At 41.1% G+C, this 288,358-nt stretch overlaps 2 protein-coding genes across 16 annotated transcripts; one reads left to right on the forward strand and one right to left on the reverse strand.

The window, feature by feature from the left end:
- Positions 1-256: 256 nt before the first annotated feature.
- Positions 257-131,576, reverse strand: PEAK1 (pseudopodium enriched atypical kinase 1). Of its 9 annotated transcripts, XM_075045603.1 has the most exons (10): positions 131,376-131,570; positions 78,664-78,834; positions 71,552-71,649; positions 69,387-69,478; positions 69,140-69,183; positions 44,623-47,898; positions 36,259-36,375; positions 34,161-34,357; positions 24,153-24,901; positions 257-7,700 (listed from the first exon to the last, which is right to left on the reverse strand). In XM_075045603.1, exons 6-10 carry the CDS (start codon positions 47,784-47,786, stop codon positions 6,543-6,545), a joined length of 5,385 nt encoding a protein of 1,794 aa, XP_074901704.1. In that variant the 5' UTR covers positions 47,787-47,898; positions 69,140-69,183; positions 69,387-69,478; positions 71,552-71,649; positions 78,664-78,834; positions 131,376-131,570; the 3' UTR covers positions 257-6,542. The 9 variants fall into 9 exon arrangements, 7 of the variants coding, with proteins under 7 accessions (XP_074901704.1, XP_074901706.1, XP_074901705.1 ...); XM_075045605.1 differs by lacking the exon at positions 71,552-71,649; XM_075045604.1 differs by lacking the exon at positions 69,140-69,183.
- Positions 131,577-131,990: 414 nt separating this feature from the next.
- Positions 131,991-178,910, forward strand: HMG20A (high mobility group 20A). 7 transcript variants are annotated; one of them, XR_012652837.1, is made up of 13 exons: positions 132,152-134,261; positions 134,347-134,465; positions 157,602-157,694; positions 158,315-158,368; positions 159,843-159,990; positions 161,374-161,589; positions 164,630-164,762; positions 165,123-165,154; positions 170,221-170,296; positions 171,174-171,389; positions 172,045-172,188; positions 173,247-173,357; positions 174,571-178,910. XR_012652837.1 is itself a non-coding variant. In XM_075045612.1 (12 exons), the coding sequence occupies exons 3-11, from the start codon at positions 157,606-157,608 to the stop codon at positions 172,179-172,181; spliced, it is 1,101 nt and encodes a 366-aa protein (XP_074901713.1). In that variant the 5' UTR covers positions 131,992-132,131; positions 134,347-134,465; positions 157,602-157,605; the 3' UTR covers positions 172,182-172,188; positions 174,571-178,908. The 7 variants fall into 7 exon arrangements, 6 of the variants coding, with proteins under 6 accessions (XP_074901714.1, XP_074901713.1, XP_074901716.1 ...); XM_075045612.1 differs by lacking the exons at positions 132,152-134,261; positions 173,247-173,357 and adding an exon at positions 131,992-132,131 and having other exon boundaries at positions 174,571-178,908; XM_075045611.1 differs by lacking the exon at positions 173,247-173,357 and having other exon boundaries at positions 132,154-134,261; positions 174,571-178,908.
- The last annotated feature ends 109,448 nt before the right edge of the window (positions 178,911-288,358 follow it).

Genomic DNA, 288,358 nt, shown 5'->3' on the forward strand with positions numbered 1-288,358 from the left:
GGCACAGTGTCCCAAACACTGGCAATTCCTGCAGTTGGGATGCCCAGCCACTGTGGTGGCTTGGCTAGAGGTGCTGAGCATCAGTCTTGTCAACCGAGGCTTGTATCTGCCACACTTGTACACTAGCTGCTGCTGCAAAGCAGCCAGCTATTCTTGCAGTAAAACCTTTTGCTGGACCTGCCACATGCATTTTCCTTGGAAATACACATTTTTGTCTAATTGCCTAGGAAGAGAGAAAAAATGAGACAACTACAAGTTTGATTTTGAGTGTAATAAAACTAGTTTATTTACACAGTAACATGAATGCCACAGAGTACACAGCAAAGTACCACAGCAAACCAGAGTGTAACTGCCCCTGATCACAAAGGAAGGCTTGAAGTTTATATACTTATTTATATAAAAATGTGTAAATATCAATATGAAGCACCAGATAAAGCAATGCAACCAGGAATTCCAAATACAAATTACCTACAAGAATGGACTTGAAAAAAAAAAAAAATCCCTTATTCAAGGCTTTTAAAGAAATCCCATTTATAAAAGTCCATCGATTTTGGAATCCCTAATTTAAAAATAAATCTCCCCCTTTTATTAAAAACAAGAACATATTCTTAAATGCTCAGCATAATTAAGTTTTAAAAGAAAAAAACCCAAGGATTTCAACTGCAAAACCTTCCAATACCAACAAGCCAAAGGACAAAGAAACAGTTTTGAGTAATTTTTGAAGAGATGTTACTTATGAAATGACTATATTAAAATTTACACACTCTTAAATATATATTATATATACAATATATAATATATATATTTTCAAGCAAAAAGGGGCAAAAAATACTTTTGGGATACAAAAATTCATATACATACATATATAATAAAACATGCCCACATGCACTCATATATATATGTATGTATATATAGATATATGAACAAATATTTCCTCCATATAAAAAAAATTCCAACCTCTTATTAATCCCTGAAATCTTCCCCTTGGATTTATGGAAAAAAAAAGTCTTTGTAGTCTGAAGTACAAACCAAATTCCCAAATTCTGTAGAGTGGTAAAATGCTTATGTACAGGTAAGTTGAGTACTTCATTTCTCACTGGCAACTTTGCTTGATCTGAAAGCATTCTGTGGTTTCCAACTAAATGCTGAGTGGAGCACCAATGCAAGGAGACTTACAGGAAATTATTTAAATTACATTCTACACCTATTCAAAATCACCATCCTTCTAATACTGCATCCAGGTGAATAATAAAATCCATACAAGTGTCTACTTAGGAATTCTCTGCAACACAGCAGTGGGAAAGACTTGCTCCTCCTTTTGGAGTTGAAGGTGCCCTAAAGAAATTTCTCCCCAGAATTTCTTCTGAAAAGTACTTTTTGTTTATTCTTCCCTTGAAGTGTTTGGAATCCAGATGATTATTTACAGAATATTTCCACAGGTGTATTTTTATAGAGGTATTTAAAATTCTATTCTGCACTTCTTTGATGTTATCTTACTGCATAACTAAATCATCATCACATCTCTCTACACGGACTGAAGGGCTGTGATTGTGCTTTAGGTTTTACAGGAGTTTTAGCAGAACCAACACTATATTTGCAAAATCAGAGTAAAATAGGTGGCCTAGTCATGCAGGGAATAATGGTCACGTACTTTTTCTACAGAGAAACAGCTTAATTCCTATTTGGGGAAAGGGGGAAAGCAAAGTGCATTAAAAGGTCTGATTCAGTTTTCATTGTATCCCTCAGAAAAGTTACAATTGATTTAAATAAACAGGACTAATTTTTATTTATATATGAATTTAATTGCTATTACAAACAAAAAAAAATTAATTAAGGTAGGGCATCTCAGCACAAGAATTAAGAAACAGATACGTTTTATTTCAGCAGCAAATACTACTTTTACATGCTAAAGTTAAGGACCTACAGTGTGAAGCTGCTGAATAAATTCTCCAAGTAGCTGAACCCTAAAGCACATGTGATTTATTTAAAGAATATATTTTTCTCTCTAATATGTGGGAATTCCCATGTGTTAAAATGTCAAGATAATCCATTCATACCCTGTGGGTGCTGCCAGGATGTGTGGGCCATAAAAGAGTTAAGGTGGAACACTTCTGTAAATGCCAAATGCATTCTTGTCTGTGGGCCAGCAGCATGATACCCTAGCTTGAGTTATTGATTTCATTGTATCTGAATATTGATGTGAGACCAGACTTCTACATTTGGACATTCCAGAGGCTCCAGAATAAAATTCTGGATTCCCTCATTCCTGAAAATTTGTAGGCAAGTTTTTACTAGCAGATGCTCTTTATATTCACCTGGTTATGCATATTGACTGGATCAGATCTGAGATTTGAAAGATAATTATTGAATAAGTAAATTCCCATTTAAGAAATACAACCCAAAACCATTTTCCATAATATCTCAGGACTAATTTTTTTAGAACTCCTGTTTTAACAGAGGTCTGCATTTCACACCACAGAGTATGGTGTGCAGCACATCCACTACCTACAGCAGGAGCAGCACATCTTACCTTCACTGCTTCTTTCAGACTAATCAAATTCCTCCTCTCCTAGAAGTTGTGTCTGCAGTAGATTGTCAAAGCAATAGGCTTCTTCTGATGCTGTGGTCAGTCTAGACCAATTGACTTGTTATCCACTATTATTCTCCCTGTGCAGATCGCAAATGTGAAAGCCCACAATTTTGTTACTTCAGGTTTGTGCTGTACTACAAGCAACTTAAAGGAACTTGTTCACATAAACTCCAAACCCAAATCTCATTGAATAGATAACTCAGTATCATATAAAGTACAGCATTTAATTTTGTAAAGTCTTTTGCATCTTAGTGTGGGCAGTATTATTTCTAGGGCTATTAGAATAAGATTTCAAACAACTGACGAGCTACATTTTAGTTTCTTGACAAGGCACTAAACATAGTGAATCCAATCACTGTGCTCTCTCTGTAACATTAGAGAGGTTTTTAATGGCTCTAATAGGATCAGAAACCACTCATCATAATTCTTCAAACAAGCATTTGATTTTTCCAGAAATTAGTTTCCATTGGAAAAATCTTTAGAGTTCATGTTAAAAATATTTGAATGACAGCTTTTATTAATAGAAAAATATATATTTACAGTCAATACTGTTATCTTAGATTTGCAGCTCTTCCTATTTCTTGAGCTCAACTGAAAGTGCGACATTGCTAAAAAATAATTCAAGATCTGTGCACATATTCAAGTAAGTTATAACATGCACAGCCAGGGGTTTTGTTCCTGTCATACACAGGATCCCAGTTACAAACAGAGCGGGTTTTTTTCCTTTTGCTTAGCAATTATGCTGTAGCATTCTTAGGATTTGTTTACAATCAGTTTAATGTATACATTCTTGTACATTTATGTGGCACAATCTGTTGCCGGGATGGAGAACCACCAGAAACGCAGTTACAATCATCAGTTATGGGCATATCTGCAAAGTCAGCCTCAGGCTCCCCAAGGAATAGCTCAGGCCAGATTGTGTTCGACTACTTTGACCATTCTTTCTTTTTTAAAGAAAAAAAACACACAACATTACAAATTGCTAAAGTTTACCCAGTGCTGCACAAGAAAGAGATTGGTAGTGAACATCTATCCATGCTTAATTATACTGCAGAGCTAAAATGAGTATTGGTTCATCACAAAAGATACAAACTGAAATTAGATAGCTAGAGATACAAAGGCTTCGGACCAGCTGCATTAAATATGTATGGTTGTAAAACATTCAAAATTCAACTTTGCATGTGCGTTTTGACATGAAAGTGACACTGAGAACATGTGTCCTTAAACATGGAAACACCTACCAGCTTCAAGAAAAGAGCCCACTGCAACAGCAAGTGGTCCAAGAATTGCTCATACGGCCTATATGAGTTATGTGAGAAGTTATGTGCGCACACGCATTACAAAACAAACACAAAACCAGACCACAGTGAACAAGAAGCCCTACTTGTAGCTCAACACATTGTGACTAATAACTAGTAGATAGTATGCAAGTGACTTGTCATGCTCGGTATATTTAAGCTATGAGAGCATTGCCCTCCTGTGTCCAAATAAAGCAGGGCTGCATTGAATGTGTGTGTGATTCTTTGTAAAGGTTCTTCTACGAGCTGCTCAGCAGCAATGTAGAAACTTTCTTTCCTGATGTAGTGGAAGTACCTCAGCTACATACATTGCACTTGGGCTTTTAATGCACTGTCCTCTTTTTCTGCATCAACGCTGCCATCCTAACCTTTTTGCCAAAGAGAGAAAGAAAAAATATATATCACATTAAAATACATTATCCTTATCCTTGCCTGATCCTTCACTGATACAGGTGAATCAAACAAAAGAATAATAATCAGAAGTTTCAAAAAAAAATCTTTAGAAAGGTCACAAAGACAGTCTATACTACGGCACAATCGATGTAGGCTTCCACACACTATTCAGCTTAGCTCTGATAGATGCCAGAGAAGAATAACACAGACATTTCAACCCCTCCAAATGTATGGTGTGGATCCAGAGCTAGTTTTGCTGACTTTAAGCCTGCAGGACTGTTTGTTCAGTTTCCGTGCATCTGGTCCAAGCATGCATATGCTGTATAAAGTGGCTATTTGTTTCAAGGCTGAAGTGAACTGATTCCTCACAGTTTTAGCAATTAAAATGAAACATCAATCCATAAAAAGAACACATAGATATCTGTGCATTTATGTGCCAGGAAAGTAAAGGAAGGGGCTGCAGATCTAGCATCAGGTAAAGGCTGGTGTGTAAAGTGAACACTGTAATGTACAGCTTTAAAAAATACGTACAAGAATTGCACATAGATCCATAGGAGAGAAGCACAGGCTCATAACTAGGGCTGTCTGATTTCCATCACCTGGGTCAGAATATTCAGTATTACATTTTCCCCTGCATCCAGATCAATTCTTCAGAGCGATTCAGGAAACAAACCAGAGCCTAGCAATACTGAGCAAAGATACTGTCTGTACAACTGCAGAGGTTCCATACGAAATGGCCGTTAGGTCAGGGAAGGAAGTCAGCAGCGGCCTCTAAAAGTGAAAAGCTCCTTCAGGTTGAGTTTTTAAAAATTCTGTCTCTCTAATCCTAATTCCTGCTCTAGTCCAAAACTCTGTCTGCAATGCTCTTTGAGCTATTCTGACAACATTCCATGTTTGAGGTGTTGTCTATAGCAACATTGGAAAACACGAGTTACAACAGACAAGAGATACACAGCCAAACACCGCTGTGGGAAAAATGGATCACAATACTGTTAGTTGTGGCTGCCAAACTTAACAGCTCCCTCAATAATTAAACAACAGTGTTTTTGCCCCCTTGTTTTTACCCTTCAGAGAACTGTTGTCTGCAGCAAAAGTGTCTCCATGTGGCCTGTTAGCTACACACAAGACAAGCTCTAAACATTTCTATCTCCTGCCAACATACCAGCAGAGCCAATTTCAGTCCCACTTTGCAATATGGCACAAGTGACAAGAGCAGACCAAAATAAAACAGAAGAGGTGGCTGTTATTTTCATCCACAATTCATAGCAGTGATTGTCAGAGGTTATGTACGTCCTATCCATTTCAAGTCAGGCTTTAGTACCTTTTGCAACGGAAGGGGAATTTCAATTGCCCACCATGTGTTGTGTTGTTCTTGTATAAATGTGGTTATAGCTATAGTACATCAGCAGTCCAGACTGGTGAATGTCATGTAGGAAATGGGATAGACAAAGCGTGCATATTCTGCTTTTTAATGCAGAGATCTTAAGCTAAGGGTAATGGTCTGATTAAGGCAGCATTGTTGAAATCAGGGATCCGTGGTTAGAAAGGGTATGGGCGGGCAGGCAGTGAGTCAGAGGCAGAGAAGGAGGGAAGAGGCCTGAACACAGATGCTTACTGCCCACTGACACTTGCCGCAGTCAGCAGAACAACCACATCTGGGCAGGAAAAAAAGAAGGCGTGAAGTGTAAGAGAAAGATCAGAATCTGACTGGTTGAGACCAAAGGAAGGAGGAGTCCAGCCCACTTCGGGGGAGGGACTGACTAAGCTGAGAGAAAATTTTGCACGGTATGTGGAATAGATGCAAATGAGTGTTTTGTGGCATGGTGGATCATTCATCTCACACTTACAGCTAATCCATCTCTGCTTACGGTCACTGCTCTTCACCAACCAATGCTACATACGGAAATGACAGAAAGTACCCAGAAGAGGAGGGCAATTTGTTTACTGCAGTGCTAGGAATAGTGGTATCAAAGTTTGCTCTCCTTTTCAGCCAGATATTAATCAAGTTACATACTGTCTGATCCAAATGCAGTCATGTATATATAATCAATCCCTAACAGGCCTGGCAAAAACGTAAAGTTTCTGTCATGTTGGGTACAGGATGCAATTTCTCCAATTAGAACCTATTTGCTCAGAGTTGCTGGCTTTGATATCTAGGCTATTTTTTAACACTTGTACAAAGTGTGAGCCCTAGGGCAGGCTTAAGTGAGGGCTGGGGTGGAGGTGGGAGGTGCTTCATGAAAAGCAACAGGCTCTGCAAACTAGTGCTGCTGCATGATTCTCACAATGCGATGAAGTGAGTCTATAGTGGCAAAAGCTAGATATTGACAACAAAGCCAGTCTTCCAGAATAACTCTGTAGTCCCTGTCCAAAGATTTCTCTGCAAACTTGATCATCAGCAGCGTCCTTTTTATATCCAGCCAGTTCTGAAGTACGGCATCTCTCCGCGAGGGGTTGGAAGATGTACTTAGAGCATGGAACAAGTCCTCACGTGGACCCCAAAGCAAACACTGAAGGATTCCCTTGGCTTCTGATATCAAGATCCTCTCTGAAGGGTTGGGATTCAGCAGGCAGCTGGCAAGCTGTTGAAGCCCTTGAGAGTAGAGGGAACGGCAGGGAATCTTGGGGAGATCAGCACGAGTGTACTCCTTCTCCTTCAGCTCTGGATTCTCATCAAAGGGATTAGGTAAGTGCAGCATTTCATAGATGAGGATGCCAGTCTGGAACTCATCACACTTTTTGTACTGCGTTGCAGTGATGATTTCTGGAGCCAAGCGGGACTGATCCCGTAGGACCTCAGGATCCACCATATGACTCTTCTGCTTGGCCTGGGAGAAATTGCTCACTATTAATCTGGCTGGGCAAGCAGTGTTGGGACTGGGTTCCATGGACTCAGAGATCAGAGGGCTGCCTCCTGGTCTGGAATGAACCAGCAGCAGGTTCTCTAACCGCAGATCACAGTGTGTGATATGATAGGGTTTCAGGTGCTCCAGGCCCAAACACAGCTGTAAAAGGAGTAGACAGACCTGCCTCTCATATAAATCTGGGCTTTTTGCATGGCGGGGTGCAGATTCTCGCACAAAGTCGGCCACTGTTAAGTATGGGACCTCCCGCGTGATGACCACAACACGGCTGCGTGGCTTGCTGATGGTCCCCTGGTTGCTTGAGCTGTCTTTCTGTGAAGCCTCTGTATTGGAAGGAGTGTCTCTGTTCTTTTGCTCTGGGTCTTTCTCTACTTCTTCCCGCTCTTCTTCTTCCACCTCTGGTGCATCGGCATCCTCCCATGGAAGGAGACGAACTGGCACTTCAGCAAGGAAATGGCCACAGTCCTGTTGGATGTTAAAGTTGATAGCTAGACTTTGCCGGATAGATAGGCTGTGATAATACTGCTGGGATTCCTTAGCTTTGCTCTTACAAATCTGGGGGAAGAAAATAAACAGAATAGACATAACGTAACTCTTAAATTTGTAAATTCTATATCCTTTTTTTTTTGTTAATATGTACTTTGTTGATGGCTATCCACAGTCTAGCCCTAGACACAAGCACTGAGGAATTTTTTACTGAACTGACCTTGGCAGACTATTTTAAGGCACACGAACAGTTTCCATTGGACAGTAAGCAACTGCAGACTGATATGTGCAGGCAGTTCTCCCTGTGCATATATTATTGTCGTGGTTTAACCCCAGCCAGCAACCAAGCACCACGCAGCCGCTCACTCGCTTCCCCCCCACCCAGTGGAATGGGGGAGAAAATCAGGAAAAGAAGTAAAGCTCGTGGGTTGAGATAAGAACGGTTTAATAGAACAGAAAAGAAAAAACTAATAATGATAATTATAACACTAATAAAATAACAACAGCAATAATAAAAGGATTGGAATATACAAACAATGCACAGTGCAATTGCTCACCACCTGCTGATCGACGCCCAGTTAGTCCTTGAGCAGCGATCCCCCCACCCCCACTCCCCCCAGTTTATATTATATACTAGATGTGACGTCACATGGTATGGAATACCCCCTTGGCCACTTTGGGTCAGGTGCCCTGGCTGTGTGCCCTCCTAGCATCTTGTGTCCCTCCAGCCTTCTTGCTGGCTGGGCATCAGAAGCTGAAAAATCCTTGACTTGAGACTAAACATTACTTAGCAACAACTGAAAACATCAGTGTTATCAACATTCTTCTCATACCTAGCTCAACAACAGCACTATACTAGCTACTAGGAAGACAATTAACTCTATCCCAGCTGAAACCAGGACAATTATTCAATGGAAAATACAGTTCAGGCAGGTTGCGCTTTCAGTCAGAATAGCAGCTGATATATGGTAAATGCACAGTGAAGCTTACTTTACAGTTACTTGTTTATCCATATAATTTTATTTCATGTTCTTCTCTCAGCCTTGTGTGAAGCTTGAACAAGATAAAAATAATCAATAGCAATAGGAGATACAAAGAAACATGCACAGAATATCTGAGGACATGATCAAACAATTGCACATGACTTGAGTTAGCATGGCGTAACAAGTTACTACCTGTCAGCTGAATTAAGTGACTGGATGCATGCTCCTTGCCCACTGAAATTGGAAATGGAAAGCTATTAGCTGCAGCCATGTCAAGCTAACACTTCATGTCTGCAGTGAGGGACGTATGTGTGCGTGGCAGGGGCTCTCGGCAAGCATACTTCCTGTGGCTCAGATGGTGAATGGAAACTCATTAGAACATGGTACCTTAACTGCTTTCAGTCATTCATCAAGATTCTAAGTGTATGTTTTTATTTTGCCATATATAGCTGTATTTAATTTCTGACCAGAAGTATCTTGTTGATACGTACATTATCCTTACTAATTGTTTGCCCTGCCATAACAACTGGCAGCTCCAACCCCCTTACAAGAGTCACTGGACAACCTCTATTAAGACCTCTGTTCTAAGGCATTTACCGATTAAAATTACAGCCTTACAAAGACTCAGACACATTGACCTCTGGATATTAACCGTAGTCCTACTGACTTCAGTGACTTTGTTCAAAGCGTATAAGATTAAGTGTATGTTTTAATCTTTACAAAGTTAGAGCCTAAGTATTCAGCTGGTATAATGCACCAACAGGTCTTAACTGCAAAGCTCAGAGGAAGAGAAAATAGGAAGGCATTTCTCTTCAGATGAAGTTACAGCTTCCCTTAGCTCATCTCTGAATGCCAGGGAAAGCCAGATAACTAAGGCTGGTAAAGTCAGCACTAGTTCTACACAGTCACAACAACCAAGGACCCCAAATCTCATACTAGCTCTAAATATAAGCATAAAGTGACTTTTCTCCCTGTTTCTCCTTTTACCCCTTCTCAGGAACTTACGTAGGATACACTATAAACTTACCTTTCACTAAAAAACCAAACCAAACCAACAACCCCCCGCTGCCTAGAAAACCGAAAAAAGAAAATGATTTTTCATCTTTTATGTGCTTATGTGATTAAGAAATGTAGTTTAATAGGAGAGTTACTCTTTTATGCTTGTTGATCAGACAAGTGTCAGATAATCATGAAAGTAGACACAAGTAATAACAGTATTTTGATTGTCCTCCTGTCTTTGATACTGTGCCTATTTCCATACTTCACAAGCATTTAAAGTTCCTTACGTATTATGTATACTATAGCTTAAACTGCCTGTTTATAACTGCCATGCAGAAACAAAACGAATTTGAAAAATGCATTTTCTAGTCAATTTTATTTAAGAGAGGAAAGTCATCATTTTCTGGAAATGTTGATAGGTACCCTCTTTGTACAGTGGCTCTTGCCAATTTAAATTTTCAAGTGTATTTCATACTGTTAGAGGCAAAGTAAGCTATCAATGGAAAGTCCCCCCATGCCTTCTATCAAGGGTTACAAAAGTTTAAACAAATACAGTAAAAAACCAGCATTAACCTTTGAATTATATATGAAAAGAAAATGTCAGCTGATTGTCTTGGAGACTGAAACCCCCAGATTTAGTAAATACTTAATACTGCAACAAAAGACAGAAAAGTGTTGCATAGACCCTACCAGTGTGTATCAAATCTGACTGGGAGAACAGCTATTAAGGACAATGAAAATAGTTTTGTCTTCTATGCCCTTCAAGTCCATGGCCTTTTTCTTGTACAACCAGCCATGGGGATAATCAATTCCAACTGCAGAAAAGGTTCTGTGTGTTGTAATCCAGCCTTTAGTTTTTAAAAATACTTAACTGACATAATCCAAAATATAAACTCATTCTGAAAGAGTTTAATTTTAAGGTCAAACTTACTTGCTAATAAGAAAAGTGTGAATAGGCACTGGCCCTTAGCTATTGTATGACGTTTCATGTTACCCACAGAGGATTTCTAATGCCACCGGTCAACTAAAAATGATATCCTATTAGGAATATATATTCCACAGAGTATTTGCTCTTAAAACAATTAATACTTCTCAATTTGGTGAATACAAGGTCTTTTTTAAAGTTTATGAAAAGGATTTCTCCTTGCCTATAGAAAAAGAAAAGCAAAGGAATTGAGACTTATTCCTAGTTTCTAATTTTAGTCCTGGACAGCCTCTTTTTCCTACTTCAGAAAAGGGCTCTCAAATTTACTACTGGAATTTCAGTTAAAATAATAGGAGATGGGCATTGCATCTCTCAAAATCAGCCCTGGTTCACTCATTTTAGAAGATACTGCCAATCCTAGAATTGTGATAGTACAAAAGCACACTTTCATAGGCCTCTGTGGATGTGGTAATGCATCCTTCTAATTTAGAAATGACTGGCCAAGAACATCTGCACCAAAAGGCATTCAGCTATTAGGGCAGAGTATGCTGCCTTTGCACTCATTCCCTTTTCCTCTGAGCCAGCAGAACCGGCCTGCAAGGGGAATCTGATCTGTATGTTGCCAGCTGGATCTTTCCTAAGAAATGAACAAGTCACATTATTAACTCCATTGTTACTGTGGTTCATGAAAACCTTCAGAGCAGTGTCCACTCTAAAGTCTGAATCCACAGCAGAGCCAAACCTTACCCTATGTCAGTTCTTAAATACGAGTTTTTGTTTCAAACTCCTCTCTTCATATCAACAAAACAGAAATTAAAGACTAAATAGTATTATGATTAAAATCAATACTAAAATGACTGCATTCATGAAAACAGTTTTCCCCTCCTTAGTCTACTGTTAAAGAAGATAACCAATAAAGAAAAAAAATAATCTCTATTCACACAAATGCCCAATAGTGATGGCTTTTGGACACCTTCACTTCTCTTGTTTAATACAGGGTAGTATATGGGTACATGAACATGCATCCAGTATCTACAAAGACAAGAGAACTGAGATCTGATTAGAGATGTATTTTCTGCTTCTGGCTTTTTGTTTACAAACAACATGAAGTGAGAAGTGGAAGAGGCAGCTGGGTTATTTAGGGCTGATTAAATTGTTGACTATACAAACACTAAAATTTGTACACTAGCTACTTTGTAATTGACAAAGGCAGTGAAAAGCTAGGCTGTCTAGAAGCAGCACCCAAAACCTGGAGTACAAGAACAAATCAAATGCCTGTCTGAATTCATAAAACAGTTTCTAAAAGACAGACCTGCAGTAATCTGATGTTCCTGTAAGTGTCTGGCTACTCTTCAGAGTTTTGCTGTGAAATACAGCTGCATGAGTCCAGATAAGTCCTAGGGTTTTAGACTGCAGAGTTCAGGTTCTCATTTACCAATATCTTATTAGAATGGCGAAAATGTACTGAAAACAGTGGAGACAAACTAAGTTTTCTTACTGATCTGTTCAAAAACAGCTTATAGAATGTAAATTTTGTATACTGACAAACTTCTTGTTCTATTTTATCATTTTCTGAGTTGCAGCTTCTACTCAGAACTCTATTTTATATTAACCATTTTGCAACAGAGTAGTGAATGCTAGTGTTTAATACCATTAATGGGTAAGAGTGCTCACCCTAGCATTTTGTATTGGAATAACTCCACTATCACCTAAAACTATCATCTGAATGACCAAGATTTAAAATTTTCAAAATGGTTATAGTAAGTTATGCAACCAAAGTCTACATTTACATTTGAAAAGATTTAGAGAACAAATTGTGAAATTTGATGGCCTCATTAGCACGTGCTTTAGACTGCTTGTGATGACTTGCTAAGGGAGTAGATACAAAGCTTCTTTTCTGTTTGTGCTCTCAAAACTGCGTAAATATATGGCCCAGTTTTCTCTGCATGATTTTTAAAGCTTTTGTCTGTTCCAGTCATCTACTCTAAAAAATACGGAAATCATGTTGCCTTTTACATATATAGTATATTGAATTCCTATTATAGAGCACAGGAAGAGAAAAAGGTGGAAATACTTTTTACTAAAACCTGGACAGAAAGTAGGATCAATCAGTCAGTTTCCATTTGCTTTAATGAAATACAGTCAGCTGAGCTATGAAGATATGGTATGTGATAATAGCTGAAAGAAAGGTGTTGATAAGGGCTTGGCAAGCCTTATTACTAAAGCTGATGAAGAGCTGGTTGTTCAACAGATGAAGCAATGTTGGTAAAAAGCCCTTCCATATGATGCAAGAAAGCAATGAGAAAAAAGGAGATATGAATAGGAAGGAACAGAAAGTTTCCATCTTCCATTTCACTGGAATGCACTGTCATCATGTATCTTTTCTTTAGTGCATCCATATGAACTAAACTTTGGTCACGTTTATAGGGACAGGAGAGGTTTCTTTATATCCTGCCATTTCAATTCCTGCGCCCCCACCCCCCCATCCCTAAGAAGCAAGATTTTAATGTTTCAGAGCTTCTAAAAACTGTTGTGCATAAGCTCTTATTTTTCCTTTATGAGTCCAGTAGCCTACTGTGCCATCAGCTGACTTCCACTTTACCAGCAGGGAATCTCATTTCCACTCTGTCCTATGCATTTTACAGGGCATCAGTGAACTTAAAAGTACGACGAATATTGTGGGAAATGAATTCACAAGTGCTGAAAATGAGAAACACAGAAGATCACAAAGACTGCACCATCTGTGCTACTTTGTTGTATTGCACAGAGGGACAACTGCAAATGAAATTCTGCATAGAATGAAAGCTTGCTAATCCCAAATTGATAGCTTGTTCTTGGCACAACCTTGTTTCCCAAGGAGGCCAGTTTGATCTCTGATTGACCTCATTTTCTTGATCTGGCCTTGTGTCCTGGTTTAAAAGATACCTTGGAATACAGCTTTGACTTTTTAACGATGTGTCAAAGCACAGAATTCTATGCTGCTGTGACTGAACTCGTAATGGGCTAAAAGTTTAATGTGCATCGCTTTATTTTGATCTGAGCCATGAAGTTCTGGGATGGCCTTTAATAACACTTCTGCCAAGAAGCTCCACTAGGAAACTGAATTACCAAAAAAACACCTTAGCACACTGTGACAAACTAAACATAACTAGAAAACAATTGTCAGCTGCAACTAGGAAACTGTCAGCCAAATTCAGTCCAATACTATTTACTTCTGCATTGCTCTATTTTATACTTGGGATAGGAACCTTAAGAAATCCTAAGGTTTTAATGCTAGAAGAACTTCTGCTGCCCTGTAGCAATCAAAGCAATAAATTTTAACTGCTCCTTTTGAGCTGTTTGCACCTTTGCAATTCCTGTTATCCTGCCTGAACAGCATTGCAACATGTGCCTGTGGCCAGAACGCACACAATGCAGACCATAACCCTGCTGTTTTTTTATGTCTGTATTGTTCCATGTGGACTCTGAATCATGATTTCTATGTGTCTGTCTGTGATATCATACAGTAATTTCCTTGAGCGTTTAATACTGAAGGTGGAAGGAGTTTACGTCACTGGCACAGCAATTATCTTGTCTAACTATTATTCATTCTATTTTTTTTCTTTAAATAAAAAAGATCCCTGTCATATCACTGCCTTATTTAGTCTGTGTAGGGATACTAAGAATTGGACTCATCCAATCCACTTTGTACAAAAAGCTGGTGCTCTCCGCTGCTTTTACTTTAGTGTAAGCTTTCCACTACATATTTGGAACTACTGATAAGACTGTGGTTTCAGAGGAATGTTTATGCATATTGTCCCAGATCCACCAACTACTTAGAAGGTGGTACTGCACTTAGTGAAGGAAAAATACCTCAGGGACTGGAATTTTATGGAAGCCTTTCTTGTAAGGGAACTTCTGTTTTTTTCCATCTGGAAAAGTAGTTTTCTGATCATGACTTATTTACTGGTTTTATTTATAATGTTTCAATCAAAATAATTTCCACATGGCTTCCTGCAACTTTTTTGCACAGGATGTTTACTAGCAGATTAGGTGAGAGTGAAGCAAAAAGCGTCATACAATGCTTTGAAACAACACACCCCTATGAACAATGTTTCCTCTAATATCCACACCAACAGAGCAAGTTGTGTTCGTTCTCCACCAAGTTTATCAGAGCATCTTTTGGTGGCGATACCACTAGAATGTAAAGGTGCGCTGGTACATTCATCTGCACAAAAGGTTCATTCTTCTAAATTTAATTCAGCAGTAGTCAAATGGATAAAGCTTAATTTTTAGCAGTGCTTTTGTCATTCTACCTTTGGAGATAACAATATTAAAATGTAATTTTTTTTTACTTATGCATTAAGACTCAACAACGTTTGGGGGGAATCTCTTTTTTTCTACAAAGAGAATAATAATTAAAAAATCCCATTATCACATTTTTTTCTCAAATCTAATATTAAAATCATAGAACTTAAGAAGTGTCTGAATTGTTCACCAGTATTGCTTGGGTAGTTCTACAAAATTCAGAAGAGCTACATAAATTTACACTGTCCAAAGATGTGGCTCCATATACACTTTCAAAATGTATTTTTAAGACTTGATTAAAAATAACAGGAAGACTGTATTTTCGGTTCACTAGGCACACCAGAAACTTTAATCTCACTATTTTTTGCCATCCTGTTTTGGGGACAAGGCATTTAAAATGGCGGGAATACATAGCTTATTTGTTGCAGGTATATGATTAAGTAATTTGGCTCAGACAAAAAATACCCATGATAGTAAAACTTGTATATTTGTTAAAGTGAAATTCCCCAAATCTCTGTGTAATGTAATAGCAATCTGTTGTTATGAGATTTTGTACAAATCTGATCCTGGACTGATAAGTCCCCACAACTTGGGGCAAATGTTAAGACAAAGTTGAAATTTACTATAAATGATTTTAGGGGAAAAAAGTCCAGTAACCACAGTTTAAAAAATGCTATATAATTCAATATTAGCATAGAGAATGCAGTAATAAAAATATACACCAAAGAAACAGACAACTGAAGAGAACCCAACTTAGCTGAATGCATACTTAAGATATGTAAAAGAGAAAATGAAAAGACAGCAGTAGTCCTGTATGCCGGTCCTGCTTGGCTTATAAAGAAATGAGAGAACATCTGTAGTGAGAGTATCTTCCTATATCACATTAAGTGGTAAGGAGGGTATTTTCAAGAGTAACTTTTCCTGTCATCGTTAATGGCACAACAGCTCATGGTGACTTCCAGGTCAAGGTACTTCACTCACTCTGAAGATGATCACACCTATTGCTTGCAATAAATTTTGTTAGTCTGACAACTTTTTTTAAGACATCTGAATTACAAGAGTAAAAAAAAATATAGCACATATTTGACCATGCTACATGGCTGTTCTTTCTTCTCACTGGCTTTCTACAAAAGAAATGTATTTAGAAGGACAGTAGGTAAGAAAACAATTACATAGGTCTTGCATGTCAGGGCATAGTTTAAGGGCACATCCATACTGTGCAAAGAGGAATCATATTAGTGATAACCCAAACCTGCCTATATAGAAAAATACCACTTTGGGTCCTAGAAACAACCATTTTTGCATCATTGTATTAAAACCAAAAAACCCCAAACTGAGTAATGCCAGACTGTTGATTCTGCAGCCAGAGTAGATTGCCAGATATATTCATGGTCTGGTTCTCAGCCATTTGGTACCACTGGATGTGGCATCTACAAAACATCCATATTTCATTTCATATCTTTTCAAAAAGAGGTCCTTGATAACTAAAGAAATATAAATAGTTATGCCCACAAATCTGCCTTACAAAGGTGGCTTTTCAAGTTTCAGAAGAACATATCAGTTGCACCAATCTTACCTTTTATTTCTTTGTATCTTTCTTGTAAACAATCATGCAGGAGTGGTAACAACATTTTGTTACTGTAAAGCACCACCCTTATGAGAATGTCAGCATGCTCTATCTCTGTAAGGAATAACTGATTAGGCCTCACACACCTGTGTTGGGTAATAAATGTTCTACCTCAGTTTCAGCAAGGAGGAGTCAGAAGTTCAGTGATTTGCTCAAGGTCACACAGGAAGCCTGACAGAGCTGTGAGTCTCAGCTGCTTTCTCACTATCACCCTACCATACAAGCATTGAGAACTGTAGAGATACAGCACTCGGAAAGAATTACCTATATAAAAGTCCATAAAGTAACAACAACCAGTGAGATAGCTGCCAACTATTCATTAATATATTAGCAGTAAATCTAATAAACCTTACTTCTTTTATGTGTTAGCTGAAGTATAAACTAGACACAAATCAATTGTTTGGTTAGTAAAAGGGCACTAAACTAACACTGACAAATTCCACTTTTTTTAGTATAGCTTATAAGGCAACACTGATGGCTAGAGAGAGCTTTTGAAAGGCTGGTAATGAATGCTGGTGAAAACATATGGGAACATAAAGATACATTAGCCTAGAATTTACATTTAAAATTACTTGGCTCTGACATGGAAAATTTTGAACTCTTTCTTAACTAAGAGTGATGATTTAGTATCATCTGCATGCAGATGAACCTACGGATTTTGTTATTGCAGGTTTCCAAAAAACTGCTGACACATGTTAAAATAATACATCTTTTTCTTCAATATTTCGTTAACCAATGACCATGGTGTCCTGGGTTCAGCTGGGATAGAGTTAATTTTTACAGGAACCTGGGAGGTGGGGGGCATAGCCGGGGCAGCTGACCTGAACTAGCCAAGGAGCTATTCCATACCATGTGGCATCATGCTCAGTATATATATAGGGAGCGGGCCGGGGGGTGGATCCTTCTTTCGGTCGGGGAAGTGGCGGAGCGTCGGGTCCCGGGTGGTGAGCAGTTGCACTGTGCATCACTCTTGTTGTATACTCGTTCATTAGTACCGTTGTTGTTGTTGTAATTCCTTTGTGTTGTCCCAGTAAACTACCTTTATCTCAATCCTCGAGGTTCCAGGTTTTTTTTCTTCTTTTCTCTCCTCCATCTTCCCCCCATCCCACCGGAGGGGGGCGGGAGGAGTGAGCGAGCGGCCGCGTGGTTCTTTGTTACCGGCTGGGCTAAAACCACGACAGTCCTTTTTGGCGCCCAACGTGGGGCCCAAAGGGTTGAGATAACGACAGATCTGGCCAGAGCGTGTTTGAAACAAATTTGTCATACGCATTTCTTATACTAGATAAATAGATGTTAGTCACAATGTTGATTAATTTGTTTACATGGTGGCGTTTTGTAAGTTCTTATATGCTCTATGTATTGCCTGTAGTTGCGTATCTCATCTCTGGGAGAGTGATTGGGATTATCATTTTGCTGTACTGGGCAATGTCGACTTGTGAAATGATTACATCACTGGTCATGAGGTTAAGCTGGTATCTGTATGAGGCAGTGATATCATTTCCATACCTTGGGCACCTTCTGTCGGATTTTATTGGTAATTACACCCAATCCATTGGGAAGTTGGGGGGGGATACTTCCCCCTGTCCATTCCCCTCCTTTTTCTCCTTCCGACTAATTACAACAGTTTTCGAGAATTTTGAATATCCTTGGGATGCGCAAGCCAGTGTGCTGTTAGTGCTATGCCTCCTGACTATGTTCCAGGTCTTGTTTAGGGCTACAAAAAGGCTCTTTAAGAGTACCACCCAGAGATCTGTCCCAAAGCTTGATATGCATGGGTGGCACGGCATGTGGAAGAATGTGGGAAGGTATCTAGAGAACTTCTCACCTCCAGTGACTTGGAAGTTCACTCCCGAACAACTACAGAACCCTGATGAAGTGATAGAATTTTTGAAAGAAAGATGCTGTGGTTATCCCAGAGACACACAACTCACTACACTGTGCTGGGCCCTGGCCGGTATCTACCAAACACTGCTTGATATTAGGCAGCATCCTCAGGGGGAAAAGGGGGAAAAGATGGAGAATACAACATGCACCGTGGCTACCCCAACCCCGACGACAAGCACCGTGGCTGCCCCTACCACAACAGGTACCGTGGCTACCCCTATCCTGGTGACAGATACTGCAGCTAAACCAGAAAACCAACCTGTGCCAGTATCAGTCGCCCCTGTACAGAAAAAGAAACACACAAAGAAATCAGTTCGCTTAGTGAGAGATGAAAGTGAACCAGGGTCATCGCGAGAACAGGAGGAAGAGGTAGAACCTGAAATAATTACCCGATCTCTATCCATGAGTGAGTTGCGTGACATGCGAAAAGATTTTAGCCGCCACCCAGGTGAGCACATTGTTACCTGGCTGCTCCGGTGCTGGGATAGTGGGGCTAGTAGTGTGGAATTAGAGGGGAAGGAAGCCAAGCAGTTGGGATCTCTGTCTAGGGAAGGGGGCATCGACAAGGCGATTGGAAGAAAAACACAAGTTCTCAGCCTCTGGAGGCGACTTCTGTTAGGTGTAAAGGAAAGATACCGCTTCAGGGATGAAGTTACATGTCACCAAGGCAAGTGGACCTCCATGGAGAGAGGTATCCAGTACCTGCGGGAATTAGCCGTGCTGGAGGTGATTTATAATGATCCAGAAAATGGGCAGTCACCCGCAGATCCAGATGAAGTCCAATGCACACAACCAATGTGGCGGAAGTTTCTACGAAGTGCACCACCAACCTATACCAACTCATTGGCAGTAATGTCCTGGAAAGAAGGCTATGGACAAACGTGGATGAATTAGCTGTCCAACTCCGGCAATATGAAGGAAGTCTCTCTTCCTCCCTACGGGCCTGTGTCTCAGCTGTAGAGGAATTGTCCCGAAAGTTCCAGCAATTCAAAGTGGATATGTCCTCCTCCTCACCTGTACAGGCCCGCATCGCAGTTATTGGGAGTAAGCGTTCCTCTGCCCAAGAGAGAGGAGAGAGAAAGTACACACGACGGGCTAACCTGTGGTTTTACCTGCGTGACCATGGAGAGGACATGAGGAAGTGGGATGGAAAACCTACCTCAGTTTTGGATGCATGGGTACGGGAGTTGCGAGACAAAGCAACCAGAAAAGAGGATTCTTCTTGGAAAACTGCTGCTCCAGTTTCCCGTGAGCAGTCCCCCAGACGCAGTAGATGGGCCGATCTCATTTCTGATCCTCTTGAAGGGACTTCTGATTCACGTGTGCAAAAAGTGAGTAACGGATATTCTAACCAGGATTAGAGGGGCCCTGCCTCCAGCCAGGTGGAGGAGAGGGACAACCGAGTCTACTGGACAGTGTGGATTCGATGGCCTGGCACATCAGATCCACAGGAATATAAAGCTCTAGTAGACACTGGTGCACAATGTACCCTAATGCCATCAAGTTATAAAGGGGCAGAACCCATCTGTATCTCTGGTGTGACAGGGGGATCCCAAGAGCTAACTGTATTGGAAGCTGAAATGAGTCTAACCGGGAATGAGTGGCATAAACACCCCATTGCAACTGGCCCAGAGGCCCCGTGCATCCTTGGTATAGATTATCTCAGAAGGGGGTATTTCAAGGACCCAAAAGGGTACCGTTGGGCCTTTGGTATAGCTGCATTGGAGACGAAGAGATTGAGCAGCTGTCTACCCTACCTGGTCTCTCCCAAGACCCTTCGGTTGTGGGGTTGCTGAAGGTTGAAGAGCAACAGGTGCCAATTGCCACCACGACGGTGCACCGGCGGCAGTATCGCACCAACCGAGACTCCCTGATCCCCATCCATAAGCTGATTGGCCAACTGGAGAGCCAAGGAGTGATCAGCAAGACTCGCTCACCCTTTAATAGTCCCATATGGCCCGTGAGGAAATCTAATGGGGAATGGAGACTAACAGTAGATTATCGTGGGCTGAATGAAGTCACGCCACCGCTGAGCGCTGCTGTGCCAGATATGTTAGAGCTTCAATATGAACTGGAATCAAAGGCAGCTAAGTGGTATGCCACAATTGACATTGCTAATGCATTCTTCTCCATTCCTTTGGCAGCGGAGTGCAGGCCACAGTTTGCTTTCACTTGGAGGGGCGTCCAGTACACCTGGAATCGACTGCCCCAGGGGTGGAAACACAGCCCCACTATTTGCCATGGACTGATCCAGACTGCACTAGAAAAAGGTGAAGCTCCAGAGCACCTGCAATATATTGATGACATCATTGTATGGGGCAACACAGCAGAAGTTGTTTTTGAGAAAGGGAAGAAAATAATCCAAATCCTTTTGAAGGCTGGTTTTGCCATAAAAGAAAGTAAGGTCAAGGGACCTGCGCAGGAGATCCAGTTCTTAGGAGTAAAATGGAAAGATGGGCGTCGTCAGATCCCTGTGGACGTGATCAACAAGATAGCAGCTATGTCCTCACCGACCAATAAAAAGGAAACACAGGCTTTCTTAGGTGTTGTGGGTTTTTGGAGAATGCATATTCCAAATTACAGTCAAATTGTAAGTCCTCTCTACCAAGTTACCCGGAAGAAGAACGATTTTAAATGGGGGCCTGAGCAACGACAAGCTTTTGAGCAAATTAAGCGGGAGATTGTTCATGCAGTAGCTCTTGGGCCAGTCCAGACAGGACAAGATGTTAAAAATGTGCTCTACACTGCAGCTGGGGAGAATGGCCCTACCTGGAGCCTTTGGCAGAAAGCACCTGGAGAGACCCGAGGCCGACTCCTGGGGTTTTGGAGTCGGGGATATCGAGGATCCGAAGCTCGCTATACTCCAACTGAAAAAGAGATATTGGCAGCATATGAAGGAGTTCGAGCCGCTTCAGAAGTGGTTGGTACTGAAACACAGCTCTTAGCACCCCAACTGCCAGTGCTGGGCTGGATGTTCAAAGGGAAAGTTTCCTCTACACATCACGCGACTGATGCCACGTGGAGTAAGTGGATTGCACTGATCACACAACGGGCTCGCATAGGAAACTCCAGTCGCCCAGGAATTTTAGAAGTGATCACAGACTGGCCAGAAGACAAAGATTTTGGAATGTCGCCAGAGGAGGAGGTGACACGGGCTGAAGAGGCCCCGCTGTATAATAAACTGCCAGAAAATGAGAGGCAATATGCCCTGTTCACTGATGGGTCCTGTCGCATCGTGGGAAAACATCGGAGGTGGAAGGCTGCTGTATGGAGTCCTACACGACTAGTCGCAGAAACTGCTGAAGGAGAAGGTGAATCAAGTCAGTTTGCAGAGGTGAAAGCCATCCAGCTAGCTTTAGACATTGCTGAAAGAGAAAAGTGGCCAGTGCTCTATCTCTATACTGACTCATGGATGGTGGCAAATGCCTTATGGGGGTGGCTACAGCAATGGAAGAAGGGCAACTGGCAACGCAGAGGTAAACCCATTTGGGCTGCCGCACTGTGGCAAGATATCGCTGTTCGGATAGAGAAGCTAGTGGTAAAAGTACGTCACATAGATGCTCATGTACCCAAGAGTCGCGCCACTGCAGAACATCAAAACAATCAGCAGGCAGATCAGGCCGCCAAGATTGAAGTGTCTCAGGTGGACCTGGACTGGCAACGTAGGGGTGAGCTATTTATGGCTCAGTGGGCCCACGATACCTCAGGCCATCAGGGGAGAGATGCAACATATAGATGGGCTCGAGATCGAGGGGTTGACTTGACCATGGACACTATTGCACAGGTCATCCACGAATGTGAAACATGTGCTGCAATTAAGCAAGCCAAGCGACAAAAACCCCTGTCGCATGGGGGGCGATGGCTGAAATATAAACAGTGGGAGGCCTGGCAGATTGACTATATCACACTCCCACGAACACACCAAGGCAAGTGCCATGTGCTTACAATGGTGGAAGCAACCACTGGATGGCTGGAAACATACCCTGTGTCCCATGCTACTGCCCAGAACACTATCCTGGGCCTTGAAGAGAAAATTTTATGGCAACACGGCACCCCAGAAAGAATTGAGTCGGACAACGGGACTCATTTCCGAAACAACCTCGTAGACACCTGGGCCAAAGAACATGGCATTGAGTGGGTATATCACATCCCTTATCACGCACTGGCCTCCGGAAAAATTGAACGATACAATGGACTGCTGAAAACTACATTGAAAGCGATGGGGGGTGGAACTTTAAAACACTGGGACACACATTTAACAAAAGCCACCTGGTAAGTTAATACTAGAGGATCCGCCAATCGGGCTGGCCCTGCCCAACCAAGACTTCCATATACTATAGAAGGGGATAAAGTCCCTGTAGTGCGCATGAGGAGTATGTTAGGAAAGACAGTCTGGGTTAGTCCTCCCTCAAGCAGAGGCAAACCCATTCAAGGAGTTGTTTTTGCTCAGGGACCTGGGTACACCTGGTGGGTGATGCAGAAGGATGGAGAAGTTCGATGTGTACCTCAGGGAGATCTGATTTTGGGAGAGAATAGCCAGTGAATTGGGCTGTATAATATTTAACTGCTAAATAACCTGCCAATGCATGTCATTGTAACTATAATGTCTATATGCCATATCAAGGGTATTACTGTAAGAATTACCCAAATGACTGCAGCATGGACTTTAAAACTGAGCCAAGTACAACAGCAATAGAACTTGAACTGGCACCCAGCAATTTCCTCAAGATCAACATCTTCGACCTGCAGACCAAGGGCGTGAGTTGCACCTAATGTACTAGCCACAAGTTCCAGAGGCAGCATGCAACAACCCAACATCTCACACCATCTCTCTTATCCTGAAGAACTGTTACAACAGATGGAGTCCCAAAGTCATGGACTAAATAAATCGATGGACACATTAGAGGAATAGCCCATAGGCTAAAGGAATACCATTTGTGTGTGTGTGTGTGTGCGCGCGCGCGCGCAGGGGGGAGAAGAACAAGTTCATATACTTATATATATATAAGACAAGGAAAGTGGTAGTGGTTGATTGGAAAATGTAAGATCTGGGCATGATGTAGATGGTATAGAATAAGGGGTGGATAATGTCCTGGGTTCAGCTAGGATAGAGTTAATTTTTACAGGAACCTGGGAGGTGGGGGGCATAGCCGGGGCAGCTGACCTGAACTAGCCAAGGAGCTATTCCATACCATGTGACATCATGCTCAGTATATATATAGGGAGCGGGCGGGGGGGGTGGGGGGGGTGGGGGGGTGGGGGTGGATCCTTCTTTCGGTGGGGGAAGTGGTGGAGCGTTGGGTCCCGGGTGGTGAGCAGTTGCACTGTGCATCACTCTTTTTGTATACTTGTTCATTAGTACCGTTGTTGTTGTTGTAATTCCTTTGTGTTGTCCCAGTAAACTGCCTTTATCTCAACCCTCGAGGTTCCAGGTTTTTTTCCTTCTTTTCTCTCCTCCGTCTTCCCCCCATCCCACCGGAGGGGGGCGGGAGGAGTGAGCGAGCGGTCGCGTGGTTCTTTGTTACCGGCTGGGCTAAAACCACGACACATGGTAAAGACTGAGTTGTGTTGATTTTGTTTTAATAATTTTGGAGCTGCAGTAAAAACAGTTCAAACTTAAACAGCAGATATCAATGCCACATATGGTTCTTAATGGAAGAGCCTGTATCTTAGGAATCTTACTTTTCACACAGTGCAGCTGCAAGCAGTACACATATTTAGAGGACCTATCACTACTGGGTGTGTTGCAGATTATTGTTATTTTTGTTACATTTTTCAGTGATGCCTAGGGTTACCGTTTTTCAAGCCCCTCTTACCTTGACTGCGTAATTGTTGAGAGGATCTTTTGCATAAGAAGCTGGGTAGTAAACTGCATCGCCTGCCTCGCAGCATGGCTTGTCACTGGTTAGCCTGAAATCCGACCAGCTGTCCACCCCGAATCGCAACTGGTCTTTTTGTCCAGCCATGAACAAGTCTTCACATTTAAGTGCCAGCTTCTTCAGTGAATCAGCATGAAGGCTTCGGATTTTACCTACTACCTCTTCTCGGTTTTCAATTCCTCGATAAAGTGCTTGCCTTTGCGGCTTCTGGACACCTTTGCCCTGCTTACTCTGCGAGATGCGTCTCCCTGTTAGAGACTCCATGCTATTGGAACACCGGTCCTTAATACTGATAGTGGTTAGGCTGGAAACACTGTTAGTTGCTGAGGTGGTTGCCCTTAGTTTTTCTGTAGGCCTGTCCAAGGAATCTCCTGACTCATTGTCCAGTACCTTGAGCTCCAGGCTGACCGAAGAGCAGGCGCTGCTTGCTTCCCAGTTGGTGTCAATATCATAGGTGGGATTGGCCACAACGCACAGGTTGTTCTCCAGAGCCTGCTTCTGGAGATCTCTGGGAGTCGGCTCTGTGTTAGCTCTCAAAATTGTTTTCTTTGGGAGCGGAGGTGGTGTTGGCTGCAAGTTGTTCATTGGCTCCTGGTCTACTAGTCCTCCAAAGGCAATGGCATCATCCAAAGCTCCCTTCGGCTGTCTTGGCTGTTTCGGAGGTATCATGGCTGCTCTGGACTGTCCTGTGTAATAAGAAGATAATAGTAATAGAAGATTATAGTACTTTGCATCTGCTGCTCATATTTGCACTCTGCAAAAAAGTTTAAGGCAAAAAAACCTCAGCTGACTAGGACTCCCCCAATATTTGAAGAAAACCTAAATACATATCTGAAAAGATGAACTAATAGGGAACCAAAATGACCAAATCAGCATCACATGTATATTGTTACATACAGCCAGTCTTTATTTGACCTTGGCCTATATATTAAAGTCATATTCAGTGCTAGCAATGCTGGCATTTTACATCACATGGGCTTAATGACAAAAAGTGCAAGCAAAAACCAAATGTCAGTTTTGGCACTATGGCCAAATTCCAGTTTCAATAATTATACCCAGCCTCCCGTAATTCCTTCTGCAGTCAATCGACTATAATATTCCTTAGTTCCTATTGCAGTGTGCTAAAACTATGGGTTGATGCTGCTAAGTGGCTTTGTGTACTATTTCTTTGAGAGGTGCATTTCTCTGGCAGGTGAGTTGATCTTTTTTATATATCCTCATAGTAGTCTGTAAAGCACTTGGGATCACTTGGATTTGAAATGTGCTAAAGAAGCTGAAAGCATTATTTCAGAATGGAAACAGAAAACTTCAAACACAAATAATGTAATTCAGATACTACGGCGGTCACATCAGAAAGTCAGGATTACCTAGCAGATTCACAAGGTGAAAACAAGGAAGTTAAGCCTACTTTCACTCAAGTTGACAAGTGTGCTGCCACTGCTTTCAATGAGAGTAGGATCATATTTTCAGATTAGAAAACTAGAAATATTTTTTTAACCCACAATTTAAAACTCACCCACCGCCCCCCCCCAACCGTAACTTTATCTAATACATTTCCCTTACTCACTTGCTGTGTGTACCTTTGTTGGCAATATTATGTTCATAGATAACCTGACCTAGATTCAGTCATGAGATTCCAAACGGCAGGTTACATACACAAAAGCATGGCATTTCCACTGACAGACTGGTTTCAAACCTTTGTATGCTTCTAGGGAAGATGAACTTCCTGTCATGTGTTTGGATGGCTTTTAGAGAGAACAGTTATGTTTTATAACTGCCAGAGTCCTTGGAAATGAAGAATAAATAAATGACAATAACATACGAGAGAATAAAAAACAATGAACAGACTATACAAATGACCAACTTGCTGCTCTGGGACAATTAAACAGTTGTTACTCATATCAAAATGAGATTTTTTCCACTCTTAATAATGAACTGCTATTTTCAGAGAAATTATTTTAGAAGTTTACTACTACTCCTGTGAGGTTCATTGACCAGCATGGTAAGGTAGGAAGACAATTTTTACAGTTGCAACACAGCAGATGTGAAATGGATGCTCTGTATAATTGCAGCTGAGTGTCTTTTCTAATAAGGGAACAGCAAGTAAACAGACACTACGACTATTTATATGTGCTGAATCCTTGTCAAGAGAGGACCGAACTGGAATGCTGAACCAAACTGGGAGTGCAGATCTCGGATTCAGATTTGAATTACATCACTTTGGTCCCTAATTAATAATAAATGACTTCACAGTCTATGAAAAGAAAAAAAAAGATAGCTCCCTTTACACTTTAAGAGATGTTGTTACAGTTTTTATGAATACTACAGAATGTAAGATCTTCTTGGCCAGGATGCACAAAACCCTAGAATGCTGGGTTAGAATGCTGAAAAGGACTTCCTAATTTCAGAAGATCAGAGAGGACTGTATTTTTATATGTATCCACAAACAGAATAGCCTTGGCTCTTGAATTCTTAACAATCATTCTCTCTTCAATCATTCCAAGGAGATGACATCACAAATGAAAATTGTATCTCTATCTTTTGTTTAAGCTCAAGAAACCCTCCGAAGAGCCTTATGGATTTTGTGATAACCCTAGATATTCCAATGTTTAAAAAACTGAATTTTGAGCAGGAAATTCTATTAGCTTTGTACATGCCTGATCATCAGGGAAGATCGCATAGGACTACTCCCCTGCATCGTCACTTTTTAGCTACTACAAAATAAAAATATGCAAAGGCTAGAAATATTGGAGAATCCCTGCATATCTCTCAAATCACTGTCAAGGTTGCCTCAAAACACCCGTAACACTCAGGGGACCCTCTACTGCTCCTTTCTGATCTTGGTATTGCAGTGAGCGTGCTCTACAATAGCAGCTCTTCCTCTCACCATTTGTGTCTGCATGCCAGACACACACATGCAGATGCCACAGTCTTTTGCATATCCAGAGACAAGTTCATTTCTACTTTGTATCCAATTTTCTTAACTCATCCAAACATATGTTGTCTTCCACAGTTGCTTACTCTTACAAAATCTGTGACCTATGTACTTCTCCTGCTGGCAACATTCTGTGTTAAAGATCACTTGCCTATTTTCTCATTCTTGCCCTCTTCCCTGCTATGTTAAAATAGCCTAACTGCTGGAGTTTTGAGAAAGGCTACTTATTTCAGGAGGCAGTTTCCTAATATGCGATGCATGTGTGACTTGGTAATCCAAGGACTGCACACATGCTAGAGGGAAACAGCAAGAAAACAAATTAGAGCAAGATGCACATCTCAAGCAGTAGCAGCAGAAGCCCCCTCAAAGAAAGGTAAGATTTATAACAGCATTTCTACTTGACTCTCTTATTTTCTGTCTGCTTTAATGGCCCTATCCTCCAAAAGCCATTCATACAGAAGAGTGTTGCAACTGCAACCAGTGACTTTTGCTAGGTGTTGCTTTTGCATAGCTATTGGAACTGTGACATCAAAACATCATTGAAGGTTTTCATAACCAGAAGTTGTCTTTGCAGATATCTGGTGGGAGTGGCAGGATCCAGAGAACTGCATGTACAAGTCATTGCGTAGTTAACTTCTTCAAGTATTCTCAGCGGAGGAACATGAATTTGTAAAACATGTCATGTTACAGTATAGTTTCTCCCCACAAAAACAATTTTCCATATTGAAATCTATCCATCTGCATTATGTGTTTGAAAAGCTTAATATCTGGACTGTTTTTATTCTGAGTTCTTAATGCTGTACGTTTCTTTCCTGCCCATTGGGCCAGTCTTTCCAGCTCAGCTTTCCCCAAGCATGGCATGATACTTCATGTCCCACATTTTTTAAAATTCATCATCTAGCAAGAAAAAGGTTGTCTTAAATTTTGTCCCTGTCAAAGGCACAAGAATGTTCTTTTGCATAAAAGTACCGGCAGAGCATTTGCTTCCTTCTCCCCTTGCACGCTTAAAAACCGATCACTTCCTTACCTACTGCACAGACTCTCCAACATTTCAAGGTTCAGCCTGAGCTACACTCTTGGGAGGCAAATGAAAAGGAGGAACAGGCACAATACTAGGCTACCACTTAACAGAGATCTTTGAAGTGGCTTCCAGGGGATAGAGGATGTAACTCTTTATAGACAGCAGCTTTCTAGAGAGCTTTAAGTAATTCTACAGTTCAGTAACATTTTCCATTACAGAATCTCACTACACTATTTAAATATTAATACTTAGATCTCCAGACACCATGCAGAGGTCTGAAACTCTAAATCAGCTCTAAAAAAAAAAAGCACTTAAATTTTATTTTTCCAAGTAACTGATTTATCATCAGATTTTGCATTGCAACCTGTTTATGTTAGCTCACAAAACTATCAATCGGACATAAGCATGTTTTTCTTAGAATAATGACATGCATAATTATTGTTTAGATTTCTTGATAGTCCATGTATCTTTCTTTTTTGCTTAGACCAGATTAGCAGTATACATTATCAAGAAATCTCAGAACTGTGAAGGAAAATGCTTCTTTAATTGGGAAAACAACTAATGGTGAATTAGGCAAGCCAAGTGGGTGACACATTGCATGCTTCCATCCTTCCTTGAATAGAACTATTCCTGAGATGTATATTGTTCTATCATACATAGTGTACGTTAGTCCGATACACCAATAACAGCAGGCTGCTTCTGTGCTTTCTCCAGACTCATTTTACTCTTGACATGGTAATCTATCCTACATTCTCCTTTATTCTTGAAAGCTTTTTTCTGATTATATGCCATTACCATCTCTCATCCAAGGATAATGTCTCTTGTGGGAAGATGTGAATTAGAAAACAGAGCTGAAAACAATACTCTAGTATTCACAGTAGTAACTAGGCTATTGCCATGATCGTTAACTGTTCTCAGTTTTAGTAACCATTGTAATACTCCTTAATCCCTAATCCCCTAGTGCAGGGATTTAGATGAATGAACTGGACCCAGAGAGCTAAAGTAGCCAAAATGACTCTCACTTCTGCCATTCTCCAACTTATCACATCAGTTTGACAGAAATTCCACGTTTTGCATTGCCAAGAACAGCAAAAATTAATAATCATGCATGTACAACATGGGTAAGCAATCTTCCAAGACCAAATCTATCAAAACTCCAGCAGAACTAAAATCAAAACTGTGGACTCTCTACAGTGGAGACCAACAAGAAAGGCATTTTTAGTGGCTTTTATGTGTCTGCAGGAAACCCCCTGTAAGACAGGGCTGGGCTGACCACACCACTGGATCTTGGAGCAGTCTAACAGCATTGGCTTTGGCAGCCTCTGCTGATCTGTTTCTCCCCACAGCCAAGAATGGAATCAGATGTCCCAGTAATTCTCATGTCAGTACATCCCCATTTCATGTTACAAAGTCCAGTTATAAAGGCTGATTAATCACTAAGGAAAATCCACAGGTTCGCCACCTCTCCACTGTACAAACTCCCCTTCTCTACCCTTGTCCTAGTACGTTTTTCCCCCCGTTGTACTTGGATATTGATCATCCTTTGCAATCTGCATTTTTATTATAATATGGAGCCTGGAAAAGATTTCTCTGATCAATTATACTGGTCTTTAACACCAGTACAAAATACATCACTCCTTAATAAGCTTTTACCCTGACTGATAAAAATAATCAAGCCATGAAAAAACCCACAAATGCATAAAAGTATCTTCCAGCTACTGCAAAAGCAACCAGCATGCTTCACAGCCCCAATTCCAACAAATGCAGAACACGTACAACACTATTCTATAAGATTATTTAGTACACAGATTTACATGAATGTGATTGTTAATCCTATATTATGCTCAGTTATTTACACATTTATTGTTAATTTAATAGATAAAAATCTAACCAGAATGATAATATATAACAGAAAGGAAAGCTAACATTTGTTAAGTAACATTCATAATGCACCTCCACTTTCTCACCAATAGTTTGAGACTGTGCACAGAACTACAGTAAGATGGGCTGCGGGTATTAAATAAAAACTTCAGGTGCAACAACTTGTCTGCCTTGGTGATCTGTCAGGTCTTGCTACCTGTCCCCCATTACACCATGTTAAAGATATTACCTGTACTAATTATGTATTATAAAAAATGCATCAGACTGATACTATAATCACTGCCTGTCGCTGAACTGTCACTTTCAGTCAACAATGATTTCATTACCTTATTTATAACCTGGCTAAAGCACACTACCCTGGTCTAACATACTGACTGAGGCAATACTCCATGGCAGATGCTGTGATTTGGGATTTTTTTCAGTATCAGCAATCCTAAAACCTGGAAACTTAGCCTCCTTTTTTCCACCTCTTTTTTTTTTTTGGGTGTAAAGAGAAAAATAGCTGATAATAAAATAACCTATTCTTTTTTAAATTATAGAAATACTATCCTGAGTATATTGAGAATCTCTTAATCTGCTTACAGTGATGCAAATTCAATCACGTCAATTTCCCCCAAAAATTCAAAGATAGAAAAATTCACAGATTTGTAAAGGAAAGGATTTTAATCATCTAGTCTATTGTCTTCCTTATCATAAGCTACAGGGCTTACCTGAATTAACTTCTGTTAGAATAAGGGTACACCTTAAAAAAGAAACATCCAGGCCCTACCTTACACATTTGAGCATTTGTTTCTGCATCAAGATTCAACTGATGGCCACTGGATTTTGTTAAATCTGTTGATTGTTGATACCTCATCACAGTTCTGCTCACCACATGAGCAGCCACACCATGATCAAGCCAGACTCTGTTTCTTTGATAAGCTGAACAGACTCAGCTTCTTGAATTAGTCACTATAAAGTGCCTGTCACAATACTAGGCATTTTCAAAGCTTTTCTTTAGAGCCTGTACAATTTTTTTTTTTAAACATTCTTCTTGAACTGTAGTCACCAGGGCTTGTGTATGGCCATGGCAGTTGCAGGGTAAAAATGAGATATATGTAACCTCTCTACTCCTACTGATATTTCCTCCTGTTTATACACCCAGGATCACACTGAGCTCTTTTGGCCTATCATCATGGTGGGACCTCAGGTTTCCTAAAAGCCCCAAGTCTTTTATGCTGTAGAATCCTCTATCTTGTAAGGCTTGCCTGCATTTTTTTTTTTTTAATTCCTAGATGTATGATTTTACATGTTAGATGAACTAACAAATACAGTCCATATTTTATACATGAGCTATTCTCAAATTTTGCATCTGCAGTTTGGTTCCTGACAAATACTTGCTGGCACGCTTGCCGTTTTTCTGGGCAGGACTGTAAAGTGATGATGGGACGACTCCTGTGGGAACAGGGGAAGGCCAAACCCAAATATATTTAGGGCAGTACCTGATATAAACTACTACCTGACTGCAGATTAAAATTCACCAAAGCTTGCCATTATTTCTGTTCATAAAATTTCATGTGACATGTCACAACTGAAGATTAGACATTTATCAAAGTAAGGACATAGTACTATCTGCTTTTCAATAAAAAACATAGAATATGTATTAGATTAGTATTTTAAAAATGAATATTTTGCATTATGCTGCTAATTACAATGTTCACATGATCTATTTTACAAACTACAAACTGTAGTATGTAGCTATAAAAAGCTCACTGTAGATACAATTGCAATTGAAGCAAGAATCAAATATGATGTAACTTTAATTATATTACATATTCTCATACTATCCTTTCTTTCAGTTACACACATCAGTATGTGTTGATTCTACAAAATATATGATTTTGCTGCTTAGGTGATGTAAGATGTGAAAACAAGTAGGAATTATTCTATATCCCTACCTAGTAATCTCTTGACAGCTAACTGATTTAGAAAGTGAGGTTGATCAAATAAACCAGAATAAAGTTGGAACAGCAGCCAGAGAACTCAGTGCCATTTAGGGTAGCATTGCTTTTAACAACAAGCAGTAAGCTTGCCAGGCCAGACCAAGTCAAGCCTAAAAGTTAATTTAACTCTTTCATACCTAAAATTTAGTTTGGTGACAGCAAATCTGAAAGTGACCCAAGAATGAGAAGATTCTGAATAAAATGCTAAGGGGTTCAGTTTTATACAGTTTTACAAAGGCGCATTCACACACAGGAACAACACTGACAAAAACAAGGACTGATGGGAGTGATCAGAGAATCACAGAAGCATTTAGGTTGGAGGGGGCCTCCTGAGATGGTCAAGTCCAACCTTCCCTGCTTAGGCAGGGTCGGCTGGAGCAGATTGTCCAGGACCACGTCCAGTTGGGTTTTGTGATTTCCACAGATGGAGACTCCACAACTTCTCTGGGTAACCTGTTCCAGTGTTTAATGATATTTGATTACATTTCCATGAGTTTACTACTCCCAGTTTGTGAGATGCTGCGGGAAGGACAGAGATCTATGGACGGAAGCACATCTAACTGTATATGATGAAGCAGCTGCCATCAGGTGTAACATCTTGCGTAAGAAAATTGAGCTAAACTGAGTAAACGTTTAAACAGAATATTCACAATATCATTACTTCAGCCATGAAATGCAAGTAATCCCTTAACTGTATGAGCACTCTGGCTAAAAAATAGCAATCTCACCATGAAGAATAAGTGATATTTCATACACTAATTTACACCTTAGCTTGATCGTTTTATATGTCAGTCTGGTTAGCAACATGGGCTAACCATGCTACAGATAGTTTTGATGTAGCTAGATCTACTGCCTGGATTCTATCTGTAATGTAGCTATATCCTAAATACAGAAAATATATAGATACAGATATATATGTATATCTCAATGAATTGAAAATAATTCATTAGAACTTTGAATAATTCCACCATAAAAATATAAATTTTAGTTTTCCTCCTTGAAGTTACAATTTCTTGGTAGATGTTAGTATCACTCTTGGGCAGCATATTTTTCCTCTTTAAGCTTTATAAACAATACCTAATTAGTGTTTCATTAGCAGAACACACTAAGAAGTTTGCCACTAATTCACATTTAAGCAAAAAAATGCAACAATATCACTAAATGTCTAAGGAATGTATGCACCTAAGGGTTTAAAATTTAGTCCTTGATCCCTCAAACCTGTGTGGACATGCCAAACCCCTGTAGTTGTGAGCCATCTCAATGCAGTCAGTTCACTCTTGTCCAAATGCTTAATAAATTTGTACGTTTAGAGGATTGGAGTGTTACTGAAAAACATATATTCAGATATCCTTGAACATAAATAAGTGAGAGATTTTTGTTCTTTTAGAAAATTTGGCTGTAGGTATTCCTAAATTCGCAGTACTTCAAATCAAAATGCTTTAGAAAATTAGGCTGATAATATTGATACTGTATATCGAGAGATGCTTATTTGTCTGGCTCACTTATCTTCCAGAGAAGGCCTGCATACATGCATCTCTCTAATATGAGTCAGGAATTCAGTGATAGTTGAATGGACTGTGCAGTACCTTCAGGATATTCATATCTTAAACTCTTCTGAAGGAGCAAAAGTAAACTTTCAGACTAGAATAAGAAAGCTTGTAGTCAACAAAAGATGACTACAAATATTTTAGCAGTTATTGATCCTCTAAAATAAAAACTCCTATCTTTTGTTTGGAAAAATATTGAAATCTACTTATTGTTTCTAAAAAAAAATAGGTAGTTTGCTCTGTATTTTAAACCTCTCTGATAAAAATTCCTCCAACAGATAAAACAATGTGTCTTTTAAAAGTATTTGAGATGTTTATCATTAAGGGCAAGTCAAAGGTAGTTTTAAAATCATAGGAAAGAAAACCTTCGAGTTTGTTGAATCTTTGCTTTCTTAGTTGTATATCTCACAATGAGACAACATAATTTTATTTTCTATAAATGAATATTAAAAAGTTTGTCTTTAAAAACTAATCCTATGAAAGTGTATGGAGCTGTTCAGAAGACAAGGTTCTTCACAGCCTGGAAAGGTATTAAAAATCTGATCTAATTTAAATTTTCTTCTGTGAGAATACACTTACCTAAATTGCTGTATGTAGCACTGCAAGGATTTAAGTCAGGAGAATTTGAAACTTCTTCCTTTTCTTCCTCCCCTTGTGGGACACGGACAGATGATACTGGTATGACCGAGGCACTGCCGCCATTATCCTGCTTCACAAACACAGCTCTAGGAACACGAGGGGACAAATCCTCCAGTGTTGTGTCATCAGGCACTTGACTGAAACAAACAAAGCAAAATCAGCAGGAGACCAAAGCTGGGTACTAGATCCTACTGGCAAAATACCAAATTAGCCATTAAATATCTTCAGGAAAGGGAATGAACTGGTAAAGAAATAAGGTCCTTTCTCCCTCCCTTTTTAAGAGCAACTTTCTACAATATTTATTTTCCTTAAGAAGAAACAACTTTTGACTGAAATACTAACATGTAGTAGCTCATGCCTTTCATACAAAAGGGATAATAAAATGTTTTACAGCTGACTACAATCACCATATGTACACATATATACGCAGGCATGATTCTGCATAAAATGTGTAGGACTCGTAGGACAGCAGCAGAGTTTAAGGTGCTTTTTACCAATCAGAACAATTTTGCTTTAATCACAGATACCAAAGTATAGCAAAAGGGCTGTTAAGTCTTAATAAATCCATAAAACTTTAATGATACATTTTTATCTACTGGTAGGAATTTGGAAACAGACACTTTGGGAAACAGACTAGTAGCTCATCTAAGCCAGTACTTTACTTCCCATATAAAATTATCCAGGATTAAAATCCATCTGCATTAGGCCAATTGCAAAAGGCCATGAAGACATTCCTCTGTGCTTGCTCTTAGCTATGAAGTTTTAATCAAACTGTAATGGCTTATAGCACAAAACTGAAAATCACAGATTCAGTCTTTTTCCATGGATATATTTATTGCAGTATGATTTAGAAATTATGTGGGTTTAATATATACATATGTATAAAAAAAATTTTAAAATGTTCAGGTTTATTAAAAAAATCCAATCCTATTGAAAGCATAGCAGCAATTATCAATAATATGCCACATAAAATGTCAGAGCAAAAATATTTCTGTGTCTTTATGCTCTCTTACTTGCAGAAACAAATACTCATTATAGGCCAAATCTCAAAAGCATATGTCCTGTTCACTAGTTCTCATTATTACAGCCTGATCAAATAGAACAGCAAGAATTTTAAGTACTTGTGACTTCCCTAAGGGATAGGAATAACACACTTTCTTCAAAAGATGATCGCCACATCACATAGCTGTAAAGATATTTAATTTTTGTATTAAAGATTTAAAACTTAATATAACTTCTGGTGGACAGAAACAAAATTTATGCATTTTTAAATAGGCAGAGCAGCTGAGTTTCTGTAATACAAATCCTTATAGTGGAAAGAGATATTATATCCTCAAAGAGTTAACATAAATTATAGGCATGTCTCTCTATGCCAAAGCCAAAATACCGAAAATCATGATACACAATCTGCTAGCAATCCCAGTCTACAAAGATTAAAACATGCCAGTACTTCCCGTACAAGACCCCATATATGGTGCAGCGCGCGCATGCTGTTTCTACTCAGACTCTTGGATTTTAACTGCAGGCTGACACAAACAAAACTCATTAGAACTTGTTAGTAAAAGAGAAAAAATGGCATAAGATCAAAAAGATGTAATCTTTAATCAGCATAAAATTTTTTATTCATTTTTAGTACCATGCATAGGAATGGTGTGAAGAACATTCCATGTGCCATAAATATAACCACATTAAAGAGTTAACCTAATATAATTTCAGAATAAAGCATACATAAAATTAAAGCAGTAACAAGGCTCTCAAGATGATGAGAAATTAAACTAAAGACTTGTAGTTGCTGTAAATCATATACATACCTGCATTCCTCAATAAGAATGTTTTCTTTAAGAAGTTCTGTCATTGCCACAAACCAGGAATTATCATATCTCAAAGTAATTTTTTTAGTATCGATTGGTGAGGTACAGAACAGACTCATTCTCCAAACCAGACACATGCAAGCACATACGCTTAACCTAAGCTCAGAAGCATTTTGCCAAAGTAAACCAACAGCTAGAAAGGAAGAAAGAAAAAAATACCAACTCACCCACTGTACTCACTCACACAATTCCCCATTAAAGGAAATTCTTTCAGGGCCTTCTTGAGTCTTTTAATCATGTCTTGAAACTCTGGCGAGCCATTGATTCCACAGTGTTCTGATGTGCTACAAGTTGTGCAAGCTGTAAGGAACAGGGCTGAACTCTGCACAGAGTGATACACCTACTGCACCTTAATGTTTACCTTAGGGGGTTGGTCCCAGGGACTTGCCAAAGCGCCCCAGGAAACCAGTTAGTCACAGCCCTGCCTTCTTAACTCTTCCATTGCCTTTGTGGATGAAAAATAGTTCACAGTCTACTACATCACTGTTTTGGTATGACAACTATGGTCTTAGTCACGTTAATTAGTTAAGGCAAAGCAGGTTCAAATTTCAAGAGGAGTTTTAAGAACTTAGACTAACCTACTGTTAAAAAGTATGTGAATATCTCAAATCTGTATTCCAACCAGTTTTAGTGTCTGAATCAAATACTTTTAAAATCACAGCAATTAGAAGTCAGGCCATGAAATCTGTGGGGAAATGCTTCCCTGTATCTTAACAGTAAAGACAGAGAGATCAAGCATACATACGCAGTGCAGTGACTCAACGAGCAAAAAGCCAATCCGACAGAACACAGAAGGAACAAAAGGCGAAAACATCCTCTCTCAGTAAGCTACAAGAACCAAATTCCCAGTTGCTTTTGCTTCATGAAATAGTCTAAACAGTTAAAACTAGTAGTTTTCAAGAAAAGTAGACCAGCTGTTAAATAAGAAGGGCTCTGAGATTAGAACCATTAAAGCCTGATAACTTTGTATCTGCTTGTTGATAGCAAGTGATACTTAAAGCTATCTCCTTATTTGGGATATTTATAGATATTTTGCCAGGATGGATTCTTTGATGCCTTGCATAAAAGCACATATTTAGCTTTTACCATAGTGGGCACAGCCTCCACTGTCCAAGCCTTTTTCTCTTCCCTTTTTTATTTCAAAAACAAACTTCATAGAAAATGAACTACCTTAGAGAACTCTGCTCCTTGGGCACATATGGCCAAAACTAAACAACTATTCACTTAATGGAGGGAGCAGCCCTCTGCACACAGAGAACACATTTGTTTTCCTAAAAAGCTGAGATTATGTGCAGCAAAAAAAATTTCTGGAAAAATGACTGTCCTTCAGATAATAACCCACTGAATTCACATACTTGTCATTCACATGTCCACAAGCTCAAAATTGGTTTAGAAGTGTTTTTTTTCTGCAGGGACCAATGCCCCTAACTCCTTCCCTCAGGCTCTCCTCCTTCACAGTTTTTGGAGGATAGCCAAAAGATGATGTGGTCTAACTTGCCTCGGTCTTTTGGGAATAGTAAGAACCCAGAAAGCAGCCTGTGTAGTGTGTTAATTTTTGTAAGGACAGTGGAATCACAGCTATTGTGTGACATGTATTTTCCTCCAATCAGAGCATGCCTTCTCAATTAGAGTGATTAATAAACAGCAACGAATATGAGGGAGATAAAGTGGAATACTTATAAAGAAGTGATTCTGAGAGTGCATTCCTGAATTAGGGTCAGATCTAGAGGTCAAGCTGAGTGAGTACAGTTCTGTGCAAGACGGCGCATAAATCCAAGTGGCAGAAATTGGTGACAGAAACACAGAGAAAAGCTGATGGGGCCTTCGACCCAGCTGAGACTCTGCTCTCCTCCCTGAGTGGACATAAGCAAAGCAATAATCAATGGCAGTCATACAGTTTGAGATGAGAGAGCCTGACAAGGAAGATGACTTAGTTTTACACAGACACACAAAAAAAATCTGTGTTACTTGTAGATATATTTAGTTTCAGAGATCCCTTTGAGATCTCCTCAGGCCCTACACTTCTAAGCTAATAAAGCTAATATAAAGCCTAAACTGACTGAATAATGCTTGAGGAAGAATGCAAAGAGGATAATGGCTTGAGGGTGGTCAAAGGCCACCTTACACAGGAACTTCCACTCAGAACACAGACCACTTCTGCAAAACACTGAGCAAAGACGATCTATGCCCAGGTTTCAATCAGAGTACGTTATGGGTACAGAAAACCCATTCCAGTGGCTCATGCAGTTCAGGTCCTTATCACCACCATTAGCCAGAAATAGTCACTTAAGAGGAAAGCGAAAGAAACTTCTCAGGTGACAATCTGAAATAACTAAGCCATAAAATTTATTCCTAATTCTTATTGTTTAGAAGTTGGCTTAGTCCTGAAGCGTGAGAATTTTTATATATATATTTTAAATCTTGTATAATGCGGTGTTTGCATAGATAAAGGGAACACATTTGATAATCCAGTAAAGACATCCTGCTAAGCTCTTTAGTGTCAGTGAAACTTAATGGCAATGAGTTCCACAGATTAACTGTGCATTATAAAAAAAGGCATTTTTCTTTATCCATTTTAAGTTCTCAGTCTTTCCATTTTACAAACAGTATTAGAGGAGTTAAGAACAATAATACATGATTTACTATTTCTTAATCTAAATTTATAAAGTAATAAATGGTAAAATCCCTTCTACTTGATTCTTTAACAGTCCTCGGTGTTTACAAATCTTCACATAAAATGTTACCAAACATCTTGCTTAATGAACATGCATAATTTCTAATTCTGTTAGCATAGAGATGTTCTAGAGAAAAATCTCACATAAGTTTTTCATTGATGAAACAGGGTAAGATAGATGGTTAATGCTCTTAAAAGCACTGTTGAACACTGCTGAGTAAGGTAAATAAACCTTGCTGATATCTAGAATAAAGCAAATCAAGATAGATTTGGGGAGAAGGGGGAGTTGACAGTCCCACCTGAACTGTTCAGGTGAGAATTTCTCCCATTTCACTAGACTTGCTCAAGCAATAATTTTCTTTTCAGGTATAACATCCTTGAATTCTCCTCACCAAGCTACACTTAAAAGGTTTTGGAGTCAGGTGAGAACCTTACCTTAAGACTTACAGAAGAGGTCCTCTAAACTGGGAAGGACTTTGTTCTAACAGAGCCCTACTGTGATTTAAAAGATTTTGTTCCCTTCTCAAGTCATTTCTGAAGCAGCTGTGGAATCTGCAGGATTGGATCAATGATTGAGAAAGTGGAATGTGGCAGTGGTGGTTATTCCTGCCTTTCTCTGAATGTGATCCTGATCTTAATATATGACTACATTTTTGAAGAACAAAGATTCCAGTTGTTTTTACCAAGTAATCTGTTACAACATTCATATTCCTCTAGATATACAGAGCACTCAAAGTAATTTCATGGCTCCAGTCCCACTGAATTAAGAGAGCCTACATGTAAGCTCCATTTCCTATGCTGTTCAGGTTCTCAAGGTCCGGGCCACCAATGATGTGCACTGTGGCACAACCCCAGCCCCAGTCACCTGTATTTTTTTCCTTAAGTAACAGCAGCATAACAGAAATTACTAAAAAACCCACTGAAGAGATAATCCATTTGGGGCCTTTTAAGTCTTGGTGCTCTAAATCACCTCACTGGAACTGTCTTTCTCCATTGGCTGTATATGGAAATTCAATGTCTAACTCAGATTCTTGAAATCACATTTGGCTTACTGTAATTTAAAGCAAACAGTGTGAACAGTCGTCAGCAAGCTCAAGACAATCAGCACAACAGAATGAATTTGAGGATCACTTACACTACTGAAAAGCTTCCATGGCAGGCAGGAACTGTGCAAGTTTTTGGCCAGTTTTCTAGAAGATTCTCATCTGTCACTGACATTTATTTTAATTTCAGGAGCAGTAATCTGGCTGGAAGTTACTTAAGGTGAACTATTTGTACTATAAGCAGAGCACTGGGGTAAGATTTGAAGAATAACAAGACAATTTCAAAAGCTTTGATATCTACGTCCTCTGGTAAGTATAGAACCCATGAAAGTGTCCAGTGAAATGCCCAGGGGCTATTTTAACAAGCAAATTGCTGATGTAGTGTGTAACTGCAATGGAGAAGCATGCTTTTTAAGAAAAACATTCAAAACAAATCTTTAAAATACGTATAAGCATTTCACTCATTTTGGAAGGAAGATACAACAATAGGATAGTGATCTTCTGTAGCTATGAACAACAGAACTTGTACGAGCGCAAATCCTTTTGACAAAGTTAATGTCATTTGGGATTACCAATGTAATTCCTAAACTTTAGCTATGAAGGAGTCCTTTCTTACCTAAACGAGAATGGAATGAATATACAGACCTCACTACTTGAAGGAAGTATTTCAGTAAACATACAGTTTTATCTTTAGTTCATCCAAGTCTGACCCAAAGATCCTATAAAAGAAAGTTATGGCTGACTTGTAGCTGTGAAAGGAAACTATTCAGTTTAATACATAACTGAAATTGAAATGGCTCTGCACAAATCAGTTGTACCTTGATTTACAAAGGCACTGCCACCTAAAACAGTGCTGAATGAGGTTTTAGTTCAGCTCTGATGTGGTTTATGGAGATAGGAAAGGAAGAATCAGAATGCTGTGCTACAGTTTTCTTTTAGGAAATGTCTCAATCTAAAAAGCTGGTACTTGGTATGAGCAGTGATCTCTCAATGAAGAAGAGAAACCTTTATCTTGTGAAACTCTAAGAGCAACAGTCTGATCCACTAAATAACAAAGCCTTTGAAGATTCTTTTTTTTAAACTTCTGTTCAAAAACTGTGCTGTACCACCTTCATCAATTACAGTGACTTAGGCCAGAAATAGCGTCATGTTATCATTTTTAGAAGTCAATTTTAGGTTTTGCTTGAGAACAACTGCTGCATTGTGAACTACAGGTGTTCTAAGAACACCTGATTTTCATTGCAGTTAATGATAAAGCTGATGTGACTGCTGATTTTTAGCAAAAATTAATCTAGCTACAAATTTTTGGTAAATTTAATACATTAGTATTTGCTTGCTCCTTTTGAATGACCGTATGTGCATCCTGGCATCAAACAGAAAGAAACAATCACATGGATAAAACAAAAACAAGTTCTTTTGGGTAACAGAGAGATAGTTTTCAGCTTTCCAAAGAAAGTATTTTGCAAGTGCCATTCAAAGGGAAAAACTGACCTTTATAGTGATAACTTTAAATACCTTCAGCCTTGTTTTGTCATTTTGGTATCAATCTTTAGCAGTTTTGTAATCCATTCAAGGTAAGGAAATATTGTATCTTTGTTTAATCTGCTTTCAAGACATCCCCCCCGCCCCCGTAACCTGACATTTTTAAAGCTTATCTTATTTTCCAGGTTATCAGTTTGGTTTTTCAGTGAGCTTATTGTTGTTGGCATTTTGAGTTAGAATGTGTCACGTTCATTGACTGCCATCTTCATGTCTTCTGTTTTCCTCTAAGCCTCTGCAAGCTTAACTGAAGATTTTAAACATCTTTTCCATGCACGTATTTTAGCCTGAATTAACACTAACCTCTTACTAATACCTAAAGAGTTAACACAGAACAAGTACAGCATCTCATCTGTTAGGTCTCCTGCTTGTGCAAAAACAAAAGTTGACAATCCTGATTCTCGCCTACTGGGATATTAAAAACAAAAGCCAAAATCCTTAAATAAAAAAACCTTCATTTTTTGGCACTATAAGGTTTCACTTGGTCTCCTTAACAATATTAAAAATTAAGTAAAAAACCCAAATAAGGCATCAAATTGCTCTAAGGTAACTGAATATAATAACTGAAGGATAAAGATACCCATTGTCCAGTGTTCCCACAACATATTTCTCAGCACCTCAGCGTATTTTCTTTGAAATTTGTAGAAACCATAGAACAATATTGTTAGAAAGAAGAAATTCCAATTCTAACATTTGGAAAATACCAGTTTTCACCAGGGAAAATTGTGAGATATGGTTTTCACCAATATCATCATGACTTGCAGAAAAATACAGAGTAAAAATACTTTTTGGAATAAGTGAATGAGACAGGGCAGAATGACCGATTGCCTTCAATAGTAAGGGCAGAAGGTATTCCAGTAATAGTGCAAAAATATAAAGCATTGTAACAGCACCATCTCTGTCGTAGTCCAAGAACATGTGCCAACTATGACCGCAGCCATTAACCTGTTATTGCCCTTTTACCACAGAGATAAGCAGCTGCTCCTTCCTGACTGGTCCCTTTGTCATATCAGCAAATTGATCTGGCTGAAAAATAACTGCAAAGCTATTTTTCACTTGGAGCACTCCCCCAGTCTGGTTCACCACAGATGACCACATGAACTGTCTCGCCAGCACAAGAGTGGGCACTAAGGAGGTGGGAGCAAGTGAAATCTCCTGATGGCAATGTATTTGGTAATGCTGCTAAACATTACAACCTCATTTTCTCTAGGTTCCCCTGGAGATAATAGAAGAAATGAGTTGCTCTAAGGGCGACTGAGAGCACAAACTTCTCCAGTTCTTTAACTTGCTCTCTAAAGCTGCCTACTTCTCCCCATTTAATTTGGGGTAAGTCTAGAGAGACTAGACTCCTATCAAGGGTTATTCTAGCCCTGGGTACATTCCCCACTATCTTCAGCCTTAAACTGTATTATGCACTGTAAATACAGGGAAACCCCCTTTTGCCATCACCCACACCCCTGTACTATTGTGGTACTGTACATCTTGCAGAAATGCTGAATGCTTACAGCTCCTACTGACTTTAATAGTTTGTGAAAGTGCCTAATATTTCTGAAACCAACACCCACAATTTGTACTGGCATTTTTTTTTAAACTCTACTTGTTATGTTCATGTACTCTTTTTGTTTTTAAGAAAAATTCTTGACCCTGAGCTTGCAGTTCATGCAAGTCTGCAGAAACAGACAATACACTATGGTTTTGGAGACCATCCTATCTTGTATTTGGGGCAATTACTTCAAATGTAAATCTACAGAAACCGGCTTTACATCATACTGTAATAAACCCTATCACCACCTTATGTTTCAAAACCCAAACTGTCCACGTCTGACAAAAGGCAAACAGTCTGAAAAGTAGTCCTGATCTTCATGAGAATGCTACATCAGCGTTCCCAAGATGTGATATAAAAGTGATTTAATTACACTTGGTGCAAATAGTCACTCTTGGTTAGTTTAAGACATAGTTATTTTACTTTAAGACAAGCAGCAATCAGTTTATGGTAAACTCAAACTATGCTCACACAGAGCTATCTATTAGTTTAAGTCAACTTTTAAACCATTTTAACTAAAAATCATTGCAACTTTCTTGTATAGACAATGGGGAAAGAAAAACAAAGAATACTGCCACGCTACATTTTCTGAGGCTCACACATAGCTAAAACTTTTAAAATTTTTAATTTCCTACCACTAGGTTATTATAATGAATTAATGCAAGTTTGAAGCTATTTTGGAATTGGTTTGTATAATAACATTGGAAGACATAGTTCTAATACATCCACAGCTGTGGTCTGTACCCAGTGAAATGCATACTATGCCCACCTGACTGACTGCAACAATTGTCTCCGGCCCTCTTAGGTTATGCACTGTCATGAGCTATAGGAACTCAGTGGTGTGTTGAAAACAATGCATATCTGAAAGTAAACATGGTTCTTTGTGTTCAGAGACAACCAGGAAAGCATGTGTACCCTTAATAAGGGAACAAACAGACCTTTAAACCAAGAGACACACCTAAAATGTTCAATTACCATGAACTTACAGGAGTGAAGTAAGTATCTGCTGGCCAAATAGTTTCACAGAAATTGAAACAATGAATCATTTTAGTAAACTCTGATTAAAAAAAAAAAAATTAAAAATGAAATCACTGAATAAAATTGTCAGGCAGAAATGGAATGACCAGGTCTACTGAATCCAATACTGTTAGGGGGCAAAGTATACTCATCACTAAAGGCCTTGCAAAATGGAGATAGATTATTTTATAATCTATTATTACTTTTTTACATGGTTTATTTTGGGAGTGCTGCAGTAATGTTGCAGTGTAGCATCAAGTTAAATTAGCATCTCTTGTATTCTTGGGTATGTGAGACGAAGTTAGCACACCACCTTTTATGAGTCACAGATTTTTTAATTTCTATTATACTTTTCTATAGCTGCCTTCTATTTTTGCAGAGAAATTCTTTAGTTTCCCTAATATAAGAACACACTTTCTTAAACTAGACATTCAGGAAATGTATCTGATTCAACGTGACATGGCTATTGTGACATATTAGTGAACCTGCAATACAAACTCCAAATACCAGGTACTGTTTCTAGTAACTTTTTTTTAATCTTTTCTGATATCCAGTGTAATGCAAAGATTTTAAAAATATGCTTTATGTTACCTAAAATAAATACACTTTGAAAAAATTACACTTAACGTAATTACACTTAATTTCTCCCCTTTTCAGCAGTATATACAAGACAGTTCACAACTGAATAAGTGACTAAAAAAGATTAGCAGATTACCTGGGGATTTTCTTGGGAATCTGAGGTGGTGATGAATGGCTCGCTATTTTCTGTTCAGAGCTCTCTGGAGACTTTTCCTGCATGTCTCCTTTGTCTTTTGCTAGTGCATCTGTGATAGCAAACTCTGCTCCACTCTTGTTTTGATGATCAGCCTTTGGTTCAGCTTGTGCCGGTTCACATCTATACATGAAAACTATCGACGGCTTCTCACTGGAGTCTGATTTTGCCTCACTGAACCAGTGATGACGCTGAACTGGAGGAGGGGGGAGCATATGTATAACAGTTCCATCAAGACCCACCAATTTTCCTTTCTCTCTTTCTTTCTCTTTGTCTTCCTCATCATCAGTTTTCCTGCGGCGGAAGAAGCTCTTAAACGATATCCAGCGTTTGGGTTTCGCATCAGCAGCTCGCCGACCTTCTGAATGAAGGATTGACTCAGCCTCTGTTGACCTGGTGGGACTGTTTGGTTTGGTCCAATTGCTGAAATGTCTTTGCAACAAGTTACTTGCATGATAGGGTGAAGAAGTGGACCGTGGAGGAGGAAAGGGCGGTGCTTGCTCTGTTTTGGGACTTGTGGTATTTGGGGTGGCTCTCACTAGCTTTGGAGAGTGAGTGGCAACTGGCTGTGAAAGTGAATCTTTCTGCATTTTAATGGCAGTGTTTTCCACTGTCTTGGATGACTCTATCTCAGACTGTGACGTAAACAGAGATTTGGGTCGTACCAGGGTGTTTTTAGTAGCATCTGCATCAGGGGGTAAGGAATACAGTTCTTCTACGCTACAAGACTTGGGTCCAGACTGAGGCGTTTCTGGAGGAGACTGTGGAGGCTGGATAGAAGCCACAATCTGTGAAAGCACTGTGCTTGCATTCTCTCTACCGCTGCTGCCGCCAACAGAAGCCTCTGGTGTTACGTCTATTTTTGCTGCAGGCTCTTGTGTTGTCTTTTGAACTCTTGATGGGGAGCTGTGGTCAGAACTATGACTTCTCTGTGGTGATATCTGACTTTTACTGAGACAGCTATTAAACTCTTGGACCTTTTGAGCCACAGAACCCAGCCTGCATTCAGAGCTATTAGTCACTCCCTTCGCTTGGGAAAATTCAGTGGGTTTACTTCCTATGGCTTCAGTCATTTTGCTTTCTGTTTCTATTTCTTCGTATGTGTGGCTTATTACACTAGTAGTTTTATCTTTGATGGATAGCTCTCCGCTGGTCCCTAGAAAACTTTTATAGATAGCCAGGTTATCATATGCATTTGGGTTGATTACAATGGGAACTTTAATAGCATTTTTTGAACTCTTAGCATAAGTGGGCTCATCATGAATGATAATAGGAAAAGGTGGCATGCCAGCATTATTGTAGCTGTTGAATTTTATCTCAGATAAATTGGGAGACTTAACCGGGATAGTTTTTGAAGAAATGTTTGTAGCTGTAGGTGAAGTAGGGGCTGACTTGTGGCTTGTCTTCCTGGGAGGAACAGAAGGTCCTGAGCTGTTAGCAATTAACTCCACCTTAGGTATCTTCTGTCTCGGACTAGTACTAGAAGTCCACACCTCTTGATACCTGATTGCACTGGATTTTTTCAGATTAGTATTTACTCGTACAGGTGATGCTGCAGAAGATGTAATAGGTGTGCCTGGAGTTACTGGTGAGCTTGGGTTAGACGATGTATTTTTGGTTTCTGAGGTTTCAGTCTGATTCTCCTTACATTCATTGGTCATGGCAGCTGATACATCTACTATGGTATAGGGCTTGCAAACTGGTTGTTCCATATTCACCACCCTGTAAGGTTTAGCCTGCTCTTCCACAGGCACCAAATTTATAGTTACAGCTTGTCCAGAAATATCTGAAGAACTTTTATTCTCTTGCTTATCAGTCTGCACAGCAATTTTGCCATCCTTCTCTTCCAGTCGAAGTGCAAGGACTGCCTTGTGAGTTTCTAGACTTTTTGGAACATTTCTGGGAGCTTTTGACACATCCTGCACTTGTTGATTATCACAAAGACTTTCATATTCTGGTTCAATCAATTTGAGGTCCTGAGGAGTACTAGGAGATAACCCTCCATTACAGAGCTTCTGTGAAGAACTGCTGGTTGTTCCAGAACGAGACTCTTCAGTCAAAGAAGAATCAGGAGATGTAGAATCAGAAGATACCATGCTCTGCATGCTCTCTTGCCCATAAAGAATCACAGTCTCTTCACCATAACCATTTAAAATTTCATCGTAACTGTCATCATAATCTACTGCACAGATCCGCTGGAGAGACTTGTTTCTAAGGGGCACAGTATTCCATTTTTTGTCAACACAGAACTGAACAGGAGATAGGGTGTTAGCTCTAAAATTAGCAAAGCGAGGTTGGCCCCTCATACGAATTTCCATTGCTAGCAACTCTTCATCACTTTCGTCCCAGCTCTCATGCTCTTCTTGCATGCTGCCAAAAAATGTGTCATCCTCACTCTCATCTCCGCTAGAGAACTCTGGATAACAGAAACGTCCACCTTCATTACTTATTACTTCAGTGCTTCCACTCAGAATAACATGCTTACTGTGTGAATCCTTCATTCCACCCATCATGCAGCTTGGAGGGATCTTTCTTTCTAATGATCTTTTATAACAATTATTTATTCTTCCCAAAAAGGTTTCTCTTGAGTTCATATCATTTCCAGTTAGCTGAGGTGTGGTATCCAAACCCGCAATCTCCTTCAAAACTTCTGTCAGTCCATTATTATTGTTATTGGGTATCTTACCTACACTATCATTATTGCCATAAGGCCTTTGGACATGGCTGTAACCTTCAATTTCATTTTCATTATTATTGTTCAGTGGTTTTTTGTTCAAGACAGCTTTGTTTCGGTTCCAACCTGCAGGCACTGATTTATTCTCACAATGATCCGGTGTGCTGATTTCACCACATACACCCTGCCCATCTACTACCATCATGGTGGGTTTCACAGCTATAGTGGGTTTCTTTGCCACAGGTGGTCGGAAATTTCCTGTATTTCTCCCACGATGGCTGTTACTTTGGTTTGCATTGGATTTCAGATTTCCATGTGAGAGGGTTTTTTTTTCAGATACTGGGGGTAACTGATGCAAGCTTTTGGGCTTGAAGCAGTTCTTACATTCACCAGGTTTCCAGACGTGTTCAGTGAAAGTGTTGCAAGCAGACATTTTCCCAGAGCGTTGAGCTTGATGCTGTGCTGTTCAGTGCATGGTAAGAATTTCATCCATATGTTTCCACTCTGTTCACTTAGTATGGCTACTGTTTTGAGCAGCGATCATTCTGAAACAGAAAAGAGAATGAAGATAAGAATGGGGAAAAAACAGGTTGTTCATTATACTTACATTTTCTACACTATGAACAACTTGGAATAAGCAAGTAGCCTTTTGCTGATGTCTTAGCTCTTTCTACCTAAATTTACAAAACTACGTAACACAAAAAAAGTTGCAAATATCATTCTTCTCATACAGAAAGAATTAAAACTTTGGCAGCTAAGCCCTGTATTACTGAAAGCAGAGAAAGAGTGAGAGAAATGGCAATGACTGAGAATTTAGAATAATTTTCTTGTCTAGTTCAGGACCATTGACCTTTAATTTTGCCCAGTAAAACAAAAGCTAGGAAGAGGATATAAAATGGAAGATTAGTGCACATTGCTTTCAACATAACTACTTAAACATGAGACAGGAAAGTAAGAGTATGCTTACTCTCCTAAATGCAATTGAGATCATATGTTTTAGCTTCAAATGTAAATGAGCTCAGCTTAACTGACAAAATATATTCAAGCAATTCCAAACTCTGCCATTTTAGCACTTTTTTAATCAGAGTGAAATTATAACTGGACAGGTATTTTGGTTGAAGGGACAGGCTGGACTGCTATCCTGGAAAAGTCAGATAAAAAATGGTAGGGAAAGCTCTCTAGAAAGTCACTGTTTCTTCTCCTTTAGCTTACAATAGTGGCAATAAACCATTCTCACATCCTCACAACAAAGCTATGGATTTTAGTCCCTGATTTGTTTCACATGTAGCTTTTCTACCTAACCCCTCCAGAAATAACAACTGAAAAAGAATTGAAAATCTCTTTCAAAGCAAACCTTTTTATTTCCTGAAACGATCAGCCTTAAGTAAAAACCAAACATGAATCTGCTGTGCTTTACAGTCATTGCAGTATCCAGGATTTGAGACTTTCATAAATTAATGCCTGAAGATTTTAAGCCTTCTAAGCCAAATCCACAACTCTGGTCTCTTCGTCACTGTTGCATAACTCTTAATTATTAGAGACATTTTACTGAGGTGAAAGAATCCGTATGTCCACTGATACTTCTGTAAATACAGGCATTGAAAATCAATGATTTTATATTGTTACAGGCTTCAGGTAAAAGTATACTTGCTGATCACACAGGTACACTGAAAGGGTATTAATAAACCCATTCAGTTAAAGATGCAGCTCTCTGTAGAGCCCATGGCTAGTAAGCTGGCAGCAGGACAGCTATGCTGGAATTCACCATAGGCACAACTGCTTTCCATCAGTGTAGCAAACAATAGAAACCATTAGTAAAACTGACACTTGTATGAATTTGTCAGTCTCCTCACATACTGCTCTGTGTTTTGGCAAAGGGCTGTCCTGTGCTGGAAAACTATAATATAGCAATCCTGTTCTAACACCAGATGGGGCTGAAGTCTAACTCTATTAAGAGGATCTTCAGACACATTCATGGTACTGGGGCTATCATATTTCATACATTGACTAAATACATTTCCAGACAAAGCTTTTTGCCAAAAAATCAGTGCCAAAAGCTTTCTCTCTATGACCTAAGAGATAGAAAGTCTGCCAGATAGAGATCTGCCCAAACTTTCAGCCTTTGTTTTATATATACAAAGTAAAATGCCTTTGTATTTTTTTGGTCTCTGCCAAGATTTGTTGCTTCAAGGCTTTGCAAGCCCATATATTGTAAGCAGAAAAATTACACTAAGAAATAATTCTCCTAAAATCAGACAGAGAGAGAGAGCACAAGAATGAGTGCACATACTAGAATTTTATACTCTGGTTAGCTCCTTCTTTTCATGTATTTAACAAATAAAAGGAGTAAAGTTACACTAATGGGAATCTAATCTCGATGTTTTCTTGGAAAATATTTCTCCATTACATAAAACCTCTGAACAAACAATTTAAACAAAAGGGTTAGTGTGTATGTGTGTGGTTTTTAAGATTTAACTAGGTGATATTATTTCTCCAAAACTGCATAAGCTCACTTGCTCTAGAATCCTATCACAAACCAGACAGCTTTATGGCCTTCCAGACTAAGCATTTTCTACTAATAACGCTGGGGTAGAAATGAGAAAGCACTCTATTGCACACCTTCATATGACTACATTTCTATGTTTTACCGCTGGCTGTATGCACTCTCATTTGCTCACATACGCTGATACTAATCAGTTCTCCTCTAACCCAAGTGAGTGCTACACTCAACATATGAATGTAGACTACAGGAAACTTAACAGAACGACAACACAATGCTCCAGTCAGAGTAAAAACTATGGCATTGTTGTAGCTCTGTGCAAACATATATCCTACGTTCCAGGAGTACCACCTGCAGCAATTTAACTTGAAAATAAAATACATGCTGACATGTCCATTGTAAATGCAGACATGCAACTTGTGCACAGAAGATACACAAGACCTGTATAGATATTTTAGATCTTTTGCTCTTCAACACCTAATGGAAATGGCTTAAACACAACCACGCTCTCTAACGTGACTTTTGACACAGTCTGTGAAACAGACAAAAGCCACTGACTTTTCTCAGCATTATAAACTACAGCTGGGTTTCCAGTTGGCTTCCGCACATGCAGGATGAGCGGTTCCTGTAGCATGCTTTGACACTGCCTGCAGCTGTAACAAAGAGGAAATGAGCACCTTCAAACAAGAGGAAATGTACCTTAAGAGAGCAACCAAAGAATTCCAACATTGTGCTACTTTCATACTTTGAAATCAGAACAACTCCTGTGCTACTACAAATTAAATTCATAGTGACCTTTATATATCTAAACAAGTATTTGCATTCTAAAAAAGATTCAGGCAGTTTCTTCATTGCTGTACATTTTTTTTCTGATGTTTTCCTCTCCCTTTAAAGAAAATATATTTACTGTTTCAACTACAGAGTTGCTATTATGAGTGATAACTGTAGTGAGAGTGATTATGAGTGATAACAGATATGAAGTCTTCTTTCAATATTAAAAAATGTAAAACATACTTCACATGTTCAGGCTATTGCTTCCATTGCTGTTAACAGCAGCTGCAAATTGGTAGAGGGCAGCAGAGTCCACTGAAGGTAATTTCCTGACGTTGTTCATTTCTAGACTCTCACCCTACTCTCCAAAACAAAGAAGGTCAACAAGAGATTCAGGCAGTCACACATCAGATCTCTTAAGCTGCTAGCGATCAGGTTTCTTTCTTCCATAACTTCCCAGCTTCCATGACAGCCCAGGTAACTGCTAAGGAACAAGAAGGAATGTGCAGAGCTCCTAGCTCTTCTGAAATGACTAGTTTGGATGACAGAACTTACTTGAAGATACACAATCTCCGCAAAATCAAGGCAATAACAACCTTGGATATTAAATACAAAACAGCATTAGGCTTCTAAAGAGAGCATTAACAGTAAATACACAATATCAACATTGTGCATTTCATCCCTGTATCTCAAAGCCTTTTACATAAGTTGATAAACATTAACTACTCACAATTTATACACGGAAACATTGCAGTGCAGTCACATTAAGTAACTTAAATTCACCAAGTGAGTCAGTGACAGGACAAGTTCTGCTCCTAATGTGGTGCTGCAGCCAGCAGATCGTGATACTTCATTCACTAAATGGTTGAATCAGCATAGATAAGTTTATCAGCTTTAAAGGCCAAATCACTCTTTGTGTAAATGACAATAATGCTCCTCCTTTCAGCTGATGCACAACTGCATGCAGGAAGGCTCAGTCTGGCTATGTTAGGCTGACGTCAAACAAACAGAAACACAAATGCATATTTCACTTTCCAGGTCAGAGGGAGAAAATGACAGATTCAGAGTTACAGTGCAAAGATGAAGAAGTAATCAGCTGAGATATCCACGTCAGGAAACTGAACCTTGCATAGAAATGCAGAAGTATTTTTGTGGCTTTTATTTGTTGACATCATCTTTGCTGAGTGCACAAAGATAGTAATAAACATGCATTTCAGGCATTTTCCCTTTGTTCCAAGTAATTTCAGGCTGGCGGGTCTCCTTTAGATGTATGCTGGCTGAATCACAATGAAGGCCTTCTCCAGTAATACTTTATACTAACATAATCCAATTAAAAGGAACTTAATTGGTGTGCAACATTCCCTACAATTTCAACATTTTAAAAATGAATAGTCTCAGTAAGTACCAGATGGTGACACGCACTAATTAATCAGGCCTGTTCAATGAATGAGCATATTAAAATGAATGCACCTATTAGACATGTGTTTTCAATGCTGTATGCTGCAAAAAACCTCCCCTTAAATGAACGCCTGCCATATTACTGAGCAATATGCACAAGTGTGCATTTCATCATTTGTAACTGTAATGCTATCACTCTTGGATCTCTTCTTAGATCACTAGATACTTGGTACAGATTTCCTTTTGTCTGTCCTCCTCCAGGGAAAAGGCATTTAGCTTTAGCACTGCTATCCATGAAAATGGGCCTGCAATTTTTATGCTGCAGAATAAATTGCATTGATCAGCCTTCTTATCGGACAACAGTCCAATAAATTGCTACTGAACAACCCATGAACCTCTCACCATTGACAGGTATGTCCTCAGACTGAAAAAATCAGCAATGTGAATCCAACCTAGGTTTCGTATATAGGAGTGCCCAAACACCACAAAACCACTACGGCTTTGTGGTTTTGTCTGAACCACTTATAGGGATCTGGACGGTCACTGATCACCATAAACAACAGTGCAAGTCTAACATAATAAGAATAAAGTGATGGTTATTCTTTGCCAGTATCTGATTTCTGTTTCTTTTAAACTTTAACATAATTATAAACATTTTTAAAAGACTTTTTGGGAAAACCAAAATGCTCCAACTTCACACATACGGTTCTGCTTGGGTCGCAATGGGCTGTAGAAACACTCAATCTCCCAGAGAGTGTCAAGACTTTCTGACTTAGGCCCACTGAACCATCTAGCACAGATAACTGGGACCACAAACAGATGTGACGTGCTAATTAGGTTTTTTTTCTCCTTCATGCCATAAAAAAAAAGTCATCTTAAATTTTACATCATTTGTCCAACTTCAAAGGGGAGCAAAACCCCAAGTGAAGCTAACTGCAACTTCTGTTAGATACATGAAATACAACACAGAGAGAAGAGCTTCACAGCCAGAGAAGTCATGGTCCCAATTTGAAGGCATGTTGAGAAACACACTTGTTTACATTCAGTAACCGGCAGCACTGTGCTTTGAATAACCTTGCAGCACTTTAATTAATGAAAAGTATATCAAGAACAACAACAAAAAGCGCTATATAGTACCACAGCAGAGTTTGGAAATAAAAGCTGAAGTATCAATATTAAAAAACGTGAGTAGCGCAGAACGAGTATTTTATAATACAGATTTTTGTAGAGAGGAACAGTGACTCAACAATTTGGTGAAAGATCAAGAAATAGACCCTGACTCTTAAGTGTGATGCCCAGTTCAGTCATGGCACTTACTTCACATGAGGTATGCCAGGGAAAAATGTGAAATTAAATAGTGGCGAATGGCATTATGGACTGCCACAATTTTATTCCCAAAGTGGACTAATATTCACTAAATATTGGATCATTGTTGTAACAAGCCAGAACTGTGACTATGGCAGATAGCACAGATGGAGATTTCCATAAATGCTAGGCATTATCATTTCTGTTAAAAAAGAAAAGTTCTATCTTGTTGCAGATAGTTTTGATTTTTTTCCTTCCAGTCAGAACCGAGTGCCCTGGTAACTGTCCAAGGCCATAAAATGACAGTTCTGCAGAAAATGCAATGAATCTGCAGTGGATATTGAGAAGGCAATGACCTCGACTGAAAAGTTGCCAACATACTTTAGAACCACTCTTCAGCACCATGGTACTATGCTGCTAAGATATAAGGGGTATGATGGATGGAGAGAACAGAATCACTTCTACCCGAAGTACTGAAAAAAAGCCTAGTTGCAAACTTGCTCCAAGACAGTATGAAACAATCAGGAAAACAACTTCAAACTGATTCTGTTTTTAACCTCTCACACTGTATCTTCTCTCCTTTAAAAAGAGTTTAAATTACATAAATATTTCATAAAACTAAGTTAGTGAAGGAAACCCTTGAATATGTTTTTTCTACCTAAAACTTGCAAGAATAAAACTTCATGGAAATAACCAATGAACTGGAGCAAAAACCTGCCTAGGGCTAGACAATCTGTAACGCTTCAGAAGAAAACAGGCATTTCTTTACAATTTACCTAACCCAAACAGATAATGCCAGAGAGCAGGGAAAAGGCAAGAAATATCCTCAGGATCTGCCCAGGTAATCTGATTAGATTCTGCATCATCACACTGAGAACACAAAAAACAGTAATAAGGACAAGCTCTCACATTTGGTGCTGAGGCCCAATAGAGCAGCCAAGGCATTTATTTGAATATGAACTCTTCTGAGTTCCAATAAGAAGAGATTCTTCACTGGAGAAAACCATTAAAAAAAATTTTTTTCCCTTTTGGAAAAATCATCATTTAGCATTAATAAAACTTAAATTTATAATGAGTATTTGGACATATATAAATATGATCATGTTACAATGATCATTCAGACAATGTAGCACAGTATATTCTTGAGGTATACTTTACTTGCACAGAAAATAAGTTTTCATTTTTTACCTTTTAAAAAGAAAAACCCAGTAAGATAAGCCAGACTTATAATTAGTTTGTTTACCTTGCTTCCTAAAAAGGGCTGTGTACAACATTCCAAGATCTAGCAGCAAATTAAGGGTGAGCCCATCAGCTGACAGGAACAAGCATGATAATTGTAATTTAAAAAAAAAAATATAAAAAATCCTCAATTTCAGTGCACTTAAGTTTGTCCCAACTCTATTTAAGCAAAATTATGAGAATTAAGCCCTTCACAACATATTAAAAATGCACCACTACGACTATACCTTGACCAATCCCATTATCTTTGATTTACCTTTCCTGGGCTCACTTGAAATCCTGCCCTTTGATCTTTTTTGCCCATTGTTTAAGCACATGAAATCATCTAGAAGAATAAACTTTACCAAACCTTTACTAAACCTCTCCAAAATGTATTCACAACAAACAAAAAAGAAATACCTGAAAAACATTATACTGCTTCTATAGTTACAAACCCCAGTAACAGCTGTGGTTATCCTTCTTCTGAGCACAGCTTGAGAATGAAAACAGTGTGTATCATCACTGTATTATTGAATTCATCAATTCTGCAACTTCAATTTACTTAAAACTCTCTCCCTTGGACTACTGCAACCTCTGGCTCCACAGATCTTTATGCTGAACCCCTGATGCAGCAAAAACCAATATTGCCAAAAATACATCAATTTCAGTTTAGCAAAGTAACTTGTGGATAGCAAAATACAAAAGAGTATTAGAAAGGATATGAAGGACCTTACTAAAAAGTAGCTAAAGACAAACAAAATACTGTAGTGTCAGATGCAGGTAACTTAGGAGAGAATTAGTGGACTGCAGCCAGTGTAAGAGGTCAGCTACAACACAGAAGATAGAACACACTGCAGAGAAGCCAGATGAGTACTCCATCAGTCTCAAACCCCTCTGCAAGAGCCTTATGAGTTATTTAATAAAGACTTGAGAGAATTAAGTTTAAAAATAAAAAACTATCAGCCATTATAAAAAATGAGATATTAAAAATAACTCATAAATTAAGAGCAAAAGCACAGGAGGGCTGGACTGTGTAAAGCCGAGAACTGTGGAGAAACTTGAGAACCAGGTGGCTGAGCTACACATAGAACTATGTGGTCCCTTATCAGAACCAGGCATCAGGACAGCAAGGAGCTAAGCACAGTATGAATGGGACATGGTTTTTATCATGACTTCTGTGAAGGAAACTTGCTCTTCTTCCCACCAAACAATGAAATAATGGGCAAAAGGGAAATGGCACAATTTTAAGTTTTTTAAAAAGTTCTCACAAATTACTAACTGTAAGATATGCAAATGGTGCAACATAATACGCAAGGCAACCAGCAGATCACATGCTTTCAGTGTAAGAAAATCAATGACATGATTTACTGAATATTGTGTTCACTTCTATTTATGACATCTCAGGAAGAAATGGAGCATTAAACAACCACAAAAATATTTTTAGGGATGAAAAGCTTTCCATGTTAAGTGAAACAAAAAGATTAGGATAGCTTAGTTCAGAATTGAGACAAATAAAAATAGTATTATATTAAATGATCCATCACATAAAGAAGATAGACTGGCTGTTCCCATTTAGTGTCCTTCTCAAAAAAGAGAGCAACAAACCTAATGCACCGTATTTACATGAGTAAAAAGAAAATTATTCCATATAAAATGCTTCCTGAAACAAGCTGGCACTGAGATCAAGAGGTCAGCTAGATTAAAAAAAAAAGATTAGACTTCTATACACAGGATGAGACGCTGACAGTTGTATTAGGTGGGGTAAACCCAAAGCTTCCAATTTCAGTGCTTAAACAAACCATTAACTATTTGAGTTGAGAAGAAAATTCACTCATTAGGAAATAATTTCTTTATTGTCTATTTAGGAAGTTTGGGCAGCGAGAAGGACAGGGCCACTGCTGGCGTCTGGGTGGCAGACCACAGCCAGCACTGTTTCACTGCAGTACGCTTCCTGGCACTACGCTGCAGCTGCATGCAAGGTGCTCGTCTCATGAAATCGTGCACCCGTTATCAGTCCCTTCACGCTCGCACATCCTGTTCTCCCACTTCACCAGATCCGATGCATCAAACCACAGAATACAAGGTGTTGTCTTAAAGATTCCTGGTCTATACTCCTCCATCCAACATGCACTACATATCACTTCCAGCTCTGTATCCCATGCCCCTTTTGTTTAGCTTACCTATGTAAGCTTTCCTTTGGCGAGGGCCTTCTCAAAATTAATCTCTGATAACAATATGATTCTGTTTCTTCCTTTTTATCAGATCCTACTCTTCACTTTCAGTGTTTTTAGTTTAATATAGCAAAATAACTAAATGGTGAAATAATACTAATATCCCATTATCGCCCAGTGGTAAGGCATTTCTCTTCTCATCCCACACTTTGTTTTGTCACTCTTGTGCCAGGCTTATACCTCAGCCCTGGAAACATTCTTTGTGTTCATTTCTACTTTTTATGACTACATGACCATGTTTGATATTGAGCAACTGGGACCTCAGGCTATAAAGTACTTGGGCCAAGTAACTGTGTGTTACACTAGCACATACCTTGCAATGATCCATACAAATCCATAGCAATGCATAAGTAAGATGGTGGCAATTACAAAGCTAAGGAAGCCAGACGGAAGTCTTACAAAAGATTAGTACTGTTTGAATGTTGTCATGCTACTACAAAATAGAATAATCAGGGTAAGATGACAAAGGAATGATATAAAAGGGATTTTTTCTCTACAACTAACCTGAACAATTTAACTTTTCAAGACACATACATTACTAGTTTATGGTGGAAAAGATAAATAAAAATAAGCCACATACTGATATCTCATTCACTACTTGGGGGAGAAAGTGCCTGGAAAGGGCTTGAATCTTTGTAAAAACTCCTTCAGTTTCCCATTCCACAGCAACCATCTCCTCCCACTGCCTTCCACTTGGTGCAGTCATTTTGCCTTGTTCCTTGCATCTACAATCAAAGACAGGCGTTCTAATTTGAGGATCTCTTTGATAATCTTGAGAAACTAGCTACAGGTAATTTTTTGGCCATCAAAGCTAGTTTAAGCAGCTTATTCTCACTCAGGCTGCTCTTGTAATTAGTATGTCATTTATTCATCCCCAAAAGCTACTTTACCAGGCATGATGAATGCAAGAAATTTTAATCTGCAGTCATAAGCCACAGCAATGAAATGAGTGATGAGCTGTAAGTCAGAAGGTTAAAGATATTATTGTTTACTAGTGTTGAAGTTAAAAAGAAAACAATGACACCTTACAACAGACATTCTTAGGTACTCCTTATGCTTTGCCTAGAATCCATCCCCATAAAATGGGAAGCCACCACTGATGAGAATGCTATTAGGGATAAAAAGCACCACCATAGGTGAAATTCAGAAAGGGAATTAGCAGATACTGAAAATGTATGCTTTTAGTATTCATAATAAACAAGAATTAATTTTTTACTTATTCTGATGATTTAGTCTTGTGTCTGACTGTCTTTTAGGATAACACACCCCTAAACACCAGGATTGTGTTCTCCGTAGTTTCTCTATGCGTTACCCTGCACAGATTTCCACTACGCAATGCTGCTTGCAAAGCAGTATCAGTCAGACGTAGGAAAAGATGCTGTTCTATACCTCTGTGTGCACAGGTTCTCACAGAGAACTCAGTTGTACAGACCAAACAAGCCTTCTGCTAATACAGAGCCTCCTGCTTCTTTTTACCATTTGGTACCAAAGTGGATTTACCATAATGGTATTAAATACAACTACCTACATTATAAATGATTCACCAAGTACAAAATCCTAGTATGCTTGTAACAGCAGTCTGGAGACAGACCCAAAAGCCAAGAAAGTCAACACCTTACTTAAACACTGCGTTGTGGACCATTGAGAAGAACCTGGTAGTTTCCATGCTCTTTAGCCTGATTATCAAGTTAGCAATATCACAGCCTCTGCAAAATCTTCAAGTCCACAACACAGCAGTGTTCCAGACACCTTGGGAGGGGCTCCGGGATGCAGCTGTATCCCTCCATGGTGACAGAAAAGGACTAACAGCAAAACACAGGGCATCTAACAGTCAGTAGTCATCTGTTTAGGCTACCAAAAAAGATGTGATGTAGGGCAGGGGGGGGCACCAAAACCCAGTAATTTATTTTAGTCGACAAAATCTGATTCCATACTTAAAAATAATCCATACATGGAAGAGCTATGCAGTGACAGAATCAGAAAGGAAATGTAATAGAAATTCTGTATTAGTTTTTATCTTTACATTCGATGACAGTTTTTTGCAGCTAGGGAATTTGCTCAATTTACTTCCTGAGAGAAGAAATAGCCTTCGTTTGCAAAGATAGTTGTTTAGACCTATTGAGTATGTAAATCACTATAATTTTTACCCAGCGCTGTAAGACGAGGAAAGGGAAAGAAGGAATCGCTTACTGCTTCTGAGAAGGCTGACTTCATGCAGGCAAAACCTACCCTAAGAACCAATCTGCTTTGTGGGCAGCAGGAGCATCCAGCTGTGTCCAGCCACATAAAAACCAGGTGGCTTATCACAAAGAGCAACAGCATCCGGAGTTGAGCCTGGCACACCACCACTGCTCCCACAGTCCCTTCTGCTCCGAGTGTTCCTGCGAGCCCAGGCTGCCCATGAAGCTGCTCCTTCCACGTATGAACAGCCATGCTGTCAGAGCGCTCCGATACTAATTAAGAGGCTCCTGATCATACTTGAAAATCACAAGCTTAAAACCTAGCCAGTGCTCATTCATGGGTCAGGACACAGTGTGAAACAACAAAATTGAAACACTGTAAACAAGCTCTAGCAAAGGAAAGAAAATAAAATCATCATGAACGTTTGTTTGCAGAAATGGCACTCTTAGATTCTTTTTCTTTAGCTCTTCTTTACAGATATAAATGTCTTCCTAAAGGAGTTGATTACTAAATGTAAATTCTGCTACCTGTGCTTGGCGGAATCCTAAAAATGCAAAGCTTTTCCTATCCAGAAAAAACACAATGTGAATTTTCTAGTCTTGTACTGCTAAGATGACTCAATACTAATCCACAGGGATCTGAAGGTAAAAGCAGCATCACACTCATCTGAATTCTCTGCCTTTCAAACAAGGTTTTTATGACAGCATACTTTATTAGCACACAGGACCGCTATGAGTCCACAATTATGCAGGAATGGATTTCACAGAAACCACACTAAGCCCAGGGCAATTACATTCTGTCACTGCCAACCTGAGTGAAATATGCAAGGCTACTATTACCTGCCTTCTTGGAGGGGCTTGAGGGAGGTTTTATTCCTACCATATGCAACACTATGCCATTTTGAACTAAGTTGTTAACAATACTAAGAACCAGTCTAAGAGAAACTGAGAGACCAAGACCTATCTCCCCGTCCACATAAGCAGCATCAAGTTGCAAGGCAGTGGCAATACTCTTCCCACTGCTCCCTGTTGAGGTCCTGGGCTCAGACTCTATAGACAGGTCAGAAGACAGTATCAATACTCCATCAAATGAAAAAAATTGCTCAGGAATCTAAATCATACTTCCTCGATGCTGCTTCATCAACACTATGCACAAGAAAGTGAGGTGTATGCCAGGTCTCCCAAGTATGGTCCATAGAAGAGACTACAGGCTTTCTGTAGTACTTAATCTTGCAATTTTTACAGAAGAAAAAACTGTACAGCAGATTTCAAGGTTATGGGCTCAAACTGGGCTTAATAACACATGGTGGCATATGTTATGGTTATATAAACAGTATATGGGATCCCAACTGTTAGTCAAATAGTGAATTGCGATGGTAACTGCAACAGCTATGCAACACAGTGTTACTCCTTCCTCTTGCCCCCATACTTAAGAAGTACTACTGGTTCTACTTTGCCTTTTTTTAATAACAAGCTGCTCAAACCTTTAATCACTAGTGACTTTTGTGAATTGTTATCAGCACCCTTGGACTCTTGCTCCAAAAGACAACACAGCATTCCTGGAGCTTCATACGCGTGACAAACACAATGGAAACAAACCCTTCCTACTCTTGAAATAGATTCCTCCGCATGTGGAGTCCAGGCACTGTACTTTTAAGTCCAGACTGTTACCCAGAACTCATGACAATACGGTGGTCATGACTTCCACAAGCTTTTGAGGATCTTCACTTCTCTCAGTGGAGTCAGGCAAGCCTGGCCTAAAGTCTTTATTCCCAGCTTACAATTACACATAATAAATACAAATTATTTGCGCTCAAGCCTTTTTTCAATGCAGTCAGTGAGTATCTCTGCTTTCAAATTTCCTGCTCTCCCTATTTACATTTTTTTTTTTTTCAGACTACTCATAAAAACCCCTTGACTAATTTTAGGACAAAGATTAATACACAGCATCCCATGCCAACTCGGTAACAACCTCCTACTTAGAATCAGTTTCACACCTATCACCTATAGCCAGGCCTAATCCACCTAATATATACTGCATTTTTATAATTTTAATTTCTTAACAACACCATAGCAAAATATGAAATTAAAACATACTGTATTCAAAAGTTAATTTAGCCTTCTGTACACTTGTTAACAAAGATACCTATTCATAGCTCACTAAAATTCAGCATCTGGAAAGAAGACATAGAGAGGCATGAGGAAGAAAGGACACGTGGTTTTGCAAATACAATGAATTTGTGTTTTATTTTAAAGCTATTTTAAAAAGCAAACCTTTTGGTTTGCAATAGTATCAGGCAATTATTTAACAGAAAAAACAGTCTGAGTAATTTGCATAAAGATTCAAGGTTTAATTTTTTGGATTTCCAGAGATTTGCAGAAATATTTTTTGGCATAACCAGAAAATTAATCACTAGCTTCACCTTCTATGGCTGTTTTAAGTACCCCCTACTCAAATAATTTCTGATATAACAGTCACTCAGAAAAGTGTCAGCTTTTTTAAGTCAGATGTTTTAAAAAGCCTTTTGCTGAAACCAACTATGCTAACAGTGATCCCAAAGCCTTAATTTTGGTAGAAATTGCAATATGTCAAACTCAACAGAGGCAGAACTATGATTGAATGCCAGAATGCAGTATGTAAAAAGAAATTAAATTACGAAATTCAGTAATAGGATATTTATCAGCTGCTTATCACATCTGTATGCAGTTGTAGGACTCGACCCCTGTGTTGCTTCATACAAATATGCTGAGAAACTACAGGAGATTTGCTCTGCATTGCGCGGGTTTTCAAAATACATATTAATACAAAATTTTTTGCTACATAGAAGTTCCGCGCCCCCCCCCCCTTTTCTGTAGAGAGCAAAATAATTTCCTTACTTTCATATGGTATTGCATGGACAGGAAGACTAAAGAGAAAAGTGGAAAGACAAAAAAGCTAACAGCATTTCTCAGAATACAGTGGTTGTAAAAAGCAGTTTCATATAACCTCTCATTTACGTTCACCTCTAGTTCTGCCAAAGCAAGATATTGCCTTATAAAATATGGCAGCATTCAGCAGGCACCACTGTGATAGAGCCGACCCGCTCTGCTTAAACTCTCTGAGTTTCTCTAGGCTGCTGTCAGGAAGCAGGTGCGCAGCGAGTTACAGTCGCATCATTTTAGCAGTGCTTCTGCTTTGCTCCAGTTGACTGCTGTTCTGCTGCCAATCCTGCTGCATTTTGCCAAATGCAATTCAGTACCAACATACTATACGTCTGTTCCAGCAGAGAATTCTTCCAAGTCTGATATAATTCAACATGATTAACAAAAGGACGGTTTCATAATGCTAATTAGCATTGTGTAGTCAGAAGATAGACTGTAGGCCTGTATCTCTAACGTCCTATGTTAAATTTGTTCTCTAGACATAAAAGACCGGTACATTAACCATGTCTTATTTTCACATTTTTCTTTTCAGAGAAGCCTGGATGAATTGTAATGCACACAGATAGTCTGAAACACTCAGCAGATGATTTCGCTTAAATCTCAAGTAAGACAAATTAGACGAGATCTTCAATCACTGCCTTGGGATGTGTGGGCGATGTATTACATTTTACAAGTAACAGCATTTGGAAAAATTCAGTTTTTACTCTTCAGCTGCTGTACGCTTTTAATTACATGCTAAAACTTGGAGAAATAAGAACTGGAAAGGAAAGGAGCAGAAGAGAGACTTCACAGATAATGAGATGGCTGCTTGCTGAAATTAGGCAACATCATCTTTAATGTCTGCAGCGCTGAGCTAAAAGAGGAAAAAAGCAGATTCCTCATATTGCCCAGTGCCTTCCCTTCTAGCAATGGAGTGTTCTGTAGTAACTAGTTTTAAGTGAGATAGGAAGCTCTAGCAGCAAGTTCACTACTTGAGTGAGGGTTTTTATTTTATATGGTGTGATGGAAGAACTAGTCTGAGGCCATGTAAAAGTAATAAATTCCGCCGCAAATCTTGGTGAACCTTTAATATGCCAGAATCCATAGACAAATGAAAAGTCTCAAAAGGTCCCTGGAATCTTACTGCTTGGCGTGCCTATTCATTTCCTGGTGCACACTCTACTTTCACACTCTGAAAATAAAGTGTAAAGAAAGAAATGAAGAAGAGCTGTCAAACTAATTTTTTTTTAAAGTCCAATTTCAATCTTCCCTATGAAGAATGTGATTGAAAAACTCTTGTAGTTATTGTTGTCCAAGGATTACAGGTTTTTTAAGCTGTTTGGATGGATTTAATAAGTTCTCCCAGAACAATGTGGACAACACCTTTGTTTTCTTGTAGATGCAAATATTGGATTTTTATACCAGATGCAGCATTACTACTACTGCTAAACCTACTCAAACAGATCTCAGGTGAGTATATACCTTTCTTACCCTCGTAAGCAAGCTGTGAATCTTACGTGTTCAAAGGTTACGCATCAGGTGGCTGGCTTAAAAGTTTTGCACAACTAAAGCACAACTGAGAGTATTATTTCCCTTCAATATTATTATTGTAATAGATGGGGATAAATGGAATACTGCAAGTATACAGCTTTAATTGAAACATAAACTGCTTGTTGATATTGTCTCTTTCAGTTCTCCTTTTCTAATCATGAAAATTATTCTAAAAATTGCTGTGCCCAAAACATCTGCGAAAGAGATTGAAATCACTATCTGAAAATTTAGTAGTAGTAGTTTAGGGGTTAAAGTCACATAAATAGTGCCTTCTTTAAAAACACACCTGTGTAGTTTGTATATTGTAGTAGCAGAGAAGTATATGTTATACATATGTATAAACAAACACAGAAAAAGGAAGAAATTCACAAATATGAAATATGTTGATATATTTCTGAGATCTTCAGATTGAGATCTACATAAGACATACACATCACAGGCAGAAAGCTAAAATAAGTGTGACCAGATAAAAGAGGACTTAAAACTGAGAAGATATGATTTAAAAAAAAGAAAAAACTATACTACTAATGAATCCCAGGAAAAATTAACATAGACAGCCAGCTTATCCCACTGAAAGATGTAAACCTACTGAATATTTAAAACATACCTCTACAGAAACCAGTCTATCAGAACATAGCTAGCAACAATACACTAAAACCCAGCTAGTCACTCTTGGATACCTATTGTACCTGACTCCCTCTAAGATTATATGGCTTTGCCCACAGCAATGGTTTTTAGAACTATTCCCACTGTTGCCTTCGCAGTGGGTCTGCTGTACCAACACTAACATGGGGAACATTTCACCACCACACCATTTGAAACATTCAAAACAAAATTTTCGCCCCTGGTGAATGTAAGCAGCAATGGCTGTTTGCTGTAGCACTTCGGCTGGTACAGGTGGCTGAAGGAGGTTATTTTCGTGCAGTATTTACTGAAATACACTCATTAATACAGACCTACACATCGTTTACAAAGTTCTAAAAAATAACTTCTGATACAGAAAATACAATCCAGCTTTTAAACAAGCACTGTAAATCTTCAATTAATATAGTAGCTTTGTGGACACAAGCACATGCAATTTCTGGCAATTTCTTTCTTTAAGAGGAGGAAGGGGGAGGTTACAATACAGTGTTAGGAGCAAGAAACTTCCAAATCCAGTTCTAAAATTAGCTTCAGCTTTGATAAATCAATAAACTCCCCCCCCCCCCCCCGGGTTCCCTTTTGCCTATTTCTAAAGTCTTTCTTCTTTCTCCTCTCCTTAGACTGCTCATGTGCTTAATCTGATCAAAATTCTTTAGGGATGTCACAGGGATAAATAGCGCTATTAACAGCTACTAGTTTCCATTTGCTTTTTAGAAATGGGTGCATCACACTTTGAGGCATTATATACACTATTAAGTATTCACAGGATGCACTATTACCGAGAGACAATACACAGAGAAAGAAGTGGAGTCTAAAACATTTTTTGCCTTAGGAGGAGGATCCTCCAAGTGTTTTGCATAGTGTGCTCCAGGGCCATTCAATTGTTCTACAGCGTTAGTATTTCAAGCAGAAGACGTTTAACTCTGTTTCTTCCAGGACCAAAGTATAAATACAGGGAATCAGGTATTTATCCAATGCAGGTAACAAGATTTCTACCTAGCAATTTTATGCAACTTAAATGTAAACGATGCATGAAAAACGTATTCTTAATAAGTGTTAAACACAAGTGTTTTAAACAGAGAAGTAGGGAACAGCAATGATCTCTGTGTTTTGTCATCACTGACAACTGCAGCCCTACAGCCCCGAAGAGCCTACAGTTCCTACCAATCTGTGATCAAATTAATAAAGAGCAAGTGCAGCTTCAAATAAATTATAGGTACTTTATTATGTGCATTCTGAAAGAGACAGCTATGAAACATTGCCTTGCTAAACATCATACAAGTTCTTATAAATATTCATGTGCAGCATTTTACTCTAAGCATTTAATCATTTCTTTACAAAAAAGGAATGGGGGGAAAGGGGAGAGGAAGACATTACTGTTTCCTCAGTTCCAAAACATTCAAGGCAACAGAAAAGACAAACTTGTGCACAAGTGCTCTATAAATTAGACAGCACCAAAACCAGAAACTTAAAAATGAAAAATTTTTCAGGGAGATTTTTTTTCTTTTAAAAAAAAATTACACCTGAAGTTTTAAAACAGTTTGCAGGTACTAAACTAATGATTTCCTGATCATGTGAATTACTTGAATTTTGATCATTTGAATTTCTATGTCATCAGCTTTTGAAAAACAAGATTGATCTATTGCTTCTGACTTTTGTATGAAGACAGGTTTAGCTGGCTGTACTTCTCTGCATTTTCAAAACCCTGTTGTCAAAGACGAACCTAACGTCACAGCACCAGATAAATATGGCTGCTTTGCAATGGCGAGGCACTGTGCAACTCAGAAACTTGATCCATCAATACACAGCTGTTGTAAGCTAAAATAGCAAACTGAAAACCCTGCCATCATCCCTTGAAAGCAATGCATTTTTAACTATATTCTATGGCATGCAGCCTCTTGATTAAGCCTCTCTGACTTAAAGTTTATCAATACTACTGTGAATTAATATAGATTGCAGTAATACATGCTGACAATACAAAAGCCTGTTCACAAGAGGCTTGTGCACAAAAGAGAAAAGATTGAAAGACAGCTTTGACATAAAATTATAAACCTAATATAAAAGCTAAAAGATGTACAGTAATAACATTGGAACTCCTCAGAAATCACACAAGCAGACACAGCAGTCAGGGACCAGCTTAGACCTCCTGCCTCGCTGTGATCCTGCCTCCAAGCCAGACCAAGATAACTGACTCTCTGCCTTTGACATGCTTTTACCTTCCTTTTTGTACCAGGAACATCACTTCTTGTCTGAGAAACGCGTTACACTATAGCTTTGGGTATGACTATCTTTGCAGTATCTTTTCAGATACTACACTCTGGACATACCTCCCCATTCAAGATGCTATAGCTATAGGGGAAAAAAAAAAATCCAAGGAAATGCTTATTAACATAGACCCAAATCCTTCACACATACCTTGGCTGGCAAGTAGACCTAGTGTTGGCTGAACAGGGTGGTAAAGCAACATTGATAGCGGAAGAGGCTTATTGCTATGGTACTTTTGGTTCCCTCTTGTATCAGTCAAGTCAGACTGCTGTCAGATGTACCTGACTCTGCTCTCGGGCGTATCGGACAAATCTCAGCAGAGTTATTCAAAGCACATAACCACGTTTAGAAATACAAAGCAAAATGAAAAGTGGTGCTGCCTTTCACTTCCCTCAGGAAAACTGCCTCTTGCAAATGGTTTTATCATTTTCATTATATCCTGTTTGATTTGCTTTACCATCTTGACTGCAACAATAGCTAAGACATAATAGGAAAAGATTTTTCCACAGGCTGGTTCTAATTACATTAAATCTCAAGTGAGATAGGACATTTAAATAAGAAACAACTGCAGAGTCTGAGATAATAACATACCAAGATAGTAGGCTTTTTGAGAGTACTGTTAAAATGACGCATTAAACATTACAGTGTCCCCCAATCACGTTTCAACACAAAAGCCATTTCTTCTGTGGCACACCGCTGTAGAAAGAGGTCAGCAGTTATTGCAGTCAGTGTTCAACTCTGAACAATTATCCCTCATGCTGGAAGTCACATAGATCTTTGCAACATGAACTGCCAGATACATGCTTAAACTTCTGCATGAGGTGAGGCCGCTGGGAACGCAGGGTCACTGTAGGATTAATCACTGCGTGAACCACAAAGAGTTGAGGAAGTTTTGAAGAGCTTCTGGATTTTGTTGCAAGTTGCACCTTTAACATTTTGTCAGGATAATTGAATTATTTTCATGTGCTTGGAGAACATATCATCTTTAGATTGTTGAAAACCACTGAAATATAAACATGCTAAATGGAGACTGTGGCTATGTGGTCTATAAACACAGTGAAACCTGTCATAGTCCCAGAGTTTATATGTTTGATGTTATAAGCCATCATGCAGCTGTGCCTCTAGTATTGGTGTTTGTGGAACCCTGCAGCAAATTCCCCTGCTGGAAACCAAAACGGAAGAAAGGGAACTTATGTGGGGAGGGAAGGAATTTAATTACCCCCCCACCACACTTCCCTTTCCTTTGGCTAAATGCTAGCCCTGGCTAAAGGGAGGGAGAAGAGTTGGCCTGCAGGAATGATCTGGACAAAGGTATCAAGTGCACCCTCAGTAAGTTTGCAGATGACACCAAGTTGGGAGGGAAGGTTGATCTGCTTGAGGGTAGGAAGGCTCTACAGAGGGATCTGGACAGGCTGGATTGATGGGCTAAGGCCAATTGCATGAGGTTCAACAAGTCTGAGTGCCAGGTCCTGCACTTGGGTCACAACAACCCCATGCGGCGGTACAGGCTTGGGGAAGAGGGGCTGGAAAGCTGCCCGGCAGAAAAAGACCTGGGGGCATTGGTCAACAGCTGGCTGAATATGAGCCAGCAGTGTGCCCAGGTGGCCAAGGCAGCCAACAGCATCCTGGCCTGTATCAGAAATAGTGTGGCCAGCAGGAGCAGGGAGGTGATTGTCCCCCTGTATTTGGCACTGGTAAGGCTGCACCTCGAGTACTGTGTTCAGTTTTGGACCCCTCACTACAAGACAGACATTGAGTTGCTGGAGCATGTCCAGAGAAGGGCAACCAAGTTGGTGAGGGGCCTGGAGCACAAGTCTTATGAGGAGCGGCTGAGGGAACTGGGGTTGTTTAGTCTGGAGAAAAGAAGGCTGAGGGGAGACCTTATCGTTCTCTACAACTACCTGAAGGGAGACTGTAGTGAGGTGGGGGTTGGTCTCTTTTCCCAAGTAACAAGCAATAAGACAAGAGGAAACAGCCTCAAGTTGCGCCAGGGGAGGTTTAGATTGGATATTAGGAAAAATTTTTTCACCGAAAGGATTGTCAAGCATTGGAACAGGCTGCCTGGGGAAATGGTGGAGTCACCATCCCTGGAGGTACTGAAAAGACATGTAGATGTGGCACTTAGGGACATGGTTTAGTGGTGGACTCGGCAGTGCTAGGTTAATGGTTGGACTCAATCTTAAAGGTCTTTTCCAACCTAAACGATTCTATGATTCTATAATGCGGGGAAGACAGTTCATCAATCCCCTTTGCTCACAGCTAGTTATTAAACAGACTTAACTAACATCAGACCATGTATAAGTGATTCATTAGTGTATGGCTAGAGCCAAAAAAGTTATGTACATATAGATTTGGATATCAGTTACTTATCTGTTCAGCTGTTTTTCCATATTCATCATAGTAAAGTTTCAAGGAAATTATCTAGATACTGAGGATTAAGAGACTTAGTTTCAGTCAATAAACGGAATCTGTGATTCTAAATTCTATGCTTAGAGAATATAAACTTTCACAGCAGCAGTTTGGTAAATAAAGCATTCTTGTCTAAATAGCAAAATGCACATTAATTATCTATTAACAACATAATCAAGTACACAAAAGAAAATTGAAAATGTTTATTTTGGCACACAAAATTTATTTTCTTGTGCGTATATTCTACACTTCAGATTTGCAACACTAAAAGTGCTCTGATGCACTAATTACCTATGCTTGTCTAGTGAACAATGCCACAGCACTGAAGAATGATTGCTCATATGCAGAAAGTTGAGTAATAACAGCTATATGACCGCATTGCAAAAAACACTTCCTAAATGTAGCTCAGAGATACCTGCACAGCCACTGCTGGAGATGCCGCTCTGAACAGATCTAAATCTGAAAAGAAAATACAGACCCATATGAAGGTAATCAGTAAAAGACACATGCAACTATTACTCCTTAAGAAAATACTTAATTTGCCTTTAATGAAGGCGGCAGCATTTGACTTGTACATCTTCCTCTATCAACTATTGTTTTTGTTAACTTCCTTTAGGCCCTTATAGGACATCTGTAAACTAAAATTACTTGAAGATGCTCACCTTCACGTACCCTCACCACTTCTCTTGTACTGGCTCTGCTGTTCTCCTAACACCTCTGAACAGACTCAGCTTTCAAACTGCAGCAAATCAACCTGTGGATGGGGAAGAAGAGTCGTTTTCTGTCAGGTCAGCAAGTTGAATGGGCTCACGAAGATAAGCAATAAGCAACAAACATTCAGCCACAGAGGGGACAATGCTGCATGGCTAGGAGCAGCACTGAGGTAGCTGTTGTAGCTCTATTACCCTCTGCACCCCAAGAAGCAGAGAGATTTCAGCAGATGAACAGCAAGTTTTATGTAGGTATCATGGCCTACAGACAGGTACTGTTCTAAAGCTCTTGGGCTCACATTGACTGACTTATGGTGTTGCATAAAACCTTTCCATTCTGTTCAAGTATACCTTTCAAATGAATACTTCAGTCATTTAAAATTACTGAGCAGTCACCTCTGCTACAAGGGCCATATTAGCACCGTTCTTCTGTCCAACAGATTCCCTAGGGCCAAATGTTTTCCTTGGGAACTCTAAGTGGCTCAGGTAAATTACAAAAGATGTGACCCTTGTTTTACCCGTTCTCAAGATACAGACTAGCATACTTCAAGTGGGGCTATGGACTGGTATTGCCTATTTACAGATGCTTTTAAAATATCATTTCATTGCCTGCTTCCCCCCCCACCTTTTTTTTTTTTGCACAGTTCCTGGCATGTATCTTCCACATTGGATACCACTGAAATACTAATGTGTAACTTTACATGCAAACTAAACAAAAGGTTATTTCTTCCCCAAAAAGAGTAATAATTTGAAAACTTGCTAGTCTTGATCATGAGTGGAAATAAAGACTGATAACAACAGAGGCTGCACAGAGCACAGGTCACGATGACCCAAGAGCTGAGGAGAGAAAGCAAGATGAGGAGTGTTTCCTGAAGCTAGGACATCCATAAAAGCGAATGCCAGTACTGCAGTGCTAGTAATTCAGCAGCATAAGGACAAAAAAAGGGAGCCTTACTTCAACAAATTGGATGTGATATATCGCGCTTTCAGTGCTGTATCCCATGGCTACTGAATTACTGAATCTTCATTGACTGTTTTATGTCACATGCACTCCTGATTTGCTATCCAAGTTTCTTCCTACACAGACTGGTGGTCTCTCATTAAGACCAAGATTTACAGAGCACAGATTTCAGATTTTATAGAACCCACTGTACTTTCTAAAGATCCACCTTTTCTTCTAATCAACTGAAATAACACTTTTTGGCTATGACTCATGGTGGGTTTTTTTTCCTTTTCCTTTTCTTTTTTATTAGATTTGCAATGCATATTTCCCAGTCAGACCTCTAAGGATGTTGATAAGATCTGTGCAGTCTCTCTTAGTATGTGCCCCCCTTTAATTCTTTGAGATACAAATACTTTTATGTTACAAGAAATGAGGACAACAGAAAGCTGCAGATCCCATGAATGTAAAAATTGTCTTGAAGGCATGGAACAATTCAGCCCTAATTACAGCCAGCTGGAGTCTGCTCTCTTTGCAGCAATACTTAGATAATTAACCAAATACTGACTGATGCAAGACTCAAGTATGTCACTACCACTCAGATATTCAAGGTTAATTTTTGTATCCATCACTGAAATCAAGCTTAATGGATATTATCAGCTAAAGTCTTGAGAATCAGTAACACACAGTCATACAGTTAGGCAAGGATTATTTTTTCCCTCAGTGATCTTGGTGCTATCTTTCTTAGCTGCAGAAGAAACGTCTTTTCCCTTAAAAAGGCAAACTCATAATTTTTTGTTAATACCTGTTAAATTCACTTAGTTTAAGCCCTAAACTTAAATACACTGAAGCCACAACACTGATGTAATAAAATAACCCCCAAAATGTTCCGATAGGCATTACTGTAGTAATACACATTTATTTCTCACAGTATGCCATCTTAAAATTTGTGGATTTGTGTTTCTTCCTAAGTAAGCTTTATATGGATGTTGAAACCAAACAGTACTATGCCAAGTCAAATATACTGATTTGACTGCCAATGCATATACTCTGAAACTATTACAAAAGAGGATGGCAGAGATAGCATTCAAGAAGTCTGAAATGTTTGGAAGGCAAAACTGCTAATACATCCCTCTTTCTGCTTGTAATGAAATAATTTTTTTAAATTGTTACGTACCTGAATTGTATTTGCAGCAAAAAACAGATTTGAAAGAGGAAGTCAGTATGAACAAGAGAAAGTTGTCTTTCCTAATTCTATTTTCAGCAGTCCTTTCCCTGAAAATATGAATTTTTAGACAGATTCAATCCCTCTGACTGATTACACAGCTAGTTAGTGCTTGCACTGATGAGAAGAAAACATTTTCTCACTGCTTTTTATCAAGTGGTAGCTCCTGCAACTTTTATTTCTAGTTACTAATTCAAGAAATCTATTGTGAAAAATTTGAAATATTTTAACCTGCTAAAGATGATTGTAAAAACAGCAATACACCACAGAAGTTGTTGGTAGAGATACAGTGCAACGAGAAACATAACTAATCAATAATCGCTAGATCTTGGGTGAGTCTATAAAGAAGAAAAACATCATGCATCTCAGTTGCATACTTAGAGTGTTCTTAAAAAATCTGGGCGGGGAGGCAAGAATCTAAAGAATCTGGAATAGAGATCCTTCATTTTGTATTTTATTTGTCCTCACACCTTCTTATCTGGTATTGAAAAATAAACAATCCCAATTACGTTTGCACACTGTCCAACATACTCCTTCAGCAGGTAAAGTCTGAATTTTGTCAAATGTCTTTGGAATGCCACTGTAACACAAATCACAAAGTATCACCACAACAGTGCAAGTTAAAGTGTAACCTGCAGTTTTACTCTGAAGAATACACAGAATTTTTATTACCAGAATGGAAAGTAATGGAATAAAAATAAAAGCTTAGCAAAAAAATAGGTTAACTCATATAAAGAATGAAATACAAGACATGGCTGAAAAAGCAAGCAAGCCAGGTATTTTTGGAATTATTTTGAAGTCTATTAAAATCCCCACCTATTCACTTATGAAGCATTTTTGCTTAATATATATATGCTAATGTTCATATTCGAGTTAGTGATGATTGGGCTGAAAAAAATCCTGCTTTGTAAGAACAAAGGAAGAAAGACTATGCATAATCAGCAATTGTTTCTGAAAGCATTTTCAGAGTTATACTGAAGAGAGTGAAGGAAATTCATGTTCGAAAGGAAAAGTTGCATTCTGGATTAATTGCTGAGAAACCCTTTCAACCTGAGAAGCCTCCAATATTCCTATTATTTTGTGTTAAAAGGTGAGATAAGAGATGTTGCTGAAGCAACCCACTGTATGAGGTGGATGCTGTAGTGTACAGGGGGAACCTGACTCTGCCCAGAACCTGGGGACAGTGGGACTACCTGCACTGCATGAAACACAAGCAGCTTCCAGCGTTTCAAATGCATGCTTAGGTGACTGCATTAAGGAAATGGCTGTGCTGCAAGAATTGAAGACACCTTCCCTTAACATAGCGTGCAGTGCTGCTATCTTACTTCTGTCGCTCAGGTATATTTTTAGATGTGGCTGCTTTCTGTTCTCTCATTCCCTCACTCTGCTCTTAATATTAACAGACAGGCCAGAAGGATGATATTTACATAATTGCCTATATGCCATTTCCTAATAGGGAGAGTATGGAGCTAATGTAATGTCATGGTTTCAGCCCAGCTGGTAACGAAGTACCACGCAGCCGCTCGTTCACTGCCCCCGGCCACAGTGGGATGAGGAGAAAATATAAAGAAAAGCTCGTGGGTCAAGATAAGGACTGGGAGGGATTGCTCCCCACTTACGGTCAGGGGCAAAAGACAGGTTCAACTTGGGGAAGAAACGAAATCAATTTAATTTACTACAAATCAAAACAAAACAAGGATATTAGGAAGTAAAACCAAACCTGAGAACACTTTCCCCCCAGCCCTCCCTCCTGCCTGCCTCAACTCCACTCCCGGTTCTCTCCACCTCCTCCCCACAGCAGTGCAGGGGAACAGGGGAGGGGGGCCGGGGTCGGTTCCTCACATGTTGTCTCTGCCGCTCCTTCCTCCTCAGGGGCAGGACTCCTCACTCGTCCCCTGCTCCAGCGTGGGGTCCCTCCCACAGGAGACAGTCCTCCACGAACTTCTCCAACATGAGTCCTTTCTGCAGGCTGCGGTTCCTCACAAACGTCCCTGGCGTTGATCCTTTCCATGGGCCGATCTTCAGTGACAAACTGCTCCAGCACAAGCTTTCCCATGGAGTCACGGCCATCTGCTCCCCCGCTCACCTCCATGGGCTGCAGGGGGACAGCCTGCCGTCTCACCATGGGCTGCAGGGGCTGCAGGAACCTCTTCAGGCGTCCCTCCTCCCCCTCCTTCCTCAATGACCTTGGTATCTGCACAGGGGTTCCTCTCGCATCCCAATCCCACTACTCACTACCGGTTCCCCTTCTTAAATATGTTCTCCCAGAGGCACTACCGCCGTCGCTGAGGGGCTCGGCCTGGGCCAGCGGCGGGTCTGGCTTGGAGCTGGGGAAGCTTCTAGCAGCTTCTCACTGGAGACACCCCTGTGGACCCTCCCCCGCTACAAAAAAAACCCCATGCCACACAAACCCGTAACATGTAACAACTTTGATTTACAGGTTGTAGCAAAAAAATAGCACCAATACTGTAGGCTATAACTCCTGAGTATCTGCACAGCACTTACAGAAAAAAAAAAAATCTTTTTATGGCAACTACATATGTAATCTTTTCCAACTCCGTAAGAAACTTATTCATACAAAATGATTCTTGCTTGCAGCAGGTTCAACTGTGTTGATTATCTTTTTCAACCCTAGAAGTCGATCATTTTCTTAATTAGCAGGATCTGAGATGTGTTCAGTACTGTTGTGGGTTTTTTTTGTTGGTTTTTTTTTTTTTTTGTAAAGAATGGGAATGTGTTTCTTGTCAAGACCACATCACATAGTAACAGGCTAGAGAAGAATGAAAGGACCTAGCATGAAAAATACAATCTAATTATCACCAACTGAACAGCTGATAAATGAAATGACCAAATACCATACACTAGTTTCACATGATGGAAATTAAGGCGGGGTGAATTTGTTACGAGCATGGAACAACTGAAAATTACACACCTCACCATAAGCAAGGCCTCTTATCTCCATCAGGAAGATTCACTGCTCCCACAATAAGCAACCTACCATCCCATCACAAAACAGCTAGAAGATCCAGTACCCAGCAGCAGAGTTGTTTTGATGTAAAATACAGGAGCCTGTTCATTTTGAAGACCAGTACTGGTTTGGAGCTTTACAAATTTATGAGATGATTTTTCCGTTTTGCCTGTCCTGCTTATTTGAAGTTTCCAGGGACAGCCATCACACCAGCATGAATTTAAACACAAGCATCAGCCTCCTTTTATCAGATGAACCAACAAGGACAATATTTTTAACATACCTGTGATGGGACAGATTTCATAGATAAGCATAAGTGAAAATGGAGACTAATGCAAGCTAGTGAAAAATCAGAATTGCCCTTCGGAAAGAACTGCATGTAGGGACATTTAATAAATATTTTGATGTTACTGTTGCTTACTCTGTCAATGTTTCCATTTTGAATCATCACCTTCAGACATTTAAACCTCAAGTGAAAAAGCCTGATTGGACGGGAAAAACTAGCAAGTCAGGTCTCCAGGGAAGAATAAAGTCTTTTCTTAACCCCCTCAACCCAAATATCCTGAATTTAGTATCTTTAGCTACTTTTGAGATAGAGCTAAAAATCTTGGGTTTTGAGTCTTTCTTTTGTTCATCTGTAATTGAAGTTAAAATGTCACCCTATCTTTTCCCTGGTTTAGTGATATAATTCTGTGATTCCTACAACACTGATGGGGAAGGCAGCCAGCCTTCTGGACAAGAAGCACACAGAACACAGCGCCTGTGCTCCCAATGCTTTTCAAACTGTAAGTACAAAGTAATTGATACAGCAGTTGAAGTTTGGCAAACTGTTCAGGAATGCACAAAGGAAATGCAATATAGAGATGTAAAATCACTAAAGAAATATTTTTGTGGTTATCTTAAAAATACATTTAAGCCAATAGCCCCTCCCTGTCTTCTGCAGGTACCTAGCTTTATCTACAGTATACATCAATCACACCAGACTTGGCTTCAGTGCCAGTATTCTATGTTCCTTCCTCGCTCTACGTGCCAAGCCAAAGAGGAGAAACAAAGGCTGGTGTTGTTCCTGGAAAAAAAATGGGTTCTGCAGGAATTAGTGGGCAGTTTCCTTTCATGCAGACATAGGCTTGCATTCTCTATGATGAGTTAACCTATGCAAACACATTCAATAGTGTAACGTCCTTTTCAATGGAAAGTGTCCCTACAGAAATGTGTGTGGGTACTGCATGTGGGAGAGGAGGTTGATAATAGTTTCAGAAAAATTCTCTCCGATGATATATTACTGTGTGACTGGAGAACTAGGCAGGCTGTTGAACAGAGGTGTGTTCAGCTGTCTACAACCTTCCATTGTTATTGAGAAGGTGGTGACTTCCTCTTCACTGAATCTTTCCCCTTATTTTGCTCTTCCTTCCTGATGATAAATGCATTTTTTTATTACTCTAACCAATTCAACATTACTTTTAGAAATTTTATCACTCATTTAGATTTCACTCAAGTGAGTCAAGTGGAAAAAATGTGTTCTCAAGATGACAGAAAACCCTCCCATTTAAAAACCCTGAGCCAAGAGCACCTCCCATGCAACATCCTCCAGCTGTTCTCAGAAAGAATCTGTTCACGTGGCATCCTCAATCAGTTCCCACTTAGGCTGCTCCAGAGCACCTACAGCAAAAAGGAGATCTGTCCAAAACAGCAACCCCTGGCTCTTCCTGGGCCTCCTCCGGCTCAGCTCACCCAGCACTTCCCCAAACTACACAAACCTCCTGATGTTCAGCCTATTAAGATCTTCCTGTGCCAGCAGAGAAATCTATCACATAGCATTGGTATTCCTGTTCCAGGGCCACCGATTGTCACTTTTATCAGCTAAATAATAGTAATTTGAATACAGCAACAATTATGGGAACCTATTTCCTCAGCTGAAGCCATTATCCCTGGTAGATCTACAGTTAGCGCTGTTTTGACAAAGGCTGGATACATAAATAAAAAGTTGCTCTGCCAGGCAGCAATGTACAAGGTAAAAACCAAAACATCACCTTCCAGTTTTCTAACAATTTTTTCTCTAAAACGATGATGACTGTAAACTATTTGTATCTTCTCCTAACCTGCTGAATAAAGACATTCCAAGGTGGTACATTTTCCTTAGTAAGAATGAGTAAGAGTTTGTGATTAGTATTGCTTTTTAACTTGTGCTGCTAATATTTCTGGGCTCTAAAGTGTCTCAGAAATGTGAAAGCACACTAAGGTGCCCCAGCTCCACAGCTTTTGCAAAAGACAGACATGAGAATTGGAACTGTCTTTTCCTCTTGTTCTCATTAGACATATCAATGAATTAGAGATCTCCAAGTATATGTGCGCACATTCAAAGAGGAAGGACCACAAAGGTAAGAAGAAGAACAGAGAAAAAACATTAAAAGGAGCACAGTAAGTTCAAAAACCTTTTGAAAGAAGAAAACCATTTTTCTTATAAGTACTTTTCGAGCTTTGTTTGCCACCACTGCAAATGAATGGAATCTGCAAGCCCTCCCTTCTTGCCAATACAGTAGGAGAAATAAATAAAGTATGCAAGCAACTCTTGCAACAAACCAGAGAACTTGTAAAGATGGGAAATCAGGGAAAAACCCCATCAGCCTATTGACCAACTGATGCATTGGCCATGCCATAAGTTTTCCGTCGAGAGGCTCCTAAGTGCTGGCGTGACTGTTCTCTCACAAGAGATATAAGGAGCCTTAATGTGGATTTCAGATAGGAACTGTTATATTAATGCTGAATAGTTTCTAAAATCCTGCCTTTAACTCTCGCAGAAATTGGGATAGAATTATTCTAAGGCACTAACAGGTCTCCCATTGAAGTTTTGACACTGCCTATGATACACAGGTGGACGAAATACTTTACCCGGACTGGCAAAGGAGAACAGCTATACTTGTAAGGTTCAGAAATGCAGTACTAATTTTTCTACCAAAAGCCATGTAAAAATACCATCAGACCTGTTCCCTCTCCCTCTGAAGAACAGAGGGTAGCATAAGAAGAAACCATTATAAATGTCTGAAAATCTGAATTAACATTTTTGAAATTTTAGCAAACAAAACCACAACACATACAGATTTGCTTTTTTTTGTTCATGTCAAATGGAGGAAATGTGGCGATAAGTCATTTTTGATATATGCAGTTACATTACTGTTTTCCATCAGTGTAACCAAACTAGGGAAAATTCCATTGTACACAGGTTCAGCCAGGCTTTGAGAAGAGCATGAAGACCTTCTTTTACTCTCTTCTCTCAAAAGACAATGAAACATCATCTTGGTCTACTAAAGGTGTGTTAATTCCTCCCTTCCTGTCAACCACCTGTTTTTAGTGACTGGTTACACTGCACCCACTTTACAAAGGGACAAAGCCTACAAATGGATAGCTAGGACAAAAGGAGAAGCTAGGGTCTTTCCACTCCCACTTTTTAAAGTAGCACATTTTTGTATTCCTGACTAGTACATTGACCTGGTAAAGACGTAGTACAGGTCTCAAGTATAAGATAAAAGTACTTTAGATGTCTCATACCCAATTATGAATGGATGAAGGGCAGAGAACAGGATGAGCAAGTAAGAATAGCAAAGAAAAGAAAATGGAAAAAGAAAATTGATTTTTCGAGGAAATGTTGATTATTAGCAGAACTGAGCAACCTTCATAGTGTACTATATAAGTGTGTCTTTTCGTATGTTTCATAAGTCACACAAATTACTTACTACATAACTAAAAACATGTACATACATGCTTCTACAATTCATTCCGAACTGCAGTTTTGCTAGGCGTTTGGTAGGAAGACTGTTACTAACAGAGTAATAGCAAAATCTTATTTTGTTTTTCAATAATGAAGAGATGGGATGAACCCTCAGGAAGACTTCAACTACAAAGTAAGCCATTAGATACTAAAATTCCAACTTCTTGCTAATAAATGGGACTCACAAAATTACAGATTTGTCCAATGTTTGGCTGTTGTAAGATTACTCTAAACTCTGGTAGTAGTAAAACAATATCCTCTACTATCCATACAAACTACCTTATGATACTGTATTAGGGAAATAAAAAAGATGTCAAAAAAATTAGTTACCGCTTAAGTTTGAGGCATTCCATCCATTCTAATATCAATGGTTGGCTTTGCAAAACCTTCTGCAGCTACTGGCAATAAATCCCACTGAAAATTTCAAAACTTCCTACTGCTCCAGACAAATTCGCTTCACACCCTTCTCTTCATGACTACTGGTCAGGACAGCAACATTTTCTGTGAAAGACAGACAATGATGTTATTTCAAACAAATTTCAAATGTGATTTATTGTTAATTTGCCTTCTTTAGCAATGTCGTGATCTCTTAAATGCTACAAGAACCGCATAGGAAGACACTTGAATTATTTTCAGAATTCTGGCTGCATAGCTGGCACACCAGATTTTTATCCTCTTCCTTAGTGTTCAAATTTCTTTTCTGAACCCCAAGAGCATACTGTTGCAGTCATCTTTTAATTTTATCTGTTATATAGCCACACTACTAGCATTGCAATAAAAGCATGGGTTGGAGTGCACACACTGAAGAACAGCCTGTAGAAGCTAGCTGGTGTAATTAAGGACTTTTCCTGGTAAAAGGAACAGGCTATCGTAGCAATTTCCTTATTTTTAATTACAATTTCCAAACAAAGTATAAGGAGTGAGCTAGGAAAAAAAATGAAGAAAACTACCTACATATATGTTTTAACAGAATGCAAGCACACAGGTTTATGTCACTATAAGCAGTTCATGGTGGTTAGACCTTAATTCCAGTAAATTACTCAAATAACCTGCACCTTAATCCAGCATAACTGAACAGAGACATTTATAGGCATGTTCATCTCCTGATAAAACAGCAGAGAAGTATTTGTTGGTTTTCTGACAGTGTCAAGGCTGTGCCTTTAACACTCCCAGAGGTCTTTTGAGTTATTCAAGGAGACAATACGGTCTAGTTTTTTGGTTTTGTTTGTGGGTTGGCTTTTTTTCTCCCTCCCCCCACTCTCCCCTGGTATTCTGCTTCCACGACTTCAAGTATGAACATATTTGTGGATGACAAAGTTGGTGGAAAGTAAACAGAAATGCTCACAGAAATTATTTGTATTATGAAAGCCACAACTAACATGGAGCAGAGGGCTTTATAACTTCTGTGAAAAGAATTACAGTCTGGTGAGCATACACAGACTGTACAATAGCAAGACAGCACTGATGAGCATGACAAGCAAAACCATCAACTGCTGAGCAGCATAAGCAAAATGCCTTAACAATGGTTATCACAACAAAAACATTTTTTTAGGACATTTGAAAGGAAGATACTGAAATAGCTTTGCAGATGAGCAGCAACAGGTGAGATGAGGAAAGTCATCATAACAGAAAACACAAATTATGTGCATAATGTAATTAATGAGAAGGGCGAATACCCTCCTACTGAAGACAGATAAAGGAATAGCCACTAATTTAGTCTTGAAATTTCAACTTGTGGCTCATCATCTAAATGGAGATATTGGAGGTAAGTCAAGAGCTTACTCTGGATGGAGAAGATTTAATGTTCTCCCCTCCCACCCTGTCTGAGAGTTACCAACCAATTTGCTTTGGCAGGTGGGATTAGCCAGAAATACAACGTAGAGGAAGAACAGAAAGGAGAACAGAGCTCTGCCAAGCCTCCAGAAAGACTGGTGACAGAATACCACAGTCCTCAGTGGTCTGAGAACCTCACTCGGCAGCAATTCTTTTTGCATAGTATAGAGTTATTTGAATTAAGAAAAAACCGCCCTGAAGAACAGAGAAATCAGCAAATGCTTCATGGCACGAACATATATTTAAAGTCTCTCAATAAGGCAATGTGATTGTGTAAAATTTTAACCCCTTCCAGAATATTTTTTTTCTGGCTAGAAGAGCAAGGGAATTGGAACTTTGTGGATTTAGGCAGCATGCTCAATTTAAAGAAGCTTGCTAGGTTTCTCCTCCTTTAGTACTTGAGGTGGCCACAGCTCCACCAGCCTGCAGGCAGGCACCTCTGGGCACATCTCTATAGGAAACACTGAGACAGGAAAACATGGCCATAGCCATATCTGTGTCAAAACAGACAGAATGATGGTAGAAATCATACTTAATGCATGGCAATACTAAAATTCACCAAAGGCTAGCAAATAATGTACATAACATCCTCACTGCTCCCAGGACTGTTATCCCAGAAACTTACCTAAACTAAAAACAAAACTAACAAAACCTTAACTAAACCAAATGTGATTACATTTCTAACTGTGCTCCTTCAAACGTAGATAAGCTAGAATATTATAATAAAATACCAACATTTACATCCATTTCCTAATGGAAGTTGCATGCAGGCATTTTTACTTCTGTCCTAAAATTCTGCGGGTTTTGCACAATAGTAGTGAAGGGGTTTGCTTGCCCTTTGCCCTTCCTTGCAGAATTGTACTCCAACAGCTCTGGCACAGCTTCAGATGGCACAAATTCACTACCACAGCTTTATATAAATCAGGTGTTCCCATGGCTCATGAGGAACATTTAGGCGTTTTTTAAAGCTGCCATTACATTATATTTTATAGGTGCCATAGAAAACATTTTATCTCCACCATAAGCATATTGCATATTAAAAGATAGCTAAGTCAATGAGTAGTATGGAGATCATATATAAACTTATTAACGTACTCACAAACAGCATGCTGACTTTAAAAATGCGATTTACCACTTGAAAATAATCAAACTCTGGCACAAACCCTGACCACTCTATATTTACTTATGTTTCAGTGCTCAGTGCTATAGAATAATTTACAACATTTTAAGTTAATTGATAAAGATGACATGAAATCCTTTCTTTTAGCTGCTGCTCTTATTAGACAATCAACACGGATGGAGTAAATGAAGACACGGATAAATCCCTCTCTTCATTGTTTCCCTTGGCTTTCCGCAGAGGCTGCAGGCAGTAGAAACTCAGTATGAAAAGAGCTGCCATGTGACTCAGTCCCATACAAGCTGTCCTCACAAAACAAAGAGCAAGGAATGCTAAACAAGTGAATCACAAGCCATTTCTGCAAAACATCCCCTACTTTCTAGCAACTGCCAACGCTGGGAGCTATCTGTTCTGCCAATCTGAGTGACAGCCCATGAATAAAAGGGCACCTAATTACAAGATTAGTAACAGGAAGTCTACATTTCAAAAACCACCATACAAGTTATGATTGCTGACTGTGTAAGGAGGCAAAAACTGAAGCAAATCCACAAGGAAACAAAGCCATGATTTGGAAAATATTTTTCCTATTAATGTTGACTGCAAGTGAACTCTTCATGGGCTGTGAATGACTAGTGATTCTGTGCATTGCCTGATTTTTATCATAAGAACTGCTCTTGGCTTTCAGATGGCTATCAGATTTGCCAAGCTAGTAGGATTCTGGCAACATTTATGTTGTTTAATGTATCAGCATGTTGATATCTTGGACACAAAAACCTGTAAAAATACATAATTATAAATATGCATGTTAGGTTATCCTCTTTGTGTGATACAGTAAAGAGAGAGGAAACCAATTATTTCCAAATTGACTGTATCAGCAAAGCATAATACAATATCAGAGGGTCAATATCAACAACCAAATCATTTCATTAAACCATGGGATTACCTTCAATGAAATTTCACGGGCCTCCCGCACAGAACGGCTGCGTGACAGCTTTGCCAAAGTGGCTGCAACAATCACCTGGCACAGAAAATACTGATCTGAAGACACGAATTTCCAGAGCTCCCTCTGAAGCGCAAGGGGATACTGCAGTTAGCTATTACTGTGCACATAGATAGGCTGCTCGGGTGATGGCATTTTAAAGTGGCATTACCTAACGGTTGATCAGGTAGTAAAGAGAGATGCATTCTGTTTTCGGAGACTAGTAACTTCTTCACTTCAAAATTGTCTCCTTGGGTGAAGAAATGCTGTAAACAGACTACATCCACTCTTAAAGGAAATGGGGAAAGGGAATGAATCAGTACAGGCAATGTGCCTTCCTTTCCAGATATATTTATATTTTTAATATGAATTCATAGATATACAGGAGAAGACTCAGAAAAAGGGAGTTTGAAAGTAAAAACTTTTTTTAATTTTTAAAATATTAAACGTAGCATGAATATAGTTTAAAATAGAACTGATTCATGGAGAGAAAGGAAGTAGTACCTCAATGACTTGCTCATGCTTAAGAACTCTTAAAAACAAGTATCTGTTACTCACACATTTGAAGGATTTGCTACTCCTGAATTACTGATTTGAAAGGCTTTTGATACCACAAGATGAAGACATATCCCAAAGGGCTACCATGTAGGCTGAAAGTCTATGTGCTCTCAGAACACTATTCCTTTCATTGAAGAAAGGAAAGATTAGCAAAAGGAGGAAGAAAAATAAAGGCATTAATTGCTTTGGTTCTGGAAATGAGGTGAAAATAAGGGTCCCTGCCCAGAAGAGCCACTAGCTATCTTTCTTGTAGTCTGATCATCCAGGGACAGGTTAAAACCAAACTCTGAATATACATCTACCTGCCATTCTGTGACCCCATCTAGCCGACCCTGAACAGAACAGAAAATACTATATCTTACAGCCATCCTAAGAAGTTGGAAACAATTCACTGTAATAAAACTGACTTTCTAGAACACAAACCTGCCAATAGTACCTGGAAGTGATATCATCTTCGGTACATTCATTGGGAATATATTTTCTTTTATCAAATAAAATACCTTGCCATGAGCTACCATGATGAAAAGCCAAAGCTCAAGATATTTAAAGTGGCATGTCTGAATTGAAATGGTCAAAACCAAAAAACAACTACCCTCATCCTCCCACCAAAGACCCCGAAACAGTCACGTCAAGAAGAACTAGTGATTGAATTCTGAGACCATCAGGGACTATTATCCAGGCCCTTAGCTGCATCTTTCCTACTGCAATTTTTATTCATTAATTTTTAGCCTAATATTACAGATATAATATGCTTTAATAAGAGGAGAAAGTTAGCAGAAAGAAGACAGAAGGTACTACTAGTCATCCATACTTATGAATGAATTATGTAGTACAAACTTCTTCAATCTATAAGAAACACATGTTTTATTAAAGCTTGGAAGTGAGCTTCAAGATTAGCCAAAAGGAACTTACTAAATTCACAAAGAGCTATACAGTCCTGTGAGGGAGGCTATGTGGAATAGAAGACATGAACAACAGCAGCACCTGTCAATAAAGCAACAGAAGGCTACTGCATCATTTTTACTGTTCTTTGCTGTGAGATAAGAAATTTTTCTTTTCATTAACAGTTACTGAAAACGTAGGCTTTTACTGGTATTTCACATTCACAAAAATCTTATGAATATCTGAATGTGGCTTTCTAGGAGGACTCTTGGCACAGCGATACAAGCCTCAGGTAGCAACAGGGCCATAGGGATACAGGAAGAAGGAAAAATCAGCAATACCATAGCAACAGGAAAAATTGAAAGCAACAATAAAAACCCCACCCAACCCCAGACCCTCAAATGGCTGTTTATGCAACTTTCACAAACTAAACCCAAAACTTGCACTGGGATTACCATTTGAATTTCAATCCACTTCCCCACCCACCACCACACTCCTTTGCTGTTTGCCGAGTTTTATTAGAACCATCTGTGAGATCCTCCCCTTCCAGTTTCTTATGTCTGTTAATCTGGCAGCTGCACTTTATCATCTATTTAAAAATCTTTGTTTCAAAGTTGTTGAGACAGAAGGTCTTTGACAGGCTAAAAATTATCTCTAAAATCAACAAAGAAACCACATCATATGCTGTGCTTTACAGATTAAAGGGGAAGAATGGAAGTTGGAGAATATATATATTTTTAATGGGAAGATAAATGAAGGTTTTAGGGATCAAGAAAATTTTTACCAATGCAATTTATCTAACCAAAACCACAATTTACTGAAGTTCTGCAAGTTGCCACTGCAGAATAGCTTCAAGATTATCATTATCATAGATTGACACAAGCAAAAGAAATGCAGAAGTATTTTCTTAAAGCAGCTTGTTGGTAAAAGATAAGGAAGGGGAGGGCTAAGAGAAGGAGGAACATTGATCAAGTATAGTAGCAGAGTTTGAGTGATTTCCTTTATACAGGGTACAATTTTTACAAATTTTTGAACACAAACAGTCGTGGACTTCAGACTTTATTAAGCGTACCTCAGAATCTAATTGTCAATGCAATATCCCATACGCACCTTGCCATAAATCCTGAACATTGTGCGTGTGTTTGTATACATGGGTCTACAAGCATGAAATTGTTTCTTTTTACTACACCTTTTAAAGTGGGTTAACATAGCAGTATTGTTTGTACACATACCAGTCATCCCAGGCAAGATCCATTCATCAGTTAAATAAAGGTACACCATATCAACATGCTTTGCAATGCTCTCCTTAGCTTTATTAGCCTGTGTGTGCTGCTGCTTCTTAAGCTTCAATCTTTTTATACAACCCTCCTGAACTGTATTTGGTCACTTGTATGTAGAGATCTACATATTACCACCATGAACTTGATCATGACAGGGTAACTTCTGCCTGTAGCATAAGGCATGGCACATCATCACTGATGAAAAATGGCAAAAATCCTCATGGCTTTAATTTGTTCTGATATTTTTCTCCTCCAAAGTGTTTCTGCAGAAGCATTTGCCTACTTGCACAAGAATGGCGCAACCTTAACTTTTGGGGGATTAACAGAAAAAGACTTTTCTTCCAGGTTTCTCCAAATCATCTCATAAAAGATTTTGTTAATACAGAAAATGCACTTCAAGTATGAACACAAAATATTCATGTTCTTAATATTTGAGGAACACTACCTTCTACTTTTTGGTTTATAATACTATGAACATTCTTTCTTTTCGCCCTGCAAATAAATACTTTGCTCTTCCCATGTTGTTACTATTTAAAAGGTAACAAATATAGACAACATTAAACTGCCATCAAATAATGTTTGTATGTGTGTAAATTTGAAGAATCAGAGAAATTAACTGGACTTTTAAAAATTTCCCCAGAGTTACCTCAATACTGGAAATAACTTTCTCCACATATGCATATGAATTGCATTTAACTCTATAAATCATACCTGAGACACACACGTTATTGTCATCTCTCATGACCATTCTGATTCTGTTTTATACAACTTAAAGCCCACATCTTCCCTGAGCAAATTCTTAGTTCCTTGTTTAAATGAACAAGATCATTTAAAGTTTCTCAAGTACTCACACTTTGACAAGAATTCTACAGGTTCATACACTGTGATTTGCCATTTTTTTCCCACCCTTTCAATCATAACAGAACTTTTTTGGTTTTAAATAAATGTATTAAGCAGTATTTAAAAATTGTCATGAACAAATTGGCTTATCTTCTCCTTTGAACTTCACCATAAAAAGCAGACAAATTAAAGATATTTTATTTGCACAGGCTCTACAAAAGAGACACAAGTGTAATATTTTGAGTTGACAGATCATGCAAGACAGACTTTAAAGGTGGTTTTAGAAGCACTAGAAACAGTATTGTTATAACCTAACTTGATAAATTTTATATGCAAATAAAAATTTAAAAATAAAGTAGACCTGAAAAGATTTACATTAAAAGGAAATCCATATATATTTTCAAATAATAATATAAAAAAAGTAGATCTTCTCTTGAGAAGTGTCCTGGAGTCTCTCAGAAGAATTAATGAAATAACCACCGAGTGTGTACATGTGTAATCAGCCAGGAGAAGAGATTTTTATTAAAATACTTAACATTACTTTTGTTAGCATATACGTCATTCCACTGGCTTATTAGCAATTCTGGTAAAAGTAAGACCTCTTACGAAAGTAAGAACTTTGAACAAAACCAAAGTTTGAGAGAACAAACTTAAAATTTCTCTTCTCCCCCTTCCCCCCTGCCCCCATCATTTGTATCTGAAAAACTATCTTTTGGATGAAAAAAAATCTCTTACCCTCTTTTCAGGTCACCTTTCATCTTTACAGAATATATACATTTACATAAGCTAGAAACAACAACAACAACAAAAGCAATTTAACCCCCCCCCCCCATGTATACCCCTCTTTCAAGGTATCGTGACTATATTAAGTCAAAAGTGCAAACAAAAGAATGCTTGGGACCATAAAAATAGCATTACACCCTGCTGCAAATTGCATTTTTCTTGCTCTTGAATACATAATGTTGATTCCCTGGTTTCAGTTCAACAGAGATGTGAAACGGCAGTGCATTTCCTGATGTTAAGTCCAGGGCTGCATCTCAAACAAGCCTACCATTAACGAACTGCCTCAGACTGGGCTGTCAGCTTCAAATACCCTCCCCCCACAGGAACAAACACTCATGGATGTACGACAAAGGTTATCAGAAAATCTCACTGAATTATGATATGAAGAGAAACTGGCAAATGGAATGCATGCATGGCATTCTCCTTATGAAATCTGTTCACATAAAATGAATGAATCTCCTGAGAGAAGAGGAAGACTGGTTTAGGCCTGCTAAATAGGTTAATACCACATACAACAGCAAAAGAACAGTCCTTAACATCAGCGTACTTGAAAGAACTTTTGCACAGTCTCAATTTGAGTACCAAAATAAACACAATATGAATTGTAACACCCCCTTCTTGGGCATATCACTTTCGAAAGGACAGCAGGTTAATGCAGCACTCTGCAACCCATTTAACTTGTAGGGATTGACTGTCAATTATGCTGTATGCATATGTACTGTTGATTCATTATGCAGTTTGTTCTTTCCTTTTGCTAAGATAGAAAATCCATCCCTGTTGATCCTCTGTGTCCCTTGAACCAAATCGCAGACAAGCAAAGACATCACCAGCATTTAGGACATGAAGTAATGTGGCAGGAAGCCGGTACATATTTTGAGTGACTCTTAGCACAGACTTTAGAGCATTCACTAGTTAATTATAAAATTCCTGTAAAAATTCTGGTGGATGACAATCAAGTCATATGGTGGGAGAAACTGAAAAGCAAAAAAAAGAAAAAAAAGAAGAAAAATAATTGAGATTGATATTGGATTGCAAATGTACATGATTTGTTGTTAAACCAGGAAGTTTAAAAAAAAAAAGAGTGCAATTCTCAATTATGTATTTTTAGGAATGACCTTGATGGCTGTCAGAATGGAATCTTGATTTTTCAATCCTGCCATTTCCCTGGCTTGTCAAACACACTGTTTCCTGATTCACTTCGACTGAAACAACCCTTCTCAATGTGGGTTGCCACAGAAGTATTTAGCCCAGAAAACTGACTTAGCTTTAACACAAAACATCACTTGAGCCCAGAAAGCCAGCATGCCCTGGGAGAGAGGGCTCATGGCTGCAAGTGGAGTGCGAACAGCATCCTGGACAAAGCTGGAAAATTCCAGAGATGTGTTGCACTGAGCTCTTCCCACAGCTATAGCCAGACAAAGAAAACTTAATTCAGCAGGAAGCTATAGAGAAATGCTTTAGCTGAATTTTTCTGATCACTAAAGTCAGAAATGCAATCTTTACTTAAATGTTAAGCTACATACACAGGCCATTAGTCAAAATTCCTTTTCTTTGTAATAGTTTTACCAGCTTTGAAATTTCAAAAGTCTATTATTTTGAGTCTGGTCTGGACAAGAATTCACACTAATATTTAGGAAAATTATTTTCAAAAGACTATGCTAAAATATCTTCCATGCATTGCTATCACTTGTCAAAGTTTTACTTAAAAGCAGGTATTAAGATAAATGAAATGGATCAAAAATGGAGTACTTCCAAGAATGTAAATGATGGTTAAATTAAGTTTGTGACAAGAGCCAATCCACACATTTTGGCTTCTCAATGAAGTACCCTTTGACCTTGCAATGAGAAAGGCACTAATATAATATGTAAATCCAAAGCAAGAAACTACAGCAGAAACCAAACTGAATTGGTCAGAACAGCCAGAAGACAAATGCAACAAATACTCCTGGCATTGAATAAGTGAGAAAATGTCCGAAAATTAACATCAGCTCAGTTAAAATGACCAGAACTGTAGGGTCAGTCAACAGTATAAGCAGAGCTTGAAGAAAGGTCAAAATTTACAGTACTTTGAATATAAAATCTAATTGAACACTGACAAATTTAGCAAAGTTAGTATTTGCTGAAACACCATCTTAAGGCAAACAGCAGTCAGCATGAGAGTTAACACCCCACAGCAAAGGTCTGAGGGCATTAGAAAGAGGCTTTGCGATTTCTCACTGTGCTATTTCTCTCCCCTCAAGTATTTTAAGGCACTTTTTCTTGTTCTGACTGCAGTTTAAAAATACTGATGGAAATAAACTAGAGTTGTAATAGGGAACTGCAAGTAGTACTTATATTTCTGAAATATTAAGATACATACTAGGCATCTAGATGACACAAAATTCCACAAGTATTCAATGGTTCAAGTTTTTTGCCCCTAAGTTATCTGAAATTCTCTTGCATGTGACCTGTACTGTCCTGTCGTCTTACTACTTCAGCGTGCACAACATAGCATTGCACTGTTTAAAACCAATTGTTCAGCCACTTCACCACAACATACAAATTGAACACACCAGGGAAATTTTGCATCATAATCTAAAGCATCTCCATCTTTCAAAACACTGAAGGAAAGGAAGATAATTTCTTTAAACTCTCTCTTACTAGAAGGCAGGTTGGGCATTAAGTGGTTTTGGCAGCTACACAGACTGAGCCGTATAAAATAGCTGCAAGCTGGAAACAATTGGTACTGTGCAATATAGAAACAGGCAACAGCAGCGGACAATACACAGCAAGTATTACTCTAGTTCTGGCTTGTTGTTAGACTAACAATACAGCTTAGCTGCAGCATCACTTCATGCTTCTAAATAGGGCAAAGCATTTTCAGATTTTAAAAAAGAAGTATTAAAAAGATGATACCTAAGTATAGTATTAAGTTTAACATAAGTTATACACTTGCGTTGATATGGGAACTCATATGAAAAGGGAGAACCTGAGAAGCTTGAATTCTAAACTCTCTTGCCAGAGAAAAGTGTTTATTTGAAACCTTCAGTGAAAGAAAAACAAGACAAAGTTAAAGTAGGGTAGTAAAGTACTATCAAAACAGTAATGCGAAAGGATTGACTTGATAACATGCACAGCTGAAAATCTATGCCTGAGAAACAGTTCACTGGGAATACACAAAAAGGAGGAAATAGGCTAACAGCAATAAAGGGGGAACCCTGGATCAAAAATAAGAACTGCTGCTGGACAAGAGCAATTTGATGGGCTGGTGCAGACCACAGGGCCAAAGTAACATGGCTCGCTTAGCTAAAGAAATTGTCTAAAGAAATTGTCCAGGGTGAAATTACATTAATGAATGTTATACTTCAATAAAACAGTTACCAATGCTACAGACAAATCTGTTAAATGCTCCTCTAGAAAATAATTTTATTATATGTTCATTCAGAATTAAACTCCAAATTGGAAAACTATAGTAACAAGTTACTTTTTCAAACATTTTACTCCTAAACATAAATTTAGGGACAGAGGAGTTGACTGTCATGGAAAAGTAAGAGTGCTCCATCTGTGCAGGATAGATTATTAACTTACAGTACGTCTGAACTGACCATAATAGACTTCATCTAGGAAGGGATGATGCGATTCAGCTGATGACATTTGAAATAAGAGGTAACAAACTGCAGATTAAGCAAAGTTGCCAAATACCGAAGATGTTGAAAAGAAGATCAGCAGGATTATAAATACCCCAAGGAAAGCCCCAGAGAGAACAAAAATGGTTTACAAGATGACAGCAGCCTAGCAGATCAGACCAAAAGTCCAGCTCGTCCATTAGTCTGCTTCTGGCAGAGGCCCAGAGCATAAAGTCATGAACAGCAACACTTTCTCCAAATTCTCTCCCGATCTCCAGCAATTTGCAGCTTAGAGACTTCTTATGAAAGAAATGGCGTCTTTGTACTTGATAGTCTTGCATGGAATTTTCCTTCATAAATTTATGCAATTACCTTTTGAACCCATGTACAATTTTATATCCACAACATCCTGTGGAAGGACATTCCACAGCTTAACAGCTTTGTCTGAAGTACCTTTGTCATTTATTTTGAGCTGCCAGGTTTTTGCTGGGGGGGGGGGGGGGGGGAAGAAAACAGATAAGAAACTTTATATCACCTCTATTTACTTTTTCCTATGTCATTATGATCTGTGATTTCTTCTACAGGCCTTCCTCAACCTATCTTCCAGTTTGAAGTTTTCTGACATACGAAGTCATTCTGAGTGGATGCTGCTCCATACCTCCAACTCTCTGCCCTGCATTCCTCTTTTGCATTCTTTTCAAGTTAGACTGCATGTCATATTCAGATGCTTTTGAGAAGAAGGTTAAAGAATTCTAGAGGAGTGAGAGGCATGTTTAAAGGTAGAGAAAATTTTTTTGGGGAAAAAACACATCAAAAATAAATGAAGGTTCACTGTGATGCTACATATTTGCAAGCAACAGAACTGTTCAAGCATTATTAAAAGAAGATTTAAAACAGGGAAAAAACCTTTAAGATTTGTAGTAGAAATCAAATCATTTTTCTGTGCCTTCGTGCTTTACAGAGCTGAAATAATTTCTGTCCGCTCTGTTTCCCCCTCAAATGAGCACTTCACTGCATTTTGTAACTTTCTACCCCATCTATAAAAAGACAACCATGCTAGAGGCAGTACACTAATGAGACTTCGTATTCTAGTTGTATTTGTATTTAGCAAGGAAAGAAAAGAAATAATGGCAATGAAAGAGATTGCAAATAAATGGACAGTGGGTGGTGGTAAAAGAGGATGAAGAATGATTACTAGTCATCTTATACTTTAAAAGTTGTAAGTGTAATACCTGGAACTTAATTTATTTTCCAGTATTAAAAGCCAACTGGGATCTTTATTATTCACTTCCAAAGTACAAACTAGTCACAAAACATTTGAGAACGCATTTTGATCTAGTACACTGGTCAGTCTCTGGAAAAAGACTCCCCTCAGACGTGGGATGCCCTCAGGTCACTGTTGTCCACATTGAAACACTTGTGGAGCAGCCTGTTACAGGCTGTTCTCAGCTTAATACTACTACCTGATTGTACGCTAGTGATAAAGTAGGAACCAGCTTGTTGCAACTGTTCTTTACTGAAGGAGTATTTAATGAATTCCAGCTGAGGTCAGGTAAGGTCACTACAAGTACAGACCCCCCTGGGGTAAACATCTTCTATTAAGAAAGTGCTTCAAATATACCCACAGGCTCTGCACACACACATTCAGATTTTTCCTCTATTGTAAGCTTCTACACAAGATCAAGTGTGAGTGCAAAAGGCTTGGTAGTTCTAGAGATTGATATTGTTCATTTGCTGCTACAAAATGTATTCTATTAAGATTTTTGAGAAACTGCCCATTTCTAACCTCCAGTATCTAAAAAATACCAGAGAGTCTATTATTAAAAAAAAAAAGAAGAAAAAAAGAAAATTCCTACAGAAGACACACAGAACGCATTCCACAGAAATTTTAAGGTATATTTCTTCAGATCAAAAATGGGCTCATAAATGCTGTCAGTTGCACTAAAAATACTGGTTTCCATTACTTAATGAAAATTACCTGCAGGTGTCATTCATGAGAAAGTTTTAATTTTCATAGTCTGCCCAAGCAATCTCAATTTTTTGTTGTTATTAAGTTGCAGCAAGTATATTTCAGATTTTCCCAATAGTAAGATAGTGGAGAGGAAGAAAAGATTTTTCCAGTGCTACCATATCACACCCAAACTTTCCTGCTTAAGAGTTCATTTTATAATTGAATTTAGGTGGCTATAAAATTTTTGCTGTCTTCATAAAATCCCTCTAATTTGGCAGTTATCAGGGTTTAAAAAAATTATTTTTTTTTTTCCCCTTTTCAGTAGACTACATGAAGTGTTGATAAAATCAAATATTTACTAAACACATTTCAGGACTCTGGGAACTAGGGAAGGAGTATTTGTCCTAGAGCAAAGCAGGACAACACTGGAAGAAACACTAAGTTTTCCACATATGACTGACTGTACTTGAAAATATGAACATACATGGGAGAAAACCCACTGATATGTGCACACTACATAACACTTCTGGTGTTTTAAAACTTTTCAGCATATGATTTCATAAGCGCAATACTGCTATGAACAACTACATTACATGAGCAGTCTGTAGAAATAAAATGGGTGTATTATGCTGGTGCTTCGCAACATTTGCAGCAGGGAATTCTTCACGTCTCCACTGCCCACTCTGCATAAACGTATCAAAGTCTGAGCTGATGCTCTGCCACAATTTTCCCACCATAACCTGCCACCTATTATTCTCTCAAACCCCATCTGCAGGTCATTTTTCTATCAAATGAGCTAGTTAAAATTATTTTTCCTTTTTTTCTTTTAAACCTAGGGGAATTTCAAATAGTCCAGCACTAACTGACAGGAATTTATTTTAACCGTTTATTTAAAATACCAATGGTTTTGTATTGCTGCAGCTTCACAGCTCTGATTGGTTTCATGCACTCTCCCTTCTCTTTATCTTTTTCAGATACATACATTAGCTTGCTGGGTGCTGAGAAGTATGGCTGAAAGCATATTTCCATTATTTCCTTTTAAGCTCAGACCTGTTTCCACACAGAATTTTGAGCATTACACAAAATTTATATAGAGAGGAAAGCACATACCATTGTGAAAATAGCTACTTAACAAGTAAAAATATTTAGAAATGTATACTAAGGTAACCATAAATCCTTTCCCTTTGTAATTTAAGAAATTTGGAGGTGATTTTCCTTATGTAAGGAAAGCAAACTGATTATTCCCCAACCTTTGAGGAAGGCAGTACTTAAAAGTTAAAAATCTGTGTATACATATTGAACTAAAGTTCTTTTTCCTGTACAAGATATCGCTCTGAATAAAAGCATCATACTTGTCAGCATTGTCCTCCATGCCAGAGGGCTTAGAGGGAACTTGACCTGGATAGGATTGTTTCCTAAACTTTGTTTTTAAAGTGATCTAACAGGCCACTTGCTTTCATGCAGACTGACTAGTTTCACACAGACTGCTGCATATAATCAAACTTCGCATTTAAAAAGAAGCTGTTTAATGTATTTTTGCTGACCCATTTGAAAACCTCTCATAGGAAACCAACAGAACAAAAACCAATGGAAAGCTGTTGGCTGTAACAGGGCTTGCAAGTAATGAAGTTTGATATTGCTTACATCTATGTGTTACAGAAGAAAGGCAGAAGACAGAAGCCATGATAGCTAACACTATCACAACATGCTCCCCGGAAAAATACAACATTAGGAGCAGAGTGACAAAGCTACCTAACCAGAAGTATCAGATGTCTGTACTTCATTGCTCATCACAAACACCTATTTGTGAGTTTCAGAAGTTACACTTAAACTAAAGGTTGATGCTTCACGGTAAAAATCAATTCCAAGAAGTACACAGTACATGCATTAGGGTTCTTTCTCCTTTTAGCAAAAAGTCCTTAAGCTATTGTTTTGTAAGCTAAGGGGAAGGTATTTTTTTCCTCTTTGAATTATGAGCTATGCACTAGCTTACAGTTGTGTTTTAGCTTGGCTAGACACCATGTACTTCTTAGGTAAAAACTGACAGGGAAAAACAAGGGGGAGGAAGACACAAATAGGAATTATATTCTGATCATTTGAAATCAAAGCAGGAGCTCTTGGGCTAAGATCTGAGCATGAATAACCTGGCTGTAAGCAAGGAGGGGCAGATGCATGGAGACCACTGCCGCAGCACAGATGCCAAACAATGGGGAAAGCTGTGTCATGAACATTCTCTCATTTATTTTATAGAGATTTTAAAACTGAACCCGTTTCCTGATCTGGTTTACCACATGGCCAGAGCATCATCCGCCATGCAGCAGTTTCGGCACAGCTCATTAAACCCAACAGTGCACCGAAAGAACACTTCCAGAGGACAGACCTGTACCTCAAAGTTGTCTTGCTCTCCCTTCACAGCAGATGACAGTACCTATGCGGAGACTTCTTCCTCTCTTATGCTAAAGCAGCCTACTGAGCAGCAACTTGAATAATCTGACAAGGAGAATGATGGTAAAAGGAATACTCTGTAATAACCACTTCTTCCTCTATCCTGTTTTTCAATAAAAACTCAAACTGAGCAGTCTTGTTTTGGGTTTCACTGGTTATCTGGACTTCAGAGAGTTCGCCAACGTAACAGTATACATCTTAGCTTGCTTTCTCACTTCAGAAAAGTTGACTGCAACCTTAATTGGGTTCCTCCTTAAGTGTAATATATTCTCTAATAACTTCTTCCTAATTCTTACCATTAATTATCATACAAAATCACTTAATTCCAGTAACTTTAGGACTGCTAAAAAAAATCTTAGCTTTGTTTCAGTATCATAGGTGACACAGCACAGAAGACAGCCTTTGCAACAAAGGCCTATAGTTAGATACCTTATACATACCCAGCGTTACTGGCATAAGCAACGCGCTCCTTATCTATGTTACCTGCATCATTAACAGTGAAGTTACACAACGCTGTCCTTACAGTTGAAAGACTGAGGATTTGCTCCTTTCCCTGCCTTTGCTGTCAGCCATGTGGTTCTGCCTCCTCTTCTGTGCCCATCAACTCACTAACACAGCAGAAAACTATCTACTTTTGCCCGGTTCACGTTCTGCCGACTTAGTTAAATCAGCTGACAAAGATCTGAGGCCATAGCACCAATGTGGGTGGGGAGGAAGGGGAAGGGCAGAGTGCTCAGGAACTTTCTTAGCAGCAGCAAGCTGCTAGATTGGATTATGTCCTTACAGATAACTTCACTTTGAGAATACTTTCTGAATTGCTCTATTTTAATTCTATTACTATTATCTGCAAGCCACTTGCACTACAAGCAAGTGCAAGTTTGTCTCTAGCACTAAGAAAAATGAAAAATAAGTGGCAAAACTGACAGTGAATACCTGATCTGCAAGGAATCTTTCTCCTCCTCGTTTGCCCTGATAGACCTAAAGCTAAGCCCATGGAGCAACGTGCTTATAAGTACAAACACTGAAAACCTGCTAGTGTGGTTCAGCTGTGGACCCCAGTATACATGGGCTGCACAAAGTTCAGCTAGTGACTGACACACCTGCATTTCAAGTATCAACTTCTACAGTGTTCCTGAAAGAGGCTGCAACCTGCAAACCTACTACTTGACAGAAATTGCATCGGAAAACCTTGTTGCAGTAAACTTAACTTCAGTAATCAAGTTGTTTGCCTAAGCCTCATCAGCTTCACTCATATGGGTATGCTTTATTTACTCAAGAATACTTCATTGATTTAATTTAACTTAGTAAGGAACTGACCTGGGCTAAATCAACACAAGGATTTGAAATAAACACAAGAATATGCACTAATAAGTGGCAATCCTTTTTATTTAAACCTGGTCATGATTTTTTAGTGTTTTTGTTTGGGTTTTTTTTGTTTGTTTTGGGGGGGGGTTGTTTGTTTGTTTTGTTGTTTGTTTGGTTTTTGTTTTTTTCCCCCTCCCTGAATTTACATATCACTTATTTTTAGGCAAAACCTTAATTTTTGGGCTGTGGCTCCATTATAATTTTTTCAGCAGAACAAACTGAAAAGAACCCCTACCTTTTCTCCCCCAGCTGTTTGTTCCTATGCCAGCCTAACCACCCAAGACAACATTGCTTTATGCTGCCAGTTGGTCTTTTTTGGCAGGGTTTTCCTTCTTCAGTTGAATCCCTTCCCTGATTCAGTTCACCACACGGCTGCACAAACACATGTGCTGGCACAACATATGGTGCAGTGCAGAAGTGGAATCAATGACCAGGAAAGGATGGGAAGTCAGGCTTTACCGGGCTGCACTGCCACCATAGATGTAATCCTAGCTTTAATTTGCTTTCTGTTCTCCACACAAGATAAGCTAAAGAAACATTAAGAGATGGGAAAGAGTGACATAAAACCAAAAAAGGGAGGGATCTGGCAATGATGAGCAGGGAGCAGATACAGAGTGAAAGTAGTTAAATTATTAAATATTGAGATGATAGCTTTTAAGCACTCCACAGGTCACAAAAACTTAAACACATTTCACTTTGCCAATGCATATATACTGTTTGATATCATGGTCTTCAGAAGGGTGCCATGTAAAGTTGCCCAAAATAATGATTTACTACTCAATGCAGAGAAACATTTCGAGATTTTGTTACATTCCAAGTTTAGCTACATTATCCTCTGGAATGTATAAAGACAAAAATCTCTTTTGTGAATAATGCCATTGCTGAATGGCATTATTCAGAAAATTCACAAAAAGATATATCAGTTTGGTTAAACACCAGATTTTAAGAAAATGTCTTAATTTAGAATAAAAGGTGGTTTTGGAAGAGGACAGGAATGGGTGTGGAATTCAGTATTTCATTTCTGAAGACAATATGCTTTGGTGTTTGCAAGTATGTTCTCAAGGATGCCTAACTGCCTGCTTGACAAGTTACAGAACAGCTAAGCAACATCCTGGCATTTGTTACAGCAAACAACGAACTTGTCCTCTGATGCCATTACACACCAGTGGGTGTCAAGTCCCATGAATGGAATGTTTTTCCAAGTTTCCAATGACTGCTGCAGTCCACCAGGCAGTATGATGGGGCCAGCTAGCCGCCTGGAAGTCAAGCTGTAAGAAAACCCTTCCCAATCCTCAAAAGGCAGTTCAGAAGGTCAAGTTGGCTCATCAGAAGGCTAACATTTCCATAGATCCAGAGCTTTGCATGCTGATAGGTAAGAGATACGAGTTACTGGAAACGTTACTTAGGAAATGATCTAGCAACAAATCTAGGCAGAAATCCTTAACAGTCTCATCTGAAGTTCAACTTTAAAATTACTCCAATGAGACATTTTGACATCATCCAAATCTTGTGGAAGCTTTGCAGAAGACTTCTGAGCTTCTCAATGATAAATATGGTTGACAAGGAAAACCAGAGAAAGACCAACCAGAAAGCCTCACACCTATTAGATACTTACTGCCACTTTGCTGCCTCTAAGCAGTATTTGTTTTCCTGTGGTCCTGTCATTAAGTGTCAAAGCAGTCAGGACAAGCAATTGCAAAAATGAAGACTTAACTCCGTTTTACTCTAAGTATTATTGTGCTATAGTAATTAAGAAAGATCATGTTTCAAACTGAAATAAAAAGGTCAGGATATACTTCAACAGTCAGTCAAAAAGGAGTTTATCCAGATTTTGGTTTTATTCTAATTGTAGCTGTGTCAGAGCTATGACTGACTCCATGTATCTTTTTTTTTTTTCTTAAATTATTACACACTCAGTTAAACCATCTGCAATTTCAGTGACCTCTGAACAAACCATTTACAATCCTCACTGTTTTAACCTGGCAGTTCCCTCTAGCCAGCACAGGTGGACTGCAAGTCCTGTACCTCAGCCAATATTCTATTACAATTACTCCACTTTTTATTTGACATTTAATACAAATGCCTTGATCCATTGTATCCTCCTCCTTTCCCTTTATCAGTCATTACACTGTGAATCTCTGAATATACACTTTTTTGTGTTTCATGAAGCACCTACCATGTCTCAGATGTTATAAGAAGTAAACAACAACATATAAAAACAATAAACATTTAACAAACATCAGCATTTAATTTAGCACATAATCTAAGCCATGTTGTTCAAAGAAGTGGTCATAAACTACAGAGTTTTATGACTAAACTGGATCTTTTATGACAACAAACTGAAAGTACAATGGACATAGTAGCTGATTACATGCTGGAAACTACAGTTATTCTGTTAACTAATCCACAGGATTTCAACAGTTCTAAGCATACAGTGGCAGAAGGTCCCATGCTTATGAGTCATGCTACAATTTTGCTCTCTCCCATTGTTTTGCAAATTCTCTGCTTAATCTAAAATCCATTTCAACTAGAAACTTCCAGGCTCAGCAGAAACTTGCAGATAATATATTCCAAACGAGTGATGTTTCGAAAGGGTGTGTGTATGCAACATCTTAAATCAATCTAAATCTGGGCTGGCAAAGCCCTACCCCTGTCACTGGCTTCTGAGCTTCTGCCCCTTCCTATGTACATACATGGATGCTCACATGATCCCACAGTGAGCCAGTTCAAGGAGCTGATTGAACTGGAAACTGTGCAAGTCCCACCACTAGGAGCCAGGGGGATTGGGCATGTGGCAGTGGGGTGGGAGTGATACAGGACATGTCACACAATAAGGTTGTGGCAATCCAGATTTAGATAGGCTTAGGTGGAGATACACCACCGAGAGCCATTAATCATCCTGAACAAGCCAGGTCTTAAAGGAAATTGGCATTCTGAGGCTTGGGTTTAATTTTAAGGTACTGATTTATTTTCATAAAATATTTTAAGTTTGTACATTAGCAGAAAAGTTATCCTACATATACTAGTAATATATTCTCTTAATGGGATACATAATAATGAAATTTTGTCTCAATAGATCTTTAAGAGCAGATCCAAACTTGAAGGATTATGAGTTCAGTCACAATAATGCCTGCTTTCACTGCCTTATGGCTGGCAATAATGCTTTGAAACTGGTTTTGATAATATCTGGGATACTAGAGTAGCCATGCTGAAATCTAGGACTCTCTTCTGCTTCATTGCTTTAGCTTTACTTAACAGCCTGTTTTTGTGTGGTAAAACAGTGATAGAAATTACAATGTATTGATGAAGATACGCTAAATAAAATTGTACTGCTTTTACAGGAATACACCTCACATATCAAAGTTATAATAAAAATCTCATGGGTCTGTAAGAACAGTCAGAGGGGTGCAAGACAAGATTCAATCAGTGATAACTTTTTATGCTGGGTACCCCATGGCATGAGTCCAAACAAACACATCTTCAGAAATAATTGCACAAAATGGCAAATCTTTTAACATTGCCTTTCCATGCGAATTATTTCTATCAGCCTACCGCCCTTTTTCAGACAGGGAAATTCCCACCAAGTCATCAATAATAAATACATTCAGCTATCAGTTCAACTACTAATGAGTAGCTTTTAGCATACAGCGCCTATTCGGAGAAATCAGGTCTGGAAGATGAGAGCATAGTCTTTAATAATTTACAAGACTCATTAATCTTATCCCAAAAGACAAACAAACAGAATTTGATATCTACTCAGATTTCCAGACCAAGATACAGCATTTCAGGAGCCATTAGGATCTATCTGTCAATAAATACTCTTGAAATGTTCTGTGGAATAACTTGTCAGCTGACATCTTAAAAAGCCCATATTATTAGAGACAAAACATCAGGAACCTTAAGAAACTTGCACTGCTGAATATTAGATCAAAAAGGTTTGAAAATTATTCAGTATGGCAGACCCTAAAGATCTTTAAAATTTGCAATTTTAAGTAGACAATATGTAGGTCCAGTCTGGTTGTGCATGGAATAAAATACCAGTACTCTACAAATGTTAAGCATGCCCAGAGACAGAATTCACATTCAACATAAAATACTCACTTTGATGGTACAATATAGAGAACTAGGAGAAGGGAAAAGATACCCTTTAGACTCATACTGGGAGTAAACGCTCAAGTTCTCGGCCATACAAGTGTTACATATTCCTACCATGTGTTAGTTACAAAGGGCAACACAGCGGTTGGTAAGAGTACCTGGAAAAGGAGAATGATTATGCAATAGCTAGGTCTACTTGTTATGGACAGAACTGCAATATATGTCTAAAAACCAACCCTAATATAAGGTGCTTAGTTTTCTTCGTGTCTCCTGCTGTGAACATGCACCTATAAAACTGCTTTTTGCTCTGCGCACTCACTAGTAATGAGGGTTTGCCTACAGAGAAAAGTTATCTACTTAGATCTCTACCTTGTACCTGATCCTATATTTGTTTATGATATTCTTTCTTCTGTTTTTAAATCCACCTAAATGAGATAATCTAAATGCTAGAGTAGCTGGCTGGAACACTCAGTCATACTCTGTGGGCAAGGAGGGAGGTCCTGTGTTCTTCTGCTGGCTTTGTCAAGCAGGCGTAGGAACAGGAGCTAGGGAGCTTTAAGCGCTCCAGCTCATTTCTCACTCCATTTAGATTAATCATATGCTCCTAATTCCATTGGTCTTGGATGGGTTTTGTTTTCCAGGCGTTGTATATGAACTATTGTACCTTCCCTTCCTTATGTACATAACTAGCAAAGTCTCCCTTCCACCACCTACAAAACCAATGGGCAGAATTACTATATGAAACAGGATAAAAATGCTTAAACCCCAGATGTTTCTTAGAGCCCATGCCTGTTACATTCCTATAAAAAGCAGGACATAGAACACCATTTTACTGTAGATCATTCTGAAATAGCAGTAATTAAGGAACATGCCATTTCCTTAATTGCCATTTCCTTTTTATAAAATAGCCCTTTACTCACATCAGTTTATATCACAAGCAGTGAACCACAGCACTACACTGCCTTTTCAAAGCTAAATGTGTATGACACTTGTTCTTTCTTAAAGTTCTCTTTTACCACAGTAACATTTACCTTCCACTTAAGGCTTTTAAGCAGCATGTCATAACACAAGGAGTGTTCAACCCGTCAGGCTATTTGATAACATTTTGGGGCTACAAGGAGAAAAAATGTCACTAAAAAACTATAAAACAGAAGAAACATGAAATAAAACCAGGAAGGGATAACTATAAATTCTTTAAAATAGTCAGTACTGATACAGATTATCAGAAGAATAACAGTTATCCTCCTGTAAACAGTTTTTACTGACATGGTATATTGCATATTCTTTTGAAACAGGACACAAAGATGAATGAATAGGTAGTATCTTTCCAAATCTTCTTTTGCAGCTAGAGTGTACCCACTTAAACCTAATTAAACTCACACCAACTAATTCCAGGTACATCTTAGAAGAAAGGCGATCTGGTGGGACAAAATTATTATTTCAGTGTATGACCTGAGACACGTTGAAGATTAAATATTAGCAGCATATGTTCATTGAAGAAAAATAAGAAGATGTCCTGTTAAGAAATACAGTTTTTCCTTCTGGCTTTTATGAGGTTATATCAAGGTCATTATGTATAAAAACTTGAATACTTCAAAATAAAAAATTGTATATATTAATTTGTCAGCCTAGCACAACAAATGTCTCAGCCTATAAACATCACTCCTTGACTCACATGATTCTGGCTAATTAAACATTATCCTATTTAGAAAAAAAAGTTACTAACCTCCATTCCTCACTGTCTTTAAATTAGCAGCTACACTTAAACTTGTTCATCTAAAATGTCGCTCTTTAAGTGCCTCCTGCCCGCCATATAGCTCTGGATGATTTGCAGCGTGTCAGAGACTCACAGTAACTCGAAGCCAGTCTCCTAAAACTGCTCCCTACTGCTTAGCTGGGATAGTCATCCTGTTACTCCTCACATGGATGGATGAACATACAAAATTAGAGTGTACAGTGGATGAAGTATAAATACTGTAAGAAAAGCAAGCATTGCCAGATTAACAAACCTTGGTTTTGTGAACACTAAGAAATCTTCAAGGTTACTTTTAATCAAAAGTAGTACACTGAAAACAGTAACCAGTGGAATTTATCTGGACACGTATTCAGCTCACACCATATTTCAGTTTCAACATACAACCTTTTTTTCCACTGAAAAGTGCTTTTCTAATATCCAGAAGTAAAAGAATTTTTGAAAGACCATTCTGTCTCCAAAGAGACCATTAGGATCAGTTTTCCATTCTGAACAGAAATTCCTATCTTCTCAAACAGCTCCAGCTCCTCCAAAATAACCAAACTATCCTGAGCTTTCTAGCATACTTACCTGCCAAAAGAAACACACACTTCTAAAGGAGGAACAGTAGAAAACCGAGAAGTATTATTTAATGGCGATGAAGTTTGAATGAGCAAAAAATATTGTTGCTTTTCTTGGAATTACGATTATCACAGGTTTAGCCTAAAAATGCTCTTTTTTAATTAGGCTACTAAGATGAGTTGCCTTTACCAATTTGTTTCTTCCACAGATTGTTATCTTTACAGATCTGCTATCTGCAAGTTAGACAGGATCTGTGTTAACACTTTAAAGATTCCTATCTGTGCATGTGAATGCTATCCTGAATTTTGTAAATCAATATTTCCCAAATTTGGGGGTTTTCTTGCCTCAAAGTCTCAGTCCTCATTAATTTTTAGTTGCACATCCCATTACAAAACTTATGATTTAAAATCTTAAAGACAACACAGTCCTGTCAGGCACTTCCTAAGACACAGTAATGAGCCACATACTCCAGCTATTTTGTGCTATATGTAGTCAAGAAATACACTTACCATACATACTTACATGGAACAAAGTGTAAGTACGCACCAGAGTGTCTAATGTTTCACCTTCCCAGCCTGCATATTACTCAGAAGGGATTTGTGCAGTTATGAACCTTATTTTTCACATGTACTCCTCATCTCAGACACTACAAGTTTTAGAACAACTTATTCATAACAGGTCAGAACATTTTGACTACAGACCACACACAAAATGCACAACTTTACAGCTCAGGTATTTCAAAGGCTATTAAGATGCTGCTGTATAAATTACAAAGGTCATGGTGCTTTCAGCTGCCCTCTAGGAACTGCCAAGCTGGGAATGCTAGAAAGCCCCTCTTCTAGTTCAACTGCAGTGGAAAATAGGGTTCAGTATACATATTTATTGTCCTGAAAGTTACAGCACAGAGACATTAATTTACAAGGTGCATAGAGAATACGGGGTATAAATTATCCCTGAAGAGTCCCATGCTTTCTTGTAGACAGGTGAGAAAGATTACATGTACAAATTACTTTTTCCACTGGCTTTTAGTCCAATATTTTTAAATACTAACATTTCATTAGGTATTTCCTTCATTAAGTTATTGACAATCTTTTCCTTTCTTTCAAAAACTGTGGGGATTTTGTATTGTGTGGGGTTTTTTTGTTGTTGTTTCGGGGTTTGTTTTTTTAAACTGGGGAAGGTACGTACTCCCCGAGGATCTTAAGTTACTGCATCACTATAGATCAACTTTCTCTAGTTTTACTCCTTTATAACTCATTCCTCTGTTCGAAGAGATTTTTTTTCTCCACTGATGAAAAACTAATGTAACATCAGTTGTAATGCTACACTTTTCTCAGTAGTAAGAGAAAGTGATACATGAGATACCAGATCTTTTATACTGGAATTTTGTACAGTATTTTGTGATATAATTCATGGCACAAAAACTTACAAAACTTTAACATTTTCTATTTTTTTATGATTTGCAGTCACTGTGTACAGCAATAAAAGTAATTAAATATATAACATCTTTATGAAAAAAAATCCAATGTTAAGTTCTCCATTTTAAACATAACATATAATGTAAACTCTTATGCAAATGCCAGAGTCTTTCTATCTATAGACACACACAAGATGATTGTACCGCTACCTCTTTCCTCCATTGAAGAAAGCACTGAAATCAAATAGGAAGCACTCTGAGGTACAACTGTTGAGGTGTTCCTGAGGGACAGTTACAGTTTCATGGCTTAATCACTCCAACTTTCTATTTTGTTAATAACATAGCTGAATAATAATGATCTGTTACTACTTGAGCATTCATTTTAATGAGTCCCTGGAAAGAAATGCCTGGAGTGAAGCATGCCCAGATCTCCTGAATAAGCAGGAAAATTTCTGCACAAAGATTAGAATCATCTTCAGTTTATATACACCAATAACATCTTTTTGATCCTGAATCCCTATTCTGCTCTAAAGGAAAAAGAAAAAAAAAAGTTTTACAGAAAGTTTCTTAGTTAAATATGAAAATCAGTGCCTGAGTTAACAAAATCCTCCAACCCCAGCTTCCCCTTCCAAGTCTTAGTATATTAATCTCCTTTCCTTTTAGCTGCTCCAGTTCTTGCGTAACAATGCCATTTCCTGAATTCAAATCTCCACAAATAAACCTTAAAGCTGAGTAATACTTTATTAAGCTCTATGAATATTCCCTTAAGCAGGACATCTTTTTAAAACTGGGGTACACTGTCACAATTCAGCATCATTTTCTTAGCACTTTCAGAGTAAGAATCACAAGCACTGCAGCAATGAACAACCTAAAGGTCTTACTGAAACGTAAAACTGCTACCTTCTCCAGAGTAGATTTTTAATGATACACCAATGTTTTGTTTAAATTCTCATCACTCCATGCAGCAGCCATCTATTTCTCTGTGGATGTGTATTTGGGCAAACTCACAGGGAAATCCTGTACAGGTATTTTTAAAGGAAGAAAAAGCACGCTGCCAGCAAGCATCTTCCTCCTTTCTGTACAGCATGAAACCACATACCTTTCCCAAGCATTCAAATTGTCAACGCTTAAACGTTAACATAAGTGGTTATTCCAGTAAAATAGGAAAATTAAAACAGTTCTTGATCTAGAAAAGATGCTCAATTTTGATCTGCCTGCTAGGTAGTTCCTTTCATTACGGGTATTCCTAGTGAAAGTGCTCACTAGAGGCTAAAACCAAATGCGTAATTACTGTGTTCAAGCTCCTACCTGAACACAGGCTGGAGTTTCTGTGTGTTAGACATTATCTAAAATGTGCTACCTGAAGCATGACTTGCAGGATGACAAGGATGGCAGTTGATGGCAATCAAGACCGTAGATGGAGATGGTCAAGAGGACACTTTTGACTAAAAGTGCATCACAAGCAGGGAAAAAATAAATCATCTTGAAGAGCAACTACTATGGGGGAAAAAAAATGTATTGGACTTGAGTGCAAAATTTATTTCAAAATTAGGTTCATTAAAGCTAACTATTCACTATCACAGTTTTATAATCTACTCAAGACCCATGAGATCTTTTCTCAAAGGGGTTGGAGAATAAAGAGTATTGCTAAGTAAAGATTAATTACTTGTTATAGGTTTAACACTTTAAAAATGTCTTTGTAGTAATCCCCAGTGAAAAACACTGAATGACATTCAATAGGACAAGACAGTGTTTTGCACATTGAAACTATAAAAGTTCATTGCACAGGGAACAATAAGTAAGGACTCAAACAAGAAACAAAACAACACAGTCTTTCAATGGCCCTTGTCTACCTTGGTGGTACCTTAAACATTTTTTTTAATCAGTCACCCAGCAATATGCATACTGGTCTGCCCCCAAACACACTAGTTGCTTGATGGAGCAAGTACTCAGTACCTTTATAATCTCAATTATTTAGCACAGCAAGCGAATGCTGAGATCAGAGTATGCCACAGCAAGATGAAATGCCAAGTAGTGGAAACAGGTGAGCCAAAACCATACAATCCAGCCTAAGCAGCACTTTTCTAAGGAATGAGGAACAGAAACCAATGCAATTTTTAAAAACTGATCTTGAAAATATACTCATCAGGAAACAGCCTTATAGCTCTTGGAGTGGTGCCACTATGATCAGCATCTCATCACCTCCTTCCCCATGCCCTGTTTAAGCTAAGTCCTTGAACCTGAAAAATCAACTGAAATGGAAGGGAAGAATCTAAAATGACAAATTAGATCTTAAGGTATAACTGTCTAACCAAAAAAAAATGGAAGCCTGAAAACAAAATTACAGTTTAATCCACCATATTTCAGCTCACTGTTATACTGACATCTCTAATTCCTACTATCTTAGAAGTCTTGACATCTGTATCAAACTTTTAATCTGAAGCCAAAAATTGTGTGAAATTTATGTAGTACAAATACAGCAGTATACAAAACATTATAAACAGAGCCTTTTTTAGCTTGCAAAGGTACAAAACATGTTTACAGGGTTTTCTGCTTCAAAACATCCAAACTTATTCAGTAATAAGTTTACTTTCAAAATTATCTATTACTGCATACCCAAATATGTTTAAAGCAACAAGCTTTTGGGTCTTTGTTTTTGTCTTTAAACAGTATGCAAGCAGCTGAGCCTTTCTGAGCCCATCAGCATGTTAATAAAACATTTCTTAAGGTGCAGATTTACAATTACAATCTGCATTAAGATAAAAATCTACACTTTCGGTAGAAGGAACTATCCCTCCACTTCTTTGGCTTGTGTTCCCAGCTGTAGCTGATGAAAGTGCTTGTAGGTTGTGTAATCAGCTAGATAGATGTGGTTTCTAATCTGGCTGGAAACTAATCCTCCACACAAGAAAATTTCCATCCAGATTAGGAACTTGATTCAGATGGTCACATCTGCACACATGCTAATACTGCTGAGACCCCCTTTCTTTAGCAGTACTGCCTAAGATCAGCTTCACACAATCAAGAAACTGCATCTGCCGAACCACAGTTAAGTACCTCTGGGATGTTCACTTGTAAACAGCTTCATGCTTTTAATATTATTCCACTTCAAGATTATACAGAAGCAGCAACTGTAATTTCCTAGCATGTAATTTCATCTTTTTTGCAAGTTACTGCTGACCATAGAAACACATTTAGAGAAAACAGTCTTCCAAATGTTATGGTAATTCTTAGGTAAAAACTTGAATCGGGCATGGTATAGCAATATATTTTTAATAAATTCTAAGACTTACTCCATTGTACTAATTTCCTATAAACCACATGTCCATACTGATATTCAAAGAAAATGACGTTTGTTGCTATGTGCCCTTCCTTAACAACCGCCCACCAAATAGAAAGAGAGTTAGGACTACAAACACATCTTTAAATCTGCAAATTTTGCAAAAAGTACCAGCTAGTAAAGGCAGAAAGAATCAAGGTAGTGTGCTGCTGAGGAAGACTTGATGCAAGTTCAGTAATCAAGTGGCCAGCCAAACAAGTCTAACATGTACAGCTCCAGCCTAGCCATAACCCTGCTGTCTCCTCCTTGGACAAGGCGGCCATGGTGGGATGCACCGGGTGAGACAGAAGGGGACAGTGGCAGTGGGAACGGACTAGAAGGGGGAAATGATGAACAAAAGGGCAAATGTATTGGAAATTAAACTCTCTACTCACAGAGATGGTTAAAAAAAAAAAATCCCAGTTTTCCAAGATCCTGGTTTTTGCCCCAAACTGAGAGGAGTAAAAACTTCTTTTCAATGAAATTAGGCATTCCATAGCATTTTCCAGTTTGCTGCTTATGCCAAGCAATACTACCACACTAAACAACTCAAAATTGAAAGGTTCAACAAAATACATTTCAACTTTTTTTTAATTTTTTTTTGGGGGGGGAGGGCAGACACAGGACGGCGTGGGGGAACAGGGAAGTGTAAAGTAGCTCAGGAAAATGAATACGCTTTGGTGAATCATTTTAGTTATAAAACTGACATTTTTCACTGCAAAAAAACTTCTATCTACCTTTTCCAAGCATGAACAAACAGACTTGTACTTCCACCCCAAGTAGCCTTATCTTTCCACTTAAAATTTTCCCGTGACCTCAAGCGCTTCTATTTCCCTCTAAGTCCCAAAAGGTTAATCAATACCATAAAAACTCCATCTGAACAGATACCAGATCCATTACTGTATAAGCTACTGGATAACTGATCCCACTGTAGTTCATGCATATGTAGCAACCCAAGATGGAAAGAAAAAGAATTGAAAGCTACCAAAATACAATTGCTTCAATGCATTATATCAACAGGTATTTACAATCGTAGCCAAATTTATTTGTTAATATGTAGTGAATATATTTGGCAAAGCAGAACGAAATTGCTAAATAATCCTGCCAAAATGTTTTTGAGACAAAACTCCTTCTATGAGAACCTGATGGTAAGCAGACAGGCTTTTTATTCTGATTTTCATTAATAATGCAAAACCAGTAAGAATAACCATCAACTGCAACAAGTTACAACCTTACTTGTGAAAAATGAACCATTCTAAATACTATAAAGATGATCAAAATTATCTGAAGGACAATGCAGCCTAGGAGAAAGACTGGTTTTGAAGATAGGGATTACAGTTTGACAAGTTTCACTTTTGTTTATATGCAGTAGAAGAGTACAAGTGAGAAGGCACTCCAACAAGCAGTTTTTTCAGTTTATAAAAAATAAACAAATCTTTTCTGTTACATTCCTCATTCCATGAAGATGAAACTCCTAAAATTTTGAATAGTGGGGAGCATTACTTTAAACCCCCAAAACCTAAAGAAAAATTATTTTTCCAGACCTGCAACAACACTTGCAATATACTCAGAAGACAAATTCTGCTCATGTTTTCCAGCATTAAAAAGCAGATGTTTTTTCTTACATTAACAACACTTGATTATAAAATAAATTTAGCCTCTGTGCAAAGAGAGGAGTGAACATAATGGCTCCCTTAAGGCACAACTTTGAGGTGTGAGGGATATTAGTTCAATTTCTTTTTCAAATGATGTAGAGAAGGATGACAGAAAGAAACAGCTTCCAGTTGTCATGCTTCTAATTCATCTAGTCTATAGATGGCTTTGCTTCAGAATTCTCTAATAAGCTCTATTACAGTACAATACTTCACTGTCCTTATAATATGCATACTGCAACCTGTGTGGTCTAGTTAGACTAGTTCAGGGAAAGCATTTGAGGTTTTGAATGATTATTTTTTTAAAACCTTGGATAGCAAGAGAAGGTCATTTCATTTAAAGAACCCACAGGAATCTCATAATATTTCAAATATTTTTATTTGCATGTGAAGATAGACATTTGTGCGGGATGTGGTGGGGAAATTTTGGGTTTGTCTATTAGTTTATTTTGGGCAGAGGAGGATTGCTAGTTTCCTACCAGTGTTTTTGCTAGATTGTTTTGCAAAACTGCCTCTAGTATCGATTGCCTGTTAAAATATTTAACTTGTGGAATTCATGAAGTAGAAGACATCAGTGTAATTGGTCAACAGCAAAAATTATCAAAGGGGGAAACAAATCTGTGTTGTCTGGGTGTGGGACAATAATGAGTAAGTAACACTGGTACATTTAAATAGAAGAGCTACATTTAGGGAAATAGACTGCATTTAAGCATATACGGAAGGAGGAGGAAAAACTGGAAGAGGCATAAATTAAGGGCAGAGGAATGAACAGAATGAAGACTGATTGGGTAACAAAACCCATGCAAAGTGGACCCTCTTGGAGAGATCTGATCTAGCCTGCTGCAAATTCTTCAGCTAAGAACAGATAACACAACAGTACGCAGGACTTAAAATTCAAAGCATGCTGTTTCACTAAGCCCAAGTCCTGAAAATAACTTTATTTTAACCACATCCTAGATTTTGTCACAAATGCTACGTTTAGCCTATAAATGTTTCATTGCATTTTTAAGCAACAAATTACTATGTCTCCAACTTTTTTTTTTAAATTCAAATAAAAGCATCAGAAATGTACACAAATCATCTGAGAGTATGGGTAAATAATATTTTCCTTTGTGATAAACTCAACTTGGAACATTGTCATCTCCCCCCACCCAGCCCTCTCAAATCCTGCTGCCACCATTCTGCAGATTTGCTGACACACTCCCCATCCCAGGTACTAAGCCCACAACGTTTTCCATGGCCTGCTTTCCAGGGTAGCCCCTTTAATCTGCTTTCAGCACAAATAAGGGGGCAACAAGGCTGTGATAAGCAGATGGGAATGCCAATATGGCTAAGGAGATGAAAAAAACATAACTCATTCTCAGTGATGCTGACAACTGTCTGCATGGCTGCAGGTTGGACTGATTTGGGTAAACAGTAGCTGAGCTAAAAAAGCATCACTCATTCCCAGTTTTTCTGGGATCCATTTCTTGACACAGCTATACTAGTACATGTGATAACACAGCACAAAACCAAGAGTTGAGGGGCAGGAAAGTAGGACAACTCTTTAAGATGGCTTATGCAATATGTCTGCCAAAACACTAACCAGAGACCGAGGGTGCACATTCAGGTGACAATTAAAGGATTACATGGCTAGCGACAGCCAGAATTGATAGTGCCATTTCCTTCTCTTCCGGCCCTGGAACATGTCCTGACTCAGGTGAACTCTTTCAGGGACAAAAAGCAACATAAATCTTTAACAAAAGTTATGGCTGAGCAGAATTAACAGCTTACTGTTATTTCATTATATTCAATATAGGGATATTGCATAGGTCCAGCCCCCTTACCATATTCCTGGTGCCAGTCTGACCCCCTCCTTTGTGCTGGTTCTGATGTTTATGAGCCTCCTCACTGAGCCAATTTGAATTGCAAACCTATTGCTACAACTGTCCTTTCTTCACTGGATTAATTGTCTGTTGCCTTAACAAGTTGAATCAAGTTCAGTGGAGGGCCTACAGGTGCTGGTGACAGGAGAAGCAGAAGCATGCAGCTGGGGAAAGGAGGGAAGATGGAAGGAAGAACTAGGCTATTATTTTTTGATTAATTTAGGTGCTGTTTGATGCTACAGCTGAGAGAAGGAAAGGAAATAAGATCTATAAAGAGAAAAGTACTGCTGCAGGGTAATTAAGACCTAGGAGTAAACATACCAAATGGTGTTTGCCACATGACAACAAACAAATGTGAATCAGAATGTGAATCAGTACTTGAGCAGAGGAAGGAATGTTTTCTCTACTATTCAGGAAGAGCTTCCATTGTTTGGAAAAGGTGTGAGTCATTAACTCCCACATGTACAAGTGAGACATCCAGAGCTATAAATACCTGACATACGTCAAGGGCTCTTTGGAATGGAAGAATGGAAATGTATATGTACTTTTTCAAAATTACAGAAGCATGAAGCCATGCATCATTTCACAAATTTTGATTTGTTGTGTTTAGGCTCTTCTGAATTGCATTATCCAAGCATGACGAGCTATAACCTTGAAAGGACCCGCTTTCTTGCTTCTGATGCTTCTGATAGCTCAACAGCTATTTGGGATAAAAGATGAGAGGTGCACTGGACTTGATGGTATGCTATTTTAATGCAACATTTTTGTATGTCTGAATTTGTAGCTTATCATAGCCATTAAGTAAAATTACCTTTCTGATGGCAACCAAGAATCTCATTGGCAACAGTTATGTGTCATAAAAACAATCTTCCTCCTCCTCATTCTCTTTGATTTCATGTCCACTTCTAGGAGCTCAGCATCAAGGCAGTAAAGTTTTACTGCCATCTCGCAACATCGATTTTTATGGTAACTGTAGGATTCTTCAGACTATAACACACTCGAGCTCTTCTTAATCTGTTTATAACTCCTAACAATTTATTCATTTTAAACACAGGTTAAAAGGCTGTTGGACTTCATAGGGGGTTTTCATTCTCAGGTGAAAACCACCACAATATCACAAAACACCAGTGCATTAGTCCATTAGGATTATCAAGCACTGGTGAAGGGCTTGGTTCCTAATCTAGACTTAGTCTGGCTGCTTAAAGCCAAATATTACTATAATAATCAAAGTATAGATCCTGTTCCTTCATATATGCAGCTTTAACATTTTTCCTCATGAAAGTCATCAAGTTGAGGTGGCATTAAACTCCTACACAATCCTTCTGGAGAAAAGTATGTTCTCTCCACATGATGTGTTCTTCAGAATGATTCTTGCAATGCCTTCTACCTTGGATAAAAGAGATTCCAAAGAATACTGATGGACTATACATGATCACGCTACAGGTGCCTTCCGGAAGGGAATCATAAAACACCCAAGAGTTCTGGTTAACTCAGGTTCAGGGAGTCAATACACACTACTCTGTGACTGACAAACTTCTGGGAAAACTGATCGCACAACAAGAAGAGGGCAAAACAGGGTTTAAGAGCTTGGATGCACATGAGACTCATTCATTTACCCTGACCCCAAATCTCAGAATAGAAATACACAAGAGGAACACAAAAAATATGCTTGACTTTGTGTAAGCATGTGGAAAGTATGATTTTTACAGTACCATAAATATTTAATTACACTTTTATATCACTAGTGATATCCTTTCTTAATTGAAATTCCTTTAAAAATTCCTATTAAAAGCCTCTTTAGAACTATATTTCTATTTTCCTTAACTTAATAAAAAGACTTACAAAAGAAATACTTTTATGAAGAACTTACCCCCCCCCCCCCCCAATCTATTTAAGTTATTTTGTCTTCACAGAGATTCATCAGGTATCATTAAGAGCCAAGGCCATACAAAGTGATCTGTAAAACCTTTTGTTCCTTTGATAAAGAGTTTTTTGGAATGTAGAAGCCTGACTGCCCAGACTATTGTTGCATTTGAAACATTGCAGTCTGCATTTAACCAGTGCTACACTCAATTTCATTACTGTTGGGAAACCAGTAGAATATGAGGTGATATCCCTTCCTTTGCTAGTAAGTTCCAAGTTTTGTTAAATTCTCTCACACGGAGCAGGCTTTTGGCTGTTGCACACTTCATATTACAGTCTTTTCAGAAAGTGAGCAACTTTCTACACATTTGATAAAAAAGTCTGTTTTAAAAACCTAGAAGTCTGAAACAAATATTCACACTTACTGCTTCAGAGCAAGTAAATCAAGAAACACTGATGAGCTCATCATCAAAAGTTCCTGAGTGCCAGAGCCACCCAGACTGCAATATGATAACAGAGAAGCTTGCAACTACAGCTGCGTTATCCTATTGATATAGTATTTGTACATAGTCACCAGGGTAATGCTAACAATTTGTGTAATAAAAGACATTTAAAGAACATTGAATTAGCTTGTACTATGCCATTTATGAATCTTATCTCTCCTATCATCCCAGGAAGCAGAAGCAAACTGCTACTGTAGTGAGACCTGATGCAGTTGCCTTTGTGTAAGTGTCTGAGGGACAGTAAGGCTTAAATAGCTGTTGCTGTGAAGTCATGAGCTAAATTTGCAGCACATTTCATACAGTGGTTCTCTAACACGGCAGCAATAAGAAAAACATCAGTTTGTCTCACTTTCAAGAAGTCTAAGGTACAGCTTTTCAGACTGGAATCACAAATCACTTAACACTGTGCAATTTAGAAAGAATCTAGAGGATGCGGGTTTTCCACAGCAGGGCCTCGTCAGGCTGCCGAGCCAGCTAGCAATCTTCCATGATCTTCTTGAATGCACATTCTTGGACTAAAATGCACGAAGTGGAAAAAGCTAAATATGCAATGAAACAGACATAGATGTATAAACTCATCTAAATGTTTAAGAGAACTATCTCTTAAAAAGTCTCATTCAAATGATGGCAACATACTGAAGTGATTCTTCTCAAAACAACAAACCTACCACAGAAGCACATTTCTGGGTTTATGCAGTAGAGGTATACTGTAAAACAGAGGAGGCACAGCCAGTTGTTGTTAACTCAGCCTAACAACTTTTGTCTTAAAGAAGCAGGTTGATAGGTTTTCCTACTGCATCCACGTATTGTTTTCTCACATTACCAGTCATCTGAAGAATGGAAAAAAATACATCATTTGAGAGTGGGCTGAAGGTATCAGTCAAGAAGTAAAAACTTGCTCTTGTCAGATGGAGTGATTTATCAAGCTACTCTCTCTCAGTGAGAATATGGTGAATGACTCTGCAAGCTCATTTCGGTGCAAAGTAAAGCAAGTTACGGTTAAGATGTTTAAATCCCTAACAGTGATGCAGACTAATCTGCTTCACTCTGTACTGAAATCAGCTAAAAAGGTATTGTATTGCAGCTTCGTTCTGCATCTCTGATGCAGGGGCAGTAACCTGCAGTGGAGGGATGACTGAAAGGTAAGGGACAATATCCCCTTCATGGGTTCCAACTTGATCTAGAAAGAGTTTATCAGTCTGCACCAACAGAGAGCAGAACCAAGTTGAGGTAATGTGGCTGGCAGTTGTAAGAACTTCATAAATATCCAAATCAAAAATAAAAGTATAGTTGTATTAAATATTCTAAAAAAATCCTTATTAACCAAATTTTATTTTTTGGTAGTAAATGGCCTCATTTTTAGAAAAAATAGTGGTAATGAGACACACACAATGGTTAGCAATAGTCATCCACAAGAAAGATTTTGGAAACAATCAGTGCTCCAAGCTCTCAGCTGTACCCCATTCCATTTTCTCTTTGATGTCAGCAAGCTGTCTATCTTATTAGTTCAAGCTTTATCTTTTGATCAAACTTTTGTAATACAGAATTTGGAAATTAGTTTCTTAGAGGGACAAAAGCTGTCAAATAGTAACCCACATCAGATCAACCCCAACAAAGTGGTAACAGCTTAGGACAAGTCAGAGCCAAAGTTGGAATTTCAGAGCATATGTGCAAATTATTATTTTTTAAAAACCACAGTGTTGACATTACAAGGGAAGAAAAGAAAGAAAAGATCATATCTTCTGAGCCCTTGATCAAATTACTTCATAATTCACCCATTAAACCTATCCCCTTGCTCCCATAAGAGACAGCAATCTGAGACAGAACAAGCGTTAGGGGAGAAAAGGGAACTACAATGTTGCAACTAAATCTCTAGAGAATGTAGAAACATTCAGAGATATTTTAAATAAAGTAATTTTATGGAACTTTTCAGATATAAAATAAGGGGTCAACTTGAAATTACCCACAATCTGTATGCAAGATAAACAAACCAGGAGCACAGAACTATATAGTGTCTGCAATTTCCTATGGTTTCTCTCAGTGAACTTTTTTCCAAAAATACTAGATTCCAGTATTTTGAAGATGGTATCTGGTAGTTCTTAATTCATCCTAGCCTCTCATCTTTGAAGCAATTCCATTTCTGTCTCAGTGCCTAATTTCCATTTTACACATCCTATAATAGTGTTTGTCCTTTTGTCCTTTAAAGTTGACTTCTAAAAGATTCCCATCATTAACACATCTACAAAGAACAAACAACTTGCTCCCTTTCTGGGTCCTTTGGTTGAGATATAATTATTAAAATTATAATTATTTTTCCTTACATATTTTAGAAAGTTGGAAATCGCTTCAAATTGCTCTTTTACAAAATGCTGTAGGCTTGGACATTTCTTACTTCTGGAAGGAATGTATGCTTTGCAGAGGTTTCAGATCCTTAACCTGTAAACCAACTCGTTGCATGAGTTACGGTTCACTTTGTGTTCTATCAAGTCCTGGCTATTTTTGATCGTATTTAAATTCTTACAGTATCCCTTTGCATATTTAGGAACTACTCCTCTCAGCCCAGAAATCTTATGCAGGGTTTCTAGAATTCCTTACTATGATTTTTAAACATTTTATTTCAGCCCATCTACCTTCTCTCTCCTTTCTTAAATGTACAGTGTTCTCTTATTTTTTAATGGGTAATGCAAGATCTTTTTCTTCTTAGGATATGGACATGCTAACACTTTTTAACCTGTAAAGCTAAAAGCTGGCAAGTCTTCAGCAAGATTAAAAAAAACGTGAAAAATAACTGACAACATTGAGCTATGCATATTTCATGATACAGACTCTTTTCTAATACAAAAGTATAAATAGTGTCCACAGCTGTGCAATTTATCCTTAGCCATTAAATGTCTCCACAATCTTACAATTTCTAAAAGTGTCTGCATTGCCTACAAATGAGCTGCATTAATATAAACAGCACATGAACAGCCAGAGAGCCTATAAAACAAAAGCCGTAAGCACAGAACTTAACTAAACTTAAAAGCGTCACCTTCAGATTTAAAAAATAAGAGCTCATAACTATTTCACAGTTGATCAATTTGCCAAGAACACTTTCCAGTGTTTTGATCACACAATCTTGAATTCCTGGTTTTATACTCTGAGCAAAACTGAGAGCTTGTTTGAAAACATACAGCCAACGATGTCCTCTGTACTCTGACTTGTCAGCATGCTTATGTACTGGACATACTTTGCACCCTGCTGAAAGTTTGAGAATTGCCTAGTTTAACTAAAACACCCAACACCCTCCTGATAGAAGAGATGATGGACTAACCTGGAAAGACCGAAAGATTAAAACAAAGGATCAGTCTAACAGCTAGACACAGTTACAACTAAACGTGGTTTCATTGTCTCAAGTCCTAAATAAACAAGTTCATCATATAGACTGTACTATTAAAAAACCCAACACAGTTCACTTACAGCACTTTGCATAGGAATAAGCAAGACTAAAATAAGATGTATGTTGTATCTTATCTCCATTTTAAGAATGAGCAAGTTTCTTAACCTCTTTGTCTCAGTTTCCAAGGCTACAAGCGAGGCACGACAAAGGCAGGAAGAAAACTCAGATATTTTTTGGCTCACTTTTTTTTTTTCTCTTCCCTTTTTGCTATTCAGCCATCTTATCTTCCTAAAGTGCAGGCTTTAGTTATTTAAGCATACATCTTATTCTGTGTGCAGCCTGGTTTTTTGGTAATTCTAATCAGCTTTCCTTTTTGCAAATCTGGCCAACTGTTTGGTGATTAAATTTAATCACTTCTTGCTCATAATGCACTTGGAAATAATCAAAGAAACAATATCCCAACCAGTACTAGCTGAGAAAAGGACGCATTCCTATAAAATGAAGTTAAACCAAACTATTTTTAAAGGTATGCAAATGATGTGAGAGAAGACAGGAAACCACATTTAAAGTGTAAATCAAACTCATTGCTTCGTAAAATCTCTGGAAAATCTTTGAAAAATGGCTTTTTCTACTTTTCTCATCCAGATTTTCTTTATTCACTACAAAAGGAAAAACAAAGCAACAGGAAAATAAAGTGATGTCCCCCCTCCGCAGAGAAATAATGAAGTCTCCTCCCCCTCCCAAAGGGGATCACAGTTTGCCAGCTTTGGCAGCGACTGTAGTATTTAAAATAGAAATGAATCCCAAAATGTGATTTGGCAAACAACTGCTGAAATATTCAGTAAGACTGTTTTCCCTCTTTTCCACTTCCTTTCTACCATTCTAATAATATCTAGAGAAGCTTTCAAACACCTCAAAGATTAAACACACACATAGCTAACATTTAGACAAAGAGCCCCACGAACTTTAACACATATGCAACATATGAATCAGACAGACCTATCTTTGTAAGGAGAATGCTCCTTGTATGGCCAGTTCCCAGACTGCTGTGACATTTCAAACAGCTGTTCTTATTCTTACATACAGCTTGAGTTTTAAGGGAGGCATCCCATACGCCTTCTTCGACCTGAAAGCATCCATTGATTTGTCATTAGTAAAAGCCAACACTATCAAATTTTGTAATGGGTTCCATCAATTTTTCAGCACACATCGGCAGGACTAAGATTTCTAAAACACAGGAAGTTTTCACCTACAACGAGGTGAATCCTACAATCCCAAACACACAATATTTTATAGATATTTTAGAGAGAGCATGCAATGCTGTGTTGAAAGAAAACACACAGGCAAAAGATGGTAGATGAATCAAAGATATGAACCTTTCACAGGGATTTCCAAATGCGCTGCCAGACTGAAGCACATTAGCTGGACTCAGCATGCAAGAAAACCCTCCCAAAACAACTGTTTTTGAAAAACATTATTTAATATGAAGCACAACTTGGCACAGGGTGGGAACAATAAACCAATTGTCACAAATGTCTGAAGCAACAACAGAAGCACGTTTTACTAACATAGGCAAGAAACCAGATGCAAGGAAAACATCACAGTTCTGCTTTAAACAAATGTTTTCAGCAAGAGGAGCAGATCATGTGGCAGGTATAACCACTATCTCATTGGACTTAAATCTTTAAAACCACTGACTTCTCACTAACTAGGAACCATTGTATATAAATTAATCCATCTTATGCATTCACAGAATAAAAGCAGTTAAGTATTTCTGAATCCACAAATTGTTAGTTTTAAGATACAACTAGCCAGCCAGCAGACTGCTTCATGTAGTAGTTTCAATTTCTAAGAAGGGCAAAATGTCTTCAATATATTTATGCAACAGCATTACATTATCAAAACATTCCTATTCAGTATCTTGCAGCATACCTCCAGAAAACTTCAGGACAAAAAATTTCTCATTCAAAGAGTAGAGAAACCTTCCAAGCATTTTTAACCAACATTTTGTCTTCTGTATGTTTTAAATTTTAGAATTTTTATAATCCAATCCTGAGGCCTGACAGTCATTTCTACTTTGACATCAATGAAACTGTTCAAAGGCAGCATCAGGAAGACTCATAGATTGATTTCACAGATCATTGGTCCAGGCAGTGTTTGTAAACTGCTGAACCAAAACCATGGAGAATTGCTAGGGCCTTGTGGATGGAAGGGAGACTTACAGCTTGCTAGACAATTTAAATTGATTTGAAACCCGAGGTTAGCCTGTCAGTTTTTCCTAAAAAAACTTTTAAAAGAGTTCATTCTAAATGAGTCATATTAGCCCACACAAGCAAATCAGCACATTGTTCTGATTTCCCCTCCCTCAAAATGCATCGTGTTCTCTGAGTACAATACTACTGCACAAATAACTCAGGACTTGCCAAAAGCTACCACCAAACTCTAATTACAACAGTCCTATTCTGTGTATTCTTAAATCAAACAAAAACTAAATCAGCCTGCTGAAAAACAGCCAGTACTTCAAAATCTCCAGTGTAGATTAAGAAATAAATCTCTGCAATCAAGTATTAGCCAGATCAGCCTGCTTCAGAATCTCAGTGCAAAAAGAGCCTCATTTTCTTGCTTCAAGATAAGATTGTGGTGCACACATGAAAACTGCTATGCAAAAGAGATGACAAAAAGCATCCATTAATTTCACCAGGTTATTTTAATGCAGATCATTGCTACTAATTGTTTCAGACAACTTAATGGTGTCTCCACTTTGCCTTTTTGGCTGCTGTTTCCAACTGTTTCAGCTCCGCGAGTGAGAATGTTTGCATTGTCAAAGTTTTTGCCACAGTCAGCATTCTGTTGAGAACACTATGCCTTATTTTAGATTTCAGTATATTTTACAGAAGAGTTAAAAAAATTATGGGTCCATTGTCATTCTGCCAATCATTCTCATCTTATCAAGCTGTAGTCATGACCTGACAATACCAAATGACTTGAATGCATTTTACTGTTTTGCAGACAGCCTGTTTGATCCCCTGTCACAAATGACGGAAAAAGTGATCTTGAGGTCAAGAATGAAACTTGTAAAAGTGAGGCTTCCTTACTCAAAAGGTGTTTGCTCAGTCTCTGCCTTGCAGTTTAAAGTCAGGATCTTCCATGCTCTAAAAATAGCAAAAACCTATTTACCCTAGCTGTTCTTCTCCTACCTTAAAATTGAAATTTCTGATTAAAATGATATGAAAACTAAGCAACAAACTAAGCGTCATCCCAGTTTCCAAGTTTTTCTTGTTGCTGAACAATACAGAAATTAATTCCAAAGATTACTCCCAAATCACATGCAAACTTTAAGTATGCAGCCACGAGAAAAGTAAATACTCATCAGCAGGTTTGACTGCAAGATTCTCATCTGCAGTGTAGCTCTTCCAACTCACAGAGAAATATTTAACTAGCAAAACGCATAGTTGCTCTGAACAGACCGTAACACATGACCTGGCATGTGCTTTGACAGCAAGTTATACAAGAAAGATGACAATACAACAGAGTTACAAAAACCAAATATAACAGTGCCAGGATAAGCCTCTAGAAACACACTTTGTGATATAAAGCCATAAATCTTTACCATTTGAACTAAAGACTTAAAGCTCTTAGAAGCAGTAGCCTAACTCAGCCTAACAACTGCTGAGGTCAAAAGACATACCCATACTGTATTATGGCAACTAAATCAATATTTACCATAGCTGTTTTCAAAAGGCTAGGTTAGCAAAGTGAATAAGACTATGAAAGTGTTCTGGGCCCTCTTTTCAATGCTGGAGTAATTGACTTCAGGCAAGCTTTTAGTCCTCTTATTTGTTAAATCAGTGAATTATGGAGTTTTGGGTTTTGATTGGAGATTACTGAAAAAAGCCATTTTACTCTACTGCCTATCTGCTTCCAACACACAGACAGCTAGGATGCTCATTAAGTGTTTCCTCAACCAGCACTTTAAAAGAAAAATATTTTAGCAAACCAAAGTCAGAGCAAATTTATGAAAGAGGTGGTAATTTTAGTCACACTCCCCAGACAGTGAAGCACTAGGTTCATATGCTACTATGAGGAGTTTTTAAATCACCGTTACCTTCTACTGCACTACTCTGCAGATAAAAATGGACTCTTCCTGAAATATAACTGGAGATTTAACACTGCTTCCTAAAACAGCATTAATAACCACTACAACACAAATATGTCCGTAAGATATACATATACATGCCAAGACGAATTTGAGCTCAGACACAGTCCTCAGTATGACAAGAATAATTAAAAAAAATCTCCTCTTTCATTAAAAGTTTTCAGAATATATTTCTTCCCAATAACAGTAAAAAGTTGATTTTTGAGATATAAATTTTTTTCTTAACCTGTGGATTTCAGAGCAGTGTAGTGCAGAACAATCACGTCTGTCCAAAATCTTCATGGCCGAAGATATTTACAATCAAAGAGTCCTCTTCAGCTACCAACAGAAATTATACACCTTAACTTTCACAAATACTAAAATGGATCTGTTAATAACTGTGTTCTATAAAACTATAAATATATGTAAGATATGAATTAGCAGAAGTTGGTGCATGAAAGTGTCAGAACTGACTAGTTTGCAGAGTCAAACAAAATAAGCCACAGCTCCTAAAATTGTTTCTTCAGTTCAAGGACTTTTTTTTTTTTCTTTCACCAAAAGGCATATTCTCTTTTCTAAGTCATCACCTTTTTGCCAGATTCCAAAACAGGCCCTTCAGCCCCAAGTTTGCTTTGTCCACTAGCCTCTAACTATTAAACAAAAGAAAAAATAAAGCAGAGAAAATGAATAACTTGAACAAAAGTTCCAAAAACTAACAGCTTCCACAGTTTGTGCCAATATTTTCTCAGGAAGTTATAACTTTATATGAGCAAATTCCAATGATTTTGAATTCTAGAAGTACTAAAGAAAATATTTTCTACTCAAAAGACTGCACATTTAAACCTCCCACATGAACTGTGAGGGACTACAGGTCTTACAGAGCTAGAAGACAGGACAATCTCTCAGGTTTTACAGAGCTACAAGCAGCAAATACTTTACTAAAACCAAAATAAAAACCTGAGATCATGCTCAGAACTTTAAAAACATAAATGTTATGTAATAAAAAGCACAAAGCTCAAGAGACTTGCTCATCTGAAAAAGATGCAAAAAACCTTTCAAAAAGACACGTTTATTACAATGCATCTTAAAGAGGCAGAAAAGATTGTGTTCCCTCTATTTTCACACTGTGTATAGCTTTTCCAAAATGAAATGCTTATCACAGGTCCTAGCATACCCTATAAAACAGTACAGACATGTTAGGGTTGCACCAATTAGCAAAGCAGCATTTAGAAAGATAGTTATCTTAATAATGAGATGTCTTCACTTTTCTCTCTCATGGAAAAAATAAAGAAAGCAGACTTATATTTCAATATTTTTTTTCCTTATACTAAAGGCTAGATTTCTGATTTTTCAGGTACCACTCAATTTCAAGAATCATATCCTTTTTGCTCTCTGCATATTTTCCATTCTTAAATGACACTGACATGTACACCCAAGGATATGAAAGTGATGAGTTAATGTAATGTGTAGTGTTCCTTATCAGCCTAAGAAAGGCACCTTGTGAAGACACAACTGCCCATTCTCCGTGTACTTTTTAAGCTCTTGGAACACAAATTGAGGTTTAGTTCATATCTCAAACTAATGAACAGAGTTTCTTTTTCATGGTGTGACAGCTCTCCCTTCTGAACTAGATCATAAAACCACTGCCAAGAAAAAAACAAGCACGTTCAATAAAAACTGCTACAGGTACAGATTGATGACTGCAAATGTACCTGTGAGACAGCAAGTCGGATACTGATTAGCCCTAGAAGGATACAGAAGTTGTCCAGGCTTTTAACTGTCCACTGGAAATAACTTTTCAGAACTCTTAAACAGATTAGGCAGGCAGGAGAAATATTTTACCGTGAATCATCCAATGAACATACATATATCTAATACACATTTATCTTCCCTGCAGAACAATTACCCCCGAAACTTCTGCGAAAGCTCACAGAAGAAAAGTGATGGAAAAGAAACCTTGAACTATGTGGCAAAATCAACTAAGTTAAAAGTAGCTGGGATTTACAGATTTGAAATACCTAAGTTACAGACATTTGGTAAACTGGCAGGAGAAAGCCAAATAAAAATTACAACAAACCCTTTATTGCCTGATGTTCACAAAACGGAAAGAAATAAAGTTTTTAAATTATAATCAACACTGTTCCTGTATCACTTGAAATACAAGTTTGAATGGACAAGCATCTCACTCATTACAAGCAAGAGAAATCCAAGAAGCCATATACATCTGCTGTAGAGAGACTGACTTTGACATGAGACTGTGCTGATGAATGCTCCTGTATGATATATACACTAAAACCATAACACTACTATGATTTTTGGAAAAGCAAAGCATATGTTTGTTTAGAAACTAATACTGATTTTCAATTATTCCCCTTATTCAATAATTTTTTTTATCCATAGCCCAGCTATTTGCATCCAGCACAATCACTGCAATGATGAAACCATCACTGGCTTCTTATTTTTCCAATATATTTTCAGCCTTTTTTTGTGACTGTTATTTGATGGAAAAAGCATACCATCTCTTTTAGCCAGCACAACATAAAAAAATTTCAGTGTGTTATCCATATAATACAATTTCAGGGACTAGTGGCTGAATTTATAACCCCCTCTCAGTAGTCAGTGCTTGCCGCTGAATACAACATTATTTATTACATGGATTAATATCTCCTTCTGCATTCTACAGATTTCATTTTGTTTGGATGTTTAACAACTTTTATATGAAGGGACCCAAAGTCAGCTTTCTATGTAGACAGACCATGACTTAATATACAAAGAACTGCAGGTGCTCAACTCTAAGGAAAAAAACCCAATTATGTAACATTTGAAATCTTAAGAAATCTAATTCCCACTTATATTTAAATGCTGTTGCTTTGGTATTTCACCTGTTTACTTTTATTTCCCATAAGAATTATTAGTGTATGCATGAACCTTCCATCAAGTACCCTGGCAGGTGTGTAGGAATGTTTTAGAAAATACCGTTACGCAGCCTTTTCCATAATCTCCTCTGTAGGGGGTTGAGCAGAACCCCCCGATAACCTGTGCTGGTTATCTTTTTCAACATGTTTCTATACAACACTGTTTCTCATTCTGAAAATTTGGCTTCAAATGGTCTGTCCGTTGCTATCTCCATTGTTCGGGAATAGCTCTGTTGATTTACACTGATAAACAAAGATAATGTACAACCATAAGCAATGAAGTCAATCTGCAAAGTACAGAGTAGGAAAACAGCTTGCAACGTTATCACCATTATGCACTACAAAGTAAAATTACAGCCTTGTTAAAACAAACAAACAAAAAAGGTAAGAACTGGGCTTTTTTTTAATGCACCACTTCTTGCTGTTTACAATATTATGCCATCTAGTATGATTTGCAATACTGTATTTAAAGCATGTATTTACTGAATACCATACTGATGCTGAGTGGGAATACCAATCAGAAAGGAACCCGACTCAGCTTCTCTCTTTGAAAGCAACTGCACAAACAAGCAAAACAATCAAACACTTCTCACATTCCAACAAGCAGAAAACCAGAGATAATTACACAGAAAACAGGAGAACTCACCATGACTAAAGCTCCAGTGCAGCTGAGGAATCTCAGTCTAACTGCTTTGCAATCTCACCTTAAACCTGCAAAGCTCTCACAGGAGGTTTTTCATGGCAACTGTTACTAACAGTATCTCTCTATCAACTGCTAAAAACAGGTAGTTTATAGACCAGAGTGCAACATTCCTTCTGATCTACCAGTTTCTGAACAACTCTCCTAAAAGCACCACCTTTGGAAGAGATTTGCTCCCACTCCAAGAAGGTAAGTGGGTTAACTTGTAAGGAAGCATGAACCAGCACCCTACCTGCCAACAGGTCCATGGAGCAAGAATGACAATTATGATACCGCAGCCAGAACCAATACAGAATACAGGGTAAATGAAATATACATTAAGCTCTGCTTGTTCTGACATTTTCTCTAACAGGGATACTGCCTTTGCTGTATAAGAAATACTTACTAGGCAAAATTCATAAGCACAGGAGCACTTCAAGCTTCAGCAAGCTTTGTCCTAACACGCCTTCATTTTCTGCACTTCCCAAGCAATCTTTGCTAACCAGAGATATTGACCTTTAAATATGTCTGCCTCATTTTAAGAAGCCCTACCATAATACTTCCAAAATTTTATTGTTGCAATCGAAAGATACATTACTGACAGCTTCATGAGCAGCACAGCAGGTTTGAGACCGTCTTGCTAGTAATCTGATATTCAATTCCCTTAAACAACCAAATTTAAAAAAACCAAACAACCAACCACAGTATGAAAATACAATTGTACAGATATAAAGCTCCAAAATAGTCAACATTTATGCCTTGGATGTATATTTAACACCAAGTTCAGCAAGTTGTTCCACTGACTACAACAGACTGCAAACTGTTGCACGATCAAAGCATACGTAATTGATCATATTGAGAGTTTTCATGTGCCCCACATTCTCTACATCTTTACTATAAGCTATCTCCCTACTTCTAAAAACCGAGAATTTCTACAGTTTACAGCACAAAACTCATTAAATAAACTATCTTCTCCAAAGATCATTCCAAACAGTAGGAGTCACACTCCTTAACCATGTAGCTACAGACTTAAAGTCTGAGACTGGAGAATATTGTGCAACCTGTTTTTAAGCAAAACTACCCAATCTAGATGAGGGAGGCAGAAAAAGACAATTAGTAAGGCTTAAAGCAAATGGAAAAACAATTACACAATATGACTTACTCTTCCATGGAAAACTCCTATACTAGTATTTATTCTCTCTGAGCTTGTATGTATCTCCATTAAACTTCATTATTAAAGCACTATTGATGTAATTCTGAGCCTTTACAGAGAGAATCAGTGATTTCAATGGGGTTCCAAACAGGGGTTACTCAGCAGAAGACTATTAGGGGCTAATACAAAGTAGAGAGAAAGGCAAAACTTGTCTGAGGAAAAAAAGGTGCTAAGAGACCAAGGACACTTTCAACTCAAGAGCTAGAGGATTTTTAAGTGTCTCTATTACCTTCAGACATGCATGTTTCTGAATTTACTGGCCAATCTGGGGGGAGTTTATATATATTTTTTAAACTGTTCTTCGTTCCTCTTGCTGCATGAAAAAAACCCACAGAAAGGACACCAACAAGCACAACAGCAAAACAATGACACTCAGTAAGAGGCTATTTGCCAGCTGAGACAACTGCAAGAGGAACGAAGAACATATACCTCTGTGATATGTACAGAGACTTATAGTAAAAGATAATATACATGAAGTCAATGCAGAAGGATGTCTATATTTGTTCATGTTTATAGCATGATTTTAAATGTCTTCTAAATGTGTATGAAGGTTTTTCTGACAGTAAGAGCCCCAGAGCTGGAAGACTGGATATAAATATACACATCCAGAACTGATATCTTTTGTATTAAATACTGTCTTCCTCCTTTGGTGAGCTTTGTGGAGAGGCCTGTATAAATACAGGCATGCATCCAAGAAAGAACATTTTAGGATTGAGATCTGCACTTATTTAATGGTTTTACAAAGACAGGTAAGGTCAAACTGTGAACATATCACTAAATAGTTTCCGATAGAACCTCTATCAAATAATGTAATAATCCAAATCTGCTTAAACACCAATAAGGTTCCACTTGGCAAATTATGCGCTAGCAGCAATATTTTCTGAAAAAGCACTAACTTTAGGAAGTCAGTGATCTTACTTTTTAGCACCACACTGAACTGGTATCTCAGACAAGATGTTACTAAAACAAGTATTGCTAGAAGCCTACAATGTTTAGCCTCGCATGATTTTTATCCGTTTACTGTGATTTCAAAAACCTTTGCTAAGAACGTCTCCTGCAGTCAACAGTGACTGCATTAAGATGGTTGAGCATTTTTCAGTATTCATGTTTAAGTGCATGTAAGGTTTTTTTAACTGAAATATTACTCTTGAGTAAAATGTGAGATAAAGCCTACAAATGGAAAGATTTAAAAGTGTCTTTCCCAGGTAATATTTATGATTTTTTGCACTTTAAAAGGATAAAATAGGTTTTTTCCCCATGTGGAGCACTTCATTTTATGGGGAAATTAAACATCCCCTGCTCTAAAAGCTAGCAGCTAAGAAAATGACTCCTAAGCAAGAGAGCCAAGAATTCTGGAGGCATTTTGAGGCACAGATAAATTAATGCTGTTAAATACTTTTTACACACCATGTTTACACATCTTTTAAACATAAACATAACTATTTGGTGATCAAAGTGCAGATGTCCAATCAACATCGTTGTGATCTTTGTTACCACTACTATAATTCATGCAAAAACATTTCAGTTAAGGCCAGGCCCGTACACAGCAGGTATGGGTAGCGAGCCTGCCAAGGGACCTACTATTCGGAGATTTTTCCAAGTACTCACACAAAAAGCAAGCTAGTCAGGGTGTCAATTTTCCCCAGAATCAAAGACTTAAAAAAAAATATTTAATCAGTTACAGATTGATTACAAAATAATTCTCCAAGCGGTGCAGCTTAAAAGCAATTTTGTACTCATCCTGCACAGCAATATGTGATTACAGGGAGGAGAGAAATGGTGAACTAGGCTCCAGAGGGGTTCTGAAATTCTATTGTTCTTGGTGTCATCTGAACAGACAAACCCAAAAACATTTGTGGTAAAGCTGTTTTGTAACTCAGTGAGTTAACTTGGTAACTTCTGTAATAGCTGATGGGGCCTCATAAGAAAATCAATTTAAAGAAAGTGACCTCAGAGCTACACCCACTGCATAGTTTTCCTCCATCCACATTTTCAACTGTCAGGCAATCTCAAATCAACTCCGTCCACTTAAAGAGAAACGGGGAAAGAAATTGTTTAGTGACTCAGCCACTTATCTATGTTAGGAAAAAGGAAGACTGAAAGTTTCTCACATGGTTGATAATTTCTGCTTATGATTTGGAAAACCCAAAAGGAAACACAGAGCCTACAATACTAAACCTCAATCTATTGAAATTGCAGCTCAAAGATTGGACAACTAATTAGAATTGTTACCAAGTAAAAACAAGTCATTTATCCTTGTCACTAACACTGCAAAAATACTAAAGCTCTTACATTCTTCTCAGTGTATACTGTTTACTTGTTCCACTTCAGCATGCTTTAAACTAGTGAAAGTCAACTAGCAAGTCTTATTCCAGTTTGCAGTCTGTATTTTTCCACTCTAAATTTAAAACTGTATGGTAATGGAAATTCTACATTATTGTGCTGATACATATGAAACAATGAAAGTATTTCAGCCTTAGGCCAATGTAAATCCCAGTGCAATGCTTAGTCCTTAAACAGTGGTCATGTGTGGGAGCACAGAAGGGTGGGAGAACTGGTAATACCAATAAAAACTCCACAGACAAGGTCTCTGTACCAGCCTATCACAGGTAACACAATCACAGAAAGCAGCACCATGCTCCATCAACCCCTTCTGGTATTAGCATGGAGAATCTGAAGCATCTTTCCCTTGGCTGTGGACTGGGGCCATGCATCTCCTCCTCCAAAATCCACATTACTTTACATAGACATAGAGTGGGTTTTACCTCACTGGTGATTTTTGGCTGCCACTAACAGCCAGTAAATGCTGCATATGGCTTGCAAATAACCTGACCTTGTTTCTTTGAACTTTGCGTCAACTAATAAACCAAAACACATTTTGCAGATTATGATTTTCATATTGTAAGTAGGTTAAAAACATCTGGAGTTATCACATATGAATAGCAGAAAGCTAAGAAAGTTTTCTTCTCAGTTTCCCCATGTCAGGTGTTTTCTTTACAATCTCTTTCCACATCACTTGTACTCCACAATGTTCACAGTGCTTTTCACAAGTGCAACACTATCTCCTCATTATACCCATGTCATTTGCATTTCGATATTCTGCCCATACCCGAATGTCAGCTATGACACACTGACTACACGGGAGGGAGCAGCTCGGCAGGATTCCTCGGGAGCTGCAGCAGCACAGGAAGTGGGAACAGTGTGGAAACTGGCAGGAGACAGACCTCATCTCTGGTCTGTACCTAGCAATCCCCAGTTCAGACCTTTGGGGATCTCTTTTCAAGGGCTGGGGAAAAGAGGGTCTAAGAGTCATACGCAGGAAAAAAAAAGAGAAAGGACTACTGAGTTACCACCATCTGAAATCCGATCTTGTCAGAAAGCAACTACAACAAGTAAAGCAGTGACAATGAGTAAAGCTGCAGATCCCTTCTGAGAAAAGGGGAAAGACAACATGGGCAACTAGCAGGGATGGGAGGGTCTAATTCTAAACTGGGATGAGGGGCATGTCTAGGAAAAAGGGAAACCTAAGAGCAAAGACTAAACAGGAAAAAGGAAAGTAGAGACATAGGAGTGTAAACCCAGGAACAAGGTAGAGGAAAGAAAACATGTTACAACTTGTTAACTTACAGTAAGCTTTTCACCTACTTATTTTTCCTAGCACAATACAGAAGGTTAACAGCAATCACCATTGTCTGTGACCCTAATCAATAACTTACAATAGTTATCTTAATATTTTACTATCCTGTTTAGGCAAGAAAGCATTTAGGAGCCATTTAGCCAAATAGCACCCCTCCCCGCCCTTATTTTTCTTTAAAGATGATTGATTCCAACCAATTCCTTTTATTTGGAAAGTAAATAGAAAAAGAGTACATATTTTGGTAAATATATTTGCAAGCAGATTTTCTAAAGAGCTGAAAAGTCAGAAACACAAATTACTTCAGAAGTTGAAATGGTATTTTGCCTCTCTCCTCTCTCTTTCACTGAAGCAACCGTAAGACTTACCGATACATAGAGAATGCTGTTGTTTCAGAGTAACTGTATACTTATTTACATGGTTAACGTATGTTCTAAAATAGAAGGAAACGCAAACATTGCATCCATGAGTGAAGCTCACTCTCTTACCAATTGCTCATTTCCACACACATGCAGCCGGGTGTAAGTGCCCACTAGCAGAAAGGCTAGGCAGGAAAGCCTGCTGGCTCCTCCCTCTGCAGCTGGTACCTCCTGCCCAGGCTCGGGAATCACATCCCACCTGCCACTGCAGTTCAGGTGAGGAAGAGGCATTTGAGCCAAACAGAACAATCCCAGAAAGTAATTTAGGAAGTCTGCGAATTAAGTTACATACATGATATATCCTAACAATAAGGTAAGTCCATCATGAAATGAATACATAAGATTAATCATGGAAAGTTACTCATGGAAAAATTGGTAATTCACTTCTTGCATACTTTTACATTTTAGAGAACAAAATGAGGTTTTCCTGAAAACACACTGGAGCAGTAGCTCTGCCAGGAAGATGCTTCATCTGGATAAATCATCTTAGCTACTTTACAGACAAAACCTTTTCAGCCAATGTGAAACTAGATTAAGAGCTCTAACTAGTCAAAACAACCAAATAGAATATCCACAAGTATTTCCTGCTCTGCCACACCACTGGAATCAAACTAGATGAGGCTGTAAGTCAAACGAAAGTCACATTGAATTAAATGCATCTAATTTGTAACAAAGGTAGTTGTATAAAATTGCCAGCTGAACAAGTTTAAGAAAACTTTCTAACTATAGAACCTAATTATTGAAATTCCATAAAGTCTTGGCTCCTAAAACAATTTCGTGTTCTCTCCTTCCTGCCCATATATCTTGTGTATTATTTTTTCCCCAAATATCTGAGAATAAAGTGCTTTAGCAGACATTGGACAGCCTTTAAGCCATGACAAGCAAGGGGAAAAACTTTGGAGCCCCATATTAAGTGATTAAGGAAGAATGAAAGCCAAGCTCTACAAAATAAAAAGGCAAAGACCTAAAGTAAACAGAAATTATGTTCTCTGACAAGGGACCCCTATTAAATTCGAGGTCAGGGATCCACCAGGCAACGCTCCTCTTCCTCCTTGCGCTCACCTAAGAGCAGCCCGGCTACTCTGTGTTAGGTATCAGCTGCCTTATAAGTAACTAACCACTACCACCTATTTACATGGTTTCACTTGCTGTCCCAGTGCAAATCCCAGCCTTTCTAGTCCAGTCTCAACTTCACCCTCAATAAAAACAGGCAAACAGACCGACCTACCTAAAAGTCCAAAACAACCTTCAAGAGAAAAGGAAGCACCGAAAGCCTGAAAGGAGAATGGAATGTAGCTACAGACGTATACACTAACACGTAAAGCCTTTTATGTCAGGAATTTGCAGTAATAACAGAGCGACGACAGAGCCCCGACAGAGAGAGAGCATCCACCTGGCACCTACGGTGGCTTTCTCATCGTGAAATTCCTAGAAGGTGTCGGCTCCGAAGCCGCCCTGCGCTCCCCGGCAGGCTCAGGCACAATCTGCTTAGCGCAGGATCACGTCACAAAACTTCCAGCTGGGGTGTAGGCAGAAGAAAGCTCCCTTTGCCGCCGCGGGGCCCGGGGGCTGTCGGCGGCGGCCCGGGGGCCCAACGCCGCGGCTGGGGGGCCAAGGCGTCGCACGGCCCCGTGGGGGCCCCGGGGCGGCTGCCGGCGCCAGCCAGACCCCCCCCCCCCCCGGGCGCAACAGCAACGACCGGCGCCGCCCGCCCGCCCGTCGGGGCCGCGGCAGGCCGGGGGCGGCAGAAGGCGGCCCGGCGGGACCCTCTCCAGAGGAGCGGGCTGCGCCCGGTCGCTCCCTTCGCACCCCCGTCGAGCCGCGCCGGGGGCCCCCCTTCTCGGCCGGGGGCCGCCCGGGGGGGACGGGGGGACGGACCTCGCTGAGGAAACCCGAGCCGCCGGCGCGGGCAGGGCCGCCGCCCGCCGGCCTCCCCTCACAGCAGGAGGAACCGTCACCCCCCCCCCCCCCCTCCCGCCCTGGACTCGGACCGGCCCCTCACCTGGCAGGGGCTCCCCAACCCCGCGGCACCTCCCGCGGGCAGGCGGCGAGGGGAAGAAGGAGGCGGCAGCGGCGCCGAGTATGGTTTCGTCAAGGCCGGCTCCCGCAGCCGCCGGGCCCCTGAGAGGAACCGACTCCCGGGACGGGGCTGCGACCGCCGCGCCCGCGCGCAACAACTAACTCCGGGCGCCGCCGGCCGCGGCGCGGCTCGGCCCCGCCCCCCCCCCCGCGCGCGCACCAGAGGATGGGGAGGCCGCCCATTGGCTGGAGAGCAGCGAAGGAGGGGGGGGCGGCGCCGCCGCCGCCGCCGCCACGGGTGGCGCGTGGCCCGCTGGCGGCCGGAGGAGTCACCGCGAAGGTGGGCGGGGCTGGCACGGGAAAACTACAACTCGCAGCATGCCTCGCGCTCAGCATTGCTTCGCCCTTCACCGCGCGCAGAGAGGTAGTGTGCTTCCGCCCGCGGGGAGAAAGTAGTCCCCGTGTATTGTTTGAACTTCCCGCTCCGCGCTGGGCTGGGGAGGGGGTGGCGGGTGTTCCTGGCCCGGTTGAGGGGGTTCGTTCTCCTGTGGCGGGGGAGGGCCCTCCGGCGGTAGGGGAGAGGGCGGCGCTGAGGCGGTGGCGGAAAGATCCGAGCGGGACTGGGGGAGCGGTGAGGAGGCCGTACGCGTGAGGGAAGCGGCAGCGGCTGCGCGGGCTGAGGGGAGTGAGCTCCGTTCAGGCGATCCCTCGGCCCTGCGGGAGAGCCGCCCTCCGGCAGGTCAGTAAGGAGGGCCGTGGGCCCCTCTCCACTCTTCTCTCCCTCTCCTTGCCCGGGGAAGGGGGTTGGCGGGCGCCTGGCTCCCGGCGCGGTGGGGAGCGGGCCCCCCTCGTGGCGCTGCCGGTGGCCCGAGGCCGGCCTTTCCCTAGTGGCCAGGCCTGGCAGGCTTGGTTGCTGGTCTCCAGCCCCCCGAGCTTGCCGGTGGGCTGCCTGTTTGCTGTGGCTCCCCGGCGAGGGGGGCTGGGGGCGTCCGCCAGAGCTCGCGTTGGGTGAGGGGGAAGAGCTGGGTGGGTGTCTAGCCACTTGGTTTTCTGTGTTCTTCCTTATAACTCTTATCTTTTCACCAAGTTCCTGTAAAGCAGTGAGAGGTAATAATATTTGATGGCAACTTAATTCTGTTTGTTTATTGTTTCATTATGTCCGCTTAACGTTCCCTTGTCAAGCAGGTCATTTATCATCGTATGGTTTTCTGATACTTCTTTCCAGTAATAGGTTTTCATATTCAGTTGCCTGTTCCCGAAGAACTTAAGTTTCTTATCGCTGAGGTGGCAAAAAAAGCCCCAACCCTAGAACTGAAAACACTGGAGCCACGTGCCTTGTGAGGTGCCATTCATTCAAATCCTCTGAAATAACCAGCACTAGAGTGAAACTGGCTTGGTCCTCCCTTCCTGGAGCAAAGTGAAAGTGATTAGTATTTGTTATGGTGTTGAACCTTTGAACAGAGCTATGAATAGATGTGGAGCTGACTAAGGAAAGAACCCCCAAATCCTCTTGTGAGCAAGAAAGCTTGGTGTAACTTGGTGTTAACTCAGTGGCATCTAGGAAAATGAGGAAAGGCAGGGCAGATATAAATGCTCTTTTTTATTTAGTAGAAAAAAGGAAAATCCTGTTCACAGGGAAAGGGAGCTTCTGTCTTCTAGAGAAGTGGCCTTCAATTTTTTTTTTAGCTGCGCATGCCCCTCCTTAGCATGCACCCCCGATATATGTATATTTATTGATTTATCAATTATATACAGGTACTACTGTACAGATATATACATTGTAAAACAGAAGTTAGGATAAGATGTAGATAAAATAAACACTATTTTAAAATATTATTCATTAACATTACAAAAAATGTTTTCTTCCCACACCTCGGTGGATTGTCTTGCATGTGTGACCCAGTTTAGAGACCACTGTTCAGAGCACTTACGTTTCAAGATTTGGTCAGGACTACTCTCTTCTAAGCAAGTAGAAGCTGGGTGTTACATCAGTGCTAGTGCCACTGCAGGGCAAGCTTTTTCATTGATTTACAGTTATTGCCTTTTTCAGCAGGTAAAGTCTTGTTAGATCTTTGAAAACAACATTCTTTTCTGTTGAAAGTAAGTTGTGTAGGTGGACTAAGCTTGGCTAGGGCCATGTAGTGACAGAACTGGGCACAATACTTTGGGGGAACCATGCTCTAGCAAGTTTATGTTATTCTGAAGTGATCATTCTTAATTTCATAAGAATATAAGCATAACCAGCTGCTGAAAACAAAGAATATATTTTCTTGACTTTTTTTTTTTAATCCCAGCCATATGTGTAGGAACACAAATATCTGGCATTTGAAGATATCAGTCAAATGCTGTTTTATCTTTTTTATTTTCTTATACACCCACATTATATGCTTGTTAGAAGGGAAGAGATACTCAGCATTTCTAGAACTACACCAGTCACTGCCAAATACTGTAACTGTGGAGTCCAGGAAGTTGAGGGAAAGTGATTAATTACTTTTTGTCCTTAGAAATCTGGCATGTCTCAAAATAGAAGTTGGGACTACTAATTCTAAGGAGATCTAGCCTTAGAAATGGTGGCTAAAGCAGAGTATTCAGATTAGTCTTAAAATTCTTAAGTTAGCTTTTGTACAGGATACTAGCAGTTTTAACAATAGAAAACCTGAAGAGTGTGTGATCTGACCCCACTGTCTTGATTGCAAATTGAATATTTTTTTCTTTTGGTTGCTCATGGCATGGCACATCGAGGTTAACGTGACAGGTGCACCTTTTATGGCTCAGAAAAGGGAGAAGAGAACCATGGTTCTTACATTGATGTTTCTTTAGCACCTGAGAATAAGGTTCAACTCTTCTATGTGTACCTGCTTGTTAAGAGGTGACTATAACAAATTCTAGTACTTTGCAATAAAGTGACCAAGAGGAGAGTGATTCTTACTGTTTTCCATCTTCTGTTCTTGCAGGACATCTTCCCTCAACAAGTCTAGGCTTTCTGTGTCTGAAGGCCAGGGACTGCACAGAGAACTGAGAAGACGTGCTGATTTCCCTGGTGCTGGTAGACTTCTGAATGAAAGCAGTGACTGTGAGCTGTGTTTTTGCTTTGTAGCTGCACAAAGTTATTCTTATTATCAGAGCACAGGAATTGAGAAAATCATAAACTGATGTGTTCAAGTTAACTTTGTAAGCTTTCTTTGTTAGTGTGTCTGTTCACAATGTGTTTAAATAAAGGGTTGCTTAGTATCGAGGTGTGCCCAATTAGCAAGGTATACCTTCTCACCTGCCAAAGCAAGCTCAGCCTTCCATAGTAAGTGCTTCTCTTTGATTAAATAGGATTTGTTTTAGGGCCAGTTCTTGGATGAGATTTTTTTCAAGCTTTGCACTGACAGGGACAAAGCTTGCAGGCAAATTTGGAGCATGTTTCACTAAAACAAGTTGTTATAGGTTTCTGAATTCTTGCTGTACGTCCTGCCCTCTCTAGGCTGTGGTTGAAAAACTTAAGTACTCCCACTCACTGTTACTGAAGTGCCCACAGAACTGTGCTGATTTTCTTGAGTGTTATGGCATGTGCTGTGAGAGACTGTTAGATGTTAGAGCACAGGTGAAGAGGCTGCACTTATAATAATGGGGATACTCTTCTGATAGTGATCTGTGAGAGAGAAGGGTAACTCAAGGGAACATGCATGTACTGTTTCGAGGACAGTAGGTGAATAAAGAAAGGTTTGTCTTTTTTCTTTTTGCTAGCTGTTCATTTATCTCATTAGTGATAAAATGCCCTTTCTATCTATAATTTGATTGGCTTTGGAGAGTTCCCCAAACTAGCTTGCTTTCTGCATTCTTTTAAGCTTTTTTATTTTTTTACTTCCATGGTTTCTCTTAGAGAGGGGGAATATTTCTTGTGTTCACGGGAACTCTTAAACATCAGTTCTTGTTAAGACATGAAGAGTGGTGGATAAAACCACTTCAACACTAAGTGTTCACTAGGTATGAATTTACTAAGAACAGTTTGTTTTCAGAAAACACTATTATTTTCCCCAGTGGATTTGTTCATGAAAGCAGCTAAGGGTAGTTGGTGTCTCATGTAGTAACTAAAACTTTTATTAGTAATGTAGGTCAGTCTTCATTTGGCAAGATCTGCAGTGTTGGCCATGTTGTATTGCTGTCTGTCTACAGAATGGGCTTTTTCCTGCTCCAGTGGCGTAATTGCTCTAGTGGTGTCAGTAGTGCAGCTGTTGGCTCAGATGGCAGCCATTAGTGTTTACTATGTCTAGTCTGATACTGGTCTTTGAGTTTTGAGAGCAAAACAACTGGATCTGAGTTTACACATGCACTGCTGGTGTTACTCCCAGTGGGACTGGTGAGATGGTAAGCAATTTAAAACAGACTAGTCTTGTAATAATCTCTTCCATAATGAGATTGTTGGGATGTATCTGTTAAAGCTTTTTGTATGCAAGTTAATCTCACAGAGGGTTAATTCTTATTAAAGGAATAACATGCATTGTTCATACCTATCTATGAGGGACAAGCCTGAGACTGACATTCTATTTCTGAAGGGTTGCTTAATAACAGTTTGATAAGGACAGCTTTTGGTGAATTGCAGCTAGAGCTAGTTTTGAATGACTGTGTTTATCTGGGAGAAATCTTCATTTTGTGTTACAGAGGAACAAAACCAATTACGGTGGAATAACTGAATACTTCCATGTTCTAAGTTTACTAGGAAATCTTCCTTGTTCCTTGACTTTACTCTTGCAAATGCTGATGTGTTTTGAAGAAAACTTGTCTTTCAGAAATGACATTAAGAACATTACTGACTAGGTTTTTTTTAATAGTAAATATGTTAAATGGAAGCTGTGCTAAGTTGTCTTCAAAGAGGCTTATTAATGAGTTTGATCCTAGAAACAACTGATCCTGCTATCCTTTGCAGGAGACTAGGGCAATAGCTGACTTTGGCTGACTGATTTCAGTCTTTTGGACCATACATCTTACACAGTGTACAATGAATAGCAAAAGAAATGTTACGCTTCACTGTTTCTGAAATTCTTATGACTTGGGTTGTTCGTACTGTTCTTCAGGTAAAAGGGAATCTAAGACTTTGGAATGTGTCTCTTGGGCGTTATGGCTGGGATAAGTAGAGGTGAGCAGCTGACACCCTTAGCCCGTAGCTCAAAAAATTGCGATAGCATGAAAATGGGAAGGGTTATTTTACTCAAAAGACTGAGTGACATAAAGTTTTGTTACTATGATAAAAATGCGTGAGGTACATAAGAGAATGAGGACAGTGAAAGTGTCAGTTATTAATTGAATTCAAGAGGCTTAAGACTGGCAGAATTTATTTCTGAATGCTTTTTCCTTTTTTTTTTTTTTTTTCCTGCTAACTAGTGCAGAACACCGAGGATTTCTTGGCAGTTTAGTGAATTACCAGGGGAATGTCTACTTCTGTTTTATTGTTGTGTTCAAATATGAAAAGATAAATTCATAGCTTTAATTATACAGTAGTGTCTGAGGGATTGTTGCAGCCAAAAGAAACTCTCAACAAAGTGTTCTTAATTGCCCTTCAAAATATTTGTCATCTGTAGCACTTGCTAGGACTTTTAAGTGGTGGTATGTATGATTTGCGATTTTTGCTTGGGGGTGTGATTCTGAAGGAGCTTGAGCCAGTGAATCTTTGCTGCTGTTGCCCTCTGATGCTAGCACTCATGCATGTGTTTTGGCAAACTGTTTCGAAGAGCATATGAGATGAAAACTTTTTTATCTAGCTGGTAAATTAGTTCAAGGACTTGGACAAGTTGAAAACCAAACAGTTTGCATGAACACTAGTGTATGTGTGTGGGAGGTGAGTGTGGCTGGTTGTGAAGAAGACAGTAATAAGATGGGGAAGTGGTAAGGCCCATCTTTTAACTGTAACATAAAACTGTACAATGTATGAAATCAAGGGGGTCCTCAACCTTAGCTGCTCTGGAACCATACAGTTGCTGAAAGGCCAGTTCTCTTCCTCATGATGCTAATCTGATTATTCAGCAAGTTCAGGGAATGTTACTGTCTGTAAGGGGCATTGCTTTGCTTCTGCTTTAGACCCCTGAACCAGCTTGCTGCTTTTGTGTGCACCACTTCTGGCTCAAGAGAAACAGACAAGGGGGTTGTGGGAGGAATAGGACAATCCCTTTAGGCGCCACTAGCTGTGATGTTAAATTAAACTGCACTGGGTAACTAGCTACTCAGATGGTACAACTGTTACCTGGTTTGTCCCTTGGATGTGGTACATGTCCCAGCAACTGCAGAGAATGAGAAATATTTGGGGATTTTTTTAAATAACAAGCTTAATGGATGACTAAGGAATGTTTTTTATTATTATGGTGGGACCTAAATATGTACATAAGCCTGCAGTATGGTTGCTTGCTGTAGTTGGATGGGTTCTCAGTCTTAACCAAATGGTGGTTAAAGCAGGTCTGACTTAGTTCTGTAATTCCTTTTATTTCAGGTAAGTGGTATGACATGAATTTATGTTTCTTGTGAATTTTTGTGTGTGTAACTCAAAGAAGCAATTTGTTTCTCTTGGAATTCCCTTGGCTGCTGTTTCAAAGCCTTGGACATGGGATGGTGTGTTGTTTTCTAACTTTGGAATACTCTTTGCTGAAAACTAGTAATTGACAAAGCATCAGTAATGCAAATGAACTTTTTTTTTTAAGAATGGACTGTCTTTGTCATTTGTGTAAGAATAGGCTAAGTAATGATCTCAGGCTTATGACTCTGGGGCGATAATTATATGTTGATTAAAGGTTGAATTTCTGATGTAATGGAGTTAGTGTCCCATACTAGGGTTCAAAATATGCTGTGCCTGACAATATATGGAATGTGTCAGTCTCCATAGTTGGAAAAGCAGTGGAGAGCTGTGGCAGAACAAGTTCTGGTAATAGTATGACACTATACAACAGAGAAAACAGATCAACACCAAACAAAGTGCTGAAAACAGTAAGCTGTGAATCTTCATTCACACTTTTAAATCTGGAGTTAGTTAGCATCACATTTCTGCCAAGTAGACTTGGGGGGTGGAGGGGAATGTTCCTGGTACAGGATAAATGGCACAGAAAGGTAAGGGAATACAGCTTGGTGTACGTTTTAGTTTTAAGTTTTTTGTTTTGTTTTTGTTTTTTTACTGGTATTCTAAACCTTTTCCCTTGGTACAGTGCTCCTCTCATGTCCCACTTCCTCACAGCTTACTTTAAGAATAAGCATAACGTTCCTTGTTTGCATTTTCACTTATCCAGCGCGTTGACAAAGAAATCTTCTGATACCCAAAGGGTAAAAAATTTAAGACTTATTGAAGAAAGATATTCCATTTAAAGCTACCATATCTTCAAATACACAAGCATCTTGTTGGAATATCTCATTAATCACAAATTCTATAAGATTTCTAGAGTGGATGAGCAAATCTTCAGAGTTTCCAAAAGTTGTGCACTATATAGGCATATTAGAATGCTCTTATTTCTCCTTCAGGATGTATTTCTTAATAAGCAGGTTTTACATTAGTTCTTGCTGCTTGGATCTGAATGTTTGTAATTGTCTCAGCAAAGGAGGGCTTTAAAACAGGAGCTGGAGGTTTGTGATTCAAGATAGAGTACCAAGGCAGTGATAAACTGGGAGAAATTTGGAAAGCTTAGTGGAGGCAAAGTAGCATTAGAAGATTCATTGTTTCTGTTGGAGTTTAAACTTTGCCAATGCAAAATTAAATAATAACCACAGGAAAAAGATGTTCTTCATTTGTGCCTGGTTAGCAGTGTAGTTATGTAAAAAACATGGCATAACAGTCTTTTTCAGTCCTGACCCTTAGCCAGTTACTATCGCGGGTAACCATACTAAAATCTTTTGGAGCAGATTTCTGGCTCGGGGTGCATTTACTGCAGTATGCTTTAGCTGGTATTGCACATGAAGCATGCTACTGATGAAATGAAATTGAGATAACCAATATTTGACTAAATCCTCACTGTTTTGATATGTAGGAAGCATGACAGAATAGACTTCAACTACTCTTCTGCTGAGTTTAATTAAGATATTTGCTGCAATTCATGTAAGATATGAGGAGCCAGTGTAATAAGTATCCCTTGTTAGAATAAATTAATCAGAATTCGTGGAATTCAAGTTCTCTGTCCAGACTTATGGGAAAGAATCTCAGCTTTCATCAGGAGAATAAATGTTTAGCTTTAGATTGGAAAGAAAAAAAAAAACTGAAAATGTCAAGTCAGTTTATGAGATAATCCTGATTTTTTCTGGTAATCATAGTTCCTCCCATTTATGACTATTTTGGGGCCCTCAGTTACTGGAATAGTTTCAAATGTTCTTCATCTCTGACACCACTAGAATTTTTAGTGAGATAGCTGAATCTCAGGCTATAGGGTTATAAAAATGTAAGTCGCTAACTCTTGGCTGTGCTACTTGCATCCCTTTTTTTTTCTGCCAGCTGCAATGCTTGTTGGATCCTTTCCTGGCCATTTCACCCTTTCATATGGCATAAACTAATGTGATAAATGAACTAAAAGCTGTTCTGTTTCTTTAGCGTGATGAAACACATGACTTGTGCAGTGAACAGAGGTGCCAGGCTGAAGATGATGCTATACATAGTTAGTAGTTAAATAGACTTAGGCTGCCATAAAACTATAGCCTTAGGCAGTGGAGAGCTATTGTCTGCAACTTCTAGCACTTGGCTTATCTTCATGCGGGCAGATGACCTTTCTGAATGCTTCTTTTGAAGTCATGTGAAAACTACAAACGACTACTAGCAGAATGAGTCCAAAAAGTTACCTTCAGTGATTGGGGGTGGCTCTCATAGCTTGATATGACCGCTTACCATGTGTTGAAGTGGGAGTTTCCATATGCATTCTTTTTTTAATAAGCTCTGGTATTTATTTGAGCCCTCTGAGTCCTTTCAACTATGTATCTGAGCTGGTAGAAGATACCTAGCTTCCCATCTTCCCTGCCGTTGTCCCAAAGGGAAGAGTTAGAGAGTTACAGCAGCTCTCTGAGAAGTCCAGTAAGCTGTGGAGATGGCCATAACCAGTGACAAAGAAGGGAGCAAGACCTTCCCATCTCTCTGGCAACAAGCTATTACTCTGTAACCTATCCTTAAATCTACCTTGTATCAAAATATGCAGAGCTTGAGAAAGAGGCCTGAAAATTGTACTCATGTAATGCTCAGCTTACTCCACTAGTATTTTGCCAGTTTCCCATTCGGCTTCATCAGTTGATGTTAGCGTATCAATTGTGTGACATTATCAGGATTCTGTAAACTGTTCACTAACACCAAACACTTAATTGAAATGTGGAAGCACAAATCATATTCTTTTTTTTTAACTCTGAGTATAGGAAAAAAGGCAGAAGAAAGCTTCTGAATCATATTAGTTTGATCCCTGGCTTTTTAAATGTCAATTTAAAGTCACAAACAGTGCCAGATTCATCCTGCTTTCTGAAATTTGATGTCTTTGAACAAAATGGCATCAATTTAAAACTTCGTGGTTACTTGGCGAGAGGTAATGCGACAACTGCTTTTTCTATAGTTGTGGTTTACTAACCTTGTTTAGCTTTTTGTTTTTAAAGACTGTACCAAAGCAAACTAGACTTTATATTTGGTCACATTTAAACTAGTATACCTCAGGACAGGTATAGGCTGGGGAAGGCCTCCTTGGAAGCAGTTACTTGAAGAGGTGTTGGAGGTGACTGGGTAATCCAGCTGTGAACATTAGCATTTAGTGAAGCTCTGACCAGTTGAGCCTTAGGTATAAGAACAGAGGAGTCTTAACAGGCAAGGTAGTAGTACATGTCTTCCGCAGCTGGCACTGCTACAGCTGCTTTTGGAATTCAGAAAGGGTTGCCAGCACACTGGAAAAAGATCAGAGTCTGAACATGAGTTAAAGGCATATTTTCAGTCTCAAAAATGAATGCAGGTGCTGCATTTGTTTAACGTCTTGTTACTTGATAAATGTATCCTTTCAACTTAATCAGAATTTATTGACATAGGTTCTTAGCTTATAGGGTCTAGCCTGTGAAAGCATAACAAAAATCTAAGTGACTGCTACAATAGGAATTTGTACAGATTTACTGTGTATGTAACTACCGTGTGGGACAGCTGATCCAGTGACGCTTCTCTTACTGTCAGTCTTTAAAACAAGACTGGGTAACCATTATGTAGATTTGAATTCTTCTTTCTGTTTCTTTTCTTTAACAGAGAGTAGGTGGCTATGCTAAATGGGTCAGGCTGAGTTATCATCCCCTCTGCCCTGTATATGTGGGTATACTGCAGCTTTACAGATGGGAAATAAGCTTTTTTAGTTCTAGCTCAGGAAACTTCCTTGAAAGTACAAAAATCTTGCAAGCATTTGTATTAGACTAACCAAAGTGGTCTTTGTCTTGACATAAGATGTAATTGTTCATCTGTTTACCTTTGGATATAAAAAGCTGTAGAATTAGTAACTGCATGTTAAATTTAGACTGTAAGAGTTTACGTGAGTTGTTTTGAATGAGTAGTGATATGAAAATCATTCTACTATCAAAAATACTTTCCTTACTTGAGAAACCTTTTCTGTTATTGTCTTAACCTTATAAAAACTTAATATTCATTACAAGTATGAAAAAAGGTGAACTCTGTTATAGATGGCTTACTTGCATTTTCTCTATAGGAAAATTCTTTAAATGTTTGGGGTGGTTTTTAGGTAAGTTACTTGCATAATTTTATTGCCAATTGTGAAAACGTACATTCTGTCCCAATGCCATTTCAACAAAGTATTTCTCAAGGGAACTGCAGAAAAGACATTTAATCGGAAGGGTTTGCAAAGCATGTAGAAAATAATGGATTACGAGAAACTTTCCAGCATGCTCCTAAAGTTTATGGTCTTGCATTTCTGTTATGCGGAAGAGTATTGTAAGTATTGATATGCAAATAAGCACACGCAAAGGGTTTAAATTTTTATAGTGAGGAAGAGTGGGAAGACAGGAGATTTCAAATGCATAGTAAAGGCTAGAAACTTAAAAAAACAACAACCTAATTTCAGCTTTTCTCTCAGTGTCTTTATATTATAGACTTCTGGCAATTATGTTTAGAAAAACGGGTTTTCTTTATTGATGCACAATTCTTTATTCTCAAGTCTGAGGTCAGTAATGTTTGTCAGATAAGTGTCTGTAATGGCTTTTTACGGAGACATTTAAATAAAGCTATATAAATGTAGGAGCTTTACTGGTCTATAGCTCTGTTGCATGGTTGGGATTTTTCCTTGCAGCTTGTGTGAATGTGGTTCCATGATGACCAATAGAAGACTCTGGGCAAGTGATGAGGCAGGATTGTGATAATGCAGCCTTGCAGTAATACGTTAACTGAAAGTTATCATGAAAAAGGTACACTAGTCTGTCATATACAGATGAATTTTACTCAAATGAGTTGTCAGTTTACAATAGGAAATGTATTTGTCATACCTCTGTTTTTGAGACCTCTAAGAGTCTCTAGTTCTGAACTTGCTTGGTAGCATCTCACTACTGCGGATGTATTTGTATACCATTGTAATTAAAAATACAGAAATTTGGGCAATTGGAGGTTTTTGCAGATCAGAGAAACAATTTTTCTGGCATTTGCTGTGACTTTCTACTGCTAAATACCTTAGTATTTAAAAGAAATGAAATGCAAAGTAATCACCCCAAACAAGCTGGACCACTACATCAGGAAAAGGTGACAAGGAATTAGAATGGCAATTTATTTGAAGGAATAGAGAAGAAATGACAAATCAGTGAAATAGTTGACAAATCAGTTGATGTTTGGATGTTGAACATATAGGAGGGGTTGCAAGTGTGTAGTGTTAAATACTGCAGTGACAAACCATGATTTGCAACTGGCTTGTTAAAACCCATGAGGAGATGGTGCCATGTGGGAAGAAGGTGATGGAGTTGAAAGAAATGGTATCGATGAGAGGATGTGGAGAGGTTGATAAGATAACATTTTTAAAGCCATAGGGAGAAATTAAGGCATCAGGTGCCAGTTGTCACTGTAAAAATGAATTTGTCTCTGTAAGTGATGTTGCCTCTACAATCACTAGCTGAAACTTATGTGCCTCTAGCCTTCATTTTAGAATAAAATGACCACTTTGAGGTTACAGTATCATCAAGCAGCTGATCCTTGAAGGAATCAAGACACCTGAATATTCCCTAGGTTCTTTCTTCCAGTGAGTTCTCTGGTGATTTTTTTCACTTGTCTCTGCCTCTGATTTTTTTTTTTTACCTTTCTCTTATGCAGATAGACCTACCTTCAAACATAATAGCTCCCAGCCTCAGTCTTGGTGGCAGTCACTCTGAAGTCTGAACTGCCATACTTGTAGTAAGGAGGAAATACTTGGTTATTCAGGTAGAGCTTGCATATCGCTGTGAAGATGGCTGCATGCTACTAGTGGCATGAGTGTTTGTGAACCTTAATCAAGCTTTGGCACAGAATGTCACTTCAATTTTTTATATAGTGGAGCCTACATTTCTTTTCAGATTTAAACCCCTATTGTCATGCAAATATTAGTATATCCTCTGTGAGGCTAGAAATGGGAACTTAACCTTTTGCTTATATGCAATGAAGAGCTTGATGTTACGGTATCTTGGTCCCTCAGTTGTCTGTCCCTATAATCTTGTGAAAATGTATGCAGTTCATTATGCTGTGTCCTCCACTTCAAGGACAGAATATATTGAACGAGTGGACTAATTAGTGGACTGGCAAGCACAGCAGCCCACAGCTAAGCTTTTCGTTTGAAGAAAAGAAAAAAGCTGCTTAAAACTGCTACTGAATTAAACCTGCTTGAAATCACTGGAAGATGGGTTCTGTGTAGTGAGCCTGACACATAACTCTTCTCTGAAATGACAGTTTGCCATTGTTTTTTACAATTTGTTGAAATGGTTTGAACTGGGATAAATGCTGCTTGTTGTACTTGGAGTTGAGAGTAAATCTGAGCTTAATACAAAGGGTGAGGGAATCTTTGTATAGGGGCAGTATAATATTGGATGCCCAGCTCTAGCTTCAGTAATTGGAGAGAAGATCCTGGATTCCTTGCTAAGGCTTCTCTCGATAGATTTTTCTAGTTAATAGATGAATAAAGTGAAAGCTTTCCATCTCTGTTCTGGTGGTAGAGAGAAGAATTGTCTTTTTATTCTTGTGTCCCTCAAGCTTTGTCAGGAGTGGGAGAGGTGTTGTCTGGTACTCCTCTATTCCTGTGGCCATTTTAAGGAATGTTTTTAACTGCTTGTATGTCCTGTCTTCTATTCATCACTGTCTGTCCTGAGGATGAAAAGTGCTAATTTCTTCAGCTGTTGGTAGCCTTCCTAACAACAACAACAAAAAAAAGCAGTGAGGGTGTTTGCTGGTTTACTTCTGTGTTGACCAGAAGCTTTGAGCCAGATGGTCTACCATGGTAGTGTCTGCCATAAAGATGACCATCATTTTGGTTTTGAGTAGGTGTTGGGACCAGATGACCTCCAGCAGTCCCTTCTAGTCTAAAGCAGTCGTTTGAGTCATTACATCTGAATGATATGAGAGATGTATTTCTTGATTTGTGAAAGTGGGATTAATTCAGTGTAGCAGAAAATGTGGACTTTTCTCACATTGTTTCCTTTTTCTTCCTCCACAACTGGGCAGGAAGGAACAGCCAGCAAAGAAAATGCGGTGACTAGACACGTCTTGCTCATTAATGCTTTGCTGGGTGGGTCATAGTCAGCAAAACTAGTTGGAATCTTGCAGGTTTTTTTGTATGGTTATAAGATACTTAAGTATAAAATGCATGATTATCAGGTGATGTTAGGAAATGTTACTCAGCATACGCATTTTAAATAGGAATGCAAACAAGTTTGTGGTGATTAAGACATGGATACTTGAGTAGAGGGAAATTTCAGTGTGAAGTGGATGAATGTTTCTGCTTCTTGTTAATTGAACTGTTAGCTGTAAATGAAATACACTTCAGTTGTCAAAAAAAATACAGTTTTTACAAGCTGAAATTTCAAACAGTCTTTCCTAATCAGCTCGATTAGTTGGTATAGTTTCAGATAATAGGCTTCTCCTTTTATTTGTCTTTTACATGCTAAACTCCAAGACCTAGGCATAATATGCTGCACATGGGAGATATTAAGTAGTGTCCAGTGCAGTAGTCCTCTATGGTCTCTCAGGACTCTTTATTTACACATTGCAACCTGCTCTTAGAAGTTCACTCATTGCTGTTACTTATCAGGTAGCAATAGGAGAGATGACTAGCCTGTTTTGAGTACTATGTACTCATTGCTGAAGAATCAGTGTGTACTACTTATGGCAGCCAGGTAAGGGTTACTTAAAGGTTTATTTACTTAAGGGTTACTTAAGGGTTTCTTCTGGAGTGGATATTTTATCATGAAAAACAAAGCTCAGTTGAGATGTGAACTGAACCTGCTGGATTCTTTTAAGTGAGCTTACCATGGAGCTTCGGAATGCCATGGGCATATTTTGTCTACAGTTATACATAGATGACCCTTTTCAGAGGTCAGGAAACAGTTCCAGGGTGGGAGTTAGCTGTTTTAGGAGACTGTTGAAGACCAGGAAAGCCAAGCTTCCATTACCGTAATAAATGTTTTAACTTGGGAAGTCCGTAAGCTCAAATGTGATTGTTAAAGTTTTCATAAAAGCTGAATACTTTCTGCTTTTAAAAAATGTAATGTTTAAAAAGCAATGTCATGCTTTTTTGCCTTTGTTCTGGGAGATGTGGGGAGGAGCAAAATACAGATGAGTGCTTTTTCAGAGGAGCCTTTTTTAAATGAAAAGGGAGTGCTGGTGACTGAAAAGAGAGTTGTCTAACTGAAGAGCCCCTGAGCTAACTTTTAGGATTAAATGTGGTAATGGATCCTCAGGTAATCTGTTTACTCACTTCTAAGAGGCTTCAAAAGGAAACCAAGGAAAGTAAGTTTCCTGAATTTGCAGCACTGTGCTTGCACTCCTGTTGTAAAATGTTTAGGCTCCACAAATCAAAAAAGACAGAGAATTGCCTAAACTCTTGTGTTCTACCAGTTTGCTTTGTCTGTTTCTTATTAAGGCAATGAACTTCAGATTATGAGGTTATACTGAGGTGAAATCTATGTTGTAGCCCTTCTGAAAATACAAATATTTTTCTGTTTTCCCACTATTTAATGCTGTGTAAACCAGAGTGTTACTGACCTTTTGTCAAGGATCATGCAGACTTTAATTCTTATTTCTTTGCAGTAAGCATTGCATAATGTGCATTTGAGCCATGTTCTCACGACGACTCCTAGATGTCTGAAACCACCTAATGACTAACAGTTAGTTGAGATGTCCAAAATAAGAGTTATGATTGGTAGTATTTTAAAGACTGTTTCTGAAGTTTGGTTGCATTCTTAGCTCTTAGAGATTTCCTATACGACCTTCTTTAAACCAGCTATGCATCTTTACCCATATATAGGGGTGTTGCGATAATATTTATTCTTTAGCTCAGAGGAACCATATTTACTTAACAAATATATATAGAAATGAAATCATCAAAAGGAAATGTAAAAGCAGTATAAATCTTTGCTGTTTGCTAAATATGGTAAATACTCAAACCTGAATGCCAAATATCTTTCAGAGCATTTATAACTAAACATGAATTGGGAATCCTTTCAAACATAAATGGTTGAGACTTTGTATGTTCCATGTGAGACCTCCTTCCTCGTGTCTGTTCAGTCTTCAGCCTATTTGAAAAGATTTACATTCTCTTTCAGGACTAAATTTATTGTGTATGTAGATCAACTCTATTTTGCAAAGCTTGTGCATGTTTCCCATCTGCAGTTCCTTGTTTCCAGCATTCGAGGAGCAGCTGTGGAAGGGGAAGTTGGAAGAACAGATTATTATAGGTCTTAGCCACACTTTTCCCAGGTTCTTGTTTGCTATTTGGCTCCAGACTCTAGGTGGTGATGCTCTGTTCTTGGTCACTATTTTCCCCTGGTTTCTTTTGACTTCTTGCCTATGATATGGCAGGATAGGCACAAAGAAGAGATTGCAGAATCCGTAAAAAAGACGGCGGGAAGAAGTTAGCCACTGTCCTCACAGCAATTTGTTTGGGCTACTGGAAGTGGCTTGGGGAACAGATGAAATATTGCAAATGTTTACCTGTTGTTTTGAACACTCAGCCTAGGATATTTAGGCATGCTGCTGGCATCGCTTCTTTCTTTTCAATCCTACTTGCTGCAAAATTAAGTATTTTTGTTATGTATGCCACAGGTATTCCAGAAATGTGCTCTCTGCCTGTCTCTTTTCATAGCTCACATGCAACTCTGGATGACTGATTTATTGCTTAAAACTGGGGAGCAGTCAGACTATTCCATATTCCAGTAGGCTTATGCTGTTGTTGTTTTCCCTTTTTTTCCATTCATGGTGCTAAATACCATAATTTCTGTTGCCTTTGGAGGATGAAGATCAGGATAAGTAAAGCTTTATTCTAACTTGTCTACGTTCTGCTGTTGATCTAAGTTAATATTATGGAGCCGTGGAAGTATCTGGGTTCTTGTATGATTTTAAAATTTCTGTGTGCTTTCCCTTCTGCTGGTGACAGAGGAAGCCTGGTATGTGCCTAGTAAGAGCATATAGTTTCAGTCTTCTCAAATTTCCCTAAAATTTTTACTTCATGTTCTGGGTGTAGTCTTTCCCTATAGTATTTATCTTTATACATTTCATCTTTGGCCTCAGACAACTTTAAAATCTTGTTAGCACTGGTCAAAGGAGCTGTCTGCTGCTCTAGGAGAGAGGATGTTTTGGCAGGTTTGTGATGTCATTTCTATTTCTGTTTCTTCTCTTTTTATGAATCCAGACAAGGTTTTGTAAGCAGTGTCTGCTCATATCTTGATACTTGCTTGAACATCATATCTGTTCTTTTGTGCTGTTTTCCTTATTAATTTTCCCATCAGTCTGTTTCTGAGGTCCATACAATTTTTATCCTGTGATGCCAACAATATGATGTATGCGAAACAATCCCAAAATAAAGACTGTTAGAAGAGCCTTGGCTGAAAAGGGATTCTGGTGCACTTCATGCAATATATATCCAAACTTTCATTTCTGATACACATTAATCTATTACCAGAGAGCTTTAAGAACAGAAACAAACAGTCCAATCCAGATCTTCACTATTCTTGGTATGAGAAAGAATTTGGTAGTATCAGTTCTGTTGATCTTTTAAAGGGAAAGAAATAGCAGATCAGAGTGTACATTTATATAACTATTATTTTTGCACAGCTAAGGCTATCTAAAAATTATGATTTCTTCTAAATGACAGGCTTTTGATTGCTCAACCTCAGTTGTTTTATGTTGGAATAGTGCAAGGTAACAGCAAGAAAATGAGAGCAAAAAATGCATGGAAGCTGGCATGTCGTATTTTTTCTAAAGATGGGTCTTTTCTGAAAGCAGGCAGAATTAGTTGCCTGTTTTGTGTGAGAATCACTGACTCTTCCCACACTTCATTTCCTCTAACCTTTGTCCCTGTAGCCATATCAGTGTGTTTAAAATATCCAGTTCCATGCTGTCTTTGTGGCTCTTGAGGTCAGAGTAGATGCTTTTGTATTGGGTCATGAAGCCTGTGGTGAATCATCCTTTTAAGTATATACTCAATCCCTTTTTCAGTTTATTCTCACATCCAAAGTATTCAACCCCATATTCTGTAAAATGGTCAGTAATGACTTGTTTGGTGGGTATGTGCATGAGAAATTCCAATCTGTACTCCTCTGTGGCAGCAGCTAGAATTTCTTCTCCCAGACTTTAAATGAGCTAGGAGTTATATGCTGTACTTCCCTTACAACTTTTGTGATGAGTAAGGCTTTGAGAGAGAGCAGAAGTGCTAAAATCGCTTTAAAACAATGTCTTAATCTCCGCAGGTGTATCCACTCTTCGATTATTTTATTTTCAAATAAGTAACTTTTCATTCCACTGGCCAGTCACAATCAGGATTCCCTGACATTCATAGTTATCACTAGTTCAGAATACTTGCTTGGTATTTTAAATCAAAGTAGTCCTCAAGTATTAATTAATATTGTTTCTTGTTTCACTTGTGTGATGCTGGTAAATGTTAGAGCTGTGCAAACACCATAAAAAAACTTCAGTCTGTTAATTTACATTTTTTAATTATCTGCTTTGCTCATGGCGCTTTTCTGTTTACATTCCACAAACAGTGAAATGATTGAGTCTTACTGACATAAATGATCAGCGGAACTAAACTTTAATTTTGAAGGAAAGTAACTGTTTGCTTACTCATGGGGAAGCTAACAGGATCTGGTAAAGTCTTGGATGATCACTGTGGTTTCAGAGAAGTGTCTGTGCTCCAGGCGTGGTTTGTGTCTGTTACATAGTTGGTGGTTGTGGGTTTTTTATGGATTATTCCTTTTGCCTTGTTAATGTAAAAGTAGCTATTGGAAAACTTTGTCCTGTGAAATACAAGGTCCTCAGATCCTAGAGAAATTTTCAAATGACAGACTAGGTGAAGAGGTAGACTAAATTGCCTATAGTAACTGGAAATTCAGAGGAGATTTTTATGGACAAATTACAACTGCCAGTGCCATCCCTGGTAGCCAAATACTGAACTTACCTTAAGTAGAGTGATTAAAATAAAAAATTGTCAAGATTCATTTCGATACTTATTTTTAATGATCTGAATGGTTTTTATTTTCTCATGTGAGATCTATAACTTGAGGATTAAATTAATTTTGCAGAGTTGTGTATGTTAGTGATATTATTTTAAATGGCAAGTGATACTATCATTAAGGAAGTTAATTTAGGGTAAAATTAACCATCCCAATCCATAGATGCTTAATACCTGCAATGAAGGGCTGGATAACAAAGCCTTCCCTCTGGATACCTGTACCACTGTTACCAATTTTAGCTATCTAGGGGTGGATAGCACAACTAATTGTACAGTCATCTCATTGTGGGGTTTTGTTTTCCCTTGAGTGATGTAAAAGGCTTGTTTATTGCTGATGCAAAATTTCTTTCATGTATTTGAAGGGAGAAGGGATTCAAAGTTGAGCTGTTCTTGCTTTTGTCTGGAGAGTTGAGTATATACCTTTCCTGTGTGAATAAGGGCTTAAATTCCAGGAAACAGGAGGATTTTATATATATGAGATGTCTTGTATATGCCCCATCCTAATGCATTTCTATAAATAAGAGCAGAATATAGAATTGAACACTTGTGGTTTTTAAAAATACATTTTTGCAGATGTTTGGCAGTTGTTACTAAGGTTTGAGTATTACTAGCTTTGTTAGCATTTGCCACAAAGATCCAAATAAACTAAGCATAAAACTAAGCTTTGCATCTTTCCCTTCTTTCATTAAGCTGCTTGGAATTGCAGTGGAACTCTGGAATTTTTTCCTGCAAGTCTTTATTTTGGTCTCTAGTGTTGCTTTGTTTTTACTGGCAAGAAGTAAAAATAAAAGCAGTTGGCTGTTCTCTGGTATGTGCTTTCTGGTCTGACAGAAAAACCTTCATCCCATTAGGTTTGGCTTGCAATTTTCCTAAAGTCACAAAGACCTTTGTCTAATGAGTTGCCTGTAGGGAAAAAGTAAAATCTGATTTTTGCAGTCAAGGATGTTGGATAATATGCTTCTGCTCCAGCCTGATGGAAGAGAATGCTGCTGTCAAGAGAGAATCTGAACTTCCTCTGACAGGTCCAAAAGCATTGTGGTTTTAACTGGAGATGTACTTGCTTCAGTTTTCTTTCTGATCTTCTGGCTTCATGTGGACAGGCAGAGGAAGTGATGATCCTACTGGTTTTTCTCTCAATAAATCATCTGAGTTTAAATTATTTACATTATGAACTGTTCCAATTCTGATGCTTAGATAAGGAATACTGTGGTTCTGTGACGTAGCAGAAGATTATTTTTTTTAAATCTATTATCCTCTGAATGGTAAGGTTTCGAGCTATTTGTTCTGGCAAAGAAGGATGAGAGACTTCAGGAGTAGGAAATATGGGAGAAAAATCTTCCACTCAGCAGTAACATTTCTAAAACTAGAGCTATCAATGAGGTAATTGGAACTTCTGCAGTGTTTTCTAATCAGGCTGTAAGTTGGATTTCTGATGCTGACTTCATATTTAAATATGCATATGCATTTATAACCTTACCTTTTAATTGTATGGCTAAATAGTTTAGTAATTCTTGATTTTTTTTAAATTTTTTTTCCTTCAGATTTCAATGATTACATCATATCAGATAAAGACAACATTGCTAAGGACTTTTTTCACCCTTCTTTTCCAGTGTTCAGGCCCCCTTAAGACTCCGTGCAGCCTTGGAGTGAGTAAGAAGTCAGTCTGCATTTGACAGTGACTTATTGCATGACCAGACCTGCACAGACACTGTAGAGTCCAGCCTCATTTCACATGTTATGAATTGCTTTACACAAGCAAAGCAAGTTATGTTTTGTGGAAGCAATGAATGTTTTGGAGAGTGTACAGTAATTGCTTTGCTTTGAGTCTGGAAAAGACTGTTTCTTCATCTGGGGTGAGCCGTGAGACAGCAGTGCACAGTGTTAGAGAAGAACAGCTGCTTTTAGCTTGCATTGTTTTAACAGTCTGGCCATGAACATGTTCTACTCTGACTCTAGTTGTCTCCTTTGAAAAATAAGAATGCAGATGTGCTACATTGAGGTGGTCTGCTAGATAAAATTGATTGCACATTTTAAGTGGCATCTTTGCTGTTTGAGTAGAATGATCTGATTCTCTGAAGAAAAGGTTGGCTGTGACAAATTTTAGACTTCATTTACTGCATGCATAAAAGGCTCTTAAAAAAAAATCTTGGGCTTTAGATGATGCATCACCCATGAGTTTAGGTCTGCTGCCCTATAATAGCCTTGTTAACAATGCAACCGTAGTAATGATGCTATGGAAAAAATAAGTCATTTTGTCTAGCCCCTATCACGGATTTGTTGTCACCCTGATTTTACAACTACATTCTTTTAGCTTTTCTATTGTACAGAGGTGACTAGAAATTAGATCATATGATAGCTTTCAGTCTACGCAAAGTGCAACTCAGCTCCTTCATCTTTTCTGCTGGAATAACATTACAATTATATGGCATGACCTACAAAAGTTAATGTGAGAAGAAATTAAGAAAGTTTATTTAAACTGTAGTTCTGGTTTTGAAAGTTACTTGATCACCTACTGTTTGATTCTTCCCTGTGTATTGATGTGTGTAGTAGCACTTAGAACTTTATGCTGTGTAAATTCTTCTTTCATTTCCCAAGTAATACTGTCAAACCATGTCAATATACTCTGTAGTATTAAGTATGATCTCTCATTGCATGCAGGTGAAGCGTCCAGCTAGAAAACTTAAACTGAAAGTTACAGCATACTGTTGTAGAATTTCTGTACCATGAGGCCTTTGTTTTCCCTGAGAGATGAGGGAAAGAAAAAGATGTTAGGCCAGATTTTTGATGTCTTAGGATAATGTATAATCTTCTTTAGGTTCTTAAAGAGGTTTAACTGATGCTAATATAGGTGACTAATGGATCTTTGAAAATCTTATCCATGTTTAAACATTGGGAGCGTGGAATGGTAGGAAACTTGTTCTTTGCTGGTATTTTTCTTGGTCTCATCTTGGATTTTTGCACATATAATGCTGCTTTGTTCTCTGGAGCTCGGGCTTCCACTTTTCCTTGATCCTTGTACTTGCTTTTTTTGCTTTTGGTTTTTTATCCTTTTAAAATATTGGTTGGTAGTGCACCCCAAACCAGACATCCAAAAAACTCTTCCAGCCTCTGTAGTTCAGGTTGTTACTGCTGTTCCACAACTGAACACTATTATGCTGGATGTAAGAAATACAAGGAAAAAAAAAACCAAACCAAATCTCAAGTTCCTGTGGAGTCTGCACTTGGGAGTAAAATCAGTGCACAGGAGAGCCTGGAGTGTTTGGAACTAAGTTAAAGTCAGAAAAAAATGTGTTGCTGACTGTATTGGCTTATCCATAGTAGAGTGGGAGGTACATGTCTGCTACTGGCATTCTGAGAACAGTGTTTCTGGTTGAGCAGTATTGTGCTTAAAATGGAAGCAGAGTCCCTATGGAAACTCCAAGTGGTGGTATGATTGAGCATTACAGTTTTTGTTTGGCTGTAGTCTTTGCTCCACCCTGCAAAAGTTGTAAAGGGAATATATTTGAGCACATGCTGGATCTTGCAGAACTGATCTATCCCAAAATAAATCATGGTTCTTCAAGCACTTTATCAAATGTTGCTGTTAATAAATAAACTAGTCTTTTTGTATTCCTGCTTAGCTGGTTTCTTCCTTGAGCTGATACAATTAGTAATGTGGCAGTACAGTGAACTCAGAGCTGCTCTAGGTTGAATTAGTTTTATTTGGACGTGGTGCTTACTTGTATTGAATTGTAGTGGTTGTAAGCGGTTAGAGTTTAACATCAATTTCAGTTTTATTTTTGCATTTGGGTAGACATAGTTAAAAAATGAAAATAGGATATATGTGTTAGCCATTAAAAAAAGTGTACATAATGTCTTGTGCCTTAAATTTAGTCAAATGTGTTTCATTAGGCACTTTAGCCAGAGTTTAAATTAACAAAGCTGCACAAATATTCAGAACAAATCTAGATGGGACTTGCCAACTGTCATTTTCAAGTCTTGTGAATTCTGTAAAGGCTTAAGTTTGAGAAGCAGCAAGTCCCTTCCCCATTACTGTTCTATTTCTCAGGTTTTTGTTTTGCCCATTTTGTTACAGCCATGAAATGAACATGTAGCTCTGCAGTGGGGTTGAAACTAGTGGATAGCGGCTTTGGACCAAATGCATGGGACAGTTATCCATGAGAAAAGTGACTGAAAGACTTGTGTGTAGGTTCCCATCCGTTCTCAGTGAGCTTTTGGGGAACTGTATTTTCTTGCTTTCTGGAATAGATTAGAAGCCATTGCAAATTCACCGAAGTTAAATTTTCTTTAGGGTATGGCTCAGTATCAACTGAAAGAGTTAGTATCTAAAGCATATGGATTAAAGAAAAAGAAAGAAAAAATTAAAGAATGATGTGTGTGTTCTCCCAGCTTCCTGTGTTTGTGTTCTGCTTATATGTTGTTAAGGTTGATGTCCAGCTGCCTCCTCACAGTTTGAAAGCAAGCTTAGACTCTGCTGCTGCTGACTAGGTCCAGATGTGAACAGACATACTGGGACCTGGTGAGAAAGTCACAGTGGGCATGAGGGACAGAAGCACTTGGTAATGGTGTGTTCAGATGCAGAGGATGTGTATTCTTTTAAGGCATGTGTGGGGGTGCTAAGTGCCAGTAAATTGATGTGGTAAGGCTGAGAAGAGGTCCTTGACCCCAAGAAGGCTGCTTGAGGTGCCTGGACAACAAAGCAAGCTATTTTATTTTTCTCGGACATGCATAAAGCTTTTCATCTATATACATATATATAAAAAAAAAGATTTGCAAGGTTTTAGTCTAATTGCTTAAGCTTCCTTTTTTGAAGATACTGACTTAGGACTTCTGACCGAGAAAACTAAAAAACTGTGTAATATAAAGCAAAACTTCATTATTCCCTTACTTGACAACTGCATGAAGCAATTTGTGTTGTATATTTAGTAGCTGTGCTTAAGCAGCTTTCTAGGCAGCCGTGAAGAGCTCATTCTTCAAATCAGTTGAATTTTCAGATTTTCTTGTAATACATAAAGGCCCAGTCTTGATGTAGATTCTTTTCTATGTGTGAGGAAGTAGTGTTTCTGCTTCCTTCTTAAGAATTAAAATCCTGTATGTTCCACCAGAGTATGTCTCCACTTTTCCTAAAAGCATTGTATTATTCGAGTTTTCTTCCTTTTTATGTCAGAGATGCTAGTATTTGAAAGAAAGCGTAATGTAGAGTTCTGATTCGGAGAACTGCAGATGTTGCTTGGAAGGGACATCTGGAGGTCATCTTAGTCCAGCCTCCCACTCAAAGCAGGACTATTGCCAACACTAGTTTAGGTCAGTTACAGCTTTGTGTAACTGAGCATTTAAAATCTGCAAGGATAGACTCGACTGCCATCTCTCTGGTAAGCTGTTCAAGTGTTGCGCTACCCTCCTGGTGTCCAATCGGAATGTGCAAAGCCAATATAACGACTGAGAGTTTGCTTCTGTCATCCCTGCTACTTCCGTCAGGTAGCTTTAGGCACCTATGAGATTTGCCCTTAGCCTCCTCCGCCAGACTAAGCAAACCCAGTTTCCTCAACATCCCTTATCAGGTCAGGTGCTCTAGGCCCCTGAACATCTTGGCAGTCCTTTGCTGGACAGTCTCCAGCTTAGCCACATCTCTGTTGAGGCTGAGGTCCCAAAACTACATTCAGTTCATGGTTTGTAATGGTAGAGCCCGAATTACCTTTCTTTGTTCATCTTTCTCTGCTAGAGGTCAATGTCTGTACCACCTAGAAGCAGTCTGCCTAGCTTTAATTATTTTCTAGATAAGGAATCAGAATGATGGGATTCTTAAGGATGATATGAGGATCTCAACAGTTGGAGAAACAGATGAGAAAAGGGTGAATGTCATCTGAAAAACGAGAAAAGGTAACTGCTCTTGTACTTTCCTTCTGTATGGGATGGATAGTCTTTTTTGGAAACTGAAACGAACTTCATGGTGGAAATCAGATTGACACGATGCCCGTTTCATGGAGACCTTTGATCTACTGTGAGCATTAACTGAACATTTGCTTAACTGAACAAATTGGAGACTAGAGATTAATTTATCAACTAACATCTGTGGTAGCTTGTGAAGTTATAGAGCTGTTGCTAAAGGGAGTAGCTATTCTTATGTTTTCAAAGGGAGGCATGAAATGAATAGAGCAGAGCTTATGATCTCAAAACAATGTCAGATGTAAGATTACCTTCTTGGTTCCTGAGAGTAGCCTTTTGAGTCCTTTGACCAATTTTAACCAAGTATAGCTGTGGAATAAATGTGTCTCACATCCAGAGTCCTTTGGGTAGGAGCACAGCGTTCACCTGTTTGGGTAGCCTGCTGTATTCACTGGTTGGTTGGGAAGAGTTTTGTGCCATATCAGATGTAGTACTTGTGATAGGGATCTTTATGTGATACAAGATGCAAGAAACAGTGTCATTACTTTTGTTTGTAGAAAACTTTTACCTGTGGAACTGGGGTGGGTTAAAACAAATATAATATTAAAAACATGGAGCAGGATTTTGTGTCTCGGATCACTTTGATTTCAATGCTGAGTGGAAAGCATACCACTTCAGGAGGAAGCAGCACAAGATTATAACTCTCATCAGTCCCTCCACGCTTAAAGTTCAAGTATACTAGCTGAAAGGGATAGCAATACTCAACTTGAATATCTGCTAGCTCACCAAAGTGACTTCTAAACTGAAGGAACAGAAAGTTAAGTAGTATGGCCCTTTAAAGTGGGCTGAAACTGCAACTCATAATTGTAGAGCGAGCTTGTTAAGGCTTTTTGTTTGAGGATTTTTTTTCCCCTACAATACAACAGTTCTGTGTTTTAGAAAGTGGATGAATCAATTTAATTATTCTTTGGATTTCTTATCTCACATCAATTCCCATGGCAGGCTACAAGGATACAAAAACTAATTCTAACTTGGGAACAGTTTGTATTGAATGCGAAGTATGTTGTGCCTTAAGCTGCTTGCTCCTGTAACTGTTCTATGGGAGTCGAAGCTTAAAATAATCTAGCTAACATTCCTGTGTTCTGTTACTTAGCAATAACACTCAGCTACGTGCATAGTTATATTATGAAATTGTGGACAAGGAATTATCAAATACAATCTTAATTTGAAACTTCAGGGGTGGACTTAGTTTCAGTTTTCTTTTGGGGTCAACACAGAAACCTCTGTGGTGAGGGTGCACAGTTGAGGATGAACAGGAAGGTGGATTTAAAGAGTGGGATCTACATAACTATGTGCTGAGTATGATGAATGAAAATTTCTCTCAAGGGGTAAATAGAATGCTACAGTGTGATTTCCAGCAACACTGTGGCATTGGCACAGGGCTCAGTTAAGAGGGAAACTCTGAATTGAACCATTATTTATGATCGATCTTCTCTGACTTAAAGCACAGCTGCCTATGGGATCTGTCCTGAGGCCAACCAGCTATGACTGGCTAATTGGTTTATAGGGTGAAAAATTTGTGGTATGTTGTGATGTTTAAAGTGAAGTGCTTTTGGAGGGAAACAATGAGATAATTAACTTAACTTTTTTGCTTTTGTTTTTTTGTGGTTTGTTTTTTTCTTTACCAGAGCTATGGAGAACTTGGTGGCTGGCTCCAACCTTCCTCCACTTTTTACAGATGAAGATGGATCTAAGGAAGGTAGTGAAATTACTGTAACTGGGTAAGCAACTACTTCTTTTTAACCTTCAGCTGATAGGTACTATCTCTAGACTTGCCAGGGAAACTGTTACAGTGGGAAGAGGGCATTCTGAGTAATTTAAACAAACAAATAAACCCAACAAAAATCCTATGACACTCCCTTGGCCTTCATAAAACTTCACAGGACTCTAGGAGAAACCAGGACCCTTCTGAACTGATGGAAGTGATCACAAACTTTTCTTTAACATCTGTTTTTTTTCTAGGATTTTAGTCTTTAAGACAGATTTAGATAGCGTGATGGGGGCAGAGAGAGAGGGTGTGTATCTGTTGGCTACGGTGATCCCTGCTAAATAAATTACTTTAATAAAGATATACTGTTCATCACTGATTTCTGAAAACCATTGAGAAACTGATGTCTTTCATTTTTGTCACACTGACTCTGCTTTTACAGATTGAAACAATGGCCTCTTTTAAAATCAAAATTACAAAAGAAGTTGCCTTTTAGGAATACATGGGATTCTTGCTGCATTTTCATACTTGATTTTTGTTTTCTGTTTTGTAAAGCACCAAGCAATAATATTTAGAATTTGCAGGCAGGTAAAGCCCTGTAAAAATGAATATGGACGCATTTACTTCAAGCAGGTCTGAATATGGATTTACATATCTGGGACTTCAAACTTGCTGGTGCCAGATGAGGTACATGTTCAAATTAGGTTTGTGTTCAAGAGGTATTAATGTGTTGAATGAGCTTTCATCAGCTTTTGCTGCAAATGGCTACATCACATTGAAGTTTTTCCTGGATGTGTAGTTTACAAAGCTTCCCTGCTAAGGGGTAACAGATAGAAAAGCTGAAATGTTCTTCAAACCGTAACAGTGATTCTAAGAAACTGTATTGCTCCATTTTCTTTTTGATACACACCAAATGTAATTAATTAACTTATAGGAGTGTGTATGTTTTGTTCCCTTTCTTCCTCTCTAATTGTTAGAAATATGAACTCAATGTGATATCTGAAAGTCAGGCATGGACCTCTCCAGCCCTTGTGTCTTTACCAGTAATTATGCCGCAATTGTTCATTATAGTGAGTAATGAAAATATGCTGTTCTCTCTACTTAAAGACAAAGTTTCCTGTAGGCATTCAACTAACAATTCTGTTAATATATCTCAGTTTTCTATAGCTGTATTCTATAGGAACAATTATTTTGAATATTTAAAATTTGGCATGCATGGAAGCAGCTGTAGATCTGAGTAAACGAACAAAGCTGACTTGAAGCATATGCTGCCATTATAGTAATTTTCATGAATGTAACTAGGCAAGGCCAGGTAATCTTTAGCTTGGCTGAAGAAGGGATTAGAATCTGAGATGAGTCCCAGAATCTTATATTAATTTGCCTACTGAGCACAGCGGTGAGAATGACTGTGGGGTTGTTGCCCCAAAATATATGCTCATCTCTATCTGCCTACCTTCAGAAATATTTCTGCATGCTTGGTTTTTGTCCTCTTTTTTGTGTGTGTGTTTTTTTGTTGTTGTTGTTGTTTTGGTTTGGTTTTTTTTGCCTCCAGGCAGCTTGCCCTTTCCTGGAGTAAGGTTGATTGATAGAGCTCTTGCAGCAAAATTAAATAGTGGCCATTCAGGAGCCTGTTGGGAGCTAGTCATGTTTGTGCTTTAAATACCCACATGTATCAAGGTTATGTTGAATGAAGTTCAATCCAAAAATCATACACAACCACAAACCTTTAAGTGTATTTGTGGAGAAAGATATTAAATGCGTCCAGAAAGGTGTGTATTGGTTGAAGATGAAACCATTCATTTAAAATTCCTTATGGTATTTTTGAAGAAGTGTAGATTCATGCTTTCTGATTTCTGATCCAAACATTTACTTGCTTGGCAGTTGTTTGTATAATCAAAAGCTTCACCAAAAATGAAACAAAATAACACTTCAAAAATCAAACTGTCTTTGAAAGTCCATAGTAACTGTGGTAGTTAGAGCAGTTGCTTGGATGGAACAGCCAGTTCTTCAAAAATTAGTCTTTAAAATCTTTTTTTTTTTCTTGCTAGTGTAAGAACTGAATGTATTTGCAACATTTTTGTGTGTTTTAGAAGATTAGGGAGGAAGTGATTTAGCAATATGATGATTAATTTTTTTCTTTTGCTATTATATGCTTTTTCAGATTAGCTCATTCTGAGAGTTCATTCAGTGGTGGAACTTCACAGTCTGTGAATAACCCAGATTTGGTGGAGGATTTGTCACAGATTCAGCAGCTGCAAAATGAGTCCTCTAATACTGCTGAAAACACTGAGCAGAAGCCTGAGGAGGAGGTGAGATGAAATAATAATGACTTCTCAATGAAGCAAAAGCATGGAGTTTTGTCATTGTAGTTTGTCTTACCTACTCAGATTTTTTTGGATAGGATCACAAATTTTCATCCATTTGCCATTTTCATCTTTTGATTCTCTCTAGTTTTCTCCTGTGTTGTACAACTGCACACAGATAGCCAAGGAAAGCTGGCAGTCATAATGTACAGAGAACACCATACCTGTCTCTAGCTTAGCCAGCAGGGTCCACAGACTGGTACTGCATTCAGTCTTTTTCTGAAGACTCAATGGTCAGCTGCCACAGCTTACTTTATCTCTTGTGAGTCAGGAAAGTGAGACCATTGTACTCTTCTGAGAGTAACTGATGTCTTTGAGAGCACTATACTTACTACTTTAGATCATTCCTTCTGTACCATCCTGCACTGATTTTTGGTAACTAAATCATGAAGGATCTGAAGTTTGACAAGAAAATGGTTTTGGTTTTTCTGATAGATGCATTTGATATTCCTCATTGTAGTTTGTTTTCAGCTGTGAGGTCCTTGTTTAATTGAGGAAGTAGTAAAATCCCAGAAAGGAAACTAAAATTAACATGATGTCAGGAACATGTTGATCTGGGTAGAGATTAGAAGTACTGAAATAGTTGTATGTACATAGTATAGGAAAATAGTCTTGTCCAGAGACTGCTATAGTAGTAGTATGAAGCCAAGAGGATGAATGGTAATTGTATTATTCCTGTAAGCTCACAGTGTGCCACAGGCAAATCTTACAGTGGAGTTTGTTCATACCTCTATTGGATGTAATTTAGTGGGAAAGAAAGCCTATTGAGTAGATTAGAATAGAAAAGCCTATATATGGTCCTTTCACCTATATTTTGGGCACAAAATGCACAAAGGTGAAAGATTTGGAAGGGGTAAAATAGCTAGTTAACAATTGTTAACTAATACACAAAATCTTTCCAAACATGATTTTGAGGCAAATGACTGGAGGGGGGAGGGTATGTGAGGGTGAGAATAATTTTTTTAAAAACCCAAACAAAAAAACAAGTAACAACAACAAAAAAAAATTGCAGTTGCATTAGCTAGGATGATAATTTCATGGGTTATCAAGCCTCACAGTTTTACAATCAGAAGTTGATGTAAATGTTATTTTATTGTCCATGTGGACCAGGAGAAACTGCAAACAACTTTTCACAATGAGACTTCTTTGGCTTTGCTTTGAGAAAAGTCATGATTGCTCTAAAGTAAGGTTTGAAACTTACATCCATGGAGATGATGTATTGCAGCAACATACTGCTGATGAAAATGTTTGAGACGTGAATATGTATTCCTTCCAGAGGTGGTAATTCTTTTCCTTCAATCTGAATTTTCTTCCACTTTCATTTTGCAGCAGCAAAGAACTAAACGAGGAGGCTGGGCCAAAGGGAGAAAGAGGAAGAAACCCCTTAGGGACACCAATGCCCCCAAATCCCCCCTCACAGGGTATGTACGATTCATGAATGAGCGTAGGGAGCAGCTTCGAGCGAAGAGGCCTGAAGTCCCTTTCCCAGAGATCACCAGGATGCTGGGCAATGAATGGAGTAAACTGCCTCCTGAGGAGAAACGGGTACCATTAAACTCCCTTTTCCTTGTTGGATTATGATCACTGTTAAATGGGAATATTGTTGTTTAGTGAGGAAGTTAACGCAGGCTTTTGATTAAAGTTGTGTTTAGGAATGTATTTCAAAATAAGGGGCACAGGTTCTCCAGAGTTCAAATAATCAACCCTGGTAGGGCTGTAGTGTCTCATCCAGGTGTGACTTGAGGAGAGCCATATCCTCTAGTGCAAGAATATATTCAGAACAGGGGGGATTGTTCTAGTGAGACATCCCATGGTTTATGTGATTCATCTGGATGTAACGCTGTACCTAACTTGCATACAGCTGAGACCTACCAGTTTCCTAGGCCAAAGCCATTGGAAGGATGGGGCAGGCATTTATTCACTGTGGCTGAGAAGAACTTAGCAGGATTTCAGAGCTGCTTGAAGGATTTTGCAGTTCTGTTTATTTTACAAACTCACCAATGTATATAAACATCTGGTGTCTTAGAGTAAGACAAGCAGACCTGAAAGGACAGGTTACTGAAGGAGATGGTTAACATGAATAAACTTTTAGACAATGTTTTGAAGTATTGCTAGCCCTAGAAAGTAAGTTGAGATCTGTATGATGGACAGGACAGTGAGTGTTATGTATTCTAGTTTCTACACACATTACCTTAGGAAAAGGTGGGGTTTTTCCCACCTTTCAGTCAGAATGGGATGTCTTCTAATTGGGACTTCTGTCGCCTTCTGCACTGTCTGATATGTGAATGAAGACTAAGGCAATGTTGGGTCTGGTTCTTTAACTCCTTCTGGAGTGGACTACTTTATTGCTAATGGGTGTCTTACCATTCATACCTGATTGCTAATTGGAGATTACAGCAAAGCAGTAGTTAAATCACGGTGGAACTTTATGCTATCATACAAATTTATCAGGACATTTAAGCTTTTGAAATACTTAAAAGTTTTTATCACGGCTGGATGAAAAATGGGATGATGCAAAAAACAAGAGTTCCTTTTGTTGCTTTTTACTAAGCTTGTAGAATACAAGTTATACAGAGATATTATAAAATGGTGTATAGGCATAGCATTTTAACCATAATGAAAAATGTCTGTCAAGGCAAAGCCGTTGATTTGGTAACACACCTGTAGTGAGAATGATGTTGCTGTCTGCTGGCAGAGGGGGGAAAGAGAATAAGACATTCTGCCCCTCTACCTCCTGTCCTTAACGTATTCTTATCATGTCTGAGATAGATTTTTAACCTGGGGAAAAGGAGATTGAGTTCAAATCTCTATTCTATATGCTGTGTTTTAAATCCCCAGGGAATCTGTCCTTTTTGAGTAAAGCTGTGAGTCTCTAACCTATCACGGATCAGGGAAAGACTGCTAAGCACTTCCTTCCCTTCAGTTTCCACTGCCCTTTTTTATTAAGGCAGTGGAGGCCACTGCCGATTTAGAACCCACGTCTAATACAACTGCCCAAAATTCTTGTTGAAGCTGAGTAAGCTTGATTTTGGTTAGCTAACAACTATGAAGTCATTCTCCAAGAGCAAGCAGTGGAGTCATAGTTTACTACTGCAGTGCAGGTTACTGCCACATAATCCAGGGGAAAAGCATGTCTGACGTTCTGCTTTTGTGGCTGATGTCCAGTGATTAGCAAACTAGCTGTCGGATATAAAAGTTGAAGGGAAAGTCTCGCATTTCCCCTGTTCCAGCCCTGTAGTCTTGCTACTCGACTTTGTATTTGGCGAGCATAAGTACAGGTCAGTTGAGCCGACAGGACTGACCAAACAGTGAGTCTCCCCCAGAAAAAGACTATTACTGTAATCATAAAGCAAACACCCTAATAATCATTCTTCTTGTTATTCCCCTGTATAGGGGAATATCTAATGAGATGTATAGATCTGCACTAGAAAACCTAGGACATCTACTTACAGGTAGTGCAGCAGAACTCATTCTTACTGATTCAAAACAATCCATACAAAACACAAGTTAAGGAGGAAAAACTTGTGTTGTTTGTAACTCAGTTACTACACTCTGAGCAGCACATTGCTGGAGATGGAAAAGAATTAATGTCTTATGGAAGAATACAATGTCCAAAAGCAATGCAAACCCTGCATCACCCCATTTGCACCCCACTCCAGAATGTTAACAATATCCTCAGCAGGGTCAAAACAATGTAGCAAATGCATGGAGTTTATAACTGTTACGTGTATTGTTGTGATGACTTAATGAAAATAAAAGGCATACCAGGTGACGAAGGTTCTCTCTATTTTAATACTTACTTTCATTGAACTTTAAGCTCATTGGGGGAAAAAATTGGGAGAGCAACTTTTTTCTTGAAAGCATCCCATTAGTAAGTGTTGTGACCACTCCTTAAATGGCTTTCAGTTCATCAGTTCTCCTAAAGAATTCTCTAGTTAAGCTCATTCCATTATGCAGATATGTGAAATATCTTCAGGCTAGGAAAAAAAAAAAAAAATTCTTTTAACCTAAATGCAGATAGCTTAAATTGATATAACCTAGGCTCTCTTATCTTTATGTTACTCTTTTCCAATAGCCATGATGTTTTGTTCACCTCTCAGATGGGCGAAGTGTGTGGTTGTAGAATGGTAGTGCTTTTTGTCATGGGGCATGAAAACAAGAGTGTATTGGAACTTCACTGTTACAGATCTGAACCTTAAAGCATGTCTGTTAAGGCGTTCTTGTTTGACGGCATTTAATCTTGGCCACAGAAAGGCAATTCTTAAGTATTTTGTCTATAATGTATAGGTAGTAATCAGTTGAGTAGCTCAGTAGCAGGTGACTTGTAGGCCTAACAAAAAAGAGTTAACAGAATAGTGATTTGAATTTAAAAAAAAAGAAGAGGGAGAAAATGGGACACCAGAATACAGTAATTTTATCCAGAAATCTTATGTCTTTGCATCTCACATACATTCTCATTGTTTCTTCATTCCTTTCCTGTTTGCATAGGTGAAATGGATCAGCACTTCATCTGACGAGTTGTTTTTCTTCCCTTCCTCCTGAAGGGGAGGAAACTCCCTGAAACTCTCGGACTTTTTTGTTTCAGCGATACCTTGATGAAGCAGATAGAGATAAGGAGCGTTATATGCGGGAGCTGGAGCAGTATCAGAAGACTGAAGCCTACAAAGTCTTTAGCAGGAAAGCACAGGACAGACAAAAAGGCAAATCACACAGACAAGGTATTGAATGGGACAAAAATATGTGCCTAGGTAAAATAATGGAAGAATCCCAGCTAGTCATATAGCCTCACACTCATTTAAAGCCTTTGATCTAAAGGCTTTTTAAAAAGTGAATGTGTTCTTTCTTTGGCATTTGCATCAGCCAAGTGTTAAGTGATTAGATTTATGTAAATTTAAATGTACCTAGATTGTATTGGAGGATGTGTGCTAAAAGCATCAAAGTTAGACACAACTTCTATGTGATTTATTAGGGAAGCTGCACAAGTTTTCTGTCTTTAAGTGTTGTGTAACTGCTTTGGTTCTTGTTTTCTCAAATCTTGTGTATTTTGGGGGATTTCTTGTTTGTTTTTTCTTTTTCAGATGGAGCAAGACAGCCAGCCCATGATCATGAGGTAAACATCTTCATTCTACCCTTATGTCAGTGGACACATTTTTCAGATGATGCAAGTTTCTAGTGAAGTCAATAAAAAAAATAGTTTATGCCAGTTGAAGACCCTAATCAGACGTTTAGAGTATGAATTCTTCCTCTTCCTATGCAGTTTTTGATCAAAAGTTAGAAACAACTGAGAACTCTTATGATCACATTAGTATGATGAAAACTAAATTTAGTAAATCTTGGCAGGTACAAATGATCTAAGATAAAGTGGGAGTGTAGGGTACACTTAAAACAGTAGAATTGAGCCTTTAAGTATCTGGTGTGTTAGAGGTTCAACTTGCAAAATTTTTACTTTGAAATTTTTCAAAGCAGAGAATTTTAATTATTACTTGGTAAGTAAAAATTGAGGTAAAATGTACAAATAGCTTGAGACCTAGATAAACCTTCCAAGTTAGCACCTTTTAGGTTGCTGTTTTCAGGTACTGATTTTCTGCAGCAAGATGAATGCTTGTGGCTTCCTTGAGAAGAAAATGGGTAAAGTAACCAAATCATTGGGAGATGTCTGGCTTAAACTTCCTCCTGCCTGCCCCTCTCCCCCCTCCCCCCCCCCCCCTTTGCATATGTAAATATTGGACAAGAGTAATAATGCCTGGAGGTAAGATGCCTGTGCTTTTGTTGATGAGACATATCACAAATCTTGTGCGTCCTGGCTGACTATGCTATCTCTTCCCTTGAAGTGCTGAAACTCTCTCCAGTTGTATTACCTAGGGCCACAGAGCTTCTTTCATGGTTGCCAATAAATTGCAAACAAAAAGCAATGAAACATCTTGTTTATACACAGCCTCTTCACTTGTAAGCAATAGGCCTTTCTGAAAGATCTGTTTTTCTTTGTGAGGTTCTTTGCCTTGGGAAAGCAATCAAGTTGCTTTTTAATGTGTTCATTACAATAGTGACAAGGCTGTGCACTGCTGAGAGGCAACTACTGGTCTTGTCTACTTTTAAGGAAAATAAGTTTCACTTCCAGGAAAATACTTTAGTAGCATGTTTTCGATATGCCTTTTTTATTAACTCTTAAAGGAAGTACTTGCAGTAAGATTAATCTTTAGAAGTACATGGTTCCCAGGATTTCTGGTTCTACAGTCACTGAATCGAAGTTTGTCTTTAATTGTACAAAGACAGGTTACTGAAGGCTTCAAGTTCTAGGTTGTGATGTTTACATAACCTTTAAATTATACAGGTGGCAACCTACAAATTCAGAGTCTTACCTCTCATCCTTCTAACTGGAGCTGTCATTGCTGAAATCTCACATCATAAATGCAGTTAAAAAGGAGTCCTCCATATCCTGTGGGGCTTTTAAGCTTCATCAGATAGTTATTATATAGTTGAGCTAGCAACATGTTAGGCAGGCATCCTCTTCTGAAAGCATGCGCCTCTGCGTAGCATTTTTCACCTTTATATTATAAAATTCCACATGCTTATCACCTGATGCTTTCACATCTTTTCTGCAAGGGAGTCAGGTATTACAATCCTGCATAGGCAAGGAACAAGCAGAAAAGATTTGGACTGCTTTTAGAAGTATATACTCAAGTTGTTACTGGAAGCAAGACTAAAGCTTTTTGTTGTCTTGCTGCTCTCTCTTATGCACGTTGACTATTATTATTGTGTTTGTGATTAGTAGGTACGATCTGATTAAATTATTTCTTGAGAGAACATAAGGTCAAAGACACCTTTCCTTCTCCCCTTGCCACACTTAGGTTTTCATGATTTAGTTTCTGTGAATCAGTGTTGAACTGATTTTAAATATTGTATATAGAGATGACCTCAAAAAAATATTGCAGTGAACAACTCAAATACTAATTGTAATAAAAAATAACAAAAAGATGAGGCTTGGAAGGTGAGACGAAACTTATAATAGGCAGATATAGCCATGGAAAACATGGAGACACTGTCTTAATAAGCACATCTGTGGGCATGAAATAGAACGTTTTTCTTCCTCCAAATCCTAGTTTTATAAATATAACATACAGCAATATACACTAGAACTATTAATTGTAATCGGCAGTGATCAAACCATTGTTAATTGTTCTCCATTGTTCTGTAACTGCTTCTTTCCTCAAGTTTGATTCGGAATAGGTCTAGCTTCATGCAGTCAGTTACACAACATTTTACTGGCAAGATTTCAAAGATTTATACACACGTGAGAGAGATTAGACATTGCCTGGTAGTATTTACAACCTTTGAAGATAGGGCAATGGCTGCTGTAGTGTGAGCACACAGGAAGAAAACCATCTACTCTGTGGGTTTTTTTGTGTTGTGTTTTTTTTTATGAAGTAGTGTATTTATTATATCTGTTCCTTACATTGTCTGCACCTGACTGTACAAGGAAGGATGAGCTTAAACCCTGCAAAATCTCAGCTTTTTCTTTACAGTACTTCACCGTGTTTCTAAGAACTCCAGGTCTGATTTGTTCAGGAACTTCCAAAGATCAACCTCAGTTTTAATGACCAGATGAGAATTATTTGTTGACAGTCTGGAATCATCTCAATCTTATTTAAAGCAAATGGTAGAAACAATTTTGGTTCTCTCTTGATTTGAGGGATGACAAAATGATATGCAACCTGAACAGACTGGGGCTTTTCAATAGGAGGTAATCAAAACCTTATGATTTTAATCCTGAGTGAACCTTAGAGTGGCTTAAGTACTTCAGAGTTCTCAAGAGGATCTATTACGTGCTGGCTAATGTATTCTGTAATAGAAGAGCGCTGATGGCTTTCATTGTCACTCTTCTGTTTAGTAGAATTTCTTGGTTGCCTTTCAGAAGCTGAACAGTTTCATCTAATTGCTTTAATATTTTTTGGTTTTACTTGAAGAACCTGTATCCTAGGGCTGCAAATAGAATACCCTTTCCTCTTCACACTACCCTCTCCCCCACCATCTATTTTCTAAGAGCCAGCGATGATCCACATCAGTGCCTCTTTGCACACAGGTAGCAATAGTAAGTGTGAATTAGAACATCTAAGATGGATGTCCTATAAGTGTTTTAACCAAGCTTCGTAACTGCCAGCATTTCTTAGTGCACATTAATGCTGAGATCCTAGATTTTGGGGGTGAAATTAATTCCTAGCCATCTAGGGAGTATTCAGACAAAATGAATGCATTATGCACACTTCTGTACATGAGTTCTTATTTCTAAGTAAATACCCTTCAGACTTTTTCCTTATAGTAGCAAGTATCAAAACTTCAGTGAAGAACACATGTGATCATGAACCCCTAGTGACACCGCACTGTGACTCACAGAGCTGGGAAGGTTTGTTCCCCCTCCCTTTAGTCCTGCCTGTTTCTAGTGCATTTTCAGTTGATTCAGGCCAAGTGATTTGAGTTCTCACTCAGCAGATACAGAACTTCCCAGCTGTAATTCTACCGGACAATAAAACTCAGCTTATCTTTTACTTTTAAAACTATCAGTTGACAGTCTCCTCAGGTAAAGATAGAGTATCTGAATTTCCAGTCTTGTCTATCTTGGGTGACTGCCAAATGGCATTCAGCTCACCCCATCTAGCCCCTTTATATAGCAGACACCAATATGATATTCTTGAGCTCAGGTGCCAGAATTCCCTTATCAGCTGTTAAACATTTATGTCTTCTGCTGGGCACCAAATCATTTTTGACACTACATAATTTTGGAGGATGAGTTTGTGGTATGTTATCAACTGTGGTGTTTGAGAGGTTTGAAAACCATTTGTTCTCCCCGGGCATTCTCTCATGCTTAACTTTGTTTCTATATAAAGTAACAGGTTGGTTGTAGTTACTGCAGTATATCAAACTGAATTTGCATTGGCTTTGTCAATAACTATGCAGGCTTTAAAGCAAGCATTAATTCCCATTGCTTTTGACATGCAGAAATGGTGACTGGAGTATATTATGGTAGGTTTTTTTTTTTCTTGAGTCAAATTAAGTTTTTTAGTTTTTTTGACTAAGTTACAGAGCATTTCCTGATTTAAAAGTTTTTTTTAAAGAAAGCCTATTATACTCACAAATGATAAATTGGCATCAAATCTTCTGCACTTGAAATGCTTTCTTAGTTTTTAATAGCCTCAAGTTCCCATAGTTGAATTCACCAACTTTATCAGAAATTAGGTGAAGAGATCTGAAAGTTAACAGGAAACCCTTGACTACAGGCTTTATCTTAAGATGACAAACTTCTCTTGTGTCTTAAAGTGAAAAAAATTTGCAGTGTTTGGTTTTGCAGTATGCAGGAGGCAACAGTCCAGTTCCTTGAAGTCCTCACATTAATGCATACCTGCCATAGCCATGGTGAACGACTGCCTTCTAACAACAAAATATGCCTATAAGTATTCACCTTTATCCTTCCAAGATACTACATGTTCTCTAAGCAGGTGTTCTGCATAGACTCTTACAAATTGCATCCATACACTTTGTTTTCAATAGTGGCAGCATCCATCTAAATGTTTCAAAAAAGATGTGGCTTGCTTGAAGCACTGTGCAGCTCCCATCTCTTTTGGAGCCAAAATGCATCTCTCATCCAGTTTGGAACACACATGTGGAATTGGTACACTGTGGAAAAGTTGCTTATTTTTTCTTTAGTTGTTGTTTTTCCTGTCTGTTTTCTCTTTTGCTTTGGTAGTGAAAGACAACCATGAAACTTACTGTGTGGTTTTGCTCATTTCATCTCCTCTTTGTCAATATACCTGTATAGATTATTTCAGAACGTGTCAGTTGGTTGATGGTGGAATGCTTTCCAGTGGAAAATATAAATGAATTCAGGTAGTTTTAAAACTGAATGATTCTGATGTGTAATGTCATTAGGGTGAAAGGGTATATTTTAGTATGTTATATGATATTTTTTGATAGTTATATTTGGCCTTTATTAAACCTGTATCTTAAAAAGCTGAGACCTGTGCTTTGGCCTTTCTTGGTAGGAGCTGGAAGTGTCTTCAATCCTTCCAGCTCTTTATCTGCCTCATTTTTTTTTTTCTCCCTTCTCTTTCTATTGATCAAAACAATTTCATGAATTCCCAAAAACAAACACTAATTACCTATGTATTACTCTTTCTTTTGTAGAAAGAAGCAGATACAAAGGAGAGATCTGTTTTTGATATTCCAATCTTCACAGAAGAGTTCCTGAATCATAGTAAAGGTAAGTTAAACTTTTGCAGGGCCCCCCTCTTTGCTTTTCCAAAGTTTTTGCCAGGGGCTGTCCAGCTGAAGAGTCCTTTCACTCTCCCATCTCAGCTCAAGTAATGACTTGGGTATAGTTGATCAGTGTTTCTGACACTGCCTTACCTCTGTACTAACATAATGGCTGAAACAGCAGTTTTTCCTGGTTTCGTTACCCAAAACTATCCTTTTAGGAGAATGTTCCTGATGTTTAAACTCCACTTGGTGTTATTCCAGCCAGTCCAAGCTGGATCTGCTGTTCTATAGGATTAAGAAATACCTGAGATACAGCACGATGATGATTCAGGCTAGCTAGCAGTATTTTATTTTATTTTCCCCTTGATATGTGGAAGATTCCACTGATACGTTTTCTGCTGCTCTATTTGGTTTTCGTAGCTGCACGTCCCAAGAGTTTAGGATTTTTTCCCAGATTTCCTGGAGACTTTCTTAACTGAACAGGACTTAGATTCTTTTCCTGATGATCAATAGAAATGTATTTTTGTAACCGGTATCTCGTCTGTAGGCCCCTTAACCACTGCAGCTAAGCTATGTCGTACTAAGTGCATTTGAAATCAAGTCTTGCAGTCTTCCTTCCTAATCAATTGCCCTATTCATTTCCATTCTGATGCTTTGAATGTCTTCTAATTTGTCTATCTCTAGAAATTAAGTCTATTTAAGTACTACTGTAGGCACTATTGGCACTCCATGATATGATGCTTTTTCATCTATAAACCAAAACTGCACCATTTGTAATCATCAGTTGAGCGCTCTAGAACATTCCGCTTCATTGCCTACCAATCATAGATACATTTTTTTTATAGTTTTTTGACTACATGGGAATGGGTTGATATTCACAGCACGTGAAGCTGAGCTGCGGCAGCTGCGTAAGTCCAACATGGAGTTTGAGGAGAGGAATGCTGCTCTGCAGAAACATGTTGAGAGTATGCGTACTGCGGTGGAGAAATTGGAGGTGGATGTGATACAAGAGCGGAGCCGCAACACAGTGCTGCAACAGCATCTAGAGACCTTACGCCAAGCACTCACAACCAGCTTTGCTGGAGTCCCGCTGCCAGGTAAGACCTTTTTTCCTTATGACTGACATGTTAAATTTAACTTCTAATGTTTATAAGATGTTGTGAATTTACAACATGTGGCCTGCTGTTGTAGTTCTATGGTCTTGGCTGTTTCTGAGCTTTCGTTGTATTAGATAATGAAATCTTAAAATGCATGCAGGGGAAGGTTTAGTGTCAGTGCTTTATTTCATCTTGGTGGGTTTTTTTTCTTAATGCTCTTGCTCTTCTTAATAAAATGAGACACATACTCACTCCTTGCTCTCCTTCACTTGTTTTGTGAATTTGTTACTAAATAGAAAAGGGAGGACCTACAAGTTCCTTGATTAAAAGAAAGGCTGCATCTGTATTGTCAGATGCCAGGGAATCCACTTAGATTCTATGAATGCTTAGCTGAAAGAGTTTTTTATAATCAACTATGAGACTCAAATCAAAGAAAATAATGCTTCATTAGTCCTGATATCCTTGGAACTACTCACTTTGTATAGTTAGGAGGACATAGTTTTACAGAATCTGTCACAAGAGGTGGTGCATGGCAAAATCACCTCCTATACCAGTTTGCATGTTGGTACAATTTGCTCTTAGCATAGTCTTAACTTTTTGGAATTGCTGTGGTAATCTAAATATTCTGTGGCTCATTTTACTATGTTAACTATAGGTAGCGGGGAAACACCCACGATGGAAACTATTGATTCCTACATGAATAGGCTGCACAGTATTATTATGGCTAACCCACAAGAGAATGAGAACCTCATAGCCACAGTCCGAGATGTGGTAAACAGACTTGAACGCTAGTGACTGGGTAAGTTTTTGCTCTTAGGCTCCTTTTGTTTGGCGGCTACTTGGTACCTCTGGCACTTGTCCTGACTCTGATTCTTGTGCTGATCACCATATTGTACGATCAAAAAGTTTTCTTCCTCAAAGCCACAGAAGCAGGTTGACTTAATGAAAGTCAAATGGGGTTGAAAATATCCAACAGCATTAAAGAGTTCTGCAATTCCCCTTAGTTCCAAGGTATTTTGTATAAAGACATAAATAGCTGTTTGTCCTATTATTCATTGTATTTGTGTAAGGTGTATAAGAATACTGTCAGAATGGTGTAAAAAAGAAAAATGATTTTAAGTTTTAGTAACAGGGTAACTAATATAGAAGAAGGTTCCTTTCTTGAGTGAAGTAAACCTGAAAAATTCTGCATTAATTGTGGAATGTGATGGTCACAGAGAAATTTTTTTTTTGTCTCAAGAGGTTACAGGTGAACTCAACTCCATTGTAAACTGAAAGTACCCTACCACTACCTGCTCTGTAGCACCTGTAGTCAAGCTCTTCTGGTTATGAAGGTTTACATGTAAATGAAGCACTGATGTGTAGTTCAGGCTATATGTAGCGTTTGCCAAGACTCGCATAATCATGTGGTTTATTCATAGATTATTACTTGAGCTCATGATTCTGTATTTTTGCTTCTGTTTAACAGCTTAGAAAACTACAGGGAACTGAGTAGAAAAGCAAATAAAAAATCAACAAAGAAATACCAGTCTTTCTGCATTACTCCTTTGCATTTCCCGCACCACTTCCCTACTTCCCCCATGACGCACGGCACCAGACAGCCATTAGGAGTTTGCCTACTTCTATTTTACCTATGTACATACCTGCATTCTTTAAGCATTTATTATGTGGCGATCTACTGTACATGTCTTGAATAGTGTTTAGAAATGCAAATAAAGCTGCGTTGTGCCATCTGCAAATATGAAGACAGGGCTTTTTATCCTTTCTGATTCTGACCTTTTGTGATACTGTATAGAACAGTTAATTACACTTCCCCATTATAGTGTGGTTCAAGCTAAAAGATCATTGTCCTTCCAGAGGGTAGCCAGATGGAACGGACTATAGTTCTAAGAGATGACTGAGCTCCCAGCAGAATAAAGAAGTGCCTTTACTGCTGCTATTTATGAAAGGAACAGCTTGTCGATCCAGGTCTGGGATTTTTCAGTAGCTCATCAACCTCCTCATTTTCGTATACTGCTTTCAATTAGCACTCAAGCTCAGAAGGAGAATCGGGGGATGGGGAGGTTTTACAGAATGTGTAAGAGGGAAAGCAGTTTCTCATCAATCAGTTATTAGAAGGGCATGCCAGGCCCTGAAGCAGATGTTTGTCCTTTAAGCACCTTGCCAGAAAAATTGTTATCTCAAGGCTACTAAAATCTAGACTTTGGTTTTCATGTCAGGCAGATTCATATTTCCTAAATGATGGACAATTTCTGTGTTCCTAAAAATGCAAATATCTTAGATGAACTGGATTCAGCTGTAGTTGGTTTGAAAATAAAAAAAAATCTTGCTTTAGAATTCTTCCTTCCACTTTACAGTTGAAAAGTAGGACTCCATTCCTTTCTTCCCCCTCCCATCAATACCTTCCCTCTTTTCAGCACCAAGACAGTGTGAGGCAATTAAAACTGTGATTAATAATCACTTAGTTTTCTTATATAAAGACATACATTTAAGTGGATATCATAATCAAGAAATTCATAAAGCTATTAATTACACTAAGGCAATGATTATATTTTGTGACAAAATCAAAGAAGGGAGAAGGTTGGCCTTTATTGGATGCAAACCTAGAAAAAAGTAGACCTTCCCTAGAAAAGAGGGAAGCTTTGGATAGAGAGATTCAGCTGGCATTCGATAAACTGTATCAGCAAACTGTCAGCGTCATTGTCCTTTTGTTAACATGCATATGAAGTATATTCTCTTAAATGTAATCTCTATCAACGAAATACTCTGTTTGAGGTTGAGACAGATTACAAATCAATTTCATAGAAAAATCTATTTATTATGATACTCTTGAAAACCACTGTGCTTCACAGAACTGAAGAGGTTTTTGGTGGCTTAGTATGTTGTATTTAGTGACTACTTGACTATAGTACTGAATGTTTTTGTTTTTCTGTACTGCATGGTAAAGAGGACTTCTTTGTGCAAACAGTATATGGGGTAGAAGAGGAAGTTTTTCTTTATTTAGCACTGTTCTTTGGATGGAAACAAGAATCCAGTTACAGTTCTGTCTCTATAGGCTTCTTTGCGATACTTCTTAATATTTTGTTTTTAGATAAAGCATGCAAAAAAAAAAAGTCACAGTGCCTATTTAGTCCTGGCAGACTGTAGTCCTCTAACACTTATTTTTCTGTTTTGTCTGCAGGTCTCGTGACCCAGGGATGCTTTACAAAATTTTTTTGGCCAGTGTGGAATAAGAAGCCATGAGGGAAAGACTAGGGGTGGGAGGCAGAATTGCAGGTTTGTCCTGGTCCCTGCCTTTGTGGTTTGTCAGTGAGACAAACAGATCAATGCATTAAAAGGTCTTAAGAAGCCACGGACACCACCCACTAAACATTTGGAACTGTCCTCTGTGTAAACATTTAAGAGCATGCAACTTTTGTGCAATCTTCAGTTTCTTATTAATTTTGCTGGGTGTGAGGGTGCATATGTTCTGTGGACTGGCTGACTATGGAGATGAAATCTCACAATTCGTGAAATGAAGTCAGCCTATGTGCTGTAGTAATAACTTTGATGTGTTATATTGCCTAATGTCTTCTAGTGTCTTTTTATTTTGTTTTCATGTTTATCTTGTGGGATTACTTTCCTTGACTTTAGTTTTCTTCGTTTGATCTTGTTATCTGATACTTGCAGTACTAGATAGCAACGCTTGTGTTCTCTGCTATAACAGGCAGTCTTCCTTGGTGCGCTGTCTTGTCCTACCCTGCCTGCTATGTTTATATAAGCTTTTCTTAAGCATAATCCTGGGGGTTTTTTGTGTTAGCCTGCAACTCCTACAATGTGAGTTTGCTCCCTGCTAGGGACTGACTGTGGTTGATGCTTTGTGACTTGATTCTACTAAGAGACAGACTTCCTCTCTCCCCTCTCTCTTCAAGCACCTCTCTTGCACATAGCATCCTGCGCTTCTGTGAAGGTCTCCTGTTATCTCTTGAAAATGTTTGGTGGAGCATTTTACTACTGCAAAGGTCAGTGGTAAACAAGATGGAAAGTGAAACGTTGGTTCTTCTCAGCAGGGAGAATCGGAATCTCCATTTTAGACTAAAACCACAAAGCTTGCCCTTCCTCTGATATGTTGCTCAGTCTCATTTAACGTTACTGCCTCGTTTTTGAGAGAATGATCTCATGGTGAGAGCGGTATCCTATAAAAGGAGAAATGGGCAGGGGGACTGCAATTTTTTTCTGCCCTTCTGAATCACAATGCTGGGAAGCAATATGCCTGGAAACAGCACATGTATTTTTGCATGAATTATTAGAGCAGAGAAGGTTATTAGCAGCTAGGTCCACATAGCAGCCCGCAGAATTCTACATTTACAGCCCACTGCCCATAAGTGCTTTCACCTTTTGTACAGTTAAAGTACAGGCTGTGGAGCCTATAGCATTCAGCATATTATGTTTGAGTGTGACCTAAATGGCCTTTCACTTACATCAAGTAGAACTCTGCATGCTAGAGTCTGTAATCTTGCTGAGCTATGCTGCATCTCCTGTCAAAGATGAAGGCACCTACTGTCTTGCACTAACTTATGCAAATCGTTTGCTGCCCTTTGGTTCCTGTCAAATTGTTAATTCAGACTTTGGTTGAGCACTTGTTTGACATCTCTGGGCTTTACGGTAATCGTTGAAATGCTCTTTCTTCCATGTGACAATCTCCTTGCTCCTCCTTGAGAAATCTTTAAGATTTCCCTGTTAAGAATTGGAGATTGCTTTCATTACTGGAGTGCATTGCAGTCAGCATCGCTTTAGTGTATCTGTAATGCAAGTATTTGAAGATTAAAAAGCAGTTTCTTCTTTTCCCATGCTGTACACGTGGACTTCATGCTTGCCTGAAGCCATCTCCAGGTCAACACCTTGTATGTCGGGTCTCTGCTTACTCATGGGCTTATTGCTGTAGTGAAGCCGCAAGGATTTCCATGTACATTCAAGTCTTCCTTCAGGGAGGAAACTCCTTTCTCTTGTCTTCAGTCTCCTTTTCAGACTTCACAAAAACGAACCTCAATTTGCTGCATTGACCTCAATTTTCCTTAGCACAGATGAGACCAACTGATGTTGGCATGAACTTCTTTTAGTGAATGCTATAACAAATATTGTGCAGCGAGAAAATCCTACAGGTTAATAATGTATCCAGAAGAAGCACCAATAACTTCATCTCTTGTGTGTATCTTGTTTTTTAGAATTGGTGTTATCTGACTTTTATTGAAGTGGCCAAAATACACTGCATAGCCAAAAGTTGATTTACAAAATTCTAAAGTTCAGTCTGTGGCATCTTACCTGATACCTGGAGTTGTATACCATAAAGACTCCAGAAATTGCTATGTAATACAATAGTAGGACGCAATTCCAGGCTGCGACATACACATACCATAAATATAGTATGGGTGACTGTAGGCTGCCCCTGCTTACATAAATTCAATGCAGCTATCAGCTCGTGACATACTGCTAATACATCATTCTGTTGAGTAGCATGCAAGTGTTATGGGTTAGGAAATTTAAGGTGATATTATTAGCTGGGGGCTGACAAATCTCTTGCTTTTTCCCACAAGGAAGGAGGGGAGGTGGTATACTCATAGCATCTGGGGGAAGACTAAGTTCTTGCTCACCAATGATGTGACAGATGATGTTTTGTCTCATTAAGAAGCTGCTTATTTACATTGATTTACCCTATAAAAATGGATTTCATCTTTCCAGTGTTTTCTGAGTGTCACTTCAGTTTACATTTTTCAATGTTGGCTGATAAAAAAAAACAGTAAAAAATGAAGTGCGTGTCAAGGAGAAGAGCAGGATAAAATGCTTTTGTCACTTAGAGAAATGTTAAGAGAAATACATGAAAACAGAATCCATTTGCTGGATTAATGTGTTTGGAATTGTTGAGATGCCAAGTTTTCTGTATAATGTTTTTGTAATTAAACTTTGGACTTCCTTTGTTTCTAAGAAGTTGATGTGCTTGTTTGACACTTGCTTCATTAAAATTGTTCAACATTGAATCCGTTCTGATTCAATTTTAACTGCATTTTCATGAAAGAACTATTACTATCACTGCTCTGTTATCTGAGAGATTTTGGCAACTTCACGTTAACCTTTGAAAGGAAATAATGTACCTCTTCCCCCTCTCCATCCTCAGTGTATCTCCCTCTGAAAAAGCTAAAGGAAGTAATTATTATTTACAGTGATGAAGACTTCAGAGATATTTGGTTATAGCTAATTGTTACCAGTGCTCTTCCTGTCATCTTTGTTCTTCAACTTGAGTAACTTTTAAAATGTCATGGGTGTCTCTCCCTCAGCCCTTTTTTTGACATCCTTTGTCTTCCTTTGTCTTCCCTAATTTCCCACTGCCATATTTATTTTCTCTCCCTATAAGAACCTTCTGTATCATAGCTATTGCCCCCCTCTTGGTTTTTTTTTTCCCCCCTACTACATTTTTATCATATATCTTCCCTTCTGCTTGCTGAGTATGGAGCCAAACTGTAGCCTCATGAAATGTGCTTTGGGTGTAGATCTTCTGTGGAGGAGGTTTGGATGACTTCAGCCTGCACTGGTGCTCTTTTGGAGGTCACAGTGCTGTAAGCAACCATGTCTTTGTGTTGTTTTTGTGGTCATGTCTCATTTTGATTGCCAAATTAATGCCTGGTCTTTCTGTATACCAACAGGCTTAGTTCAGATACTATCTGCAGTCTGGGGCAGACTGCACATTTAGATTTACAGTGCTTTGGAGATTTTGTCAAATGTGAATTAGGAAATGATAAAGATACAAAAAATAGAAGATATATAGGGAAATCTCCTATAGGAGAATAGCTGCCATGTGACAATGGCTAGTCCAGAGTTGGAGAAGGTAACAGCAAAACAGATGTACACCTGGAGGGAAAAAATAAGAGCAAAGCAGCAGGGAAAAAATAAGAGCAAAGCAGCAATAAGTTCATTATAAGACAAAGATCTAGTTCTTTTCTAACCTGCGGTGCTGTACGTGGCATCAGGAGCAGTTGGTGGTCAACCATGCTCAATTTAAAATAATGTAGTGTAGTGTAATATTTCTGCTGGTTTTTCCTGTTTGTTACCCCGTTTAGTCTGCTGCTGGTCAATTGGACTGATGATTAATAATAATTTAAGGGAAGTTAGGGGGTTTTGAGGGCTTTGGGCTTTTTTAAGAGGGAGAGATTGCTTCCTCTTTCCTTAGGCAGATTCCTGTTGGTAATGTATTTGGAATCTGAAATTAGGTCATCTTTTAATCTTTTGGTTCAGTTGTATCCTTCAGAGTCAGGAGTACACTCAGGCTTGTCCTTCTACCATAGAATTTTTCTGCTTGTGAACCATGAGTAGTTTTGCTGCACCTTTCTTCCTCATTGCTCATAGTATTGAGGGGTTTTTTTAAACGTTTTTAACTTCAACTTTTTGGAATATATTCATGATTTGCCAGCTTAATTGCAAAATCTCTGGATTTTGTATGTATTGTACCATTTTGGTACGTGGTAAAGTATCCACATCCATTATGTAATACAAGGAATAACATTTATATAAACTGATTCATGGGTTATATTAATAAACCTGTAATTCTTATGCTGTGGGTTCTTGGTTTTTATCGTTTAATGTATAGACACTGATGGTTTGTGTATCTGAAGATACAGAAATTGGAGTTCGTGAAGGTTTGAAGCTTAAGTCCATATTATTACTGGCCTATGGAGACCTGTGCAATGCAAGTTTTTGAATATTTGTACTAAAGTAATGACAAGCAAATGCAGCTAGAATATTTCTAAGTACAATTTTAGAGGGCAGCAAGAGGGAAAGGTGGCTGTACAAATCATACTAGACATGAAAATACACAGCTTCCTACTCTGAAGTTTTCTAACTCAGAGGAAAACTTAGAGAAGAGAGGTATGATGCTGATGGCAGATACCACTGAACTATGGCTACTGTGTGATCTCTATTACAAAGTTGTGTTGGGAGGGAGATGGGACAAATGATTTGACTTAAGTTTCACCCCAGTATGAGGACAAATGCAACACAGGTTTATAGTGTTTGTGTGTATTTGTAGCCACAACACAGTGTTCTGACAGCTCTGTAGCTTTGAAAATGTTTGTTTTAAACTATCCAGATTTTATTTGCACTTATAAGGGAAACTTCGTACTGAAATGCCATCAGTTTTGTTAGTTACTTCATGAAGTGCTGAAGTAATACTTGAAAAGATATTTGAAGAGATAGAGAAGTAGAGAAACAATGCAGAAGGGATTGCTTGTTTAGCTGAGGGGAGAATTGGGTCATGCGAAAATAGTTAAACTAGGGTTTTAGGTCCTGATCCTGAAGTGCTTAAGCATGAGGTCAACTTTATACTTGTTATACTTTATACTTACACTCATAAAAATTGATTCCACAAATTACTTGCCACATTGGTGCTATAGATCAGAAACAGGAAGAAAAAATAATGAAGCACATTTTAAAACAAAAATCATGAGGAAGCATGTATTCTTCAAAAAATATCTGGAACTACTTATTTAATGAGAATACATTTAAGAAAGTACTGAAAACAGTGTAACCAGTTAACCTATTAATGGGATTTGAAGCCACTGCATGTTGCTAACCAGGTATGTTGTTCTATTTAGAATGCTCCTTTTCCTTTGTGTCCTTTATGCTGTGTCTTTATATCCAGGTTTGTGTCATCAGAAATTAAGCACCATCCTCCTTTATAAGTATATGTAAATAATTCACTGGTATCAGAAACTGTTCTATGTAGCCAAACAAACATGCCCTAGCTTGCATGTTTTAGGGGAAGAGAACATGTTCTCTTTTAATATGATAAATAGTATGGTGGGATTCTGAAGGGGCCTGCTGGGGCCTCCAGCAGTTCATAATAGTAAAATGGGACAAATTATTTTTGCAATACTAAAAGGAAAGTTGTTTTATGTTAGAGATTGTGGAAATACAGGGTTCTCTAAGAAAGTGTAGGTATTGGTATATTTTGCCAATTTGTTACGCAGGTTGCTTGTGGCATGTGGAAAGGAAAATTTTGATTCAACAGTTTTGAAGCTCTCTGGTTTTAATAAATGGGAAACCTTGATTCTCCGCTTGATAACTGGAAAAGATTCCAGCTGGTTACAAGTACTACTGTTTATAGAATATAAGCTTTAGGAAAAGTAAAGGGATTTATGAAGAACATAAGCAGGATACTCTTCCAGACTTACTAACATGCATATGCTTAATTTAAATATTGTAAGCATAAATATTTAAGCAATCTGTTAAAATTCATTCCTTATGTGCATATCTGCTCAGGCCTGGCAGGGTTCTGGTGTTGATTTACTCTGGCCCCATAGCTGTCCCTGCGCTTGTGCTAGTACAGTGTGGTTGAAAAATTTGGTCTTGTTGATGTTAAATCATAATGGTGTGTATGTTATTGAATTGAAGCAAGTTATTTTAAGATACAAGAGCATTCTAAGATCCTCTGCTTTCTCTTTCCCTGTTGATTAAATGGTTCATCTCCTAAAGTTGTTAAATACTACTGTTTACATGTTTGTAGCTTTGGTCACTCATGTGAAAGGCATTCTCACTTTTCTCTAGAAGTATGTCTGTGCATTGAAGTCCATCTGATCTTTTTTGTTTATGAATTTGGATTCTAAATACTTACATATAAAGAGTTCTGCCTGTCCAAATCCTTGGCTGCTAGATATCCGTCTGGCTTCCTTTAATTGAGTAGAAGAATGATACTCACATCAACTACATACCTGGCTGTCTGGGAATCAGAAAGAGGTCTAGTTTTCTTTCTGGTGTAACAGTACCATGGGATTTCTCTCTCTATCTCATATTGGCAGTTTTAGTTTTATTAAATCTGTTCTAGTCTTACTCAAGAGAGAATTCCCTCATCTAATTTATTTGAAATAATATTGCTTAAGCCCAGGACACTTGCAGAGAAATCCCAAGCTAAAATTTTATTCCTATAAACATACTGTTTCAACCCCTCACCCTTCAAAATGGATGTTAACAACTGTATTAGTATTCTAATTCTTCTCAGAGGAAGTTTCTTTTCCTCTATGACACTTCAAATCCTGCCCAAGTTGTTTTTGTTTCTTTAATGTTGGAGGAAGAGAAGTAAACTGTTTGGACTGGGGAAAGAGATGCAGGAAGTTTATCAGAAGTGCAAGCCAGCAGGATGGCTGAGTCCAGGAGAGTGAAAAGCCTCTGGAAGATTGATCTAATGCCTTTCCCAGAAAGGTCTGTGGCTTTTTTAGCATGAATGTTGTATATGCTCTGAAACAGCAGTACATGTGCTGTTTTCCTTGTATGTAAGTGTGAATTATGGAGGGTGTCCTCAAAAGATTTCAGTTCTTTTAAAACGCTTCTACAGAAGTAGAGGGTCTGCTCCTTTAGAAGAAATGTAGCTGTATACTGTCATGTGCCATGGACTTGATATGCAGGAGGGAAGGGTGTCACTTTTCTGTTTACTAGCATTAATAATGAGTGGCCCTGGCATATGTAAATGCACAGAGTCAAATTCTGTTTACAACCCATTTTTTTCCAAAAAGGGTGAGTAAGAATTACCTTCTACCCTCATCCCATTAAAAATCCGTTAAAGGACTTTGTAGGATAAGGACAGAAGGAATAAGAGGATACAGGAATAGAATTTGCATTTATTCTTGAGGTTAATGTTCACCTACTGCCAGTGGAAAAATGGTTGAGTTTTTAGTCTCAGTAAGTTTGGATTCAGACCTGCAGACTCCTTACATTCTTGAAGTGCTTTTGGGCAGAAAAAGTAGCAAATGTGAAAATGGAGTTCCAGCTGCACCCTAGTTTCAGGACTTCATGGTTATGTGGTAAATGTGTATTTCCAGATGTCTGAAATATCTGTCCACACAAGGGAAGGAACCCATTTTCTACTGGGGGAAGCGGTGCCCTCTAATGATAAGTCTTGGTATCTCAAAATCAGAGTGAAAAAGCCTGTTAGTAGGAGCCAGAGCCAGAGAGCTTCTGCGTGTGGAAACTTAAAGTCAGTTCCCTGGTTTTGTTCTAGGCAGATGGTAGTTTCTTGGTTGGTTTTTTTTTGGTTTGGTTTGTTTGTTGTTTTTTTTTTTAAATTATTTCTTTGTTTCATGCAGATACATTATCCTTTTCCTACCATGCTTTGAGGGCTGGTCAGGGTGGAAGTGTTACAGCAAGCATTCTTGTGTTACAAGGAAATGCTGATATAGCAAATAAAACATGAACTCATTTTGCATGTCTTTGAAGTTGTTGTTCTGACAGCAAGGAATGGCTGTGATAAAGATTTCTAGTTGGCTGAAGCTGATTCTGTGTGTTGGCTGATATGTAAAATCAGCACAGCTGACTTCTCTAGCTTCCTAACTAGCAGGAGCTGTGAATACATAAATCTATGTAACGGAAGCTTTGCAACGCTTGGTGTTTACATAGCACTGGGTCTTTGCAGACCTGGTGTTCATTTTGGGAGCTTGCAACAGCTTCACACTGAAACAGGACTGCCAGCTCTCTGGAGCTAGAGTGTATACAGCATGGTGGTAGCTGTTTCACTATGATCTTATTCCAGCCAGCAGCATCCCTGCCCAACTGTGAGCTTCACTAACTCATCAAAATAGTAGAAAACTACCCAGCTTTTTTTCTTGCTGAAAGTTTTCTGTATTTTGTGAATTTGCTGAGCTCATGTAGAAGTTTGCAAGCACTAGGGTTTGTGCAAAGTAAGCAGAGGATCAGAGAGGAGAGCAGGGAGAACAGGAACTCCTTTCTGGAGGTATCTTGCTTGCATTTTGGCTCACTATTTCATGAAACTGTGCACTGAAATGATGTAGGAGCACAGACTATAGAAACCATCTCCTTTTCAGCATCTAAAGTTGTCAGTGAATGCATGACAATCTAAATTAACTCTTGAATTCATGCTGTTGCCCTTATCTGTATGTTTTCCTGTCCTGCCTTTCTTCCCCTCTCTTATTCTCTTCCTTTATGCTAAGCTGTTTCAGCTTAAAACCAGCTAAAATCGAGTAGATGCCTCTGCCAACAAAGGTTTTTCCTATAGAGAAAGCTTTTTCTTGATGAATGTCATTGGAGGAGTAGCAAATTTGGAAGGGGCCCACAACTACTGCGACTGAAAACTATGGTAATAAGTGTTTTAAATTATCTTGTCTTCTGTGAAATGGGGGCAACAAATCAACCCTGCAACAGTGCCATTCTCTCTGGTGCTAGTTTCCAAACTAGATACTGACAAAAACCGAAGGTATAAAATCAAGACTGCTTAATCTGGGGGGAGGTGGGGGGCAAGATCATGTTACTCATGAGGGAAAATACACAAAATAACAAATTCCTGGCTTTCTCCCTTGGGGTATGCGTTCAACTGTAGAAGGAATGTTTATGGAAGAATATGTTGTACTGTTGAAGCGTGCTTCAGAGAACGTATCCTTTCTTACCTTGTAGAAATTCCTCCTAATGGAATTCACTCCCAAGCATATCAGTGTTTTTCTTTTTCTTTTTTTTTTTTTTTTGTCCGTAAGTCAGTAGAACTGATGTATATTACCCATGGGCCAGTTTGTACAGGGGTAGCTTAATCTCGGCACGTCCTCACGTTGAATTGAAAGTCTGTTGTATTTAATGGGGTGTTAACTCAGTTTATTCTCTGGGATTTGTACAGTAATTTTATTGCCTGCAAAAGGAGCAATTTGAAGCCAGATGAAGTGTAGGTATACTCTCTAACATACCTGCTGAGCTTGGCAGTGATGCCTGGATATGCTTGCCTTATTCTGGTGTTTATATTTTCTCATCACATCTCTTGCATCTCTTTTTTGGTAGTTCTGCTTTGGCTCTGAGGGTTATCTCCCTTCTTACAGGAAACAGATATATATGTACTGCATCTGGTCTGTTTTCCAAATCTAGTAGCCCATCTTGGACTAATGCAGCCCTTTGATTTCTGCAGGTTTTCCTGGCCATAACCACAGGCAGGATTTGGTCTCTACATCTTCCTCAATATATCCCAACTCTGACTTAATCTTCATCCCTTCTCACCTTCAGTCCTGGCCTCCCCTATGACCCTTCACTGTTGGAGTTTGCCTTTTGGCTTGCATGGAGTCATTCATTTGGTGCTTTCTCTATCTCTGAATCCTTTTGACATTGTATAAACTTCCTTTTCTCATATAAGTGACTGCAGAAGGAATTCCAAGATCCTCTTTAAGAAGCAACTGTTATACAGATGCGATTTTGCTTTGGTACCAAGCAGCAATAATGAGTGTCATATGGTATTTCATGGACAATTGCTGTCTAGGCATTCAATTTTTAGTTAAACTGTGCTGTAGACTACCATCTACCAAGGCTTATCACGCTCTGTATTTGTTTTTCCTATCTTGTTTTGACCTGGTTCAGTCTCATACAACAAGAAAAGATCTGTCAAATGTTCTTGGCAGTGCAGACAAGCACAAGAATAGCAGTGGATTCTGAAGTCAGTTTTTACTAGTAAGGCCATTTGGTAGTTGAGTTCAATGCCGTTGTAGCAGAACGTACAATGAATTACAGCTCAAGACAATGATAATGTTAAAGAAATGGGTTCCTCTAATGATGAAGCACCAGCAGAACAAAGACACAGAGGAAATCAAAGACAAAGAACAAAAGTCAACTTAAAGTTGACTGTGCAGTGTGACAGACTTTTTATAAAGCCTTTTCTCAGATGTAGCTGTTCTGTGAGGGAGAATGGCGTAGATCAGCATCCATGCCTTAGGACGCAGCGTGGAATTGTTCAGTTCTCTTACGTAGGTGGTCTTAAAACTTCCTCATTTTAAGAGCACAGACAATAGTTTCATAAACATTAAAAACTGTTTGGTTGTTGCTAAATTACTAGGCAGTATGTATTTAATGAGACACACAATGTCACTTCTGTTGAACTAACGTAAATACATTGTGGTGTTTATGCTGGTTATAGAAGACAGACAGCACTAACTTCATCAGAAACTCTTCTGAAGCACACTTGTGCCCTGAACTAATATGAAGTAACAGGTTGGTTTGTCTGAGTTCAGTTTTTTGTCATGTGGTTTTGACATTTTTGATCTAGTAGTAGATATTTCACAACTAGATCAACTGTTTTGTAGAGCCAAAGCTTCAGAGGAAAGTTTTGACCCCCTTGAAATTAATGAAAATTTAGTTACTGAATTTGTTGGAGCCGAGATTTCATCTCCAATCTTCAGCAGTTATATATGTGGTTATGGATTATCAGTCTTCAGGAAAGCTGAAACTGGCTCTGCAGCTTTTCCTAGACTCGTCCAGTATCTCTAATCCTGCCATACAGCTTCACAGAGGAATCTGCATGGGGTTTCTCCTAAGAAAAATCAAAGAGGAACTCCTGCAATGCATTACAAGACTCAAAGAGCATACATTTCTTCAGCTAAAATAGCAATACTCTTTCACATATAATGGGGTCACTGTTTCTCTGCTGAGTTTCTCATATTATTGATACTTACCAGCTGGGTTCCAGTTTGATGATAAAATATCAGCACTTTAAAATCCTAGCAATGAGAGAGTTTCAAATCACAAAAATGTCAGTCCTGTCACTTAAAGAAACACTTTTGTTACTTTCCATTACTGCTGCTACTTTTTCTTAATGATAGGAAATTTCAGTTCGATTCTGAAGTTCTCTAGTAGTCAATTCCCCAAATCCAGCATTTCACTATCCAGGGCTGATGCTTTTTCACATCACAGGAGATCTGTTGAGAGGAGTGTGTCCTCAGGGTGAGTAGGAGGACTGAGCCTGGATCCAGATAATCTAGGTTCAGTTTCCAGGCTCTGAGATAGACTTTCTGTGTGTGACATACTATTTCTGTCTCGTGGTCTGGTCAACATACTAGTGAAAGATACTCTGATACTTCAGCGATGAGGATGGTAAAAGAATGGATGTAGATAGAGTTCTTGGGCAGGTCATTTGTTTTTCTCTGCTTCAGTTCTTCATTGTGCAAATGAAAAGAGTAAACATCATCCATTTAGACTGAGAGCTGCCTGAAAAAGGGGCTTTGTCTTTGCTTGTATGTTAGTGGTGTCCAGGAGATACCACTGTGATCTGAATAAGGATCTGTAGTCATTGTTCTGTTAAATCATCTACCTCCAATGATAGTTTTGGATATGGTTAATAAGAGGATTAGGGATTGGCAATAGTAATTTCTTATTGGCTTTTTTTATTAATATTTAAGGTAGACTTGCAATATCTTCTTTCTATTTGAGGTGCTGCCTAAAATAGTACAAATATTGCAGTTGAATCTTATTTTCATTATTTTTTCTCAAGCTCTGGCCTTTCAGAACGCATGCAGAAATGATATCTATACAAGGGGGTGGCAAAGGTCTTGTGTAGTCTTCTGAAAACAGTCCTTTTTTTGTTTGCATGTCATAGTAGTCAGAAAATGCATGGGGAAGGCATAGTGGATAAAAGAGAACGAATAACATGACTGTGGGAGCCAGAAATAACCTTTTGACTGGGCTTGTTCAACTAGCCAGAAATTATCAGTATCATGAAAGTGTGATTTTTTTTAACTATCTTTAGGCATGAAGTTGTAGTCTGCCTCTACATATATTTATGTCAAAATACTTAATTTTGGTGTGGATGTATTAATAAAATGATCCAATATTAAAATCAGTATCCATACAGTCTTACATAATTAAATTGTATCAGTTTAGAAACTGATTTTTAGCATACTAATGAGCCCTGTCTGGGCTCATTGTCTACAGAGACTGCATAGTAAGTAATGCCATTATGAAAAATTTGTTTCTCAGGATCCTAAATTCACCACTTTCCACATTCTGTATCTTCTCTTCACTGGACTACTTAGTCTCTTCTGAATTTCAGTCTTGCTCCTCACTCAGGGCAGGGTGAAGTGTGTTTCAACTGCTTTTTTTTAAGATTTAGAGCAAATGACAGGCTGCTACAAGGGGTTTAACTGAAGAGGGATGAATACTGGGTGCTGTTTCAGCTAAGGAAAGAGTGGCACTGCCAGGAGACTTGCATTGTGATTAGGAGCTGGTCATCATGCTGGGAGAATGGAGCTGTGTACAGAAGAAAACTAGTCAGTCAAAATTACCTTTTCCCACTTTTTCCCTTCTACACAAGGGGGAAGTCACAGGTGAGAAATCTTGTTTTAGTAACCCAGTGTCGTGGTTTCAGCCCAGCCGGTAACAAAGAACCACGCGGCCGCTCGCTCACTCCTCCCGTCCCCCTCCGGTGGGATATGGGGGGAAGACGGAGGAGAGGAAAGAAAAAAAAAAACCTGGAACCTCGAGGGTTGAGATAAAGGCAGTTTACTGGGACAACACAAAGGAATTACAACAACAACAACGGTACTAATGAACGAGTATACAACAAGAGTGATGCACAGTGCAACTGCTCACCACCCGGGACCCGACGCTCCGCCACTTCCCCGACCGAAAGAAGGATCCACCCCCCCGGCCCGCTCCCTATATATATACTGAGCATGATGTCACATGGTATGGAATAGCTCCTTGGCTAGTTCAGGTCAGCTGCCCTGACTATGCCCCCCACCTCCCAGGTTCCTGTAAAAAATTAACTCTATCCCAGCTGAACCCAGGACACCCAGTCTGAAGTTGAGAGGAGAGAACAGGATAAAAAAGATCAGTTTTAGGTTTTGCTGGTATATCTAGAGCTGGCTCAGTTGCTGCCCATGAGGAAAAGATTCCTGTCAGCTCCAGATCTCCCAAGAGATGTTGTTTGCTGAGCTTCTGTGATGAGAAGGTTCAGAGCTAGTGTCAGTCTGGATGGTTCATTAGTTTAAATGTCTGGTTTGGGGAGGTAGGTTCTCAAGCAAAGGCTTCTAAATATAAAATAGTCTTGTGAAGTTTTCATCTTATGAATATTCACTTGTTGAATTTACATTTTGTTTTTCATCTCTGAGCTTCCAGAACAGAGCCTTACACAGAGGACAGCCCTCCCATCTGTCTGAATAAACTCTCTGATGGGAAGATTTTGCAAAAACAGTATCTTGTTGTTTAATATGTCCATACCCTTCGGTTAGTTTCTTTCAGAACACTTTGAAAACCCAGCCATTGTCACATGCAAGCTGTAATAATCTTGGGTTTGAGCAGAATTTTGATCTCCTGTGCACCCTTGAATGTGTTGACTGAAGTGGTGGAAGTGCAGGTGGAACTGATAATACAATTTTGGTTTTAGAGACTAAGGTTATTTGGGTAACTGTTCTCAGTACAGAAAGTTCTTGAAGAACTTGGAAGAGAGCAAACATCTGTCACATGCTTGTTGGGCATCTGGAGTGGATGCTTTGGAACTACAGGGAGGACCATCTGTTAGGATGGAGGGTTATCATGAGAGCTTGCAGAGATACCTCCCTTCTCTGTCTGGGTTCGTGACCTCTTCTGAGAGCATTAGCTATTGCCGTCAGTCCTCTGCTTTCATATGCACTGCAATCATTTGAAAAAGAATGAAATACTTAAATAAGGGTATGCATTCTTCACAACCCCCCTCAGAATACTCTTGGCTGCTTGAGTGCTTCTAGGCAGAGGGGTTTGTTATACGGTTCTCATTTACTTTCTTTTTTCAGCTATGTATCAAGTTATTTCCTAATCCAGCTTCCTATGGTGGCTAATGGAACAGAATTGATGCAATTGCTCCAAAAAAAGGCTTTTAGCCAGTAGATTCTAATTAAAGCAACCCTTTTTTTTCAGAGGAGAAGAAAACAAAATCCTTCAAAGAGCCCACTTTCTTTGTATCAGATGAATATATATGCAATAATTTGCCAGCCTGATGGAGAGAGAAGTTGAAATATGCTTGGAGCAGTTACATTGAATCATATGTAAGTGCTGGCACTACCTGGAGCTTATTTCTCCCACAAGGTGGTATTTCCACCATGTAATCTTGCTGCTTCCTGCTGTAGGCAGTATTAGGGAGAATGTGTCAGAAAATTTGTCAAAATGGCTTTCTGTGAGAAGACTCTATTTTAGTTATGCCCATGGGAAAAAATGCATAGATTTAGTTGAAAATTCATAGTTCTCAAGTTTGACCAGCTTGAGTTTTAGGGGTCAGTCCATATGCCCAATTGCAGAAGCACTTGCATTTCCAAATCCTACCCTCAGGTTCTTCAGGGAGGCAGTTTCTTTGATCTTGCCTGGTTCTTCCATGTGCTTAGTCGCTCAAGCAGAGATGGAGGAGAGGAGCTTTTCCTAGCAGTGCTCTGCTTCAGGAAAAAAATCCATCATACCTATAAACATTATTAAAACTAACTAATTAAATTTCATGTATGTGGTAGGTTCTCAGTGACTAAAGCTAGGTGCAGCCATGAAAAAAGTGGGAAGGGGTCTAGGCTGTAGTTAGGGAGCTGTACTGCCATGATGTGATGTGGACTGCTCATTTTACTGGCTGGGTCTAATCTGGTAGTGGTGAGGGAATTGCCTTATCTCTAAACCTCATCTCCCTTCCAAATCCACCTGTAATGTCAGACTGAGACATCAGTGCTTAGGAGAACAAGGTTTCATCACAAATGCAGCTTCTACTTAAGTGCCAGGAGCGGTTTTTAAAATTTGCTTCTGTATTAGTGAATCTACTTAACAAGCCTTACCAAGGTAACTCATTGCCTGACCCACAGCCATCCCCAGGAGGAGGGTGATGGAATGAATGAATTGCAGCTAATACTTACTAGCCTCCAGACTTGGTGAAAAGACATAGTGGATAAGTGTGCAGGAGGCTCAGTACATGAGAATCTCTGATTTTCTTCCCTCTATAACTGTCCCTGTGCTTCAGAACAGCTCTTAATTCCTTTCCCTTACTGTCCTAAAGACCCAACAGCCTCTTACTCCCCACTTGGTGCACTGAGGCGCTCTGTTCGTGGGGAGCCATTCCCTATCACTCCCTACAGAGCCCAGTAAGTTATATCCCTGAAAATCCTTCCTGTCCAACATTCTGTGGTTAAAAACAAAACAAAACAAATCCTTTCTCTGTCTCTCCATTTTCTCTTGGTCCCTTGCACCTGAGCTGGCTGTATCTGTGAAGCTCCAAAGCCTGCAAGTGATGCTGTTTGCCTCCAAGTCAGAGAGGCTTTTAAATCTGAGTGTAAAATGAGACTCCTAGAGCAGTAAACAGAGCAATCATATACCTCCTTTGAAGTTACCATTTAAATAACCTCCGGGGCTTTACTAATGCGGGAAGCGAGCAAGAGGAAATAATTCCCCCCTGCTCCCCCCTCCCACTCCCCGCTCCAAAGCAGGGAAAATGAAAATGATTTCCCTGGCAGAGGAGGGACACTGGTTTTCAGGGTATTGCAGAAGAGATGAATGGCTCTCACTTGCAGCTTAGTTAATGAGTCAGCACATATTCATTCATGGACACAATTTATTAACCTATAAACACTGCAGATGATGGTGTTATCACTGTGATAAAGTAATTTTAATTTGCTGTGTAATTTATAAGGTAGCTGCTGCATCAGAGGGAAGCCTGTGTCTGCTCATGTGTCCAGGTCCTGGCTTGGTGCTGGAGAGGGAAGAGAGGATTAGGGAAACAAAAGGAGGGGTTCTAGCAGGGCTACAGGACCTGACCTGGTTGCACACCATTTTTTGCTGGTTCCCAACCTCTGTGGGTTGTTCCCTGTTGCTAATTCATGAAGAGGTCAATGTATGTTTTCAGGCTTCCAGCTCTACATCTGAACTGATGCTTGGATTTTTCCTGAAGGCAGACAGACAACAGCAAGAGTACAAGTGAGTGTGTATGACATCTGACAGCACTGGAGGGGTATTCAGTGATGTGCTGTAAAGGAGGTCATCCTGTGCTGAATGGGGTACTATAATGTTGGATGGTAGCATTACATGCTCTTGAGATTATGGTAGGGTCTTCTCTGTGGGCTGGTGGCATATAGCTTCCAAATATGAGTGTAGTAGAGCTTTCTGAGACCTCTGTAGTTAGCGTGTGCTGCAATGATACAATGGGACAGCTTTCTAGTGAGACAGCAGGTTTACCCAGTACTGGAGGGATTGGGAACTGAGGAACCTGGAGAAGTAACACTCTCACTTGCCTGGATATTACTCGCTTGTCAGGTAGGTGAACTGGTCAATATGTAAATGAGTTCACTCCTTTAAGTGATTTATGAAATAGTAAGATTTATTCAAATAATTAAATAGACTTTATTAGTGTAGCATATTAACTGGAGAATGCCCTAAAGACATCTTAGCATAAGTCTGAAGCTTACTAAGCTGCCTGAGGTCAGTTTCTCCTGGGATCAAAGATACAGTGCTCATGGATTCCTGCATTTTCAGACTGCTCTTAATCGAGTGTTTGGGGCTTATCTTTCATAAGGAGAAATATGTGCTTGCCCGAACATGTTACTAGCCAGTCCTTGGCCTGACTGAAAATGTGGGGAGTTTCCAAGGCAATTATACCTGCACTAATCATAATTTGCTCCTTGATCTAGGAGTATCTGCCTCTATGTTTGTTTGTTAAGTTGCTGAACAATTTGATTAGGTGCTTTGAATAAACTGTGTAATTATGCCATAGGTATTCCTGATGCATATGTTATTTTCATTATCTAAGTTATCATGGCCCATTGTTGTAGTGCAATAACACTTATAGGCTGCTATTAGAACTGGAGCTCCGTTGTGCTAGATGTTGTACAGGCATACAGTAAGCTGCAGTCTCTGTCCTGGAGAGGTTACAGCTTTACTGTACTGTTGTACAACAGCCCATTAGCACCCTTAAAGACATTAGTGCCCAAAATAGCTCCATGGGTTCCATAGAGGAAACGGCCTAGTAGACCTTTTAACCTGTGAAGGCAGCGGTGTTCCTGAATTCATCTTTGTCCATATTCTTCCAGCATTATCAGTGCTGAGGCTTGTTAGACAGAATTTTAGGAAATGATAGTTTAAAGTGTGCTTGGAACTGGCCACTTGTGCTTTCTCAGTGAGTCTTCCTGAGGGTGGAGGATTAGAGCCAGGCCATCCTCTTTCATATCCGCAACATGGGTTTCTGTTTTGTCAAACGCATTTTATTGCAAGCTGAATTCTTTCCCAGCTTTTTTGTACTTCGTCAGAGTCCCTTGACCTTGCGCCAATCAATGATGAATTGTACAAGTCCCCATCGAAAACACTGTAGAAGCCAGAGGAATGCCAGCCTTACTGTGTAGTACATTAAGTCAAAATATTTTAAGCTTAAGACTGATGGGTATGATTCTTCTATTTCAATCTGCTCCTTCAGATTAAAAAGCTGCTAAAAGCTTCAGCTTGTCTTGATGCATCTGCTGCTTCATGACCAATGAATGGCATGTCCAGGACTGGAGGCTGTGGGTAGGAGGATGATATTTTGTGATAAATGTATCTGATGGTGTTTTATGTTCAGAAAGTATTTTAAAAGCTTTCTACAGCAAATGATCAATCTGTTAGAGAGATTGCTGAAATAGCATCTAGCACTCCTTTGACTTTGAGGAACAAGTAAGGTCTGAAAAGACTATAGACCTCTAACATATGCGAAGTCACTTTTTGCTTATGCCTCTTTCTTGCCTTCCCCTCTGCTGTGGTGTTACTGTGTTTTGATTGGCTATAACTGCAGACTATCATTCTGTAATATGTTATGTATCAGATCTCTTATTAATCCTGTAACACTTTTTACAGTTTTGTGGCTAAATGATTAAATCTGCAAAGCATTTATATGAAAAACTATAAAATAACAGATTATTGTTATTTTTCACTTGCTCTGTATTCAGTTTTCAGTGTCAAAGGTTCAATGAGCCAGATTCTGTGGTGATGGGAATCAATGGTGGTAGAGTAGATTGATTTGAATTTAATGGTATGAGAATATGAGGATTTCCTGAGTAAACTGGAAGGCTGGAAACATGCTCAAAGACATAGGTGGTAGAGCCAGTCTATAAAACCTTTGAAATGATGAAAAGTCATAAATATCAGACTTCTTCCTGCCAGACTACTGTGATCTGTCACAGCACCAGTGGTAGAAGGAGGAGAGGTGCAGAGGCTACAAAAGGCAACTCATATTTCTGGAAATGGCTGATGGGATTTAGTACTGGTTTTAGCTCACATTAAATTTTGGGACTGAGGCCAAGCCCTATTTCTAGAATTTGAGGTTGACCCATGGCTAAGATTAAGGGCTTGAATTTGATTTAGTTTAAATCTGAGGCTGAACTTAGTTAACATCTACTGGTTGGGATTCTAGGAAATCAAAGCAAGCTTCAAGGACTGATGTGAAATTCAGTTTTCAAATACTGGTGAGAAATCAAATACATTTGAGCCATGTTCCAACACTAAATGAGAACCCACACTGGTAACACTTAGGTCTGACCTCAGCACCCTAATTTCTCCTGTGTTTTGGAACTGTGCGGGGGGGGGGGGGGGACGCAGGCAAAGAAGAGAAAAAGATGTCTGGCAAATAGAAATTCAATTGGTTTAATATACAGACTATTTTGCTGCAGTCTAACTGGAGGCTCTTATTAAGAATCTGATGGCACTTCTAAACAGGGAGAGCTGCTCCCTTGGTGGGGGTAATCTCCAATCATATGCCAACATTGCTTTTGACATATTTATGACTCCAATAAAATCTCCCATCTGGTATATTTTAAAATAAAATTGAAAATTTATCACTTTCCTTTAGTTGGTTTGTCGTTCTCCCTGAGAGAAGATAGCCAGGCTGAGATTATTGCATCGGCAGCCTGTCAGCTGAGGTTAGGCTGAGGTGTGATTTAAATTTCAATACTTTCCACATTACAGCTGTCTAGGGTGGGGAAATTACAAGGAGAAAAGCAGAGAGTCTGTTATTTTTATTCATTAGTCTCTCCTGATTTGTATTGTTTTTCTTTTGGTTAGCTCTACTCACCATGTAGGGCAGCTGGGAGAAAAAAGATACCTCCCATTTTTCTGGATTTCCACCTTTTGGATCTCCAAACTTTGCTTGGTCAGAGGCACTTGGGAGGGGATAAGGGAGAACCTGAGTGCTGTCTCCCCCTTTGTTCTACCATTAGGCTGGGCTGTGGTAGCGGGAAGAGATGCTTCTCCATATGCAGTACCATGCAAGTTTATAGCATTTATAGAGCCTATCTTAAAGAGACTGTAACTTTTGGCAGAGCAGAGCTAATGGAGCGGTGTTGATTCCAATTTCCTTGGTGAAGGACCAAGGGGGAGATGTGGATGGCATTTCATGACACTTAACTTGGACAGCTGTATCTAAGCAAGTCTAGATTTCATCACAGTAGAGTGATGTACATTTCTGGAAGCAGGAGCAAACATGCTGTGGACGTGCCTGGCTGTTTCTAAGCCTTTATGATGAGTTTAGGTCAGGCACTTTTAAACAGTCTGTGATAGATGACATGAATCACCTGCCACAGGATTTCTTTGCATGTCCACAGCTGAAGTGGGTCTGGAATGTGAAGCAGCTGAAGGTGAGTCTAGTGCTTTAGCTGCAGGCCAGAATCTGGCCCCCAGTAGATCACTGGGATTACACATTTAGCCTGTAGTGGACAGAAACTGTGGAATAGGGGTGACGTGAATAAGGTACTTGCAGAATTGTATGCATCTTTCTGACATGGAAGACTGTCTCTAGGCCTTATGGGCCCCAGGCATGCAGCAGTGTATTCTGCCTCATGCTTTGGATTAATACTGGAGTTGTGCCTGGCTAGCTGGTCTGGCATTGCCCACTACTGCATTTGATTAGGTGCATTGGTTTCTGTTTAGATACTCAATCATCTGACTTTAAAATTGTCAGAGGCCTTATATGGGCAATATAGGGGAGCAAAATGCCTTTATCTTCCATCTCCTGCAATTGCTTCATTGCTCAGATTGTGACTTGAGCTGCAGTGGAACTTGTGACTGATGCCCTCCGCTATAGCTGTATAGGTAATAAGGTGAGAGGGCACAGTGGTGATTAAGATGCCTGTGTGAAGGTTGCAGTAGTTTACCCCACTATAAGCTTGAATACTGGGTCCCCTAGTCAGGGGGAAAGAATGGGAGAATTACAAATGAATCTCCAAATGGTCTCTTGGCTGGTGCAGCAGCATGGCAGTCCTGGCGCAGTAGCTTATATATAGTTATAGGCTAGCTCTGGGGAATTATCTCCAGCAATGCAGGTGCTTGTTCTGGGAGAAGATTAAATTCACACATGGTTTATGGAATATAGGTATTGAACCTATGTGGGGACAGCTGCAGTGTCAGACCCATTGTTTTATGTGCTGTGACATGCTCTGAACTACAGGGTAAAATGCAACCCCCAGTGCATTAGGCTTATTAAATGCAGCTTTCATTTAAGGTATATGAATTATTTTCTGTGGAGCGCGTATAAAACTTTTATGCATGAGTTGTGTGTTTGGGTATTTGCGTAGTGTGTTTCTCGTTTCTAAAGTGTGCATTTTGGGCTCATTATGTGCAATGGGCTTTTGTTCTGATACATATTTGTGCAGGTGAACATATGGTTAAGGATCTGCCTGTGTGCATTTGAGCACAACATTAGTGTATGGATAAGTCTTTTGGGAATACTGTGTTTGTTTATGGTGTTGTGCTTTCACCAGTGTACATGTTGTACACATACAGTGCATGTGTGTGTAATTTCATTTGATTGTTCTGTTTTCCTGTTTTCTGGGCTGAACGATTAAGGGTGTTTTTTGAGTGCATCAGATATGTTATTTCCTTTCACAGTAATTGTACATTCGCTGATGTCAAACTTATTCTAAATGTCTTGATTTGGTAGACCTAAAGCTTTGCTACATAGAACGCATGGATGTTTTGTTTGTATGCTCAATGTGTGTATGGTCCTTCAGTAAACTGCTCTTGTGGTCTATAGAAACAGGAAGTGCTTTGCACTGAAAATAACCTGTGCCTTCCTTATGTGCTGTAAATGTGTGTTTCTGAAGGTGGGGGTTATAGCATATGTGCACAGTGTGTAGTAAAAGTGTGTTTTATGTCTAAAAATCAGTGTGCTCAGTTTTATATTTGTGCAGTGCAAGCACATATTTTCCTGCATTTGCTGGCAGAGTTACAGAAGTGTTGAGTCTTCATATTGTTTAAAATAACAGAAGAGTTGTCCACATATTTTCTAATTTTTTAAAACATCCTCCAGCTTCCATGGTTTAAATTTCTAAGTGTCTGTCCAAGTGATATATGTCAAAACAACAGGAAGGATATATAAGCAGTTATGTCAGTGGAATGGAACCAAGTCATGAGTTAATGCTTTTCTGATGCTATATAAAAGGGAAAATGGTGAAGAAGAGCCACAAGTAAAATACAAAATGAACAAGATCAACTAAGGTAAAGTCAGGAGGTTTGTTCTTAAATTGGAGACATCTACAGCAAAAGAATTCACATGACTATATTTCTATTTTATACCATCCTATGATCTTACCATCCTGTCCCAGATCTCACACCCTCTAGGGTCAGTCCCCAGGAGCCAGGAAGGATGATGTAGCCCTCCTAACCTTGTTGCTTCCTCTTGGCTGTCCTGCCAGGTGCTTTGAAAGCGAGTCAAGGCCTTCATTATCCCACCATTTCTTTTCAATGACATTTTAAAAGACCTGACAGAGTAGGAATGATTGAAATGCCTGCTGCTTTTCTCTGTAATTATCCAGTTTCCTTGTTGGGACTGAAATTATTGCCGTGCAAGAGTGCAGTGTCCCTATTGCCATGTAAGAGCTAGCCAAACACAAATCTGCCTGGCTGCAGCTAGCACCATTCCCCATATTCAGGCATAAAAATGATTTTCCTTGGCTGCTGGGCTGTACCGTGGAGTACGTGACCCAGACTAGAGCGGTGGAGCTGGAGGGAAGGTGACATGTGGCTGGAGAGGCAGCACGCTTTGGCAAGGCTGGGGAAAGGAGAGAGAAGGAGCACAGTGAAAGGAGATGGGCAGAGAGTGGGGATGGCAGGAGGCAAGCAATGCCAAATGGTAGGACAGTGCCCTGAAGACAAGGATAGGATGGGGACAGCATGGCTTTGGGAACAGGGAACTGTGAAGGACTTTGGAGGGCTGGTGCACTTGAGGGGTCTGTTCAGATGGCTGGAGCAGAGTGTCAGACCGGGCCTGGGGGTGTCTCCAACCTGCAGAGCCAGCGCTGCAATCGGAGCAACGGTGAAGCTCCGTGCACAGTTGCGGGGAGGTGGTGGCGTGCTAGTAGATTGCTAGGAGATGTTTACAAGTGGCTTATCTACTTTTTTTCTGCGTGTGTCTCTTTTAATGGTAACAGTAGTACACTGAAACAAGGAATACAGTCCCTGAACTGTAATTAGTCCTCAGACAGCCTTTGCTATGGATTGCCCAACTGAAGGCCTTCCCTGTAGCCTGCAGTAGGACTAAGAGAACACAGCCAGGAGGACGAAGGAGCAAATATGGGAAAAATGAAGAATGGGTTGAAGTCAGAAGAATATGATGATGGTTGAAGAAAAGACTCAATTATGGAGTGCCTTCTGCAGCATTTGCTTTTTAGAAGGTGTTCAAGGACTGTATGCAGCCATTGCCAAAGGAAACTAGATCTGGAGATATGAGGAAACACAAAAACTGGGAACAGTTGAGGCTTTCTCAGCCTTTTAGCAAAAGGCAGGAGTGTGCCAGGGATGGTGTGAGACACCAGAGGGAGCTGACAGGGATTCCTGTAGGTATTTGTGGGCCAGCTGCTATTTTGTCTTCAAATCCTGAAGAGTCAACAAATAACTAGCCCTGATGCTCAGGGACTGTCCCTCTGCAGTCTGTCAAGTTTCCCGACTCCACCTGGACTGTAAATTCACCTTCAGGATGGATGCTGGAGTGTTAGTGGATGTGCAGGGTGAGAGGAGGGAAAGAATGGGAGGATTAGGCCGAAGGATCAATGCAGAAAACAACTTCCACGCTTGGAGAGCTTGCAAGCTCTCTGTAATAAGGGTAGGAGGCAGAAAGAGATCCGTGTAGTCTCTGAGGTGTGTGGATAAACCCTACCTTAGCCTCTGGGGTTTTCATGGAGCTCAGCTCACACCCCAGCTGCCCTGGCCCTCGCTTCCTGCTTCCCTTGGCAACACATGCTGCCTCTCCCCTGCCCCCTATCCCTCCAGTTCGTTGTGACAGGCTTACAAATCCTGGGACCCCTGATGCTGGAATGGCATTTTGGCCTAGCTGGAATTGTTTATAAGCACAGAGCTTTGATGCTGTCTCCAAAGCCTCTGGAGAGCTGAGAAGGGCTATTTTTCATGTGATGCTTTTGGAGAATGCTATGGGAAAAGGTCAAGGGACAGAGTGGGAACAAGTAGGTCACATACTCATTGGTTTAGGGCACTACGACAACATCGGTTCTTTAAGATCTCAGAGCCTGCTTTGTAAAAATAAGCACCTCTCACTGAGCTGCCTGGGAAAGAACAGGGGCACGCCTCTTGCACGCGGATGTTTGCTGTATTCCTCTGGGTTTGTTCTCTCGCCTTGGCAATTGCTGCGTCTCGGCATCCCTGTGAACTGAACAGATCCTTCAAACAGTGTGCAGCATTTTAAAGAGCCTCTTTGCTTACTGCTTTGACCTTTGTAATACAAGGAGAAATTCTGTAGGAGCAGGGGCTAGCTGCCTGCACCTGACACAGATGGCTGTCTTTTAGTGGGGTCTGGGACCAGCACTGCATGATTCCTTAGTCCATCCCTGTATCACCACGCTGGGTCTATGGGCAAAAAGAGCTCAGTCCTGAACAGCTATTTGACCTTTGTTTTTGCATGTTATCCTTGCTCATTTAAATTGGGGTGGGGGGAAGCAGTCTAACAAAAATTGTCCTTTTTCCTTTCTTCCTCCCTGATTCACACATACTACAGATATCAACCGGAGCGTGGGGAGTGTGTGAAGGAACAGGAAGCAGAGGGGTGAGGTGGCAAGTCATTTACATTGGAAATATAAGCTGAATGTGCATTTCCCTACTCTGCTGCCAATCAATCACTCAGATTTCCTGTACACTGTGGAATAGTGGAGTGGAGTTTGCTTGCTTCCCACTTCCCCCAGGAATGGAAACACTCGTTTGTTTCACTGCCTAGAAATGCTGATCACTTAAAACATTTATTGTTTCAGAGACACATGTGGTTCTGAAGCTGAACATTTCAGCTTCCTCTTATCTGGTCTTCAGAAATGTCTTCAGATGCCCTGCAGACCTGGAGAATTACTCTGCTGGTGCTCTAGCTCTGTTAGAGATGTAAAAGTGCTGCCGCAGTAGTACGGAAAGGCCCATGGCCAGCTGGGCAGATGCTTTACTGCAGAGCGCTGGCAAATACTCTGTGTTCCCCATCAAACCAGTTGCTTTAACTTGTTCATGTAATCCAGCACCTGATCCAGTGAGGTGAGATTTTCAGAGGCCCAAGTCCTGCTTGTCATTGGAAACCTTTTAGTCACTATTTTATGGGGCTAACAAATCTGTTGAGAGAAAATTAAAGTGGGGAATTACATGGAATAGACAGATGAGCATGTGTTCATTGTTTAGCTCTGTTAGAAGTGATGGGGACAGTAGTAGAAACAGAGTATGGGAATGGGAAAGGAATAGAAAAAGAAGAAAAGCAAATAGAAGGAAGGAGTAGGACAAACAGGAAAGTAAATGAAAAGTCTGTCTCTATAGCAAATAGCAGAAATGAAATAATTCTGGAAGAATTCAGATAGCCTTGCCCACTGAAAGAGGCACAATAGAAAACGCCCAGCTCTGTATTCATTCACCTTGTGATAATGCTAAGGTCTGGCATACTTCTGCGGTTTTTAGATGGTATCTGGTCTCTGATTAAGAAGTGTCTTCCTCTCACTTAACAACCTCTCATTAGCCAAATTCTTGTCCTGCAGAGGAGGTGCTGACTTAATCATTACATGGGGGCACTCAGGCTATGGACAGTTTGGGACTCATGGATGACCAAAGGGATGGGGCACTATAAAACTCTTGTGTGACTTCAGCAGCCCTTGTTTGGTTATGGCATGGTGTCTCTGAAGCTTCTGTGATATTGCTGGGACTGGGATGTTGTTAGTATTCAGTTCAGTTGCTGTAATAAAGAGGCTGATGAGGCACCGTGTCTTTGGACCACGGTCATGGCCAGGAAACTTCTGCTGGCTGCGGGGGACTGGAGCCCCATTCCCTGGGGGTGTGAGCTCAGCAGCTTTTATGAGCTCAGCCACTGTGGGTCTGGGCATCAATTCACAGGGGAGACCTGTTGGGAAAACCCAAGGGCTGGAAGGAAATGCTGATGATGACTCAATAGGCAGAGCTCTTCCCTCTGTTGATGTTGGAGCTAAGCCACACAGACACATCCCTCCATAATTACCTACTAGTTACTTATAGTCCATGTTTTGTAACCACCATCATTCTCGTTTGTTGTCCACACATCCAGACATGTGAGGCTAGAATCCATACCATGAAATCTGGTATTGCACTGATGCTTGCAGCCTCCAAGAAGCAAGGATATGTTTGCCTGTAGAATGAAGCATGTTTAGCCCACATGTACACACGTTTCAGGCATGTACAGATGTTGTGAAAATGCAGACAGATCATGGACAGTGTTCATTGCTGTGGGTCTGTCTGTGTTCTGCTTGCCCAGGAAAGGTTGAGTGTGGGATTGCATGCACATAAAACCCCAGAAAGATGTGTCATTAACCACTCGGTTCGAGACTGGTGAGAGGAGATGTTGTGAGGTGTTAGTGGTTTGGTGATCTGGGGAACTGTGGGATGGTTAGGTAGCATGGATGGGGGAAGGGGTGAATTTGGATGACAAAACATCGTGACAGAGGGGAGAAAAATCTCTGCTGTGGCCCTTATTAAGCAAGAGAGACCCTTAGCGGTCACCCAGAGAAAAACAGTGCTGTTGAGTTCAGCGCTGTGTGAATGATGTGTTTTCTTTTCCATTTGCTCATTTCAGACATGAAGTCATGTAATAACTTTAACTCTAGAAATAAAAAAAGCTTCGGTTTCAAGTGTGTTGACTGCGGTGATTAGTTTCACTTTTTGTTTGTTTGTTTCTTAATAATCCACTTTGAAATAGGGAGGTGTTTTGTAAAACTGACACATTTTCAATCTGTATTGATCGCTATATGATATTGGTGTATTCCATTGCAATTGTTGCCTTATTCTGAGAAGTTACTACTTCAAATCTTTTTGTACATCTATTTCACCTGCTCTTTTGCTTACATCCAGCCACACTGGCTACCTCTTATCCCTTGCTCCCCACCAGCCCAGTGTCTAAGTGTAACTGAATTTGGTGAATATCTTTAGGTGACCTGATTCTGCAACACCACCATCCACCTTGCTAGCAAATGCACAGATAATCTGCTTGCTCCTATAGGAGTTATTTCTGTGTAATTAGTCTCTTTGATGTGACTGGCAGTGGGATCAGCCCACCCATGCAGTGGATATGTTCTGGCTCTGTAGCAGCACCACATTCCTGTCCCAGCAGGGATGCTGACACACATGGGCTGCCCTGTGCTTCTGCCTCTGACAGCTGTTTGTGAGAACAGCCTCTCTAGAATTTACTCAGGTGACAACCAGCAGCAGGAAAATCATCCCAGTTCCTGGGCTCTTCATGGGGTTTCCTCACTGTCGTCTCAGTGGTCAGGGACTGCTGCCTTCCAGGGGATCTGTTGTTGTAGCTTGATGAATGACAGGCTGTGAATTGGAAAAGATGGGCTGGACATCATGAGGGGTGGCTCATTTTTGGTAAGTCACTTTGGGTAAATTATATGGAGTTATGCAAAACAAGGGTAATGGTCTGACTCACCTTTGCAAAGAGCCTAGAGAACTCAGCTGAAAAGTGTTTTGAAAGAGGTGTGCTCTGTTACAGTGACACTGCCTTTTTCTGCCAGCCCCCAGCTCCAACAAAGGCAGACTCTCAAGACCTCCTTCAGGACTGCCAGCAGGGTTTCTACTGGTCTAGTAGGGAGCACCGCAATGTATTGCAGGGCTCTTCCTTACTCTTTTGTCTCTTCCAGTGATGTTCAGCAGGGGTACACAAGTCACCACAAAATCATCATTGCCATCATTAGGTTGCTGTGTGTAATCACTACTCAGTGTGTTCACCGAGTCAGCTCTTTCCTGACTTCCACAAGTAGAGCTGACTGATCAAAACTAAAATGATCCTGCAAAAAATCTAGAAAGCTGAGATCTCTTTTCAGCCCAAATTCCCTTCCACATTGTTTTTATCATTATCTAACATGCTATAAGTAGAATATTTTCTGAGGTCATGAGCTAACAGCTGGCATCAAGAAAAGCTGCAAATGATGCTGTGTGCAAACAGGTGATGGACAGATGGGCTTAGAAGAACCATGGGATCCCAGACAACTTCTCTGTAGCTAGGTAAAGGATTCCAGAAGAGACCAGACCTTGAAGTTAGTGTCTTGTTCACAGTTAGACCTCTTGACAGAATTTCCAGCTCTTGTGTCTGTAGGAGACAATGTGGGTAAAGCAAGTGGTGGTTGTTTCTTTAAGGCCCCCCTCTACTGCTCCTCTCTTGATATTCCTGCTGACACAGATTTTCCTCTCTTGCTCAATTTCAGTGCACCTGCTCATGTAAACTAGGCTGCACAGGGTTTGCTCAAGCTGAGCTTGTGTATGGTAACAGAAGCAGCACCCAAAAGCATATTCATAGGCTGAGAGGAGTCATTAGTATGCAAAGTGAAGCCTGACTTAAGCAGCTCCACAGGTGACCCACAGAAACTAGTGACTAAATGAAGATGTGCCCTTAGTTAAAGGTCAAATCAATTGGCATAGGAAACTGTAGGGATATTTTAGAGAGGTAGTAGTTGAACAGGAGGCTTTTCTATTAGACCTAGATATTCAGTCTGCCTGTGTAGTATTATTATTGTCTTACATACTCAGTATGAACCTACCTATCTACCTTTGTATGCTAAAGGCATTGCCCTCAGATTTGATATCACAGAAGACAAGCTGACTTGAAATATGATTTACTGTGTTATGTTCTACTCGAGCCTCCAGGATAAGCTGCCTTGTCTTCACTCCTGCTTTAACCTGAGTTAACTAACTTGGGTTAGTCAACCTGCATTAAGAACACATATTTTTTTATTTATTATTTTTAAAATTTTATTTAATTTTTGATTTTATTTTATTTTTAAAACCCATTTCTGTGTAACCAGAAGGACTTCAAGATGGGTAGGAAGTCCTCTGTGGTCGAATTTCAGGAAGATAGAGTGTGCCAGGTGGGAACTGGTTGGAGGAAGCTGTGTAGGAAGCTGACAAATGGATGGAGAAGCCTGAGAATATTGGGGCAGCAATGTCCACTGAGTCTGTGCATACTTCCAGACTGTTGTAGTTGTGATGAAAAACATAGTCATATAAAGTGTTTCTGTGACAGCTTGTTACGCCATGCTGCATGCCTGGAGAAGGGAGTTACTTGGTCAGAAGGATGGTAGGGATGAATTTATATTTTAACTTTTGAAACATAGATGTGTTCCCTGGCAGGATCTTCTTGCTCCCGGCTTTCTGTGTGGCAGACCTCCCAAAATGCACTGCCTGGCACGTTACTAATACAATTCTGTGTTCTTGGCTGTTTCCCATGGCTTAGGGGCTGTAGCACAGTCCCTAATCTTCCCCAGTGCACTTATGCAGGCAGGGCTTAAGAGGCTTGGGCAAGGCCAGTGTGATTCAAGAAAAAGCTGAAGTGCTCCCCAGGCCTTGTGAACTGACAAAATAAGTGAGGTGAGGTTCAAAGTTATTGCAGGGAAGGCAGGTTTCCTTGGAGTCTGGGTGGGGGCTAATCAATGTACATTCATCATTAATTTATGCATGTAAGGGAGTTTTGGAGTAGAGTTGTCATGCTGGTTTTGATAATGCTAACTCTATCCACCCTGCCAGCTGCTGCAATGTCGTGGTAGTTTGTGTTGCTGCATGCAGAATTATGGTGCTTTTGTGGGAATGTTATGTTCCCTGAATAGAGCCCCACAGAGCAATTTGCTTCATCCTTACAAACCCATCCAAATAACTGGCAGTGCCTTACAAATACAAAACAATTGAGAAAATAAATGTATTATACTGTACATCTGTGACAAAACAATGCTTTCATGTGCAAAGAGAGAAATGTGTTTGTTTAACTTGCGGTCTCCCATTTGGAAATAAATGCATTCATTTAAATCAAAATGGGACGTTCTTCACTATTACAGTATTTTGCATGCCAGATGTAAGAAATATGCTGCTTGAAGAGCAGACTAAAAACTTGGAGTGGTTGATATTACTGAAAGCACGCATGTGCTGGCTTGTTCTAGATACTGCCTCTCTTCCTGCAGGGTATCCTCTACACTGGAGTGGGAATCTCCTGGCTTTGTGTGTGAGGGACCTATGTACAAAAGGTTTGGGAGTGTGGTTCTCCCTTGTGTGGCAGTCTGGTGTCCTGTGCACACACAGGAAAGCCTATTTTTCATCTGGGTTGTGCTCAGAAGAGAGTGCCATCAGTTCCCACTTATCAGAACTTTGCATTGCCATGACCATGAGGCAGACAGATTCCCTGCAAGAGTTGTAGCAGTCCAAAAGATTCTTTGATCATTTCCAGTTTTTGTGTTAAAGAAATGTTGGTTTCATTTATATGCAGCAGTAGAAGTGTTAGACAGGGGAAATGTAATCAATAAAATACAGGTTGAGTGTTCCAATATTTGTTTTAAAAAATGTGCCCCTTCTTGTAATTTTCATCCTTTTAAATGGTTGAGCTTTGTAATGAAAGTCTGCTGCATTTCAGTTTACACATAAGCTTAGCATCATCAAGCAAAGTTTGTTCTGGGAGTTAACATTTGCATTTTTGAAAGCAGCAGCCTAATCCAGAGCAAAACCAGATGAGAATGTACTTTAATACAGCACATTACCAGCTGTCTGCTGGTAGGTATGAGCATTCTCAAAAAGGTGCTGAAATTTGATTTGGGTAGTTTTCCAAGACTCTGCAAACTGAATTGAACAAAACGGAAGATCACTGCTACCAGTAGTAGGAGTTGTAAACTGGAATTCCATTATGACATGATTATTAGAAGGAAAAGTAGCAAGAAAAAAATATGTGCATCTGATCTTTTCTAACTTGATTTTTTTAATAATAATAGCATTCAGACCATCTTCTAGGCTCATTATTCTTCCTTTGTTGAAATAACTGCTCATATTGTAGATGAGAATGAAAGAGTTAGGAGTTTTAGCCCTCTGCCAATGTTAGCTGACACACACTATCATGTAATGGTATTTTTCATGTGTAGTATCAGGTCTGTGCAAGCATGTGATTGTATTGGTGCTTTGGAGGGCCAAAAGTAGTAAGAATCACAATTCAGCAAGTCTAGCATTAATAAATACTCTTTAGTTCAATTTGGAAGCATCATGGTCTGCATCTTCCCCATTTGAAGCGTTATATCCATCTTACTGTTATATCCAGCCAGCCAGAGGACTTGTTATGTTATACCCAGCAGGAAACATGTCACATTTCTGAAAGCCAGCACCTATGTATTGACTGATTGACCAACAGGGCTATGCAGCAAGGGTAGTTTGGCCTACCTGTGTTTTTTCTCTGGATTGATTAATCAAATACTTCAAATAATTGCTGTGGTTGTGATTAATGTCAACTGCATAGCTAATTACCCAGGAGATTAAAATGACTCTTTCTGTTTTAAAAAAAACTGTAAATGAGTTAATTATTTACTCTTCTCACCTCTCTAACCTTGTTATGCTTGTAAATGAATAGAAATATTGATCTTGGAACTGATTTTGGTGTTACCCATCTTGCATCAGTTTAATTAGCGGTTTCACTGTAACGCTGTGTGCTCCTTTTGACCAAGCACACACTCTTTCTGCTTTGCTCTTGTATAAACTGTGAGAGTGGAGCTGAGAGGGACCATTTGGCTATAACTGACCTGCAGGGTTTGTAGGACTTCCGTGCATTAGCACACTTCCTACTCTACCTAAACCACTGCTGACTCCTTGCAGCAGTGCCTCCTTGACCACATCTCTTGGTAGCAGACTCTACCACCCAGTGGCTGTAACTGTTAAAACAATCTTCTGTTCCCTCAGTAAGCTGTTTCCTTCCATTAGCTTGAAGTCACGTCTTATTTTTCCATGTTCTCAGTCTGTGAGTATATTTTTCCCCATACATATACAAACTAGATTTTAATTGCATCCTTGGTTGCTGTAAAAGGTTTCTCCACCATGACAGCACAATGTCAGAAGGCTACAGCTTTGCTAATAGAGATATTTGCTGTATTTACCACTAAGGGACAGAGACCTGAATGCCTCCCTAAGTAGTTGGTTCAGCTAGGGCTTGTGTGCCCCATCACTTTTCCCCTCCCAAACAGCAAGGCCTTGTGACTTTCTAGGAAAATGTGGGGTTCCTTGTCAAACTGGCAAAAGAATGCCAATTTTAGGAATGTTACCGAGAACGTACCACTTACTGAAGGGACAGCAACCCAGAAAGCTCCTCTGCTCTTCTTTTGTGTAGACACAAGTAAAAGAAGCTTTAAGGCCAGCTGCTATTTGAGGTCATGTCAACTCTGTGCTTTCATTTCCTTGCAGTTTGGTTTCCAGAAAAAGGTTGGGTGTCTCAGCTGCTGGAAAGGCTGTTTCAGACATTGTCCAGCTCTAATAGACTCCCTCTTGTTTGTGGCCATCAGGATGCTTTGGTGGAGCTGTGTGTGCCTTGCTGGGAGACATTAACATCTCTTCCAGAGCTCTGCTAGAAACTGCTGCCCTTTTGTGTTTACTTTACTACAGCCTGATGTAGAGGAGACAGCCACAGTGTTCCCTCTATGTTAGGGAGACTTTATGTAGCACACAGGTCTGTCTTATTTTTTCCCTTTCATAGAATCAAATAATTGTTTAGGTTGGAAAAGACCTTTAAGATTGAGTCCAACCATCAACCTAACACTGCCAAATTCACCACTAAACCATGTCCCTAAGCGCCACATCTACATGTCTTTTAAATAACTCCAGGGATGGTGACTCCACCATTTTCCTCAGCAGCCTGTTCCAATGCTTGACAACACTTTCAGTGAAGAAATTTTTCCTAATATCTACTCTAAACCTCCCCTGGCACAACCTGAGGCCATTTCCTCTTGTCTTGTTGCTTGTTACTAGGGAGAAGAGACCAACCCCCACCTTGCTACAACCTACTTTCAGGTACTTGTAGAGAGTGATAAGGTCTTCTCTGAGCTTCCAGGCTAAACATCCCCAGTTCCCTCAGCCACTCCTCGTAAGAATTGTGCTCCAGACCCTTCACCAGCTTTGTTGCCCTTCTCTGGACGCACTCTGGTACCTTAACGTCTTTCTTGTAGTGAGGGGCCCAAACGCAAGGCACAGCCTCCCCCGCACTGAGCACAGGGGGACTAATCACTGCCGTAGTCCTGCTGGCCACACTATTTCTGATACAAGCCAGGATGATCTATTGGCCAGGTCTTTTTCTGCCGGGCAGCTTTCCAGCCCCTCTTCCCTAAGCCTGTAGCGCTGCATGGGGTTGTTGCAACCCAAGTGCAGAATGTGGCACTGAGCCATGTTGAACCTCATACAATTGGCCTTGGCCCATCAATCCAGCCTGTCCAGATCTCTCTGTAGAGCCTTCCTACCCTCAAGCAGTTCAAGACTCCCGCCCAGTTTGGTGTCATCTGCAAACTTACTGAGGGTGCACTTGATGCCCCCATCCAGATCACTGATAAAGATTTTAAACAGAACTGGCCCCACTACTGAGTCCTGGGGAACACCACTTGTGACCAGCTGCCAACTGGATTTAACTCCATTCACCACCACTCTTTGGGCCCACCCATCCAGCCTGTCCAAGCTATGAGCAGCCAGTTTTTCCAGGAGAATGCTGTGGGAAATGGTGTCAAAGGCTTTACTAAATTCCACATAAACAACATCCACAGCCTTTCCCTCATCCACTAAGTGGGTCACCTTGTTATAGAAAGAGGTCAGGTTAGTCAAGCAGGACCTGCCTTTCATAAACCCATGGTGACTGGGCCTGATCACCTGGTCGTCCTGTATGTGCTGTGTGATGGCACTCAAGATGATCTGCTCCATAAAATTCCCCAGCACTGAGGTCAGATTGATAGGCCTGTAGTTCCCTGGATACTCCTTCTGGCTCTTCTTGTGGATGGGCATCACATTTGCTAACCTCCAGTCACCTAGGACCTCCCCGGTTAGCCGGGACTGCTGATAAATGATGGAAAGTGGCTTGGTGAGCACTTCTGCCAGCTCCCTCAGTACCACCCAAGTGGATCCTATCCGGCCCCATAGACTTGTGTGTGTCTCAGTGGTGTAGCAGGTCACTAACCATTTCCCCTTGGATTATGGGGGCTTCATTCTGCTCCCCATCCTTGTCTTCCAGCTCAGGGGGCTGGGTACCCGGAGAACAACTGGTCTTACTATTAAAGACTGAGGCAAAGAAGGCATTAAGTATCTCACCCACTTCCTCATCCAATAAAGGATGGAGATTCTCCTTAGTCCTCCTTTTGTTGCTAATGTATTTATAGAAACACTTGTTATTGTTTTTTAGAGCAGTAGCCAGATTAAGTCCTAGTTAGGCTCTGGTCCTTCTAATTTTCTCCCCGTATAACTTCACGACATCTTTGTAGTCCTCCTGAGTTGCCTGCCCCTTTTTTCAAAGGTCACAAACTCTCCTTTTTTTTCCTGAGTTCCAGCCAAAGCTCTCTGTTCAGCTAGGCTGGTCTTCTTCCCCACCGGCTCATCTTTCAGCACACGGGGACGGCTTGCTCCTGCACCTGTAAGATTTCCTTCTTGAAGAATGTCCAGACTTCCTGGACTCCTTTGCCCTTCAGGATGGCCTCCCAAGGGACTCTGTCAACCAATCTCCTAAACAGGCCAAAGTCTGCCCTCTGGAAGTCCAAGGTAGCAGTTCTGCTGACCTTCCTCCTTACTTCTCCAAGAATCAAAATCTCATAGATAATAATCTGAGGGTAGTACCAGGGTAGGAAGCTTTCTCTTCACTTCTTTAACCCAGGTGCCAGGGTGGCAGCAGACTTCCCAAAGAAGTGGGTCTGGTCTGCACATTGGGCCTTCTGTTCCCTTCAGAAGGGACTCTTCTATGACAATGACTGGTCTTTTTTTTTTTTTCTTTATGGAAGCAATTTTGACGCAGGGTGTAGGCCCACTTAACCTCAGCGACATCTCCAAGCTAGATGAACCGTTATCCTCATTATTGTTCGGGTCCACTTGCAGAGCGTCATATCTATTATGCAAGGGTACCTGGGAAGGTGGGGTAGTCACAGTGGAGACGTGTCTGCTGTGCCGGGCAAGAACTTGTCACCATTGCCCCCTATCCCTTAAATCACTGTGTTCAGCCAGGTGGAGAGAGGATAGGGAATCCTGTGTATTTGTTCTCAGTCCAATGAGGATGTGAGTCAGACATGCTCCTTGGCTCTGGAGTCATACTGTTCATATCAATCTGTAGAGACTCATGTTTGCTCTGTGAGCTGTCATATGGTTCATGGAGAGCTAAAATGGTGGCTACCATACTTACTTCTCTTGTTTTTTCCTTTGTTTCCTGAAACTGAGGTTTTGAAAGGAAAACATGACAATGTGGCCAGCAAACAGTATCTGTGCATCATGGGGCTTGTCTCAACTCTTTCTCTATTACGCAAGCTGATGGCCTTTGAACACGTTGGACAGTGACTGTCAGAAATAGCCTTTCAGAAATGCAATACCAGCCTTCAAATCCTAAACCATCTGTCATGGTCAAGTTAATGTAATCTGCTCCATGCCATCAGTGAGAGCTGGGAGAGTATAATAGCAGCCAGTGCTTGGTCCAGTAGGATTTGGTCTGTTCACATGGCTTTCTCACGTACTTGGGTCTGTTCCACTGGCTGCTTTGTGGCAGGCTCCATTGTCAGTCCCTGCCCAGACAGAAATGGTCTGAGTTGGTGCTGAGAGATCCGAATTTTCTTTTTTTTTTTTTTTTTTTCAGCAGGAGGCTCAGTTATATATGCAACCTCAGGGCTATATGGACTTGGTACAGGCGTGGCAGGTGCTGCAAAGATCTGATGCAAGAAACATTTTTGCTGCTGGACTCAGTGGCTTGTAGTATTCAGTTCCATGACTTCATAAGTCATGTGCTGGGTGCCAGACTGGAGCTAGTAAAGTCTGCAGTGCCTGTAAACGTGACTGGTGCCAGGCTGGGTGTGCAAGACCTCTTGCTGGAAGGGCAAGTGGTTGTGCTCTGACAACCCAGTTCTGATGTGGTCAATGCCAGGTGCCATCATGGAAACTTGGCTGCAGCTCAGTTGCCTGAAAGTTGATATGTTTTCTTCTAGCTTTTGAATGTGGCTTTATTTTCCAGCAGCTGGAGAAAATGGCTTTGGAAAATAATAGCAGCTTTTAAGTCAAATTGGTGTCAACATTCACTCTAGGCTACTAGAATCTAATCAGCTTAAGTTCCTACTTGGCAAATAAAATTCCTGTCTTGCTGGCCTCTCTCATTACTGCTACTTGTTTTTCACTCTTTCTTTCCTTCTGTTGTGTCTGGTCAAAGAGATGTTTGGTTGCTGAGGTGTAGGATCTGGTGTGTTTTTGAAGGTACCCATGCTTGGGCCTCTCTCCTTTCTTATAGGACCTCTTGTAGGAGCAGAGGAGACAAAAAAGGTAAAAGTTGGTGAAGCTTTAGCACCTGCCTTGAGCACAGTTCAGCTGATGAAAAACTACCAGTCATTGCTCTCAGCAAGGCACCTGATTCCAACCGTCATGCTTGGACCGAGACAGGTGGGTAGTGAGGATCCATGGGGGAGCCATTACAGGCTATTCCAGATGAAGAGAAAAAGGAAAGAATTAAAGTTGCTTGTGAATAGAGAGAATCAGGAGAGCAAGAGGTAGATAGGCTGATGAAATAATGCTGTCTTTAACTGTGAATAAGTAACAGCATCACAGGAGGCATTCAGGGCAGCAATTTTGGGGGGTTAAAATGAAGGTTAAAGATTACATTTAGGATTAGGAAAATCAGGACCCCTAAGGCATACTCAGTGAATGCTAAAGATAAAGGCATAGGCAAAACCAGATATGTCTGGAGTAATGTCTAGCAATTAAATATATGATGGATGGATGGATGGATGATACACTATGTTATCTTTTGTGTTAACAACACCTATGTATATGATATCTATTACATGTACACATATCATGTACATTATACATATTATTAGTAGATTAGATGTTACAATATATGCAGACTAATTCCTTGGATTTACGGAAGTGTTAGAAGTTGCTGTGCCAAGAAAAAGGTTTCCTCTGGCAGCTCTTTACGTCGGCTCCCATATGACAGCAGCTTACACATGAGGCTTTTCTGTTGCTCTGAGTGACTAGCTGTGAATGCAGCCTTTGCTGAGACCGTAGGTTTGACTGGAGCTCCTCCTGCCTTCCCTTGAATGTTCAGGGATAGTGCAGACTGGGTGTTAGCACGCAATGCAGATGCTGGTGAATGAATAAAGTGGAAAAGGAAGAAAGAGCGAGCCTGTCTTTCTCATCCTTTTCAGAAAGCAGAGGAAGGCATTAGCAGCCTCCAGAGGGAGTTTCTCTTCTCAGCTGGTCTCTAGGCATGGGGAGCTGATGCCTCGGGGAATCTCTTGACGTATGAGCCTATTTTACTCGGTTTTGTCGTGATTCTTCAGAGGGCATTTGTTTCCTGTTTAATTTTAAAACATTGGGTTTACAGTATGCTGATTTTGTGTGAGGACATCAAACCTTGCAGAGGAACCAATACCCCAGAACAAATTCACTTCCAGCTCTGCTGGGAGTCTGTTTAGCACTTTGCACACCAGCCCTGGGCTCTGCAATGTGGGGCTCAAGTAATGAACCTCCATCAGGTTTGAGGCTGATCAGCTGTAACTATGGAGCCATGTGTGTGGTGTGGGGACCAAATAACACAGTCATTCCTTCCCACTTCTAAAGCCGTATCAGGTCTGCTATGTAAGGGTTGACTGAGTTGTTTTGTAAATCTCAGCAATAAAAATGTGTCCACAATCACACAAATAATAGAAGGAAAAGATGAGAGCATAAAATGATTATGCTGGTGAAAGAAAGGAAGACTAGTGGAGTCTGAAAGAGATGTGGGCAGGTGAGCAATGGGCCTTGTGAAGCAGAACGAAATGCATTATTATTTTTAATGGAAATTCAAAAAAGGCTTTGTAGATGTGCTGGGCAGAGGACGAGTAGAGAAACTGCTAATTCTGTTTCATAAAGATGGTGGGAGTGAAACTGGCTTTGTTGCACTGCTCAGGCAAATGGATGTGGCGGCTGGAAAGGACTATCTGGCAAGAGATGGGAGGAACCTCACATGGGGATTGCGCTTCACACCTGCCAGTTTTTCTTCCTATTTGTGCCACAGAAGTCCATTGTGCTGGGGTGAAGCTCTGGGTTCCCTGCAGAAGGAAGGGAAGGAGATGTCTCAGAAATTTCAGTGAGATGCTAATGCCAGGCTTCTTGCTGCCCCTCTGGCTTCAGTCCCAAACCTGGCCACATTGCATGTTTTCTCTGGCTTACTTGGTCCCTAAGCAATCTTTCTGATCTAGGCCATCCTCCATCTAGCATCCTGTCAGTATGCTTAAGGCTTTCTGCCCTCAGAAAACTTCCTGCACATGGGATTTACAATAAAAATAATAGGATCTCTGAAAACTGTGAGCTGAACCATTAATAACATTTGCTCCGAGAGCATTAAGGGAGGAATTGCTGCATAGCAGTTTTGCCATCAGACCCAAGTCTGTATGGAGCTGTTCTCCTACATAAGTAGGTTAACTATTTCTTCCAAATTACAGGTAGCTAAAACTACGCTTAGCTTCATGCTCATGAATTACAGGAAAGGATCTGTTTGTTGGTTCTGATGCCACCACCAGGGAGCAGAAGTCCTGAGACTTGCACAGGCTCTGAGGTCCGTCCTCTCCTCCTTTCTTCTGGGTCAGGTGCCTAAAGCTCAGTTTGAAAAATGACAATAAACTGGCTAGGGTATATGATGGTGGTGTTATAAATGACATTCCCATTGTATTCAGTGCTCCTTACAAAAATGGTCCCTATCTCCTATTCCAGAGGCTGCTAGAGAATGTGGCACAGATTAAAAAAAAAAAAAAGTTAGTCTCTCTCCATGGGGAGAGCATTCCCAAGAAAAGCATTTGCTGAGAAAGAGCGTTTACTCTGCTTCAGGCAGAATCAGAAGTAATTAAACATCCTAGTGAAGCACTGGGAGTGGGCACACTTTGGGGAAGAGGCTGATCTCTCAGGTAAGAAGAATCTCAAACCTGAGAATAAAAGGTTCCAAGAGAGGTGGTTGGTGAGATTTCGCTATGGAGGTGAAGGCACTGGATGTAGTTTGACCCTTTTACTAGCTTAAGGCAGGGGAGAAGTGGAACTGGTGCTGCTGGTCGAGTGGAATCTTCCTGCCTGTCCTGGTTTTAGCTGGCATAGAGTTAATTGTCTTCCTAGTAGCTGGTACAGTGCTATGTTTTGAGTTCAGTATGAGAAGATTGTTGATAACACTGATGTTTTCGGTTGTTCCTAAGTAACGTTTAGTCTAAAGTCAAGGATTTTTTCAGCTTCTCATACCCAGCCCGTGAGAAAGCTGGAGGGGCACAAGAAGTTGGGAGGGGACACAGTGAGGGCAGCTGACCCCAAGTGGCCAACAGGGTATTCCATACCATGTGATGTCACATCTAGTTTAGGAACTGGGGGGAGTGGGGGCGGGGGATCGCCGCTCGGGGATTAACTGGGCATCGATCGGCGGGTGGTGAGCACTTGCACTGTGCATCATTTGTATATTCCAGTCCTTTTATTATTACTGTTGTCATTTTATTAGTGTTATCATTATTAGTTTTTTCTTTTCTGTTCTATTAAACTGTTCTTATCTCAACCCATGAGTTTTACTTCTTTTCCCGATTTTGTCCCCCATCCCACTGGGTGGGGTGGAAGTGAGTGAGTGGCTGCGTGGTACTTAGTTGCTGGCTGGAGTTAAACCATGACACTGCCTAAGCAGGTGCCAAAGCACCTTCAAGCTTTTTCTGTAGACATAGACATGAAAAGTAGTTCAGCTCTTAGCAGCCTCTTTGGCAGCCCAGCTACATACGGGTGGGATGACTCTGGGCCTTTGGCCAAACGTGTTGTAGGTGGTTGAAGCACCAAGCAAGAAGTCCTTTGACTCTTGAGTCACTGAGCTCCTTCTCCAGTCGTGATGGCTGGCCTACCTGGGACACTCTGAGAGCCCTGTGGAGACCTGGAGAGTGTGCTGTGATGTGCTGCAGCAATGTTGTATGATTAGCATAGGTTGGTTGTGCAGGATTTGATGGGAGCTGTGCTAACCCGCTCTTGGATTTGCAGGGAAGAAAGCTTGAACATGGGATCCTCAAGGTAGTGAGTTATTCAGATGACCAGCAAAGACTGAGTTAAGGAGTCAGAGAAATACTAGACATCATCTGGAAAGAGGGTGATATTGGCAGTAAAGAGCTGCCTCAGCCCTTGGACATGTCCCTGCTTTGAACAACAGTCTGAATAGTTAAAGGAAGGTTAGTGCCATGGGATGGGGAGGGGGTGCGAGACTAAATATTTGGGAGGAGGGGGAAGGAGATGTAATGTCTATGGCCATTATTGGAGCAGGAATCCGCAGGTTGGCCATGGCTGGGGGGTTTGAGCCTAGAAGTACCAAGAGCTTTGACAGAAGGAGCAGATGGCTGAAGGTGGAGGCTTAGAAGGAACACAGCTGGATTGAGCCTGCAGTTCTGTGCATCCAATCTGGGGTCAAATGCAGCTCTTTGGTATGATCCAGTTGTCATGGTTTAACCATAGCCAGCAACTAAGCACCATGTAGCTGCTCACTCAGTCCCCCTGCCCCCCCCCCCCCCAGTGGGATGGGGGAGAGAATCATGGGAAAAAAAAGTAAAACTCGTGGGCTGAGAAAAGAACAGTTTAATAGGACAGAAAGAAAGAAACTAATAATAATAACAATAATAAAATGACAATAATAATAATAAAAGGATTGGAAATACAAGTGATGCACAATGCAATTGCTTACCACCTGCTGACCGATGCCCAGTTAGTTCCCAAGTGGCGATTCCCCCCAGCCACACTCCCCCCAGTTTATATACTAGATGTGATATCACATGGCATGGAATACCCTGTTGGCCACTTTGGGTCAGCTGCCCTGACTGTGTCCCCTCCCAACTTCCTGTGCCCCTCCAGCCTTCTTGCTGGCTGGGCATGAGAAGCTGAAAAATCCTTGACTTAGTATAACTAACACTACTTAGCAACAATGAAAACATCAGTGTGTTACCAACATTCTTCTCATACTGAACCCAGAACATAGCACTATACCAGCTACTACAATTAATTCTATCCCAGCTGAAACCAGGACACCCATTCCGTTTCAGGAGCTAGTATGTGACTGAGAATGAGAGAGAGTGCAAATACAGGCTTGAAAGACAAATCTAACACCAATTTAGGTTTTATGCTGCAATTTTTCTTTGTATCAGATACTGATTTACAAGGAAGGATGCATGCCTTTCTCCTGTCTTTGTGAAGGCCTTAGCCCTAGTGGTGGGGAGTTAGGGCATGAGATTTTGAAGTGTGAATTCCATACAATAGAAAAGCACAGATTGTCCAGGGGCAGGCACAGCACCTGCCCAAGGCAGCTTCTAAGGTTGATGGTTGGCAAAGTGGATAATGTAGAGGGATTTAGGTTGTGATAATGGTCTGTGATGGTATTTAATAGAAAATGGTGGTGGCATTGTTATTTCTGGGGGATTTAACCATCCTGGATGCACAGCCTTGCACAGCACAAGCTTTACTAGCATGCAGTTGTGCTACATGTTGTGGAGATGCTGAGGACTCCTGAACCACTGCATAACTTCCCTGTGCACAGCTGCCTGCCTGCCAGTTCGTACAGGTGCCGGGTAGGACCACTCTCACCTGATGAGAAATAGGTAGCAAATAATGTATCTCAGGGTGCACCTGATTACTTGTGCCAAGTCCTCGTTTACTGAGAGGTACCTGTGCCAGGATGGGCTGGACAATCTATTGGGCTACATATTCTCATTCTGGCTCAGACAAATTTTCCCCGTCTGTGCCTGTGTAGTCTAAATACTGGGCATTCAGCCTGACCTTCGTCTGGCATTTCAAGGGACAGTCTGAGCATTGCCAGGGTCTTCATGAGAGAAGCACTGTGCCCTGGTACAAAAATAGAAGCGTTTGCTTTTCATAGACAGCTCAAGTTGGATCTTGAGATGACAGGACCAGGCTCACCTCCCCTACAGCCCACCAACATTAAGCATTTGCTTTGTAATAGCCAGTGCCCAAGGCTCGCTTTCTATGCGGGGTCTGTAGGGAGGAGGAAGCAAGAACAAAAAGAGAAAGAGGTTTTAGGATTTGCTTTCTCAATGGCAGTTCATTCTGATCCTTTGTGCGTGTGCTTGTGGAGTGCAGGAATGGAGAGAATGCCACTGCTTCATTCAGTGCTCCAGAAGACTAATGGACCTTGACAACTGCAGCACAACATGGAAACTATTAAAAAGGAAGGACTGATTAAAGCCCCAACCATCCCAGCATTCCCCTGGGCTCTTAACCCCATGTTGGAGCTGAGCAGCCTAGCAATGCCTCCTCCCAGTCTGCACAATTAACATCTCTTGTCACTAATTGATTCCTGTGGTGCTCACAGGACAATTAGAATTTAAATTGCCTTTTACAAAGGTCATGAAAACATGATAAAAGACGAATCTATTAGGAAGGATCACTCAGGAGTCTCTCTCCTTTTCCACAGCACTGGCTGTTGGTTGTCATACAGACATGAGGGGAGCTAGGAGAGTGGTTCATGCCTTGGGTTTGTTTCTTCTTGGTTGTAGTTCATGGCAGAGGCTCAGCCCTTTGTGACTTCCAAATATTCTTGCACTGAAGGTGGCATTTAATTTTTTTACTCCTCTTTTAGAAGGGTTTTGTGTCTGTATGTGCTATCCCTTGTCTGTCTCTTCTGATAAACATTGAAATAGCTGTTTTTGCATTTGAACCTTGAATTTACTACAGGGGGGAAACCTTTTCACAATGGAGGGCAAAAGATTTGCCTTCACAGGGCAAAGGTGTCCTAGCACCAGCCTGTCTTTGTTTCTAGAGGGTGCAGTAATGGATTAAAACCTGATGTGACTCACTGGAAAGCAAAGGCTGTGAGGGAAAGGGCAGCTGGAGCTCTGTGTGCACAAGGATGCATATGAGGATCTGAGTACATGGTTCAGCAGTACTGTCACTCCAGCTTTCTGTAAAATAGTCCTCAATAAAGAGGTCCTAGAAGAGAATGCACGAATACAAGCACGTGAAAGCATCGCTTCTAAACCCACACTTGCAGCTTTCCCCATCTGCAGCTATACTTCTAGGAACGGCATTATGACTTTAGAAGCCTATGGAACTTATGCCATCATATCTGAGCTGGGTGCAAACCCTGGATACAGGTGCCTGTAACATCATGGCTTGGCAAGGTGTCTGAGTTTTGCCTCCAAAGTAGAACAGGGCAGTTTGGGGTGAGCTTAAATGGGGAGCTGCTATTTTGCTGGCAAACAGGAATATTCAAAGTTGTTATAGTTATGGCAACACTCCCCTCTGTCATCCTCAGACCTCAACAGTAGGAAGAGGTTTAAAGGCTTGTGTGTCAGGTTTAAGGCAATGTCTTGTAATTGCAGCAAATCAGCCTGGAATGGATCTTGGCAGGTTACCTAATTCATCTGCCTTCTCCACGGCAGGATCAGCTCTACCTGTATCCCTAATCTGTTATCCAGGAAACCTCTCACACAGGTGCCTTTGTTGCAGTAAGGATTGGGATGGGGGACAGATTATCCCTTATAGGACTTGGTGCATCTTGTTCTGACACACACGGTCCTGCCTCAGAGACAGCATTCTGGACTAGCTGTATTTCAGGTCTGGATGCAGTGAAAAGCAGTCTTCAATCCTGTAGTTCGGTCGTTTCTCTTCTGTCACATATGCCCCAAGTGTGAGGTTTGACAGGCAAAACAAAGTTTGAGAGCCACTACTGTGGTCCAGAACCGACCTCATGTAGCTACAGCAATTTTTCATGCTGAGAGAGAAAATCTAGCCAGAATATCCAGTTGCCCATCCCATCCTATCCCAGTGGCATCCCCATTATAAAGAAAGCTGGCTGGCTATTTGAGAAACTCATGTCCTTTCCAAGTCCTGCCTTTGACTTCTTGCTATTCTGGTTATTGAAATTGATTTTGCACTCCAGGCATGGGATTTTCCATTGCCAAGTTTAATGTCGGAGATAATAGAAATTATGTTTGCACTCGCACATAGATCTCAGGGCTGTTTGTGCTCAGATGACTGGACAGTAAGTACAGGTGAAATTGCTCCTGTGATTGTTTCAGTAAAAGTGCATTATTGTTGTAAGGTTTTATAAAGTGTGTTTAACTGGTTTACACATATTTCTAGCAGTGACTGGATAGGTTTTTTTTAATTATTATTATTAGAATAAATATAAACCTCTAAGCAAGGCATCTAATTTCTCTTCTTGACAGTGTGGCCAATCAGCTGGCTTTGGAAGTAGGCCAAAGAGTGAGCAGCAAGACCACCCAGCAGTTGTGCAGTACCCCTCTGCTGTGCTTGCCCTGCAGGTTTGCGCTCAGAGAAGCCAACCTGTGCATAAGATCACAAGGATCTCTGCTTTTGCACACCTCCTCATGTGGGGCAAGCATCAGGCTTTGTACTGACTGCAGCACAGTCTGGTCTGCACTAAATCTTGCCATCATTAGTCAGTGCACATGGGACCTGGCTTTGAAAAGCCTGGGAGAGAATAAGCAGAGGTGAATCTCTCGAGCTTTAAGGGCAAAACAGTCCAGAAGGTTTCTTCAGCTCCCAAGAGCTAATGGAGATAACGGTGTTAGTGTCAGGCCCACAGGGATCAGTTACTGAATTCTGGCCTGAAGGCACTCTAGCCTTTGGGGTCCCTGTGTCCTAACCTGGCAGCTTTTTCTGCTCCCAGGAGGAAGAAGGACTTGTTCCTTTTCAGAGTATATGAGATAATCTCACATTCTACAAGGATAAAGGAGTGGTAGGAAGGATTCTGGATTGATGGAGGGGCTAGAGCCTCCATCCACTTCAGCTATGGGCTCCTCTGGTTAGATGTGAATCTGCTCAGCTCCGCAGTCCTCACCTGGGCGACATTCCCATGATCTGAAGGCCTTGATCAGCTTCCCAAACAGCTCTGTGTAACCCAGCCAGCTGGCTGCAAACCAGCCCTGCTGCCATCTGCTACCCTGTGCCTCTGTTGTGTCTGGGCCCTGGATGCTAAAGATGCTGCTGTAGTTCCTTCCTGAGGGAAGCCCAGACTCTGATAATTCAGGTGTTCTTCAGACAATATTCTTCCTGCAATAAAGTGCCAGCCTCAAACAGCCAGGGCATGCTGCGTGGTGATTAAGAGCACCACAATGAGTGGAATGTATGCGAGACATTTCTTATGTGGCTTCCTACCTGCCCTGACCCCATATTCTTTTATGCTTTGCACGTCTCCTGTCCTTGGCTCAAGGAATATCATTAGTGTGTGTCAGGTAGTGCCCAGCATGGTGAAGCCTCAGCTTGAGTTGGTGTTTTAGGTATTGCTGAACAGTTAAAAATTATGCACTTAGCTTATTTTTGCTCTTGCATGCATTTGGCAATGTTGCTTTGCTGTATTACATTGCTTCCCTCCCAGAGATCTTAACTTTGGCTGGGAGCAAAGGGGCTCAATTTATCTCTCCCTTACCTTGCAGGGGTTTGGTGAAGCTCAGCTAGCAAAAACTTGTAAATTGCTTGGAGATCATTAGAGGAAAAGTGCTGTAGAAGAGCAAAGTATTATTTATTAATGTGGTTCTGTCTTACAGTGCCATAAATATCAAGGTTTTAATTGCACAGACTTGTAATCTGAGTAACTTCCTGGATATTTTCTTTTTTTTTTTCTTCTTTGATTGCCTTGGTAAATAGTTTCATGGAGCAGTCACTGCACAAGGTGATGCAGGAGTGGTGTTTAAAAGCCAGTTCTGCCAAGGGTAGAAGGCAATGGGATGCCACAGTACGACTTTCAGCTTTCCTTTGGCTGCTCTAATCTCTACTGCCTCAGTCTTATCCTCTGCATTTAAAATTGGTTTTCCTCTGTCCTTGTTTAAAACCTCACCTCTGCTTGTGAGAGGAGTGCGTGAAACAGTATTACAATGACGAACAGAGATCTTACATTGCAAGGGACTCCGGATCACTTCATCAGCACTATGCAACCATTAATAAACTCTAGCCATGCCTGCATTATACCCACTTTTGGGCAGGACATGAACATTGCGGTTGAAGGGCAGAGGAGGGAGAAAATCCTTCCCCTCATCCTGCTAGTTTCAGCTGGCATGGGGAGGTGTGAGCTGGCAGTAGCTGTGGGGCTGCACAGCCTGCCTTGCTCTCCAGACCACGGTGGCAGCTGCCTCTGTTCCAGCCAGTTTGAAGCAGCGAGGCTGGGTGTGAGCTGAGTGTAGTTACTCCAGGAGGAGTTTGACCAGTCAAGATGCAGTTAAATCTTTCTTGTGAAAGTGCCAAAGTCAGGGTTTTTCTCTGCATCTGAGAGCTGTCTCCAGACGGGTGATATTAGGGGCATATCAGCTGCCATCTTGCCCATCCCACCGGGATTGGGCTGGGATCTTTCAGGTACTTATCTCTGAGATTGTGAGAAGGTGGCAAGCCTGGTATTGCAACAAACTGACCTGCAGAGGCTGATGTCAGATGCTGTGCCTGGTGGGATGATATCAAGTGATCCCAAAGAATGATGTCAAAAACTGTGATGTGTGAGCTTAAAACTGAACGGTTTGTGCAGTATTTCTAACCTGCAATGAGAAAATTCCTTCCCTCTTTCTCTCTCTCAATCTCTCTCTCTCACTGCCTGTTTTGTTTTTAATTGCCTCAAAAACATGGCAAGGCTCAGCCTGCTCCTGTTTTCCCAAGTGGATGGGCAGCCAGCTGCTTGCTTGTGCATTTCTAAGCTCTGGGATAGGCTGTTCTAATACATTGTTCATAGACCTCTGAGATTACCCCATTTCATACAAAATTCAGCAGAAGCAGCAGCAATTTTGTGTGTGTGTGTGTTTTCACTCCTTCCCAGCTCTGGCAGTTCAACACCAGCTTTAAAATGTTTGCATTGGCTGTCAGTGAAATATAGAACTGATCTGAAGACTCTTCTTTCTTCTGGGGTATGAGATATGAATAGCACAGTGCTCTATCCTCCATGTCTCCTACATTGCTCATACTCTCTGTTCCTTCCCAAGCTTGCTATAGGATTCTGATGGCTGCAACATAACCGACTCATATCAAACTCAAGGGGATAAAATCCCATATACATCAGCATTGCAAGGAAACCTTCAGGTGGGGTGATGAGCGTGTCTCCAGACAGTCCCAGGGTATTATACCTCAGGTGTGGTGATCAGACAATTTCTCTGTGGTCATCGCAAAGGCATGCAGAAGGAGAGAATGTCTAGTGTTGTGACCTTCACACTGAGACCATCACTGAAATCCCTAGTCTTCAAGGAATGGGCTTTCAGTTGGCAGCAGAACTTAAAGCTACATCCGACTTATCCCTCAGTTGCAAGCATCTGCCTTTTTTGCTGCCTCAGACAGTCTCACTTCCCATTCAATTAGCAACATTCCCCAAGGGACTCAATTACGCCACCTTGGAGAGGAGAAGGGGAACAAATGGTCCATGCTCCAAGGGAGAAAAAGGAGTGTCAAGTCCTAATTCAAGTAGCACTAACACTTTTTAAGAGAGGAAGTCACTAGTATTTGCTGCTGCTGAGACAAGCATGACTTCCAGAAGCTCCATGAGTAAATGTGAATGCATCTGCAAATGCTGAGGGCCATGAAATGTGCACTGGGGGAAGATCTCCAGTAATGATTGCCCATTACATGGGCAATATCAATCAGGACAAGTCCTTGTCCCTTTAGCTATGCCAACAATCTTCAGTGCCAGTGATTCATACACACTCTATTTTGTTTCAAATATGCAGTCGATATTGAAAAGATGCATTGTAAGCATAAAAGGTCTTTAAAGAGCTGTGTTTATGCTTACAGAAAGGAGATCCATATTTCAAAGGTGTGGGTGAAACGACATCAAAGTGAAAAAGGAAAAAACCAGCATGTTTCTTGACTCTGTGAAGATTTGAGAAGTATTTTGAAACCTAGAGCAACTCTTTGCAACAGGAAATGTGTTTTCCTTATGCATTTTGGCTGAGATTTCCAAAGATTTTTGCAACATAACCACAAGCCGGAGCTTGGAGAGATAGTGGTGGTGGACTGTGTGTGTAGGAGCAACAGCAGTTACAGTGCTGCTGCATTCACTGGGCAAGCTTTGGTGTTGCAGCAGTGAGATGTAGCATGAGGGTTACAGAGGAAGTTGGTATCCACAAGGACAATGGCTGGACGTGGCCTGGATTTTATTGAGGATGTGTCGAGAGTTCAAGAGTTGACTAATTTAATACATCGAACAAACCCTGATTAATACTTGAATTCTGTCTCAGCTCAAGATCCTCAGCCAAGGGAGTGATCTCTGTGCCTTTACACATGTGTGTGATGACTTCTGGCCTTGCCTTTGAGCCTGGTGCTAAGGAGGTGGAGATGGATCAGTGCAGTGGAGATGGACACTGGTTGTGCTATATACTAAGGCCTTGCTCCTGCAAGGCTTGCTAAAGTCACAGAGTTATTGCTTAGTAGGACAGGTGGCATAGACTGGTCAGCAGTAATACCGCCCTATCCTGCCCAGGCCAGCTCTGAGCAGGCCTGGGGTCACAAAAATATCTGTATGATCAAGCTATAGTAACTTAAGACTTCTGCTTGCTTGGCTTCTGCTCCCTGCCCTTCAGCTGATGGTTGGTAACTGATCCCTTTAGTGAGGGGACTTTGAAGTTATTATGAGACTTTTAAAGGTAATTTGGTGAACTGCATGGTGAAGCCTACCAGGAGTGCTCATATAGCCATCTATGATCACAACTGGTGCATAGAAGCCAAGAGGCAGTAATTTGATCTGGGTTCTTGGTAAAAATATTGACACCCATCAGCACATTGTTGCACTTGGCTGTTGCTGTTGCTGGCAGAAGACCTGTGGGCAGGCTGAGGAGCCTGGTGGTAAAAGCATGCTGTCTGGACTAGGGAGTCTACCAGCATTCAAACCGTGGCTGAACTTAATTCCAGTCCCTTGAGTATGGCTCAGCTTGGGACTCCCAGCCAGGTCGGTGCTGCAGGCTTACTAATATTTATGACTGGAATTAATTGCTTTTATGTCAAAGAGTAGCTAGAATAAGGCAAGAGGGAGAAAGAGGAAGGGCAGTGGTACAGATCTGGTTCTCTCAGCTTGAAGACCTCTGCAAGCCCGTGTGGTTGCTGCTGCTATGTTCAGCTGAATGCACGCTGCAGTAGAAGGCAGCAGTGAAATGGTTAAGAAGTATTGGCCAGGCTGCTTTAGAAATCCAGTATGGGAATAATAGGGGCTCTTAAGACTGGGACTAAATTGTAACGACAGGCTTACGTGGACAAAGCTAGTGGGGAGACTTTAATTTCACCAGTGCTCAGGAATGGAAAAGAAATGAAAACTGGCACATGATTCTGTTTCCACTTATGAAGCACCCATCTGCCTTTTTAAAATTCAATTTATGGGAATGGTGAGTAAGGCTGGGCCAGTTCTTAGCTATTAGATCCATGCCATTAACATCCCAGCCGCTTCATTGTATCAATAGCATGCACTGAGCGAGGAACATCTCTCACGCAGGATTGGCAGAAATTGATATTAATAAATGGACCTAATATTCTTAAATTTGTATTCCTTCCCAAGACTCGCAGCGACCCCAAAGGGCAGAAGAAATAATAAGTAAAGGCCTAATTCATTATTTATAACCAGACAAACCAGGGAAGTAACTCTGGGAGATTACCCGGATAATCCAGCATTAGCATCTTGTTTCAGAGATCTTTATTAGCGCTCACGAAAGGCTTCTGGGAGAGCAAAGATGGTACAGTAAATTCATACGCTAGCCTTTGACCCTGCCTAGTGCCCTGGCCTTATAATTTATTTTGGGATGCGTGTGAGTTTAAGAGAAAGATAAACACTGTTGGGTGAAGAGAGAGGAAAGGCGGTTGAAGAGGGGCAGTACCATTTTAAACTGCTTGGAGTGGATTTCACAGTTGTCAGCAAGGCTGCCTTTGCAGTCATGCACCACGAACAGTGTCCAGCTGCTGTCTCCTCTCTTGCCTGGTTTATGGGGCCAAATGAATTTTGGGAGGCACTCCTCAGTCTTTTAGACCCTATTTTACAGAATAGAAAGAATAATATCACATCCTAGAAATGAGGCTCATGAGGTTAATATTTATGTGATGCTCTGAGGTTGAAACACATTAGTTCTTGTAGTCACTGTCTGTTATTCTTTCTCAATGCAGGGACAGCCTATAGGCCTTTTGAAAAATCATTACTGTTCTGTCCCTTGTTGCTTTTGTATATGGTATGTAGATGATTTTGCAGAAGGAGGGGACCAATTGCTGAGCTGCAGGTTGTCCTCACTGGGCTTCTGGTTGGTTTGGGCTTTTTTTCCTGAAAAGGTTTAGAATGGTCTCAGGTTGCAGGAATGAAACCAGCTAAAAGGTCACAAACATATTTTTGCAGGAAGATGTAGAAGAAAGTACCATGCGACAGAGAGGGAGACACTCCTTCTGAGATTCCCAGGTCAGTTTTGCAAATGTGAAATGTTTGAATAAGTTATGGGAAAAGAATTTAATGCGTGTTTAGTCCTGGTAATGCCTTCAGCTCTTTGTGCTTTGCTAAGCAGTCCTTTATTGCGTAAAGAGGTTTGCTTTTGTGTACTAATAACAAGGAGATGGGAGATACGCTTCTTGGAAAATTCACGGGGACTCCCCTCTGGATGGCTTTTTGATTGGGACTGTTACTGATCTTAATTCTTTGTGTTCATTGTTGGTCCAGATATCTGGGCAGACAGTTCAAACAGGAGCAGAGCAGGCTGTCAACAGTTAATAGAGTAGCAGTGCAACTACTTTACATTTATATTGTACCTTCCCTCAGAGGATCTCAAAGTGTTTCCAAATATTAACTAATCCCCACTAGACACCTGCCAGGTAGGTATAGTCAATAATAAGCCCATTTTAGATGAGGAAGGCTGAGGTGGAGCAATTTAACGGTTCCGTAACAGATCAGTGGCAGTGCTGGGAATAAAGCCCAGGACTCCCAGATGCCAGTCCCTGGCTCTGATATACTCTTCTTCGCTTCTTTTTCATCTGAATGGATTTACCCATCCCTAATACAAAGCAGATCAGATCACCTACCATGTCTGCATACACAATTTTCCTTTAAACACTAGCTGTCAGTGGGCCTTTTTGTAAAATTACACGCAGAGGAAAGAGAGAATATTACCATCTGGGATACCATATCAGCACTTCTAGAGATATTTGGTACAGGATGCATCCAACTATAAATGAGCTAGAAGCCTACAGTCTAACAAAAGCAGGTGGAACCTTATCAGCAGCAATGAACAGTTTAGGAAAGGAGAGTTAGCAGGATTATTAACCCTCCTGAAATAGATTCTGTCTTCCAAAAGGGAAAATATTAATGTCCATAAATGAAATAATTCATAGAAAAACAATTTGCAGTACTTAATTAAATGAATAAAAATATGCTAATGCAGAGTTAAGACTGCACAAAGGCTTCTACTACATTGCATGCTAAGTATGCAATTTTCATACACTCATAACTTTGTTAAATCAAAGCCAAACTTCTTCCAATTTAGGAAAGCACAGACTCCTCATTGAGACTCTGTGTGCCAGGTTTCAAGCACAAGCCATGCTTTCTGGCTAGAAGGCTTTTGAGTTTTGTTTTCTTTTTTTTTTTTTTCCCCAAAGTGTGCTTTTCATCATTCTGTAACTCACAAGCAGCTGAAGTGATTTTTCTGAGATGATTCAAAACACTCTTCAGCTCTGGGAAAACAGTAGATTGTGAAGTAGTTTTTTGAAAGTGTGTTGAAATGGACTGGGAACGAGAAGTGTCTCCTAGCCGTACCTGCTGAGGGTGCTGGCAGCTCTGCCTGCAGTAAGCTTATCATTATGTGAATTGCATTACTACTGCAAATTGTGCCTGGAAGCAATGGGCACTATACTGCTGCCAGAGCCGTACTGTGATTCCAGATACACCTGCTACCAAATGGTACCTAAGTTACTAGGTCTTGATACTGTTATGGTACCAGTTTTGTGCCACTATATCTGGCCCAGCTGTCCCACCCGCTGATGTGGCCTTGTCGTTTTAGCTAAGGGCTGTCAGGAAAGAAAAGCCTAGTCCTTTCCCTGAAAGGGCTTACGCATGTGCTAAGAGTGGGGGATGAAGTCCAAGACTCTTTTGGGGGGCCTCAATGTGCGGCATGGTCTATGTGCTAGCTCTCTGCCTGGGACGTATCAAGGAGTGCAAGCTGCAAGCAAGCTGATTCTGCCCTGTTTTGCTGGTGTGTGGCTGTGTGTCATGGAGCCAACTCTGTCGTAGGAGAGTGGTAGATTAGGTGGCTTTAGGGATGTCCTGTAAAGTGTCTGTGCGATTCCTGAAATGGTGACAAAACTGGTGTAGGACTGAATCCCAAAGGTGCTACTGATCTCATGTGTGAGAAGAGCAGGAAGAGGTACTGCTTGTCTCTCAGGCTGAAGTCCTTTCTGCTCCAAAAGCTTACAAAAGGAAAAGAAATCAGAAGGAGAACATTTTAAAACTGCTTTTGGTATCTTCTTTTATGGGTTTCCTCCCCCTGCCAACACAGGTACATTTCTGAAGGTGCTGGTAATGGATTACCTGTGCACATTTTCTGGTATCAACCTACAAACATTACCTCATGACACATAAAATGTCCTAATAATCTTCATTGGTCAGTGTGCATTTTTTGGGACCTGCTTGCCTTGGGATGAGACCTCTTCAGGGTTTAAATTTGCTTTCTCAATGGTGAGGAGATGCCATTCACCACAGAAGCATTTCCAAACAAATAGGACCCCTTTTGCAGAATTGAGCCCTATTCTGGGTTAATGATATTTTAAGTTGAATATACCTCCTTATGTTTGCAGCAAATGCAGTATACTGGAGCTGACAAGCATACACGATAGCAACAACGTTTTCCTGGAAAATCCTATTAAATACAGCGCAGGAAACCAAGTTCTGGACACATCAATATCTGCTCTGGGAGATGGTTCAGGCCTTTTAAACTGATTCCTGATATTGCAGATTTCTCCGCTGAGTCCCAGTGGCATTCCTTACGTCTATTACTGTTTAATGCCTGGAGTCAGCTGCTGAACAACCAGTTCTAGGGTTGGGATGTGGGAATAGGGGGATTGGATTGGGAAGGGTGGGTTGGACTGAAGAGCACATGAGTGGAGGGCTGGGGACTTTCCAGGATGAACATGAACCACTGCTCTTCCTCCTCTGCTGTTCACAACACCCAGGCTGACTTCAGCAGGTGGGGACTGTGGGAGAAAAATGACAAGAGTGTGGGAAGAGGAGTGTATGGCTCTTGTGCTTTCTTTGCTGAGCTCTGTGCTTACTTTTTCCTCCTTATGAGAATGCTAGGAGAGAAATTCCTGCTAAAGTCCCAGGCATAGGGATTTTAAGGGAAGAATACAGCAACAGGAGGGAGGAGCACACATGAGAATGGGTTTTAGCAGCTCATTTGAGTCAACGTGACCCAAACCAGAAGGCTCTGGCTCTAACGCAGAATGACTTATTCCCATGCTGCCAAAACGCACACTTTTGCGTATGCTATCTACTGCTTCATGGCTCTTTTAAGGCTGATATGATAGAGAATTCTCTCCCATGGTATGTGATTGCTGGGGTTGCAGGCTGTTTGGTACATCTAACACACCATAAGCACAGGTGCTTAGGTAAATATTGCCTCTTCCTTGTCTGAATCAATACCCGTGCTGATCACTTTGTAAATTGATGTGCTTTGATGAGAGAAGAGGGTGCAGTTTGCTATTTCACAGTCATTCTGGAATATCTTTTTCTTCAGATTGTTTTGCTTTTATGGGACTCTGGCCCATATTCTGCAAATAACCCTTAAATTTTAAATAGTTATATATAGTTGGCCAAATTCTTCCCTTGGAGATGCCAGTGTAGTTCCCATGGCATTGCTGAGAACCCAGAACGCATTTCTGAGGACAAGCTTAAGCCCAACAGAGCCATTTCACTCCAGGCATAACACTGTTCAAAGTCGATGGAAGCATGATTTGAGCACATTGTGTTTATATTTTTACAAGTGTTTTTCTATATTCCTTTATTTCACACCAGGCTAGAATCCAACAATGCGAATACCAGGCAGAAAATTTCTGTTTTCTTCTTAACCCTTGTTTTCAGTGAGCTGTGCATGTGTTTGGGAAGTATAGCATGGTGACGGTGGGATGTCATGGTGGCAAGCTGGGGTTGTGTTCAGGACACTCAAACTGAAGAGAGCAAAAGGTAGGAAAATTGGCTTGGATTTTTGGAGATGTTAAGATTGCCTTGATTTGCTCCCACTGAAGCTGGTTTATAATGTTGGCTTCCACAGTGGCAGAATGAAGCTGGAGTGAAGTGCCTTGGAAAAATCTCATTGCTCCCCGAAAAAGGTTGGTTTCTGACCAGTTAAAATCATATTCCTCCCAGGTTAGCTGTCTGAGGTCAGCTCTAAGGGCTGGTAGCCCCATTCACTTGGCTTAAAGCACCAACTGCCTTGCTTTCATGAGGTTTAACACGTGATTAGCAAGATTGACTTGACATAGGTTAAAATCCTCTGAGGGGAGACATAGGCTAGTGCTTGTATCTCTGTCACAGTTGGCCTGGGAGGTACCTAGGCTGTGTCAAGCTGTCTGTGGTAACAGCTTCCACCCTGCAAATTCGACCCACATCCCCGAGTCTTCCCTGTTTCCTCTCTCTTGCTGTGTGTACTCGGGCCTTTTTGCATACTTCTGTTTGCTGAGATGCTGTGGGAGCTTTTTGTGGCCAATTGTAGGACAATGTGTCTCCTAAAGGAAACTATGAAAGGCTTTGGAAGGCTACCAAGATGGGAGCTATTTGGACTGCTGAGAGGAAGCAGTATATGGCATCTAATCTTTACTCACACCCACAATAAAAATGTGTCCAGACTTGGGCTGAGAGGTGTCTGTGTAGACAACGGGGCATTTTATGCTAAATCCTGGGTCAGAGGGAGTCCAGTGTGCACTGTGTGCATGCTTTAATTGCACAGCTCTCTTGACTCCACGCAGATAGGTTTGAGCCTATCTTGGGAAATGGTGTAGCACCCATGTGGTTCTATTGTGAGAGCAGTTTAAGAGGAGCAAATCCAAGGTAGTCAGTGCAGTTGGGCAGGTACAAAGTGTCTGGGCATGTGCAGCGAATCTTGTTCTTGGACATTAAAAAGATAATCTTGGCAAATTCAGCTGTCTCCTCAGCAACTGGCAACGTGACAGGAAAATTGGCCAGGCAGATTTCCAACTGGTTTGGTGGCAACCCTGATTTAAGACAAATATTCCCTGTCAGATTTATTTAGAAGCTAGAAATATCTACTTCCTGGTGTCCCCTCATCGGCTTCTCATTGTTTTGCTGCCTGCTTCTTGCCATCCTATTTTCTGTTGATTTAAGGCAACCATTGGCTAGGGTGAGCATAACCTGCAGTTACACAAGACACATGAAAGCACCTTGCTCAGCATTCTGCGCTCAAACCAGTTCCCATAGGAAAGGCTCATGCCTTGGCGATGTCACTGCTTCCCTGTCCCATGATACTTGCGGGGTGGGCTTGCTCTGGGTAGCTGAAGACTTGTGTACCTCTCAGTGTGCAGTTTTGAGGGGGACCTTGCTCTCTCCGGGACCCTCAGACTGGCAGCGCAGTGGCCTGCAGGGCAGCGAGTGCCTGGGGACAGCTGCCCTTGGGAGTCAGGACAGAGTACTGCTGTGTTGTGGAGAGATACTCTGGGTGCAAAGACCTGGGGTGCCTGCGCCCTGGTAGTACTGTTTTGACAAGTCACTTAAGTGTGGGCATTTAAAGCCTTTAATAACTGTGTGTGGAGAGAGAGAAATTAAGCCAATTCTGCTGGACAGAAGTGGCTGTGAAGATCTCTTGGGTCCTTTAGATCCTCTTCCCATCCAAGCTGTGCTCTGGAAGAGCTCTTAAGGTAGAGGGGACTTTGGTGCAGGCTGTGCCCCCAAATCAGGGTCCCCTTCTGCCTCTGGGCTGCAATCGCTGGGTGCCAAGGCAGGGAGAGGCAGCCCTGCAGGGAGCCCCAGCCACTGGTCACTGCAGGAGGGGAGTGGTAGCGCCTCCCAAGTAGCAGCAGCTCTGTGCCCTGGCTCTGTGCAGCCTTTTGCGATCCCCCCCCCGCCCAGTGCTGGTGCAGAGAGAGCTCCTGGGGTCCCAGAAATACCCCTGGGCGCTAGCACGTGCCCCGTGCAGTCTGCAGGGCTGCTGCTGGGGAGAACCCGCATGTGTCCTGCCACATCTCGTCCCCACTGTCCTTAATCCATTGTGGGGTCACTCTTTGCTTTTCCTTCATATTGCTACTGTACCCTAAGGAGGAGCTGCCCCCTTTGCCTTTGAGTAGCTGGAGAAACATAGGGCAACTGTGAACTCAGGGCTTGATATTGCAGCTTCTCCTCTGGAGAGCTCAGGAGGGCGGTTGGTTTGTGCCAGGCCTTTTTCATGGACATTTGCTTGGGAGATCGTTAGGGGCTGCGCATACTTGGATACCAAAAAGGAAAAAGCATTAAGCTGAAGTTTTGTAGCTTGACTTTTGAAGGTACAGCTTTGCAATAGCCAAACCTTGCTCTACGTGGCCCCATGGGTGTGTAAGTCTCACTGCATATCCAGCATGCATGGGACAGAGGGCTAATGGCCTGTACTAATAATAGAGCTGATGCTGCAAGAGGATGCACTGAGGCTGTCTTCCTCCAGAGTCTTCAAGTTTTTTATTTGTACACCTCAAGATGTTTCCTAAGTGAGGATTGCTGGAAAATGAGTTTCAGACTTCTGACAGTGGGCCTGCTAATCCAATTCAAAATTACTCCCTGGGCTCCCAGGGACATGAGGAGCATGGGCTGAACCCTGCTTCTGTAAGCTGTTATGGAGGGAGGCAATGTCCTTTTGAAGCCGTAAAGCTGCTGTGCTTGCCCCATGCAATTTCCTTATTGTTCAGCCTAAAGGCCTTCAGGAAAGTGCCAGAGACACCTCACTGACCTTCTTGCAGTACATCCCAGAGCTCTACAATCTGATATTAATTACAGTGAGGCTCTATATTAAAGCAGAGATTTGCCAAGTTACCATAGGGCTTTCAATGCTTGATTCACATTAATTTAAAGTGGAACTAGATATTCCCTCAAGCAGCTTTGGAAATCTCATAAAAACAGAAAGGTAAGAATTTTGCTGAATATGCCCTGTTTAGCCAGGGAGCTATCTAGTGGGCACCTGTGTGAACTACAACGGGCTGTCCATATTCCTTATTGGTTGCTCTGTCCCTTGTTTTCTCCCTTGTGCTCCCCACATTTGGGCCCAGCTCTATTGCCTTTAGCTCTATTGCTTTATAGAGACCCTAAAAAGTTGTGACACCTCCACATGCAGAGCCTGATTCTCTCTCACTTGGCTTAGTCCAGTGGCTCGTGCTACTGTCTTACACTGTCCTCTTGCACTTGGATCTCTGATATAACTTCTTGGCTTTTTTAGCTTGGGAGGACCTGGCAATCGGTCTCATGGGGCTGGATAACCATACGACTAAGCAGTCATGTGGCTTCGTAGGGCTTCCACTGGGACAGAAATGGATCCTGGGATGCTTCTGCAAGGTAAATCCTTTTTCCAGAGAGAACCCCAAATGCACTCTAAGCATATGCATTGGCACGTGATGTGATGGTCTTTTGGGACATGGGGAAGTTGGCTTTGTTTTGAATGCTCCAGGGAAAAAAAGGGCCCATTTTTTTCTACTTTAGTGAAGTAAGCTGTGTGAAACAAGAAAATTTCCTCCAAAGTGCCCTGGAAGTTGCTAGGAATAAACTTCAACTATCTGCAGCAAGAGCTGGTCATTGTAACAGAGCCTCTGCTCAGCATCCTTGTGGGATCCGGGTCACCTCTCCAAATGCCCTGCAGCAAAATCTCTTCCTGGGATTCTCAGCAGAGGAGATGTTGCCTCTGTGGTACCAAGATAGATCCTCCCACTATGCTGCCTGCTGAAAGTTATCACTTCTCTTAATCCAGCTACTGAAGCAGGAAATGGGGTCAGTGGGTCACAGAGGTGCTATGTGTAGTATGGGCTCCAGGCAGCTGTCTGTCCTGTCTGCACCAAAGAGGAAAGTTGCTTTCAAGTCATGGCAGTGCTGCCTAGCGATCTCAAAGGGGCTTGGAGGAAGGGACTGGCATGAGGGAATCTGTTTTGTGTGAGGAGGAAGGATTTCCTGCCTCTCTCCATTGATTATAATTTGTCTTCTGCCTTCTCTTTCTCTTAGTTTCCCTTTTCTTCCCTTCCTCCTTCAGTGTCTGCCATCTCTTGCAGCTTCCTCATCTTCTTCAGCTCAATACTCTTTGACAGCAGCTCTGGAAGGAAGGAACAACCTCAAGCAGCCCTGTTCCCTTCAGAAAAGTCTTCCTCATGAAAAGGGGCATTAGAGTTGGCTCCTAGAACACAGCATTTCCCTGTCAGGGCAGTGAGTGCACTAATAGGCTTTAATTGCCCTCACCACCCTCTCTGCCTATTGGTCCTGGAGCACTGTTTAAGGCCTGGGTTTCAGTCTTTTCCTCAGCTCTGCGGTACCTGCTCCCAGCCCTTTTCTGAACTGAGGATTATTTGTATTTCCTGGATTGATCTCAGACCCTGTTGGTTACCTTGCTTTTGCCTGATGATCTGTTAATAGGACCTGTTTTTGTCTGCCTGGATCAGGTGCTGTGGGACTATACCCTGTTGGTGAGGTCATTGCCCAGCCTGGCTCACAACCACCCTCTGTGTCGTGGTTCAACCCCAGCCAGCAACTAAGCACCACGCAGCCGCTCACTCACTCCCCCCCCATCCAGTGGGATGGGGGAGAAAATCAGGAAAAGAAGTAAAACTCCTGGGTTGAGATAAGAATGGTTTAATAGAACAGAAAAGAAGAAACTAATAATGATAATGATAATGATAACACTAATAAAATGACAACAGTAAGTAATAAAAGGATTGAAATGTACAAATGATGCACAGGGCAATTGCTCACCACCCACCGACCGACACCCAACCAGTCCCCGAGTGGCCAAATCACTGCTCCCCCCCTTCCCAGTTCCTAAACTAGATGGGACGTCACATGGTATGGAATACACCGTTGGCCAGTTTGGGTCAGGTGCCCTGGCTGGGCATGAGAAGCTGAAAAATCCCCGACCATAGTCTAAACACTACTGAGCAACAACTGAAAACATCAGTGTTATCAACATTCTTCACATACTGAACTCAAAACATAGCACTGTACCAGCTACTAGGAAGACAGTTAACTCCATCCCGGCTGAAACCAGGACACTCTGCTTCCAGGCTTTTCTGCATTTATGGAAGAGTTGGACATTACTGTTCCCTGACACTCCTTTGAGAGCTTAAACTTGGAATAATTTTATCTCTCAACTGCTTTTTGTCTATATCTAACTATAAAGTTTAGTCCTGCTTATGGACCTAGGGGCTGGTTTTGCTGTCTTGATGTTGTGTTATTGGCTTGGTGACTGTGTGCTGTGTGGTCTGCATGTGAGCAGGCAAGAGTGTTCTGGAAGGCAGTGGCTGTTGCCTGTAGTCCCAGGCTGTGCGGTGCTGGTGGCAATCCCAAGCAGTACTAAATTCCATTTCACTTATATCTACAAAAGCTGATGCAGTCAAATAAAGCTGTTCTGACAGCAGCCTTTAATAGCCTTGCTGTCTGCAAAACCCCGGGTTCCTGTACTTGCTGACAAGGAATATGTGTTTTTAGAAAGCTGAATTTACGGTCTTAGAGCTAGATTTACAATCTAACTGTCTACTGAGTACCTGTATACACAGACTACTATAAAAGACAGTGAAGGGGAGAAGGAAAGGGGGAGGTGGTGTATGTTCAAACAGACCAAATGGAAAAAAGGCAGCAGCTTTTGTGCATCTTGGCATACTGAAGTCAGCATACGGTTAACTCCTCCATCCTGGGGGCAAGGAGGAAGGCAGCAAAGGGAGTCCAAGCCAAGCTAGTGGCAGCCAGACATTTCTCCTCCCACAGTGCTTTTGTTTTCTGTGGTGTGGGAGGGAGATGTGATTGAGGATGTGCTACAAGTTGCAGTGCATGGAGCTATGCCTTGTGCAAAGTCGAACAGGCTCTTCATCTTCCTAGTGCTTTGCTTTGTCCTTACAACATCCTCAACCCCTACCACATTTATGCCAGTGAGAAAGGTGCAAATGGTCAGTAGTGGGGGTGCTTTCAAGATGAGATGTGAGCCTCTGAGGTGTCTTTAGCCCTTGGAGTCACTAATGAGGGTAACCATGCATCAGAGCCAGCTGCAGGGTTAATAACAAGAGATCTGCTTCTGGTTTCTCCCCTCTGATTTTAAGAAAGTTGTGGCAGGGAGGAATTTTGGCACTCTCTGCCTTGTTTCACTTCTGTGTTCTGTTTTGGCTGGTACAGCTACGCTCATTTCTGCCTTAATAGATTAGGTGCTCTGTGTTCTGTTTTGGCTGGTACAGCTACGCTCATTTCTGCCTTAATAGATTAGGTGCTGTCACTGCACACAGTTGCATCCCACCCTAGGGGTGGCTGCATTTTGGTGATTCATACTAGCCCAGAGGAGTGCCTGCTTCTTATTCCATCAATTTGATGGAAAGAGGCAGTTGAGCTTGTTCATATGATTACTAGAATGCCTGCATGTCAGAAAGCTGTATTTGCAATTAATATCTGTACCAATGGCCTAACAGTTAGTCATCTTTCATTACTGTATGGGGATTCTCTCTTCTTCTGCAGCTTCGATGGCTGGGTCTTTCCTTGATGTTGTAGCTGGTCAAGGGCAGTCAACTATTCTGATAGCTTTTAGGCTCGATCAGAAGTGGTTTAAGTGTGCTGTATGGCATGGAAGGTATTGCAGTGTTCCTCTTGTTGCTTAATATCTAAATGGAACTTCCAATCAACACCTCAGGTAGGATGTTAGAGACATGTTCTGGCTAACCCAGCTAAGGCAAAGGATTTGTTCTGGTGTTTTTCCTAGGAGTATCTCCTATCCCTTTGGTGGGCAAAGTTGGTGTGGTGAAGACGCACATGCTTCTCCAGGCTATAATGCTCTCTCAGGACCAGGGTTTCCTGGCCTATTTCGGGAGGAAAGTTAGTGGTAGGTAACTTATCCTCATTGTAATATCAAGGAGGGACTGATTTGCAGATCATTTTCCCATGGATTTCATCAGCCTCTTCCTTTCTTCCTGCTGGACCACTTGCACTGCACTGAGGCGTGCCACTCGGCTCCTCCGATTCCTCCTGCAAGCCCACACTATCTCTTCCTCCTGCCTCTGCTCTCCCTTCTGTTCTACTTTCTTCTTTTGCTCATGACTGTTTGTATTCAGGGTACTCCTGCTGTGCCAGGCTGTTGGGTTATCCCTGCACAAGTTTCTTACAGCTCTCCTAAGTGCTTGTGTGCCAGTGCATCCATAAATCATGCAGATGTGTGGGTGAGAGCTAGGGGGCTTGAGCAACCACTGGGTCCCATAGCATCATGGGCCCTCAGAGCTAAAAAAAGGAAGGTAGGCCCCTTTTCCAGAGATCTCACAGTCTAGCAGAGCGGCAAAGCTCCCTGGGTCCTGGAGAGCAGCCTGTCAGTTTGGCAGGGAAAAGGGAGGGCAGCAATAGGTTGGGAAGGAGGACAGCTAGCGTTGGACAGGGTGCTGAAGGTAGGGCTGGGGAACTGACTTGCAGTGACAGAAGGGCAATGAAGGAAAGGGTATGAGATGAGAATGAGAAAACGCCTCCTTTTGAGGGTGGGAGTCTTGTGACATGGAGTTCTTGGCCATTTTCCAGTTCAGTTGTGCTTCTCCTATGCAACACTAACTGCTGCCCATGGCTTGGGGGGTGGAATATGTGCTGTTCTCTCAAGCAACCCTGTCCCTACGGTCAGAAGTGGAGAGACTCTCCTCAGTTGAATTCAGGCCTAGTGAGCAATGTGTCAGCCCTTTCCCCTTCAGCACTCGCCTCTGCCTTCTCATCTGACTCTTCCTTTGAGGGGGCATCTCTTTTCCCAACCACTCCTGTGGCTGCTACAGAAATCACGTTCACGCCTTATACCAGGCTTCTGCTCAGGCTGAGGGAAGCACTTTCTGTGGGCCCCCAAAAAGCATTTAGGTCATCTGTTATTCACTGGTCTACCTTGATTTCAGGGATGCTCAGCGAAGTGGAGGCAGATGTGGGAGTGAAGCAACTACATGAAAGGTGGGAAATTCTATAGTTGGGGGAGTGGTGGAGGGGATGGAGGCCTTGTATGGAGCTCTGGGGCAAATCCTCCATGGGAATAACCTTGGGTAAAACAGAAAAAGCAAGCACAGGCCAACTTTCTCTAGGGCTGTGTGGCAGTTTTGCAACAGGTCTGCAAGAAGCTTCATCTGGCAGGTCTTAGCCATGCTGCCATTCTCAGCCGGTTCCCTCGTGTTTGTTTTCTCATCTCTCCCTCCCCTCCATTTAGAGTGAGTGTTTTGGGACAGCAGCCTCATCTTCCTGGGTGTTTTGAAAACACTTAATACATACTTGGTGCTGAGTAAATTACTGCCATTATTATTGTTGCATTAACTAGCTCAGGGCCCCTTTGCATGCACAAGACCAGATCGTTGTAGCAATTTGTTATGCCAGTGCTATGGCATAACAATCTAGAGCTCTCAAGTAAAGCTCTGGGCCTGCTGTGCCAGAGACTGTGGGCAAGCAGGAGGGGTACGGACTGAGGCTGGCTGGGAAAGGGCTGGCTGTAGCATGCCGTCCTGCCCCTTCGGCTGGCGAGTGGTGGCTGATGCATGGGAGCTCCCACTCTGCTTCAGCATTCAATAGAACAGTCTGCCTCAACCACTGCAGAGCTGGCAATCCTCGTTGAAGGACTGTTAGTTGGATGTGGCAGGCTTTCCACCTTCATTGCACATGGCAGTGGTGAACAAGACCAATGCAAAATGAGCAGTGGCCTGAAGTCCTTTGGTACTTTTTCCTTTCTGCAGTGTTCCTTGATTTCCCCCTCTTAGTACACAGCTGGCTCAGCAGATGAGATGTGCTAAGTGAATGCATTGTTTGGCCTAAAGAGTTGGTGTGACTTGTCCAAGACAACACCATAGTCAGGAGTAAGCCCAGGGACTTTTGCTGCCCAGTCGTGTGTTTTAACCAGTCCGTCTTGCTCCCCAGGACACTTGGATCCTGTAGGAAGCACAGCAGACGGAGCCAGGCAGCAGGTCCAGCTCCAGCTGGCTGGCAGGGAAAGGGCGAAGCAGCAGCACCAGTGACCTTGCTGATTTATTCATTAGACAGTGTTTAGAAGAAAGGGAGGATTGATTTGTCTGTCAAATGCAACACCAAACCATGTGGCCTGCAAAGGGAGGACTAATTGTGCTGCTGACACAGAGGCCAGTACTGACTCATCCAGTCAAGCACCTTTTTATTATATTTTCCTGCTAGTCAGCTCTTCTTTTCATCTATCCTATTATCTTGGACAATTTATTGATGCAAAGCCAAATTTAAGTGGTTATTTTGCCTGTGAAAATGAGGAAAAAATACCTAAACTGAATACAGTGAGGTGTTGGATCAGTCTCTGCCTTATGGTTATTTGGAACCAGTTTTAAGCCATCCAGCTGTACAAGCCACAATAGCACCTCTATGGTAGCAAAACACCTTCAAGAGGCTGAATCCCTTGTTCAAAAGCACTTTGTGGGCTCTTAAGAAAAGTGTCCCAAAGCATTCAGGATGTAGGTTCTTGATTCTTGAATCCAAGGGATTCTTGAAAGCACCAAACTGCCTGCCTGCCTGCCTGCCTTTGAAATCAGTGCCAGAGCTGCTTTTTTTAAAAAAAAAAAAAAAAAAAAAAGGAAAACTTTTTGTAAGTACAGTGTGATCTTTCTGAGGCGGCCATTCTTGAAGACAGGTAAGGGCCAAATTTAAATTGGCTGCTTTGCATGTAGTGGTACTGCTGGGGTAGCTCTCCACAGGCAGCACAAGTGGGCTCTGCCTGTTTTGTGAGTTGCTCAGGCACTGTCAAGTCTAAATTAGCATGGTGCTGAGTTAACACGTGCCTGGCTGGGTTGCATCATGGCGCAAACGTGAGCTCATGGCCCGTGATACATCATAACTCTCTCCACCGCTGTTCCCCTGAACTGCCAAGCAAGTTGCTCTTCATCCTCATCTTTGCAAGAAAGCTGCGGCGTTATCCTTCCTAAAGACAAATGACCAGTCATGCAATCAATGAGGTCAGCCTTCTTTTTTCAAACTGTTTCCTATCTTGTTTGTCACCTTCACCTGCACTCCAGCAGAAGGCTTTGGCCTGTTCCCCACAGAGCTGAAGAGATTCCAGTTCATGTGGGATACCTTCAGAGGCCAGATTTTGTTCAGTCCTGGACGGCTCCTGCTAAGGGTTCCTAGTCCAGGCCTTGCTGGCAGTCTTTAAGGGTCAGTACAGTCATTTGGAAGATTTCCAATAACTGCAATGGGTGCTGAGTTGAGCCTGCACTGAAGGCACAGAAGAATTCATCGTCTTTACTAATTTGGTTCTCAGATTCTCCCCCACTGCTCTGCTAAACGGACCTCAACCCTGATCTTGAAGCAAGCACTTTGCTGAAATTTACACCCCTACAGGAATTGAATAGCTCCTCCTTTCACCTCCAGCCTCTCCTTTCCTTGCAATTTTTGTTCCTCCTCCACAATTCTTGAAGGCCATTTATCCTCTAGTTGCAAAGTGTACCTCCCCCTCCCCTGCTTTAGCTCCTTGCTGTCATCAGGCTGTTGAACATGATTCCATCCTGTGTTGCAAAAATAATCACTTTTTAATTATGTAAAAGAAAGGGGATTGTAAAAGCCCTTCAAAGCCCAGTGTCTCTGAGTCCTGCTGCAAAGCAAAGCCAATGTGAGCCTGGCAGTTTGTTTATGTGTTCATAGCGAGCTGTTCCTTTAAGCCACGTATTACACCCTCCACTGGTGTTTAGTCATGAACGAAAATGCCAGCTGAGAGATTCCTGGGCTGTTTTGAAAGCAAAGAGGGATTCATTTGAACAAGAACTGAATGCCTTCCTCCCAGCTCCTTTCATCCCCACAGAGATAAATTAGGGATACTGTCAGCATGAGGGCAACACAGTTGGAAAGCCAACTGTTCTGCAGAGCGATTTCAGAAAGTCTTGTGGATTTGGCAGAGAGGACATCAGTGAAAGCAGCCAACTACCTCCCAAAGGGTAAACCCCTCCCTGGGTCAGGGAAATGCTGCTTGCAGTTTGATTTGGTGCTTTCTGTCTCGCTATGGTGCTTTTAGGACTTTACAGGGAGTAATGAATCAAGGGACTCAACTTACTCATTCTTAAGACTTCCTTTTTGCTGTTATGCCCCTGTGAAACAATAATAACAAGGGCCTGTGAGAGATCTGTTAATGTCTCTTATTCATACTGCCTGGTTTACAGATAATCACTAAACTGGATGCTTGCTAATAGATGCCATCTTGCGCCTTTTTCTCTTTTAGCTGTGCCCTGCTTCTTCTCCCTTCACAATTCCTACCCAAAGCAATTCCTACCCAAAGCATCTATAAGAGAGTAATATTCTGCATTTGTATAGCACCTAGCAGTCACAGAGAGGCTTCGGGAGCTGCTGTGTTGTGATGGGTTGACCCTGGCTAGATGCCAGGTGCCCACCAAAGCCGTTCTATCACTCCCCCATCCTCAGCTGGACAGGGGAGAGAAAAATATAACAAAAAGCTTGCGGGTCGAGATAAGGACAGGAGAGATCATTCACTAATTACCGTCACGGGCAAAACAGACTCAGCTTAGGGAAAATTAGCTCAATTTATTACAAATCAGCCAGAGTAAGGTAATGAGAAATAAAATGAAATCTCAGAACACCTTCCCACCACCCCTCCCTTCTTCCCAGGCACAACTTCACTCCCGGATTTCTCCACCAAGCCCCCCCAGCGGCACAAGGGGGACAGGGATGGGGTTTACGGTCATCACACGTTATTTTCTGCCGCTTCACCTCCTCAGGGGGAGGGCTCATCACACTCTTCCCCTGCTCCAGCGTGGGGTCCCACCCACGGGGTCAGTCCTCCACGAACTTCTCCAACGTGGGCCATTCCCACGGGCTGCAGTTCTTCACGAACTGCTCCAGCATGGGTCCTTTCCACGGCGTGCAGTCCTTCAGGAGCACACTGCTCCAGCGTGGGTCCCCCACGGGGTCACAAGTCCTGCCAGAAAACCTGCTCCGTGGGCTCCTCTCTCCACAGATCCGCAGGTCCTGCCAGGAACCTGCTCCAGCGCGGGGTTCCCACAGGGTCACAGCCTCCTTCGGGAACCCACCTGCTCCGGCGTGGGGTCCTCCACGGGCTGCAGGTGGATATCTGCTCCACCGTGGACCTCCCTGGGCTGCAGGGGGACAGCCTGCCTCACCAGGGTCTTCACCACGGGCTGCAGGGGAATCTTCGCTCCGGCGCCTGGAGCATCTCCTCCCCCTCCTTCTGCACTGACCTTGGTGTCCGCAGGCTTGTTTCTCTTACATGTTCTCACTCCTCTCTCCGGCGGCTGTTTCTCACTCTCCCAACTTTTTTTCCTTCTTAAAAATGTTATCACAGAGGCGTTACCACTATCACTGATTGGCTCGGCCTTGGCCGGCGGCAGGTCCGTCTTAGAGCTTGCTGGTATGGGCTCTCTCTCTCTCGAACACAGGGGAAGCTTCCAGCAGCTTCTTACAGAAGCCACCCCTGTAACCCCCCCCCGCTACCAAAACCTTGCCACATAAAACCAATACAGGTGTAGTCTGCCATGGGACCCTGACCCTCTCCTGTGTCCCAGGATGAAGGTTCCACTCAAGTGAGTTACTGAGTTATTGTACAGTTTTTCTCACCCTCCTAAAACAATCTGCCGCTGCCTGTGGGCCTGAGATATGACCCCTTGGGATGTGCTGTAATGAAAGTAACAGATGGGAGTTTAAGGGGCAATTGCTATGCATTTCTTATAGATGAGAAAACGTTTTTATCTGAGCCATTCAGATAATATAGGGGTAGATACAGTGGCAGATCTGGGATCTCCCATTGCTGGATCATGTGCATTATACTAGATCACACTTTCTGTTGTCAGGTTGAGGGGGAGAAACTCCAGGCTTGGACACTTACCTGGATTTCTGTGGGTGACTGCTCAAAGGAGAAATCCTGCGTGACCACACATTCTCGTGATTCTCTGCACCTGAGCTGTGATGAAGTTGAAAAAGCTACAGGAATACAACTTTCCTACCAGCATCTTGGTGAGGCTGGAGTGAGAAAGCCCAGGAATGGGTAAGCCTGAAGAACAGACAGGCCTTGCAAAAACCAACGAGCAGACTTGAGCTTTTGGCATGAAGGATTGGGGGAAAGGTGAAAGGGAGGTGGGATGGTGAGGGACAGGCAGGAGGAATCTGAAGATTCCTATCCCAGCTCTGTACCTACCTTGAAACGCAAACTTGGATCAGTGTTTTCAACCTGCCTTGCCTCAGTTTCCTATTTGTAAGATACAGTGAGTGATTCTGAGCTTTCATATGGATGCAGCCATACCTGGGAGGACTGGTATCTGCAGAGTATTGTGATCCTTAGTGTGAAAGAAGGGCAAAGTCCTCTTTATTGATACTGCATTGTACCAGTCAGCAAAGAGCTATGTTCAGCTTCGGATGTCTTCCTACACCAAGAGAGGCCCATGATTAAATCCTCATCCACCATCCTGAGGACAAGAGGACCCTGGAGGTTAGGCAGTATCTTTCCCCAGCGGAGCTGCATGCTGTAAGCCTGTGTTAGTTCATTTACATATTACACACTGCTGCAGGCCTCACTGCAAGCCTGAGAATCAGTCAGAGCAGTGATGCATTCAGCTGTTGCGCTGGGATTCAAATCCCTTACAAGTCGGTTCATCTCTTGATCTTGAAGAGACAAAAGTAATGAACCCCTTGAAAGAAGGTTGCTGTTTGTCCTGTTGTACTACCACATTGTTTGGACACCAGTTAGAGGAGGCTAGAGTCAAAGCAAGAAACTGTTGAATGAATAAATCGGCTTAGAGAGCTTTGTAGCGATTTATTCCGCTCTTTGGTCCTTTGGGCTTGTGTGCAGCTCATAAACGAGCTTATTATTCTATCGTGATTCATAGCTTTGTGGCAGAAGCAGAGGGTGCATGTGCTGCCAGGGAAGACAGAGGGGTTGGAGATGGAGTATTTGAAGTGGAGATCAGGCAGACGTCACAGTGGAACATGGAAGAAGAGGGAGAAGCAGAGGCTGTCCCTGCAGCCAGCCAGTGAACGACAGGGCTGATGGATTGCTGTGTGCACAATGCAGCTGGTGCGGGAGATGACCCTCCGTGATCAAGGCTTAATTTTATCACTGCTCTTTGACATTCATTTTAGAGATTTCAGAGATCTCCTAGTCACAGGAAAATGCTTTATAGATCTCCTACTTATATGAAGTTTTGTGATGAGGCTGTCTTGAGAGAGGCTTCAACCCTCCCATCCGTATCCTGGGACTTCTCTATTCTACTTCCCTCTTCACAGCAGCAATTTCAGCCTTTCTTCACATCAGTGGCAGAGTTTCTTACTGGCATGTTCTGTCCTAGCATGCACTAAGGCACCTTAGAAGTCCCTTGTGCTCTCCTTATCATATATGACATGGTGTCCTACTTACAGTGCTGCACATCTGGTTTATGCATGTTGGGGTCCCCTCTGTCACTGGAGATTAATGCTGCAAACAGAAATCAGCAGGCAGCTTGAGATTGGGCTTCAGGATGTCCCAGCCCATCATCCGTGTGTCTGATCTAATCTGTCAGTCAGCCTCCTTGGCAAGGGGGTGACAGCGTGAGCCAGGCTGCTTAGCCAGATGCTGTGGTATGTTTGGTGTTTCAGAGCTGTCAAGGAAAAAAGGAGAAGCTCTGGCCTTTAGCATCTCCCTTTGTTTTTCCAGTGTGAGGCTGAACTGCATCTGAAGGGATGGCGCACCGCTCCGTGCACAGGGAATGAGCAGGTGGGCTTTATTCTCTGCACCCAGGTCAGAGGAGCCCAATAAATGCTGCCCATATCTAGTCCTTTATTTTCACAGAGACCTCCTCAGCAAAGGCATCGTGGCAGAGTCCGACAGCTGCTGGTGCAGCTGTGGCTGTTTTCTGCACCATGACCTTGGGAGGCCTCCTTTGCACATCCTTCTCTAGAATCACAGTGGGACTCTGGTCTTGTTTGCTTTTCCTTTGGCCAAATGCAGGGATTACTCTGCTGAGGTTATTTGCCCACAGTGGCACAAGGCACAGGAACGTGAGAGAACAGCCCTTCTTGTAGTGTTCACAGAGACGCTGTCCTGTAATTCCTCAAAAATGTTTTTCATGAAAGACTCAGACTCTGGCCGTGCAGTCATTCATCATACTGGGCAATGAGGTGCAGATTCTGTTCTCTACATGTGTACATCATTGAAATTTGGATTAATCCCATCCAAGCTGAGGAATGTAAATAAACTATGAGTGCAGTCGTATATGTTGGTGATGGTATTGCAGTGAGATAGGACACAGTCACTGTGCTCAGGGAGAGAGAGAAATCAGCTCATCTAAGGCCACTTGCCTTCTGGCCATGCCCTCCTCTTTTGCTGGTTATAAAATGAGCTTGGGATGACTATTCTCCCATACTCCCTTGGGTGTTTGAGGTAATAGAGGTAAATGTAGGTCTCTGACCATAGGTAGGAGCCCTTTCTGAACTGTATCAAGAGGCAAATCATTCATCGTGACACTGTGGCTCTTTGTTGTAGCTCCTGCTGCAGTGCAGTGACAGGTGGGCACAGTGGACAGACTTGAGAGGGTTTGTGCAAGTAATTTAGAGATAAAGGTGAATTTGAGAGTGCTTTGTTTGCCTTAGTGCAGTTGCTCTTATGTAGGCTATGTGAGATCAAATGTCCATCCAGCCAAGTTTTCTTTCTCCTGCAGTGGTAAATAGTGGATGCCTGAGGAAGAATGTAGGCACAAGGCAAGCATGTAGTGACACCTCTTTAATATACTCTCTCCACCTCCAGAGATTTATGACTTTCCTAGCCAAATGTAATTTCATTACATTCAGTAGTTCTAGATGGGGTTCTCTCCCTTGAATTTGTGCAGTCGCTTTTTCAACTTATGAGAATTTATAGCATCCAGCCCCCTGAAGCAGGGAGTTCCACTGGTCAAATCCTGTTGGTGTCTAAACCACAAGATTTTGTGTTGGCTTCACTAGTAAAGCAAACCTAATAACTCAGAGCTGGAGGTCCCTGGGCAGATATCATTGATGGTTCTGAAAACTGAATGGGTTTCAGCGGAAGCGTGAGTCAGCATAATGTCGCCTGTAGCTTAGAAATATTTTCAAGACTCCTGGCACAAATATTTCTTCTAAAAACCAGGCTCTGGTTTGTCTCTGCCTCTGCTCCAGGACTCTGGGAGTTCCCTGAAGATGGGTCTGTAGACAGGCGTTTGTTTCTTCAAATCAGCTGGGAAACAGTAAAGGTAGGAAAGACAAGAAGTTTCTTTCTCTTATTCACATCAGGTTACAGTTACATGCAATAGTGCAATTGCAGGTGCCTCCTACTTAATGCAAGGTACAGGCTGTGTTCAACAGCTTCCACTACCTGTGTAGTGCTATAGTAATATTGCTGTAGAAAAGCTAAATGTTGATTGTGTGTTTGACAGGCTCCTTTTGCCAGGTACTTAGGAGAGTATGACACTCTTTCTGCTGGGAAAGGACTCTGAATGGGAGAACCCTGCAGTGGGACAAGAGCAAGGGAGAGCAGAGTGGCAGAGTCTTTGGTGGTAGTGAGAAATGTAAATAAAGGTTCTGCTGATACCGCAGAAGCACTCAGCAGTCTCATCAATCCCTCTGACCCACAACCTAAAATCCAAGCCGAAAAGAGTGCATTTACGTTTCAAAGAGAGGTAGAAGGTATATAGGATGAGGCAGCTTATTAATTTGGTGATCCTAAGAGTAGGTTAAAGAGGCAAGAACTGACTCCTTTTCTCCTGCACTTCAGTCACATGTGCAAACCATGCGACTGTGCTTTCAGAAATACTTGGGAGCAAGAGGTCTCCATCAAGGAGACAACTCCAATTCAGGGTGCACACAGATTGATGTCACTTTGTCAGAGCTGCACCTGCTTATGCCAGCTCTGAGGGTGGCTGAGGGCCAGACAGCACTTGGGTAATCAGATGGGAAATAAGGAAGTGACTTTGATTAAAGCTGAGAGACAACATGTGGGAGAACAGTGGGAGGAACCACTCTGAGCCAGTGGAAGGGAAATCTACTGGAAAAAATGATGGGGAAGGATTTCTGTTGTTTGAACAGATGAAGTAATAAGAAAAGAAAGGCTCAGAGAAGGCTGCAGGTCTTTGGGAGATGTGATGGTTTGGGACAGCAGCAGGAGAACAGCCAAATTCTCCTGTCATCACATTTCAGACCCACGATGGGCAAGTGGCACAGCAGCTTTTGGAAGGAATGACAGAATACTAAAACCCAAAGACTTCTCCTAGCAGTGTGCCTAGGGGGACATGGACAATAAATGAGGGGTCTGATCCTGGGATGTGCTGGCCACCTTCTGTTGTATGCCAAAGGTCCTCCTGAACCAGGAGTTCAGGATTTGGCCCTGTCCTGTATAGTGTACGCTGTGAAAAGCTTATGCTGGATTATTGCTGTGGTTGAGTCTCTACACCCTCTGGGATCCTGCAGGGAGTTGGCAGATAGGGGACTCAAAGGGGATGGTGACATCGCATGGTGGGTGGAGGCAGAGCTAACCAGGAACACTTCTATGGTGTCTATGCAGCAAGTCAGGCTCTGGGATCATGAAATCTCCAAACCTGGGAATTTGTTCCACAAGCCTGCCTTACACCGTTTCAGGACATGGGCAGGGAGGGTGGTGTTTGCATTGGTGTGTCTATCGGAGAATACTGCAGGAGCATGCTCACTGGGGCAGCTGCTCTCCAGCAGCTCCAGAGCTGCACGTGCAGTTTGCATGATGTGAAACTGGTGGGATCAGCAGAGCATGGTGGGCTTTGCTGCACCCCATCACCGTTTTTTCTCTTAGCTTTACTGCATAGCCTCCTGAAAGGAAAATGTTGTTGGGTTTTTTTTAAGAGTTTCTTGGCTATAAATTTGACCCCTCAAAACAAGTTTGCTTGTTCTTTTAGTGAAGTATGTTCCCTCTGGTTGCTGAGATGTATATAAGATGGCAGATGAGCAGTGGGCAAAGGAGGAAACTCTGAATGAATAGAGAGAACAGTCATCTAACCTTCCTCTTGTCCTGAGGGTGTGACTTGTTAAAGCCATTAGATTTATACAGAAGGAAATACGGGGTGGTGGTGGTGGGGTCTTTATGGGGGGGGGGGAATATGCAAACTACATTAGAGCTTTGAGCAAACCATTTGAGACCCTATGTGATTGAGTCACTCTGAAGGGAGGTAGAGTCTGTCACACATACCCACTGTAATGAGTATGAACAAATCCAGAACAGCTGGCTGTAGCATATGGAGCATCCAGAAGGGAACAAAGCTGAAATAATTCCCTTTCCTCTGCTCTTTGCTTATCCTGGCCCTGATTCAGGAGTGCTCTGGGGACAGTGCTCACCTTTAGGCCTGCACTTTAGGTCCCGATGATTTTCCTGATAATGAGTTTCAATTTTTACTATTGACTTAATGAGTTTTCCGTGCAGGTAAGCACCTGCCTGAGTGCAGTTGGGGTACAGCATCCCTTAATCACAGACTCCATAAGGGCACTGGCTCCTCTGTGGAGCTCAGGTGGGAGTCCAGCATGCACGCTTGCTCCTGAACAGGAGCTGGGGCTGTAGATGGGTCTTCATGAAGAAGGCAAGGAAGAAACACAGGACAGAGTCATCTTGTCATTCACAGTTAGCTGATGGGCCACTTTCTGGGCTACGGTGGTTTTACTTTTCCTTAGAGTTGATCAGGTTTTTGATTTTGCAATCAAATAGTTTCCTTCATCTGCATGCTACACATGTGGAGATAGCTGGTCCAGGAAACTCAGAGGTGGCAGGTTTGCTTGAGCCTTCAGAGAGAATCTTGTAGAGCTTTTCTGCTCTTTTCCACCTTTTTTCCGTCTCCATCAGGAGACACAGGGACAGAAGGGCACAAGCAGATAATCATGCCCCATTGCCAGTATTTCTGTCGCAGAGCAGTGACAGAAGGAATGAATTGTGGCATAAGCAACATATATGCATGTATGAAAAATGTGAATGTGGCATAAGCGATCTTACCCATCATTTCTGGCTTTAATGCCCAAGAGAGGATAGTTATCAGCTGCTCTTGCACAGGTATACGATGGTGGAATTGAGGAGTCTGTCAGAAACCAGTAAGAGGAGCAGAGGACATCACAGGAAAGCTGCTTACTCCTTGTTAAAAATCCCTCTGTGTGTGTGTACATAAGCATGTGTGTGTATGGGTTTTGCACTTGCCTCAGTGTTTTTGGGTAGGCTGTGAAGCAAATTTCCTAAGCAGTCTGCTCCTCCTGCTATGCAAAAGCTGGCCTGAACATTTGTTAGGTTAGTAAAAATGCATCTTTGTGGTACCCTTTAAGCAACTGCTTCATTTTAGATAAAAATCTATTTGTGCTTTTTAGGGCTCTTCGAATTTATTGGTTCCTCTGATATCCTAAACCTAGTAGTTCTTAACCCATCCACAAAATCTGCCAGAGAATCAGGATCGACAAGACCTGAATGTGTAATTGGAAAAAAAAAAAAGTAATTAAAAAAACCCAAGCAGCAATTAAATCAATGAAATCAAATTTAAAAATCAACAAAAAACCCAGCCCAAAGGTTTCAGGCTCTACTTTGAATGCCACAAGAAGGGAGTATAAAAGTACACCTGGTTTTTTTAGTTTTTTTTCCTCTGCACCTCCTTTTTAAGTGGAGCATACCTAATCACTCAAGCTCCCAGTGGATGGACAGGGATTGTACCCTGTAAGCAGCTTGTGAGCCAACGGGGCAGCATGCAGTGGAGAAGCAGCCTGAAGTGAGTCAGAGCAGCTGTATTGCATGGTCATTTATGGCTAGTAAGTGCTGCTGTTTGGGATCCTGTGGCCCCTAGCTCTCTTTGTGCTGGTATTGAGCAAAGGCCAAGAAGAAACAGAGAACCTGGAACAGGAAAAAAATTTTCAGCAAACCCCAGCATTGACATTACAACATACTTCTGAGCTCATAGGCAGAAGCAAAGCCTTGCTATTACCTGCTATTCTCAAAGGTACATTTCATCTCTATTCAAATAGTCATTCTACACCAGTTTTTTTAATACAGTCTCCAGAAGACTTTAATGTTAACATTAAAAAGATAATGAAAACAGGCAAACAGACAAATCATGATGCCCAGTGCTCTGCTTCCTCATTGATAAAACATGAGAGCAGCTCCCCCCTGCAAGACTTTGACTTTCCAGACTGCTAGTCATTTACGTTTTTATTTGTGAAAAGGAAAAAAAAAGAGTTTCCATCATAGCACCTAAGCATAATAAAAAGGGAAAGCTTTCATGCGTTCTGCATGGGGCTGTGCTGTCAGGCTGTGCAAGCAGGTAATAACACGATTTCTTTTGTTACAGCCCAAAACCTGCCTTCCAGTTTGATCACAGAGCTCAAAAATATGTTTGCATTTGATAATATCCCTGTTCTGCTCAACCACAACTTTCTGCTTTGTACTTTTTTCCCTTTGCAGTGTTTTTGGGGGTAGTGCAGCCCTGTCCCTGTCAGTGCTGCTTGCATTTTAACTGTTAATAATTACCTATATTACAGTAGTTATTAGAGGCCCCAACTGTTACAGGCTCAGTGCATGTAAGAGACAACCTCTGCCTGAGGAGCTTAAGGCCTAAATAGGTAAGGCAGATAGTGGAAGTGTTATCAGTCTTATTTTTACAGAGAGCTTAAATGACCTGCCGAAGGTCACACAGGGAGTCTGTGGTGGAATCATGATTTGAATACAGATTTCCCAGGTTTTATTTAAGCACCTAACCCAGGTTCCTTGTTAAGGCAGGCAGTTGTGAGAATGCTGCCTGTGTATGTTTGAGTCTTGAGTGCAATTCTGGGTTGTGTACTGGATTTGCATATGCTCTCCCGGTCCAAGCATGTTTGTGAGGAGCTTCAGGTGCTGTAATAAATGCACAGCTAGCAAATAGCAGCTACGAGATGCATGCTTACCTGGAATGCACATCTCTAAGTAGTTCAAGGACAGAGCCTTCAACAAGGTGGCAGATGTTGTTAGTGTTCTTATTTAAGCCTTTACTATTTTTGACTATGCTACAAAAATATGTGCAATACTTGTGAAATATAAAGGATGGTGATTGGTCCAATTTTGGGCTGATGAGGAACACAGCCTTGTGACTGGTGTGCCTAGTTGTATGGGCCTTGATGTTCAGAAGCAGGTAAGCTAAGAATCTCAAACTTTGCAAGAAAGCCAACATTTTAAAGTGTTGTTACAACGTTTTGAAGTCTTACGACAAAATACACGCTTTTAAGAAAAGACTGTGAGGTACACAGGTTCACATGTGATGGGACCCATGTGAGTGCTGAAAGTAGCATCCACATAGAAAAGTAGCTCTCCTAAAGACCTTCCTTCGGCCAGAATGATCTATGAAGGACTGGAGAAAATGGCAATCCTTCCTCTAATTCCTTTTTGCCAGGTCAGGAAAGTTCCCTGGACTCTGCCTCTGCTGTATCTGAGGGTGTGGAAATGGCTTCTGTTGAGCTGAAAACCTGTGCTATGTAGGGGTCCTCTGTCTCTGTGTTTGGCTGAAGGAATGGCATACAATAGTTTTGTCTATCATTTCTTGGAAACTGAATACAGATGGAACTCTAATATCACAGAATTAGCCCAACCACCTTTCTTAGCTAATTGTTCTAAATGACACTTTAAAGAACTACTATTTTCCTTAACATTTCTAGTCTACTTTTCCATTGCCTGCAAGTACAAAATTCAATTTTCTTAAGTGTCAATTTTTATCTAAAATATAATACTTATTAGCAGTTTCAATGCATTTCAATATATCTTTGGTTTTTCTAAATTATTTCACAAAACTCTTTACATGTATAATTGAAATTGACTTTAATTTGAAATTCAGCCTTAACAGAGTCAATATTTCTGCCATCTGTCTTAGCTTGTTTCTCAGGGAAAATGTTATTTCTATTGCTGCAAAGGGAAGGAAGGGATGTGATGTATGCTACAAGAGTTAGGAGGCTCAGGACCCAGAGTTTAAAGAACTTGGGCCACTTGTGTCTATAGGATTTCTGAAGCCTGTGCTCACACTATTGACTTTCTCAGTATGTGCTGTAGTCTGGGTACAGCTCCACAAAGTTTTTAAAGAAATTTTGGCCTTTGAGTAATATTTGTGGCTTCCTGAGAAGTCAACTGTTTTTTTCAGTGGCTGAATTGGATTAAGGCAGTTTAGTTAATTGAAATGTGAAGGCAGACGTTTGAGCTAATGCATATTGCTGAATGCAATTCCATTCCATTTTTTTTCTGGCTACAATGTGTTCTTAGATTAAAGTTGCGTTTATGGCCAAAAAATTTCTCTTCAATTCCCTTTTGTAACTTACCTTTCAATTAATGTGTTTTGCCATTGTTTTAATTTTAAAACTCTCTCATTAAAAAGCTTTTAGCATGTTGTAAAAGGACTGTGAGCGGCGTGGAGTACTGAAAGTGCTTCCCTGTGTTCATTAGCCTGAAAGAGCTTAAAAATTGCTACTGAACAATCCGTTCCTCTTCCCCTGCACCAAAGTCACTTCCAGTAGCTTAAGAACATAAAAAAAAAAATCTTTTCAAATGTAGTGTATAGAAATGCCTTGTGGGAACACTGGAACGGTTTGGGAGATGAGTCAAAAAGATTTAAAACTGCAACACAGCCTCTTTGATCAAAGGATGATATATCCATAGTGTACTTGCTATATGATATATTCTTATATTCCATTAGCCTTGGGAAATACAACTCCTTATACAAATGAACATTACCAATTACAAGTGGAGACACTTTGCCAATATTGAAATAATTTCATTACAGTAAATCTTTAACTTTAAAAAATATTCCAAATGAAATTTCAGCGCTGCTTTCAAAATAATCAAGAAGACAATGGGTTGTTTCCTTTTCAGCTTTGTAGTTCTAAATGATTATTTGAAATATTTTTATATTTCCAAAGCTGGTAGCATCAGAGACAGCAAATAAAATTGTCCTTCTCCAGCATGTCTGTATTTCCTGTACTGAAAAAGAAGTTAATATATTTTTGTCAATAAACAAAGATTTTACCTTATGAAGATGCAGTATTTTAGCTACGGGTTAATCTTGTAGAAACAATGTTATTTAATTTGCTGCTGCATTCAAGAGATCTGTGCAAACAACTAAATAGTGGTGTTGTGTGCCTTTGTGGTTTCACAGAACCCACTTTGTTACTCTCTCTGTTTCCAACCAATAATCCATTTCAGAAATTTTGTTCATCGAAGCTATTCTGTAGTAACCTTTACAATGTGTTGTGTGCATGCTGTCTTGCATCTGACAGTCCACCATGAGCAACTTCTTCTGCAAAACCCATTGTGAGTCTTCTGACAATTACAGCTACCTTCAATGATTCATGCAAAATCATTTCTCCAGTCATCTTGGAAAATACTAAATCTTCAGGAGATGTATCTTGAGTTATTGCTATAGTGCTGCTGTTGCCATTGAGGTTGTTACCTGACCAAGAAAAATAAGTAAATAATTCTTAGACTAATTTTTTTATTACAGAGATCTCTCTCTGCCCTTCCCCCCCCCCCCCCCCCCCCCCCTTATCATTCTGGTTCATGGACCAGCAACCCTCCAGATAGTGGGCATCAGGATTTAGGCTGTGATAAATATAGTGGGGCGGGAATAATCTTTAGAGATCAACAGGTGTAGCATTCGCTACATATCAAGGTGCCACGCTTAGATCACTGGTCAGCCCGGACCAGGGAAAGAGACAGATAACACACACAGTGTGAGCGCCAACTTCCGCCTTTTATTGCGCAGTTAATTCCTTTTATACTAACAAGGGGAGGTGGGGTTACAGGTACATCACAAGGCTGCGACTAACCCTCTAACTTTCCGTGACAACACGAGATCTTCCGAACGCCGACCCCTACAATCAACAGGCTCAGAAAATATGATAATCTGGGTGAACTTCTCTTTTAAAAATAGCTGTAGTCTGCCCACTTGCCTTTTGGATCCTAGTGATAGTTGAGACCATTTCTGTATGAAATTTGTAAAGACATTTAGGGTCCATTGGTCTTGGAGATGCTATACAAATATGAACTACTGCTGTTTGAGATCATTTACCAAACACTCGATCTCAAATAACAAGATAGTCTCAGGAAATGAAGCAGCCTTTGCAAGACAGCCTGAGTCACTCTGGACTGTCTCTGGGGGAGTGAGCATTTGAAGTACCTTTCTAAGTCAGTTCTAGTCCTTCAACTCATACTCATTGATTTTCTCCATTCTCAAGCTCTAGCCTCACTGCGGGATCGGAGGAAGAGCCTGTGCTTACTTTTGAGGAAATCTCTGTCTCTTTTGTCCCCAAAAACTCTTGTCCGTTTCTTGCCCTGAGCTGTAAGAGAGCTCATTATTTCTGCTGTGCTGCTGGCAGCTCTCCTCCTGCATCTGGGAACAGGCAGGCATCCTGGCACAGGCAAGCCCTGAAGGGGATGATTTCCCTCCATGCATAGGCAGCTGAGATTGGGCAAATATTGTCACAGTGCTCTGGGGCAGCCTCCACATAAAAAGTTTGATGGCCCTAGCAGAAAGATCTGCTACCATGTTTCAAGCCCTTATTTTGCACACAGTAGCATTAAGTCTTTGCAATAAAATAAAATAATACTCACTGTGGCACTTGTTTACTTTTCATATTACCTTAGTAAACTCCTGCAGAATTGTTCTTCCTTGCCTTTCTTTCCCTTAACTGGGTTACAAAGCCAAGAGCAGAGCTCTGGAGTAATATCAAGCAGAGCCACCTTCATGGTTCCCGTTTCTGGTCTGCAGTCTGGTGCAGGCTTCGTACAACAATTTGAAAGGTTTTTCTTTTTCTCAATGGAAATGTGTGAATAATTTCTGTTAAAAGTTTAGGTTTGTTCAGGATAAACTCTTGACTGAAACAAGGTTTAATCAGCAGTTACACTGCTTAGTGGTTTTTTTTGCAGCGCTGTCTTTGATTCAATCTTCTCCTTTCTCTAGTGATAAATGAATGAAAAAAGGATGTTTTCTAAAAGAAGGGATGCTGGGCTACGCTTTGCATTGGGATTAGCTGGAGGGAGTGAAAATGTACCCCATGGTGTCTGTGCGTTTCTACTATATTGGAAAAATGGATCACTGGGTTTCAAAGTGTTTTGTAATCCAGGCAAACATCTATGTGTCCAAATGTGTCATTATTAAAAAATATAACAAAGTAAAGGGAAATGTAGGCTGAGAGCTTAGACTTTGGAAATCTCCCAAGGGAAATAGTTTAAAACCTGTTTTGGGGGGTCTAGATTGAACAAGGTATACTGGTAAAATTCAGAATTTGTTAAAGTCACTTATAGCTTAAACAATATTCTGAGAAAGAATCAGTCACTCAAACATGCCTGAGTAAGAAATATTGTCTGGGTATATACCAATACTTCAACTCTCTATGTTGTAAGTTGGAATCCTGAGGGGTTTTGTTCATTTGTTTTGCGGAGGTGCTGGAAACCTGCAGCTTCCACTGAATTCGGCGGGTCTCGAATGAGGTCCCTGGCGAGCTGACAAAAGAGGACAAAGATAGTTGAAACATTTTCCATCTCAGCCTTGCCTAAGGCACTGGTTCTGGTGCGTGTAGGTGTCAGTCGGATTTCTGTCTTATTGGCAGTGTTTAAAACGGAGACCCAGGCCCAGAGCAGCTGCTGCTGCTGCAAGTCAGAAGTTGGGAAGAGAGGGATTCATCACCAAAGCTGCTTTTTGCCTGGCTCTGGTCCCTCACCCTCACAAGCATTAAAAGTTAACCAAACTTATCTCACAACAGAAAGATGATAAACAGCCAAGACCTCCCCTGAATTACAGGCTGGTTGCAATGGAAAGCAGATGTGCAACCCCCTTCCAGAGCAAGGAGCTGCCAGTGGACACCCACTGGAATGTTAAGAGGGAAAGAGAGGATGATTTTCTTGCTGATGAAATGCTGCTTTGCTCAAGGGACCATATTATTGCTGTTATTTATTATTTATGCACTGCTGAAGGTGTGCACAGTGCTTTATAGTGCAATAAAAAAAAATGACTGGTGTCCAGTCCCTCGGGGTGTTGCGCCACTGCTGAAGTATGGCAAAGGGGCAAGGTGAAGGGGTTGATTCTCCCTCCATGATAATGCAGGGGTTTGTTATTGTTATAGGGTATCCTCTTTGGACCACTTGGCTGGGGATGTTAGAGTAGCTTTGTCACCGTTTTGCACAATTGTCTATGATCGTGTTTGCAAGGGCATGTACCCTGTTTGATATGCATTTGGAGTCTGGCAGCAGTGGGAATGAGTGAGCAATAAAAGTGCCACTGTCACAGCCCCAGTTTTTTTTTATTTTTACAGATTCTCAGCCATCTGCTGCCTCACCAGCTGCTCACAGTGCAGCGCAAAACTTATCTCCATTCAGGAACTCAGCCCCTCAAGGAGGGCAGGGGCTGTGGGCTTGGAGGTGCATAACTGACCTCCTATGCACTGTCTCCAGGACCCAGACCTGGTGTCAAACTCCAGAGAGACGGGGAGTAAATGCAGGGAAAGGGTAGAAGAACTAAGGTTCAAACACATGGCCACATGAACTCTTGTTCACCACTTACAAAATACTGGCCATAGAGTTGTGCTGGCCTGCAGAGCAGTGGGAGGCAGGCTGTAGGCCTGAGAAGACCACAGGAGGTGGCCCAGTCCCAGATTTGACACCTCCTTTAGCCATCATTAGGTTGACAGAAATGAGAAACAGGCATTCCCCCAAGCGCATGGAGAGGTTCAAGCTCTCTCGCTGTCGTGCTTCAGACAGCCCTTTGCCGCAAGGTTGGTTTTGCTGTGGAAAGGGAGCCGAGCCTGGTGGCAACATAACTGGAAGCATCGCGGAGAAAGCAGCAAGTTCTGCCTTAGGGAAGCTCAGCAGCATGTATAGGGGAATAGACACAGCTATTGGAGATTTGTGGGGCCAGAGGGCCCAAGAAATCCTACTGCCAAGAAAGGGGTATTTGAGGCACCTAGCTGAGAATTTCCTGATTTCATTAAATCTTATTTTTATAATACCCTTGGGATCAAGACAGCTGACCTGAATGCTATCTAAACCTACCCCTCGATCCTTCCTGTGCCTGGTCCCCAGAAATGGGGGTGATGCCGGAGCAGGTGAGGGAAGAAAAGGCAGGTTGGCCGTGGGAGCCAGGAGGGAGTGACCAGGTTTCCTCCTCCATTCCCAGAGAGCTCCTCTGCTTTGCGTGTGCCACTTCAGACCACTCAGAGCACCCTCCTCCCTCCTCATGCTTTTATGCATTTTCCAATTAAATTTCCTCCACGAGAAGGAGAGAGGCACTCTGAAGCCATTAGCATTAGTAATTATGCAAATGCTTCAGGGAGTTGACTGCCCATCATTACATATAATTAATGTTTCTGGTTATGAATGGAGAGTTTGTTACTTCCCCCCTCCTCCCCCCCGCCTTTTGTGCTGGAATGGGATGGGGTAGAGGTGCGGGGGGGGTGATGTTACTGTATTTAATTTGCATAATCAGGAGGCCTGATTGGGTATGCATGAGGGTAGGGGGGACCTTCTCCAGTGTGCACTCTATTAAGCTGGCAGCAGATCTCAGGAGGGAGATGCAGAATGTAAAGCAAGGGTGAGTGCAGCACAGTGACTGCAGACAGCAGACTCAGATTTAGGTAGCACCACCAGCACAAAGCAGCAAAGGAGGTACCCTTGGACTGGCATGGCTATGCACAGGTGTCCTGTACCTGGACATGATTATCCTGTCCTTTTGCTTTACTTGCCTGCTAGAAATGACATAGGGATTCTGCAGAGACATCCCATTCCTGGCTTTTATCTTGGGCAGCACGCCGAGTCCAAAATTTGCAACCTCAAAGGCACGCATACATCATGTATTTGCAGAGCTGGACCCCAGATACCCCAGACAGCACTGAGAGAACAGGCTTGGAACTGGCAGCAAGACTCAGCACAGCCTCCTTTTTTGCCCTGTTTCTCAAAGCTGTGTACAGAGAACTGGATCTGAGTATCTAAGTAGGCATGCTGATTCTCAGAGGGGCTGTGCGTTATGTGTAGCGGGAGATGTGGATGCTCAGTACCTCTGGAAAGCAGGGGGCTTAGAGGGGAAGTATGTCTGGATGGGCTTAGGTATCCATGTAAAAGCAGTCAGGACAGACAGTGAAGTGGCAAAGTTTTAGCTCAGGGCTGTACCTCCGAGGAGGAAGAGTCAGACTTTACCTCCTATGTCAAACATTACAAAATCCGGGGGTAGAAAGTTTCTTGTGCATATTCTAGCTACAATGAATGTCCTGGGAAACCTCCCTGGAGATCTCCCTGCTTCCTGATACATGTGAATATAGTGCTTCCTATCCACTGTAAAACATCTTCCTCGTGTTCTTCCAACTCCCTGGTCACTGTCTTTTCACTTTTTGTCTCTTCTATTCCTCTTCTCTCAGTTTCATTCCCCAAGAACTCCATTTCACCTTGGTCTCCATCTCAAGCCTACCTTATGTCCTTTCCCACAATCCCTGGATGTAGGTAGTCCATCACTGGCCTCCAGACTTCCTTGGGTTTTAAGTGACAACTGCTCTGTTCCCTCACTCCTCCACAGAAGGCATATAACCCCTGGTTTTGGCTGATCAAGGACTTAAGAGAAACAGATACCAAGATTCTGAAGACAGTATATGCTCAAAGGGATAATGCCCCAGGAGGGCATTGAAAGGATCCAAGCAAAGGAGAACAGAGATTCTCAAAATAGAGGGAGGTGAACCTAAGGGTACCATGGAGATCAGGAAAGCATCCATGCAGCAGAGATCACATTGGCCAGAGTGTCTCAATCAAAAAAGGAAGAGGGACAGCAGTTGCTTAGATGGACTCTGGAGGTCCCATGCTGTCTGGAGTATTGTGTCCTACTCTGTGGCTATCATTATATTCCATCTTGATTATAATCCATTGTTTGCAATGCAGATACTGGATATTGGATAGATATCTTCTGGCATCTCCCTGTTTGGTCATCATGGGCAAGGTGTGAGCTTTCCCTAGTGGTGCAGGAATTTGCAGTGGCTCAGCAGAGGTTCTCAGAGTAGGGAGGGAGAAAATTGGCTTTGTTTCCCACCTTGTTATCCCCACAGCTTGTAGAAACATGAGACAGATTTCCAACACAAATTCCAGTAACCCTTAGAAGAGGTGAAGAGCAGGACACACATAAAAGAAAGAAAAAAATCCAGAAAAAAAAAAAAAGTGTTTCTGTGTATGTGTTTGTATGTGTGTGTTTGTTTATAAAGCAGAAGAAAATTCTGTGTGTGTGTTTGTATGTGTGTGTTTACGTATATGTTTTTAAAGGAGTAGGAAAGTGGGGAAAACTTGAAACATTAAACTTTCAAAAAAACCCCAGACTCTTGATAGTGGGGTATTATGAGAGGACACCAATTTTGCTCTAAAGATTGGCTTTTGGTACAAGAAGCTTGAGGCATTACTGGATTCTGTTCTTGTCGAGGTTTTGTTTTCTCTGACTTGAAGCTGCTTTGGAGATTTGTAGTTCTGAGGTTCATGTTGTTCAGTATTTTGTAAAGCATTTGTACACTTGGCCTGCTGCTAGGGAAAACCACTGGGGAAGACTCAGTAAGTAGAAGCACCTGTAAAATCTCCAATGTATACAAAACCAAGAGATCTGATTTGCTTTGACCAAGAACTTCTCTTAAGGATGGGAAAGGTCCCAGTACTCATCAGGAAGGAGATCTCTGAAGGGTTGGGTGAAATCCCAGAAGGCACTTGCTAGAATTAGAGTGGAGGTCTTGGGGAATTATGTGATGAATAACTGCTGTAAAATCACAGCAGCAAGTGATGGTGCTTCCTTATGTGGTAGGGAGGGAGCTTTCTGGCTGTGAAATGGGAAGATGTCAATGGCTCTGCTCTGGTTTTGCTTTCTGTGACATTCATCCCACAAAAAAACCAATGCCACCAAGGCACCAGGACAGCAGTGAGAGGCAGCCCTACTGGCAAGGGGAAGGAGGAATTTTCTAGGGAGTCATCACCCATGGGAAACAAGATGGGCCCAGCCTCTTGAGGTGGTCCATTGGCCCAAGCTTGGGTTTATGTTCCCTGAGGTCAAATCTGCAAACTGTGCCATACCAGACAAAGCTATGCTGTATCCTCAAAGAAGAAGAGACAAGACGAAGACCTTGCTGTCCCCCAGAGCCAGTACTGAGGTCAGGTGGGCTAAAAGAAAGGAAGAGGGAAACAGTTGTCAAAGCAGGAGAGAGACTATGATGAGAACAGAGGCAGCCTGGAGTCAAACCAGGGGAAGGAAGAGGAAGAGGACAGCAAGTTGTATGGTAACACCACAATCGTACACTGTGTCTCATCACCCAGCAGGATGCTGGATGTGAAAATACCGTAGCCATGATCCAGGGACGATGAACTGCAGGACCAGAGCTTCCAGCAGACACCTGACCTTCTATAGGGTATCAGCCTCCTGGAATAGACTGCTCTGTATTCACTGACGTTAACAGATGAAGTGCTTGAAGATGTCACTGTGGGAAAAGGCAAAGAACAAGGTCCCCTCCGAACTGTGCTCAATAGCAACTCCACAAGGTTCACATTGCTGTTTTGTGTGGTCGTGGCATTTTCTGTCTTTCCCTTAACTTCTTTTTTTTCCTTCTTTTTTCTTTTTGAGTGGTTGGGTGGGTCAGGTTGGGTATGTGCAGCAAGGAGAAACACAGAAACACACACATGGATACATGCAGGCACGCAGTGCATGCATGCACAGACACTTGAGATTGCTAAAGGCATAAGTTAAATCCCACATCAAAGCAGAGAGCTATTGGAGCAGCACTGTTCAAAGGAGCCAGCTTCCTTCCTGGGAAAGAGAGATTGTCACTTTGATGAAGAGATTTTAACAAGAGAGAAAGAAGAAGGAATGAAAGAATGGAGAAGAGAAGAGAGTTTTCATTTATACCTTTTTTCCCTTTGGCCATCCAAATAAGGTTTCAGTTTGATGAAAAAAAGACTCCAATTTAAAATAAGTTTAATGTAACAATGAATTATTTAAGGATGAAGAAAATACAAGCTGCTGCTTAAAAAAAATAGAAAAAGCTATTATTGAAATGTCAGAACAAATACCCAGCTTGATCTGCATTAATATGGTAAATACTAATATATTCATTTCCCCTGATGCTTCTGGGCTTGCAGAGGTACATCTGCAGTGCATTGCTTATGGTAATCAGGTCACAGCTTCAAAGGGAGACATGCAAGGTATTCTGGGTGATGTTGTGCAAGCTGCTGTTAGAGGCCTTGTGGATCATCATGTAGAGTTGAGAAGAGCTGATCAAGGGTCTTCTGGAAAGTCTCTGATTGCTGAAGGAAGATGAAAATCTTGTCATATTCTTTGGTGGACCACCAGTCGTGGGACGACTCTGGTAGTCTGGTTGTCAACTTCAAAGTTGCCATTTTTGTGTAGACAACTTAGTAAGAGACAAAAAAAGACTAAGATGGAGAAAGCAAATGAGCTTCCCACCTTCTGCCTCCACAACCTAATTCCCAGTGTCTCTGTGGTTGGGAACAGATGCCATGGGCAAGCTGTAGAACGCAGCTGCAAGTCAACCATCTCATTTTTTGCTTCCAGTGTCTCACAGTAAAGTTCTCAGGAACAATGTAGTGGAGCTGATAGCTTGAAGCTTCACACAAACATCTTTGTGTTTACAGAATCTAACAGTTTGAGAACTGCAAGTAGGATGTTTTTGGTACAGAGAAGTACTACCTTCTACTAGGCATCTTCTCTGCCTACCCCAACCTTCTCGTCTATTGGACAAGAAGTTCTGTTGTGATGTGCATCAGGTTTGCTGGCATCAGCACCACCTACGCCCTTGAAAGAGTAACCTGGAAATCAGACCCCTTATGGGTCGTATTTCTTTTCTATAGCCAAGGACTAGATTTAGACAACTGTGGTGCAACCAGGTATCAGCAGAACCCAATAGTTCAGAATTAAGATTGCTCATTTGGGAGTGATGCGGTGCAGAAGGTGTTGAACTATTGTTTCCTAACATTACAGCTGACAGTTGAATGACAGGTTGGGAGTGTGGTTAAATTAGGACACAAATGAATTGAGCTGGTCATTCTGGTTGGCAGAAGGAGGAGAAAATGTTAGAGACAAACAACGGAGGGCCAATTTTAGATGAGAAGATTGGAGTAGAGAGAAGCTCAGAGGCAGAGAGTGGAGGAGAAAGGTGGGAAGTGTGTTTGAAAGGAGATGGAAGAATATAGTTATCTAATGTGAATCTATCAACGTGGCAAGGTGTTTTGAGATAAAGTCAGGAGACCTTCAGTTAGGTTTTGACCTTCTTGGTCAGGACTTCTTATTGAGTATCATTTCAATTGAGGTAGCTCAAACATACTTAAGTAATACATTGCTAACCTACCCTGAATTCTTTCCCTGGTAAAACTCCTTTTGGGTGCCACAATAAAGCTATTATCTCATGAGATGTTGATCTCTTCCTAACTGTGGACATCTAGATTGTAGGCTGAAGCATCGCTCTGGGAGTTGGTCATGTGCACACCTCAAGGAAGGAGTTATTGCATCCAAGGGAATTTAGCTGGTGCCTGGAGTTCCCAGGTAGATAAAAGAAGTGTGCCTAAAGCCTAGATAAGGCTAGTTAGAGATCTGCAGAAACTGTGCCTGGAAGTCTGTTGTGATAATCTGGACTCACTTGCGAAGCTCCTCTTTTGTGTGTGTGTTCCTCCCTGAAATGCTCTAGTTTCCAAGGAGCACTAACATGCTTTTCCAGTAGATTTTACTCACAAATGCACAGAGTCTTAGTCCATCTGCTTCTGTCCCTCTTTCCCTCCATTGCCTAAATTTGAATGTTTAATGTTGGCTTTTGGGCACAAGCGTGCTGTGCCCAAGCTACGGACCAGTTCCTCAATTAAAAGATGCATAAGCTCTATTATTTATACCATTTTTTTTCCCCCAGAGATGCTCCACAGGGTCTATAGTTTGCTGGAAACCCCAGCGACAGCCCCTGGCTTTCGACTTCAGAAGGTGAACTCTCCCAGTGGCCATTTTCAATCCATTCACTGGGAAAATATGATTACTTCTTATGTATTGAAGTTAAGTATTCCTGCTTGTAGCCACTATGGCATTAAAGTAAAACGTTCAGCATTTAACACGATGAATGCAGAGACATGAGGCTAAATGCACTGCATAAAATCTTTATGGGGCTGTAAACAGACACCCAGAATATTTTCAGCTGTTTTGTTGTGAGTCAGGCTAGGGTCCCTCCTCTGCCTCGCAGCCTGCCCCAGGTCTCCTTGGGAATCAGCCAAGACATTGTCAGCACTGCCTTGGCCTTCGTCGGGGAAGGGGCCTGGGGAACAGAAAATGAACTGGCCTGCTTGCTGGCAGGTATTGCTCTTGCCAAGACTGGCCTTGGCCACGCTTGGTGGCTGTTGCTGCATCAGTGCAGATCTGGGGGGGTAAATATAGGCTGTGGTTGCTTCAGAGCTGCTTTCTTCAGTATCAGTCTCAGATAAACACAGCTCAAGAGAAAATCAGTTCAGAGTGAGTTTTGTCAGCTTCAAAAGAGATTCATTTCTGGTGTTGTCAGTCACAGTAGACTGATGCCTGAGATTACTGAGGAAAGCAAGGCCTGTGGGCATTAAAACAGATACTGTTACTGGAACTCAGGGTTTAAAGACGAGATTTAATCTGGAATGTGGATTTGTTCAAAATCCCTTCCCCCATCCAGTTTCTCATTCTGAAGGCCTGGTTCCCATGGGCACGCTCAGCCTCCTGTGCTCCAGTTGCATTTATCAGCTGTCTGATCAACACAAAAATCTACTCCCTACCTCCTGTGTTCACTGGACACCAAGTGCAGCGGTAAACAAGAGAGCTGGGCTCTTACTTGACCTTGTTCTTTGTATGTAGAGTGGCTAGACTGTGTCCTCATGCATGGATGGATGCAGGAAAATTCTCAGCAAAATGAGCACCTCCTGTCCCCGAGGAGAGTGGCTGGGGTCCCAGGGAGCCCATGCCAGGGTTTATGCAGCTCAGCAGCTCCTCTGGTTGCAGAAACCCAACCAATGCCTCATGCTATATGCAGCACAATGAAAACCAGTTGTGCCACCCAAAGCAACTGCTTGCTAACACCTTTATTTGCAGTAATCCATACCACCATTAGACATCTCTGCAAGTTCTACATATGATTCATGGTAAATGAGGAGACAAACCTAAGACCCAAGCTCTGGGTATGTTTATTGCTTTAATAAAAAGCTGTAGAAGGCATTTAAACATTCTCCTGAGAAGCTTTGAAAGAGCGTCATTCCCACAAAGTAAAGTCAAAGGCCACAATTCCATATTTCATGATAAGGAATACAACTGGTCATGTTTGTGCTGCAGGGAGGTTAGCACAGCACCGACTGACCTTCCAGAGTCCTTTTCTGCCATGTGTGAGGCTCAGTGACAAACCTGAGAGAGTTTTTCCCGGGGATGATCTTATTTTCAATTGTTCCAAAATTGTGTCCTGAAATTTGGAGGGGCATATCCCTAGAAAGTTAACATTTTGCAAGCTTTCCTCTTGGTAGAAACTATAATGTGCCTATTGGGAATGCCCCTGCCTATCTGCAATGAAGTGATTAGGACAGCTTTTCATCTTTGCCCTCCCTTGATTGCTTTGGGTGCTTCATTGCTACAAAGGTTCCTGTCCCACATCCATGCCTCCTCCCTCCACCCCCACCGTCTCCTCTTCCATTCAGTAAGTGTCTCTTGCCTCTAACATATGGTCAGAGCATATTCTCAGCAATGCCGACACTTCTGCTTCTTCACTTCAGCAGCCACAATAACTGTTGAACGGGAAATCTGTCGTTTAACTGGGCTGTTTGCAGTCACTGAAGAGAAGTAATTACAATGGCCTTAATTGGCTGACTGCAGAGCCACTGCCCAAGTAGTAATAAATAGTGCATGCTTAGGAGCTGGATGAGGTGTAACCACCCAGGGTTTCTTCTCCTCTGCTTCCAGCAGGCCTGAATCCAGTTCACTTAGGAGGCTAACAAGGATGTCAGGCTGCTGCCTTGAGGATCCAACCCTTATACAAAAGAGATGCTGGTCAGCTGAAGTCCCAGAGGTCTCTCCTGAAACTCTTTCAAGGGATCCTGGCAGGGCAGGCTCTTGGCAGCTCTAGTGCTGCCTGCTTCTGCCTGGGTTCCCTGCCTTCCCCTTCTCCTGCTGCTGCCAGGCTAGAGCACGTTTTTTTTCATTAGCAGTGATGCGGGCAGAGCGGGGCCAATTACTCACTGCTTTATGCTTGCTGGAAAACCCACCCAGGACTGGTAATAGCCATTAAGTGAGGGTGCAGCTTTAACTACGTGCCATTACATTAAGTTTCAAGTTGATATATGGCCAGAGCAAATTGAATTCCTGCTGCTATCCCGTCTGACATTTGTTACATTACAATGCCTGCTCTTTTGTTTTTGAGTCAATAGCTGCTGCTTTCGAGAAATATGGATTATTAGAATTTATAGCCCGTCCTACGCGTCTTTTCAAACACTCATATCCTTTTATCATTTCGTTTTGTTGTTATTCTGCCCAGCACAGTTTGTATTTCTTCAGGTTTTAGCACCTGGGACTCTTGATACTTGTGCTAAATCAATACCCTTTGTCCTCATTGCTTTAATATACACAACCATTTGTGTGATGCATGAATTGCAGTGGGTTTTCTGCCTGCGATAGTCATTTACTCCTCCTGCTCAAGCATTCCTTCCCCTGTCTGCGTGCGGGTCGTGCTTTGCAGTAAATATCACACATCTACATTTAAATTCCTTTATATGATGATTTCCAGGCACCCGGCCGCACAGGGGAAGGTGAATTTGTGGGCTCCTTAGCAGGAGGCTATCACAGGTTTGACAGTATTCCAGTGTCTCCTGGAAAGTGCTGATGTGCTGAGTTTAAAAAAATCCACCTTTTGCTCTTATGCTGGGTTCATGTCTTCAAAATCTATGCTTTAATGCAGCCACACCTTTTCATAAAGCAGATGCGAAGAATCTCAAGAGCGATAAAAGGGTAAAAAACTGCCTTTGGACTTTTGTTCAGATGTCCTCAGGTCAGTAGCAACTGAAGTTGTCACTCATCAGTTGGCAGTTCTGGAGACTTGTGGGAGAGGAATTGCTCTGATAACTGTCCCACAGACAGTTTTTTGTGACCGGAGTGGAGAGACCCAGGCTGGTGACTTGGGTCCAACCCTCCAGCTCGGAGTGGATTTAAAGCAAGAGCAGAGCACAGCCTGTACTGTCACTGCATCTGCTCTGCCTTGCTGTGCATACGGAGATGTTCCCAAGGCCGTTCGTCTGATACCTTTTACATGTGGTGAATACTGCAGCGGGCCACCAAGGTACATGGTAGAGATTTGGGTTTGTTTATGCATGTACTCATCTGCTGACCTTTTTGGGCTGTTCTTCCTTTCCTCTGCTGGCTGTGGGAGTCCAGGATATGCAAGGACAGCAAAGCTGCATGTTCCCTCTGAATTTTATACTCTTTTGCCAAATCAGGAAGTACAGGAAAGAGACAAGAAAGATGAAGGCATAAAAGATGAGATTGGAGAAAGGGAAGGCTTAGCTTGAGCAGTCTGCATTTCCCATGCAAGAAGGAAAACTTTGCCCTCTGGCCCTTACCCTTCCTCCAGGCATTCTTTTCCTCTGCTCCATACACTGGCAGTCACACACCCACCCATTCATCCCCCAGCTCCATCCCAGTCCTTGCCAGCCTCATGGCCATCCCACAAGCTGCCTCTCCTTCAAGCCCTCGACTCGAGCTGCTTGGCTTCATGTTGCCATGTTTCAAGCCCCTCTGCTGCTCCTCCACACTGATGCCAGCCTGCCCCAGCTGCATGGCCACTCCGCCATCACCTCACCGGCTCTGCTCTGCTCCCCGCCACCCAGGCTGTCCAGCTCCTGTGCGGAGCACAGCCCTGTGCCTGCCTTTGTGCTTGAGAGGTGACAATTTAACTAAGTGCGATTTCCGAGAATGATGAGTGTGATTTTGAATGTCTCATTGAAACACAGGGCAAATCCTTCATCCCCAAAGGGAGATGCGTTAAACACTGCTTCAGAATTAATCTGCGGAGCATGAATCTCCCTCACCGTGGCAGGGAGAGGCACCGCGGCGTCCTCCTTTGTCTCTGTGTTCATGGCAGTCTCCTGGTTTATCTATGCCACTGCTGCTCTTCAGGGCTCTCCCTCCCCATCCTGCCTGTGAAAAATGAGATGTCAGCTCCCTTCAGGGTGTGGGTATTTCTGATAATATATTTTCCATGTAAATAAATGGGAGTGATTTACCTATCAGTTACACTAACTGAAGTAGAGACTGGGAGCAGCAGAAAAAGGGGTGAGCAGATCCTCTGCCGGACTGACCTTCCGCTGCTATGCTTTGCTCCCAGGGGGCTGCAGTTTGGGCACAGCCATGGTCTTCTGTGCTGAGCGTCAGAGCTGCCTTCCTTCAGATTTGCAGCAACATCACTAGAAGTGGAATCTAGCCCCCCTGACTTCAGGGAGGAGGTGAACCAGCCCAGCATCTGACCTTGACTGAAGGGTTTTCCGTGGGTTTCAAGTCCTCCCCTAAATCCCTTTATATTCCCAGTGCAGCCTTTTCCATCGAATGCGGTTTCAGACCTTCAGATGAAGCACCCATGTCACAGACCCAGGAGGCAGAGCCCAGCAGGGATATTAGAAGGTCCTTCAAAAATCTGTCGGTGCAGGTGGCACGTGCCTGCATGTTCCTTGAAACATAAATGCTCCTGAATATAAAGATTATTTACATTCCCAAGCAAAGCTGCCAAACACTTTTAAAATGCGCTAACGGTGCCTCTCTCTTTCCGCTGTGCTTGCTGATAAAGGGCCATAAACAAGCTTGACACATTTATAATAACCTTTCTCCCCTCCCTCTTCCCTGTTCTCTCCTCTTCCTCTGTTGCCTCTCTCGCAGGCTGCATCGGGTAAATTTTTATTCTACTGCCATTAGCTGGGATATATTGTTTGATAGGGGGAAATAAAATGTCAAATCTCTTTTTATTTTTATTTTTATTTTCTTGTTCTAGCGGCAGCTGCTTCAAATGCCAACAGTGGATGTTTGGTTTTAAAATTTTGTTTCCCCCAGCTTTTTTTTTTTCTCTATTCATTTTCTCCCCTTTTCCTGTGTCTCCCTTCTAAAAGGTCATCTTAAATGATGCAAGGATACATGCTTTTGCAGGTTGTTTTTATCACTTATCAGCCTATTCCAAAGGCCATTTAGTCTTCTAGGCAAAGGTTGTAGCTTTCAGCCTCCATTTCCCATTTACAAAGGAAAAATAGATGCTACATTTCTAGGTATATAAATTAGGTATAGATATAGATATAAACCAAAATGCTAACTCATCTAAAATAAAAGATCCATGTAATTTCTTTTCCTCCAGTCTGAAGAGGTCTCAGGTTCACCCTTTTTCATGTCACCTGTTCCTCTTAGAGATATTGATGGAAGTGCCACATCTAATGATTCCTTCTCCATCCTGTATTGATGGTGCTGTAGAAAGGCCCACTTGCTGGAGATGAAAGGCAGTGGTGAGCGGTCCAGGTACAAACAGTTCCTTTGGGGCTGCTCTTGAGGCTTTTTTGTTCAGTAACTTGTGGCTGCGAGAGAGGGTTTGTGTGCAATGGGCATGGGGGCACAAGGGACTGCACCATGGGGCCTTCAGACTTGAAAATGTGCATTTGTGGAGCCATCCGGCTGGTCCTGTGTATTGGGTTTGTGTGGCAAGGTTTTGGTAGCAGGGGGGGCTATAGGGGTAGCTTCTGTGAGAAGATGCCAGAAGCTTCCCCTGTGTCCAATAGAGCCAATACCAGCCGGCTCCAAGATGCACCCGCTGCTGGCCAAGGCTGAACCCATCAGCGACAGTGGTAACGCCTCTGTGATAACATATTTAATGGGGAAAAAACTGCACAACAAACTGCAGCCAGAGAGAGGAGTGAGAACATGTGAGAGAAACAACTGCAGATGCCAAGGTCAGTGAAGAAGGAGATAACTTCACTCATGAGCCTTTTGTTATATTTTCTCTCACCTGTCCAGCTTAGGATGGGGAGTGATAGAGTGGCTTTGGTGGGCACCTGGCATCCAGCCAGGGTCAACCCACCACATCCTGGCTTTGCAGTTTTGTACCCATAATGATAAAGCATGTATTTGTTTCACCTTCCCATGAAGCACTGGCCAGAGGGAGAGAAATGGATGTGGTAGACCTGGCCTGGAAGTGCTTATCCCCTGGAAGCAAATGAAGCCCTGGCGAGCTGGCCTCAACCCCTGACACTGGGTTACCCTTGCTCGGGGATGTTGCAGTCCAGGAACTGGACATCTGGCAAAGATGCAGCAACTAACCAACTGTGTAAGAAAATTACCTGAGACATGGCTAAGGTAAGGTGAAAATCTCCCCTGCCTCTCCCCACTTTGTCTTACTTATATAGTATGTATTTTGGGGCAAGGACTGTCTACCTGTATGACTCCTGGTACTACTAGGGTAATAATCATGGTGCGCAGGCCTTAGATGGAGCCACATTCAGTGCTTGAGTCTTTCAGATCAGAGTTGAGGAAAAGGTTTTTTATGATTGATACATTAAAATTGTTGCTTTTCCTCTTCACTTGGTATATTCTGTTGTATGTGCTCTATAAATTTGCATAGATATGGTTGTGGTTATGGAAATCACACAATGGAATAATTAAATGGCCTAATTGTAAAGTATATTATCTTCACCATTGCACTCATCAGCTATTCTACTGCACCTCATAGAGGAGGGCAGTAATTATGAAAAGCTGAGACAAACTTGCACTCAGCAGGTCAATCCAGCCAAATCCAAATTCAATGAACTTGATCCCACAACCCATTAAGCCCTCATGGTGTTCTTTGACATAGTGGGGTGATAGGGGATGATAATATACAAAAGAGACATCATGAAGCATTTGCAGCACACAAAGAGCTGGGACTGTTTTAACTTTGGTACCACCCTGGCCCTCTAACTCTGTTCTGTGGGCCTCAGCTCTGTGTCGTGTTGAAGCATTTCACCTTCTGTGGTCCTGGCTGGAGTTCTGTCAAAATGGGCCTGTGCTAGATATCCTGGAGCTTGTGTCAGGACTGGGGTCTGATGCTGTTTAAAAAATGAGGAAGGAATGAAGTGTCCTCTCTAATATGACACAAACCCCTCATCACCCGAGCCATTTTCCAGGGTATTAATATTCATTTTGCACTAATGCAGGATGAATACATTTCAGTGTTTGGCCAGACCACATTCGTCATTTTTATGTCATACTCACAGAATGCATCAGTGTGATATATTGTGTATTTTACTATAATACTAGACAATACAGCTCGGTATTTCATTTGGACAAGTAGCAAGTATGAGGCAAGGAGACAGCCACTGCTGGACAAGGGATAAGCTCAGGAAAACAGAAATAAATTAAAACATATTAATCTGGAGTGAAAAGTCATTTCTCCAGTAAATTAAAAGCAGCAGCCTTCACATCTTGTTGAGTTGCCCTATTAGGTTGCTTTAGAAAGGTTTAGCCAGGAGCTGCTTCTGGATGTGACCTCAAGTGTCGCGAGTTTGGCCATCTCAGCCATGCAGATGGCAACATCCTTTGCAAAAGGCAGCACCCAAGAATGACAGTGCCTGGGGGAGACACAGGGCTGGAAGGTCTGAGATGGTGCTAGGTGGGCTCGGTAACTACTGCCAGATGTGTGACAGGAGGTACCATTGTGCCTGTTTTCAGAGCACAGCTGTGGTAGGGTGAGGTGCCTCTGTGTGCTGGGAGGGAGGGCAGTCCGCAGCAGCTTCTAGGAGGATCTGTAGGATGCTCACAGAGAGGAGGCTGAGGCAGCGAAGGAGGGAGAAGGGGCCTCAAAAGCAGCCAGTGAAGTCACAGTTACTGAATGGACTTTTCCCTATTGCTTTATTTGTTCCCATGTTTTGCCCTGGGCACTGATGTTTAGTAATTTAGACCAAAGGGATCTAAAGAGTTGCCGTAAAGGGTAGTTCAAAAATCAATGGATGTTAGAAAGGGTCAAATGATGCCATAAAGAGATTAACAGCAGCATGGAGAGATAATATTCCCCTGACTGCAGAGCTGGCCCTGAGAGCTTTATGACAGGGAAAGAAAAGAGCAGAGGCAGCCCAGCACCTCTTTCCCTGCTTGACTTCTCCCCCTCCTGAAAGCTCAGGGCTGTTTGGGGAGAAAGGAGGCAGGACTGCTTGGGGCAGCAAGCAGGGAATGGCTGTGAAGATGGGAATGAGAGGAGACAGGCAGGTGGGCCATGCCGCCGCCTGATGAATTCTTCTTCTAATCCAGACAAACTGCAGCTCCATCGACAGTCCCTGCTAAATCACCCAGGAGGAAATGACTTACTCAGCAATCAGCCACAGGTTTATAGCATGAAGGTCAGATTTTATGAGGGTCCCCTGGAAATGCATGGGAGAAACGCGATATGGCTCTGTGTCACTCTCCTGGCATTAGACCTAAAACCTGGGCAGGCAGTGTGGTAGGCAAGGGACAGATCCAGTCAGAGCAGCCTTCCCACTTGCCACTTTCTCCCCAAACCCATCTGTATGGCCTCCTCACTGAGCTAAGGAATCAAATCAGGAGCACAGCCCAAGGCACCTGAAGGCTGAGGAAGAGATGACATTCGGTGATCAACTGAATGTCCTTGTCAGGAGCAGGAAAGCTGCTCTCTGGGGATTTGCTTTTTGCTTCTTTTTCAACCATTCTTTGGTTCCATGGCATGTTCTCAGCACTGACAATAGTCCCGTGTAGGAGCACATTGAATTAAATAGCTCTTTTTTCTCTTGTGTCTCTCCCAGGGCACTGCCTTCCTCTGTGGAGACAGGCAGAATGAAGCACTGGCATTTTTTACTTAGAAAGCACTCTCGATGCGCATAGATCTGCTCAGGGTGTGTGAAGGGGCCACTACTTCAGGTCTGCAGTTGGCTGAGCTCATGGAAGCGGCCTGAAGGAAGTGAAGAGACTAAACCCCACTGTGTTCAGCAAGGATTGCCTGGGAAATCTCAGCCTGACCCTCCCAGGAAGGTTTTCCCCTTGGAGAGAAGCCAGAGGCAGCTTCCCCACAGGCCAGCTGATGCATGGGGACCCTGGGCAGGAGCCAGTGACCTGCATACAGGGATCTTGCTTCAAAGAGTGTGCAATCCTTATGGGCACAGCACCTTGAGCCTTGTGGTGGTGACAGTTTATGGCAGGATAAAACCAAGTCAAATAATAACAGTGTTGTTTTCCTGGCATCGCATTGTGGATCTTAGTGTTGCAGGAAATTAAAAATCACACCCAGAGGTACTTGATGTTTCCTGGATGAAGCGTCCTTTCTCCTGGATGCTGCAGATGGCAGGCCTGGCTGGAGCCCAGAGGGGTGGAGGCTCTGTGGCAGGCACCTTTGGTGTCTGGTAGGAGACTCTTGGGGGTGGGAAGAACATGGGAAAAATGGGGTTGCATTTGGTGCTGCACTTAAATGAATCAATGTGTGAATCAGCGTGTCTGGAAGAGATGTGTTGAAGAGCCAGCAGACTGATGTACCATATTAGCAGGCCTGAAGGGAAAAGAAAGAAGTGGCTAACCCTTGGGAAAAGATGACCTTGATCCACTGTCCTTTAAAGCCATGAAGGCATCTGTTTACTGGAAGAGACAGCTGCTATTTTATGTGGGAGCATTTGAGTCAACATGTGCTAAGAGGACTGCTCATGCTGAGCTCTTTCTGCTGCCGTGTTTGGGTGGCTTTTGGCCAGCGTCAGCTCAAAACTCACTTTCCCCCAGGAGGAACCTGCTGTGATTCTCTTGCCCTTGCCCAGAGGGACATTCTTCTCTCCTGCTTCCTTGCTGAAGGTAGCAGAGACCCTGGTGGCCATCAGGATGTCTGGTCCCTCCCAGGAGAGCGTTGTCCCTGCTGGGGACACAGCAGGGAATCCGAATTGCTACAGCTGTTCGTGGGCCCTAGGGCACAGCAGCTGGGAGCCCTGGGTAGGGCTTCCAGACCCTGGCGTGGACCAGCAGTTTGACCTTTGGTCAGTCTCCAAGGAAAGCAGCGTTTTACTGACAGATTTTAAACTTAAGCATGTGCTGGCTTTGCTTTTTGCCATACCATCTCTTCCGTCTCTCGCTCTGTTCCTTGTTACCACTGTGCTGTTTTATCTTGCTCCCTCTCTCTGTATTTCCCCTTCTTCTATAGCTTTGCTTCTGACTCTCCCCCACTTTCCATTTTTTCCCCTCTTCTGAGTCCTGCTGGTACCAACCTTGCTCACCTCATAGCCAGCTGTGCTGGGCCTAGCTCCTAGCTGGGCCCTCTTTAAGACTTTGTTTTCTTGCCTTGCACCCAAGTGACAGCAGATGAGAGAGTAGGGTGCTGCCATGAGATTTCTGTGTTTGCTTCCATCAGTGCTTCCTGCAGAGCCTGGGCGATTATTATCTCTGTAAACGACTGAAAGAAGTATAGTGATAAAAGGATTAAGCTAGACATAATTTATTTTATTTATTTATATCTTTCCGCTCCTCCATCCATCCCCCTTAACAAGTTGTAAAGCATATTGTGCTGCAGCTGCTGCAGCTGTTCCAGGGACGAGTGGTGACATGGGGACTAGGAGGACGGTGCAGAGTGGTCCGGGAGCAGGCAGAGAGCACAGATGAGTGCTTGGCCAGGGGGTGCAAGGGGCTAAAGCAAGAGACTGACAGACCCCACTGTGAAAGGGCTGGGGATGCAGCTAGGCCAGCTTGCTCTCCTTTTCCTTGGTAACAGTCTCCTGTGAGCTTCTCTTTTCAAGACGGGGTAGAGAGCCCACAGAAATGGGGTCATGGAGCTGAACCTGGAGCTGCTCAGAGCCAGCATTGCAGCGGGTTATGTACCAGAAGGGCAGCCAGAATGTCTTTGGACAGGAATTGTTGCAAAGAAACCCCACAAATTGCTGCTTGCCCAGGGCCCCCGAGGGCATGCCACAGTGGCACAGCACCGTTCCCACGAGCAGCTCTCACCAAGCTCTTCCTGCAGCACATCCCTGCAGATGCTTCTAGAAGCAGCCTATTCCCAGCTGAAGTTTATTTCAGGTCTCTGTGTGTGTCTGCTAAAAGCTACAGCCCACAGACTTGTACAGACAAGCTAGTCCTGTCTGGGAACTCACAGAGCCCTGCCTGCATCTGTGGCCTCCCTGATTTGCCTCATAAGGGCTCCCATGGTGGGGAGTCAGGGTGACTTCCAGCCCTGCTGGTGGCATCAGAGTTGGATGGCGTTTAACACAAGACAGAGGCTCAGAGTTATACAGGGCAATTTACCCTGAATATTCAGGTTTCGATATGACACCCTCCCAGCTCCTTGGCATGGAGGGAGCAGTACATGATTGCAAACTCTTCCTGGATTGAGCCCTAGAGGAACAAAGCTGGAGATTATATTCCTGGCGAGGACTCCTTTCTAAAGCTCATTTGTACCAAGGTTGTATCTGTTCTAGTAAATATAATGAGCCAGGATCCAGTCTCTGGTCCTAGGGGGCATGATGTGGTATGGTTTGTGCTGATACAACTAAAGTTTGGCCTCTCCCATGCAGTTCACTGGTGACAGTCCATGGCTCACGCCATCCCCTGAACTGTGTCCAGGATCATCTGGGAGAGTGCTGGCTAGCGCAGGCCAGGGAGTGTGTGAACAGTTAAATGGCTTGGATGACCATGACACAGTGTATGAAGCCTGTGCCCTGGCACTGTTTTAGTTACCAATATAGATCCCTCCTGAGACTCTTTTGCAGAGTAAAAGGAGTTTCAGAGACCCACCAGCTGGAGCCAGGCACGTAGGCTTTCTCTGGAGTGCTGCTTACTACCAGTGCAGGGTTATCACGGCAGGGAGCAGGAGCAAGTGTGAGGTTGGAAGGGAGTGGGGCAATTTGGATGGAGAGGGAAGAGTGATTTGTGGCAGACTGGGAAGCCTCAGAAAGCAGGAGTGGAGGCAGGAGGACCCTCTTGGTCTTTTCCCTGTAGTCTCAGTGCTGGCATGATTGCACTGCCTCTGCCTGTATCAATGGGAAGAACTTGGCACCCTCCATCTCGCTGAGTGCTGCGTGGAGACAAATCAGCTGCTGTATTTGTATGACTAAAGAGACCCAGGAGCACAATCATTCAGGAAGTGAAACAAAATGATGGCAGCATTTGGACCAATACCTTCAGGAGTCTTAGGGATATCAGAGCTCTTCAGGCAGGTGAAGGAGCAGCTAAAACTATGTAAAATGATTGCATATTCCCCTGGACCCCTGGGACCATGAACTAGGCCTAAAGGGGCAACAGCTGCGCTGTGGTATTCCCTTAGGATGTCCCATCCCTGAGGTGGCCAGATATTTGCCTGGTAGGTGTATGGTGGCAGCAGCACCCCTTTATTAAATCCTGCCATTTGTTCTGCCTCATGCTGCAGCTGCAAAGCAGCTGATGTTCGCTGGGCTATTGGTGCTTTTGGACCTCAGCCTCCATCACTAAACCTAGAGTTAAAGGACGTCTCTTTGGGTTTATGGTCAGCAACAGAGGCTGTAGGTGTGACATGACCCACCAGCTATCACCTCTACGAGGCAGCCCAGGGGCTCAAGGCCAGTGTGTGTTGCTTTCATAGCCTAAGGCCAGACCCATAGGTCTAAGCAGAAGCAACAATTTTGTCTTTTCAAGCAAGGCATTGGGGAGATGAAGCTACATTAGAAGGGTCCTTCATGGATTCTTGTCCATCCCTGGAGAATACAAGCCAGGTGAGATGGCCAGCCATCACTGGAAGGTCACCTGAGAGACGGACATCTTCTCACAGCCTGACACAACTCCACCTAAAGTCAAAGTGATTCCCCTGGGCTGGGGGGGATTGCTATGGTGGCTTCTCCCCACAAATCCCTGCTGGCATTTGTTTTTCCATGCCTTCTCTGCTCCACCTTCTCTGCTCTATGTTCCCTTCCACCAGTGCCCACAATAAGCAGAGCAAGCAATCCAGCATGGCCCAGTTTAATATTCCACAGATCCTCACAGGCTGATAAATGAGAACAAGAGAGGGAAGGAGGGGGTGGGAGCCTGGTGCATGGGGGGGATATAAAGCCCTGAGCCTGTATTCAGAGCAGCAGAGATAACAATAAGCGAGAATAGTAGTCTAACAAGTCGGAAATGTCACACGCGATCTGGTGCCATTAACACAACATGGATCTGAAATATCACATAATTAGTTTTGTGCCTGTTGTTCTGATTTGGAGAGAAAAAATATTAAAGGGAAGAGATTTGGGGGGGCAGAGAGGGGAGTGCCAGCAAAGTGAACTCATAAAAGGGCGAAGCCTACAGTGTCTAATGTTTTTGGAATAGTATAATAAAGCTCTATCTCCTTACCCATGTTTGAGGCAGAGATTTTTATCTGGCAGTATGGGATAAAAAGAAATGAGAACTTGAAAAGGGTAGATAAAATTGTAATTGATCTCTCTAGGACTGCCTTGCCTCCTTTCAGGGAAGCTTGTGGGCCTCATGAATTGCTCCACCACTGAGACACATGATCCCCACACCTTCCCATGCCACCTCACTAAAAGATGAAAAAACACAATGTTTTCAAGCCTTCTTTCCCATCTCTTTATAAGCCAGTGCACAAAACCCATGTTTGAAGGCTGTGAAATGACTTGGAAGCTGTTTGTCCCCTGAGAGCAGGCCTAATGCATGGGTGTTTTGGGGACACCCATTGCTGCTGAGGCATGTGAGTCCCCAAGCCTTCAAACAGGCTGCTCTGAACATTTGGCCTCGTGGGCTGGTGCGTGCCACCAGCTGCTGAGTGTAAAGCTCCTGTCTCTGCCTGCAGAGTCTGCTTCTTGCTGGTGGCATTTTGAGACTCACTGAGGGATACAAGCACTATCAGAAGAGACAGAAATGCCCAGATCTCGGTGGAATAGGCACTGTTTGGGGACAGTTGTGTAAGGATTGGAACAGTACTCTTCCTTGTCTCAAAGGTGTTAGGCAAACAGAAAGTTGCAAATATCACGTGGGACAAACACTGTCTGTCCTTTCCTACCCTGCAGGAGGTTGGTGTGCGAGTAACCTGATGTACATGCAAACCTCTTGTGAATCTCTGCGGTTGTGTCAAATGTACACCTGACTATACCTGGGTGGGGTTAGAAGCAGCTTTAAATTGAGAGCAAAACCCTCTGGCTGGCTGGGACAGCCCTGCAGCCTCACTGAGTTTGGGCACTCCTCATTTTCCAGCAGGAACTGCCCCTTTCTGCTTGGCCCACGGGTGCATCTCAGGCACGCTTATTTGAGACAGGAGCACTTGAAATGGGGCTATTGCACACTTACCCACCCCTCTATCCTGGAACAACTCAGCATTTTCACGATCAACAAGATCATGACAGGGATGGGGAAGGATTTCTTATGCATGCTTCATTTTAAGTGTTTCCCTTTGCACGTGCTTTTTCCAAAAAGCCCTTTAACTCTGGTGCTCACTGGGACATGAACAGCAAACCTTTTGCATCTTCCTCCAGTGAAAAAGCTGGAGCTGCTTATACTGAATCAAGCGTGGATTCCATCATCTCCTGTGGCGGAGAAGTCCTTCTCCATCCGCTGGCTGTACAGTGGCCTGTGTCATGTTGATGGATACCTCAGTCCTGCTCATGTAGACAGGCACTAATCACCCGTCGGTACTTTTCCAGGCAGTGTTAGCGGAGAGGTCGAAGGACCACATGGTGCACTGAGCCCAGAGCTAGATTTGCCAGGTTGTTCCAAGGACTGTTTTTCAGAGGGGAGATGGGAAGGACATTTGCTTCTGCTGCTTGCTCTTGCTCTGTCACTGCGGAGCAGCTTTGCACCCATCCAGGCCCACATTGCCCCTTTCCCTGGTCTCTCCCAGTCTGGGTGAATGGAGAGCGGAGGAGATGTGCTAACCACAGATTTAAATTTTAATGTGTAATGAAGCTTTCTGTGATTTTTTTACGTGCCAATTGCTAATCACCTTTAAACATATTCTGGGAAAGAGGTACTTTAAAGCAAAAGTGGCACTCCTGTGCCAAAGGCATGGATTGCTGTGTCCAAATCCTGTCTCTGGAGGATGCCTGTAGGGTTGGGATTCAATTAATTCAGTCCCGGCGGATTCATCGCTTTGCCCACTAATGGCCACATACTGACAGCGAGTACGACAGGAACGTTGATCTATTGCTCGCTGCTCTGGCCAGTCATGACAGGAGGCTGCTGTCACTGTAAGGCTGTCACCTCCAGAGCCAAAGCCTTTTGCACGTGAAATGGGGGGATTTGCAGAGGGGCTGAAATGCAACTGCCTCTGGGGTGGAGTGGAGCAGCTATTTAACAGAAATCGGCTCCCTGCGTTTGCATGGGAAGTGAAAAGTATTTCTGCATTTTGTTAACACTGAACAGAAGTGATAAATATTAGGACTGGGGATAAGCAAGTTTTCCTTTTGACAGGAAAGTCTGTGGCATCAGTTTTTCCTTTGACTCTGAAACGAATGTTAAAAATTCCGATGAAGTATATGTTCTTCCGAAATTAAACATTTCATTTCTATTTCAGCCTTTGCAGCTTGCCAGTATTTTTAAAATATAAAATGAATTATTTTTGTTGGAAAAATCATTTTGAACAAGGCGGTTTAGACTTATCAAAATGCTTTGTTTAATTTTTTTAAATTGAAAGACTATTGAACAGTCTATGTGACATTAGTATTTTCTGAAATGTGTTGATTTAAATGAAAATTGATTAATTTTATTTTGGTGGTAAGCAATGCTTTGATGAAAAATTTCTGATCTGCTCTAGTAAGATAGGCAAGGTCTGTATTATATATTGGCCTCTATCCAGAGAGTGAGACATCTGCTACTGCAAGAGGTACAGGGCAGCTTGCCTGAACAATGCTATCAAAAAAGCCTTAAACACATAACTCCTCTGTGTCATACGTCCACGTAAAGAATTAAATTTCTTCTAGCAATTTGCAGGGAATTTTATGAGAATGATGCAAGTTGATGTATTCCTAAAGCTTCCTCTCCTGTTTTTTTATGACTCTGGTTGTAATCCTACCACCTCCAGCTGGACGTGTGCACACCATTTAAAGAGTCATTGCATTTGTGGTCACAGGCTGTACCACATCAGATGTGACTGCTGGAGCCATTTTCCCTTTTGGAGTTTTCTGTGTCTCCAGCTATGCAAACAGGCTGCAAGATGAGCTTGACAGTGCTAGTTGTCCCATCCATTTTAGTCTGCTTCTGTTCTCAGCAGATCAGCTAAGCCCTGACTTGTGATGAAGATTCAGACAGACCCCTAACACCAAGTCGAATGTCTGCTGAGAGCACGGGTCAGAGGAAACCAGGCAGACCCCACCAGTGCTGTGAATTTGAGTTGCAAGGCTGAAATCAAGTCCTGCCCCAGCCAAGAGGCTCAGAAATGAGGGGGCAGCTGAGATTAGTAGTGTGTTAGTACAGAAGTTTCAGGTGGTAGCAAGGACAGGGTGGGGGTAGCCCACCAATAATGTCCCTTGCTCAGCCCTGGGGTAATTGCAAGCAGGTGGCACTGGCAGGGAGGAATAGCAAAGAAACCTGATGCCAGGTGAGCATTGCAGCACCAGAAATTGGTAACGAGAGGTAATAAATTTTGTTGAACAGAGGAGGTGAGGGTGAGATAGTCAGGGTACTGGGGAGCAGTGTTCAAGCAAGGAGAAATCTGGGGGAAGTTCTGGTATGTTGTTTCAGCTTCAGGGGAGAGAAGACTCTCCAAAAGCCTGAGAAGGACTGTGAGTGGTTGATCAGTGAACGGTGAGTGATTTGAACAGGAGAAACTCAGGAATTGAAGGTATGCTTTGCTGGATGAGTTTTGGTAGTGGTTGTGGCTGGAGATGAAGATATTGTTGAATGTTGTTGAAGACGAAGCCCTTGTTCCTTCCATCTCCCTCAAGAGTGAAGTTGGATTGTGGTAGTGGACTGAGTTCCACCAGCCCTGTAAGCAGGGGCAGGCTGGTGGGTGTGGGATGAGCGGCTGCAGCAGGCTGTGCTGGCTGGTATCCTGGGGTAGGGATACCCTGGCCTTAGGGAGGGCTCTGGGTATGCCTGGCTTGAGAGGACAAAGCTAACCGTGTGAGGGAGTGGGCTGTGGGCCAGCTGCTTCCTGGGCTCACAGGAGCAAAGCATGCCTGTTTTTCCGCATTTGCGGAAGCTGTATCACCAACTCTTTATTGGGAATTGGCCTCCAAATTGTGTGACTCAAAGAATAAACAGAAAAAAAAAAAAAGTAAGCTTGTTCAATCTGGCTTGCAGCCCTTTGAGGACTAGCTCTTCCCCCGCTATAACCATGAGGATTAGAAGCATCCCATCATCTTCAGTTGATTCAGAAAGTGATGTTAAGTACAGTGCCTAAAACTCCAGGATCTGAGGGTATGCAATTCCCTGAACTTGTAAAATCATGACTTGGCAAAACCATGTTAGCTGCAGAGCTGTTCATGCTCTTAACCTGTATTTCTCCTAAGCCAATTAGGCTGAGTTTCTAGTGAGGGCAATAATGACTGGGCACACTCTTTTGAACCAATAATGTAGGTGGCTGGAGTAGACGAGTTGCCTGCTAATGAGGGAATGGCTGCCTGCTAGCGATGCATAGCTAATGACCCCTGTCTCCAGCGGTCCACAGCCAGGCGGAACAAAAAATCTATTTGCACCAAGTGCTTCATTACCATCCAGCTACAGTCAAATGAACAGCTTGGTTTGGTGGAGAGAGGGGAGGGCAATGTGACTGGGATGTGGCTGTTTGGGGGAAAGGTAGCATGTTTTCCCTGTGTCACCCTGGATAAGCCTCTCTGCCTCTTTGGGCGTTGCTGTTCTTTCCCTTCCCTGCCTTTGTAATAGTGCTGCTCTGAGGATAGTGTTGGGAGTGAAATGGGTTGTGATATGATACATGCTGGAGGTTATGGTGGAGAGGAGTGCCAAAATCTAGATGTTTCAGTGCCATGGTTTGGAGATGCCTGCCTGGTTAGTGTCTGTCACTTCTTCAGCCTCTTCTCAGGGGCTTATTCTCTTCTGGGTTTGGGGAGGGAGTTCTGGGAAGCAGGCAAGCCCCAAGATAAAAGGTTTGTAGTTGCTGTGAAACATAGAGGTTTCTCCAGGACTGGTCCTTGTCTGTTGAAACCAGCATCAAAGATGCAGACAGGCCTGGGCTCTTGTGCCTGGGCTGGGCTCTGGGCTTTGCTGCATCTGTGTACCGGGAGGAGTGTGCACTTCCAGAGCTGGAATGATCTGGTGTAGTGCAGGGGGAGGTAATTGATGGCACTGGTACAAGCAGTCAGGCTCTGAGTCCCTGTATGCCAAAGCTCAGGTGTGCAAGAGGCTGTGTCAGCTTCTCTGAATGGGCTAGGCTTGCTGTGTGCTTCTCAGCTTCCTGATGTGTGATGGCAGGGGGCGGATAGGTGGGCAGGGTGGAAAAATCTGCGGAAAGATGTCTTCCTTTCCACAGATTAAACTCTTCTTGCAGAGCTCCTGTGCATCTCCCCTCCCACTTGAAATTATAAATATGTTTTTCAGTGAGTTAGTGAAAAATTCAAGCTTTCTACTGTAAAGACCTCATCTTCTAACCAGGCCCTGTGAGATCTATGTGTTTCAGTTGATTTAGCCTTGTTGGACTGCTGTGGTTGGTAAAATGTATTGAGATGCCTCCAAGATGCTAAAGAAACATAATTGATTGCGATTAGGTTAATTTATTACTATTTAGCAGAGAACAAATTTATTTTTAAAGGGATAATGGCAAATTAAAAATCCTGTTAAGCAAATTTGCTTACCTAGTACTTAGTAACAACTTGGGCTTAGATCCCACAGTCGCTTAAATGCATGCACAACCTTACTCAAGCGTGCAGGCCCAAAGAAAACTTAAATCTCTGTGGGATCAAGAACATGGCTATTAAATGTAAAATAATTAAAAATAGAAGACCCCCACCAAATGAGTCTTTTGCTCTTGGCAGTGCTAGTATCCTCCTGACTCACTGCCTTTGCTTGGAAAATGAAAATCGATGCGGTGAGTTTTACTTCTGTTTCTAGTCAGTGTCAAATTGGTGACCTCAATGTGGTGCTGGTTTTGCAGGAGTGTGGTATTGATCCCGCCTCTGATCTGCAGCACTTGACATCAGCAGATGGAAACCTGTGCTGGCCTAAGAGGCAGTGCCTGTCTGTACTGCTGGGTCAGGTGGGCTTCACTTGCCCTTTGACTCTGGGGGTCCACAGAATGTGATGCTGTGCCCCCAGTTACATGAGAAATGTGTTGGCTGGATGGATTTGGAGAGCTGGCTGCTGTTGTCCGGCGCAGGTGGTCTGCGCTGCCAAGGGATGGCTAGCCAGGGGCAGCCCAAAGCAGGATTCACTACTGAAATGTTATTTTGAAAACTCTTTCTTGAGTTGGATGGACCCAGTCGACCTTCTTCACGTGTTTCTTAAATTACCTTCCACATCTGTGTAGCAGCAACAGCTCATGGACTGTTCTGCTCTGTGTAATTCCCACCTCCCCTTTGAATGCACTAAACACCTAGTTAAGGCTCCAAGAATTAGTAGAAATCAGTCTTACTTTTCTTCAAGTTCTAATTTGTATTGTAAATCAAAGCAGTAATCTTTCTGCACTCCTGGGTCAAAGGCTGGTATTTATTTATTTTGTTAGCTGCAGTTTTTCATGTGTTCTGGTGCCCGTAATGGGATGGCCTCTTACCAATATGGCTTGCTAATTCAGTTTTGTGCAGACGTCGTCTTGGCATGGTGTGTCATGGAGGTGGCCCTGGCTGCAAAGGACGAGCATGGGAAAGGTGTGTTGTGGCAGGGAGAAGCACTAGAAGTCAGCCATGGTGCTTGCACATGAGTCTGTGCAGACGTGAGCAGTGCAAAGCCAGAATGAAGCCTCAGTTCATCAGCTGAAATACTGCTGGGGTCAGTAACCCTTAAACAGAGAGCACATACTGGAGTTTTTGAGCAGGGATGTATGCCTGTGGTGTGAAGATGGCTTGAGAGGGTCCTGTATGGCTCCCTTGGTTACACTGATGGAGCTGTTTACGAGGCTTCGCTCTACATTTCATCACTGAAACAGCTCCTGATAGCTGTGCTAGCACAATGGAGGTGTGCAAGCACGTCGTGAGCTGTGTTTTGAGGCCAGGAATGAGCTGTTGGAGGGGTTGGGATGAAAAATGGTGGTTGTGGGGGAATTTTAGCAGGCCTTGCATGGCCAAAAGTGGCATGCTCTGGACCTATGCCCTGGGATTTCTACTCCATGGCTGGCAAGAGCTGACATATGAGATCCAGCTTTTAGGTGAGCTCTGGCCTAAAAACAAAATCTGTAGAGCTGTCCTTATTTCTATTGCTTGGAAAATGAAATTGTGGTGGCAGCGTGAATAAAGTCTCACCCCAAACAGCTGTTTAGTGCAGGGCTGGGTTCTCCTTGTGGTCACCAGCACTTTGCTTTTTTCCATGCAAGCCCTCATTCCTTGCAGATCTTGGTGCTTGCTGGAGTCTTCCCTCTCCTGGTCTCATTGCATCTGGCAATCCATGTGACAGTCTGCAGCAAGGTGTGACCTGCCCACACAGTGTGTGGGGGCTGGTCCCCTAAGACTGGTCATTACTAGCTCTTCATTAGCAGTTGACTTGCTGAGGAAGGCCTGCAGGGAGGCCGAAGGCAGTTCTTGCTCCAGGCACCCACTGGTTTGTGCCTGCTCTGTCCACATTTGAGATTTGAGATGTTAGTGAGTCCTGGGCATGTTCTTGTTGGAAATGACATGTGCTATAATTCCTGTAGCAAAAAATATACTTGTGAATGTGTTCCTCAGGAAAAGTGGTGAGTTCAGATGATGGCTTTCAGAAATCCTTCCTCACTATTTGTACAATGACTTCTATTTATGTGAAAGTACAGCTTCTGTGAGCACCCTAAATTTGAGCTGAGTTTGGTAAAAGGTTTTTTTCAGCTGAGAGATTAAAATATGATAGTCAAAACACTTTGTTTCAGATGTATGAAGCAGTTTTAAATTACTTTTTTTGACCAGATTTACCTGGAACTAATCCTTTCTCTTGGATATGACCAACATTTGGATGCTTTGATACAGAAACAATGTTTTTCAGTTAGGGGCAGCCTAAAGCACTTTTGGGAAGAGAAGTGGACTCATTCAGCAGTCAAGGATTAATACAGCTCTGCCTGCATCTCTCTTAGGTGCCAACTGGTCACTGCCTTCCAATTCAACAGCAGTGGTCATCCAGGCAAGGAAAAGAAACCACATGAAGTGACCCACTGCAGAGTGTGAATAACTACTGAAAAATGAGGGTATTGGCCCCAGCTTCTGCAATGTGATTCTCACTTAACTGCAAAGATGCTGGGTGGCCCCTTGTGGCCATGGTTGGTCTGACTGTACCTTAAGTTGCAATGCACTGTGATTGAATTTGATAAAAATCAAACCAGGAGGTAATTTGATGTGAAGGTAACACTTTCCTATGAGAAGGGATCCCTCTTTCTATTTTTAGTCCGCAACAGTGCTATCGCAAGCCTCTTTGTGACTTGTGGTATGCTTTTATCATGGTAGATCCACTGGGCAAATACTCTTCAAAACAGGCTTTTTATCTTCATTGCCACAGGCAGGTGTTAGCCTCAGTTTTCAGGAGAGCAAAGAGAACTCTTATGGGGAAAGCAGGAGCCTGTTGGTGTATTGGTGACCTCGGCAGGCTCACAGGGTGGGTTGTTCTCTGGGATGAGGGAGCAGGGTGGATGTGAGTCATGCCTTGCCCTTGTCATTCCCTTGTTTCCTGAGCCTGCTCGCTCATCTTTCTGAGCGCAGGATGTGGCTGGCTTTATTTGGAATGTTACAAGCATCCCTGTCTGAGTTAATTGACCAAGACAAATTTTGTTTAAAAACCTTGACATTAATAATGAGAAATAAGAGCTGGGAGGTAAAACACATGCTCTCTAGACATGCATTAGCAGTACCCCCACCCTTCCAGACTCCTCTTGAGGTAGTATGGCAGAGAGCTTAGGTCAGTTAGTTTTAAAATTAACTTCTAGTCCTCAAGGCAGCCTTTAAATAGAGTATTTGAGCCGTGACTATCACTAGTCTTTTTAGGCTGTATAAGGGAGGGATGGAAGAGCATAGATTCAGAGAAATCCATAACTGCTGGTAGCTGGTCTCATGCCTGATCCTTGGCAGATCCTTCATCTCAAAGGCCCAGGCTCTGCAAACTGAACTGGGACATGGTGCACTAGCTAGTGCCAGGAGTGGGGATACTCCTCTCCTCCAAGTGACAGCGTCTATGTGTTGTTAGGCTGCCCTTTGCAGCCATAATCTGTCAAGGTCTTGCTGTGATAATGCAATCCAGATGGACATTGTTCTTGCATCTCTCACCTTGGGTGCTGGTGTGCTGATGTAGCTGTGCAGAAGGCTTGGCCTTGCATGTGTGTGGAGGGACCAGCTCATGTTGCTTTGGGCATCAAATGTGCTGAGAAGCTCTATCAGTCCATCTGCAAGGTGCAGAGCTGTTCCCTTCTCTTGGAGCAGTGGGTTAAGCCCAGGAGATACACAGGTTGCTTGCACAAAGGCAAGAGGTAATTTTAAGGGGGGAAAGTTCCTCAGGCGAGAAGGAAAAAAAAAAAAAGCCCCAGATACCCTCCAAGCCTGGTAAGCAATGTGAGGCTCCTGAAAAAACACCTGCTTCTTGGCTGGTGTAGTGGTGTGACAGTCTAAGCCACAGTGACCCAGTCTTTCCCATGTCAAAGCATAGCACTGTTAGTGTGCCTCTTCACCTTCCCTTTACTGTCAGTGGGGAGGAATCTCCAACAGGACTATGGCTGCCATGGTGTGAATCACATAATATGTGTCTCCAAAGAAGTGAAGTTATCCCTGTTCTCTGCTTCCAGACCCAGATAGGAATTCATGATGAAAAGATGCTCCTGAGGGCATCAGGACAGTAGCAAAAGGAATATCTTCATTTGCTTCTGGAAACAGGCAGGATCTCAAGGCTCGGGATAGTTCCTGTCCAAAGTCACGGTGCTGTCCCGGTGTCTCTCGGGATGCTATGCTCCCTTGCCTTTCCCCAGTGATGTGGGCCTTGCAGGCGGTCCATCAGCCCACATCTTTTCTGAAGTGGCAGGACTGCAGCTGTACATCTCTGATCGATACCACCCAACCTTGACATGGAATCAGTCACTCGTAGCCAGCTCATTACTGCTGGCTAACCGTTTGCCTGCAGCAGCCCCTTAATAGCCTTTCCCGGCTGCTGCCGAGTCACAACAGGAGCGTTTAGCAGTCTTATTTACATGCAGCATTTCACCAGTCCCTCCTTCCCTTTGCTCGCAGCTTGCCATCTGCTCCGGAGCCTTGGAGGAGATGGAGGTTGCGAAGCAGGGACAGGAGCATCATGCCTGTGTGTTGTCTCTATGGTGACTGAGTGCCCTTCCTTGGGAGGCCTGGTCCCAGGTCTGCCCGTTTTAGGCTTTCTCTGCTAAAACCCTTTCTTTTTCAAGAAGATTTTGGCATCATGCTTTGCTTTTGTTCTGGCTTTGAAGCCGATTTTAGTTACAGCAATTTTTAATCCACTGTGTCCGTTTCAGTTTTCTCACCTCTGTGTTTACACTCTCCAACGGGTGGGGAAGGCACAGGATGCTTCCTAAAGAGCAGCTTTAAGATGGCAATTTATTATTTATAAATTGGGGGATGGATGAGGTCTGGGAATGGAGTTTCTATGAGTCTATTAGCTGGTCAGGTTGTGCCCTGTGTCACTGCAAAGGTGCTTTCCTTTATATCAGCAGCAAAGTCTTAGACTTGACTCATGACCTTGGTCATGAGCTATTAATGATCTCTGAAGGAAGAAATACACTGACACATGCACATTGGGGGATATTTGGTACATCTGCTAGCATGCCATTGATTTACATGAGCAAATTCAAGAGTACAGGCGTTTTTTGAATGGCTTTTACTTAAACTGAAGTCCAAGTTTCAACCTTGGCCTCTGATTTTCATGATAAGAAACAATTTCACCCTTGGGAGTGAAGATGTGGATGATGGTGAGAAATGATGTGTGTGGGCAGGCAATGGTTGGAGAAGCAGCTGACCTGGGTGGGGATGACAGCCAGAACTGAATGGTGGAGAGTGGGAAAAGGCAGTGGCACTGGAAATGAGGGAAGGTGGCATTTGAGACAAGTGTTGTTGGTTATGTGGCATTACCCCAGGGATGTTGTCTCCTCTTTCTTCTCATGAGGTCTCTTACAAGGCAGTGTCACAGGCCAGACAGCGCAGTGTTGTGGCAGAAAACCCAGGTAGAGCAGTGTCTGCATGCTTGCTGCTTTGCTGACTGTTGCGGTATTTATGATCCTCATTCGTGGTATAGGAACCCCATGCTTTGGCACTGTGGTTGCACAGAACCAAGATGCAGCCCTGCCCTCAAACTCCCAACATCAGTACTGAGGGTCAAACTGATGTATATGTCATCCTTGCTGAATAAAAGTGATGGTTTTGTGAATCTTAACTAGTTCACTAAATTACTTCAAGTGATTATTCTGTTTCTTTCCCGATGTCCTGGTTTTGGCTGGGATAGAGTCAATTTTCTTTCTAGTATCGGGTATAGTGTTAAGTTTTGGATTTAATATGAGAACAATGTTGATAACACACTGATGTTTTTAGTTGTTGCTAATTAGTGCTTATCCTAAGTTAAGTTTTTTTCAGTTTCCAATGGTCTGCCAGTGAGCAGGGGCACAAGAAGCTGTGAGGGAGTATAGCCAGGGCAGCTGACATGAACTAGCTAAAGGGATATTCCATACCATAGAACATCATGCTCAGTATATAAACTGGGGGGGCTTTGGCCAGGAGGGGTGGATTGCTGCTTGGGGGCTGGCTGAGTATCAGTGGGTGATGAGCAATTGCATTGTGCATCACTTGTCTTTCTTGGACTATATTTTTATCTTCCTTTTTGTTACTACTATTATATTTTATTCTTTATTTCAATTATTAAACTGTTCTTATCTCAACCCACAAGTTTTATTTGTTTTTGATTCTACTCCCCATCCCATGGAGGAGGGGAGGGAGGAGTGAGTGAGTGGTTGTGTGGTGCTAGTTGCTGGCTGGGGTTAAACCATGACACCTGATGAGGGAAAATCTTGGTTAAGTACATGGAGGGTGAGACTTTATTCTTAGATGTTTGGGGAGGAAGCAGCAGTCCTGTAGAATGAATTGTGTTAAAGGTATCTTTACTACGGTGTGAAAGATGGGAAGGCTTGCGCCAAGAAGCTTATGGGCAAGGAATGTTTTCCAATCTTGGGTCTAGAATCACTATCTTAGGGCCTCAGTTTGTTTTCAGTAGTGAGAAAGAAATGGTTACTTTAATTTCCTTATTCTAGTGCAAGCAGTGTTTTGAGTATTGAGGTGTACAGTCTGCTGCATTTAATGCCAGGGAGGGAAATGCCCTTTGCCTACAGCTTGAGCCTGGTTGAGATTTGAAATTGGAAAAGGCTGGCAGCTAAATGTTTTCCTTGTTACCAGGGTCTGTGGTCAAGCAGCTGGCAAACTCTGGGAGCTTGACCTCCATAAAGGATCGGGAGCAGATACCCAAAGACTTTTTGTCCCTTTTAGTGTGGGCCAGTCCTTTGCATCAGCACATCTGCACTGTGCTCAGTATCCACACCATGGACAAGAGGTGCCTGACTCAGTGAACTGAGGTTTTCATGCCCATGCCTTTCCCTGCAGAGATGGATAGAGTGTTCCTGGGAAAGCTGGGTCTCTCGCCATGTTTGACAGAATATTGCCAGCCTCTTGGGATAGCGCTGGACCTTACTGCTTGTCTTAGTACTGAGACCAGGCTTGCGCAGGTGCAGAGCGTGTGCTTGCCCAGCTATCTCTGCAGCCTGCCTTGGCAGACACTGTGAAGTTATTAATGCTCCCACCAAGGGAGAGACTGTAGCGTGGAGCTGCACTGTGTTAGTTTACAGGATTACAGAGGAGGATTATGGAGGGGAGACTCTGAATGCTGAAATCATGAGAGCACTTCAGTCAGCATTTGCGCTTCCTGCCATGGCAGTCATTGAACTATGAGGCACAGTCGTTGGAGATCAGGCCTAGCACAGTGCTGTGTACCTGCCTTGGTCCTCTTCTGATACTTGTTGTCCGTGCCCTGAAGGGGTGTGGCCCTTCCAGTTCATCTGAGACTGTCCTCACATCTGTTGCTAATGAAGGAGAGTTTTGTGTTTCAGGGTAAGATCTGTAGGCCTCCGTTTCTTCTCTTGATTTCAAGAGCTGAATATATGGTTTCACAAGAGAGGACTTTGTGCTAGGTTCTCTTGTGTACAAATGTAGCTCCAGAGACTTGGAGGACAAAGGCAGCCTGAAATGGCTTTGCAAACCAACTTTTATGCAGCAAAGACTGTCTGCAACACAACCAAAGTTATTTATTGTATGTGTTTCTTTCCAAAATGTTTCCCCCTTCTCCTGTAAGTTGGAATTAGACAGCAGATTAATTTTCTTTTATGTGGGAAAAGTTGGAGCTTCTCTGTGGGGTGAAGTAAAAATAGATCATCTTGGCTTGTTGCATGTTGCATAATTTCCTGGATTTTGTTTCCCTTGGAAGAGTTGTTTTGAAAATAAAATGCTCCTCCTTGGCTGGATGGATGGCATGAAGATGAGAGGGCTGGACTGGGTGGAGAGAAGGCCAGGCTAACAAATTGTCTTGCTTCCCAGGAGGCCAGCTGAAGGTTGGGAATACCAACAACCTGGTTGCTGGGTGGGAAATGG

Source organism: Buteo buteo, chromosome 13, assembly GCF_964188355.1.
Source record: "Buteo buteo chromosome 13, bButBut1.hap1.1, whole genome shotgun sequence".
NCBI classification, from domain to species: domain Eukaryota; kingdom Metazoa; phylum Chordata; class Aves; order Accipitriformes; family Accipitridae; genus Buteo; species Buteo buteo.

Bases quoted from the DNA above. Each gene is read 5' to 3' on its own strand.
- PEAK1 (XM_075045609.1), bottom strand. From the start codon at position 47,786: ATGTCTGCTTGCAACACTTTCACTGAACACGTCTGGAAACCTGGTGAA. The intron at 36,376-44,622 runs GTAATCTGCTAA...CACAACTTGTAG, and splicing joins ATTCCCAAGAAAATCCCCAG to CACATCAGAACACTGTGGAA. The intron at 24,902-34,160 runs GTAAGTGTATTC...CTTATTACACAG, and splicing joins TGCTACATACAGCAATTTAG to GACAGTCCAGAGCAGCCATG.
- HMG20A (XM_075045613.1), top strand. From the start codon at position 157,606: ATGGAGAACTTGGTGGCTGGCTCCAACCTTCCTCCACTTTTTACAGAT. The intron at 159,991-161,373 runs GTGAGATGAAAT...TTCATTTTGCAG, and splicing joins AGCAGAAGCCTGAGGAGGAG to CAGCAAAGAACTAAACGAGG. The intron at 170,297-171,173 runs GTAAGTTAAACT...TGATATTCACAG, and splicing joins GTTCCTGAATCATAGTAAAG to CACGTGAAGCTGAGCTGCGG.